This window comes from Salvelinus fontinalis, chromosome 35, assembly GCF_029448725.1.
Source record: "Salvelinus fontinalis isolate EN_2023a chromosome 35, ASM2944872v1, whole genome shotgun sequence".
In the NCBI taxonomy this organism is placed as follows: Eukaryota; Metazoa; Chordata; class Actinopteri; order Salmoniformes; family Salmonidae; genus Salvelinus; species Salvelinus fontinalis.
In genome coordinates, this window is record NC_074699.1 from 28,949,959 (window position 1) to 29,190,513 (window position 240,555).

General features: G+C 44.1%; 10 protein-coding genes across 14 annotated transcripts; 4 read left to right on the top strand and 6 right to left on the bottom strand.

Annotated features, from left to right (window-relative positions):
* The first annotated feature begins 735 nt into the window (after nt 1-735).
* Nucleotides 736-14,813, top strand: LOC129834679 (xaa-Pro dipeptidase-like). 2 transcript variants are annotated; one of them, XM_055899892.1, is made up of 15 exons: nt 736-904; nt 5,361-5,544; nt 6,745-6,872; nt 7,025-7,088; nt 7,256-7,303; nt 7,425-7,486; nt 7,594-7,638; nt 8,408-8,483; nt 10,521-10,567; nt 12,033-12,101; nt 12,277-12,354; nt 13,031-13,179; nt 13,444-13,628; nt 13,770-13,961; nt 14,222-14,813. In XM_055899892.1, exons 1-15 carry the CDS (start codon nt 888-890, stop codon nt 14,336-14,338), a joined length of 1,461 nt encoding a protein of 486 aa, XP_055755867.1. In that variant the 5' UTR covers nt 736-887; the 3' UTR covers nt 14,339-14,813. The 2 variants fall into 2 exon arrangements, with proteins under 2 accessions (XP_055755867.1, XP_055755868.1); XM_055899893.1 differs by lacking the exon at nt 736-904 and adding an exon at nt 3,219-3,247.
* Nucleotides 14,814-17,230: 2,417 nt separating this feature from the next.
* Nucleotides 17,231-62,989, bottom strand: LOC129834921 (thrombospondin type-1 domain-containing protein 4-like). The gene is made up of 15 exons (XM_055900295.1): nt 62,610-62,989; nt 61,003-62,029; nt 60,620-60,722; nt 59,329-59,465; nt 26,439-26,646; nt 24,176-24,351; nt 23,955-24,045; nt 23,607-23,804; nt 23,314-23,443; nt 22,828-23,032; nt 22,235-22,408; nt 21,673-21,846; nt 21,086-21,265; nt 20,776-20,920; nt 17,231-20,512 (listed from the first exon to the last, which is right to left on the bottom strand). Exons 1-15 carry the CDS (start codon nt 62,987-62,989, stop codon nt 20,370-20,372), a joined length of 3,471 nt encoding a protein of 1,156 aa, XP_055756270.1. The 3' UTR covers nt 17,231-20,369.
* An 18,686-nt stretch (nt 62,990-81,675) lies between these two features.
* On the bottom strand, nt 81,676-152,783 carry LOC129834680 (leucine-rich repeat-containing protein 49-like). Of its 2 annotated transcripts, XM_055899894.1 has the most exons (19): nt 152,553-152,783; nt 152,198-152,266; nt 151,940-152,015; nt 151,620-151,850; nt 151,328-151,436; nt 150,366-150,569; nt 149,127-149,193; nt 134,130-134,273; nt 111,420-111,481; nt 107,343-107,490; nt 105,720-105,803; nt 102,946-103,023; nt 102,555-102,733; nt 102,343-102,438; nt 91,792-92,026; nt 91,407-91,592; nt 91,148-91,257; nt 83,612-83,774; nt 81,676-83,165 (listed from the first exon to the last, which is right to left on the bottom strand). In XM_055899894.1, exons 1-19 carry the CDS (start codon nt 152,616-152,618, stop codon nt 82,944-82,946), a joined length of 2,529 nt encoding a protein of 842 aa, XP_055755869.1. In that variant the 5' UTR covers nt 152,619-152,783; the 3' UTR covers nt 81,676-82,943. The 2 variants fall into 2 exon arrangements, with proteins under 2 accessions (XP_055755869.1, XP_055755870.1); XM_055899895.1 differs by lacking the exon at nt 150,366-150,569 and having other exon boundaries at nt 152,553-152,782.
* Nucleotides 121,715-125,485, top strand: LOC129834686 (chromobox protein homolog 2-like). The gene is made up of 2 exons (XM_055899902.1): nt 121,715-121,771; nt 124,819-125,485. The coding sequence occupies exons 1-2, from the start codon at nt 121,734-121,736 to the stop codon at nt 125,213-125,215; spliced, it is 435 nt and encodes a 144-aa protein (XP_055755877.1). The 5' UTR covers nt 121,715-121,733; the 3' UTR covers nt 125,216-125,485.
* Nucleotides 152,784-155,717: 2,934 nt separating the features above from the next.
* On the top strand, nt 155,718-161,445 carry larp6a (La ribonucleoprotein 6, translational regulator a). Its single transcript, XM_055899898.1, has 3 exons — nt 155,718-156,480; nt 158,388-158,586; nt 159,221-161,445. The coding sequence occupies exons 1-3, from the start codon at nt 155,750-155,752 to the stop codon at nt 160,337-160,339; spliced, it is 2,049 nt and encodes a 682-aa protein (XP_055755873.1). The 5' UTR covers nt 155,718-155,749; the 3' UTR covers nt 160,340-161,445.
* A 5,126-nt stretch (nt 161,446-166,571) lies between these two features.
* On the bottom strand, nt 166,572-176,441 carry LOC129834685 (TM2 domain-containing protein 3-like). The gene is made up of 6 exons (XM_055899901.1): nt 176,284-176,441; nt 175,881-175,976; nt 175,594-175,754; nt 175,277-175,451; nt 169,272-169,347; nt 166,572-168,061 (listed from the first exon to the last, which is right to left on the bottom strand). The coding sequence occupies exons 1-6, from the start codon at nt 176,417-176,419 to the stop codon at nt 167,896-167,898; spliced, it is 810 nt and encodes a 269-aa protein (XP_055755876.1). The 5' UTR covers nt 176,420-176,441; the 3' UTR covers nt 166,572-167,895.
* A 158-nt stretch (nt 176,442-176,599) lies between these two features.
* On the bottom strand, nt 176,600-189,813 carry LOC129834681 (threonine--tRNA ligase 1, cytoplasmic-like). Of its 2 annotated transcripts, XM_055899896.1 has the most exons (19): nt 189,460-189,813; nt 188,991-189,080; nt 188,626-188,813; nt 188,254-188,377; nt 188,032-188,156; nt 187,763-187,880; nt 187,528-187,592; nt 186,132-186,210; nt 185,885-186,031; nt 184,265-184,363; nt 183,873-184,039; nt 183,075-183,237; nt 182,724-182,861; nt 182,508-182,585; nt 182,187-182,287; nt 181,726-181,830; nt 181,478-181,550; nt 177,569-177,683; nt 176,600-177,363 (listed from the first exon to the last, which is right to left on the bottom strand). In XM_055899896.1, exons 1-19 carry the CDS (start codon nt 189,796-189,798, stop codon nt 177,215-177,217), a joined length of 2,463 nt encoding a protein of 820 aa, XP_055755871.1. In that variant the 5' UTR covers nt 189,799-189,813; the 3' UTR covers nt 176,600-177,214. The 2 variants fall into 2 exon arrangements, with proteins under 2 accessions (XP_055755871.1, XP_055755872.1); XM_055899897.1 differs by lacking the exon at nt 188,991-189,080.
* Nucleotides 189,814-190,085: 272 nt separating this feature from the next.
* Nucleotides 190,086-201,085, top strand: LOC129834683 (serine/threonine-protein kinase ULK3-like). 2 transcript variants are annotated; one of them, XM_055899899.1, is made up of 17 exons: nt 190,087-190,402; nt 190,649-190,808; nt 191,004-191,144; nt 191,332-191,452; nt 191,722-191,817; nt 192,162-192,305; nt 192,527-192,609; nt 192,994-193,149; nt 193,231-193,336; nt 193,528-193,568; nt 193,735-193,837; nt 194,079-194,143; nt 194,392-194,470; nt 195,506-195,546; nt 198,601-198,648; nt 198,782-198,845; nt 199,893-201,085. In XM_055899899.1, the coding sequence occupies exons 2-17, from the start codon at nt 190,710-190,712 to the stop codon at nt 199,907-199,909; spliced, it is 1,404 nt and encodes a 467-aa protein (XP_055755874.1). In that variant the 5' UTR covers nt 190,087-190,402; nt 190,649-190,709; the 3' UTR covers nt 199,910-201,085. The 2 variants fall into 2 exon arrangements, with proteins under 2 accessions (XP_055755875.1, XP_055755874.1); XM_055899900.1 differs by lacking the exon at nt 191,722-191,817 and having other exon boundaries at nt 190,086-190,402.
* An 8,120-nt stretch (nt 201,086-209,205) lies between these two features.
* LOC129834687 (growth arrest-specific protein 1-like) lies at nt 209,206-213,143 on the bottom strand. Its single transcript, XM_055899904.1, has one exon. The coding sequence runs from the start codon at nt 212,285-212,287 to the stop codon at nt 211,538-211,540; it is 750 nt and encodes a 249-aa protein (XP_055755879.1). The 5' UTR covers nt 212,288-213,143; the 3' UTR covers nt 209,206-211,537.
* Nucleotides 213,144-214,197: 1,054 nt separating this feature from the next.
* LOC129834688 (complexin-3-like) lies at nt 214,198-222,708 on the bottom strand. Its single transcript, XM_055899905.1, has 3 exons — nt 222,182-222,708; nt 217,574-217,661; nt 214,198-217,305 (listed from the first exon to the last, which is right to left on the bottom strand). The coding sequence occupies exons 1-3, from the start codon at nt 222,337-222,339 to the stop codon at nt 217,081-217,083; spliced, it is 471 nt and encodes a 156-aa protein (XP_055755880.1). The 5' UTR covers nt 222,340-222,708; the 3' UTR covers nt 214,198-217,080.
* Between the last annotated feature and the right edge of the window lie 17,847 nt (nt 222,709-240,555).

Sequence of the window (240,555 nt, forward strand, 5' to 3'; positions counted from 1 at the left end):
TAGCGGTGGAAAGTACAACTTTACTGCCTGTACTTATCTACCTAGTACACATTAACATGGGTTATTGCATTATAATTACGCTGTAATAAGGTCTCTGAAATGGGTTACATGAATCTGTGCAGTTGAGACATTCACCCCACTGCCCTCCTAATCCAAGTGGGGCATGTCAGTCATAGTCAATACTGTTAGGGCTGGGATGCATTTACAATTTATGACAGTCAGGCAGCCCAATTCAGATCTTTTTGCCACTAATGGGTATTTTGACCAATCAGATCAGATCTTTTGGCAAAGATCAGAATTGGGCTGCCTGTGTAAATGCAGCCTCAGTCACACAGTGTCTGCAAATGCTTTCTTGAACCTTGAACTAAGTGTTGAAATAATTGCTGCTTCTGATAAAAGGCCATAATAAGTTACATAACTTGTGTGGCATGGGCACTAGAACAGACTTCTGTAGAAGTTATCAGTGAGAAAATATGTCAAGAATATTCACTGAAGAGTGACAATGAAATTGAGAATGAAATAACACCTCAAACGTTGGTTCATAATAAAAACTAAAATCTGAACAGTATATATATCCAACACAAACATATATTGTGTGATGTTTACTGATAAAAAAAAGTGGATGTGAAACTGAAACAACTTCCTGGGGGGTTTCTGAAAGACAGTTATAAAGACTTTGCAATGCAATACAACCCTAACATATATTTCAAGTTAGTGGATCAAATAAATGGCCATACTATTTCAAGCATCATTCAGGTTCGCCGCTTGATATCACATAATGCCTACATACATTTTGAACCATTTTGTTCAGCACTCACTCGCTTTAGCCAAAATCAGCTGATCGGCTTCACAAGCGAAGTCACGTGTCACCTCCAGTCTTGACCAACATGGCTGCACGACAGGAGTGAGTACATTCTGTTTTGTATTTTTTCTCTTTGTGTTAAGCGTACATGGCCACTGGTTCTGAATTAAACACATTATAATGCACGAATTGTTAGCTCGCTAGCTATCTGCATAAACCTGATCAATTAAGGTAACTCTCGTTACCGGAGCTAGCTGTCAAGCACAAGAAAATAGCGGCGTACTTTTTGTAGGCTGGCAGTCAGACATCACAATGAGCAACGTTGCCATTAACTAACGAACTAACTAACTAACTATGCCTGTCTGACTTGACATTTATTCGCATAATATGGAGAAAAAAAAACTGGTGGTTACAGCTCCAGTTTTGTTAGGATTTCACTTTGTGGATAATATTAGCTAGTATCTCTACAGACGGGTTGTTTCCGTAATAATTGCCAGGGACCTCACGATACGATATTATCACGATTGGTAGTAGCACATATTCAAACGAGAACTTTGAAGGCCGAAGTGGAGAAGGGTTCCATGTGAACAGCAGTTAAACATGGGTCAGTCGGTCCTAAGAGATGGGCGAACGCCGTTCAAAAGGGAGGGTCGCGACCGATCCCGGAGAAGCTGGCCGGAGCCCGGGGAGAGTTCTCTTTTCTTTGTGAAGAGCAGGGCGCCCTTGAATGGGCTGAGCAGTAAGGGAGTGTGGATAAGAGGTTTTTTTTATTTTTTTATTTTACCGTTATTTTACCAGGTAAGTTGACTGAGAACACATTCTCATTTGCAGCAACGACATGGGGAATAGTTACAGGGGAGAGGAGGGGGATGAATGAGCCAATTGTAAACTGGGGATTATTAGGTGACCATGATGGTTTGAGGGCCAGATTGGGAATTTAGCCAGGACACCGGGGTTAACACCCCTACTCTTACGATAAGTGCCATGGGATCTTTAATGACCTCAGAGAGTCAGGACACCCGTTTAACGTCCCATCCGAAAGACGGCACCCTATACAGGACAGTGTCCCCAATCACTGCCCTGGGGCATTGGGATATTTTTTAGACCAGAGGAAAGAGTGCCTCCTACTGGCCCTCCAACACCACTTCCAGCAGCATCTGGTCTCCCATCCAGGGACCGACCAGGACCAACCCTGCTTAGCTTCAGAAGCAAGCCAGCAGTGGTATGCAGGGTGGTATGCTGCTGGCTTGCTTCTGAAGCTAAGCAGGGTTGGTCCTGGTCAGTCCCTGGATGGGAGACCAGATGCTGCTGGAAGTGGTGTTGTGCATGCAGGAGGGCCACAATAGTGAAAGGGTCCAGAACATAGGACCCCACCACTTAAGAATGGTGATGGGAATACAAGAAAAGGGTAAAGCATTGATTGATAACCAAGATGCACACAACACTGAAATGGGCTATATATACAGCAGTTGAACATGGGTTAAGGGCATAAAATATCAAATAAACAAGAAAGATAAAGATAAGATGGCCATCGTGCATAAATGTATTTTGTCTCCCCACACAAAACGCTAACACGACAGGCAGGTTAAAATATCAAAACAAACTATGAACCAATTATATTAATTTGGGACAGGTCAAAAAGCATTAAACATTTATGTAAATTTAGCTAGTTAGCTTGCACTTGCTAGCTAATTTGTCCTATTTAGCTAGCTTGCTGTTGCTAGCTAATTTGTCCTGGGATATAAACATTGAGTTGTTATTTTACCTGAAATGCACAAGGTCCTCTCCTCCGCCAATTAATCCACACATAAAACGGTCAACCGAATCGTTTCTAGTCATCTCTCTTCCTTCCAGGCTTTTTCTTCTCTTGACTTTATATTGCGATTGGCAACTTTCATAAATTAGGTGCACTGACCTCATTCGTCTTTCAGTCACCCACGTGGGTATAACCAATGAGGAGATGGCACATGGGTACCTGCTTCTATAAACCAATGAGGAGATGGGAGAGGCAGGACTTGCAGCGCGATCTGCGTCAGAAATTGAACTGATTTCTATTTTAGCCCTTGGCAACGCAGACGCTCGTTGGCGCAATACCTGAATAACATACATTTATTTCTACATTTATTTTGCAACGCACGCGACACGAGTGGTGTGGTCAGCCTTTAAGGCTGGGTTAAAGCTAGATAAGAGGGGTGAAAAGGGAACTCCAACCCCCACAAGTGTGTTGCATTGTGGGGAGTAAGTAAGGCCTCCGGTCGGAAGGAAGGCAGTTGATGCGCAACTAACAACGCAGAATTGTCAAGCTCGTCGGGTTTGGCGCAAGCGGATGTCAAACTGAAGAAATCCAACCAGCAGAACTCGTATCACGGTGCTGTTCTCCTCATATCAATATGTAAATATCATCAACGTGCAGGTTACGGCGAGAGCATCTATGACTCTGTTAAGGTAGCCACTTAGCTAGGTGCCGATACATATAGAATCGCAGTATCACAATTCGATGTTAAATAAGTATTGCTCACTATATGTCTGCGGCAGAGGGACAGGAGAGCGGCATAATAATAAATACTCATTTTGATCAGTCAAGTGCTGAAAACATGTTGGCTCACCATTTAAAAGTAAGATTGAAGCTAAATTAATGTTATAGAAAAATATATATGTTTTTGCATAGGTACAGCCACTAGCAGGTTAAAAAAAAGAGAATCGATACTTGAGTCATAGAATTGATATATCGTAAAAAATAGTATTGGAATACTCTACTGCAATGGTCACCAACCTTTTCTGAGTCAAGATCACTTTTGCAGCCAAAAAACAAGCTGAGGTCTACCACTCAGATTATTTTGAAAACATGTAAGCCTATTCAACATTGATAAAAACAGTTCTGTAGGAATGAAGTTTGTGCAGTAGGCCAAAAACATTATCACATCATATTGGCTACAGTATATGTGCTTGGCCTGGCATATTGTTCTTCTAAGACCATATTATATTTAAAAACTCGAGCTTTGATAACAAAATAGATCAGTTGTACCACTTGCGAGGCACAGCTGAGAAGTAATTCACTTTTTATTTTACTGGACTGATGGTACCTGCATCTGATGGTCAGTCTCAGCGGAGGGAGGGAGAGAGCAGCAGAGGGTACGCCTCTCACTGCCCCTACTCTCTCCTTTCCTCCCGTGAGACTGGCCAGAGAGAGGACACCATCCTACCACTGATGGCAAAACTTGAGTTGCACCGCATTGTTTTTGCCTCATGCACAAATTCATGTTCCTACTGTATGACTAGAGAAAGTGAAATATTCCTCAACATTAAAATAGACATGACGAGCTGCTAATAATCAAAACGCAGGCCTATCGATACACTTAGCTACTAATTCATTGCAGCTGTGGCACGAGAGGAAGTAGGGAGAAGCGCGTTTTGTGAAAGTGTTGACAGTGCTGCATAAAAACTTAAAAACAAACTCACTCATAAAAACAGCAGGGCTTTTCTCTATTCTGACTGTTTATCCCTGGTCATGGTTTTAAAAGTTAGGAAATCTCACGTAGACTAGTATCAAACTTTGCTGTGTGTGGAAGCGTTACTAGGCATGGTGATAACATTTTGAGCTATCTAATTGGCCAGCGCACTTGATTTAACGACAGCTCTTCTGGTCCGCCGGGTAGGTGGAGTTTGAAATGGTTCAGAACAGTTTGCCTACCTGGCATGCAGGGCTTCTGAATCAAGTGCACCTTCCGCCAAAAGCTCAAAGTCAAATAAATAAAGGAGCACAAGCCTTCATCGTTGGCTTTTTTACAGATATATTTTTGGTGATCAACTAGGAATGCCTAGAAGATCGACTGGTTGGTGACCACTGCTCTACTGTATCGATTTCCCCCATCCCTACAATATGTCAATGCTCCAATTGTTATTAATTAATATAGAGGTGATATGATGCATTATACTCTATCCTCCTATCATAGCTCTTGTTTAAATATAGTACATCTCTAAAACAGGAAGTGCACATTGAAACCCACTCACATGATCACAGAAGTGTTTAGACATCTTATTGTTGAGTTGACAAAATCTGAGGCAGGTTGGTGATTAACAAGTCTAAGTTTAGTGACCTTTGATCATGTACATCGGTCTTTGTTGTTACTAAATCACACAAGGAAGGGAGCACTCTCCAGAGATCAAGTGTTATCTTTACCACACACTGGGGATCATTGAAACCAGATCCATTTAGGGCAAAACTGTTCTACAGTTTGTGCAAAATCATCTTTTTTGTTGAGTGTAAAACTCTTTGAGTCCCAAAAATGGTCAACCTCTATGTCCTCACCACTTCTGCTAAAGTTTCACTAAAAATGTAACTTTCATAACTGTGCAGTATAATGATAAACAAGGATTTGTTTTTTTACATTGTATATTTACTAAAGGGTTTGTAAGTATTTTTATTGGTTATTGTTTTAGATAGAATCAGCCGAACTGAAACAAAGGCAGGCAATTGTGTTAGCTAACTGAAAATAGAAAACTACTAGACAGTAATGTACAACATATTAACCCATTTCCCAATGCTGTCTTTCTGTAGACCTGTGTATTGGCTGGGTAAAGACACCCTGAGAGTGTCAGCAGCCCTGTTTGCTGAGAACCGGCGGCGACTGTGCCAAGGCCTGAAGGCCAAGGATGGGGTGGCTCCCAAGTCTGTAGTCGTGCTGCAGGGAGGGGAGCAGAAGCAGAGATACTGCACCGATACAGATATGCTCTTCAGACAGGTACATGTAAAGATCGGTGTCCCGCTAGCGGGACAACTTCCGGTGAAAATGGAGGGCGTGCAAAATTCAAATAATCATAAATATTATGGATTTTAAACATTTATGTACATATAAGTGTCTTAAATTGGCTGAAAGCTTAAATTCTTGTTAATTTAACTGGACTGTCCGATTTACAGTAGCTCTTACAGCAAAAACATGCCATGCGATTGTTTGAGGACGGCGCACCACATCAAAATATTTTTCCACCGGCACAGGTTTCATAAATTCACATATAACGATTAAATATTCACATACTTTTTGAAAATCTTCCTCTGATTTGCAATCCAAAGGATCCCAGCTATAACATGTAGTGTTGTTTTGTTAAATAAAATCCTTCTTTATATCCCAAAAAGTATGTTTAGTTGGCGCCATCGATTTGAGTAATCCACTCGTTCACCTTACAGAGAAATTAATCCGAAAATCTACCCCTAAACTTTGTTTCAACAAGTCAAAATAAGTTTCTATTTACTCCTCAGATACCCTAAAATGTAATCAAACTATACTATTTATTTTGGATAGAAGTATGTTCAATAGGAAAGCGATTTTTAGCAGGTGCGTAATGTCTTCATGGCGCGCGCAAATACAAATTTCCACGACTGTGTCCCTCGACTAAAACTGTTATTTCTAATTAGTTTTTAAAGCTGCAAGCCTGAAACCTTGAACATAGACTGCTGACACCCTGTGGAAGCCATAGGAATTGCATCCAGGGAGCTAATTTTCAGAGGATGGTCTCTAAAAAAAAAAAGATTCTGGTTGGTTTTTCCTTTGGATTTTCTCCTACCATATCTGTTATATTCTCCTACATTATTTTAACATTTTTACACAAATGTCAGTGTTTTCTTTCCAATAGTACCAATTATATGCATATCCTGGCCCCACGGCCTGAGCTACAGGCAGTTTACTTTGGGCACGTCAGGCAGGAAGTGGAGAAAAAAGGGGCCTAGCCCTAACAGTCAGTTACAGATATGCCATTGTTTATCCTAAAGCGACATACAGTAATAAGTGCATACATTTTCATATTGATGACCCCAGCGAGAATTGAATCCACAAACCTAGCGTTGCTCTACCAGCTGAGCCACATAGGATCACACATTGATGAGATGGATGGAGGTGTGACTGAGCGGACCCTAGCTGACTCTTTTGACTCATGTGGTTCTGTAGGAGTCCTTCTTCCATTGGGCTTTTGGAGCGACTGAAGCCGACTGCTACGGGGCCATCGATGTGGACACAGGAAAGTCCATCCTCTTTGTTCCCAAGCTGCCTGAGAGCTATGCAACCTGGATGGGAGAGTGAGTCAGTGACTGTAACTCAAACTATATGTGAATGTGATCAGCCTCAGTAGACAGCCTACCACTTTCAGCATCATGGACTCACAAAGACACTCTAAGAATACTCCTTAGGCCTTCTCATTAAAACCGATTGTGTCATTGTCTGTTGACAGGATCCATCCGCGGGAATACTTCAAGGAGAAATACGCCGTCGATGAGGTGCAATACACCTGTGATGTAAGTTAGTGTGTCACGTTTGAATGCACATACTGTACACCTTACCCATCTTTGTAGTGTTGTAGCTTAGCTTGTGATCTTGTAGCTTCACTCGTTTCCCTCTATTTGATAGTGTCAGTTCTCTCTGATCCCTCAACACTTCTGCCTTTCTGTCTGAACTCTTACAGATTGCTGATGTCTTCTCCAAGATGAAGCTTGGAGCTCTTCTCACTTTGGTATGTCCTTAATATATCATGTTGATGCTATGATAGTGGTTTACAGTATAAATTCATTAGATAAAGTATAATTTTAAGAGACTTGAAAGTGGGCCTGATAAGTATATCATGTTTTTTCCAGCGTGGACAGAACACAGATAGTGGGAGTATCTGCCGCGAAGCCTCTTTTGAAGGAATCAGTCAGTACGTATAATTGGCATCAACTGATGTCCATTTGAAACTTTGTATTTCTAATATATTTGGTTGAATGTTTTACCTTGATAAATATGATCTTGTGTCTTATATTTCAGATTCCAAGTGAACAACACTCTTCTGCATCCAGTCATTGTGGAATGGTAAGTACTGTATGATACTATATCCAGCTCGTAACCATTGGTTACAACTATTTTTGTGAAGTCTTATTAGTCTACTGTGGCTGTTTCACACTGAGTCATCTGAGGTGGTGACTGCATCTATAATATGAAGAGAATCATTAAGACATAAATGGTGGTAGAAACCATGACCAAGAATAGAATCAGAAAAACACCTCACTAACAAGATGGTAAGAAGCTGATTTTCCTGAAAGATAGAGGGGAGTGTAAGGCTCCTCCGGCAGTGAGGAATGGATGAGTAATACAGGTATTATTTCTGCATTCATTATGAGATACCAAATATAACGCACACACATAAACACAGAGCTTTAGCTTTGATAATCATTCTTTTGTTTCTGGCTGGGTGCTATAAGCCAGGCCTAGTATGTGTTTGTGCATGATAGAATTAAGCAAAAATGCCTGAGGGGGTGCGGTATATGACCAATATACCACGGCTAAGGGCTGTTCTTACGCACGCCACAATGTGGAGTGCCTGAATACAGCCCTCAGCTGTGGTATATTGGCCATATACCACAAACCCTGAGGTGCCTTATTACTATTATAAGCTGATTACCAATGTTATTGAACAGTAAAAAGTAATGTTTTGTCATACACGTGGTATACGGTCTGACATACCACGGCTTTCAGCCAATCAGCATTCAGGGCTCGAACTACCCAATTTATAATATAGAAATATACCCCTGGCCTATTGATCGAAGAGGCCCTTGACTCCTTGTTCCTTCTCTTCCTGCAGCCGGCTGACTAAGACTGACATGGAGCTGGAGGTCCTGCGATACACTAACCGGATTTCCAGTGAAGCCCATAAAGAGGTAAAATCCTGCAGGACAGACAGACATACCTGCCACAGGGGGAGAAGAAGCTCCAGATTCAGACTCATCTCATTTGATCTGTGCATTTTGGATTTTAGGGGACCGAAAGTATTGGGACAAATTCACTTATGTTTATTAAAGTAGTCCAAAGTTGAGTATTTGGTCCCATATTCCTTGCACGCAATAACTACATCAAGCTTGTGACTTTTCAAACTTGTTGGATGCATTTGCTGTTTGTTTTGGTTGAGTTTCAAATTATTTTGTGCCCAATATAAATTAATGGTAAATAATGTATTGTGTCCTTTTGGAGTCACTTTTATTGTAAATAAGAATAGAATGTTTCTAAACACTTGTACATTAATGTGGATGTGACCATGATTATGAGTAGTCCTGAATCAATTGTGAATAAAGATGAGTGAGAAAGTTGGACGCACAAATATCATACCTCCTAAAAAGGCTAACCTCCCCCGTTATTGTAATGTTGAGAGGTTAGCATGTCTTGGGGGTATGATATTTGTGTGTCTAACTTTCTTACACATCATTATTCACAATTCATTCAGGACTATCCGTAGTCATGGTAGCATCCACATGAATGTAAAAGTGTTTAAGAACATATTCTATTCTTATTTACAATAAAAGTGACTCCAAAATGACACTACTTTATTTACCATTCATTTATATTGGACACCACATAATCTGAAACACAACCAAAACAAACAGCGAATGCATCCAACGAGTTTCTAGAGTCACAAGCTTCATGTTGTAGCGGTATTAATTAGAGAAGGGTAAAGAAGATTTTGTTCGGGCGCCAGGCAGGTATTAACCATGCCGAAAGAAAAATAGTAGAACAGCGAGAGTACCACTACCAGACCCACACACATCAGCAGAAGAGACTGCCTAGAGTGTAGCCTGTTGACCAGATAGTCAGCGGAGAGAAAAAAGAATACACACCCTATAGATCCCACATCACATCAGTCCTTCCACAATTCTTGGTAACCCCACCAAGCATACCTCATATAATAATAATGGCAGAGCAAATAAACAGCAACTTCATACAATAAAGAATGAACCCAGTCATCACACAGAGGATTTGCAATAGTTTGTATTCTCTTCCAGTGGAGGAGTGCAGAGGGTATGAATGTGGGGTGTTCATATACACACTAGTCCAGCTCCAATGAACTTCAATGCATTTAGGAAAATAGAGTCTGTTTCAGAGTAAAGCACTGGAACATAGCGGGAAGAGAAAAAGAGAAAGGGAACAAGAGAGGTCTTAGCTGTGGTTTTTAGGGTGCAGGGGTACGGTCTGACTGTCCGATGGTGTGTTGGGTTGTAGTTTAACGCTTCGCAACAATGTTGCTACTAATCCATTGCGATCCATAACCATCGCGGTCCCAAATGAGAACAACCACGTCGTCGAGCGATCACACCGAGGATTGATTTAAATACTGTATAACTACATACGCTGAAGACAAACAAAAAACTTCTGCAGCATAGCACACACAATCAAAACTGTCGCGCCACCCAAGAGCTCCTCCCCAAAGAGCTGAACGAGCTCTTTTATTTCCTCCTTCCTTACTGCTCATGCGCTCTAGAGTGGCAGGGCACGGTGAAGGCTCCGTGCAGGATTTCGCCACAATGTATTCATTGCGTACTAGGAATATGAGACCAAATATTGAACTTTTGACTTCTTTAGAACACATGTACAGTATATATGAGTTAATTTGTTCCAATAAAATGAGGGGGGGGACTATGTACAAAAAATGCTGTAATTTCTAAACAGTTCACCTGATATGGATGGAAATACCCTCAAATTAAAGCTGGGAGTCTGCACTTTAACCAAAGTGCTGGAGTACACAGCCAAAACAACTAAAAATGTGTCAATGTCCAAATAGTTTTGGAGCTCACCATGTTATGTCATGATTAATATATGAATATAATCAAAGCTAAAAGAATACATCTCAGAGTCATCATTGCCCACTTGCAACCTTGTATATAACAGGCACAGCCAACCTGAAGTGCTGTTGTCTTTCTCCTCAGATCATGAAGCATGTGAGACCTGGACAGAAAGAATATGAAATGGAGAGGTGAGTGGAGCTTTTTATCATGAAGGGTATGCCAGCTATATTGAACTGTGTACCGTATAAAAGTATATTGTATGACGAAAGGCTATGTGGTGTACTATGTCCCGTCTGACCATAAAGGTGATGGTAAAACAGTATGTTCCTTATCTATCAAGGTGTGTTCCTCTGGATAAACTACATTCACAGCACGTCTGATCTGATCACTACTGAAGTCATAAGTATTTGGACAAATTCACTTATAGTGTTTTCAAGTAGTCAAAAGTGTAGTATTTGGTCCCATATTCCTTGCATGCAATGACGACATCAAGCTTGTGACTAAAAACCTGTTGGATGCATTTATTATAAGTAAGAATTGAACATGCTTCTGAACACTTCTATATTCATGTGAATGCTACCATGATAATCGACCATCATGAATGAATCGTGGAAAAGGTTAAAGGCACAAATATCATACCCCCCCATTTTTTACCTCGTTATTGGTAATAGTGAGGGGTTAGCATGTTGTTTTGTAGCCTCTGAACAGCATCTCACTGATCATTATTCATGATTCATTCATGATTCTTCTTAATCATGGTGTTATGAGGATTTATTTAGAAGTGTTATTTAGAAGAAATCTCTTTATCTACTCACTATGAATGATGACTAATCATTTTTCTTTCTGTTACTATTGGGCAAAACATAATCCAAAACAAACTACAAATGCATCCAAGGAATTTGTAGAGTCACAAGCTTGATGTAGTCATTGCGTACAAGGAATATGGGACCAAATACTAAACTTTTGACTACTTTGATACACTATAAGCACATTTGTCCAAATACTTAGGACTTCTTCACATGGGGGGGGACAATACATGAACTGCTTTCATTTCTAAATGGTTAAACAGATGCAGTATGCATGAAAATACCCTCAAATAAAAGGTGACATTGTGTACTGTCACCTCATGTGAAACATTTGATCTCAAACCTAAAATGCTGGAGTATAGAGCCAAATGGAAAAAATGGCTTCACTGTCCAAATACATATGGAGGGGAGTGTATTTTACGATGTAGTAACAGCCACCCACTGAGCTGAATCAATTTCCTGTTTCTAGCTGGCAGCTTATTGTATTTTTAATTAAACCTTCATCTGGGTGGCTGAAGAATGTAAATAATCTGAGCTACTATAGCAGCGCCCCTCGCCAGCTCACAATCTGACTAATTGACTGCAGCAAGAATATGTAATCACTGACTCAAGTCTCCAGTGAATAGACCAATAACCAAGTGAAGATGAGTCCAAATGCTTTTTTATAATACTATCCTCCAGTTAAGTATCAGGCGATGGAGATCTTCAAGGTGGGAGGTTTAGATGACTCCCTTGTATTCTAGGCTAACAAATATCAAAAAGGAAGTTAACCCTTGATTGCACTTCATTGTTAGAGCTGTGGAGCTTCTTGTGTACGGTAACTCATGTCAGTGCTTTTCTGTTGCAGCCTGTTCCAGCACTACTGCTACTCTCATGGGGGAATGCGTCACACCTCCTACACCTGTATCTGTGGAACGTAAGGCACTTCCCTTTGCTACACAGAAATGGGTTAATTTAATGGAGAACATATCTGAAATGCGTGACATCATCTGTGTTACATTTTGACGTACAGAAATTAGGTGCTATTGTTCTATCTGACGTGTGTTGAGTGCCTCTATAATGACCTACTCGTATGCTTAAATCTTCAACAGTGGAAACAACGGCTCAGTACTGCACTACGGCCATGCAGGAGCTCCCAATGACAAGACCATCGATGACGGAGACATGTGGTAAGTCGGGCCATCATTTCACATGATGTGAAGTTATTCCACTCCTTAATTGTCCTTTTTGGGTTGTTTGCTTGGTTTTATTAGATTCTGTGTTCATTTTGTCTTGGATTTGTATATCAAAAACACTTGCAGTGATCTGTTGTTTTGTTTAATGGAATAGTGAATACTCAGAGCTACACCTCCCCTGCTGTCATTAGTATAGTAGGGGGTTGTTTTGTTTAATGGAATAGTGAATACTCAGAGCTACACCTCCCCTGCTGTCATTAGTATAGTAGGGGGTTGTTTTGTTTAATGGAATAGTGAATACTCAGAGCTACACCTCCCCTGCTGTCATTAGTATAGTAGGATGTTGTTTTGTTCTCCCTGTCAGCTGGATCCACTGAGTGGCTCTCCCATGGGTTTACTCATAGATGGAGCACAGCTTGGACTGGGTTTGAACATAAGTCAGGCTACTGTGTGCATAGGGCTACTGATGGAGATTTAAAGTGGCTGTGTGGAGCGCCCATGGTGACACAACATGAACACCTTTGAAAGGCAACTTGTATTCATTCTGATGTACATGCTGTGAACAATTTCTCTGATTTATGTTTGGAAATAATGATGCCGGAATGGCTATAGAGCCCTCTGGGTGAGCAGTAACACTGATCTAACTGTGACGTGTGGTTTTTCCTTGCAGTCTGTTTGATATGGGTGGAGAATACTACTGCTATTCCTCTGACATCACCTGCTCCTTCCCAGCCAATGGAAAGTTCACTCCAGACCAGAAGGCCATCTATGAGGCTGTGCTCAAGTCATCACGGGCTGTCATGGCTGCCATTAAACCAGGTATGATCCTACTGTCCACAGGCAGGATTGAGGAAGCATTCACTGAACATACAGTACATACTTAGCTTGGGCACAAGGAAGGATTATACATTTAATATATTAATTTGTTCTATGGTTTGACTAATAGTGAGTTGTTGAAGTCTGAAGACTACCACAGAACATGCCATATCCTCACCACTAGTCATTATCACCTGCATACTAGGCTGCTTTGAAACTTTTAACCTAAGATTTAAAAACCTGACTGAAGGTGGTCTTGTGTTTCAGAGGTCAAGTGGACCGAGATGCACCGTCTGGCTGATCGGGTTCACCTAGAGGAGCTGGTGAAGATTGGGATCCTGTGTGGGAGTGTGGAGGACATGCTGAAGGTCCACATGGGCTCTGTCTTCATGCCCCACGGCCTGGGACACCTGCTGGGCATCGACGTGCACGACGTGGGCGGATACCCAGAGGTCAGTACCAGAGAGATAGATACAGTATTCTATTTATCAATGCTACAGAAAGTTCTAAATACACTTCCAAAAAGACATATGTCTCTTTCCTTCTAGACAAAGCTAACGTCAGTGTCATGCTGCTTGTTCTTTGTTACACAGGGTATTGAGCGCGTCAGCGAGCCCGGTCTGAAGAGCTTGAGGATGGGCCGTCTGGTGCAGGAACGCATGGTCCTGACTGTGGAGCCTGGTATCTACTTCATCAACCACCTGCTGGACCAGGCCTTGGCCAACCCAGCCCAGAGCTGCTTCATCAACAATGAAGTGCTGGCCCGCTTCCGTGGATTTGGAGGGGTACGTTTACCTATCCACAGACAGTTTATACTCATTAGTTTATGTGCTGGTTTTACTGTCAATGTCAACCACCCAAAGCTTGCACATAGAAACCCCTTTGTCACAATCTACTCCATGGCAGCAAATAATATACACATTATGCTGTTCTGTTAAGTCTTCTGCTATAACTGCTTCCCCTGATTATTATCTGCTGTTGATTATTAACCTGGGCTCTGACCCTCAAATGTGTCTTACTGGATGTTTCCCCCTCCCCTCTCCAGGTCCGTATTGAGGACGACATTGCGGTGACTGCCAGCGGAATGGAGCTGCTCACCTGTGTCCCTCGTACAGTGGAGGAGATTGAGGATTTCATGGCCGACCGTGGAAAATCCTTCTAAATAACGTCACTCATTTCCAAGCTGATCTAACCAAATGGTATTTTCACTCCTAAATCTGGAGAGAATATCTGTTTTCTGATATAAGAGATGCAGTTTTTCTAATGATATCTTGCCAGTCTACATTATGCCATATATAATCAATAATGGATGCATTAGATGCAGAACTTTTCAATCTAGAAAGGTATCTGTTTAATCTCAGTGAATTCAGTAGCATAACACACTAATAAACAAATGCAGGTTAAACTACCTATACTATTTGAAGCTCTTAGTGATAAAGATGATTATTGTGAAAATGCAGTGAATTAAACTGCTGTGGCCATCTTGCCCTGTAAAAACATTGTTGACGGTTGACAATATTTCAGTGCCTGGTTAATTGCTTTATGACTGTGCGCAATAGAGACTTTATTTTCTTGGACGTTTATACAATTCTCATAAAATACAGTGCAATTGAAGTAAATAAACCCCTCAACTTGCAGTTTTGCGTTCTGTGACATTTGTAGATTGTGCTTCCATTTGTAAATGCCAGGCAACATAAAGTGTCATGGAACAGGGTTGGTTTACTACAACTTTGTAGTAATACTGCCAGTCTTCACTAGATGGGGTCCTTAAGTCATTCTGAAGTTCATGTAGCTCCGGTAAGAAGAGTTTCCTTGTATCGATGCCCTTATTCGTTACAGATTTGATTCACACCACCAGTGAACTGGTGTTCAAATAAATGGGATGACTACAAATATGCACTAAATAAGTATAAACAGACATTTATTTACCTATTCTCTCCAAAACAGTGTCAATCAAACCTTTCCCATTTCAATTATGAAGTAGTGTACAGTACATTGCAGATGTTTGCAATAGAATTCCAAATACTAAAGTATAGCATTTCAGTCATACAAATTCAGTTAATTCCCTTTAACTCAAAGTTGCATTGAATACACTGTATTATCATGTCTTTAGCTATAGAGAGTCCATCCCAGATGTAGCATCTCATTACACATACAATACATACAGGATGAGAACACATCAGCCATGATTAATAGGTCCTCAACCTTTTCTTACAGTGAATGTTACTAGGATGGATGCAATCAAAAGGGAACTCCTTGCTCTTGAGGTACAATACAGGATAAAGGACAAAATAATGGGGCAAAATACTTTACTGGCATGGTCAATTTATCACCTTTGTTTAGATGTTTACCAGGCCTACGTGAGTAAAAGTTTCAATTTACTCAAATTTACTTTAAAAATGAAATATGTGAAAATTGTGGTACATTACTGCAGTTATAAAGTGTCATGAATAATCCAGTATCCTTTTAGTGAATTAATGTTTAAATTTTTGCATGAGCATAAAAATGTACAATGGTGTAATCTTTTTATCTCACGCAAATATAGTAGTTATTTTACCTTCTCTTTAAGAAGTATAGTGTTCTAGAACTTCTAACCATCTGCTTTAACCATCCAGTGGACTCTGGAATGCCTACATCCCTTTCCTAGGCAGCAATTGGTAGAGAGGTAACAGACGTTTTAACCCTGCAGCCAAAAGGGGCCACTGGTGCCGATAAACCAGCGCCCTCCCTGGGGACCCCAATAAATAAATAAAGAGGGCTTTCTGTTCTGTTCAGTCACTGGGAGGACCTGCTGAATTGCCTTCAGTTCAGCAACTTCTTCACTCACTCAATCATATACACTGCTCAAAAAAATAAAGGGAACACTTAAACAACACAATGTAACTCCAAGTCAATCACACTTCTGTGAAATCAAACTGTCCACTTAGGAAGCAACACTGATTGACAATACATTTCACATACTGTTGTGCAAATGGAATAGACAAAAGGTGGAAATTATAGGCAATTAGCAAGACACCTCCAATAAAGGAGTGGTTCTGCAGGTGGTGACCACAGACCACTTCTCAGTTCCTATGCTTCCTGGCTGATGTTTTGGTCACTTTTGAATGCTGGCGGTGCTTTCACTCTAGTGGTAGCATGAGTCGGAGTCTACAACCCACACAAGTGGCTCAGGTAGTGCAGCTCATCCAGGATGGCACATCAATGCGAGCTGTGTCAAGAAGGTTTGCTGTGTCTGTCAGCGTAGTGTCCAGAGCATGGAGGCGCTACCAGGAGACAGGCCAGTACATCAGGAGACGTGGAGGAGGGCAACAACCCAGCAGCAGGACCGCTACCTCCGCCTTTGTGCAAGGAGGAGCACAGCCAGAGCCCTGCAAAATGACCTCCAGCAGGCCACAAATGTGCATGTGTCAGCATATGGTCTCACAAGGGGTCTGAGGATCTCATCTCGGTACCTAATGGCAGTCAGGCTACCTCTGGCGAGCACATGGAGGGCTGTGCGGCCCCACAAAGAAATGCCACCCCACACCATGACTGACCCACCGCCAAACCGGTCATGCCAAAGGATGTTGCAGGCAGCAGAACGTTCTCCACGGCGTCTCCAGACTCAGTCACGTCTGTCACATGTACTCATGTGCTCAGTGTGAACCTGCTTTCATCTGTGAAGAGCACAGGGCGCCAATGGCGAATTTGCCAATTTTGGTGTTCTCTGGCAAATGCCAAACGTCCTGCACGGTGTTGGGCTGTAAGCACAACCCCCACCTGTGGACGTTGGGCCCTCATACCACCCTCATGGAGTCTGTTTCTGACCGTTTGAGCAGACACATGCACATTTGTGGCCTGCTGGAGGTCATTTTGCAGGGCTCTGGCAGTGCTCCTCCTTGCATAAAGGCGGAGGTAGTGGTCCTGCTGCTGGGTTGTTGCCCTCCTACGGCCTCCTCCACGTCTCCTGATGTACTGGCCTGTCTCCTGGTAGCGCCTCCATGCTCTGGACACTACGCTGACAGACACAGCAAACCTTCTCGACACAGCTCGCATTGATGTGCCATCCTGGATGAGCTGCACTACCTGAGCCACTTGTGTGGGTTGTAGACTCCGACTCATGCTACCACTAGAGTGAAAGCACCGCCAGCATTCAAAAGTGACCAAAACATCAGCCAGGAAGCATAGGAACTGAGAAGTGGTCTGTGGTCACCACCTGCAGAACCACTCCTTTATTGGGGGTGTCTTGCTAGTTGCCTATAATTTCCACCTTTTGTCTATTCCATTTGCACATCAGCATGTGAAATGTATTGTCAATCAGTGTTGCTTCCTAAGTGGACAGTTTGATTTCACAGAAGTGGGATTGACTTGGAGTTACATTGTGTTGTTTAAATGTTCCCTTTATTTTTTTGAGCAGTGTATATATATAGTACCAGTCAAACGTTTGTACACACCTACTCATTCCAGGGTTTTTCTTTATTTTTACTATTTTCTACATTGTAGAATAATATTGAAGACATCAAAACTATGAAATAACACAATCATGCAGTAACCAAAAAAGTGTTAAATCAAAATATATTTTATATTTGAGATTCTACAAAGTAGCCACCCGTTGCCTTGACAGATTTGCACACATTTGGCATTCTCTCAACCAGCTTCATGAGGTAGTCACCTTGAATGCATTTCAATTAACAGGTGTGCCTTGTTAACTTGTGGAATGTCTTTCCTTCTTAATGCGTTTGAGCCAATCAGTTGTGTTGTGACAAGGTACATGTACAGTAGGGGTGGTATACAGAAGATAGCCCTATTTGGTAAAATACCAAGTCCATATTATGGCAAGAATAGCTCAAATAAGGAAATAGAAATGACAGTCCATCATTACTTTAAGACACGAAGGTCTGTCAACCCGGAAAATGTCAAGAACTTTGAAAGATTCTTCAAGTGCATTCGCAAAAACCAGCAAGCGCTATGACGAGACTGACTCTCATGAGGACCGCCACAGGAAAGGAAGACCCAGTGTTACCTCTGCTGCAGAGGATAAGTTCATTAGAGTTACCAGCCTCAGAAATTGCAGCCCAAATAAATGCTTCACAGAGTTCAAGTAACAGACACATCTCAACATCAGAGGAGACTGTGTGAATCAGGCCTTCATGGTGTAATTGCTGCAAAGAAACCACTACTAAAGGACACCAATAGAAGAAACTTGCTTGGGCCAAGAAACACGAGCAATGGACATTAGACCGGTGGAAATCTGTGCTTTGATCTGATGAGTAATTGTGAAACGCGGAGTAGGTGAACAGATGATTACCGCATGTGTGGTTCCCACAGTGAAGCATGGAGGAGGAGGTGTGATGGTGTGGGGGTGCTTTGCTGGTGACACTGTCTGTGATTTATTTTGAATTCAAGGCACACTTAACCAGCATGGTTACCACAGCATTCTGCAGCGATACACTATCCCATCTGGTTTGCGCTTAGTGGAACTATTTTTTTTACAACAGGACAATGAACCAACACACCTCCAGGCTGTGTAAGGGCTATTTTACCAAGAAGGAGAGTGATGGAGTGCTGCATCAGATGACCTGGCCTCCACAATCAACCCAATTGAGATAGTTTGGGATGAGTTGGACTGCAGAGTGAAGGAAAAGCAACCAACAAGTGCTCAGCATATGTGGGAACTCCTTCAAGAGTGTTGGAAAAGCATTCCAGATGAAGCTGGTTGAGAGAATACCAAGAGTGTGCAAAGCTGTCATCAAGGCAAAGGGTGGCTACTTTGAAGAATCTAAAATCTAAAATATATTTTGATTTGTTTAACCTTTTTTTGGTTACTACATGATTCCTTGTGTTATTTCATAGTTTTGATGTCTTCCATATTATTCTACAGTGTCGAAAATAGTAAAAATAAAACAAATTTCAAAAAAACTTGAATGAGTAGGTGTGTCCAAACTTTTGACTGGTTCTGTATATACACAGTACATACACACAGCAGTGATGCAAAATATATGATACACTACAACGACACATGAACATTTTAGAGCTTAATTTGTTAGAGGGTTGCTGTGTAAAACTGGTGAGCTGTCACTTAAAAACACTTTACAGCTTAAGTTGTCTTAGCACCATAACTTGGGGCTCTATTCAATCCGTATCGCAGAAGTTCAGCGTTACAGCGTGTTTGAAGTTTAAAGGCAATGTTCCATATTAGGGGTGACTGCATCACGGTAAACACTGCATATGTTGGCTCAATCAGAAATGACCATAACATTTATATTGCGCCATCTGTAACGCTTCACCGGTACAGATTAAATAGAGCCATAGATCTGGACTGAGCAATTACTGTTTGACACATCCTCCTGTGAAATAGTGAAATCTTTGGTCAACTAAACTGCTGTGTAGGAGAGTATTGAACAGAGCCCTCATGATACGTAATTGGGGATTATTTAAGAGCAAGCTTGGGCAACTTAATACTACATGTAGTTAATTAGATCATAAATATTGTGGATTTTAGAGCGTAAAGAAGCTTATTAAAATGTGTACAGTCTATACATAATGCAAAACAAACAGAATCTTGCTCTTCTTTTATACAGTATCTTCCTCTCCTTTGATGTAATCCAAGAGAGCCATGGTAGTCAAGAGTCTCATCACAGATGTGGTAGCAGTCCTTAGTTGTAAGAAAGATAACTCCCTCACACAATATTACCTCTGCACCTTGTTTATTCTGTCAACGTTTCAGCCAAAGACCTTTTTCAAGACCTTAATCCATTCAGGTGAATGGCAGCGGCAAACTGCTTCCCACGAAACACAATATAAACCCAGACGGGAACTTTTATTGGAGGGGATTCTGGTTACAGTTCATAAAGTGGTTCCAGATTCTTCGGTTTGGTGTTCTGTCTATCATCTCGCCTCACCAGAGCTCCTCCACTCATAGCCCTGTTAAACGTGTCCTTCAAAACCATCCTCCACGAACCATTCAGTTTCACGTATTGCCCATTGGCAATCTCCTCACAAGCCAAAAACAAGTTGGGCTTTCACTTCCTTTCTTTGCAGTCTTTCAGTTTTTCAGTCTGTATTTTCAGCACTCATATTATAGTGTCCAGTCAGTGTCCACCCAGAGTCAGGTTCTAGGCTGTCCTTTCCACTGTGGGTCAGTGTGTTTGGCCCAGGGACTGAGGGCCTGCTCTGGGTGCTGTGTCAGGCCCCCTAGAGGCCTGGGGAGGGGGCTAGCTGAATGCCCTGTGTTGTGATTGTCTGTGGGCCACTCGTGTGCAGGAGGCACAGCAGGTTGTCTTGTAGTAGTCGTACACACAGAGACGTGCCTGGACCACCACATTGCAGTTGAAATACTTGTCTCGACAGTTCTCGCCTGAAAAACAATCATAATATCGAAAGTAAGTGATGATCAGTGATTTTAAGTTTTAGAAATCTTTAAGTATTATATGTTTTCTGTATGGAATATGATCTTCATAAATGTTTAACCATTTTAGACTAAATCCCCTCTAATCCTCATTAAAATTGTTTGACAGTAGTTATGACCAGACCAGCCATCATTAACCAATCCAACTGTATGACATTCCAGAGGAGGTGCCTTGGCCCCAAATCCATGTTTACTATACAGTAGTAACTGACCTATGTGTGGGATGCAGGGCTCTGGGTTGCACTCCTCTCTCTCCACTGGTTTCAGCTCCTCCTCACAGCCCTCACTGGAAAGCATGTCATCAGACAGACAGCGCACCTCCCTCACACGGAAGCCCCCCTCACATGTCTTAGAACACTGCAGGGACAGAGAATACAGCGCAAACCTCATTCTCCCTTTCTTCAATTACACTTTCAAGAGAGTGTATTTCACAAGTATTTCACAACTCCACATAAAGCGTGTGTCTGTTTTTTCATGTGTGAGTGCACGCATGTGTGGGCATGTGCGTGTACAGTTACTCACAGCGCTCCAGTCTGTGTGGTACCACATGGCCCCGCAGGACTTTAGGTGGCAGCTCTGCTGATTAAGAGGCTTGTCTAGAGAAGAACATTCGTAAGGCGGCATTACGTTGAACCCCTCGTCAGACTTCATCAGACACACCACTGCCCTCTGCTGGCTGCCCGAGCCACACTCCGTTGAGCACTGGGGGAAGGAGAAAATACCATAGGTAATACTACACATGGGCATGACATGAGACATCTGAACTGTTTCAACATGTTTGTTTTTTTATTAAGAAAAAGAAAAAGGCATCATTGGCTCAGTTGATTGGCCGACCTGAGTTATAGAAGGTACACCTTACTTACAGGGCCGGTTTCCCGGACAGAGATTAAGCCTAGTCTTGAACTAAAAAGCTATTTAAAATGGAAATAATGGACAATGGATTTGTAACATCTGAGTGTTCCTCTTTACAATACTGACATGAGACATCAGCAAAAATGTAAGTAATGGATAGGAGACATTGTAAAATCAGCAGCAAATCCTCATCCTAATCTTTTCCCAGATGATGTGTCCATACAAGCCCAGTTTGACCAGGCGTTGTCCTGTCTTACCTGACTCCAGGGAGCTGTAAACCACTCGATGCGACTCTCACAGGGGCCGTGATTACAGATCTGAGAGTCCGTGGGGCGCTCATGGCCACAGCCCTCCAGAGGCAAGCTGCTGATGTGATTGGTCAAGCACAGTACGCCGCGGGTCCGCACACCCATCCCACACTCAGCAGAACACTACAGAGAGCAAAGTCATAGTAAGTGACAATACAAACAGTTGACCTATGCCGTGATTCAATCAGATCAGCGGCAGATCCGTGTATAATGCACTTGCCATTCAAAGGTAATTTCCCGTTGAGCCGGCATATGCAGCATTTACTGTGAATGTGGAACATTGCCTTTAAAAGGTGCAAAGCTGACAAAACGCCAACTGATTGAATCCCGGCCCTAGTACCACCCCCATTTTTAACAGTATCAAGTCAATTTGTATTCAATTATAATCTTGCATCTACAATACTGTAGTAGATGCAATCCAATCAAGGTCAACAATTACTACAGTATTAGGTTAGAAAAGTGTTAGACGGTGATCTTGAGAGTCCATGTCCTCAGTCCTACACATACATACCTTATTCCCCCACTCAGTGAAGAACCAACTTTTAGCACAGGGCCCCATGTCACAGTTCTCATTGTCACTGGGTCGCAGCTTCATGTTGCACTCCTCATCCGACACAAAGTCTCCCACGTTGCTGACACAGTGTACCTCCCTGGTCCTCTGGCCCACGCCACAGGGAACAGAGCACTGGGGAAACACAGGAGGGACAGTAAAATACTATAGGGGTAGTTTAAAGTTTATCTCACAGTGTAAACACGGGTCAGTTCTCTCTGATGAATGTAACCTGTTGTATGTGAAAACAACTGGGAAAATGCTCCATAGAATACTTGCTTGGGTTTAATTTATGATAAGGAATGCTAGCAACTTTAGAGGAATGATAACATTTATCTAATTGGGGTTCATGTACTTTCTGATACTCCATACTGTATTAGAAGAATGTATGTTAAATCTTGTCTGAGTACTTAGAACTTTTGATTGAGCCTGCCTCAGAAGGGTGGGGTAGGTTTACACTTTTAGGACTATTCTAATAGTTCCATGTGCCGAGCAAGCTAAAGTTTTTGAAACAAATACTATTTGAAGCATATTGATTGACAGCTGTCACTCACTGCGCTCCACTCGGTTCGTATCTGCCACTCGCTGCAGATTTTCAGCTGGCAGGTGCTGGTGGTCTCAGGCTGCTCCAGGTGGCGGCAGCGGCTGGTGTGGACGTTGAGGGTCCGATTGGCATACACCTGCCTGCACAAGACCTGGCGGTGCTGCATACCCAGGCCACATGTCTTACTGCACTCCGACCACTCACCAATGTCCCAGCTGCACAGTAGGACACACAAGGCCGCATGTTCAGAGGGACACAATAGCTTTGTGGTCCCAACATAGCTAATAAAACATGTGGTCAATTGTCCAATTAGATTCTAATTATGATCTAACTATTAGACTATAAAGAGGACGGGTCAGGAACTTTTCATGAAGAATATAGAAATCTGGGTCCTATGACTTCTGCTAAAGCTCTGTGTATGTATTGAACCAGTGTGTGTAGTGTCTAAGAGCCCTGTATGTAATGTAAGTGTGGTTGAGACAGAGGGGTCTCTCACAAGGCAGGGCAGGACTGAAGGTTGCAGGGCTCCTCCTGTGAACTGGGCCTGGTGCTGCTGTCACACTGGTTCTCTGGTACCTGCTCATGGCTCAGTCTGTGGACACAGCGGAAGATGGTGTACCTGCTACCTGAAAACCAATACACAGAAGAGCGTTAGATGTTCATGCCTCAATACTGCATCTTCACTACTCACTGTGGGAATCTGTTAAACCTAGTGGATCAACTAGTATCAATCAGAGGTTGAGACCTCTTGGGGCTTCAGTTCAGACAAAGATACATGCCATGTCTTACCTCTGCCACAGGAGGCGCTACACTCTGTTGCCCCAGACAGTTTCCAGTTGTATTCTCTCTGACGTCTGGGTGGCTGGACTGCTGGCACCTGCTTGTTGGGTACCTGGGGAGGGTACTTGCCCCCTCCTGCTGGATCGTACCCATCCTGGTTGGGGTTGCCCCGGTGATCATTCCCACTTTGCCCATACAGAGTGTTCCCTGGGAGATCGAACATGGTATTTCAGCCAACAAAACCAGGGGAAAACTAAGTAATTGAGATGCTTGTCGACCCCCTCCCTTTGTGGACTAATAGTTAATTTAGGCCATACAGTCCCAGTCAGATGCATCAGTAACTATGGGGTGCCTCACCTCCAGGTCTGTGGTCGGGGTGCTGTGGAGGGTTGTCAGAGGGAAGGATGAATTCATAGCTCACTCCTGGGTTGGGCTGCTGGTAGATCACCTGAGGACATAGCAAAAATTCTTCAGTGAATAAGTTAATTACAACTTAATGTGCCAGTGTAAACTGCCAGAGAAATATGTGCCAATATGAGCTACATTTTACTGTACATACAAGTTGACTGATTACATACATAAACATCCAGGATCTCATTGGTTGGCCCCTCAGCCAGGAAGGACTCCCCGGCGGTGCTGGTGACCTCATTGGGTCGTCGGTAGGTGAACATGGTGCCCACCCCCTCATACTTCCCTGGCCGGTCAATGGCCCAGTTCCCATTGATGATGGAGCGACCTGAGCGGCTTTTCAGAGCTGCAGACAGACCATGAGTGGATGGTTGACCGTTAATAAAACTCCACCCAAAAACTATCTTTTGGTATTTGTTTCATTAGTCCATTGTTGACATAGTCCCAAAATGTTTTGCTTGCCAGCACTCAAGTTTTCAGGTATGTAACTTTTCTGTATTGTTTTTCAGATGGCCTGTTGCCCTAACCATGGAATTCTACAATCTGGCTGTAGAGTTGAGAGATTCAGCTACACAATTAACATAAAGCTTTGCAAGTGTCTTTTGTAAATGAGCAAACCTGTTAGCAAAGAGCTCTTTGCTAACAGGTTTGCTCATTTACAAAAGACACTGCTTTTTTTCTGAGGATTTCTGTATTTTGAAAGGAGTGAGCAATTTTTATTTAAATGCTGAACATTACATTTAAGTCATTTAGCAGACGCTCTCATCCAGAGCGACTTACAAATTGGAAAGTTCATACATATTCATCCTGGTCCCCCGGTGGGAATTGAACCCTGGTCCCCCCGTGGGAATTGAACAACTCTGGCGTTGCAAGCGCCATGCTCTACCAACTGAGCCACACGGGACCATTAGACAAGTAACATTAAGACTACTGAATATAAGAGTGTTTGGACAACTTATAGCACATATTAGGCATGCAGAAATAAACTAGAACAGAAGTCTATTGAGGAGAGTGGGGCAAACATCAGGGGATAATGGTAACGATAAGTAGTTCCATGGAAGAATCCTCAGTCCTGTTTATCCCCAGGATGTTGCATCACAGCAAGCTTTTACCCACTGATATATGAACTCTTCCAACAACAACGCCAAACGACGCAGGAACAGCAGTCACTGAAAGGAGCCATTGTTCACACATACTCTACATTTCCTGCTTAGGTGCTTACTCACTGAGTAAGTATTGTGTAGGGGTTGAGTGGGGACGCAAGGCATAACTTGGCACCCCCAGTTAGTAGTTTTGACTTAGAAAGGTAGTTTCAAAGTAGGTTTCATCGCTGGGCTCAGTCAGTAGTGGTGGTTTTCTAGGCAGCAGTGAAATTCCTCACCTTAATTAAAATGATGGGAAGGCTGGAGGAAAAGGTCCTCTAATGAAAGCTTGTTTATATACTTTCCCCTGAGGGGAGCAGCCAGGCCAGGGGAAGTGGGGGCCAGTGTCTGTCTGTCTGTCTGTCTGTCTGTCTGTCTGTCTGTCTGTCTGTCTGTGTCTCTCTCTCTCTCTCTCTCTCTCTCACTCTCTCTCTCTCTCACTCTCTCTCTAACTCTCTCACTCTCTCTCTCTAACTCTCTCACTCTCTCTCTCTAACTCTGACATTCCAGAAGTCATTCCTGACAATAGACCCACTTCTGTGTCACACTGTTATGCTCCTATAAAGACAATATCTTATTTAATCAATTAATTAAATAAAATATTGTAACCAGAAGTGCACTGTGTGGTTACTTACTACTGACAACATAGAAATGCTCACATCCAAAATTCTGGAAAAATCCCACCTGCTCTGTATTTGAGCTGCCTTTTAATTAAATGAATCAAATCAATTTAACAAGCAGCTGTTCCCTGCTGCCTGATACCAGGCTCACAGCACGGATGTAGCAAGACATGACCTAAATGATATTTAAAAAAATAGCTACTGCTGTCAGATGTTTTATAACCTGAAGCTTATCTTTAAATGGTGACTTTTTATTAGTACCGTTAATGTAATATGAAACATAATCTAACGTGGTCGAAGGGAAAATCTAAAATTGCTATTGCATGTGTCATAGCTCATGGGCCTGATTCAGGCAGAGATGTATGGAGCCTTAAGGGGCAGTGGATAAAGAGCTGGTAACTCTGTACTTAAACAGAGGTGGTTTGGAACCATGCTTGTGTGTTGAGTAACCTTGCCTCAGACATGAAGACTTGCCTACCAAGCTACCCACTGGGCACACACTGGTTGAATCAACGTTGTTTCCTCATCATTTCAATGACATTACATTGAACAAACGTGGAATAGACGTTGAATTGACGTCTGTACCCAGTGGGTAATGTCTTGGCTTTAGCTCAGCGGGCTAACACATTCTGACCCGGGTTAAAACACTGGTCAGTCACAGTCCTACTCACCCAGGTAATTCCTGCTCTTCACCGTCTCGGTGACGTTGATCTTGGTGGCTCCCTCTGGGATCTCCACTATCTTGTGGTAGCCCACCTTGTTCAGGCTGTTCTGCTGGAAGAGCCCTGACACCAGCTTACAGGCCGTGTTGTCCCCGCCACACACCCCACACTTGTCCATCACCTTGCCTGAGCCCAGGTACTCATCACAGCCAAGACTCTATCAGAGAGAGAGAAGGAGGTCAAAGGAGGGGACAGAAGACATGTATTGCATCTCACTAATCAATACCGGTACATTACAAACAGTACAGTACGCTTTTTGTTGTAAGCAGAGTAGGATTTTTGAGGTGAAGCAATTTTCAACTGTTGAGCTACTGAGACATCTGTTTTAACAGGCAACTGTTTTACCACTGAAGTGCATGGAAAAGTAAATAACATGAGCAACCTCATTAATCAAGTAAAGAGGGGAGAATGAGAGATAATAAACCAAAGCCTATTCAGCATATTCATAAACAAACCCATGTTATTTCACCTCTCTAATTCGATGACCTGCTGCACATAATTAACTACCATAACACAACAACCAATTAGCCTGAGCCGGCTTCATTCCAACAACAGGCATATTCTTGGCACGATGCTAGAGTAGTAATGGCTCCCAAAGCAAATCCTCGGGGGGGTTAGCTTTCTCTGTCACATTGGCACTCATAAATTACAGGAAGCCTGGATAAGGTTAGTATAGAACACTCAAATCAGCAGTCGATAAATCCAGCCAATCCAGACATAAAAGTAGCTTGCTGTGTGAACAGGTGCTGCAGGCAGGGGCCTGGTTGGGACTGATCCCAGCAGGTCACCGTATTTCTATAATTGCAGACCCTGGGCAGTGGAGAGTAGACACTGGTGTGCCAGGATCAGGATACGCCCTCAGTCCGTCACCACTCGAACCTCGAACCGAAGGAACGACCAAGGGAGGGGTTAGCAGGGGACAAAAGAACTGTTTAGTTTTAATGACACAAAGCTCCTCTGTGATTGGACGGCTGCCAACGTTAGTCTCTAGTCAGTCAGTATCTCTCAGGGAACGTTACGTTCAGCAGTCCAGTCAATAATCTCCCCCGTTCCTAGACAAAACCCTGTCACAAACAATTTCCTCCCAATCCCAAACCAGGACTAATGAGGATCTTGCCTTGCTAAACCGACATATTTTCTCAGACCAACTGTATATATTATGTCCCAACATTCATAAAACATATTGCACAACATTTTATGTGTGGTCCTTAAGCACGGGACATAACTAGGCTTACATATAATAATCACACAAACAAATAAAGAGCAGTCTACAGTGGTAATTAAAAAGGGTTTTGCTGTAGATTCATGCTCTCTCAGCGGACTTAGTTCTTCCTGGAGCTGCGGTAAGACAGTCAGCTGCAGGCTGGATGCAGGCTGGGACATGGAGCTGGAACAGGGGAGATGGTAGCCAGGCCAGGGCCAGGGGTGGACTGAGGAGATTGGGGTAGGCTCAGGAGACAGAAGCCTGGCTCTCGCCCACCCATAGCAGCGAGGTCTGCACCGGGCCAACACTCCACCCAGGCCAAAACAAATACACACCACCTCCTTCTACACAGGAAATAAGCGATGAGAGAGGGAATAGCAAACTAAGAGCCCTGAGAAATGACCAAACAGGGCAAATGTTATATTGGCCAATGTGGAATTATGGTATCATAGTGTAGCCTATAGGCACTCAAATGTAAGAATGATATATGATGAAAACCAGATTGTTCCATGAGTTTACACATTATTATATTTTCATACATTCCATGTACAGTACGCAAGGCTATCACAAAAAAATTGCGATACCAAGTGACTGGTATCGGTCTTATCAATTTTCACCATAAAACACCCTGACTTTAAGCAACAACATTATCACAGATATCATTTCAATGTTTAGCCTTAATCCCAGGAGAAAGAAAACTGTCCCTTCCTTCCCCTCATAAACTACAGCTTGACAAGCTCGGCGAGTAATGGCTATCTGTGGCCGTTTGTCTGGGAAAAGCTCTGAATCACTATGTGTTAACGTGTGAATGGAGAGTCACATAATTTATTACCCGTAGTCTGAGTAATCCGTCAATGTATGAAATATCATGTGACTAAGAGGCGTCAGTAGTGTTTTTAGAAAAATTGTGCAATAAGGTTTTCCAAGCCTTTTAATATGGTAAAATGGCTTAGGGCATGGGACCTATACAGGAAGCATTGAAGTGTGTGGGTATTATTTGATATCAAATAGTTTCACTGTTAATGTACAGTATATCTTTCAAATCATAAACTGTCAAAACAGACTTTGGAGAACAGATGATAGCCCATGCAAAACAGTGAAGCCAGCAGTCATTTGTCTCCCAAACCTGAAAACAGTCATCCAGGCTGTCCTTGATATATCAAATATAAATGGTCCTGCATCACGAATCCATCCAGATGAGGTGTCTCACTGAACCAAGTTTGGAGGGATCCTAGTTTTTCCCTTTCAAGGGGATCCACAGTGTTTAAGTATTCAATTTATTAAGAGACCACATCATTGCATTTTTCTAATCTGCTCTCTGTGGGTGGTTTATAATTATGCTTGGCGCTAAACGACATCCCGTTTCAGTAGAACTATAATGGGCCTTTAAATGTCACTAAAGTCCACCTCATCTGGAAATGGTTAGACATGTCAGGATGGTAGTCAACTACCAGTCAAAGTGAGGAACGTCGGATGAAAACATCTGGAAATGGTTAGACGTGTCAGGATGGTAGTCAACTACCAGTCAAAGTGAGGAACGTCGGATGAAAATATCTGGAAATGGTTAGAAGTGTCAGGATGGTAGTCAACTACCAGTCAAAGTGAGGAACGGCGGATGAAAACATCTGGAAATGGTTAGACGTGTCAGGATGGTAGTCAACTACCAGTCAAAGTGAGGAACGTCGGATGAAAACATCTGGAAATGGTTAGACGTGTCAGGATGGTAGTCAACTACCAGTCAAAGTGAGGAACGTCGGATGAAAACATCTGGAAATGGTTAGAAGTGTCAGGATGGTAGTCAACTACCAGTCAAAGTGAGGAACGTCGGATGAAAACATCTGGAAATGGTTAGACGTGTCAGGATGGTAGTCAACTACCAGTCAAAGTGAGGAACGGCGGATGAAAACATCTGGAAATGGTTAGACGTGTCAGGATGGTAGTCAACTACCAGTCAAAGTGAGGAACGTCGGATGAAAACATCTGGAAATGGTTAGACGTGTCAGGATGGTAGTCAACTACCAGTCAAAGTGAGGAACGATTGGATGAAAACATCTGGAAATGGTTAGACGTGTCAGGATGGTAGTCAACTACCAGTCAAAGTGAGGAACGTCGGATGAAAACATCTGGAAATGGTTAGACGTGTCAGGATGGTAGTCAACTACCAGTCAAAGTGAGGAACGTCGGATGAAAACATCTGGAAATGGTTAGACGTGTCAGGATGGTAGTCAATTACCAGTCAAAGTGAGGAACGTCGGATGAAAACATCTGGAAATGGTTAGACGTGTCAGGATGGTAGTCAACTACCAGTCAAAGTGAGGAACAGCGGATGAAAACATCTGGAAATGGTTAGACGTGTCAGGATGGTAGTCAACTACCAGTCAAAGTGAGGAACGTCGGATGAAAACATCTGGAAATGGTTAGACGTGTCAGGATGGTAGTCAACTACCAGTCAAAGTGAGGAACGTCGGATGAAAACATCTGGAAATGGTTAGACGTGTCAGGATGGTAGTCAACTACCAGTCAAAGTGAGGAACGATTGGATGAAAACATCTGGAAATGGTTAGACGTGTCAGGATGGTAGTCAACTACCAGTCAAAGTGAGGAACGTCGGATGAAAACATCTGGAAATGGTTAGACGTGTCAGGATGGTAGTCAACTACCAGTCAAAGTGAGGAACGTCGGATGAAAATATCTGGAAATGGTTAGAAGTGTCAGGATGGTAGTCAACTACCAGTCAAAGTGAGGAACGGCGGATGAAAACATCTGGAAATGGTTAGACGTGTCAGGATGGTAGTCAACTACCAGTCAAAGTGAGGAACGTCGGATGAAAACATCTGGAAATGGTTAGACGTGTCAGGATGGTAGTCAACTACCAGTCAAAGTGAGGAACGTCGAATGAAAACATCTGGAAATGGTTAGAAGTGTCAGGATGGTAGTCAACTACCAGTCAAAGTGAGGAACGTCGGATGAAAACATCTGGAAATGGTTAGACGTGTCAGGATGGTAGTCAACTACCAGTCAAAGTGAGGAACGGCGGATGAAAACATCTGGAAATGGTTAGACGTGTCAGGATGGTAGTCAACTACCAGTCAAAGTGAGGAACGTCGGATGAAAACATCTGGAAATGGTTAGACGTGTCAGGATGGTAGTCAACTACCAGTCAAAGTGAGGAACGATTGGATGAAAACATCTGGAAATGGTTAGACGTGTCAGGATGGTAGTCAACTACCAGTCAAAGTGAGGAACGTCGGATGAAAACATCTGGAAATGGTTAGACGTGTCAGGATGGTAGTCAACTACCAGTCAAAGTGAGGAACGTCGGATGAAAACATCTGGAAATGGTTAGACGTGTCAGGATGGTAGTCAACTACCAGTCAAAGTGAGGAACGTCGGATGAAAACATCTGGAAATGGTTAGACGTGTCAGGATGGTAGTCAACTACCAGTCAAAGTGAGGAACAGCGGATGAAAACATCTGGAAATGGTTAGACGTGTCAGGATGGTAGTCAACTACCAGTCAAAGTGAGGAACGTCGGATGAAAACATCTGGAAATGGTTAGACGTGTCAGGATGGTAGTCAACTACCAGTCAAAGTGAGGAACGTCGGATGAAAACATCTGGAAATGGTTAGACGTGTCAGGATGGTAGTCAACTACCAGTCAAAGTGAGGAACGATTGGATGAAAACATCTGGAAATGGTTAGACGTGTCAGGATGGTAGTCAACTACCAGTCAAAGTGAGGAACGTCGGATGAAAACATCTGGAAATGGTTAGACGTGTCAGGATGGTAGTCAACTACCAGTAAAAGTGAGGAACGTCGGATGAAAACATCTGGAAATGGTTAGACGTGTCAGGATGGTAGTCAACTACCAGTAAAAGTGAGGAACGTCGGATGAAAACATCTGGAAATGGTTAGACGTGTCAGGATGGTAGTCAACTACCAGTCAAAGTGAGGAACGTCGGATGAAAACATCTGGAAATGGTTAGACGTGTCAGGATGGTAGTCAACTACTAGTCAAAGTGAGGAACGTTGGATGAAAACTACATTAGCTTTCCAATAAAGCTCAGCAGTACTTTTCCAGATAAAATACATGTAAGGTCTTGTTCTTTAAGGAATTGGCGTGTCATGATAGGGATAATAATCCCTTGTTGAGTTTAATTTAATTTATGAAATTCTACACAACTGAAACAGCAGACAATTGGTCTCTTTCCATCATACCAGTAACCACTTTATAACAAATGTTTGAGTTTGCATTTATAAGGTTATTAGATACCCTTAAACTACTGTCTCACTATGATGGTAAAGCTATCCCAATTCCAAGCCTGTCCTCAGCTGTGCACAGAGGCGCCTCATCTCAGAAATCAAGGTTTGGGAGCTTTAAAATAAGTGCCTAATGCACTTTAATTGAGTGGGTAAAGAAGGAATGAAAAACCAACATTTATTTCATTACAAACATGCACAAACTGTCAATAAACAGTTGCAAAGACACTCCATGTCACTTGATCCTTTTCCCACAGGCTTGGCGCAGGTTACACTTGCCTTGCAATAATGTTGCTTTTAACTGTGTGGGGGACCTTGGTTTGTGGTTTCCCACAAGGAATGAATATGAATATAAAAATGAGTGGTCACAGTGACTTTATGCTGGAGTCAACAGGAATGTTATAAACATCTTACAGTCCTTAAGTCGACCAGCCCCCATCTTTCTTTAACTGTAAAGACTTCGGGCTAGATTCTATTAGATCTGCGCTAGCCAACACCCGCATAGCGATTGTTTTGGCGGTATTGTTGGTGGAAATACGTTAGAGCTGTCAGATCCACAAGTGGCTCCTTGCATTAGCTTATCGTGGCAACGAAATCACCCAATTTTATAATCCGACAAATCCCATGCAGCCACATTATAAGTTCAAACACTCAAATGTGTGATGTTCTATTGTCTACACCTCGATTAGACTGATAGACTATAACCCCCCCCCATTAAAATGAAAACATGCATTAGAAGCCTACATTTTCTATTGCCGTTTTGAACTTCTAACGCAGTGGGAATAATAAGGAAGGGAGTGGTTTGTGACACAAGAGCAGCCACTCACCAATTTGTCAGCTCACACCACAGTTACACCTCCAACACCGCCAAAACATCTGCTATGCGTATGTCTGCCAACGCCGGTTAACACTAGTTCTGACTGAATCGAGGCCTTCATCCACCCCATCTTCTGTAAAGGAAGTTAAAGATGTGGTGGAAAAGGTAATCAGTGGACTGACTGCTAGGGTTTCTCACAGGCGTGGGACTGGGACCCTGGGTTTAAATGGAGAGTGTTTGTGAGTGGATGTTTAGACAGAGAAATCCACTAATGACAACGAGATTTAAGCTAACAAGTGATTGACATTAACATGTGCAGATGGCTGTACTGAATAGGCCTATCGGGGAGCACTATGGTGCCAGATTCATGCAGCTGTTTCAGGAGCCCCATCTACACAAATGATCCATTATCAACCACACACTCTGCATATCAGGGACTCCAGACACTTTTATTCAGTCATTCCTGTAACTGATCCTAGACCATAACTCTTCTGATCTCTGATCTCTGCCATGTCCATGGCTTGAGGTCAAAACATACTTGGGTCTTGTCAGAGCTTAGACCAGGGGTTCCCATGACATTATACTCTGAGTGCCATGCCAGACCCACCAGCCTGGAAACCACCAGGGAGTCAGGAAGGTAGATCGCTCAATGAGTCCCTGAGAGAGCACCAAGACTGCTCACTGTATACATGATCCTAAACTCAGCAAAAAAAGAAATGTCCCTTTTTCAAGACCCTGTCTTTCAAAGATAATTCGTAAAAATCAAAATAACTTCACAGATCTTCATTGTAAAGGGTTTAAACACTGTTTCCCATGCTTGTTCAATGAAGCATAAACAATTAATGAACCTGCAACCGTGGAATGGTCATTAAGACACTAACAGCTTACAGATGGTAGGCAAATAAGGTCACAGTTATGAAAGCTTAGGACACTAAGGAGGCCTTTCTACTGACTCTGAAAAACACCAAAAGAAAGATGCCCAGGGTCCCTGCTCATATGAGTGAACGTGCCTTAGGCATGCTGCAAGGAGGCATGAGGACTGCAGATGTGGCCAGGGCAATGAATTGCTATGTCCGTTCTGTGAGACGCCTAAGGCAGCGCTACAGGGAGACAAGATGGACAGCTGATCGTCCTCGCAGTGGCAGACCACGTGTAACAACACCTGCACAGGATCGGTACATCCGAACATCACACCTGGGGGACAGGTACAGGATGGCAACAACAACTGCCCGAGTTACACCAGGAACGCACAAACCCTCCATCAGTGCTCAGACAGTAAGCAATAGGCTGAGAGAGGCTGGACTGAGGGCTTGTAGGCCTTTTGTAAGGCAGGTCCTCACCAGACATCACCAGAAACAACGTCGCCTATGGGCACAAACCCACCGTCGCTGGACCAGACTGGACTGGCAAAAGTGTTCTTCACTGAGGAGTCACGGTTCTCTCTCACCAGGGATGGTCGGATTCGTGTTTATCGTCGAAGGAATGAGCGTTACACCGAGGCCTGTACTCTGGAGCGGGATTGATTTGGACGTAGAGGGTCCGTCATGGTCTGGGGCGGTGTGTCACAGCATCATCGGACTGAGCTTGTTGTCATTGCAGGCAATCTCAACGCTGTGCGTTACAGGGAAGACATCCTCCTCCCTCATTTGGTACCCTTCCTGCAGGCTCATCCTGACATGACCCTCCAGCATGACAATGCCACCAGCCATACTGCTCGTTCTGTATGTGATTTCCTGCAAGACAGTAATGTCAGTGTTCTGCCATGGCCAGCGAAGATCCCGGATCTCAATCCCATTGAGCACGTCTGGGACCTGTTGGATCGGAGTGTGAGGGCTAGGGCCATTCCCCCCAGAAATGTCTGGGAACTTGCAGGAGCTTTGGTGGAAGAGTGGGGTAACATCTCACAGCAATAACTGGCAAATCTGATGCAGTCCATGAGGAGGAGATGCACTGCAGTACTTACTGAAACTGGGGGCCACACCAGATACTGACTGTTACTTTTGATTTTGACCCCCCCCCCCCCCCTTTGTTCAGGGACACATTATTCCTTTTCTGTTAGACACATGTCTGTGGAACTTGTTCAGTTTATGTTTCAGTTGTAGAATCTTGTTATGTTCATACATATATTTACGCATTGTCACGTTCCTGACCTGTTTTCTGTTATTTTTGTATGTGTTTAGTTGGTCAGGGCGTGAGTTGGGGTGGGCATTCTATGTTTTGTGTTTCTATGTTTAGGTCATTTGTAATTAGCCTTATATGGTTCTCAATCAGAGACAGGTGTTTGACTTTTCCTCTGATTGAGAACCATATAAAGGTAGGCTGTTCAAACTGTTTGTTTGTGGGTGGTTGTCTTCTGTGTCTGTGTATGTTGCACCACACGGGACTGTTTCGGTTTGTTCGTTCGTTTGATGTAGTCTGTTCCTGTTCGTGAGTTCTTCGTGTCTTTATGTAAGTTCCATGTTCAGGTTTCGTCTACGTCGTTTTCTTATTTTGTAGTTTGTTGAAGTGTTTTCGGTTTTCAACTGTACTTTAATAAACTTCATTATGTCCAAATATCACGCTACACTTTGGTCCAATCCCTACTCCTCCTCTTCGTCTGAAGAGGAGGAGGACAGTCGTTACACACATGTTGAGTTTGCTGAAAATAAACGCAGTTTACAGTGAGAGGACGTTTCTTTTTTTGCTGAGTTTATAAAGTTTGAATTTGAATATATTAACACACTTGGACACTTAACACTATTACAGGGTACATAAACTTTGAGTGCACAAACTTAGATATGCATCCAGCTGTATCTGGTCACCGATAGTAAAACGTTTTTCTTTAATGTTCCAAGGTTGAAATCTTGCATATTATTTAACATGACATCTAATATTTTAACACCTAACATGTTGTCACAAAATGTTTATCAAATAACAACAAACTAAATGAATGCTGCATTAATGGAATACATATTAATAACAATAACAGGCTCTGGAATTAAGTGTCAGCTCAATGGTTTGGCCTCGCTTCACCAATTACATTTTATTCAACTTAAATTCTTATGAGAATATCTTCAGATTAAAGGAATTCTCCATTTATTTTCAAATGATAACACTCCACTTTGACATAAAAAAAACACACACACACCCTGTCGACCAAATTTACGACCAAAGAGTAACAGAGGTTGTTTTGTGAACATTATGAGAACATTTTCAACTCTTCACTTGCTGTACAGCCAGCAGAGAGCTCTGCTGGAGCGTTGCCATGCTGTTATCAAGACTTGGCTTGCAATGATATGCCAGCTCATCTGGAAATGTAATATTTACATTACTGGGCTTCCAAGCTGAGAATTCTGGGGCAATGTCATACCAGATAATAATTCATAGCGGAGGTGACCTTACAGCAAGATGGCCACCGAATGGAAATGACATTATGCTGAAATCTATAGAAAGCTCAATGACTGACCACAATCTCAACATTAAAAAAAGATGAGTGGGGATCATTGTCTGTTTTATCTAAAATGTGACTCATTGCTCTAGAAGAAATTGTAGTAGTAAATAGTAAACTGTGTCATACTGTAGATTAGAAGTGCAGGCAATGAGAAATATGTGGGTTCTAAGCGTTTAAAATCAAACCGAATGCAAGATATTATGTCTACATAATCCTACATCAGTTGGGCCAACTTGAACTCTTTCAGTTTGACTCCCCAATGCACAAAATAATACTTACATTCAATAAACATAGTTAACTACTACTGACTGGGTTGGAAAGACGAAGGTATAGATCTATAGAAATGCCTAAATAACATCCCCTCTGAGAGTGATTATGGTTTTCTATCTACCTACCCACTCACTGAGGATGCCTTCACTGTCTGCCTGGTTTGAAATCGCAGAGCACTTTGGCACTGTGGTCAAGGAAATGAACGAGACCTTCTGACCTTCCTTGACTGTGATGTAAACGGCTAGAAGTGCTCTCACCCTGACATCCTGTCAGTCTCCCAAGCTAGACTTGGTAGTGATAGTGGTACAGTATCATAAGGGCTTGGTGTAGACTTGAAGTTAGACATGCCATAGTGGTATCATCTGGGGTCGCTGTACGTATGGTACGCCAGCCAGCTACCGCTGAGTCTCCCAGGCAGGCAGCCCTGGGAGTTGGTGTCAGGATGCCAGGAAGCGGTGTAGCTTGGCTTTGGAGCGGGCAGAAAACCTCAGCTATGCGTCAGTCATTCCATTCATTTAATTTAATCTCCGTCCATGTACGCTTTCCTTCCTGTCTGTTTAAACACTACAGCACAATGAGGTGGAGGTGCTCTCTGCCACAGCAGGCAGGCAGGCAGGCAGGCAGGCAGGCAGGCAGGCAGGCTGACTAAAGGCTAAAGGTCTTCTAATGGGAAAGGGAAAGGGGGATACCTAGTCAGTTGTACAATGCCTTCAATTTAAATGTGTCTCCCACATTTAACCAAACCCCTCTATGCAGCTGCTGTTGTTGAATAGTATTCACAATACAGGTATAAAGTAAATGTGATTATTTAGAAAATAACAAAATGCTAAATTCCATCAGCTTTTAAATTGTTACCAAGGCTAGGACTTATGCAAACCCCGTGAACACTGAATATTGGACCTGCTGAGTTGAAACACTGGCCAGCTTTTAGAATAGGACCATACTGGCATCCTGTACATCATCAGAAAATACAGAGCCACATGTCCCATATAATAGTGTCTGTCTGCGTTTTACCACTGATTCCTATTTCATTTCTCACACAGAATCCAGTATAACGTCATAGTATAGCATGACAACCCACCCCCTCCGTTCGGTTGGTCGGTCCATGTGAAGTGCATGTGGCCGACCGTTGGCAGTGGCAAAGGCCACAAGCATCTGTCTCCCACATGGTGAGATGCTGTGTTCCTTTCTACCTTCCCTTTAGAGGCTCCTTTATCAGAACAGTGTTTAATGAGGGTAAGGTCGCTAACAACACACACTGCCTTCAACACAGTCAGCACTGGAAACACATCTGCAGCTGTGGTGGAGGTAGGCTACTGTAGTGCTGGGGACTGCTCAGTGATCACAAGGTGAAAGGTGATTTTCACTTGCATACAGTATAATGAAGTCACTTTGTAAACTACATCCATCAGACATTCAAGGGCAGCTCCCAATGAATAGTGCTAGACCTGTTATGGTACTGTACAACTTCCAATACCAATTGACATTTCCATATCAGATTGCAGCATTAAAAGGAGATTAGGAAATATAGCCATTCTGGCTGGTATGACAGAAGAGAGGGAAAATTGGCAGCCTTCAACAAAGAACTAGAAAATCTATTTATGTCCTATAACCTTTCCATGCATGTGCACTTAAAAAAAAAAATTTGCCTCACAAAATTAAATAGACAAATGGACCATCACAATCTGTCTGTAAATGGAAGAATGGAAGACATACTTTCAAGAATCACAGACTTTTCCTCCGATTTCATCTCTGGAACTTTAACTTGTATCAATCAAATCTATTTATAAAGCCTTTATACATCAGCCGATGTCCCAAAGTGCTATACAGAACCACAGCCTAAAACCCCAAACAGTAAGCAATGCAGAATGTTTTATTTTATTTTAACCTTTATTTAACTAGGCAAGTCAGTTAAGAACAAATTCTTATTTACAATGACGGCCTACCGGGGAACAGTGGGTTTACTGCCTTGTTCAGGGGCAGAACGACAGATTTTTTATCTTCTCAGCTCAGGGATTCGATCCAACAACCTTTCGTTTACTGGCCCAACGTTCTCACCACTAGGATACCTGCCGCCCCAGATGTAGAAGCACGGTGGCTAGGAAAAACTCCCTAGAAAGGCTGGAACCTAGGAAGAACCAAGCTCTGAGGGATGTGTTGGGAATATCATGGATGTGTTGGGAAGTCAACCAAGCCAAGGCAATAATCTGAGTTTGGAACCACTAAAAGAAGCACAAACTCTTGGTTTTCTTGGACCAGACAGTGATAACTCATGGGTTCTTTCCCACTACATGGCGTTTCCCAACATCAATCATTACATGTGTCAAACCCCAAGTGGGTATCCAAAACAACCAGGAATAATGACTGAACTGTGGGGATAACTCTTCCCACAGAGGAGTTGGGCTATCGGGCTCCTTTTTAAAGAAATCCATCCATTTTAAAGAAACCCTTAACTGTAGCAGGTCACATCAGCACAGGATACAATACAGGATAAAGTGGTAATAACATGATAATAGTATGGCAACAAGCTATAGTAAATCGAATACTTTTTGTTGCCCCGGATAAGAGAGGGGTCCTCAACAGTGAAGAGTAGAGTGATATATACTTCTCAAACCTTTCTCCCAGCCTCAGGCCACAGGTCAAGGGCACAGCAGCCTCATAAATGCCCACTGCTTGTAAACGTCTCTGAAATAGCACAAACCGTGTTGATTCTACAGTCTTTAAAACACTGAGGGTTTCCTCTGTCATCAGTATCTGTTTGTAGAGGTTCTGTGTTGGAAACATAATGAATGGATATTTTAAAAAGTGCCTAAATACAGGGTAAGGGACAACTTAAGGACACACCTACATGTTTACATGTGGAAATGAAAGGTGCCCTATAGTGAGAGTATTATAGAGGGAACACGTAATCCTATACAATCATTCTCTAAGACACCAATCTCAACTCCTGCCAAATGACCAACTGCAGCTTCACCTGACGTCACACATTTTAGATGTTTAGCAGAAGACAAAGCAAACCGGTTGCATGGACTCCATTCATTCACATGTAATATTTTGGTCACAATTACCTTCATTAAGGCACCATGATGAATAGATCAAACCAGGATACTGTACACACAGAACTAGAATGAGATATTATATTTCTATGACTGTACATCACCTGTCTGCAGCAGTATCACAGTGATGTCACAGCCATGTAGTCAATCATTTACACACACATGGAGCTGTGCCAATCTATGCCCAATTACAAGCCAGACATCCCCCTTTAGAGTTTCCACAGTTATACTAAGTACAACTTTGAAGGACACTGTCCTTTATAACTATATAACAGCCTGCCTTATATGTGCTACAGAGTCAACAGCACAGACTGCCAAAGCTGCTTAACAGTGAAATTAGTCACACAGTAAATACCTAATCTGATCCCTACTTGCTCCTCATGATCTATAGTCTGCAGTCATAGCCAAGGCATGAACTAACTTAGAATTTAACCGATCTATTAGAATCAGACTATCAACTTACAGTTCAGCTGCTCGAGAATTACTTAAGAAGAGCACCGGGCTAAACAGGCTAATTACATTCATAATACAGATTTATACAGGTCATAGTTTTAGAGGGAGTCCCTCTTATGTCTGTTTGGGACGTGTAAAGGTGCTGGGACTGGGAGCGATGAGTAGCCAGTCCCAGACGGTCAGTCTCAGCATAACCTGTGGAAAAGAAGAGAGAGGGTCCATAGTAAGACCATGGTACGGTCTTACCTGTGACCACGGATTCCCCTGCGCAGTCACAAACATGTGAAGGAGGCAGACAAGCAGCAGAAGAGCCAGACCTGATAGCATTCTCTCATTTGGCCAAGAACTATTGACCAGCAGCACTCAGTCATGCATTCAGACAGGTCCAGTAGAAAACGGTAGCTGCTCCTGGCTGTTTCGCCTTGCCCCTGTAGTGCAGTGAACGCCAAAACCACTACTCTGCTGATCTTTATGCACAGCCTTGTAAACTGAGCTGGAGGAGGCGCAGCTGGGGAGGCTGGGGCATTTAAGAGGAAAAGTTAGGGGCGGGAGGGGGGAGGGAGAGAGAGAGAAAGGTATATCTGGGAAAAAAGAAGATTAGTGGAGAGATGTTTAAATGAAAAAGTAAATATTTGGGAAGGGAAGAGGAAGAGTATTTATTGTTTATGAATGGTGGAACAGGAAGCCTCCTACTGTGTGGTCAACAATGGACAGGTGTTGGTGAGACAACTCAACTGGATACCTTTGCTAATCATTATTTAGTAGGACTTGATGGAATACCATTGTAATGTAATCTAGACTACTGACAATGGAACACAGCAGACAGCCAAATAAAAGTAACATAACAGCCCAAAACACTTTGTGGTCAAGTGGACATTCTAACACTGAAATAGACTGACTACGGACTGCATTTCATATTCTTGAACATGGAGAAACCACAAACTCTGCAACAATACAATCCCTTTGCACTCTCTCTTATACAAGCATACTCAAGCACTTAATTGCGAGCCACGTCGCAAGGAAGGCTGGAAGTAAAGAAGCCGAAGCCAAAAAGACTGAACTCATCATATGGTTTTCCTATTGCTGCACCATTGTTTCCACAACATTAAACCCTAATTCATCAGGACACACTGTAGTTAGGAGTGCACTCTTCATCAGACTATGACAGTTGGTTTTCACATAAAATTATATGACCATAGTGGGTGCATGAGGGCATTGTGGCTGTATTTGATTTGTAGACAAAGAGCATTTTTGCACCCATCCTCACTTAACCATGAGATAACGTAATATTTTAAGATTTTAAAGCAGTACAGGGAGACCACAACAGGCACATGCCGCAAACTACTGTATCCACTACAATTCTGTATTTCAGCTGGGCTATGAGGAGCGAGAGAGAGAGAGAGAGAGAGAGAGAGAGAGAGAGAGAGAGAGAGAGAGAGAGAGATTTCCAGCAGGCTGTTAGTGGACACACCCTCTTCTTTGGGCCACAGGTGCTTACACACCATTAAGAGAAAATAAGCTTTTTTAGCACAAAAAATGGCCTGTCCCTGTTAAGCAAAGCCAGCAGTGAGTCACCGCATAATATGAATGAGAGTACTGAGAACACTGAACAAGTCATATCAGCACCTATTGAATGAATCTAATTCCATTACATCTCCAATTGTGTTTAAATCTTTCACAGCGGCAAGCAAAGGCATCATGGACAGACAAAAAGCCAGAAAGTTTAGATAGTGGCGTCTCAACACCTGGACTTAGCTTGGCTTCTGCTGGCACTCTCTTGTCTTTCCCCACTCGCTGGCACTCTCTCTCTATCTCCCAGAGGCAGACTGACTGACAGCCAGTGACTGAGCAGTGAGCAACCTCTGCAGCAACACAACAGCTGCACACATGTTTACAGGGAACGTAGTGTATGGGGAAGAGAACTTTCAACAGCATATCTATCTCTATAATCTCAGACACATCAGCTACTAATCCTCTCCTGATATACTGTATAATAATCTGGACTGATATTGAACAGTACGCTTAACACCCTGAGGCCCGCTGCTGGGACCTGCTGGATCAGACAGACTGAAAAGTAAAGCATGTCCTGGTTCTGGTTGGAGTTGTGTTTCCTTCAACATATGGGTCAGGTCAGCAGCCTTGACTCCCAATGTCTGATTCCTGAAGTCTCCTACCCAACACACATCCACACACACCAGAGACATGCACTAGCCTACAGCATCAGGTGGTCTTACCATTACTGTATAGTGTTATGATGAATTACAAAAGGATTCATACAATGGATGTATTCATGTTTGCTTCCCATTTACTGTCATATTTCCATCATGTCTTAAAATACAATGTAAGCATGACCTGGACACATTTTTTCACATCCTGTCAATTTGAGCAGACATATTCAAAAAACATTTTCTAACCAAACACTACTCTGGATTTCAATTCAATCTGTCGTATATTTAAAAATTCTTTCTCCATATTGCTATACATTTCAAACCCAAAACCCAAACATGAACTGCTTGTACATTAGAAAGACCTATTGGAGTGGACTGTGTCAGGAAGAACACAGTTTGAAGATCGAGCAGTAGAGCAGAAAGAGAGAAAAAAACAGATTTTTGTGCATCTGGGATACATATTAGCTGCAGCAAGGCCAGGCATGTAGGTCCCTTGATTGTTTCCTTCAAGCAATGTCTTTGACTAAGGAAGGCAGAGAGTGGGTTGTTAATGAATAAAACAGGTGAGAGTGTGAGGATAATGAGGGGTGTGGTGGAGGTGAGGTTAGGGATCGGGGAACATAGCTGCAATCACTATTTAATCTTTGGCCTGTTTGGCTCATAAAGCCAACTGTCTGTGCATAACAGGGTCATCCTGTGGGGAGGACAGTGGTATGGAGATCCACGGTATGCTACATTATCACTGGAGGTTCCTTGTGGGGCATGGGACTGTGACTGACTGACTGACTGACTGACTGACTGATAGAGCGATGCACCCCAAATGGCACCCTATTCCCTTTATAGTGCACTGCTTTTCACCAGAGACCATAGGGATATACGGTCGTGGCCAAAAGTTTTGAGAATGACACAAATATGAATTTTCACAAAGTCTGCATCCTCAGTTTGTATGATGCCAATTTGCATATACTCCAGAATGTTATGAAGAGTGATCAGATGAATTGCAAAGTCCCTCTTGCATACCACTGCTGGCTTGCTTCTGAAGCTAAGCAGGGTTGGTCCTGGTCAGTCCCTGGATGGGAGACCAGATGCTGCTGGAAGTGGTGTTGGAGGGCCAGTAGGAGGCACTCTTTCCTCTGGTCTAATAAAATATCCCAATGCCCCAGGGCAGTGATTGGGGACACTGCCCTGTGTAGGGTGCCGTCTTTCGGATGGGACGTTAAACGGGTGTCCTGACTCTCTGAGGTCATTAAAGATCCCATGGCACTTATCGTAAGAGTAGGGGTGTTAATCCCGATGTCCTGGCTAAATTCCCAAGCTGGCCCTCAAACCATCATGGTCACCTAATAATCCCCAGTTTACAATTGGCTCATTCATCCCCCTCCTCTCCCCTGTAACTATTCCCCAGGTCGTTGCTGCAAATGAGAACGTGTTCTCAGTCAACTTACCTGGTAAAATAAAATAAAATAAAAATAAAAAATGCAAATTAACTGAATCCCCAAAAAAATATTTCCACTGCATTTCAGCCCTGCCACAAAAGGGCCAGCTGACATCATGTCAGTGATTCTCTCGTTAACACAGGTGTGAGTGTTGACGAGGACAGGGCTGGAGATCACTCTGTCATGCTGATTGAGTTCGAATAACAGACTGGAAGCTTCAAAAGGAGGGTGGTGCTTGGAATCATTGTTCTTCCTCTGTCAACCATGGTTACCTGCAAGGAAACACGTGCAGTCATCATTGCTTTGCACAATAAGGGCTTCACAGGCAAGGATATTGCTGCCAGTAACATTGCACCTAAATCAACCATTTATTGGATCATCAAGAACTTCAAGGAGAGCGGTTCAATTGTTGGTGAAGAAGGCTTCAGGGCACCCAAGAAAGTCCAGCAAGCGCCAGGACTGTTTCCTAAAGTTGATTCAGCTGCGGGATCGGGGCACCACCAGTACAGAGCTTGCTCAGGAATGGCAGCAGGCAGGTGTGAGTGCATCTGCATGCACAGTGAGGCAAAGACTTTTGGAGGATGGCCTGAAAAGAAGAAGAAGCCACTTCTCTCCAGGAAAGGACAGACTGATATTCTGCAAAAGGTACAGGGATTGGACTGCTGAGAACTGGGGTAAAGTAATTTTCTCTAATCAATCCCCTTTCCGATTGTTTGGGGAATCCGGAAAAAAGCTTGTCCGGAGAAGACAAGGTGAGCGCTACCATCAGTCTTGTGTCATGCCAACAGTAAAGCATCCTGAGACCATTCATGTGTGGGGCTGCTTCTCAGCCAAGGGAGTGGGCTCACTCACAGTTTTGCCTAAGAACACAGCCATGAATAAAGAATGGTACCAAAACATCCTCCAAGAGCAACTTCTCCCAACCATCCAGGAACAGTTTGGTGACGAACAATGCCTTTTCCAGCATGATGGACCACCTTGCCACAAGGCAAAAGTGATAATTAAGTGGCTCGGGGAACAAAACATTGATATTTTGGGTCCATGGCCAGGAAACTCCCCAGACCTTAATCCCATTGAGAACTTGTGGTCAATCCTCAAGAGAAGGGTGGACAAACAAAACCCCACAAATTCTGACAAACTCCAAGCATTGATTATGCAAGAATGGGCTGCCATCAGTCAGGATGTAGCCCAGAAGTTAATAGACAGCATGCCAGGGCGGATTGCAGAGGTCTTGAAAAAGAAGGGTCAACACTGCAAATATTGACTCTTTGCATCAACTTCATGTAATTGTCAATAAAAGCCTTTGAAACGTATGAAATGCTTCTAATTATACTTCAGTATCCCATAGTAACATCTGACAAAAATATCTAAAGACACTGAAGCAGCAAACTTTGTGGAAATCAATACTTGTGTCTTTCTCAAAACTTTTTGCCATGACTGTACAGTACATTCTGAAAGTTTTCAGACCCCTTGCCTTTTTCCACATTTTGTTACGTTACAGCCTTTTAAAACATTTCCTCATCCATCTACATACAATACTGCATAATGACAAAGCGAAAACAGTTTTTTTGACATTATAGAAAATGTATTAAAAATTAAAAACAGAAATAGCTTATTTACATATTTATTCAGACCCTTTGCTAGGAGACTCGAAATTGAGCTCAGGTGCATCCTGTTTCCATTGATCATCCTTGAGATGTTTCTATAACTTGATTTACCTGTGGTAAATTCAATTGATTGGACATGATTTGGAAAGGCACACACCTGTCTATATAAGGTCCCACAGTTGACAGTGCATGTCAGAGCAAATACTAACCCATGAGGTCGAAGGAATTGTACGTAGAGCTCCAAGACAGGATTGTGTCGAGGCACAGATCTGGGGAAAATTACCAAAAAATGTATGCAGCATTGAAGGTCCCCAAGAACACAGTGGCCTCCATCATTCTTAAATGGAAGTGATTGAACTCTTTGGCCTGAATGCCAAGCGTCACCTCTGGAGGAAACCTGGCACCATCCCTATGGTGAAGAATGGTGGTGGCAGCATCATGCTGTGGGGATGTAGTTTAGCGGCAGGGACTGGGAGACTAGTCAGGATCTAGGGAAAAATGAACGGAGCAAAGTACAGAGAGATCCTTGATGAAAATCTGTTCCAGAGCACTCAGGACAAGTCTCTGAATGTCCTTGAGTGGCCCAGCCAGAGCCCGGACTTGAACCCAATCGAACATCTCTGGAGAGACTTAAAAATAGCTGTGCAGCGATGCTCCCCATCCAACCTGACAGAGCTTGAGAGGATCTGCAGAGAAGAATGGGAGAAACTTCCCAAATACATGTGTGCCAAGCTTGTAGTGTCATACCCAAGAAGAGTCGAGGCTGCAATCACTGCCAAAGGTGCTTCAACAAAGTACTGAGTAAAGGGCCTGAATACTTGTGTAAATGTGATATTTAAGTTTTAAAATGTGTATACATTTGCAAAAAAATCTAAAAAGCAGGTTTTGCTTTGTCATTATGGGGTGTAGATTATTATTGTGTGTAAATTGATGAAAATATCAAATTATTTATTAGATTTTAGAATAAGACTGTAACGTAACAACATGTGGGAAAAGGGAAAGGGTCTGAATACTTTCTGAAGGTACTGTATAGGGATAGGGTACCATGTGGCATGTAGCTGAGAGACAGACAGGATATAAGCTCTGTGGGAAAACTGATCCTGTTTGTATGCTGTTGGTTTTTTCCTGCTTGACACACCTGCTAATAGCCTGATGGTAATGAAGTCGTTAGGAGACACAGATAAGGTGATCATTTATGACCAGGTTGACCTCTGGGGGCAGCCCACTTGCAGCACTGATGACACATTCACTTAGACACGACAAGTATGTACCAATGCACTTATCCCCTTTTTCACACACACATGCAGCACACACAAACACACGCACGCTCAAACATGCACTTTCACACTCGTGTGCGCTCACACACACACAAACACACAATGTCTCCCTCTCCATTGACCATAAATTCCTGCCATTCAGCAAACCTTGACCACTCATTGAATGGCCTTCAGATGAAACAAACAAACTATTGAAGCTTCAAATCCATTCAACTAGCTCCTCAATGGACATTGACAACCACCCAGACAACAGCCAATCCAATCACTGTCAACAGCAGTCAGTCAGTGTGTGTGGCTGCTGACTGAATGTAAAGAATAACACTGTATGACCCTATAGGGTCCCCTCATAAATCTGTTCACCTCTCAGGCACGGTTGCACTATGGCCCATAACCACATACTACCAAAACTATAATATTACTTGGGCTATGGTGTAGTGAACAACAATCATCACAGGATGCCAAAAAACAATCACTAGAGGAGTTCACCATCCTTGGTCAGTCTCCCAGAAACCTAAAAAAAGAGTGTTCGATTTTTTCTATTGACTCATAATAAAGACTGATGAGAGAGTAGTAGTATATAACCTGCCATGTACTGTACTGTAAAGATACCGTTCCAGTCGAAAGTGACAGTTTAGCACTTGTTTCAACCTGGCAGAGGAAGCAACAGCAGTCAGAGAGTCTTTAACACTACCTTGTCAGTATTATTTTCTGCTCCACTACCTGTCCCCAGAGGTGTGTACTATAGTTCAGGTCTATCTTGCGCTCATGTATAGCTTGTTCAAGCTCAGTGGAGCTGACAGCTCCCATAGTACAAAGGAGACATATATTTCAGCTGAATACCAGGGGCAGGAAATGAGCATGGCGGTCCGGGGGCAGTGAAGGCTGTAGAGACCAGGGGATGTTTCACACAGTGGAGAAGCAGTAAGCAGTCAGCAAATGGATGAGTCCAAATGGTTCAGCCCTTTGGTAGTGATACATGTAAATTACCATGCTATTTATTTCAAAATTGAATCGTGATGGAAATATTAAATGCACATCGTTTTGTACAGTGTACTGTATTTAGAGTAAATAGTCTATCTCACTTTCTCTACCAGACAAAGCATCAAACAGGGAAAATATCTCAGACTTCAGGGACACAGAGCTAAAATGTATTTATTGTATTCAGAGGAAATGAGTCTTCCTAAATGTAAAAGACAGGAGGTGGAGACCGGAACTAACTGGGTGTTGGAAATGCATCAAGTTTGAGTCCTATTGAAAGCAGACACTTTCTGTTCACAGCGTGAAGGATTTAACGTGCCCCTACTCAGAGGGTCAAAGACTCCCCTGTCTCCAGACACATCCTTTATGAGCTCTGTGCTCAACCCCTGAGAATTGGTCAGCAGAAGTCTGACCCACAGATCCAGCCGGCACATTAAAGGCCAGTCACTCAGAACGAAACAGGTGGACCAGGCTGAACGGGACTAGGGAGGCTGAGATGACACACTTAGGGGAGAATCCTAACTTCTACTTAAATCAAATGTTCACTTAGTCTCCCATTGACATCAATGCATGACTAAAATGTGATTTAAGTGGAAGTTAGGTTTCGCCCCTTCAACTATCATCTCCTTCTCATCTGGCTGACCTAAACCATATTCTGTCCAGTAACACCTCTACTTTAACATGCATGGCATTCTACAGTGAAAGAACAAGCTACCTGCTGTATTTCACTGATTCACACATGTTGTCTGTCCTATTGGGAATTATTTACAGCACATATACTAACTCACCCAATCACTGACTGTTGTTGTTTTGGTAATCAGTGACTGTATTGGAGGGGGGAGTGATTTCACCTCTTTTCTGAGTATATAGCCAGCTTCTCAGGCGCCCTCTCAATATGCTTCATTCTATAACTAGAGGACTCCTGATATCTCCAGGAGTGATAAGTATCATTTGTGTCTTTATCTGCTGTTGTCTAGTACTGTCTTTTTCCTAGCTAGGGCCATCTACTTTAAGTGCTGCCTGTCTTCCCAGTAGCCTACTTAGTGTGTGAACTGCTGACTGCTCATAACTTGCAGATGATTGTTGACAGATCAATCAGAATCGAGGGGCAGGGCAATTTGTGACTGTTCTTGTTTGGATAATCAGTGGCTATATTGGAGGGGGAGTGGTTTCTCATTTCCTAGGCAATCAGCAATTAGTACAGAGAGATGTGCTCTTCACCTTTGCAAGGAAATTAGCAATTAGTACTTCCGTCTCCCCTGTTTTCTCAGCGGCAGCTGTAAGCGACGTGTCAGAGGCGGTCTCGTTGCAAAACTAAAGCCGTCACCGTAACAAAGACGGTTCTGCAGAGTTGTTCTGCCGAGTTATTTGAGAAAGGAAAGAGAGGAAGGATCCACACCACTAGGCTCACTTGAGTATCTTACCTAGTTATTTTCAGATGATCTCCTTTTGCTCTTAATTTGTCAACTATGTGTGTGTTTTCTTTACCTGTTCGCTCCTCTCCCTGTAGGCTTTACAGATGCTCCACACCCCTTGGCTGCAACCCTTCTAATTTAGTGTATCCTGCGCGCACAACCCATGTGGAATTCCTGGTCTTTGGCACGGCTGGAACTGCCAATCTGCGGTCAAGAACGGCAAGTTCATCTCAGCCTATGATGCCCTTCAGTCCCTTGACTTTTTGGCCCTGATGGAGACTTGGATCACTCCAGAGAGTGATCTTCATCGGACTACATTTTCTCTCATAGTACAAGAGCATCTGGCGGTGGTGGCACAGGGCTACTAATTTCTCCTAAATGGAGATTTTCTCTCTCACCTGTTCATCTACTCATTTGAATTCATGCTGTCACTGTCACTAGTCCACTCAAGCTCAACATTGTTGTTATCTATCACCCACCAGATACCTTTGGAGAGTTCCTCAATGAGCTTGACACCTTGATAAGCTAATTTCCTGAGGATGGTTCACCACTTTTCGTATCTGGTGACTTCAACCTCCCGATGTCTGCCTTTTGATTAATTTCTTTCCAACTCTCTTTTCCTCTTTTGACCTTACCTTTTTCCAGTCGCCTCCCATTCACAAGGCAGGGAATATGCTTGACCTCATCTTTACTAGAGGCTGTTCACCTACTAATCTCACTGCAACCCCCCTCCAGGTCTCTGATCACTACTTTGTTTCCTTTTCTGTCGCCCTCTCCCCAACCCTAGCCACTCAGCCCCTATCCAAATGGTAATGTGCCCTAGCAATCTTCACTCTCTCTCTCCCACTATTCTCTCCTCTTCTATCATCTCTCCCTTCAGCTAAATCCTTCTCCCTCCTGTCTCCTGATTCTGCATATTTGACCGTACTCTCCTCCCTTTCCGCATCCTATGACTCGCACTGTCCCCTTTCCTCCCGGCCGGCTCGGTCCTACTCTCCTGCTCCGTGACTCTTCGCCAGATTATAGAACAGGTCTGCGGGTAGCTGAGCGAAAATGGAGGACCTATCATCCTTTCACTCCCTCCTTTCTACCTTCTCTTCCTCTGTATCCGTTGCTAAAGACACTTTCTATCGCTCTAAATTTCAAGCTTCTGCCTCGAACCCTAGGAAACTCGTTTCCACCTTCTCCTCCCTCCTTAATCTTCCACCACCTCCAGGTTGACAAAATCAGCTCCTCATTCTCTTAGCCTATTGAGTCCACTGGTACCACACAGAACTAACCTACGCCTTGACATCTTTCTACTCTCTCTCTCCAGATGAAATCCTGCAACTAGTAAGGTCCGGCCACCCGACAACTTGCCCGCTCGACCCGATCCCCTCCTCCTTTCTCCAGACCATCTCTGGAGGCCTTCTCCCATTCCTCACTTCCATCATCAACTCATCCCTAACAACTGGCTGCGTCCTCTCTGACTTCAAAATGACCTGAGTCGCTCCCATCCTAAAGAAACCAACACTCGACTCCTCTGATGTCAAAAACTACAGACCGGTATCTCTTCTTTCTTTTCTTTCCAAAACACTTGGGTGTGCTGTCTCTGACTATCTCTCTCGCTCTCTCAGAACGATCTTCTTGACCCTAACCAGTCAGGCTTCAAGACGGGTCACTCAACCGAGACTGCTCTTCTCTGTATCACAAAGGCTCTCTGCACTGCCAAAGCTGACTCTCTCTCCTCTGTTCTCATTCTCTTAGATCTATCTGCTGCCTTCGACACCGTGAACCATCAGATCCTCCTCTCCACCCTCTCAGGGCTGGGCGTCTCAGGCTCTGCACACTCTTGGATTGCATCCTACCTAACAGGTAGGTGACGTGGAGAGAATCTGTGTCTGCACCACGTATTCTCACTACTGGTGTCCCCCAGGGCTCGGTTCTAGACCCCTTCCTCTTCTCTCTGTACATCAAGTCACTTGACTCTGTCATATCCTGACATGGTCTCTCCTATCATTGCTATGTAGATGACACTCAATTACTTTTCTCCTTCCCCATTTCTGACACCCAGGTGGAGACACGCATCTCTGCGTGCCTGGCAGATATCTTAGCTTGGATGTCAGCCCACCACCACAAGCTCAACAAGACAGAGCTGCTCTTCCTCCCGGGGAAGGCCTGCCCACTCAAAGACCTCTCCAATACAGTTGACAACACCACGGTGTCCCCCTCCCAGAGCTCAAAGAACCTTGGCGTGACCCTGGACGACACTGTGTCGTTCTCTGCAAACATCAAAGCAGTGACTAGCACCTGCAGGTTCATGCTCTAAAACATCCGTAGAGTACAACCCTACCTCACACAAGAAGTGGCGCAGGTCCTAATCCAGGCCATCTGGACTACTGCAACTCGCTGTTGGTTGGTCTCCCCACTTGTGCTATCAAACGCCTGAAACTTGTCCAAAACGCTGCAGCCCGCCTTCCTAAATTATCCCATATTACCCCGCTTCTGGCTTCCAGTCAAAGCTCGCATCTACTATAAGACAATGGTACTTGCCTACGGAGTAGCAAGAGGAACTGCCTCTTCCTCCCTTCAGGTTATTCTCAAACTCTACAACCCAAGCAATCTGTTCTGCCACCTCTGGTCTCTTGGCCTTCCCTCCCCTACGAGAGGGCAGGGCAGCTCCCCCTCAGCCCAGTCCAAGCTCTTCTCTGTCCTGGCACCCCAATGGTGGAACCAGCTTCCCCCTGAAGCTAGGACAGCAGAGTCCCTACCCATCTTCCGAAAACATCTGAAACCCTACCTCTTCAAAGAGTATTTTAAAGAATTCCACAGTTCCCCCACTTGCACCCCTCCTCAATTTTTGTAAATAATATATACACTGCTCAAAAAAATAAAGGGAACACTTAAACAACACAATGTAACTCCAAGTCAATCACACTTCTGTGAAATCAAACTGTCCACTTAGGAAGCAACACTGATTGACAATAAATTTCACATGCTGTTGTGCAAATGGAATAGACAAAAGGTGGAAATTATAGGCAATTAGCAAGACACCCCCAAAAAAGGAGTGATTCTGCAGGTGGTGACCACAGACCACTTCTCAGTTCCTATGCTTCCTGGCTGATGTTTTGGTCACTTTTGAATGCTGGCGGTGCTCTCACTCTAGTGGTAGCATGAGACGTGAGCATGAGTCTACAACCCACACAAGTGGCTCAGGTAGTGCAGTTCATCCAGGATGGCACATCAATGCGAGCTGTGGCAAAAAGGTTTGCTGTGTCTGTCAGCGTAGTGTCCAGAGCATGGAGGCGCTACCAGGAGACAGGCCAGTACATCAGGAGACGTGGAGGAGGCCGTAGGAGGGCAACAACCCAGCAGCAGGACCGCTACCTTTTATGAACTAACTCTCGCACTTGACTTTTTCCCCCCCTTACTAGCTCTGACTTTGCTGATAGCTACTTTATTGAGTAAATATGTAGTTACTATGACTGAGATTTGGTTGGCCCACCTAGCTATCTTAAGATGAATGCACAAACTGGATTAAAGCATCTGCTAAATGACTAAAATGTAAATGTAAGCCCTGGCTCTTTTGACTAAAGTGCCTCTTCATACCCAGAAAATGGTGGATAACATGCTGGGGCCTGTAGCTGGGGCCTGTAGCTGGGGCCTGTAGCTGGGGCCTGTAGCTGGGGCCTGTAGCTGGGGCCTGTAGCTGGGGCCTGTAGCTGGGGCCTGTAGCTGGGGCCTGTAGCTGGAGCCTGCCGTGAGAGAGGCATGGTTGTGATCTCTTCACCAGTCTGTGCCAGCAGTATTTCAGAACCTCTCATCCCCAGTTTAACAAGTCAGTCGCTTCCCGCGCGGGGAATGTCTAAAACAGATGCAGCTGTCTGTTGGTCGGCGGAGGAGTTTTTGCAGGGAGCGACGGGAGGCTTGGCTGTGTTAGGGTGAGCCTGGCAGAGAGGGATGCAGGCCAGCCACAGCAGCACTGGGGAGGAGAGGAGAGGGAGCCACTGCAACGGCCAGGCAGCCAAGCTCCTGACCCAGGACCCAGGACCCAGGGCAGGGCGGACCCATAGACTCACACAGACACACAATCTGGCCTCACACACATAATGAAAGTGAGATATGGAACAGAGACAGAGCACTGGCAAAGACACCAGTGGAGGACCTGGATCAGCAGAGCTGACTTCGACAGCCAAGACAAGGCTCTGGGGAAGAGACCGCTGAATTACAGTAGTAGGAGTCTATGGTTTTACCCTGTCAGAACAGGGACCTGTGTTAGCCTACATGCTGAAACAACACTATTTTCAGCCTTTAAGAGGTAATTTTACCCTTATACTCTTGTTGCTTGAAACCATACGAAACCATATGGTACTATTGAATACATTCACAGGGAAATGTTTCTTTAACTGGTGTGAAGAAAGTTTCAAGGAAGGAACAGAAGGGCCATCTGTTATGTAAAGGGTATAGGTCCTAGGCTAGCACTCTATCCTCAGTGTTCAATAAAAACACAGCAAATGTCAAATAAAAAGAGAGGTATAACGCATGCGAAAGTATTACCCAGAATGACCATCAGTGGATGTTGAGGATTCTTTTTTAGGGGGGGTTCATTAAGTTACTGTTACGGTAGATGTGGTAAAAGCTTTATCTCCTAATTATCCACAGAGCACTCAGAACACACCCTCCAGCTATTGAGGTGGATCTTCAGCCCCACCATCACCCGCCAGCAGAGAAGTGTGTGGTCAGAGATTGCCCTTCAAAAATACACACACAAGTGCCTATCCTTGGCATATAAAGAGAAAGAGCAGCTCAATGGAATTCCAGCCATAAAAGCAGCTTTATTTTAGCATCCATCTGAAATGTGTAACCACATTCAACATTTTCTATGGCTCAAATCTGGGTTTTCCTTCTTTCAGCGTAAAACCTGGATCGTGTATGAGGCGCACCGTATTCAGTGACAAGGTCCAAGCCTTTCACATTAAGCTCATGATTCATAGGTAGGGCTCAGTCTTTCCACTGTTAAGAGACAAAGGGGTATCCTAAAGAGGCCTCGTTTAGCCTCTATGCATCGGTCAAACACAGTTTACAGTGCACACTACACTAATACTGTTGTACTCACTCTCATGATGAAGGCTCTTTATGAAGACATAAATCTGTTAACAAGTAGAGATATCCTGACTCTAATATAAGTAGGAAAATGTAACAGTCCTCTACAGAGGACAGGCTTTTCCTCTTTGTGTTATACAGAGGGGAGAAACAGCACCTGAAATAACACATTTCTTGGTAGGTAGAGTCAGTAGCACATGCGCAGAGGATCATGACAAGTTCAAACAGTTCTGACCAAATTTTTCTGTTTCAAGGAAAATACAGGAAGCCATATAAGAAGCCACAAAGTTTTTCAGCTGCCATCTTTAGTAGTAATGCTGATCAAAAGAGCAGCTTCCAGCTCATACTCTCTGTTCTTTGCTTACACTTTGCTTCCTCATATCAAAGACCCCAAATAACTAATTTGTCACTTTACAATACCTATAGAGATATTCCTACACCCTATGTAAGATTTTCCTCTACGTAGAAATACCACATCAACTCAACCAGAGTAGACAGTAGCATATGGATCCCATGTCCAGTAACAAAAAGCCATTAGACAAGTAGGGTGGATTTGAGGATGTGTCCTATGGATCTGAGTGAGATGTGTGTGAGCCCCGTGGAACTTAAGGCATCCCATGGAAAGCATCAACTAAAGCACCTGTGTAGAGAGAAGAACTTAGCAGTGTTCTAAGTCTGCTAAAGTAATGTACTGAGGGCTCCAAAATTACTGCCCCTCCTGACTGGCAATGCACAAACAATACTTTAAAAAATATAAACAATATAATTATAGAGATAAACTCAAAATACCAAAATGTGAGAAATACTGTACTTTATTAATGCTTCAATGGAACCAAACAAAATCATACAACTATTTAATACAAAATAAATTTCACCAAAATCAAAGTTTCATAATTATTGGCACTCCTCATTTAGTACTCTGGCAAGGATAACAGCATGGAGTCTTTTCCTGTAATGTTTGACAAGGTTAAGGAACACATTTGAAGGGATTTTGGACCATTCCTCTAAGCAGATCCTTTCAAGATCCTTCACATTCTTGGGTTTGCGCTTATCAACTGCCCTCTTCAACTAAGCCCACAGGTTTTTGATTGTATTGAGGTTGCCTGAGATGGCCATATCCAGAACATTGATTCTGTTGTCACAGAACCATTTCTGTGTGGATCTTGAGGTCTGTTTTGGGTCATTGTCTTGTTGGAAAGTCCACCTATGGCCAAGTCCCAGCCTTCTGGCAGAGGCAACCAGATTATCAGCCAAAATTGCCTGATACTTGGTGGAATTCATTATGCCATCAATCTTAACCAGTGCCCCTGGACCTCTGTAATTAAAACAGCCCCAAAACATCACTGACCCACCACCATATTTCACCGTGGGTATGAGGTGCCTCTCCTTGTACGCATCTCTGTTTCGACGCCAAACATGCCGGTGCTGTATCTGACCAAAACGATAAATTTTGGTCTCATCTGACCAGAGCACCTTCTTCCAGTCATAATTTAAATTATGTTTGGCAAACTCCAAGCGCTTGCGTCTGTGTCTTGGGGTCAGAAAGGGCTTTCTTCTGTCAACCCTTCCAAAGAGCCTGTGGTTGTGGAGGTGACGTCTGATAGTGCTTTTTGAAACTTGGTGACTCCAAGACGCCACCAAGGCCTGCAATTCTTTCACAGTGATTCTTGGTGATTTTGTTGCTTCTCTCACCATCCTCCTCCCTATCCTGAGGGGCAAAATGCATTTGTATCCTCTACCCGTGAGGTTTTCAACTGTCTTTGGAATGTAATAATTGCCCTGACAGTGCTCAGTGGTATATTCAATCTTTTGTGGATGTTCTTGTAGCCATTACCAGATTTATGAAGGTCTACAACCATCTGTCTCTTTTGAACTGCCAGTTATTTTGTTTTCTTCATGGTGTTGGATGACAAAGGGATATTGCATGCGTGTTACCTCATTTTTATACCCTAATGAGACAGGAAGTGATGTAATGGCTCAATATAGTTCCTTAAGACTTAGATAAACTTAAAAAGTGGAATTTAATTCCTGGTTTAATTTTGGTAGATGTGATTTATAATTGTCTTTAAGGGTGCCATTAATTGTGAAACCTTGATTTGGAGGACATTGATTTTTTATTAAATCAAGAAATGATTTTGGTGGGTTCCATTGAAACATTAATAAAGTACAGTATTTCTCACATTGGTATTTTGAGTTTATCGCTATAATGATACTTTTTTAAGTATTGTTTGTGCATTGCCATTCAGGGGTGCCAGTAATTTTGGAGCCCACTGTATGTGACTTACAGTCATGCGTGCATAAAATGTTATGTATGGGTGGCCCCAGGAATCAAACCCACCATCCTGGCGCCATGCTATACCAACTGAGCTAACGGGACTGTAACGGGACTGTGATAGTAGAATATGGTTTACTACTCTCTCACTGACAGAGATAGACGCCTCTCTAGCTCTGAGAATACCTCCATGCCGGATGGTTGTAGTGCTGCTATGAAACCTGGCACCATTCCGTTAATTTTCTTACGAGCCTTAGGAGATCACAGTGGGCCACATGCCAAGAGTCATTCAATGTCATTCATTTCACCGTTTATGTTGAGCTATCTAATCAAGTGTGTAGTGCAATTCCACAGTTATGTTGAGCTTTTTAACCAAGAGTGCATTGCATATAACACAGTTCCACAGCCCTGGGGCGGCTCATTGGAGCCAAGGCATCACAGCTGTAGGAAGACCAATCTTAATACAAAGCAAGACTGAGCACAAAGAGACTACAGAGCAGACCAAGTGTTTAGCCAGCTAAACTCTCTTACATTCAGCTTGCAGCCTGCCTGTCTCACAGTAAGCACAGGGACTTAATAGAGACCAATACAAGCAGGCTTACTGACATTTTTAACCTATGACTACTGGATATCTGCCAAATCCTTTTTTCAACTATCTAGGGCCATTTTGAAGAAAGATGTTCAGTTTTTCTGACATTCTCTAATATTCTGATACTCAACTCACTGCCTGACTAACAGTATGAGCTCTGAGACATGGACCTAAAGGAAATGTCACCGTGTTTACTGAGCTATAAAGTCTGACTGATATATCATCAAAGTGGCTCAGAAACATGAGCAAGAGGCATGCAGGGACACCTTAGGTCAGAGGTCAGATTGAGAGCTAGGTTGTTTATCATATTGATCAGGGATGGACCACACAATAGGCATGTGTTTAGCCCGACTAATAGAAAGAGTAGGGGATCAATATGTATTTATTTAACCTGTATTTAGCCAGGTAAATCATTGAGAACAAATTATCTACTGCAATAATACAGGGATTGTTACTGAGCCTAATTTAGGTCAAACCTGTCTGTGTCTACTGTGTGTATTTAGGACTGTAGCGCTATAGGGGTATGAGTGGGCAGGATGCCAAGCTCTCCAGGATCTGCAGTGGGAAACTCTACTTATCTATTGGTGTGTGTGGTACACATAAATAAACACACATACTCCTGCATTACTCGCTCCAGCACAACCTCTCATCACACTTGAAAATCACCCCCAATCACCCCCACACACTCACACACTCCCTGAGCTTATAAAACACAGCAACACAGAGTTCAACACACAGTGCAGGACAGGTCTGCTTCCTGTAGAGCAGGACCACAGGAAACAGACAAGGCAGAAACAGACCTGAGCTCTACTCTATGCAACATATCTATAGGCTAAATCTGATTGAGCTCAAAGAGAATGCAGCCATAAGCCTCTGCAGACACCTTGCGAAATAACAAAGTCAAAGTTTAACCATACAAAGTAAAGAGATGCCTGCTGCAAACTGACTCCAGCTCCACACAGAGGGCAGAATAAACAGAGCCTTTGGTTACAGCTACAGTAGGAGATGTGATTTTATTGTATGCAAGCAAAAAGGGCCAAGGCAGGAAAAGCAGATGTTTCTGTGTCTATGTCATCAGTCTATTTTGGTCTCCTCAATATAATTTATGACAGCATCTCACTGCTACTATGGGATGTGCCCTGACCTGCTGAATATATTCCCTAGGTGAGTATACACCGAAATCAGGCCTCAATACGTTCCCTAGTAGGGAGAGAGAGAGAGTACAGAATGGTACCTGGTTGGTTTAGCTCACAACGTGTAGCAGATGGCATAGTTACTGTCGGAAATGCTAAAGCACTGTCGGAAATGCCTAGGCTTTCTGGGTAAGTGGTGTTGGCGTCGGTTCAAATCCAGGGTCCGCCTTGGACAGATATGGACCGTGTTATACACAAGTAAACCTACTGGGCAACTGCAGGGTATTAGAGACAGCGAGCCAAAAAGGACCCAAACACATAGAGTAGAGTACAGTACACACTGCAGTTCATACCACACCCAGAGACCACAGCATTATAAGCTACAGTACAGTAGAGTAGAGTACAGTACAGTGCACACTGCAGTCCATACCACACCCGCATACCACAGACCAGCTGCATGAATACTGAGTGAGATCCCACCACGGCCACATAAAAGCAGACCACTCCCTCCATGGGGTCAGCTAGTCACCACACTGCCCAGAGATCTATCGGCTGGAGGACTGGAGGTCTGGTGAGAACACTGGCCCCTGTGATAAATCACAATTTCACAGGTATTAAAAGTGGAAATTACTAAAAGCTAATATGAGATCAGAGGGACTCTTTATCTTGATTAAATCTTAATATAGTAAAGATCTCCATGGGGGGGGGGGGGGGAATGTGGTTGAGAGCGCAGCAAATTGAGTTGAAGGGAGACTCAGAGGCAAGCACGAGTTCCTAGAGCGCAACTTGGAAAGGGTTCACTCAGAATTATGGCTTAAAATCATATTGGAAAAACATCTCTAAGAGTTCAACCCTGATGAAATAAGAGGTAAAACGTGTCCAGCTGCACACTGGACACAGTCAGTCAATAGCACAGGTTTACACAGGGACTGTTGTCTTTCCAAGTTCTGGCCACAGGTGTGTTTCAGAGATGCATATAAAAAATCAAGTCAAAGGAACAAATATGTCCATCATAATCCTTCATTGAGATCCCAGATCCTGGACACCCAGTCACCCCAGTCACCCCAAGCTGATCTCTGTTTCACTCCTTATGGACAGATAACAGTGTTATACTCTGCTGCCCTCTGCTGGTTATGTATAATTGATTAAATGTCTTTAATAAAATGTACTGTATCTTGCATTTGGATGCAGTTGATCTTGAGAACTCTTTTGGGACCGTGTTTTCTCGTGTTTGAAGGTTTTGTGGAATGTTGTCAACATTTCATCTCAATGAATTACGCTTTTCTTTCCTCTGATTCCATCCATCCTGTCACTGTTCTGTTCTATTCCGAGTGGTTTGGCAGGAGTCCACAGGCCTGGCCAGGCCACTGGTAAATGAGTTAAGTGTCCTACCTGACACCTCCCCGCCACACAGATGAAAGTCTCGTTCTGGCCGCACGGCGTCCCATCGATGACCCTATCCGACTGACGCACGTAGAAGCGGAAACCGATCGCACGACAGTTGAGCTCACAACGCTGGTCGCCTGAAACTGTGACAGAGGAGACACAGAAACAAATGATTTGATATGATTTATGAGTACAAAACATTATCTCTCTCTGGTAGGGTGCCTGGCAGGGCTGTAAATGTACTGTAACGACCCTGGGTTTATAAGCGCGGAAATCGACTCTGCCGCTCGAGCATGCTTTTGCGGCACAGTCGATAGCGCGCCGGACCTCGAGCTAGGAGGTCGAGGGTTCGAGACCTGCTCCCTGCTGTTTCATTACAGTACATTGTTCAATGTAGGTGGACAAGCTGGGTAGACTGCTACATTAGAATTGTGATGTAGTGCAGTAAAGAGTTGTTTTCTTCCATTGAGCCATGCTACCATCTAGCAACTGATGCGAGGAGTGGACTAAATCCTGGCACGTCCTCACAATTATCCTGTGATTACAAGTGATGAGTAAATCAATGTTTGCAGTGTTCCTTCTACAGTAATGCTGTGTGGTGAAAGGTAATGTCAAGCAACAACGAGGGATTCAAGGAAAGCTAACCAAATTCTTAATAAATCCAAGGGATCAAGGGAAGTTAACAGGTTATTTGCTCCTCTCTGGTGATCCATTAGTGGTAATTAGAATCACAGCTCTCTGGGTGGTGTCTCTTGTGTGGGAGGGAGGCAGATGCCCTCTAGGCCTGGAAACCACTGGGAGTTGGCAGGCAGTGACGTGAATGTAACGTCAGGTTTGTAATCCACCTGCACTTGGACTTCACTCAGATGTTTTGTGCATTAGCTCACGAGGTTTACAAGGACAGCTATTGCTAAAAGTGTTGTAATTGCATGTTCATGTGCTTGAGATAGGTATCAAGCAAACTTGACTTGTCCTCATCAACTAAAGTGAAGTTATTTGAGCTTTAATCTAGTCATACGTCTGCAGTAAATGCCATTCACTCCAACAGAGAGAAGAAAAACACAACATGTTAATCAGTATCCTAAAAGTAATTGTCTATCCTTGAGGTGTTTTGACTGTTGCTTGGATACTTAAGACACCTAGATCTCCAAACAGCTAAACAACATCTGGCAGCTCAGGACATTCATCAAAATGGCTGAGACAGGTGACATACTTTGGCGCTTACATCACCTCACACCTTGGATAATATTGTCCAACACCACGGTAATATGAAAAACATGACGAAACCCACCCATACCTTCATTGAAAGGCTCCCACTCGTACAGTCGACCCATGAAGGGATAGCTGTTGTAGGAAGAACACTGCACCGCTCTGATGTGTCTACTGGCTGGAGGACAGGCCTGGACAGACATATAGACAGATAGAGAGTGAATATGTGTCCCCCGGCCTACTATGTCCAGAAATGGCCACATTCTCCCCCAAGGTAAATTCCAGTCTTTACAATCGCTGCCTAGCAAAGTCAACCATCGTAAAATCTCCACTATATCTGTCTTGTCAGACCTCATCTTCCTTAATAACCTCCATGTTTAACCCTTCGTGATTGATTTAGCTGTTTAGCTGTGGGTTACAGTGAGGGATTAATTCATAAATGATCATAAGTGATGGCTGAACCGTTCTTACGTTGTTGTTGCAAATCTTGTACTGGTTGTGCTCTCCCACACAGGAGGAGGTGGGCATGGGGTTGTAGGGCCGTCCAAAGGGTTGCTGAGCTGCTGAGGCCTGGCTGGATGAGTGCTGCTGCTCCTGCCTAGGTTGGTGCCTCTGGCTGGACTGGTAGAGTGAGGAGGACCAGGGTGGGTTAGACCTGGGCTGGGGGGCTGTATTAGGGCTAGACCTGTGCTGGGGTGCTGGGTTAGGGTTAGAGTTAGGGTTAGCCCTGGGCTGGGAGGCTGGATTATGGTTAGCCCTGGGAGGGGAGGCTGGGTTAGGGTTAGACCTGGGCTGGGAGGCTGGGTTAGGGTTAAAGTTAGAGTTATGGTTAGCCCTGGGAGGGGAGGCTGGGTTAGCGTTAGAGTTAGAGTTAGGGTTAGCCCTGGGCTGGGAGGCTGGTTTCGGGTTAGAGTTAGGGTTAGCCCTGGGCTGGGAGGCTGGATTATGGTTAGCCCTGGGAGGGGAGGCTGGGTTAGGGTTAGACCTGGGCTGGGAGGCTGGGTTAGGGTTAGAGTTAGATATATGGTTAGCCCTGGGAGGGGAGGCTGGGTTAGGGTTAGAGTTAGAGTTAGAGTTAGGGTTAGCCCTGGGCTGGGAGGCTGGGTTAGCCCTGGGAGGGGAGGCTGGGTTAGGGTTAGAGTTAGAGTTAGGGTTAGCCCTGGGCTGGGAGGCTGGGTTAGGGTTAGAGTTAGCCCTGGGAGGGGAGGCTGGGTTAGGGTTAGACCTGGGTTGGGGGGCTGGGGGCTGGTGATGGACTGGGCTGTAGCTGTGGAGATGGGGGTTGTTGTAGGGTGGACGGTAGGGGTTTGGCCTGTGGCCTCTGTGCCTGGTGGCTGACGGGCTGGGGTCAGAGAGCGAGGAGCGTCTCTGTCTGTGGGAGCGACCAGCCCCTGTCTCTATCCCAGACGTCTGGCCTGTGTCTGTCTGGAGAGACACAACGTAAGGCCTCCTCCCATAGCCATACTTCCCTGGAATGATGGGACTGTCACTGCCTCTCCTGAAAACACACACACACACACACACACACACACACACACACACACACACACACACACACACACACACACACACACACACACACACGGGTAAAAACAATTGTCTGTGCTAAATAGCCTCCACTTACGGCACTTGTTTACATTCAAAATGTGTTGACTGGACTATCAAAGACTGTCAAACAAAATGTCAAAGATACATATCACAGGTGCAAATTACTTCTGAGAAGCGGATGGATATTAGTGTCAGCAAACAAGCGCAGAGCGGAGAGCGCTTTTGTCTGGAGACTTGGATTCCTACGTCAACAACCCCCCATTACTCAACTGTCAGCTCTATTTATTTAAAAGCTTTTTAACTCAAGCTCACAGGAAGGAGGCCACAAACCCGCCAAGCACAAGCCGAGCCATTGACTCCATCCATAAAAGAATAGCTTTACACTGGAGGTGAGTCCAATGGACCATGGGGTGAGCTGGAGCTCCAAAGAGACACTTTTAGACTGGGCTGCTCAGCATGCAGGACATTAAACACAGGTCAGACTGAAAGACAGACAGGCCCTTGTCTGTATGGTGTGATAGATACTTTACCTGCGTCCAGCATTGGCCTCTCTGTCTCTCCGCTGGTCCCTCAGCTCCCCTCGGCTGGCCAAGCTGGTGTTGCTGTTGGAGGGTGTGGGTTTCCCAGGGTTGTTGCGGTGCAGCGGGACAGTGGGTCTTAGGGCAGACACTACATGACCTGGGTTCTGGTTGAGGTGGTGGCCATCCGGCCTGGAGGGGTAGGCAACAGCACCCATGGAGGGGGTGTGGGAGGGTAGGCATGGTCGGTTCTGTTCCTGAACCCCTCCCCCACAGGAGCGGGAGCAGGAGGACCAAGGCCCCCAGGAGCCCCAGGAGCCTGGGGCCCCACCCTGCACTCCTCCAGCCTCCTGCTGCTGGGGCTCTGCCCTTTGAGGAACCTGCAGGAACATCCTGAGTTAAAGCCCTACACCACCCACAGCATGGATAACATGAAACAGACACCACTTGAGAGCAGAGTAGAGAAGAAAAAGAATAACATCATTATTCATGAAAGACTTGAAGCCAATGAGACAATGACCTCATGTTATCAACAACGGTTTTCTCTCTCCCTCGCTGTGTATGCGATGAGCTTCTGTTCATGTCGGATAAAGCCCAGATTTGTCTGATTAGAGGTTGTCTGCTACTCTCCCATCCCCTACTGACTACCTGCATATCCCTCTGTTGACTCTAGCCCTCTGTGTAACGCTGCCAGAGATGTATTAGCGCCTTAGTGGCTATCACTGCACTCTCTGTCTCAGGACCCTGCGCCAGCCAACCCTGCCCTGCGCCAGCCAGCTTTGCCTGAGGAGCCGCAAAGAAGGAAATCCAGCTCTTTAAGAGCCACTTTGTCTACATTCATCCTGTCCTCTGTGAGCTTACACATGCACATGGTAAAGGCTTAGCCTCCCATTGGCGTTGAGAAGACTGTAAGAGAATACCCAAACGGTAGGGATAGTAGGGAGAGTTGGCAGATAGCTTTCCTTCTGTCAGTCACCGACATGGGGCTATTCAGAGATCACTCAGACCATGGCCCCCTCCTCGCTGCAGCCTTTGTAACTCTACTCCACTGTCATCTCCAGGGTCAGCCATGGGTCAAACAGCTGGACTCCTGGAAATGCAAAGGGCCAACAGAGACAAACTCTCTCCCAGAGAGGAATGCCCCGTCAGACAGTTAGCCTGTCCATCAACACTCTCCACAAAGTACAGTTATAAATATTGATCCTCTCTCTCTCTCTCTCTACAAGGGGATGTATTGCTGACTGCTGGCATGATCCTCTATGTGTTGGACAATGTATTTTCACCGCTGCTTTCCTGTGAGTGAACAGATTTACACCCGGATCGGATTCCCCTGGGGGGGGGGGGGGGGGGGCATCCTTCCTCAGTGACTGATTGCATGTTTACATGGGCCGAGATAGACTAGTGTTGTATTTAATGGCTTTGTGGTTGAACAATATCATCACGGCAGCAGACACTATAAACTTCCCCTGTACAGTTGAAAGAATATGCATCCTCTGTGAACTGGAGGGTGCTAATTGGCTAGGGTTACGATCGGAAGACAAGATCATGCCTTCTTTGGCAGTTCAGATTCCGTGAGTCTGTGCCAACTGGCGTGAGATGATGATAAAGGCGAGTGATAAATTGATTCTCAGGCTGCAAACACACGAGGGAGGTCTATCAACCTGGGCTTGGGGATGTCAAACAGACCACACACGTTAAAACACAGATATCGTGCCCTCCACTCAGCACAACCCCCTCCCTGCTCCCCGTCTCCCCTCTGCTGGCCCCCAGCCACTCTACTGACCTTCCTGTGGTCTGTAGTGAGCTGGCAATCCAGGGGATATGTCTTGAGCAGCAGCAGAAGCATGGAAACTCTGTGTGTGACAGATAGCATACTGAGCTATAATACATTTAACTGCTTTTTTTACAGAGAAAAAGTATTATAATCTAAAATTGGAGACAATTAAAACAAAACGATTAAATTGAGTCATGCATAGTGCATGATCAGCAGCTGCAGTGTGATGTAACATGTTTAAGATGAGTCTGTTCAGTGTATACCAGAGTGATTGTAAGTGACCAGCGATATCTCACCTCAGAATCCAGATACAAAGTTCCTTCATATCTCCTAGATGTTGAGGGCTACAGTACCTAAAAAATGATATGTTGTATTTGCAGACATAATGACATTAATAACACAGCAATAAAGCAGTAATATCATATTTAATACACCACTTCTCCTCAAGACCACATGCAGTGTCAGGTCTGCTCTTTAATGTCTCAGTTTGTCTGAAGGTCCTGACCATAGAGGGGGAACATGGCTTCTGCCCACTTGGCCATGTGTGTTGACCCTTGACCCTTGCCCTGGTCCTAATGAGTGGCCACCCACTGAAACAGGACTCCATTTTCAAATGGCTGGACTGCAGTGACACTTTTATCACTGTGCTTGTAGTAAAAACTAATCTGTGATGTATCTCTCAAAATAAACCACACTTGGTATGATGAATGTGGGGGTTTAAAGATCACTTCAACTTAAACATAAACCTGTCTGTTTTGTTTGTCTCACACTGGTGCAATTCCATCCATGTGAGGTTTGGAAAGTTCCATTGTCATTAAATAAATAATATTCACAATATTTATTTACTTTATTTTCACAATAGCCTAGAATTTAATTTATCCAAAAACATGTAGGCTATGCCTATTACTTCAAACGTCTTTAAAACGTATTATGAGGCTGGGCTATTGCAAATATTATTTAGTTATGGTAAACAACATCACAATTGCAGGCTAGTATATATATGTGCTATCAACAAATAGAAAGCTGGCTGAACCCTGCGCAAAAAGATCGACATTCTGTCAAAACCGACAGGGACGGGACAGGAGGCTCTCGTTCAGGCTGAGGGATTTTGATTTAAAGTGTGAGCGCGCAGTAGCGAACCATTAAATTACACTTTCAAAATCTGAAATCCTTAGCGATTTATGAGAAACATAACATGTAGGCTACCATTTGAATTTTCTTTGAGAGAAATTAGTCGACAAACAAAAACATTATAAGCATAATTATGGATAAATTACTAAAATGTTAATAATTTAATCAATTGCATTATAATGTTCCTAATGTATTATATTATTACGATTAGGCTATTATGATTATTATTAGGCCTATATTATTACACTTTCATAAAACGTAAATGGTCTGTTCCTACCTTGGATGACTGCGCTTGTGTTTTCTACCTTGTTGCTTTCTCCAGTGCAGTATTGCTGCTTCTCAATGGTAAATTGTGGCGCCAGTTATCCTCATAATCCAAACTATCGACAGAGTTCAATCCAGGTGTAAAGAAGTTACTACCACCGAATCAGTTAATCCATTTTAAAACCGCTCCAAATATCCACACGTTCTGTAAACGTGTTGGTCACTGGTCAACATGACATTGCTCCGTTAATTTTCACTCTCTCTCTCTCTCTCTCTCTCTCTCTCTCTCTCTCTCTCTCTCTCTCTCTCTCTCTCTCACGCACGCTCTCTCTATCCTTGGTGTCCTGAAACACAATTCTACTCAGAGAGAGAATGAAAGTCATGGGAACGACAGAGAAGAAAACAACTTGTTGCGCCCCCTGCTGCCTCTCTCACTCTCTCTACTGTATAAACTGAGTGTACAAAACACCCTGCCTCGGTTCGTTGGGGCATGGACTCTACACGGTGTTGAAGGCTTTCCACAGGGATGCTGGCCCATGTTGACTTCAATGCTTCCCACAGTTGTGTCAAGTTGGCTGGATGTCATTTGGGTGGTGGACCATTCTTGATACATGTGGGAAACTGTTGAGCATGAAAATCCCAGCAGCATTGCAGTTCTTGACACAAAACAGTGCTCCTGACACCTACTACCATACCCCATTCAAAGGCACTTAAATATTTTGTCTTGCCCATTCAACCTCTGAATGGCACACATACATAATCCATGTCTCAATTGTCTCAAGGCTTAAAAATCCATCTTTAACCTGTCTCCTCCCCTTCATCTACACTGATTAAAGTGGATTTAACAAGTGATCACCTGGATTCACCTGGTCAGTCTATGTCATGGAAATAGCAAGTGCCCTTAATGTTTTGTACACTAAGTGTATATATTTTTCTAAAGATTTTATTAACTCAGAAATATGTCCTAGTTCCTAAGGTTTGTCAGACTTTCATCATCATCTATAAGATATGTTCTCCTCCTCCGGTATAGTCTCTGAGAGTCTTTCTCTCCTGGGTGGCCACTACCATCCTCTCACTGCTGAAATATGGACCATGACAATTCCCTATGACTACAGAGCCCAGAGTGTAGAGACCAGACTAGGTAAGGGCTATCACTGTCATTACTGCAAGTGCCATAGGCTTGACAACTGCAATCAATTAATTGGTACACAGGATAATAACTTGTCACCCTTTAAGCCAACACAAAGGTCAAAGTTATCCAACTGTCTGTCATGACTTCCGCCGAAGTCGGTCCCTCTCCTTGTTCGGGCGGTGTTCGGCGGTCACCGACCTTCTAGCCATCACTGATCAATTTTTCATTTTCCATTGCTTTTGTCTTGTCTTCCATCACACCTGGTTCCAATCCCATCAATTACATGTTGTGTATTTAACCCTCTGTTTCCCCTCATGTCCTTGTCGGTGATTGTTTGTTGTATGTATTGGTGCTATTATTATTCTGGTGTGTGATGGGTTTTGTACCCACTTTCCTTATTTTTGTATATGTTGGATTTCGGAGTTTGTGAGCACCTATTAAACGACTCCATTTATACCAAGTTCGTTCTCCTGCGCCTGACTTCCCTGCCACCAGCACGCACCCTTTACACTGTCCCACTCAGTCATTTGCTGAAAGACCAAATACAATGTAAAGGGTCAGGGTAAAAAGACCAGGGATAGTATGTCAAAAAATGTTAGTACTGTAGAGTTTAGGTTCAGAGTAATAATACAGTGCCTTGCAAAAGTATTCATCCCCCTTGGCGTTTTTCCTATTTTGTAACATTACAACCTGTAATTTGAATGGAATTTTATTTGGATTTCATTTAATGGACATACACAAAATAGTCCAAATTGGTGAAGTGAAATGAGAAAAATAACTTGTTTCAAAAATTCTAAAATATAGAAAACGGAAAAGTGGCGCGTGCATATGTATTCACCCCCTTTGCTATGAAGCCCCTAAATAAGATCTGGTGCAACCAATTACCTTCAGAAGTCACATAATTAGTTAAATAAAGTCCACCTGTGTGCATTCTAAGTGTCACATGATCTCAGTATATATAAATATATACCTGTTCTGAAAGGCCCCAGAGTCTGCAACACCACTAAGCAAGCGGTACCACCAAGCAAGCTGCACCATGAAGAACAAGGAGCTCTCCATACAGGTCAGGGACAAAGTTGTGGAGAAGTACAGATCAAGGTTGGGTTATAAAAAAATATCAGAAACTTTGAACATCCCACGGAGTACCATTAAATTCATTATTAAAAGATGGAGAGAATATGAAAAGAAGAACCACAACAAACTTGCCAAGAGACGGCCGCCAACCAAAACTCACGGACCAGGCAAGGAGGGCATTAATCAGAGAGGCAACAAAGAGACCCAAGATAACACTGAAGGAGCTGCAAAGCTCCACAGCGGAGATTGGAGTATCTGTCCGTAGGACCACTTTAAGCCGTATACTCCACAGAGCTGGGCTTTACGGAAGAGCGGACAGAAAAAAGTCATTGCTTAAAGAAAAAAATAAGAAAAAAAGTTTGGTGTTTGCCAAAAGGCATGTGGAAGACTCCCCAAACATATGGAAGAATGTACTCTGGTCAGATGAGACTAAAATGTAGCTTTTTGGCAACCAAGGAAAATGCTATGTCTGGCTCAAACCCAACACCACATCACCCCTAGAACACCATCCCCACAGTGAAGCATGCTGGTGACAGCATCATGCTGTGGGGATGTTTTTCTATCGGCAGGAACTGGGAAACTGGTCAGAATTTAAGAAATTATGGATGGCGCAAAATACAGGGAAATTCTTGAGGAAAACCTGTCACGTTCTGACCTTAGTTCCTTTTTTATGTCTTTATTTTAGTTTGGTCAGGGCGTGAGTTGGGGTGGGCATTCTATGTTGTTTTTCTATGTTTTGTTCTGTATGTTATATTTCTATGTGTTTGGCCTAGTATGGTTCTCAATCAGAGGCAGGTGTCGATCGTTGTCTCTGATTGAGAATCATACTTAGGTAGCCTGTTATCCCACTATGGGTTGTGGGTAGTTATTTTCCGTTTCAGTGTTTGCACCATACGGGACTGTGTTGGTTTTCATTTATTCTCTTGTTCATTTTGTATTCATTCTCGTTTAAACAATATTATGGATACGTACCACGCTGCATTTTGGTCCTCCTCTCCTTCCACCAACGAAAGCCGTTACAAAACCTGTTTCAGTCTTCCAGAGATTGAGACTGGGACGGAGGTTCCCCTTCCAGCAGGACAATGACCCTAAGCATACTGCTAAAGCAACATTCGAGTGGTTTAAGGGGAAACATTTAAATGTCTTGTAATGGCCTAGTCAAAGCAAAGACCTCAATCCAATTGAGAATCTGTGGTGTGACTTGAAGATTGCTGTACACCAGCGGAACCCATCCAATTTGAAGGAGCTGGAGAAGTTTTGCCTTGAAGAATGGGCAAAAATCCCAGTGGCTAGATGTGCCAAACTTATAGAGACATACCCCAAGAGACTTGCAGCTGTAATTGCTGCAAAAGGTGGCTCTACAAAGTACTGACTTTGGGGGGTGAATTGTTATGCACGCTAAAATTGTCTTTTTTTGGTCTTATTTCTTGTTTGTTTCCCTTTTTTTTTTTAATTGCATCTTCAAAGTGTTAGGCATGTTGTGTAACATGTGTGGCTCAGTTGGTAGAGCATGGTGCTTGCAACGCCAGGGTTGTGGGTTCATTCCCCACGGGGGGACCAGGATGAATATGTATGAACTTTCCAATTTGTAAGTCGCTCTGGATAAGAGCGTCTGCTAAATGACGTAAATGTAAATCAAATTTTAGTTCCAGGTTGTAAGGCAACAAAATAGGAAAAATGCCAAGGGGGATGAATAATTTCGCAAGCCACTGTAGCTTGATCCTAACTAAGACCATTGGATTCTACTTGGTGGGCTGTGTGTGTGTGTGTGTGTGTGTGTGTGTGTGTGTGTGTGTGTGTGTGTGTGTGTGTGTGTGTGTGTGTGTGTGTGTGTGTGTGTGTGTACTGAAAGTCTCACTATGTAAAATGGCCTGTTTCTTGCTCTATCAAGTAAATAAAATATACTGTCCATGGCCTTGTTCTCCTTGGCTTGCAGAGTTGCCTAATTTGAGTGGAGTGGATTAATTAAGGTCGTTCTTGGTTGAGCATGCATCCTAAGCTCCATCGTTTTCTTACTGGCTTTCCTTGTATAATATATATACTGTGTTACATATGTGTCTCATCATGGCCTTTGTGTCCAAAGGTGCCGGCTATCATAATGTCTTTATTCAATGGTGGGACCATGTTGATGCTGGCTGTGAATTCGCCTCTAACCCCTATGTTTCCAAACCATGGTCACGGGTGACCGCACCCAATTATAGCAACTTAATGAACTGCTGTTCCGGTTGACCCATTCAAACTATACAAGGAAACGCGTTCGAAAGGAGAGCTGTTCTACCCTGTCATCGGACAAAAATGTGAATCCCCTGCCATCAGACGCACAACACAGTCAGCCCTGTAACTAACAATAAACGATGTGCTAAGCTCATTCCAGGACGAGGAAAAAGTCATACTCTGTCCTATGAAGTGGAACTAAGTGAAATCCATGTGTCCAGATAATACATTATGAGGAGGTGGTGTCTCAGTGGGATGGCTTTACGAGCAGAAACAATAGAACGCACTTAAAAGCTAACTCCTCAGACTCTCAATCCGTCCTTTGCTTGAGAAGTAAAACAGTTTTGTATGGGATGCTTCTGGTCCATTCACCCATACACAAACACATTGCTATCTTAACTGGTATCAAATGTCTCTATATGCTTTATGATACCTGTACACCACAGTACAGATACATATTTTGATATAGATGAGTGAACTGATAGCAGAGGTATCTCAGGTCAAGGCGTGACAGTACCCCCCCCCCCCCCCCCCCCACCAAAGGTGCGGACCTCCGGCCGCAAACCTGAACCTATAGAGGAGGGTCCGGGTGGGCATCTACCCTCGGTGGCGGCTCCGGTTCTGGACGCAGTCCCCCCCCCCTCTTTACGCTGATCCCTCCACCTTTGTAGAACCGGACCGTGGATCATCGCCGGAGGCTCTGGACTGCGGATCATCGCCGGAGGCCCTTGACTGGGAACCGTCGCTGGAGGCTCCGGACTGTGGATCGTCGCTAGAAGCTCCGGACTGGGGATCGTCGCTGGAGCCTCCGGACTGGGAACCGTCGTTGGAGGTTCCGAACTGTGGCCCGCCGTTGGAGGTTCCAGACTATGGCCCGTTGTTGGAGGTTCCGGACTGTGGCCCGTCGTTGGAGGTTCCGAACTGTGGCCCGCCGTTGGAGGTTCCGAACTGTGGCCCGTCGTTGGAGGTTCCGGACTGTGGCCCGTCGCCGGAAGCTCTGGACTGGGTACTGTCGCCCGGAAGCTCTGGACTGGGAACTGTCGCCGGAAGCTCTGGACTGGGAACTGTCGCCGGAAGCTCTGGACTGTGGAAGCACACTGGAAGCCTGATGCGTGGTGCCGGAACTGGTGGTACCGGGCTGAGGACGCGCACCTCAGGGCGAGTGCAAGGAAGAGGCACAGGATGCACTGGACTGTGGAGGCGCACTGGAGGCCTGATGTGTGGTGCCGGAACTGGTGGTACCGGGCTGAGGACACGCACCTCAGGGCGAGTGCGGGGAAGAGGCACAGGTCATACTGGACTGTGGAGGTGCACTGGAGATCTGGAGCGTAGAGCTGGCACAATGCGTCCTGGCTGGATGCTCACTTGAGCCCGGCAAGTGCGGGGCGCTAGCACAGGATGCACTGGGCTGTGCAGATGCACCGGAGACACAGTACGCAGAGCCGCCGCAGGATATCCTGGTCCAAAGAGGTGTACTGGAGACCAGGAGCGCTGAGCCGGCACCATCCATCCTGGCTGGATGCCCATTCTAGCCCGGCAAATGCGAGGAGCTGGAATAGAGTGCACCGGGCTATGAAAGCGAACTGGAGACACCGTGCGCATCTCTGCATAACACGGTGCCTGACCAGTTACACACTCCCCACGGTAAGCACGAGGAGTTGGCTCAGGTCTCCAACCTGACTCAGCCAATCTCCTCGTGTGCCCCCCCCCCCCCCCAAACATTTCTTGGGGCTGCCTCTCGGGCTTCCGTGCTAACCGTGTCCCCTTGTATCGTCGCCGTTCCTCCTGCACTATCTCCACCTGCTTCCATGGTAGGCGATCCTCCCCTGACAATATTTCCTCCCACATCCAGGATCCTTTACCCTCCAAAATCTCGTCCCATGTCCATAATGTCTGCTCCTCCTGAACACACTGCTTGGTCCTTTTATGGTGGGTTCTTCTGTCACGTTCGTCGTATGAATCGGACCAAGGCGCAGCGTGGTATGCGTACATTCTTTAATATAATAAGAATGAACACTGAACATAAGAACCAAAATAACAAAACGACACGTGAAGCTATACAAATGAGTGCTGACAGGCAACTACACATAGACAAGAACCCACGAATACCAAAGGGAAAATGGCTACCTAAATATGATCCCCAATCAGATACAACGATAAACAGCTGCCTCTGATTGGGAACCATATCAGGCCACCATAGACATACAAATCACCTAGACCTACAAAAACCCTAGACATACAAAAACCCCTAGACAATACAAAACTAACGTACTCACCCTAGTCACACCCTGACCTAACCAAAATATAAAGAAAACAGAGATATCTCAGGTCAGTGCGTGACAAGAGGCTACTATCAGAGCCAACAGAGCTTGTTTGTTTACAGTATAACCAGTATTTAATCCTGTGAAATACATCCTGCATGACAAGTAAATAATACAACACAGGCTTACTGCCAGTTTCTGTTGTCACTTACTCTATATGGAGAAGTAACAAGGCTTATAAACAAGCTATTACAGTGGAGACTGATAATACACTCTGATTTGAGGATAAATTGAATGAATAAAAAGTTAATCGTCTGTCATGATAGTCTATTGTTTTGATAACACCCCACTGTATAAATTTCACTTTCATTGGTTGTGCATGCCACCATAATGCATTCTGTTAATACATTTCCCTAATGTCTGAATAAGTTCACAAATTATGCATGAAGAGTAACCTTGACGAAGACCTTGAGACTCATCAAGAGCTCATGCTCAGTAGGCTTATGTAGTCTAGATTCCCACAGACAACCTGGGTTCAATATGCATGTGACAATCATTCTCGAGGAGTCCAATATTTATTCACTAAAACATTTTTTGTTTCTCTCTTACCTGAGGGCTTTTTCCTTTGCTCGTATCAAAGGATTTGGGTGGATTAAGGTGAAGATTCCTCATTGACAGCAACAACTACATGGCAAGATACTGTATTAATTAATATGACAGATCCTATGCAGCTCTTTGATACTACAAACACCCTGGCTGTGTTTTGCTTGTCAACAGCAGAGCTCTCCTTGGCCTGCCTCCATTACAGTGTCAAAGGAGGAACCTTGGGCTGGGCATGATAGAAGTATGTGGGGAAAAATTCAGCTGGGAATACATTGCTTTGGAAGGAAGGTTTGATTTGATACCAGCATCTCTCAAAAATGTTCTCAAGAACTGAGTCTGCAGAATTTCTCTTTTATGACCTTGTTTTGCTCACATCACGGATTGTTGGTTCTCATGCACCAGTCCAACAGATATCAGAAGGACGTTTTCCAATGATGGATTCCAGTACCACATCTTTCAGTCAGTGTAAAAATAAGCTTCTAAATAAAGAGTATAGACCAATAAGGCTGGTTATTACTCACCGAGTGGTGGTAAATGTCCGGGATGTTGGAGTTGATGTTGAGTTGACCCCTCAGAGCCCTGGGCCTGGGAAGTGCTTCCATGCTAGCAGTTCTCATTTGCTTTCCAACAAAGGATGACTTATTACTCTCCCTCTCCTCTTATCTACTGTACCTGTAAGATTGTAACAGCCTCTATTCCCCAAAGGGCCACTGTCATGAAGGAATGATTCCTTCAGGATATAAATAAGTGCATCGATGATGTCGTCCCCACAGTGACCGTACGTACATACTCCAACAAGAAGCCATGGATTACAGGCAACATCCGCACTGAGCTAAAGGGTAGAGCTGCCGCTTTCAAGGAGCAGGACTCTAACCCGGAAGCTTATAAGAAATCCCCTTATGCCCTCCGATAAACCATCAATCAGGCAAAGCATCAATACAGGACTAAGATCGAATTGTACTACACCGGCTCCGACGCTAGTCGGATGTGGCAAGGCTTGCAAACTATTACAGAATACAAAGGGAAGCACAGCCAAGAGCTGCCCAGTGACACAAGCCTACCAGACAAGCTAAATTACTTCTATGCTCGCTTCGAGGCAAGTTACACTGAAACATGCATGAGAGCATCAGCTGTTCTGGATGACTGTGTGATCACGCTCTCCGCAACCAATGTGAATAAGACCTTTAAACAGGTCAACATTTACAAGGCCGCAGGGCCAGACAGATTACCAGGACGTGTACTCCGAGCATGCGCTGACCAACTGGTATGCTGTCTGAGTTTCAACTGTCTGAGTCTGTAATACCAACATGTTTCAAGCAGACCACCATAGTCCCTGTGCCCAAGAACACTAAGGTAACTTGCCTGAATGACTACCGACCCGTAGCACTCACGTCTGCAGCCATGAAGTGCTTTGAAAGGCTGGTCATGGCTCACATCAACACCATTATCCAAGAAACCCTAGACCCATTCCAATTTGCATTCCGCCCCAACAGATCCACAGATGAAGCAATCTCTATTGCCCTCCACACAGCCCTTACACACCTGGACAAAAGGAACAGCTATGTGAGAATGCTATTCACTGACTACAGCTCAGCGTTTAACACCATAGTGCCATCAAAGCTCATCACTAAGCTAAGGACCCTGAGACTAAACACCTCCCTCTGCAAATGGATCCTGGACTTCCCGACGGGCCGTCCCCCAGGTGGTAAGGGTAGGTAACAACACATCCGCCGTGCTGATCCTCAACCCGGGGGCCTGTACTCCCTGTTCACTCATGACTGCACGGCCAGGCATGACTCCAACACCATCATTAAGTTTGCCGATAGCACAACAGTGGTAGGCCTGATCACTGACAATGACGAGACAGCCTATAGGGAGGAGGTCAGAGACCTGACCGTGTGGTGCAAGGACAACAACCTCTCCCTCAACGTGATCAAAACAAAGGAGATGATTGTGGACTACAGGGAAAGGAGGACCGAGCACACCCCCATTCTCATTGACGGAGCTGTAGTGGAGCAGTTGAGAGCTTCAAGTTCCTTGGCTTCCACATCACCAACAAACTAACATGGTCCAAGCACACCAAGACAGTCGTGAAGAGGGCAAGACAAAACCTATTCCCCCTCAGGAGACTGAAAAGATTTGGCATGGGTCCTCAGATCCTCAAAAGGTTCTACAGCTGCACCATCGAGAGCATCCTGACTGGTTGCATCACTGCCTGGTATGGCAACTGCATGGCCTTCGACCGCAAGGCACTACAGAGGGTGCAGGAATTTCCAAGAAACTGAAGATCTCGTACAATGCTGTGTACTACTCCCTTCACAGAACAGCGCAAACTGGCTCTAACCAGAATAGAAAGAGGAGTGGGAGGCCCCGGTGCACAACTGAGAAAAAGGACAAGTACATTAGAGTGTCTAGTTTGAGAGACAGACGCCTCACAAGTCCTCAACTGGCAGCTTCATTAAATAGTACCCGCAAAACACCAAACTCTTGGACGGTAGTGTATGTTATCGCTTTCCCCTAAATGTGCATGAGAAATGCTCTTATTTTTGCAGAACAATGTTTGACTATAATGCACATAAAACCATTACTCTGTCTGAGAGCATTAGAACATTACACTGTCTAAGAGCAGTAGGACTTTAAACTGTCTGAGAGCAGTAGGACAATACACTGTCTGAGAGCAGTAGGACATTACACTGTCTGAGAGCAGTAGATCATTACACTGTCTGAGAGCAGTAGGACATTACACTGCCTGATAGCGGTAGGACATTACACTGTCTGAGAGCAGTAGGACATTACACTGTCTAAGAGCAGTAGGACATTACACTGTCTAAGAGAAGTAGGACTAGACACTGTCTGAAAGCGGTAGGACATTAAACTGTCTGAGAGCAGTAGCACTTTACACTGTCTGAGAGCAGTGGGACAATACACTGTCTGAGAGCAGTAGGACAATACACTGTCTGAGAGCAGTAGGACAATACACTGTCTGAGAGCAGTAGGACTTTAAACTGTCTGATCTGAGAGGAGTAGGACATTACACTGTCTGAGAGCGGTAGCACTTTACACTGTCTGAGAGCAGTAGGACTATACACTGTCTGAGAGCAGTAGGACATTACACTGTCTGAGAGCAGTAGGACAATACACTGTCTGCTGAGAGCAGAAGGACAATACACTGTCTGAGAGCAGTAGGACATTACACTGTCTGAGAGCAGTAGGACATTACACTGTCTGAGAGCAGTAGGACAATACACTGTCTGAGAGGAGTAGGACATTACACTGTCTAAGAGCAGTAGGACATTACACTGTCTGAGAGCAGTAGGACAATACACTGTCTGAGAGCAGTAGGACTTTACACTGTCTGAGAGCAGTAGGACATTACACTGTCTGAGAGCAGTAGTACATTACACTGAGAGGAGTATTACATTACACTGTCTGAGAGCAGTAGGACATTACACTGTCTAAGAGCAGTAGGACACTACACTGTCTGAGAGCGGTAGGACATTACACTGTCTGAGAGCAGTAGTACATTACACTGAGAGGAGTATTACATTACACTGTCTGAGAGCAGTAGGACATTACACTGTCTAAGAGCAGTAGGACATTACACTGTCTAAGAGCAGTAGGACATTACACTGTCTGAGAGGAGTAGGACATTACACTGTCTGAGAGGAGTAGGACATTACACTGTCTGAGAGCAGTAGGACAATACACTGTCTAAGAGCAGTAGGACATTACACTGTCTGAGAGCAGTAGGACATTACACTGTCTAAGAGCAGTAGGACATTACACTGTCTGAGAGCAGTAGGACTATAAACTGTCTAAGAGCAGTAGGACATTACACTGTCTAAGAGCAGTAGGACATTACACTGTCTGAGAGCAGTAGGACATTACACTGTCTAAGAGCAATAGGACATTACACTGTCTAAGAGCAGTAGGACATTACACTGTCTGAGAGGAGTAGGACATTACACTGTCTGAGAGCAGTAGGACATTACACTGTCTAAGAGCAGTAGGACATTACACTGTCTAAGAGCAGTAGGACATTACACTGTCTGAGAGGAGTAGGACATTACACTGTCTGAGAGGAGTAGGACATTACACTGTCTGAGAGCAGTAGGACAATACACTGTCTAAGAGCAGTAGGACATTACACTGTCTAAGAGCAGTAGGACATTACACTGTCTGAGAGGAGTAGGACATTACACTGTCTGAGAGGAGTAGGACATTACACTGTCTGAGAGCAGTAGGACAATACACTGTCTAAGAGCAGTAGGACATTACACTGTCTGAGAGCAGTAGGACATTACACTGTCTAAGAGCAGTAGGACATTACACTGTCTGAGAGCAGTAGGACTATAAACTGTCTAAGAGCAGTAGGACATTACACTGTCTAAGAGCAGTAGGACATTACACTGTCTGAGAGCAGTAGGACATTACACTGTCTAAGAGCAATAGGACATTACACTGTCTAAGAGCAGTAGGACATTACACTGTCTGAGAGGAGTAGGACATTACACTGTCTGAGAGCAGTAGGACATTACACTGTCTAAGAGCAGTAGGACACTACACTGTCTGAGAGGAGTAGGACATTACACTGTCTGAGAGCAGTAGGACATTACACTGTCTGAGAGCAGTAGGACACTACACTGCCTGAGAGCGGTAGGACATTACACTGTCTGAGAGCAGTAGGACTATACACTGTCTGAAAGCGGTAGGACATTAAACTGTCTGAGAGCAGTAGCACTTTACACAGTCTGAGAGCAGTAGGACAATACACTGCCTGAGAGCAGTAGGACAATACACTGTCTGAGAGCAGTAGGACATTACACTGTCTGAGAGCAGTAGGACATTACACTGTCTAAGAGAAGTAGGACATTACACTGTCTAAGAGCAGTAGGACATTACACTGTCTGAGAGGAGTAGGACATTACACTGTCTGAGAGGAGTAGGACATTACACTGTCTGAGAGCGGTAGGACATTACACTGTCTGAGAGCAGTAGGACATTACACTGTCTGAGAGCAGTAGGACATTACACTGTCTGAGAGCAGTGAGCAGTAGGACATTACACTGTCTGAGAGCAGTAGGACATTACACTGTATGAGAGCAGTAGGACAATACACTGTCTGAGAGCAGTAGGACAATACACTGAGAGCAGTAGGACATTACACTGTCTGAGAGCAGTAGGACATTACACTGAGAGGAGTATTACATTACACTGTCTGAGAGCAGTAGGACATTACACTGTCTGAGAGCAGTAGGACACTACACTGCCTGAGAGCGGTAGGACATTACACTGTCTGAGAGCAGTAGAACATTACACTGTCTGAGAGCAGTAGGACATTACACTGTCTAAGAGCAGAAGGACATTACACTGTCTAAGAGCAGTAGGACATTACACTGTCTAAGAGCAGTAGGACATTACAATGTCTGAGAGGAGTAGGACATTACACTGTCTGAGAGGAGTAGGACATTACACTGTCTGAGAGCAGTAGGACCCTACACTGCCTGAGAGCGGTAGGACATTACACTGTCTGAGAGCAGTAGGACTATACACTGTCTGAAAGCGGTAGGACATTAAACTGTCTGAGAGCAGTAGCACTTTACACTGTCTGAGAGCAGTAGGACAATACACTGTCTGAGAGCAGTAGGACATTACACTATCTGAGAGCAGTAGGACATTACACTGTCTAAGAGCAGTAGGACATTACACTGTCTAAGAGCAGTAGGACATTACACTGTCTGAGAGGAGTAGGACATTACACTGTCTGAGAGCAGTAGGACATTACACTGTCTGAGAGCAGTAGGACATTACACTGTCTGAGAGCAGTAGGACACTACACTGCCTGAGAGCGGTAGGACATTACACTGTCTGAGAGCAGTAGAACAATACACTGTCTGAGAGCAGTAGTACATTACACTGTCTGAGAGCAGTAGTACATTACACTGTCTAAGAGCAGTAGGACATTACACTGTCTAAGAGCAGTAGGACATTACACTGTCTAAGAGCAGTAGGACTTTACACTGTCTAAGAGCAGTAGGACTTTACACTGTCTGAGAGCAGTAGGACATTACACTGTCTGAGAGCGGTTGGACATTACACTGTCTAAGAGCAGTAGGACAATACACTGTCTAAGAGCAGTAGGACTATAAACTGTCTGAGAGCAGTAGGACATTACACTGTCTGAGAGCAGTAGGACATTACACTGTCTAAGAGCAGTAGGACATAACACTGTCTAAGAGCAGTAGGCCTATACACTGTCTAAGAGCAGTAGGCCTATACACTGTCTAAGAGCAGTAGGACTATACACTGTCTGAGAGCAGTAGGACATTACACTGTCTAAGAGCAGTAGGACATTACACTGTCTAAGAGCAGTAGGACTATACACTGTCTGAGAGCAGTAGGACATTACACTGTCTGAGAGCAGTAGGACATTACACTGTCTAAGAGCAGTAGGACACTACACTGTCTAAGAGCAGTAGGCCTATACACTGTCTGAGAGCAGTAGGACATTACACTGTCTGAGAGCAGTAGGACATTACACTGTCTGAGAGCAGTAGGACATTACACTGTCTGAGAGCAGTAGGACATTACACTGTCTGAGAGCAGTAGGACATTACACTGTCTGAGAGCAGTAGGACAATACACTGTCTGAGAGCAGTAGGACATTACACTGTCTGAGAGCAGTAGGACATTACACTGTCTGAGAGCAGTAGTACATTACACTGAGAGGAGTATTACATTACACTGTCTGAGAGCAGTAGGACATTACACTGTCTAAGAGCAGTAGGACATTACACTGTCTGAGAGCAGTAGATCATTACACTGTCTGAGAGCAGTAGGACACTACACTGCCTGAGAGCGGTAGGACATTACACTGTCTGAGAGCAGTAGGACTATACACTGTCTGAAAGCGGTAGGATATTAAACTGTCTGAGAGCAGTAGCACTTTACACTGTCTGAGAGCAGTAGGACATTACACTGTCTGAGAGCAGTAGGACAATACACTGTCTGAGAGCAGTAGGACAATACACTGTCTGAGAGCAGTAGGACATTACACTGTCTGAGAGGAGTAGGACATTACACTGTCTGAGAGCGGTAGGACATTACACTGTCTGAGAGCAGTAGGACATTACACTGTCTGAGAGCAGTAGGACATTACACTGTCTGAGAGGAGTAGGACATTACACTGTCTGAGAGCGGTAGGACATTACACTGTCTGAGAGCAGTAGGACATTACACTGTCTGAGAGCAGTAGGACATTACACTGTCTGAGAGCAGTAGGACATTACACTGTCTGAGAGCAGTAGAACATTACACTGTCTGAGAGCAGTAGGACATTACACTGTCTAAGAGCAGTAGGACATTACACTGTCTAAGAGCAGTAGGACACTACACTGTCTAAGAGCAGTAGGACTTTACACTGTCTAAGAGCAGTAGGACTTTACACTGTCTGAGAGCAGTAGGACATTACACTGTCTGAGAGCGGTTGGACATTACACTGTCTGAGAGCAGTAGGACATTACACTGTCTAAGAGCAGTAGGACTATACACTGTCTGAGAGGAGTAGGACATTACACTGTCTGAGAGCAGTAGGACATTACACTGTCTGAGAGCAGTAGGACATTACACTGTCTGAGAGCAGTAGGACAATACACTGTCTGAGAGCAGTAGGACTATACACTGTCTAAGAGCAGTAGGACATTACACTGTCTGAGAGCAGTAGGACATTACACTGTCTGAGAGCAGTAGGACATTACACTGTCTAAGAGCAGTAGGACATTACACTGTCTAAGAGCAGTAGGACATTACACTGTCTAAGAGCAGTAGGACATTACACTGTCTAAGAGTAGTAGTACTTCCACTTGAACCACAGTTGCCTCTCCCCAAGATGCTTCTGTTTATTCAGTTGCACATCGAACATTCAATTCAGAAAACCATTTCTAATAGCTTCCATTCTCTACTCTCCTACTCCGGCAGAGCTCCAGTTTCCCTTTTCACCAATCCTGTTTAGTGCCACAGGTGTCTGGAGTTGACTTTGGACACCCTTGACTGTAAACCATTGACAGCACAGGAGGCGTGGAGAGCCCAGCCTCCCTACAGAGTAGTTGTAGTGAGTGAGGGGACCAGGAACAGCTGGTAGTAAACCAGTCTGCTCTATCGAAGCCTGCAAGAACATTCCTTTCTGAGTTCAACAGGAGAGAGGGCCCTTTCCATTGCCCCTGGATGTCCCAGTGCAGGGTAGAGCATGCACAGGGAGGGACACTGAGGTACTGTGGAACAGCATTAGCACACAGCTCAGTCTAATGTATTAGGAGGTGGCTGGATATAGTGCTGTTCTTCAAAAGGACACCCCTGTCCAAAACAATTCAGTTAATAGTCAGAGATCAGAGGAGCCAGAGGTGGTATAATATAGTATAACATACTTAGGGTTTAATGGTCAGAAAAGATACATATAACAAAACAAAAAAACAACTTTTGATTATATGTTTTGTGCTAAATCATCTGTCTGATTCAGTCAAAATATTAGCTCTGAGTAATTTGATGATTGATGGATGGAGAATACATTTCCTGCAGCATGGTTTCTTGATCAACAGAGACACCACAGGAGCAATAAACATGGAACAGTTAAGTGTTAAGGAATATTTTATTACTAAGTACAATACAGAAAATGAGTGGTCCGAAAAGAAAACGTGTGTTTTGTGCCCTTGTCATCACGCCAGGCAGAGAGAGAGCGAGTAACATTAAGAAGAAGATTATCATGACACAATCATTCTAGGCTCAATGGGACACACTCATTGTAATCTTCAGCTGGAGATCATGAACAGGGTCTTTATGAAGGCTTTAAAGTGCAAAGAGTGTTCCTCTTTAGGGATGACAATGCACGCTCACAATGACTTTCTCAAGTATATAGCTCTATAGCTCTGTGCATCCTGGAATCAAGTTGAATAGGAAGAACAGAGTATAGAACAAACATCAATATTGTCTTTTCCATGATAATGTGCATTCAAGCTTATGAGGCCCGGCTGGTGAGAACCCCCCCCAAAGTTGCCTTCAAAAGAAAAATCCACATCCATCTTCAATCAGAATATGTTTTTCCAGTTATGAAAATAATCTAACCCCAAAATTCCCCAAAACTTGACTGACTGACACCACGTGATGATGAAGATGGGTTAACATGGTGAGACAGAGCAGCAGGAGAGTGTCCAATATGCTGTAGTAGAAGAAGTGGTCCAGTATGCTGTACCTGTTTCCAGTAGGTCCAGTATGCTGTACCTGTTTCTAGTATGTGTCCAGTATGCTGTACCTGTTTCTAGTATGTGTCCAGTATGCTGTACCTGTTTCCAGTATGCTGTACCTGTTTCTAGTATGTGTCCAGTATGCTGTACCTGTTTCCAGTATGCTGTACCTGTTTCCAGTATGCTGTACCTGTTTCTAGTATGTGTCCAGTATGCTGTACATGTTTCTAGTATGTGTTCAGTATGCTGTACCTGTTTCTAGTATGTGTCCAGTATGCTGTACCTGTTTCCAGTATGCTGTACATGTTTCTAGTATGTGTTCAGTATGCTGTACCTGTTTCTAGTATGTGTCCAGTATGCTGTACCTGTTTCTAGTATGTGTCCAGTATGCTGTACCTGTTTCTAGTATGTGTCCAGTATGCTGTACATGTTTCTAGTATGTGTTCAGTATGCTGTACCTGTTTCTAGTATGTGTCCAGCATGCTGTACCCGTTTCTAGTATGTGTCCAGTATGCTGTACCTGTTTCCAGTATGTGTCCAGTATGCTGTACCTGTTTCTAGTATGTGTCCAGTATGCTGTACCTGTTTCTAGTATGTGTCCAGTATGCTGTACTGTAGGTCTTATGGAGTTTTACCAGGTCTCTACCCCTCACCCTCTCACTTTCCCTGTGTGGAGAGCCTGTTGAGGCAGGCCCGACGGAAGGTTGGTCGGTCCCTCATCTCCAGCACATAGTCTCTCACCATCTCCATAAACATGGAGGGCCACAGCTTGTGGAGGGACTCCCCCTTCAGGTTGGTGTCAGATGCCCTCTGGACCTGATCCTGTATGTACTGCTCCATCATGGCTCCGCGCTCCGATGACGACTCCATAGCACCCTCCTGAGGAGATCCAGGGAACAGAGGACTGTTAGCTTTGACACTGTGGAGAGGAAGTCTCCATTGATCATCCTATTGGATAGTAATCATGTTACATTGTAAATCAGTGATCCTCAACCCTTCTCCATGAGAGCCACTGTCTTCAATACTTTTATTGGCTAAATCAGGTGTTTCACTGCTCAAGGAGCAGGTTGAGGATCACAGCTGTAAATGTATGAAACATGCCCTCAATAAAACTGCTACAGTATGAAGCATCAGGTATACAGTGACAGGTAGTGGTGATGTCCACAGTAGCAGAGTGAGCGCAGCCAGTCTATCCTGGTCCCAGATCTCTTTGTGATGGAAGAGATCTGGGACCACCAGGCTAGACTGGCTGCTTCCACTCTGCTACTGCAGTCATCACCACTGGGACCAGGCTACAGACAGAGTGATAGTCTGAGAGTGCTGACCTCTGGGCTCTCCGCTCCCACACTGCAGCAGTCTCTACTGGGGTAGTTGAACAGGGCTCTGCTCAGGCCCTCTCCCAGCAGCTTGCCGTTGTCACGCAGATCCTCTGGGCTCAAGCCTGCACGGCGCCCACGCCCCTCCAACAGAAACTGCAGCTGACGCTTCCTAGAGAGAGTGAGGCAGGGAAGGAGGGAGCGAAAGAGAGAGAGGGGGGAGAGGGAGAGAGAGAGCAAGAGAGAGAGAGAGCGATTGAGACAGGCAGAAGGCAGAAGTAGTTTGGGGGTGGGGGTGCTGTGTTGTCTTTTACGTCCATATCGGTCCGCTAATACAAGACTAGCAAAGGCCCAGTGCACTCCTTTTGTGACAATTTTTACACTAAATGTATTTGAGTGTTTACCAGCATTTGTAACTTGAGTCTGATGATTATCTGTACAAAACAGTTAATCTGAAAATGCTTGTGGAATATAAAAATACATGCTTGATATATGTTTTGCAGATTCTTGAAATAGTTTGCAAATGTATACATGTGCATATTTTTTCATACTAGTCCCGTGGGAATCAAACCCACAATCCTAGCATTGCAAGCTCCATGCTCTACCAACTGAGCCACATCATCACATCACAAACCACTTGATGTGTCAATGTACTCAATTACTGTATTGTGCATTGTTCTTCTTCATGGTGATGGTCTACAGGTACAAACCTAGATGACCAGCCTATGTACTATACAGTAATGTACATTTACATTAAGTGGTTTGTAATTATAGTAAATTAATACTGCACAAAAAGTGGTTGTTTTCCATGTTATTTGATCAAGAAAAATCTTTAATTTGATGTGGATGTTTTGTGTCCTTACCCATAACCTTTCACCATTTGATGTAAATGTTTGAGGACAGTGTTTTGTTCATTCTGGATTCTATTAGAATGACAATCACAGAGAAAGGGACAGGGCAACAAGTCTTACAATTCCAACTATTGAATCCTGCAAGATACTGTTCTTAATTATACAACTACCTTATTTGCAAAAGCGGAAATGCAGATTTTTTTTTTTTTGCCCACGCTACAGATGTCTATATCGGTCCGCTAATACTAGTAAAGGCCCAGTGCACTACTTTTGTGAAAAAAATGTTTTTTTCAAATAATGTTTTTCTTAATTAATAATTTTTTTAATCAGATTTTTCAGGGTGTGCTGCAGCACCCCTACTTCCAGCAGCTATGCAAGGGGGACAGGTGAGTTAGACATGTCTGGGGCATCAGGGCATCCAATAGGAGCATCCACTGCCAGGGACAGTGCCATCATCAAAGAAGGGTATAACAAAGTATCACAATACACGTTTCGACAAATAGTAATAGCATTCAGTCAATGCTCCGCATTAACACATCTGTCAAGACTGGTATCAGATACTATGACAGTAGTGCCGACATGAATTCTATGGAAGCCAAGCCAAACAATTACGAACAATGCATTGGGAATGATAAAGTACTTCTAAATACATTTTTAAATCAGTTCTTCATCAGTCGTATAGTTTTCAGCAGCAGGATTGGTACAGATGTAACCAGGATGAGAACATTAATAAAGGATGTTAGCTACATCAAACATCCCTGTCCATCATTATTCATCTCATGAAATTCAGCACTGCACCAACATGTTCCAAACGCTGGTGCCAGAACTCTGGAGTAGTCATTGAGACGGAGGCTGCAGGCTAAAATACCTACTGGGATAAGTGTGTGTGCTTGTGTCGGAGACAGAGAGCCTGAGCACTGTATGTATAGGTGAGCAGAGGATCAACTGAGTGGTGTGTATCTATCAAACAGCCCCCATTCACCATAGCTGAGCATGTACTCTACTGTACAATGATACTGTACAGTAGACTGGAGGTTGAATGCAAACACCCCAGTATAACAGCCCACAACATCAACTGAATTCACTGAGAAGAAGGATGAACCACTCCTACATTGGGTTCAGGACTCTTTTCTGGCCTCCAGTCATTAGTATTGTATCACAGACATGAATGTCAAAACTATCACATCATGGTTCATACAACAGGACAAGCTGTCCTCCCCCAAAAATTGCCTATCTTCAGGCCTTTAGGCCTTCTCCCATGTTCAACGACTTTTGATTATGACTTGGTCCTCAACCGCAATACACCAAAAGCATTAAAGCAGTCATAGCCTTTGCTCTGGCTACCTTCACAGCAATATCTGCCCTACCCATGACCATATGTGTTCCCACATGGATTGTCCAAACCTAAATATGACTGTATAATGTATCGCTCAGAGTTATACATGTCTGTACTGGATCTGAAACCATTTACTGATGACTGTAGTGAACTCCCATCTTAATTATTACAGGAATACACTCTCCATCTCTGAGGAGAGGTTTTCCTGGAAGGACCAAACTACAAGGAGTAGTGTGAGAGCACTGTGCACTGTGCAGAGGCTGAGAGGGGAAAGTTTACATGGTTTTATATGGAAGATTAAACCTTAATCAAATACAGACACATTACTGGACTTAAAAGGTTAGGGCTGTTGCAGAGTAGGTCAGTGGGCTCAGTTGGGGGAAAAAGGATTAATTCCATAAGGCAGCTCAAGGTAAAGTATTGTTTGATACTCAGACATTTCTTCCATGCTCTGCTCTAGAAGGCCCAGGGGTGTAGTGGGTAATCATACAGAGTGAACCTGAAGGGACAGACTAGGGAAGTGAACTAACTGCCATGCTCGTCCATTTCTCACAGCAAACACTAAAAATGGCAGCTGCTAGGGACAGACAAGCCCTGGCCTGTCATCTCAAGGCCTCACACAGACAGAGATATACAGTACATTTACAGTACATTACACATACCTGCGGCACACACACATGCATAAATAAATACACATTCAAAGACATTAAAATACTAATATATTAGTCAGATACACATTACACACAAAACGCTCTGGCACTCATTCAACTTTTCAGAACATATTTTGCAGTGTACCAAGTGTATTGTGATTCATAGAGTGGAATTAATTCAAGCCAACAGGAAAGTAGGGAGATTTATGATATGAATAACCTTAGGCTAAATGTTTGACCTCCATGGAGTGGCCATCACATCAATTGTTTTTTCCTCTGCCCTGTACCAGTCTATAAAAACTCTCTTTATAAGATCAAGTTAATGTTCAACTAATATTTTTGGAAAGGTCAAAGTTCATGTTATCAACCATCCTATACATATAAAATATTTATTTTACAAAACTATGCATTATCACACAATGTCAGCAGGTTACAGCGAATACCGTTTCACTGTTGATCTGAAAAGAATGATCAGCTCCCGGCTATTGATAGAGCGTGGTCCTTTGTAGCTCAGTTGGTAGAGCATGGTGCTTGTAACACCAGAGTAGTGGGTTTGATTCTCGGGTACACCCATTTGTAAAAATGTATGCACGTATGACTGTAAGTCGTTTTGGATTAAAGCGTTGACTAAATGGCATATATTATTTTATTTTCTAATCGAGCATCAGTGAGTGTGAGTTATTAAAGAGGAACTGGAAGCCAGCAGAATGGCAGTTGGCCTTTTGTTTGCCAATTAACTTTTAACAGTATTCTCCTGACAGACAGGGCTCTGCTCGGGGCACTGAGAGAGACGCCACTACAGCAGGGCTGAGGAGGCGTGACCCCTTCAGTTCAATGGCATGTTTTGCTTTGCTTGGCTGTGTTTCAGTGACCAGGAGTGATATAGTTGAAGAGCTGTTGGCTGGGGAGAGGATCGGGAACGTGAGGAAGGTGCCAGGTACCCACCCTACCCCTGGGACACCGCTTGCAACCAACTCCCTATGGCTCCTCGATGCCAGGCAATCAACATTCCCCAATCAGTCACCAATCAGTCATCAATCAGAAGACACACCTCCTCCTGTTCCCATTACCCTATCACAACCCCTTTCCCTTGGTTTAAAAACCCTGTCAGTTGTTCTCTCTGGAGCTTGATCTCTCTGTCATGCAATCTCTCTGTCATGCAATCTCTCTCTAGACCTCGTGTGAGTTGCAAAGACGTGTCACTTTGTCCGTTACCCTGTGAGTATTGTTTTGTTATGGTGTTTGACTGTTTGTTTGATGGTGGGTAAAGGGGGTACCAAGACAAGTCGCCCATGGGCATACACTACCCGTAGGAATACTTTGTCTAGGCACACTAGTTAGAACTGGGAGGACCACCCACTGTATTTTTGGTTAGTTAGTTAGCTGTTGAAGTAGGCTAGTCTAGCTTAGGGGTGTTTTTGGATATTTGTTTCTTTCCTTAAGTCCAGCTCAGCCCCTTTTCCTGCCCCCCCCCCCCCCCCCCCCCCCCCCCCCCCCCCCCCCCCAATTCTCACTTACTTTTTCACTACTATGATTTGCATAAGTTGTTATGGGTCTCGTTACCACCCCCCCCCCCCCCCACACCTCAGACTGCCGGGCCAAAGGGATTCGTACCACTTACATAAACTGCATACTATGTACTCATCGTTGGATACTATTTAGCATACACTGTAGAATATGAATGGAGTTATAGGCCTACTCAGGCTGGTTACAGGCAGACTATCACATTGGACCTATACTGTAGTCCTTATAGCCCATCTATCCTATTTAATAAAGAAGAGACTGAAGACAGAAACAGATAATTTGGTTAAATTTCAACATATTTATTAGTGAAACTAAAGTGCTGTAACAAGTTAAATTAAATGGCCTAGTACACACACAAACTTTTCAAATGTTCAAATCAAAAGACTATTGCACAGAACTATTGGGTGTGTCTCAAATTCAGACCTGCTGGACAGCAACATAATAAATTAAAGCACTTATCATTGGGAACGATTAATTAAATAGGTAGCCACGCCTACAAAACAATTCAAGTGTTTAATCAAAAGGCCTGACTAACATGACATCAATACCGCAGCCACATCCTGAGTCCCCGGTGCCGACACATTAACAAATCAAAAGATGATTTAGTTTAAAAGCTCTGAAGGTCAAGAGAACAAACACTTTTCAATGAGAAAACAAAGCCACTTTAAAAAATACTTAGGATACATCAAAGATGTATCCTACGGTGCAATACTAATTTTAAGGAGAAGAAAAACGGCCTAGCCTACATTTGACCACCACTGCAGAAGCTTCTCTATTCGGCATCTTCCCAATTAAGTAGCCTAGTTTTGTTGTATGCCTACTTGAAGAGAACTAGGGCCTATCACTCCCAGCCCACCTCTTCCAATGCATTATAGAAAAGTGTTCATCTAATTCTACTAGATGAAGAAACTAAAGGAGTATAACATAATACATTTTTGGAAATTCACATACTCTATTTTTGCATACTGAGACCGCGACATGATTGTTTCCTGTTATTCATTGATTTTGGTAGCATTTCCCAATATCTAATTGATTAGCTGAAAAGAGCATGACATCCGGGCATTTAAAGTATACTCGATCTTCAAAATGACGAATACTTTTTATTTTTTGCATACTTTAAGTCCAGATGGTTTATGTTCTGAAAGAGCTGCAAAATCTGGATCCCTACAAGTCAGCTGGGCTAGACGATCTGGGCCCTCTCTTTCTAAAATTATCCGCTGAAATTGTTGCAACCCTTATTACTAGCCTATTCAATCTCTCTTTTGTATCGTCTGAGATCCCCAAAGATTAGAAATCTGCCGAGACACTCTAGACGCAAACTGTTATAGACCTATATCCATCCTGCCCTGCTAAAATCTTAAAGCCAAGTTAATAAACCGACCATTTCGAATCCCGCCGTACCTTCTCAGACTCTTCTCTGTATAAATCAATGATGTCGCTCTTGCTGCAGGTGATTCTCTGATCCACCTCTACCCAAGCTGCTACAGACCTATATCTATCCTACCCTGCCTTTCTAAGGTCTTTGAAAGCCAAGTCAACAAACAGATTACTGACCATTTTGAATCCCACCGCACCTTCATTATGCAATCTGGGTTCAGAGCTGGTCCCAGGGTCCTAAACTATCTTAACTGCCATCGATAAGAAACAATACTGTGCAGCTGTATTCATTGACCTGGCCAAGCCTTTTGACTCTGTCAATCACCACATCCTCATCGGCAGACTCGATAGCCTTGACGTCTCAAATGATTGCCTCGCCTGGTTCACCAACTACTTCTCTGAGTTCAGTGTGTCAAATCGGAGGGCCTGTTGTCCGGGCCTCTGGCAGTCTCTATGGGGGTGCCACAGGGTTCAACTCTTGGGCCGACTCTCTTCTCTGTATACATCAATGATGTCGCTCTTGCTGCTGGTGAGTCTCTGATCCACCTCTACGCAGACGACATCATTCTGTATACTTCTGGCCCTTCTTTGGACACTGTTAACCCTCCAGACGAGCTTCAATGCCATACAACTCTCCTTCCGTGGGCTCCAACAGCTCTTAAATACAAGTAAAACTAAATGCATGCTATTCAACCGATCGCTGCCTGTCCAGCATCACTACTCTGGACGGTCTTAGAATATGAGTACAAATACCTAGGAGTCTGGTTAGACTAAACTCTCCTTCCAGACTCACATCAAACCTCTCCAATCCAAAGTTACAGCTAGAACTGGCTTCCTATTTTGCAACAAAGCATCCTTCACTCATGCTGCCAAACATACCCTCGTAAAACTGACCATCCTACCGATCCTCGACTTTGGTGATGTCATTTACAAAATAGCTTCCAATACCCTACTCATTAAATTGGATGCAGTCTATCAGTGCCATCCGTTTTGTTACCAAAGCCCCATATACTACCCACCACTGCGACCTGTACGCTCTCGTTGGCTGGCCCTCGCTTCATACTCGTCGCCAAACCCACTGGCTCCAGGTCATCTACAAGACCCTGCTAGGTAAAGTCCCCCCTTATCTCAGCTCGCTGGTCACCATAGCAGCACCCACCTGTAGCACGCGCTCCATCAGGTATATCTCTGGTCACCCCAAAACCAATTCCTCCTTTGGCCGCCTCCTTCCAGTTCTCTGCTGCCAATGACTGGAATGAACTACAAAAATCTCTGACACTGGAAACACTTATCTCCCTCACTAGCTTTAAGCACCAGCTGTCAGAGCAGCTCACAGATTACTGCACCTGTACATAGCCCATCTATAATTTAGCCCAAACTACCTCTTCCCCATACTGTTTTTATTTATTTATTTTGCTCATTTGCACCCAATTATTTCTACTTTGAACATTCTTCCACTGCAAATCTACTATTCCAGTGTTTTACTTGCTATATTGTATTTACTTCGCCACCATGGCCTTTTTTTGCCTTTACCTCCCTTATCTCACCTCATTTGCTCACATTGTATATAGACTTAATTTTCTACTGTATTATTGACTATGTTTGTTTTTACGCCATGTGTAACTCTGTTGTATGTGTCGAACTGCTTTGCTTTATCTTGGCCAGGTCGCAATTGTAAATGAGAACTTGTTCTCAACTTGCCTACCTGGTTAAATAAAGGCGAACAAAAAAAATATATATAACATTCAGACACGGCTGTGTCTAACTGTGTGTGCCAGTTACCATGTGCTGTGGGTAGGGAGCTCACCTGGACTCCTCCAGCAGTACTAGCAGGCGGCAGCGTGGTGTCTCGGTGGCAGCGATATGACCCAGCGTCCCAAACAGACGCTCTGCAGAGATCATGTCATTCATGGTCACCTGATGCACACACACACACCCAATATAAATGCATACACATAAGGGAAAATGAAAAGGACATCAGCTAACACAATGTTCAGAACATTACAGCACAAATATGCTGAATGATCAAACATGTTAGATTTTTTCTGTGTGTAGGTGGACCTGACCTCCAGGTTGTTGATCTTGTGCAGATTGAAGTGGTGCAGGCGATAGATGAGGAAGGATCTCCACAGGGAAAGGCTGACTACAGGGTTCCCCTCTGGGTGGATGGTCAGCTGGTCCAGACGTCTCACCTGGGCCAGAGCAGCCAGCTGGGGAAGACGGCTGACGTTGGTCTCCAGGAAAATCAGGTGCTGTATGGAGGAGACCATAATAAGTCAGGAAACCAGTCAATGAGTGGCCATATCAGTATCCTATTGGCCAATGAGAACCCTCAGTTTAGAACTCCAACAGAGACCATGTGTTACCATGGTGAGAATGACTCCTATCATAGTAGCCAATGAGAAGACTCTTTATTGAACAGTATGTAATTTGTAGTAAATGTGTTCTCACAGATAGGTTAGGGAACTTGACCCTTATGCGTGGCAGTGTTGGCACGATCGCATCAAAGTGGATGTAGCGGAAGGCTATGACAGTGATGGCCCCTGCAGTCTGGACCCCCCAGCCTCTCTCCAGGGCCTCCAGGGCCCCGAGGCCGAACAGGCGCAGGGTTTCCCCATCCAGCTCCGCCAGGTGGCTTTCTGACAGGGAGAGGCTCTGCAGGCTGGCACCCCCTGCCTCAAGGAGCCTTGAACACACAGAGAAACAGACAGTCAGCACACACACCTGTGAGGATGGGCACCTGATTTGTTTAGGAGGGTGCCTAGACCCCCGGTAATTTTAAACATGATGGTGGCTCCCTAGGTACATTAAGTAATAGCCACCTGGCCTACTCTCCACCCACCTGGCACATCCAAGACGCCATCCAAGATGGCGTAGCAATGAAGACGTGTTTTTGTTCGTCCTCTCGTGTACTTTTGTTTATTTCTTTTTTGTATATATTTCAATTTTGTTTTCACTCTTTTCCATTTTAATTCGATTATACCTTCCGGTAACCTGCCTCACCCAATGTGATTCGGAATTGCTATTATTTTTAGAACACATTCAAGAACCACCAGAAACTAACAAGCTAATTAGCTACAAGCTATTTAGTCATTGTTAGCCACTGCTAGCGGCTTTTACCTTCTGCACAGATACCAGCCCTGTCTTTTAGCCTGGATAATACTCGCCAATCTACCAGGATTGGACTGTCTCTCCACCACAACGCCGGATTCCTGCCGTAATTACTGGACCACTACTTCTGATCTTCACAGCTAGCTACTGGCTAACGCCCCTGCCACGAAGCTAGCACCAGTTAGCCGTGAGCCAGGCGCATCTCCCGGCTAGCAAACTAAATTCTACAATACCTCTTACGCCATCTGGCTTGGATCCTCTGGATCCGCCGCACCACCACGACTGGTCTGCCGACAAATACCCCATCCGCTGTGCCTTCAACCGGCCTCCGTCGGAGCAGACGTTCCCACTAGCCCCGGGCTACTAACTTTAAACGCCGTGTCGCCCCTGGACACTGATCACTTGGCTACATAGCTGATGCCTGCTGGACTGTCCATTAATCACGGTACTCCATTCTGTTTATTTTTTATTTGTCGGCCCCAGCCGCGAGCTCTGGGTTTAGTTAACCCGACCCTCTCTGCCTAGTCATCGCCATTTTACCTGCTGTTGTTGTTAGCTGATTAGCTGTTGTCTCACCTGTTGTCTTAGCTAGCTCTCCCAATCAATACCTGCGATTACTTTATGCCTTGCTGTATGTCTCTCTCAAATGTCAATATGCCTTGTATACTGTGTTCAGGTTAGTTATCATTGTTTTAGTTTACAATGGAGCCCCTAGTTCCACTCTTCATACCTCTGACACCTCCTTTGTCCCACCTCCCACACATGCGGTGACCTCACCCATGATAACCAGCATGTCCAGAGATACAATCTCTCATCATCACCCAGTGCCTGGGCTTACCTCCACTGTACCCGCACCCCACCATACCGCTGTCTGCACATTATGCCCAGAATCTATTCTACCACGCCCAGAAATCTGCTCCTTTTATTCTTTGTCCCCAACGCTCTAGGCGACCAGTTTTGATAGCCTTTAGTTGCACCCTCATCCTTCTGTTCCTCGGGTGACGTGGAGGTAAACCCAGGCCCTGCATGTCCCCAGGCACCCTCATTTGTTGGCTTCTGTGATCGAAAAAGCCTTGGTTTCATGCATGTCAACATCAGAATCCTCCTCCCTAAGTTTGTTTTACTAACTGCTTTAGCACACTCTGCCAACCCTGATGTCCTTGCCGTATCTGAATCCTGGCTTAGGAAGGCCACCAAAAATTCTGAGATTTCCATACCCAACTATAACATTTTCCGTCAAGATAGAACTGCCAAAGGGGGAGGAGTTGCAATCTACTGCAAAGTAATGTCATACTTTCCAGATCCATACCCAAACAGTTCGAACTTCTAATTTTAAAAATGAATCTCTCCAGAAATAAGTCTCTCACTATTGCCGCCTGCTACCGACCCCCCTCAGCTCCCAGCTGTGCCCTGGACACCATTTGTGAATTGATCGCCCCCCCCCCATCTACCTTCAGAGTTTGTTCTGTTAGGTGACCTAAACTGGGATATGCTTAACACCCTGGCAGTCCTACAATCTAAGCTAGATGCCCTCAATCTCACACAAATCAAGGAACCCACCAGGTACAACCCTAAATCCATAAACATGGGCACCCTCATAGACATTATCCTGACCAACTTGCCCTCCAAATACACCTCTGTTGTCTTCAATCAGGATCTCAGCGATCACTGCCTCATTGACCGCGGACCAGTAGCGGATACAGTCAAACGACCACCCCTCATCACTGTCAAACGCTCCCTAAAACACTTCTGCGAGCAGGCCTTTCTAATTGACCTGGCCCGGGTATCCTGGAAGGATATTGACCTCATCCCGTCAGTTGAGGATGCCTGGTCATTCTTTAAAAGTAACTTCCTCACCATCTTAGATAAGCATGCCCTGTTCAAAAAATGCAGAACTAAGAACAGATATAGCCCTTGGTTCAATCCAGACCTGACTGCCCTCGAACAGCACAAAAACGTCCTGTGGCGGACTGCAATAGCATCGAATAGTCCCCGCGATATGCAACTGTTCAGGGAAGTCAGGAACCAATACACGCGGTCAGTCAGAAGAGCAAAGGCTAACTTTTTCAAGCAGAAATTTGCATCCTGTAGCTCTAACTCCCAAAGGTTCTGGGGCACTAAAGTCCATGGAGAACAAGAGCACCTCCTCCCAGCTGCCCACTGCACTGAGGCTAGGTAACACGGTCACCACCGATAAATCCATGATAATCAAACTTAAACAAGCATTTCTCAACGGCTGGCCATGCCTTCCACCTGGCTACTCCAACCCCCCCCCCCCCCCCGCAGCTACTCGCCCAAGTGTCCCCAGCTTCTCCTTTACCCAAATCCAGAGAGCAGATGTTCTGAAAGAGCTGCAAAACCTGGACCCATACAAATCAGCGGGGCTTGACAATCTAGAGCCTTTATTTCTGAAAATATCTGCTGCCATTGTCACAACCCCTATTACCAGCCTGTTCAACCTCTCTTTTCATATTGCCTGAGATCCCCAAGGATTGGAAAGTTGCTGCGGTCATCCCCATCTTCAAAGGGGGAGACACCCTGGACCCAAACTGTTACAGACCTATATCCATCTTGCCCTGCCTATCTAAGGTCTTCGAAAGCCAAGTTAATACACAGATCACTGACCAGCTCGAATCCCACTGTACCTTCTCTGCTGTGCAATCCGGTTTCCGAGATGGTCACGGGTGCACCTCAGCCACGCTCAAGGTACTAAACGATATCATAACCGCAATCGATAAAAGACAGTACTGTGCAGCAGTCTTCATCGACCTGGCCAAGGCTTTCGACTCTGTCAATCACCATATTCTTATCGGCAGACTCAGTAGCCTCGGTTTTTCTGATGACTGCCTTACCTGGTTCACCAACTACTTCTCAGAAAGAGTTCAGTGTGTCAAATCGGAGGGCATGTTGTCCGGTCCTCTGGCAGTCTATGGGGGTACCACAGGGTTCAATTCTCGGGCCTACTCGTTTCTCTGTATATATCAATGATGTTGCTGTGGGCGATTCCCTGATCCACCTCTATGCAGACGACACCATTCTGTATACTTCTGGCCCTTCCTTGGACACTGTGCTATCTAACCTCCAAACGAGCTGCAATGCCATACAACACTCCTTCCGTGGCCTCCAACTGCTCTTAAACGCTAGTAAAACCAAATGCATGCTTTTCAACTGTTCACTGCCTGCGCCCGTCCGACTAGCATCACCACCCTGGACGGTTCCGACCTAGAATATGTGGACATCCTATAAATACCTAGGTGTCTGGCTAGACTGTAAACTCTCCTTCCAGACTCATATTAATCATCTCCAATCCAAAATCGGCTTTTTATTTCGCAACAAAGCCTCCTTCACTCACGCCGCCAAACTTACCATAGTAAAACTGACTATCCTACCGATCCTCGACTTTGGCGACGTCATCTACAAAATAGCTTCCAATACTCTACTCAGCAAACTAGATGCAGTTTATCATAGTGCCATCCGTTTTGTTACTAAAACACCTTATACCACCCACCACTGCGACCTGTATGCTCTAGTCGGCTGGCCCTCGCTACATATTCGTCGCCAGACCCACTGGCTCCAGGTCATCTAAGTCCATGCTAGGTAAAGCTCTGCCTTATCTCAGTTCACTGGTCACGATAACAACACCCACCCGTAGCACGTGCTCCAGCAGGTATGTCTCACTGATCATCCCAAAAGCCAACACCTCATTTGGCCGCCTTTCCTTCCAGTTCTCTGCTGCCTGTGACTGGAACGAATTGCAAATATCGCTGAAGTTGGGGACTTATTTCCCGCACCAACTTTAAACATCAGTTATCTGAGCAGCTAACCGATCGCTGCAGCTGTACATAGTCCATCTGTAAACAGCTCACCCAATTTACCTACCTTATCCCCTTACTGTTTTTATTTATTTACTTTTCTGCTCTTTTGCACACCAGTATCTACTTGCACATGATCATCTGATTTATCACTCCAGTGTTAATCTGCTAAATTGAAATGATTTGCTCCTATGGCCTATTTATTGCCTACCTCCTCATGCCTTTTGCACACAATGTATAGACTCTTTTTTCCTTCCTACTGTGTTATTGACTTGTTTATTGCTTACTCCATGTGTAACTCTGTCTGTTCACACTGCTATGCTTTATCTAGGCCAGGTCGCAGTTGTAAATGAGAACTTGTTCTCAACTAGCCTACCTGGTGAAATAAAATAAAAATAAAGTCACAAGTTTCCAGGATCCTCTGGACTATCATTAAAACAAAGCTATCTTAGTTTACATGTGTCTGAAGAAGTGGGCCAATCAGTGGAGGGGAGAGAAACAGCAGTGAGAGGGGTAATCAGAGTTAAGTGAATGTAACATTTGTCTTCAATGCTGCCTAATTGCTTTCTATTCTCTGTGACAACAGTTGAAGTGCCCTTCGCTGATAAGGAGTCGTGAGAGTAGAGAATCAGGATGAGTCTCAGGGAGACATGATCTCTTTCTGTCCCTGTTGGCGCCTCACTAGCTACCCTGGGTCTCTCTGCCTTCTCTCACTGCCTCCCAGTCTGCTGACACTCAGGGGACCTGCTGCATACCAAAGGGCTCCAAAGGGCTCCACGGACCAGCAGTCCACACCAGCCATTAGAGTTCACCCACCAACAACCTAATCAGTCTATTCATATTTCACACCCTTTAGAATGTAACACTGCTGATCATGGGAAAAGAAAACACAAGTGAGGATTAATCCTGACACTATTGGAGCTGTAATCCTATAGGCCAAGTCTTGTTGGGCTGATTGTTAGAGTCAGGGGAGGGAAACAAGGCTTCTTTAAAAAGACATCGTTGTTGTCACACACCAAACCTGATCCCCTGGAGGTCACTTCTTTTTCTCTAGAGGACTGAGGACTGACTTCTACCCTCCTCTCATATCTGTCTGCTGCACCTTTTAGTGCATCTAAGACCTGGCAAGATGCTGTCCAGGTAAGCAGAGAGGAATCAAGGAGAGTGGTCTGACAACCTGTAAGAGAGGCTTTGTACTGTGAGCAAGAACAGGAAGAAGAGATGATACAAAGATGGTCAGACAGGTGTGCTGACCCAGAAAGAGAGGGCTGAAGTGGGAAACAGGGAAGAGTCTGGTACAAATGAAGGTGTATTGGAACAGAGGAGAGATTAAAATGTTGATTGACTTGTGATTATCATGTAATAACCATGGCAGGACATTCTAAAGACCACTATCAAGGCTGCTGCTGCAGAGGGACACAAGGGAGCAGTTTGTTCACAAGCTGCAGGGTTACAGGTCTAGAGTTGACTCCAGACCTAGGAGAAAGAGAGGTGAATGTGAGCCAGAGAGATTCAGGACACCAGGGTTAAAGGTCACAAAGCTACAGTGTTAAGCCATGTTTTGGCCACCATGACTACTGTGTCTCTATAGGACCCTGTGTGTGTGTGTGTATGCATGCAAGTGTGCGTATGTGTGTGAGTCAGTAAACTGCCCATGGCTGCATCAGAGTTCAGTCATTAACACCTGCTGTAATACTCCAATTCCCCTCAGAGTTTTAATAACCTGGGAGAAAACCCAACCTTAACAAAACAACCCAGGAATTACATTAGCTAATAGACACAACCTCCAGATAATCCTAACATTCAGTACGAGCTGCTTCCAAGAATCCAGCAGTGACTGACAGACTAGCGTCCGACTCAATCATGGAGAACAATTTTTCTAGCAGGCCGTGTTGCTACCTACATATTAATCTAAGACGACCCACCGCGCGGTGGGTGTAAAACCCAATCTTAATCAAACAGTGTCGTGTTTCAAGGAAGTGCCACGTCTGACACTGAGGGGCAGGCGAGGAACGTGAGGGGTGATGACTGGTGATGTAAGAGCAAGGGGGTACTACTGGCCACATGGCGGAAAGCATCTTGTCCAGGGAGCTACTAGCTGGAGGTCTACTCATACGCACACACTGGGAGACCCAGGCCCCGCAGAGCGGAGGTCTGGGCCAGCGATAGACAAGACAGGCGCCAGTCAGTGAAAGACGGTGCTAATCTTCAGGACACGCCACACCTCTGAGGCGGCTTTGCCAAAGGTACTAAATCAAAAGCAGTTGGACAGACAGAGGGAGAGAGAAAGACAGACAGAGAGAGAAAGGAGACACTGGGTAACATGTAGATAGAGTGATGGTAACTTTTCATCCCTTTCTGGGGAAGTCTGGAAGCATGCCATCAGCCCACTCTGCACTGTGTCATGTATTGTTCCTGGTAATCACTCTTGATAGACTGCCAGGTGCCTCCAAATCCCCTCCTGAAACACTTAGAGGAAGAGGAGACACAAAGATGGTCAAACTGAGGAAAGTCTAACTGTGGAAAACATTTCCTGATGTGTTCAGCAGCTCTGAACTAAAACTCAATTATCTCAACCTAATCCAGCAGGAGCGCCAAAACGATGTCTGTCATGAGCCTACATGTGTCTAGCTATGATAGCACCATATAAGAAACATGGTTATTTAGCTTGTCATGATGTGAGAAGAACCTTTCAAAATGTTCTAAACTGAAAGAAAAATGTAATTGTTCAAGCAATTTCTCTATTAGCATGGTAGCAGATCTGTACAGTGTCTGCAATAAAGCATGAAAAAGATTGTCAGAGGAGTTGGCTAGAGCAGACACAGATCTGGAACCAGGCTATTTCTGTATGTCTCTCCTGGCATGATGTAGACACAGACCTGGAACCAGGCTATTTCTGTATATCTTCGGCGTGATGTATATGTAACATTTATTGAATGAAGTGTTATAGTTTATTGAAGTGTTTCTGAGTGGTGGTGGCACCAGATTCTCTCGCTCTTTCCCAGACTTCCTTCTCCCATCATAAGTAGAACTTGAAGATGGATGTGCTTGCCCCTCCACCTGCTTGGAGACCCAGCGTGCCTCTGTATTAATGAATATATACATAGCATGTGGGCACTGATGTCTCCCATCCACTCTCTGGCCAGCCCCAATATTGGATTTCTGGGTAATAACTTCCCTCCTGTCATATCTCAAGGGAACCGAGAACGAATAAATCTTCCTCTAGTCTGCTCACAAAGGAATATAAAACAGAGGCTACTATCCAGCAGTCAGACGGACAGATGGACACACACACACACACACAAACGCTAGCTTGTTTCTGCACGCACGCTAACACACACACTCACGGACAGACATTCACACACACACAAAATTTGCTAAGCACTCACAGAGACAACCATTCTCCTACTCCATCTCTCATCCTAACATACTAAAAGGGTATGTTCCTCGAATTCTAAACGCTCGGGTCGGGCTGCTAATGCCAAACAGAGATGACAACATATATCCTCACGGGTGGCGCAGTGGTCTAGGGCACTGCATCGCAGTGCTAGCTGCGCCACCAGAGTCTCTGGGTTCGCGCCCAGGCTGGGCTGGGTTCGCGCCCAGGCTCTGTCGCAGCCGGCCGCAACCGGGAGGTCCGTGGGGCGACGCACAATTGGCATAGCGTCGTCCGGGTTAGGGAGGGTTTGGCCGGTAGGGATATCCTTGTCTCAGTATGTAAAATGTAATAAAATGTATGCACTCTACTGTAAGTCGCTCTGGATAAGAGCGTCTGCTAAATGACTAAAATGTAAATGTAAACATATGTTTCCTTTTACCTGCTGAGGGGCAGGGGCCCATTTCAGTCAACCCATATCATTTACCACTCCAGCTTGATGTGAAAAGGGGAGCTTGAAAAGGCCATTGACTATACTGGTAAACACTTACAGCATTAATTAATGCCTCTGTGGGTGCCAAACATCACCATTTTGCAGTGACAAGTGTTCTGAAGTTATGAGGTGCATGACTTTCACTGGGCACATTCCTTTAAGCTAGTTTATCAAGGGAAGTAAAATCAAACGATTCAACTAACCTGCATCACATCTATTTATCTTTATGTGGTTGTTAATTATTCAGCAGGACTTTAGCTGGCCCTCTCTCACATGCTCTTACAAAGACGATGATCCATGTGTCTTCATACGGCAGCAGCAGTAACGTGTGAACTGTCCCATGCTGATTTTTTTGTGATGAATGTGAACATTGCCGCTCCCACCCAGGGAACAACAAATAGCATATCCAGAGCAAATGGATCTAATCATGAGGACGCCAGCGGTTATTTTTTCTTAGAAGCGATGTGGGGACAGAGCAGAGTGCAGCCTCCAGGCCCTCCATCTCTCAGAGAGAAAAAAAACACACCAGGGGGTCCCCCTGCCCCCCCTGCCCAGTTCCAGAGCAGAACCAGATGGGGAGGACAGAGAGAGACAGCTCTGCAGCTCTGCCCAGCGTGTGGGAATGAAGAACCCCGTCTGTCTTTGAGGATTAAGGAGGAATATACCGGACCAGGACAGACTATCAATCCAGAGATAAAGCAAATCATTCATGCTTTGATTGTTAACTTCATGGAGCTTTCACAAATTCACACCTCCACAGAGGCTGGTAATCCCTTACGTTGGGGTGACAGAGGGTCATACCTGTAGAACTTCACATTTATAAATCACTGCTCAGTCCATCTATCATCTCCTCTTTTATACTTTCAGGAATAGGAATATTCCCATGGGCATATTTACTGTAAAATATCTACTGTAAGACACCCAAAGGAGTGAATACCAAGCATCACAAACATACATCAACTACATGAAATAGACAGAGAGCTGACAAACTGCACTTAGACAAAGGACAGTACGGTTTTTACAGTGGTTATAGATGTAAAACATCATAAAATGTTTCTTCTCTTTTATCCTATTGGACAATTGTGCACAACAATAAAAACCGGTTAAGGTTACAGATAAGTAGACCACATCACACCGTATGGTGAATCACTTGAGCCCTAGCCTTGGCCCCTTTTGCGACACAAAACTGCTATAAGTGAGCCTATAAGGGAATTAGGGCCATGAAGGATTGCGCTTCTGGGACATTTTCATATCCTGGAGCAAGAAAGCAACATGTAATAATAGTGGTTGACACTGCCCATCTCAGCCTGACCCCTTATAACTCACAGGCCTGGTATACAGTCCCTCCAGGAGAAGTTAGGGCCTGCAGCACGGGGGCTAAGCCTGGTCAGGCCAGGCCAGGTTGGGGGAATGGCCATATGGAGAACAAGGTCTCACCCTCTAAACCTCACAATAAAGTTAGCTAGCTAAGTAATGGGGCCCTGTGTAGTTTTGTGAAAATCATCAGTGGAACGACTAACGAGTATTAGAGGGTGAAATGTTGAGTGTGTAAAGCAGAGGGAACCATGTCTCTATGGAGCGAACCGTTATAGATGAGGGATATCCTTTTGTATGCTAGTGTATAGTGTAGACAGTCAACAGGTGGCTGGTGAAGGGAGGACGGCTCATAATAATGGCTGGAATGGAAAGGTATTAAAACATATAGAAACCATATGTTTGATGTGTTTGATATTATTCCATTAATTCCGTTCCAGCCATTACAATGAGCCGTTCTCTCCAATTAAGGTGCCACCAGCCACCTGTGGTAGACACCAGTCATCTGACACATATGGAACCCAGGAGAATGAAACAAAATCCTCAAATGTGCTCCAACCATACAGTTTTGTTGGCTAAACTTGAAATAATTATAATGTGTGAACAATTATAACGGGACCATGTTTTATTGCATTGGAAGAATGTTTACATTCCAATATTCTATCCCCTGTGAGCATGCGTATCAGTGGAGGTTGCTGAGGGGAGGACGGCTCATAATAATGGCTGAAACGGAGCAAATGGAATGGCATCAAACACATGGAAACCATGTGATTGATGTATTTGATACCCTTCCACCAATGCCATTCCAGCCATTACCACAAGCCCGTCCTCCCCAATTAAGTTGCCACCAACCTCCTGTGATGTGTATGTATTCCTGGGTGTGGTGTAGTACCAACTTGGGGTCTCGAGGACTGTTGGGGCGACTGGTGGAGCGTATTCGGGTCTCACTGCCCCCTGTTGGCCTGTCCGGAGCCGACAGCGGACTCACCCGTCTGGCAGAACAGAAAACATATTATGTATACCTTTATAACAGTCCTGCAACTATAACTACTGTCTTCCAGAGCCCAAAATTCCACCCCTATGCACGGCCCCTCCCCCCTAACGTTACCTGAGCTGCTCATCCGGAGAAGGTTCCAGTGCAAGGCCATTGGTCTGGGCGGGACTGTGGGCGGGGCTTGCCTCAGGGCTGATTTCCTCCTTGGCTCCGTTCTGAGCCGGGAGCTCCAGGCAGGCCCTGACCCCCTCCCACTGCAGTGCTGCATTACGGATGGCCAGACGCCGCTTCTCCTGCACACACACATAAACGCATGCAGACAGGCACACACACGATCACACGCGCACACACATGCACAAGCACACATGCATGCACAAACACGCGCGCACACACAAGGAACAGAGCAGGGTTCAGTTGGCATTGGTCCTCAGCAGGGCACAGAGGACAGGATGATATTATGAAACTGAAATCTCTCTCCTGCTACAGCCAAAGACATTCCACCTACCTTGCTTGTCACTGAGGAGTCCTGAGACTTGAGTCCAAGTTGAGTGTAGAACTGCTGAGGCGCAACATGAGCAGGACTCTATCAACACAAATACACATGTACTGTTTATCTTCAAAAAAGAAAACTTCAAATGTTATTCTAACTGATAGACTGTCACTTAGCTTACATTACTTACAAACATGCCTATCTTACCAATACCTAGTCTCAGTTACAGTTACAAAGGCTCTGTCTGTAATAACAAGGTACAATTTGTGTGTGCTGTACTGTATATGCCCCATATCTCTCAACAACTGTCTTAGCATTACTGCAGCAGCAGAATCCGTGTTGACTGTAGCAGAGGCAGCAGCAGTACTTCTGTGCCATCCCCACCCTGCAGCAAGGAAGAATGCAGCTCTCTCTCTCTCTTTGATTTCATTTTTTTGTTGTTGCCTTTATTTAGATCAGTTTTGATACGCACAGGTATGGAATGGAATGCTCCACTCCCACACACAGGGGACGGCTGGCAAACAGGATTGATAGTGGATCATTCTGAGACTACATGAACCCTCACGGAGCATTCCATTTATCATTATTTCCTCAACTAGCTCAATTAGCTGGCTTGGATAACACACAGGCAATTAAAATTCCTCCAGACCACTTGCTGATCTCTCAGTATGGATCAGTGAATGCAGCAGGAAGGCAGGAACACACACATCAATATACAGTATATAATGAGCAAAAATATAAACGCAACATGTGAAGTGTTTCTTGATCTGAAATAAAAGATCCCAGAAATGTTCCATTACCCTGTTAGTGAGCATTTCTCCTTTGCTAGATAATCCATCCACGTGACAGGTGTGGCATATCAAGAAGCTGATTAAACAACATGATCATTACACAGGTGCACCTTATGCTGGGGACAATAAAAGGTCACTGTAAAATGTGCAGTTTTGCCACGCAACACAATGCCACAGATGTCTTCAGTTTTGAGGGAACATGCAATTGACATGCTGACTGCAGGAATGTCCACCAGAGCTGTTGCCAGAGAATTAAATGTTCATTTCTCTACCATAAGCTGTCTCCAACATCGTTTTAGAGAATGTGGCAGTACGTCCAACCGGCCTCACAACTGCAGACCACGTGACAGCCCAAGACCTCCACATTCGGCTGAGACCAGCCGGCCGGACAGATAATGAAACTGATTAGTATTTCTGTCTGTAATAAAGTCATTTTATGGGGAAAAACTCATTCTGATTGGCTGGGCCTGGCTCCCCTGTGGGTGGGCCTATGCCCTCCCAGGCCCACTCATGGCTGCGCCCCTGCCCAGTCATGTGAAATCCATAGATTAGGGTCTAATGAATTTATTTCAATTGACTGATTTGCTTATATTAACTGTAACTCAGTAAAATCGTAGAAATTGTTGCACGTTGCATTTATATTTTTGTTCGATATAGATACAGTACAGTATGCATTTTCTAACACATAGAGGTACAGTACAGATACACAATGATTGAACAAGCATGTTTTGGTCATTTGAACTGAAATCATAACCAGTCTCAAACAAAGGTTGGTGGGATCTGATATTCTACAAGAGGAACTGAGCACTTAGAAACCCTGTAGTTAGAACAGTTATTGTGAGGAACACTTAGGGAAAAGATAATGGAGGAAAAAGACAAATGACTATTGAAGTGGATTGAAAAACTTTGAGAATTGTAGCTACAGTCACTGTTATTTGAGACCCCTTGGAAACGTAACTGTCAAAATCTAAACATTTGAAACTTTTATTTCTAAACAGAAGACACCAAGCCAAGCTACATAAATGCAGGGTTACTGGGGTATAGTGTGTTGAGCCTTCATCTCCCTACTATAATGCTCCCATTGATCAACTCATGGTTGGGCAGTTAATGCAAAGCAGATGACTCCTCTTTACATGACAAGCGAACACCACAGTACATTTCAAGTAGTTAAGAATTAGTGGCCATTGAGGAGCAACCCTCAGAGCGCTTTAGGTATCATCTGAGATAACTGCTTACCGGTACCTCAGCATCAACAGAAATTGCTTACAGACATATGACAGCATATCATACATGTTGATATACATGATTTGATACATTGTTCAACATCAAAAACAGCCCTCTTGCCCTCTCCTTAAACAATGCACTTATAGTCTAACTCCCACAACATTAGTCATCCTCATCCACTGTCTACAAGGGGTTATGCAGTGTATGTTACATGTGCAATGAGTTTAAACAAAAGCACACCTAACATCCTATTGTACTCATAATAAACCCTAATGGCTAGCAGACGATAAGCATGTTCATATTTTGACTAGTTTTGGCTCTTCATATGAATAAACAGGAAATGTTTGGGAGGTAAAAACGTTTTAACAAACAGCATTGAGGGCCAAGGAGTTTGGTTATTGTCCAAATAAGCACTTTCCACAAAGTACATCTGTATGGCTTAATTATGTTGTTGACATGCATCCGTCAGAAAAGCTTATATAACATATTAAACGCCACAAAATATTTGAAATATTTGGTTAATGACTTAAACGCTCACCAGCTAGTCTGCTCAGTCCGTATCAATGTCCTGTGACATTATTTGGATTTCACTTTATCATTGTGGAATTGTTCCTCTTATGTGACAATCAGCCAGCTAACATCAGTTTTATATATGTCAGAGCAGAAGAACATATTGTTCAGTCAACATGGCGAGATATCTGCGATAGTAACAGTATAGTACAGTATGTTAAACACAAATATGGACAGAGAGTCAACATAAGGAAAGTCAGGTACCTTGTGCATGGCCTGCTTGTGACTCTCCCTCTTCTTCTCATCCTCCTTCCGGGCCGTGACGCAGGCCATACGTCTCTCCTCCTCCTGCAGAAAAGAGGGTCAATAACACAATCAGGGTGTTGCTCCATTCATGGACGAGTCTGAATTATTCAACATGAGACAGAGGCACAGTCAGAATAATGTCTGATATGTTGGCTGCAGGTTTTCCCTCTGCAGGAAGGACCAGTTGGAGAGACAACATCTCCTGCTGCATCACAGGATTATCTGTCTGTCTGATATTCGGCTGCAGCCTCATCTGAACTGAGCCCAGCTGTTTGGGTGTGCCAGGCAGAGCTCCCGGCATGCAATGCACCAGCAGACACAATCTGAGACTGCCAGCTGAGCTCTAGGGGATGTTTAGCACTGGCTACTCTGTGACGATTCGGCTGAGAAAGGATTCCTTGATATGGTTCACTGAAAATGCTGCAATGGCTCCAGAATCAAAGTGCTATCTTTCATACCCTTTGCATAATGTTTTTTTCTGTAAGGGAAGGCCTTTATCAAAAATACTTTGTAATAAAAAAGTTGAATCAGTATGTGAAATGTTGTGTTTTTGTATTTTATTAGAATCCGCATTAGCTGTTGCAAAAGCAGCAGCTACTCTTCCTGGGATCCACACAAAACATGAAACATAATACAGAATGACATAATACAGAACATCAATAAACAAGAACAGCTTAAGGACAGAACTAAATAAAAAAAATTAAAGGCACACGTAAACTACATATCAATGAATACACACAAACTATCTAGGTCAAATAGAGGAGAGGCGTTGTGCCGGGAGGTGTTGCTTTATCTGTTTTTTTTAAACCAGGTTTGCTGTTTATTTGAGCAATATGAGATGGAAGGAAGTTCCATGCAATAAGGGCTCAAATCAGTTTGAGCAGAGGACCTTAAGTGCTGTCACAACTAGGCTATGTGTAATAGTAACAATAATGCATTTTCATCCTTTCCCACTAATTAGTAGACTAGATCATTAAGTGAAATAGAGCTGAAAATTAGTCATTAACACATTTCCCCCTGAACAAATCGAGTCTGTTGTGTTGACACAGATATCCCACAAGGAGCAATGGTAACTGTTTCCTGGCATCTATTGATTATTTTCTAGCTCAAAGCCAGAGGAGTTCAGCTCCTCCACATCTGCAGCCAGCTTTAACCCTTATTTTACTCATAAATTAGATCTGCCTGCCTTGGCACTGACAGCAAGTATGTTTTATCTCAAACTATGTTACTACCAGTCACATAGAGCGAGTGCTCATCTGTGGAAAGTTGTGCAAATCAGATTCTGATCTCAGGAGGACTTGCCCATCCTATTGGCTGCAGGGCCATTACCTCCATATTCTAAGGGTAAGGTGTGTGTGGTACCTCAGGGTTCATGTAGCCTACAAGCTCAGACCTGGGTGTTGCCTGCCTGCCTGCTTAACAGCTTTCAAATGCATGAACCTCTAAACTCAAGTGTCTCGTATGTAGTGTGAATACAATGACATCATGTTTGACGGGCAATTCAGCTTTTATGCCTATGGATATCAAGCACGTGGTAGTTTCAAGGATTCTGTAAAGTGTTGCACCGAGCATATGTCTTACCGTGACACGTTTCATGTCCAGCTGTCTGAGTTGAAGCACACAGCGCAGGGCGGCCTGCTTGTACCATGTCTCCAGGGCTACTGGGTTCCCATCCAGGGTGAGCTCAGAAAGGGAGCAAGACTCTCCCAGGCAGGCTAGCTCATCAAAACTACACACAGAGTGAGAAAACACACACCACACAGGTCATTAACAACTATCAATGGGACAAATACTATATCAAATCAAATTGTATTTTTCACATGCGCCGAATACAACAGGTGTAGACTTTACCGTGAAATGCTTACTTACAAGCACTTAACAAACAATGCAGTTGTAAGAAAATATAGTTAAGAAAATATTTACTAAATAAACTAAGGTAAACATTTTTTTAAAGTAACAATAAAATAACAACAACGAGGCTATATATACACGGGGTACCGGTACCGAGTCAATGTGTGGGGGCACATGTTAGTCAAGTTAATTTGTATGTGTACGTAGAGGTAAAGTGACTATGCATTGATAATAAACAGCGGCCATTTAATTAATTGTTCAGCAGTCTTGTGGCTTGGGTGTAGAAGCTGTTAAGGAGCCTTTTGGACCTAGACTTGGCACGTGCCATTGGAACACAGGAGTGATGTTTGCTGACAATGGGCCTCTGTACGCCTATGTAGATATTCCATTAAAAATCAGACCATTTCCAGCTACAATAGTCGTTTACAACATTAACAATGTCTACACTGTATTTCTGATCAATTTGATGTTATTTTAATGGACAAAAGATGTGCTTCTCTTTCAAAAACAAGGACATTTCTAAGTGACCCCAAGCTTTTGAACAGTAGTGTATATACAGTTGAAGTCGGAAGTTTACATACATTTAGGTTGGAGTCATTAAAACTAGTTTTTCAACCACTCCACAAATTTATTGTTAACATTTGCATTACATTTTAGTCATTTAGCAGACGCTCTTATCCAGAGCGACTTACAGTAGAGTGCATACATTTTATTACATACAGGATATCCCTACCTAAGGATATCCCTACCGGCCAATCCCTCCCTAACCCGGACGACGCTATGCCAATTGTGCGTCGCCCCACGGACCTCCCGGTTGCGGCAGAGCCTGGGCGTGAACCCAGAGACTCTGGTGGCGCAGCTAGCACTGCGATGCAGTGCCCTAGACCACTGCGCCACCCGGGAGATCCAGATAACAAACTATAGTTTTGGCAAGTCGGTAAGGACATCTACTTTGTGCATCACACAAGTCATTTTTCCAACAATTGTTTACAGATAGATTATTTCACTTATAATTCACTGTATCACAATTCCAGTGGGTCAGAAGTTTACATACACTAAGTTGACAGTGCCTTTAAACAGCTTGGACAATTCCAGAAAATGATGTAATGGCTTTAGAAGCTTCTGATAGGCTAATTGACATAATTTGAGTCAATTGGAGGTGTACCTGTGGATGTATTTCACGGCCTACCTTCAAACTCAGTGCCTCTTTGCTTGACATCATTGGAAATAAAAATAAATCAGCCAAGACCTCAGAAAAAAATGGTAGACCTCCACAAGTCTGTTTCATCCTTGGGAGCAATTTCCAAACGCCTGAAGGTACCACGTGCATCTGCACAAACAATAGTATGCAAGTATAAACACCATGGGACCACGCAGCCGTCATACCGCTCAGGAAGGAGACGCGTTCTGTCTCCTAGAGACGAACGTACTTTGGTGCGAAAAGTGCAAATCAATCCCAGAACAACAGCAAAGGACATTGTGGAGATGCTGGAGGAAACCGGTACAAAAGTATCTATATCCACAATAAAACGAGTCCTATATCGACATCCACTCAGCAAGGAAGAAGCCACTGCTCCAAAACCGCCATAAAAAAAGCCAGACTATGGTTTGCAACTGCACATGGGGACAAAGATCGTACTTTTTGGAGAAATGTCCTCTGGTCTGATTAAACAAAAATAGAACTGTTCGGCCATAATGACCATCGTTATGTTTGGAGGAAAAAGGGGGAAGCTTGCAAGCTGAAGAACACCATCCCAACCGTGAAGCACGGGTGTGGCAGCATCATGTTGTGGGGGTGCGTTGCTGCAGGAAGGACTGGTGCACTTCACAAAATAGATGGCATCATGAGGCAGGAAAATTATGTGGATATATTGAAGCAACATCTCAAGACATCAGTCAGGAAGTTTAAGCTTGGTCACAAATGGGTCTTCCAAATGGACAATGACCCAAAGCATACTGGCAAAATGGCTTAAGGACAACAAAGTCAAGGTATTAGAGTGGTGAATAAAGTGGTGATCCTAACTGACCTAAGAAAGGGAATTTTTACTAGGATTAAATGTCAGGAATTGTGAAAAACTGAGTTTAAATGTATATGGCTAAGGTGTATGTAAACTTCCGACTTCAACTATATATATATATATATATGTGTGTGTGTCCTGGATGGCAGGAAGCTTGGCCCCAGTGATGTACTGGGCTGTACGCCTTACGGTCGGATATCGAGCTGTTGCCATACCAGGCACTGATGCAACTATATGTTAATATAATGAGTAATTCACTTAGAAAAGCTCCCCCAACCTCCATTTTTGTTGAATTAACCTTATAATCCATAGGTCGACAATACCACCAGGGAACAGGGCCCGTGTTCACAAAGCGTCTCAGATTAGGAATGCTAATCTAGGATCAGGTCCCCCTAGTCCATATAATCTTATTATGGCAAAATGTATCCAATATTAGCTCTCCTACCCTAAGACCCTTTTTGAATACCCAGGGCCCAGAACTCAACAAAAATAAAACATGGAAACATGCTAATTGGGCCTGGGGCTGGCAGTGGAAGAGGGCATTGAAAGCAACAGACATAGCCTGGGGCTGGGTGAACAGAGTTTTAGATAGGAAGACAATAACTAGGCTAAATAGGGTGGTAGGTAGCCAAGCTAACTAGGGTGGCAGGTGACCTAGCGGTTAGGAGCATTGGGCCACTGAACGAATGGTCGCTGGTTCAAATCCCTGAGCTGACTAGATGAAAATAATCAGTCGATGTCCCTTTGACACCTAATCCTAATTGCTCCTGTAAATCACTCTGAATAAGATTGTCTGCTCAATGACACATATGGAAAAGTAATGTAAACAGTATAGTTGGTTCACCATGTGAATATAAATAGTGTTCTCGGCACTGTTTGCAGAGAGAACTTCTGATTGGCCTAATTTGTGATAATGATTGCTTCAACCAAAGGCTTGGCTGAGCCTGGGACGGCTTCTCCCTCAGCTACAGCTATGCAGACGTCAAATAAAGGCACGTGTTATCCACCAAGACTTCACTGTGCGATGATTATAGTAGCCTACATTTCTCAGACGATTTAAATTAAAAGGCTCTGACAGAGGATCAAATGCAAGCCAGACTAGATGTTGTATTTTGCCATCATTATTGATTTATATAAGCTTTATATCTGGGCAAGGCAGGATTTAAATTATTTATTTCCTGCCTAAAACAGAGTGGGCTAGCAAGAGCTGCCATGAGAAATTAATCACATCAGGAGTCAACTGTGGCCCTCTGGACTGGCAACACTGTCTTATTAATCAGGATTTCACAGGACCATTTTCACAGGCAGAGACAGTGCTACTTCAGCATTCAGCCTCTGTCCTCCTGACTGAACTCAGTGACAACTCCACTGTTTATATAAGGCTAAGGGAGGTAAAAGGAAAAGCCACAAACCACACAAGGAAAAAAGAACAGGGGTTTGAAAACTCTCTCTACAGTAACAAAACAGACTTTCCATTCATGAGACATGCCCACACCATCTCTTAGCAACCCAGCAGTACAGTAGTTTGTTAGTCACTGGGGTAGGGAGAGACTGCCTACCCCAGCAGTACAGTAGGTTATTAGCCACTTGGGAAGGAAGAGACTGCCCACCTCAGCAGTCATTCAGTGTGTGCTCAGAGAGAGAGACCAGGCAGTATGGGTCCTCCTCTGCAGCAGAGGCCAGGCCTAGCCCTGAGCTATAGGGAGCTGCCTGTGAGGGGAACCTGCCAGCACTGAGATCTGTGGAGGGGAGAGGGTTAAGCAGTAGCAGCAGTAGCAGCAGATCTTACCTGGTAATGCTGTTGCAGCTGAGAAAGAGGCGCTGGAGGCAGGGCAGCTGGTCTACCTCTGTCTAGACAAAGAGAGGGAGAGAAAGAGGGGGATGAAGAGAGGAAAGGGTGCTCTAGAGGGGCTTGCGTTGTGGTAGCGGTGGGGCACTGCACAGTCACAGCGTGGCTCAGATCTTCCCATCCCTCTCCATTCCCTCAGTCACCTTGCAGCTCCCAGCTCCGGCATACAGACCCATCCACCCTGCGCGCGCAGACACACTGCCGCGGCTGCACAGGGAGGGGAGGGGGAGAGCAAGGAGAAGGGGAGGGGGAGAAGAGGAGAGTGCGCTAATGCAGAGATCCCCTGCTGCAGGAACTCGCTCACTCACTCTGCTTATAGAAGAGAGAGAGAAAGGGAGAGAAAGAGGGGGCTACTGGCACACAGAAACACACATAGACACACACAGAGACACTGCCCAGCAGCAGTAGAAGAACAAAGGGAAGGCGACAGCGATATGGACAAATTATGAATTCAACAGGAATAGATTAAAGTCTCCAGTGGTGCCGTTGTCATGGAATCTGTTTCATCATCAGGCTGTTTCAGGATCAATGGAGGAGGGAGTCTGGGGGAGGATGGGAGGATGTGAGGAGGACCAGCAGGCTGGCTGGCTGATGAGGACACAGAGACACAGGCAATGTAACAGCCAGCTACAGGAGAGTAGGACAGGGGGATGGCAGTGGGGATGACGTGTTCAGCCTCGCAGTAGGGCAGGACAACCAGCATGTTTTGTGCATTACAGGTCTCGTCCCGTGTCGTTCTATGAGGTTTAAGCTCGCTCATTTGTTTGGGTACATCCCATTGTTTTGTATACGTGTTTGTTTTGGGTGTATTAAAAACCTGAATGATGTATTCCTGCGCCTGTCTCCAAATCCTTTACACCAGCGTGACAAATTAATTGGCAACCTCTGCTTATACATATACCATCTCCCCCCTGATGTTCAGTCCAATACTGTTTAGCTTGTTTTTGGTAGTACTACTACAGCCTAATTCCTTAAAAGATTTCCAAAGATTTTTAGGGTAATTTTTGTTCTCAATGATTTTTATCAGCAAAGTAACCCCTCTTAGCTTCATCCATCCTGCTCTGTGCTTCATTTCTGTGGCGTTTATATAGGACAAAATCAGGTTGCTCTTGAGAGTTCTTACATTTCTTAAAGGCCTTATTCTCTGCTTTACTCGGAGCTGTCTAATGGGAGCCATCACATTCACCACATCAAGGAATATACATTTAAAGGCTTCCCAGGCACTGTCTACCCCTACACTATCAAGCACAGGTGAACAGTCAATTTTACCCACTTGCTCCCTTAACAGTTCAACACAGTATGTCCTCTGATTCTAACAGTTTTGTGACACTTAAATATATCTTTAATAATCCTACTTGTACAAAATGTAATAAAATGATCACTGATTCCATTGACTATCACTCCACTCCTCAATATTTTGAATTTATCAGACACCAATATTAAGTAAATCGTACTTTGCACTGTTTCACATACCCTGGTGGGATCTTTTATCATTTGGGTCAGAGCAAGTGATCTACAGAAGTGCATTAATACATTTTGGGTTGGTCTATACCTTTTTGCAGACATCAGTATTGAAATCCCCTAACACAATGATTTCCTTCACCATCACTAGTAGCAGCCCAACAGCTAAATTTCAGGCTAGCTGCCTGCAACCAGAACACTGAACCAAATCTAAGGGCACAGCTTAGAAAAAAGAGAACATTAATAGTGCATGTTAGATTCAAATGTGTGCCTGGTGCAATAAACAGACAAAACTAGTACTGACCACACCAATAAAATATGTGGATTCTTGATCTGGATTTACTACAAAATGTATAATATACTATACTGTAAATAATATACAGTACTGAATTAGTCATACAATAATTTGTCCAGTATGTTAAGGCAGCTGAGTGCTCATAGATCAATAGTACTTATGAATAGCTCATGCTGTAAGCATATGACCCAGATAGTAAAGTACATTAGAAGCCCATGAGATAGACACCGCATTAACATCCAAGGGAAACATTAAAGTCAAAATAATAAAGGACAGACATCAACATGCCTTAAACTCTCATTCCACTCTGCTACCACATATGAAGGGAAAAGCTTTCATGGGGTCCGATTGACTTAAACATTAATATAATTCAAACAAAAGTCTGATACTCATATTCCTTTTGTTTACGTTTTGTGCATACCCCCTGGGCTCTAAGACTCAAAATCATTATCAAAATGCATGTTTTCCCTTGGAAAAAGATTAACGGAAAATGCAGGAGAAGGCTTCTAAAGCTGCAGCTAATGAGGATGAAACAAAACAAACTAAACAGGGCCAGGCACAGAATAGAACAAACCTCTCCTCGTCCACTGTATGGCCTCCTGTTGCTGCACCATCCTGCTCAGCTACGGTGCTGACTTTTTCCACATTTTGTTACGTTACAGCTTTATTCTAAAATGTATTAAAGTGTTATTTTCCCCTCATCAATCTACACACAATAACCCATAATGACAAAGCAAAAACTGTCTTTTAGACATTTTTGCAAATGTTTTAAAACTAAAAAAACATATCACATTTACATAAGTATTCAGACCCTTTACTCAGTACTTTGTTGAATCACCTTTGGCAGCGATTAAAGCCTCAAGTATTTGGGGGTATGACGCTACAAGCTTGGCACACCTGTATTTGGGGAGTTTCTCCCATTCTTCTCTGCAGATCCTCTCAAGCTCTGTCAGGTTGGATGGGGAGCGTCGCTGCACGGCTATTTTCAGGTCTCTCCAGAGATGTTTGATCAGGTTTAAGTCTGGGCTCCGGCTGGGCCACTCAAAGGACATTCAGAGACTTGTCCCAAAGCCACTCCTGAGTTGTCTTGGATCTCTCTGTACTTTGCTTTCCCTCGATCCTGACTAGTCTCCCAGTCCCTGCCGCATGCTTCACTGTAGGGATGGTGCCAGGTTTCTTCCAGACGTGGCGCTTGGCATTCAGGCCAAAGAGTTCAATCTTGTTTCTCATGGTCTGAGTCCTTTAGGTGCCTTTTAGCAAACTCCAAGAGAGCTGTTATGTGCTTTTTACTGAGGAGTGGCTTCCGTCTGGTCACTCTTCTATAAATGCCTGATTGGTGGAGTGCTGCAGAGATGGTTGTCCTTCTGGAAGGTTCTCGCATCTCCACAGAGGAACTCTGGAGCTCTGTTAGTCACCATCTGGTTCTTGGTCACCTCCTTGACCAAGGTCCTTCTCCCCCGATTGCTCAGTTTGGCCGAGCGGCCAGCTCTAGGAAGAGTCTTGGTGGTTCCAAACTTCTTCCATTTAAGAATGATGGAGGCCACTGTGTTCTTGGGGACCTTCAATGCTGCATACATTTTTTGGTACCCTTTCCCAAATCTGTGCCTCGACAAAATCTTTTCTCTGAGCTCTACGGACAATTCCTTTGACCTCATGGCTTGGTTTTTGCTCTGACATGCACTGTCAACTGTGGGACCTCATATAGACAGGTGTGTGCCTTTCCAAATCATTTCCAATCAATTGAATTTACCACAGGTGGACTCCAATCAAGTTGTAGAAACATCTCAAGGATGATCAATGGAAACAGGATGCACCTGAGCTGAATTTCGAGTCTCATAGCAAAATGGTCTGAATACTTATGTAAATAAGCTATTTCTGTTTTTATTTTTACTAAATTTGCAAACATTTCTAAAAACCTGTTTTAGCTTTGTCATTATGGGGTATTGTGTGTAGAATTATTTGGTATTTCTTTATTTTATTTCACCTTTATTTAACCAGGTAGGCCAGTTGAGAACAAGTTCTCATTTACAACTGCGACCTGGCCAAGATAAAGCAAAGCAGTGCGACAAAAACAGCAACACAGAGTTACACATGGGAAAAACAAACGTACAGTCAATAACACAATAGAAAGTCTGTATACAGTGTGTGCAAATTAAGTAAGGAGGTAAGGCAATAAATAGGCAATAGTGGCGAAGTAATTACAATTTAGCAATTAACACTGGAGTGATAGATGTGCAGATGAGGATGTGCAAGTAGAAATACTGGTGTGCAAAAAAAAATATGGGGATGAGGTAGGTAGCTGGTTGGATGGGCTATTTACAGATTGGCTGTGTACAGCTGCAGCGATCGGTAAGCTGCTCTGACCGCCGATGCTTGACGTTAGTGAGGGAGATATAAGTCACCAACTTCAGTGATTTTTGCAATTCGTTCCAGTCATTGGCAGCAGAGAACTGGAAGGAAAGGCGGCCAAAGAGGTGTTGGCTTTGGGGATGACCAGTGAAATATATCTGCTGGAGCGCGTACTATGCGTAGTTGTTGCTATGGTGAACAGTGAGCTGAGATAAGGCAGGGCTTCACCTAGCAAAGACTTATAGATGACCTGGAGCCAGTGGGTTTGGCGACGAATATGTAGCGAGGACCAGCCAACGAGAGCATAGAGGTCGCAATGGTGGTTACTATATGGGGCTTTGGTGACAAAACGGATGGCCCTGTGATAGACTGCATCCAATTTGCTGAGTAGAGTGTTGGAGGCTATTTTGTAAATGACATCGCCGAAGTCAAGGATCGGCAGGATAGTCAGTTTTACGAGGGTATGTTTGGCAGCATGAGTAAAGGAGGATTTGTTGCGAAATAGGACGCCAATTCTAGATTTAATTTTGGATTGGAGATGCTTAATATGAATCTGGAAGGAGAGTTTACAGTCTAGCCAGACACCTAGGTATTTGTAGTTGTCCACGTACTCTAAGTCAGAACCGTCCAGAGTAGTGATGCTAGGCGGGCGGGAGGGTGCAGGCAGCGATCGGTTGAAGAGCATGCATTTAGTTTTACTAGCGTTTAAGAGCAGTTGGAGGCCACGGAAGGAGTGTTGTATGGTATTGAAGCTCGGTTGGAGGTTTGTTAACACAGTGTCCAAAGAAGGGCCAGATGTATACAGAATGGTGTCGTCTGCGTAGAGGTGGATCAAAGAATCACCCGCAGCAAGAGCGACATCATTGATATATACAGAGAAAAGAGTCGGCCCGAGAATTTAACCCTGTGGCACCCCCATAGAGACTGCCAGAGGTCCGGACAACAGGCCCGCCGACTTGACACAATGAACTCTTTCTGAGAAGTAGTTGGTGAACCAGGCGAGGCAATCATTTGAGAAACCAAGGCTGTTGAGTCTGCCAATAAGAATACGGTTATTGACAGAGTCGAAAGCCTTGGCCAGGTCGATGAAGACGGCTGCAGAGACAGGTGTGAGGGAGGCTGTAATCTCTGCCATTTGCAACACTGCTTTTATAGGAACATTTCTCTACTGCTACTTGAGTACACACATTAACGTCTACAAATAATGAGGATTTGTATTTATTTAATCCCTGTAACGTAACAAATTGGGGGAAAAGTCATTGGGTCTGAATACTTTCCGAATGCACTGTATGTGCATGTCAGTGGCAGTGTGCAATGGGTTACAAAATAAAGCCTACTTTAGGCATAAACAAAAGAAAGCTACTGTATGTATACAGTACGGTCAACCCACCACACCACTCAGTGACTTAGTTAGGGGGACTTTAAAACCTCTTGGCGCACAGATCCCTTTAACGGGATCATTTTCGTAAACAACCGCTGAATTGCAGAGCGCCAAATTCAAAAGAAATTACAAAAAATATTTATTTTCATGAAATCACAAGTGAAATACACCAAAACACAGCTTAGCTTGTTGTTAATCCACCTATCGTGTCAGGTTTTGAAAATATGCTTTACAGCGAAAGCAATCCAAGCGTTTGTGAGCTTATCGATCACTAGATAAAACATTACGAACAGCTAGCAGCAATGTAGATTGGTCACGAAAGTCAGAAAAGCAATCAAATGAATCGCTTACCTTTGATGATCTTCGGATGTTTGCACTCACGAGACTCCCAGTTACACAATAAATGTTCCTTTTGTTCGATAAATATTATTTTTATATCCAAAAACATCCATTTGGTAGGTGCGTTATGTTCAGAAATCAACAGGCTCAAGCGGTCATGAAGGGCAGACGAAAATTCCAAATAGTATCCGTAAAGTTCGTTTTTTATAATCAATCCTCAGGTTGTTTTTAACATAAATAATCGATAATATTTCAACCGGACGGTAAACTATTCAATAAAAGAGATAAAGAAAATGTCGAGCTACAACTTTCGCGCGCATTAACTAATCGAAGGACATTCAGCTATCCACTGACGCGTTTGATAAATCTCGCTCATTTTTCAGAATAAAAGCTTGAAACTATGTCTAAAGACTGTTCACACCCTGTGGAAGCCATTGGAAAAGGAATCTGGTTGATATCCCTTTAAATGGAGGAAAGGCAGGCAATGGAACAGGGATTTTTCAAAATAAGAGGCACTTCCGGGTTGGATTTCCTCAGGTTTTCGCCTGCAAAAGCAGTTCTGTTATACTCACAGACAATATTTTGACAGTTTTGGAAACTTTAGAGTGTTTTCTATCCTAATCTGTCAATTATATGCATATTCTAGCATCTGGGCCTGAGAAATAGGCAGCTTACATTGGGAACGTTATTTTTTCCAAATATAAAAATTCTGCCCCCTAGCTTCAAGAGGTTTGGTGGGCTGCTCTTAACACAATTACTGTATAAACAACTAAGGAGAAGAGGAGTGCATTCACTTCATGCCGTTCTGGCCCCATTACACAACACTTTTAATGTGCTGTCTTCTACAGTTTATCAGAGTACACTCAATATGTTCTCCCTGTTGATTATGCTTATTATGCATTTTGGTTGAACCAAATGATTACATGTAAAAACATTTTTATGAAATTGGAAACAATTAAATATATATGTGAAATTAAATTAAACAATAATATATGTTGAACATAATGCTAACAATACCCTAATATATTCAATATGCTGTAAACTATTGTCTTTTAGCAGTTTCATCAATTCCTTATAATCAACCTAATAATTATGACACCCCTCACTATTGTCATTTGTTGCACTAATTGCACTGTTTGTCTACATAACCTGGATCAAGCATTCATTACATTACCCTAAAGAAGGAACAGTGACGCCGAAATGTTGGTGTTTTACACAATAAATTATTAGGAATTTATACATATGGTGTGTGTGACTCTCTTTGCTTTTATAGCTTACTGTCTCTAACACTAACAGTATTACAGGGATGCTGCCTCCGCAGGGGTGCTGTTGCCATAATTAGGATTATGGCTATGTCTGATTGGAGAAGTCGTGAAATAATTAAATCAATCATTGCATAAATTATAATGAGAGAGACAGGTGTGAGGGAGGCTGTAATCTCTGCTATTTGCAACACTGCTTTTATAGGAACATTTCTCTACTGCTACACATTAACAGTACTGTCTGCTGCTGCATCCCCATAGTGACAGGAACGCTCTGCTCCTGAAATAAAGACATTAGATGATTGTGCTCACAGTGTCACATAGTAGGCTTTGAGGAGAACGCTGCAATGAATCCTTATAACATACATTTCTGCATGCTGAAAATGCAATTCATACCACAATATGAGCACATAGTCTACCACACATACACCTGCTTCCCAGACTGAATATTCACCTCTGCTTCTCCGTCAGTGCAACAGCACTTCCAGCTCCGACCGTGGCTGAGTCTAAATTTAGACACAGAGTCTCAGACAGAGTGATGTCATCACTGGGCTGATGTGGTGCATAAAAAAAGCCACCGCTGTCTATCTCATCTTCTAACAGCAGCGGCCCAGAGACTAGGAGGTGTGTCTGAACCTGGTGTCAGTCTCTCTCCTGCATGTCCTGGGCTTCACCTCTACAGCTCAGCTACACCCCAGCTATGCTGACAGCTGACAGCTTGCGTGTGTTTGATTTTCTCACACACTGAGGAGCTCCCCTACAACCATTACTGTGCCAACACAACCTCTCATAACCGCTGTCTCTGCTGCACGCAACAACACTACAAAGAGAAGCGCCAACAAACACGTGTGTGTGTGAGTGTGTGAGAGAGAGAGAGAGAGAGAGAGAGAGAGAGAGAGAGAGAGAGAGAGAGAGAGAGAGAGAGAGAGAGAGAGAGAGAGAGAGAGAGAGAGAGAGAGAGAGAGAGAGAGAGAGAGAGAGAGAGAGAGAGAGAGAGAGAGATCCTTAGTAAGTGCTACTGGTGACCTGGTCATTCAATGGCTGAGGTTGCTTAAGTTACTTGTCTTTTAGAGAGTGCATACAATATACAGACTAAAACCATACAGAACAGTATATTACCCATTCATCACAAACAGAGTGATACTGTGTTACCATCATCTCCAAACTGTTCCATTTTAGGTGTCATTTAGGATGGTTTTCTAGGGTAAACAAACCTTTCAGACATGTACCATATGTAGCACAGTACCCAAAGGGTTATACATACAGTATGTCTAAAATACTGGCCTTCCATGTAACTGAGCCCAATGTTTAAGTGTAGGTTTAAACCTGTTTGGAAAAGTGCACTTCAATGTATTTGTCTTTCCCTTCAAGTCCTTTCCAAATATCCACTCTATTCCTCACTATAATGAAAAGGAAAACCTTTTAAGACACCTGAAAGTATCTGTGTTTAGTTTGCGCCTGCAATCCGGATAATGAAAGAGCCTTGAGAAAAATGCTGAAGGGTAGATTTTTTTCTCCATCCTCCAGTGAGGCCAATAAAACATTATATCCGATTATTAAAAGTAATTTCAGCAAAACTTCTAGGTGAGTAAACAGAAGCTGTAGTTGATAAGATGTGACATTTCTGTAAAAAAAAAAAAAAATCCAGCTTGGTCACGTGATACAAGTCAGGATTAGATGTCCATCCATGTCTGATGATGTCGGGAGATGACATAGAAACTGGCCACTAGAGACAACCATGAGCGCTGTTACCTTCAAAAATGTTTCGGTTTTGCTAGGGCGTTGTGGACAGGGATGGGAGATGGGAGTAAACATCTGCCTCAGGTACAAAAGTAGGTTGCATGTTCAAATCCAATGATATAAACCTTAATCTTGTTACGAGTCCCGCCGAGGATGGTGCCTCTTCCCGTTCGGGCGGCGCTCGGCGGTCGTCGTCTCCGGTCTACTAGCTGCCACCGATCCCCTTTTCTGTTATCCTTTTAGTTTGTCTAATTTGTTTCACCTGTTGTATGTTTAGATTAGGGGTTATTTAAACCCAGTTTGCCCGCTCCCTTTTGTGCGGGCTTGATTTTCTGTTTCGTGTTTGTGGTGTGTATTTTGTGGATTTCGTCATTCTATTGATGTTGGACATTTTTTCTTTACGCGCCCAGTGTTTAAAGTGGCGTCACCGTTTTGTAGGTGATTACGTGAAGGAAATAAATTCCACCTTTTGTAAGAGATTCCTGCTCTCTGCACCTGACTCTTGTTTCCACCACTGGAATTGTTACAGAAGCCCGCACCAAAAGGAATGGAGTCAGCAGAAGCAGCAACCACCCCTCTCCCATCGATGGAGGAGCGTGTCCAGCATCACACCGCCGTTCTCCATCGAATAGGGACAGCAATGGACATGATGATGGAGAGGATGGAACGATGGGAGAGGAGTGGTATCCCGACTACAACCCCAGCTCCTTCCCAGACGGGGCAACCTTCCCCATCAACGTCAGCATCAGGTTCGGGTGCATTGCGTCTTGCGCTCCCAAGGGAGTACGATGGAGCGGTGGCTGGGTGCCAGGGGTTTTTGCTCCAGTTGGAGCTCTACTTGGCCACTGTTCGTCCGACTCCCTCTGGAGAGGAGAGTGTTAGCCTCCTCATCTCCTGTCTGACTGGTAGAGCCCTGGAATGGGCTAATGCGGTCTGGAACGGCCCAGACTCTGTTCGGGACAACTACCCAGAGTTCACTCGCCGCTTTCGGGCCGTATTTGACCACCCTCAGGAGGGCCGAGCGGTGGGTGAGAGACTGTTTCACCTCAGACAGGAGACGAGGAGTGCGCAAGACTTCGCTTTGGAGTTCCGGACCTTGGCTGCTGGCGCGGGGTGGAATGACAGGGCCCTGATGGACCATTATCGATGTAGCCTTCGGGAGGACGTCCGTCGGGAGCTAGCTTGTCGAGACACTACGCTCTCTCTTGATGAGTTAATTGACATGTCTATTCGACTGGACAACCTGCTAGCTGCCCGCGGGCGTTCAGAGGGGGTCCTGTCCGTTCCACCTCCCAGTCCTCCCACTTCAACCCCGATGGAGTTGGGAGGGGCTGCATCTAGGGGGGCCAGAGGAGGTAGCTACTCTTGCACCTATTGTGGCAGGAGAGGACACACTTCAGATCGGTGTTGGAGGAGCGCCTCTGGGAATGGAGATGGCAGGCGGAATACTCCTCGATCACCCCAGGTGAGTAGGCACAAGACTCACCCAGAGCTTCCTGTCGGTCACATGTTTTTGATTATTTTCTTCCCTGCGTTTTTCCCTTCTCTTCAGCATAAGGCGCTCGTAGACTCAGGCGCAGCTGGGAGTTTTATGGATCGCGGTCTAGCCCGTAAGTTGGGTATTCCGTTGGTACAGATAGACCCTCCTTTCCCTGTGCACTCCTTAGATAGCCGACCGCTAGGGTCAGGGCTGGTCAGGGAGGCCACGATTCCGCTGGACATGGTAACACAGGGGGATCATAGGGAGCAGATTAGTTTCTACCTTATTGATTCACCTGGGTTTCCAGTGGTGTTGGGGGTTCCTTGGCTAGCCATTCACAATCCCCTCATTTCCTGGAGACAGGGAGCTCTTCAGGGGTGGTCAGAGGAGTGTTCAGGTAGGTGTGTGGGAGTTTCCATCGGTGCCACCTCGGTGGAGAGTCCAGAGCAGTTTTCCACTGTGCGCATTCCCCCAGAATATGCCGATTTGGCTATCGCTTTTAGTAAAAAGAAAGCGACTAAATTACCACCTCATCGACGGTGGGATTGTGTGATAAACCTCCAGGTGAACGCTGCACTTCCCAGGAGTCATGTGTACCCCTTGTCACAGGAGGAGACGTTGGCTATGGAGACATATGTCACGGAAGCTCTGAGACAGGGGTTCATTCGGCCCTCCATGTCACCCGTCTCCTCGAGTTTCTTTTTTGTGAGAAAAAAGGAGGGAGGACTGCGTCCGTGCATTGATTATCGAGGTCTAAATTCAATCACAGTGGGATTTAGTTATCCGCTACCTCTCATCGCTACGGCGGTGGAATCATTCCACGGAGCACGTTTTTTCACAAAACTGGATCTTAGGAGCGCGTATAATTTGGTGCGTATTCGGGAGGGAGACGAGTGGAAAACAGCGTTTAGTACCACATCAGGCCACTATGAGTACCTCGTCATGCCGTATGGGTTAAAGAATGCTCCAGCCGTTTTCCAATCCTTTGTAGATGAGATTCTCAGGGACCTGCACGGGCAGGGTGTGGTAGTGTATATTGATGACATCCTGATCTATTCTGCTACACGCGCCGCGCATGTTTCCCTGGTGCGCAGGGTTCTTGGGAGGCTGCTGGAGCATGACCTATACGTCAAGGCTGAGAAATGTGTGTTTTCCAAACAAGCCGTTTCCTTCCTGGGTTATCGCATTTCCATGTCAGGGGTGGTTATGGAGTGTGATCGCGTTAACGCCGTGCGTAATTGGCCGACTCCAGCCACGGTAAAGGAGGTGCAGCGGTTTTTAGGGTTTGCCAATTACTACCGGAGGTTTATCCGGGGTTTTGGCCAAGTGGCGGCCCCCATTACCTCACTGCTAAAGGGAGGGCCGGTGCGTCTACAGTGGTCGGCCGAGGCTGAGAGAGCTTTTAACCAGTTGAAGGCACGTTTCACTGAGGCTCCCGTGTTGGCGCATCCGGACCCTTCATTAGCGTTCATAGTGGAGGTGGATGCGTCCGAGGCTGGTGTTGGAGCCGTGCTATCACAGCGCTCGGGCACGCCACCGAAGCTCCGTCCCTGTGCTTTCTTTTCTAAGAAGTTGAGTCCGGCGGAGCGGAACTATGATGTGGGGGACAGGGAGTTACTAGCTATGGTAAAAGCCCTGAAGGTGTGGAGACACTGGCTTGAGGGGGCTAAGTACCCTTTTCTCATCTGGACTGACCATCGCAATCTGGAGTATATCCGAGAGGCGAGGAGATTGAATCCGCGTCAGGCGAGGTGGGCCATGTTTTTTACTCGTTTTAGATTTACGATCTCTTACCGACCAGGTTCCCTCAACACAAAGGCCGACGCGCTGTCTCGTCTCTATGACACGGATGACCGGCCCATCGATCCGACTCCCATCCTTCCCGCCTCATGTCTGGTGGCTCCGGTGGTATGGGAGGTGGACGCGGACATCGAGCGGGCGTTGAGGGTAGAACCTGCGCCGTCCCAGTGTCCGACTGGCCGTAGGTACGTACCGCTTGGTGTTCGTGATCGATTGATTCGGTGGGCTCACTCAATACCTGCTTCGGGTCATCCGGGGGTGGAGAGGACAGTGCGTGGTCTTAGAGGGAAATACTGGTGGCCCACCTTGGCTAAGGACGTGAGACTCTATGTCTCCTCCTGCTCGGTATGCGCTCAGAGTAAGGCTCCTAGGCACCTACCAAGGGGGAAGTTACAACCCCTTCCGGTTCCACAACGGCCATGGTCTCATCTATCAGTAGATTTTTTGACGGATCTTCCTCCGTCTCAGGGGAACACTACCATTTTGGTCGTTGTGGATCGGTTCTCTAAGTCCTGTCGTCTCCTCCCATTGCCTGGTCTCCCTACGGCCCTACAGACTGCGGAGGCTCTATTTACCCACGTCTTCCGGCATTATGGGGTGCCGGAGGATATCGTATCTGATCGAGGTCCCCAGTTCACGTCCCGGGTATGGAGGGCGTTTATGGAGCGTCTGGGGGTCTCGGTCAGCCTTACCTCTGGGTATCACCCCGAAAGTAATGGGCAGGTGGAGAGAGTGAACCAGGAGGTGGGTAGGTTTCTGAGGTCGTATTGCCAGGACCGGCCAGGAGAATGGGCGAGGTACGTCCCGTGGGCGGAGTTGGCCCAGAACTCACTCCGCCACTCATCTACGAACATGTCGCCTTTCGAGTGTGTACTGGGGTATCAGCCGGTCCTGGCTCCGTGGCACCAGAGCCAGACTGAGGCTCCTGCGGTGGAGGAATGGGTACAGCGCTCTAGAGAGACCTGGCGAGCGGTCCAGGACTCTCTTAAGCAGGCCAGTGAACGGCAGAAGAGGAGCGCTGACCGCCACCGCAGTGAGGCCCCTGTGTTTGCACCAGGGGACAGGGTCTGGCTCTCGGCCCGAAACCTGCCCCTCCGCCTGCCCTGCCGGAAGCTGGGGCCGCAGTGTGTGGGGCCATTTAAAGTCCTGAGGAGGATAAACGAGGTGTGTTATAGGTTACAACTTCCCTCTTACTATCGTATTAACCCCTCGTTTCATGTGTCTCTCCTCAGGCCGGTGGTAGCTGGTCCCCTGCAGGAAGGTGAGGTGCCGGAGGTCCCTCCTCCCCCTCTCGACATCGAGGGGTCCCCGGCGTATAGGATCAGAACTATTCTGGACTCAAGACGCCGGGTGAGGGGCCTGCAGTACCTCGTGGACTGGGAGGGGTACGGTCCGGAGGAGAGATGCTGGGTACCGGTGGGGGACATCTTGGATCCGTCCCTGTTGAGGGACTTTCACCGCCTCCATCCGGAGCGCCCTGCTCCTCGTCCTCCGGGTCGTCCTCGAGGCCGGAGTCGGCGCGCTGCGGGAGCCGCGCGTCGGGAGGGGGGTACTGTTACGAGTCCCGCCGAGGATGGTGCCTCTTCCCGTTCGGGCGGCGCTCGGCGGTCGTCGTCTCCGGTCTACTAGCTGCCACCGATCCCCTTTTCTGTTATCCTTTTAGTTTGTCTAATTTGTTTCACCTGTTGTATGTTTAGATTAGGGGTTATTTAAACCCAGTTTGCCCGCTCCCTTTTGTGCGGGCTTGATTTTCTGTTTCGTGTTTGTGGTGTGTATTTTGTGGATTTCGTCATTCTATTGATGTTGGACATTTTTTCTTTACGCGCCCAGTGTTTAAAGTGGCGTCACCGTTTTGTAGGTGATTACGTGAAGGAAATAAATTCCACCTTTTGTAAGAGATTCCTGCTCTCTGCACCTGACTCTTGTTTCCACCACTGGAATTGTTACAAATCTACCCAAAAATTCACTCGGGGCCCCCTCCAATATTGGGCAACAGCCCCCCCCCCCAAGTGCTCAGCATATGTGGGAACTCCTTCAAGACTCTTAGAAAAGCATTCCAGGTGAAGCTGGTTGAGAGAATGCCAATAGTGTGCAAAGCTGTCAACAAGGCAAAGGGTGGCTATTTGAAGAATCTCAAATATAAAATATATGTTGATTTGTTTAACACTTTTTTGGTTACTACATGATTTCATATGTGTTATTACCTAGTTTTGATGTCGTCACTATTATTCTACAATGTAGAAAATAGTAAAAATAAAGAAAAATCCTTTAATGAGTAGGTGTTCTAAAACGTTGGACCGGTAGTGTATATATATATTTTTGATCCTTGTGCCCGGGGGCCGCGCCCCACAGTTTGGGAGCTACTGCCTTAACCATTCGGAGTTAATGCCTAACCATAAGATTTCAGTTTTAATGCCTAAACTAAACCCTAACCTTAAGAATTCAGAGTTACTGCCTAAACTTAACCTTAAACACTTTGAAATTTGATGTTTGAGAAACATGAATGAATGTCTAATTCTGACGTGAGACTGTGAGAGCTTGTCGAATTTTCCAACATACCAAGTGAGGGAAGGGTTTGGTGAAGGACCTGTTTAGGCCTGTTTGTGCTCCTCTGTTGATCAGAAATACTATACTATAGAAACGTAGGGACAATGTTCCAAGAAGGCGTAGCAGTCGGACGTGTGTTTGTCTTGTCTTGTCCCGTCTTGTCCCGCGTAAATAGTCCTCGTATTTTTTGTATACATTTCGTATTTATTTTAATTTCACTTTCCATCTTGGAACTGAATATACATTCCCGCAACCCGCCTCACCCAATGTGGTACGGATCTGCTATTTTTTATACTTTAGAACCGTAACCCCAATCAGAAGCTAGCCAGATAACTAGCTACTAGCTAGTAGTCAGTTAGCCACTGCTGCGGTCTTCGCCCTTAACTCGGACACCAGCCAGCTTCAGCTCGGGCAAATACCTGCCAGTCTGCAGGCGCGATATCAACCCAGAGAATATAGGACTGCTTTTTCTCTACCACATCACCGGATTCCTGACGCAAGCTCTGGACAATTACACCGGATCATCGTCGCTAGCTAGCTGCAACCAGGTGGCTACTACTGGCTAATACCTCTGTCCCGAAACAAGCACCAGTTAGCCTTGAGCTAGCCTCGAGCTAGGCCCATCTGCCGGCTAGCCGAAGAGGCCTACCAGCGAATTATTGGGCTACAATACCTCTTTTGCCAATTGGACTGGACCCTTTATTGCCGACACGGAGCCCCGCCGATCCATCACGACTGGTCTGCCGACGTAATTGTCCGAGGTGGTTTCAACAGGCTTTTCCATTGCGACGTTTCTGAATACCCATCTGCTAATTATTAGCTGTCTTATCGGCTGCTATCTAAATAAATATACCGGACAATTATTATTATTATTATTATTTATTTATTTATTTATTTTTTTTTTTTCCTGGGTCACTATATCTATTTTGCCAATTGGATCGATCCCCTCTACCACACGGAACCCCACTAATCTACCGACGGAAACGAACGAGGTGACAAAAAAATAAAAATAAAAAATAAGATAAAAACAGACCTCCATCCTATGTTATCTTGCTACCGATAGCCAGCTACCCGGCCAGCTGTCTGGATCGCCGTGCCCCCAACCAACCTCTACTCACTGGACCCTTATGATCACTCGATTAAGCATGCCTCTCCTTAATGTAAATATGCCTTGTCCATTGCTGTTCTGGTTAGTGTTTATTGGCTTATTTCACTGTAGAGCCTCTAGCCCTGCTCACTATATATCCAACCTCTCAGTTCCACCACCCACATATGCGATGACATCACCTGGTTTCAATGATGTTTCTAGAGACTATATCTCTCTCATCATCACCCATTACCTAGGTTTACCTCCACTGTATTCACATCCTACCATACGTTTGTCTGTACATTATTCCTTGAAGCTATTTTATCGCCCCCAGAAACTTCCTTTTACTCTCTGTTCTAGACGTTCCAAACGACCAATTCTCATAGCTTTTAGCCGTACCCTTATCCTACTCCTCCTCTGTTCCTCTGGTGATGTAGAGGTGAATCCAGGCCCTGCAGTACCTAGCTCCACTCCTATTCCCCAGACGCTCTCTTTTGATGACTTCTGTAACCGTAATAGCCTTGGTTTCATGCATGTTAACATTAGAAGCCTCCTCCCTAAGTTTGTTTTGTTCACTGCTTTAGCACACTCTGCCAACCCGGATGTTTTAGCCGTGTCTGAATCCTGGCTTAGGAAGACCACCAAAAATTCTGACATTTTCATCCCTAACTACAAGATTTTCAGACAAGATAGAACGGCCAAAGGTGGCAGTGTTGCAATCTATTGCAAGGATTGCCTGCAGAGTTCTGTTTTACTATCCAGGTCTGTTCCGAAACAATTTGAACTCCTACTTTTAAAAATCCACCTCTCTAAAAACAAGTCTCTCACTGTTGCCGCCTGCTTTAGACCACCCTCTGCCCCCAGCTGTGCTCTGGACACCATATGTGAACTGATTGCCCCCCATCTATCTTCAGAGCTTGTGCTGCTAGGCGACCTAAATTGGAACATGCTTAACACCCCAGCCATCCAACAATCTAAGCTTGATGCCCTCAATCTCACACAAATTATCAATGAACCTACCAGGTATCACCCCAATTCCGTAAACACGGGTACCCTCATAGACATCATCCTAACCAACTTGCCCTCCAAATACACCTCTGCTGTTTTCAACCAAGATCTCAGCGATCACTGCCTCATTGCCTGTATCCGTAATGGGTCAGCGATCAAACGACCTCCACTCATCACTGTCAAACGCTCCCTGAAACACTTCAGCGAGCAGGCCTTTCTAATCGACCTGGCCGAGGTATCCTGGAAGGATATTGATCTCATCCCGTCAGTAGAGGATGCCTGGATATTTTAAAAAAATGCCTTCCTCACCATCTTGAATAAGCATGCCCCATTCAAGAAATTTAGAACCAGGAACAGATATAGCCCTTGGTTCTCTCCTGACCTGACTGCCCTTAACCAACAGAAAAACATCCTATGGCGTTCTGCATTAGCATCGAACAGCCCCCGTGATATGCAACTTTTCAGGGAAGCTAGAAACCAGTATACACAGGCAGTTAGAAAAGCCAAGGCTAGCTTTTTCAAGCAGAAATTTGCTTCCTGCAACACAAACTCAAAAAAGTTCTGGGACACTGTAAAGTCCATGGAGAATAAGAACACCTCCTCCCAGCTTCCAACTGCACTGAAGATAGGAAATACTGTCACCACCGACAAATCCATTATAATTGAGAATTTCAATAAGCATTTTTCTACGGCTGGCCATGCTTTCCACCTGGCTACCCCTACCCCGGTCAACAGCACTGCCCTCCCCTCTGCTACTCGCCCAAGCCTTCCCCATTTCTCTTTCTCCCAAATACAGTCAGCTGATGTTCTGAAAGAGCTACAAAATCTGGACCCTTACAAATCAGCCGGGCTAGATAATCTGGACCCTTTCTTTCTAAAACTATCTGCTGAAATTGTTGCCACCCCTATTACCAGCCTTTTCAACCTCTCTTTCGTGTCGTCTGAGATTCCCAAAGATTGGAAAGCAGCTGCGGTTATCCCCCTCTTCAAAGGGGGAGACACTCTAGACCCAAACTGCTACAGACCTATATCTATCCTACCCTGCCTTTCTAAGGTCTTCGAAAGCCAAGTCAACAAACAGATTACCGACCATCTCGAATCCCACCATAATTCTTCCGCTATGCAATCTGGTTTCAGAGCTGGTCATGGGTGCACCTCAGCCACGCTCAAGGTCATAAACGATATCTTAACCGCTATCGATAGGAAACAGTACTGTGTAGCCATATTCATTGACCTGGCCAAGGCTTTTGACTCTGTCAATCACCACATCCTCATCGGCAGACTCGACAGCCTTGGTTTCTCTGATGATTGCCTCGCCTGGTTCACCAACTACTTCTCTGATCGAGTTCAGTGTGTCAAATCGGAGGGTCTGTTGTCCGGACCTCTGGCAGTCTCTATGGGGGTGCCACAGGGTTCAATTCTTGGACCGACTCTCTTCTCTGTATACATCAATGATGTCGCTCTTGCTGCTGGTGAGTCTCTGATCCACCTCTACGCAGACGACACTATTCTGTATACTTTTGGCCCTTCTCTTGACACTGTGTTAACAACCCTCCAGGCGAGCTTCAATGCCATACAACTCTCCTTCCGTGGCCTCCAATTGCTCTTAAATACAAGTAAAACTAAATGCATGCTCTTCAACCGATCGCTGCCTGCACCTGCCCGCCTGTCCAGCATCACTACTCTGGACGGCTCTGACTTAGAATATGTGGACAACTACAAATACCTAAGTGTCTGGTTAGACTGTAAACTCTCTTTCCAGACTCACATCAAGCATCTCCAATCCAAAGTTAAATCTAGAATCGGCTTCCTATTCCGCAACAAAGCATCCTTCACTCATGCTGCCAAACATACCCTTGTAAAACTGACCATTCTACCAATCCTCGACTTCGGTGATGTCATTTACAAAATAGCCTCCAAAACCCTACTCAATAAATTGGATGCAGTCTATCACAGTGCCATCCGTTTTGTCACCAAAGCCCCATATACTACCCACCACTGCGACCTGTACGCTCTCGTTGGCTGGCCCTCGCTTCACACTCGTCGCCAAACCCACTGGCTCCAGGTCATCTACAAGACCCTGCTAGGTAAAGTCCCCCCTTATCTCAGCTCGCTGGTCACCATAGCAACGCCCACCCGTAGCACGCGCTCCAGCAGGTATATCTCTCTGGTCACCCCCAAAACCAATTCTTCCTTTGGCCGCCTCTCCTTCCAGTTCTCTGCTGCCAATGACTGGAACGAACTACAAAAATCTCTGAAACTGGAAACACTTATCTCCCTCACTAGCTTTAAGCACCAGCTGTCAGAGCAGCTCATAGATTACTGCACCTGTACATAGCCCATCTATAATTTAGCCCAAACAACTACCTCTTTACCTACTGTATTTATTTATTTTGCTCCTTTGCACCCCATTATTTCTATCTCTACTTTGCACCTTCTTCCACTGCAAACCAACCATTCCAGTGTTATTTTTTTTACTTGCTATATTGTATTTACTTCGCCACCATGGCCTTTTTATATATTTTTATTTATTTATTTATATATATATTTTGTTTGCCTTCACCTCCCTTATCTCACCTCACTTGCTCATATTGTATATAGACTTATTTTCACTGTATTATTGACTGTATGTTTGTTTTACTCCATGTGTAACTATGTGTTGTTGTATGTGTCGAACTGCTTTGCTTTATCTTGGCCAGGTCGCAATTGTAAATGAGAACGTGTTCTCAATTTGCCTACCTGGTTAAATAAAGGTGAAATAAAATAAATAAAAAAGGGGGAGGGAATTTCTGTTTAAAAAATATCCTATTTCATTTCCACTGGAGTCAGCATGAGGAGGGGTTAATGAGCTAGCTATTTCCCCTTGCTAACCACCGTAAATGAATGACAGGAGTACAAGTATGCTACTTCACTTTGTGTTTTTTCTTGGTGAGACATGAAACAGAAAAACTTCGAAATGTGATAGCAAGACAAACATCAAAATAAGGAAAACATGCCAAGGCTTGTGCCAGCAGCGGAGGATGATAACAAGATGAAAGAAGAATCTGCAGCTAACATCATCATCTAAGAAGAAAATTATAATCTGTCTACACATCTCAATCCGTGAGTAGGTAGGGGGACAGACACTGGCAACACCTTGGGGACGGTCAGAGGTTTGATACACAGCAAGAAGCTAGCTTAAGCCGTCAGCTGTATGCCAATGAGTGTGTATATATCAAACCACGACAGTTGGATGTGTGCATCTGTTATAATTGCCAGCATTAGCAACACAGCAGCATACTGTTCTTGCACAGTATATTGCAGAGTGGGGGGAACCATCTTCAACCATTACTGTGATGATAGAAGGGCCAAGCTGTTTGCGATCTTAGCACAGATCTGAATCACTATAGGCCTGAGCCATTACATCTGCACAGTGCATTAGTGTGAGCCCAAAGGATTAGACACAATCCAGTTGCTTCAGTTCAGAACAGCTAGGGCTGCTGGTATGGCTCTGCTCTACCATCAGTCAGTCAGTAGCACCCTCAGTATGTCATGCCTGCAGTCCCTCCACCAACCCCCGCCTGTGGCCCCTCAGATCCCAAAACCCAGCAGCTCTCAGTATGTATGCTATGTTGTGTGTATATACTGACATGTACAGTATGTGTAACTGATAGATGTGCGCACACACACACACACACACACACACCACACACACACACACACACACACACACACACACACACACACACACACACACACACACACACACACACACACGCACACACACACACACACACACACACGCACACGTTAATGTTTTTAAATATATGTACACTACCGTTGGGGTCACTTAGAAAGGTCCTTGTTTTTGAAAGAAAACACATTTTTTGTCCATTAAAATAACATTAAATTGATCAGAAATACAGTGTAGACATTGTTAATGTTGTAAATGACTATCGTAGCTGGAAATGACTGATTTTTAATGGAATATCTACATAGGCGTACAGAGGCCCACTATCAGCAACCATCACTCCTGTGTTCCTGTAAGAGGTGCGTAACTGGCTGCAGGGAAGTCAGGCGCAGGAGAGCAGAACTGGGTAACATCCGGAGAAGTTTAATGAGCAAACAAAATGCACTCAGAACAACAAAATACGGGTTGAAATAACCCGTAGCAAACCAGTCTGAAGTGCACATACACTTTACAACAAACAATTCCACACACAGACATGGGGGGAACAGAGGGTTATATGCACGTCAAGTAATGAGGGAATGTAAACCAGGTGTGCGGGAAAACAAGACAAAACAAATGGAAATGAAAGGTGGATCGGTGATGGCTAGAAGACCGGTGACGTTGACCGCCGAACGCTGCCTGAACAAGGAGAGGAACCGACTTCGGTGGAAGTCGTGACAGTTCCAATGGCACGTTGTGTTAGCTAATCCAAGTTTATCATTTTAAAAGGCTAATTGATCATTAGAAAACCATTTTGCAATTATGTTAGTACAGCTGAAAACTGTTGTCCTGGTTAAAGACGCAATAAAACTGTCCTTCTTTAGACTAGTTTAGACTACTGGAGCATCAGCATTTGTGGGTTCGATTACAGGCTCAAAATGGCCAGAAACAAAGAACTTTCTTCTGAAACTCGTAAGTCTATTCTTGTTCTGGGAAATGAAGGCTATTCCATGCGAGAATCTGCGATGAAACTGAAGATATCGTACAACGCTATGTACTACTCCCTTCACAGAACAGCGCAAACTGGCTCTAACCAGAATAGAAAGAGAAGTGGGAGGCACCGGTGCACAACTGAGCAAGAGGACAAGTAGTTTAGAGTGTTTAGTTTGAGAAGCAGATGCCTCACAAGTCCTCAACTGGCAGCTTCATTAAATAGTACACGCAAAACACCAGTCTCAACGTCAACAGTGAAGAGGCGACTCGGGATGCTGGCCTTCTAGGCAGAGTTGCAAAGAAAAAGCCATATCTCAGACTGGCCAATAAAAAATAAAAGATTAAGATGGGCAAAAGAACACAGACACTCGACAGAGGAAGATTGGAAAAAAGTGTTATGGACAGACGAATCTAAGTTTGAGGTGTTCGGATCACAAAGAAGAACATTCGTAAGACGCAGAAAAAATTAAAAGATGCCGGAGGAGTGCTTGACACCATCTGTCAAGCATGGTGGAGGCAATGTGATGGTCTGAGGGTGCTTTGGTGGTGGTAAAGTGGGAGATTTGAACAGGGTAAAAGGGATCTTGAAGAACAAAGGCTATCACTCCATTTTGCAACACCATGCCATACCCTGTGGACGGGCACTTAATTGGAGCCAATTTCCTCCTACAACAGGACAATGACCCAAAGCACAGCTCCAAACTATGCAATAACTATTTAGGGAAAAAGCAGTCAGCTGTTATTCTCTCTATAATGGAGTGGCCAGCACAGTCACTGGATCTCAACCCTATTGAGCTGTTGTGGGAGCAGCTTGACCATATGGTACGTAAGAAGTGCCCATCAAGCCAATCCAACTTGTGGGAGGTGCTTCAGGAAGCATGGGGTGAAATCTCTTCAGATTACCTCAACAAATTGATAACTAGAATGCCAAAGGTCTGCAAGGCTGTAATTGCTACAAATAGAGGATTCTTTGACGAAAGCAAAGTTTGAAGGACACAATTATTATTTCAGTTAAAAATCATTATCTATAACCTTGTCAATGTCTTGACTATAATTCCTATTAATTTTGCAACTCATTTCATGCATGTTTTCATGGAAAACAAGGACATTTCTAAGTGACCCCAAACTTTTGAACAGTAGTGTAAATTGTAAAGTATTTTGTCTGTAATTTATTTTTCCAAGTAAGATTAGCTGTCACCATTGGCCTCGACTAATGGGGATCCTTATGAAATAAAATCCCCTCCTCTCCTCTCCCTCACCACAGTGGAGATGCAGTTGCGTCTCAGGTTGATCTCGGTCAGTGAGTCCAGGCCCTGCAGGTTGTCCACCCTGGAGATGCAGTTCCCTGCCAGGTTCAACACGCGCAGCTCAGACAGGTGGGAGAGGTTCCCTATCTGGGAGATCTGAAGACACAGGGAAACACAGACAGAAACATCACTGTGATAAACTGGTGAAATGTTCTCTGATGAATGAAAGACTAGGCTCACACCTAAGGGGCTTGTCTTGAGGCTGTGCTGTTGTAAATATATTGAGGAGGTGATAGGGGACATACGGGTGATTTTCAGTGTTGAGAATATGCTCTGTGTTGTCTAAATCAAATGATGAGACATGCCAGTTCTGTTTGTTGTGCAAAATAAAACTCTTGAGTACAGCGGAGTAGAGCAGACACCTGTGTACCCTGATTTACTAGCCTAAGGCCATTCCATATTCTCTGCTAAAAACAGCCCAAAATAAATTATACCTTCAAATGAGTTGGAGATAACTTCTTTGAATTTTTAACATACAATGTTACCATCCAATTCAACCCTCACAATCGCTAATTTAGTTTCTGACCCATATTATCATAATTTCGATGTCAAAACAAAGTTAGTATTCTCTTTGAACCTTGAGTCCAAAAGGCATCCAAAATCCAAAAGGGTCAGTAGTAGTGAAATGTGGCCCTGGCCTCATTCTGGTTGAGGGGAAACTGTAGGGCCTCTTGTCAAAATGAAACAAACTACTTCAGGGTCCAGGGGATTCCCCGGTTGCTGCCTGTCTGTCAGTCTGAGTGTGGGGCTGTGAGGTGTGTGCCACTCAGTCCTGTGTCCTCTCCATTTCAGGAAGAGGTAGGGATGCGTCCCAATTGGCACCCTATTCCCTATGTAGTGCACTACCTTTGACAAGGGCTCATATGGCACTGGTCAAAAGTAGTGCACTATATAGGGAATAGGATGCCAATTGGGACGCCATATCCAAGATGGCTTAGCAGTTCAGACGTCATTTCTGTTTCGTATTGTCGTGTCCTGTATATATATATATTTACACCTTTCTTCGCATATCTTTTATATATTTTATTATCCAAGAACTCAACTACAAAAGCTTTCCTGCAAAAGCTTTCCTGCAACCCGCTTCACCAATTACAAAAAAGTATTATTTACCTCAAATCTGAAAATCCACCGTGGAAGCTAGCCAGGGGCTAATTCAGAAGCTAGCCAGAAAGCTAACCAGAAGCTATCCGATAGCTAGCCAGAAGCTAATCTGTAGCTGCCCAGAAATTAGCCGGTCTGCTGGCTAGCGTTGGTGTTTCAGCTGCCCACGTTTTTGTGGTCATCAGCTATTCCTTTAGCTCGATAATCTACCGGCACTTTTGTGCAACGCGACTCGGACCGGAGCATTCCGGGACTTTTTTTCTCTCAGTTTCCCCGGATTTCAGCCGCAGGCTCTGGACATTTGCAGCTAGCTAGCTGCAAACCGTGTGACTATTGGCTTACGTCGATCCCGGAGCAAACTCAAATCATTCCGGAGCTAGCCAGCTGAGGAGTTCCATCAGCCATTCCTGGGCTACAGTCACCTATCCGGACCCGTTTTTTTTTTTTTTTTTGTTTTGTTGTTGCTGCAGATACGGAGCCCCACCGGGCCTTCACGACTGACTGCCGACGTTATCTGCCCGAGGGAGTTATCCAACTGGCACCTCCGTCCCGACGTTACCTGAACGCTCATCTGGGGCCCGCTAACCGTTAGCTGTCTTATCGGCTGCTATCTGAATAAGTATATCGGACAATTATTATTATTATTTATTTACTTTATTTTTTTCTTGGGTCACTATATCTATTTTGCCAATTTGGATTGATCCCCTCTACCACACGGAACCCCACTAACCTACCGACGGAAACGCACGAGGTATCTACAAATAGACTTCCATACTATGCTATCTTGCTACCGATAGCCATCTACCCGGCCAGCAGTCTGGATCGCCGTGACCCCAACCAACCTCTACTCACTGGACCCTTATTGATCACTCGATTAAGCATGCCTCTCCTTAATGTAAATATGCCTTGTCCATTGCTGTTCTGGTTAGTGTTTATTGGCTTATTTCACTGTAGAGCCTCTAGCCCTGCTCACTATACCATATCCAACCTCACAGTTCCACCACCCACATATGCGATGACATCACCTGGTTTCAATGATGTTTCTAGAGACAATATCTCTCTCATCATCACTCAATACCTAGGTTTACCTCCACTGTATTCACATCCTACCATACCTTTGTCTGTACATTATTCCTTTAAGCTATTTTATCGCCCCCAGAAACTTCCATTTACTCTCTGCTCTAGAAGTTCTAGACGACCAATTCTCATAGCTTTTAGCCGTACCCTTATCCTACTCCTCCTCTGTTCCTCTGGTGATGTAGAGGTGAATCCAGGCCCTGCAGTACCTAGCTCCACCCCTATTCCCCAGGCGCTCTCTTTTGATGACTTCTGTAACCGTAATAGCCTTGGCTTCATGCATGTTAACATTAGAAGCCTCCTCCCTAAGTTTGTTTTGTTCACTGCTTTAGCACACTCTGCCAACCCGGATGTTTTAGCCGTGTCTGAATCCTGGCTTAGAAAGACCACCAAAAATTCTGACATTTTCATCCCCAACTACAAGATTTTCAGACAAGATAGAACGGCCAAAGGGGGCGGTGTTGCAATCTATTGCAAAGATTGCCTGCAGAGTTCTGTTTTACTATCCAGGTCTGTTCCCAAACAATTTGAACTTCTACTTTTAAAAATCCACCTCTCTAAAAACAAGTCTCTCACCGTTGCCGCCTGCTATAGACCACCCTCTGCCCCCAGCTGTGCTCTGGACACTATATGTGAACTGATTGCCCCCCATCTATCTTCGGAGCTCGTGCTGCTAGGCGACCTAAATTTTAACATGCTTAACACCCCAGCCACCCTACAATCTAAGCTTGATGCCCTCAATCTCACACAAATTATCAATGAACCTACCAGGTACCACCCCAATTCCGTAAACATGGGTACCCTCATAGATATCATCCTAACAAACTTGCCCTCCAAATACACCTCTGCTGTTTTCAACCAAGATCTCAGCGATCACTGCCTCATTGCCTGCATCCGTAATGGGTCAGCGGTCAAACGACCTCCACTCATCACTGTCAAACGCTCCCTGAAACACTTCAGCGAGCAGGCCTTTCTAATCGACCTGGCCGAGGTATCCTGGAAGGATATTGATCTCATCCCGTCAGTAGAGGATGCCTGGACATTTTTTTAAAATGCCTTCCTCACCATCTTGAATAAGCATGCCCCATTCAAGAAATTTAGAACCAGGAACAGATATAGCCCTTGGTTCTCTCCTGACCTGACTGCCCTTAACCAACAGAAAAACATCCTATGGCGTTCTGCATTAGCATCGAACAGCCCCCGTGATATGCAACTTTTCAGGGAAGCTAGAAACCAGTATACACAGGCAGTTAGAAAAGCCAAGGCTAGCTTTTTCAAGCAGAAATTTGCTTCCTGCAACACAAATTCAAAAAAGTTCTGGGACACTGTAAAGTCCATGGAGAATAAGAACACCTCCTCCCAGCTTCCAACTGCTCTGAAGATAGGAAACACTGTCACCTCCGACAAATCCACTATAATTGAGAATTTCAATAAGCATTTTTCTACGGCTGGCCATGCTTTCCACCTGGCTACCCCTACCCCGGACAACAGCACTGCCCTCCCCTCTGCTATTCGCCCAAGCCTTCCCCATTTCTCTTTCTCCCAAATACAGTCAGCTGATGTTCTAAAAGAGCTGCAAAATCTGGACCCTTACAAATCAGCCGGGCTAGATAATCTGGACCCTTTCTTTCTAAAACTATCTGCTGAAATTGTTGCCACCCCTATTACTAGCCTTTTCAACCTCTCTTTCGTGTCGTCTGAGATTCCCAAAGATTGGAAAGCAGCTGCGGTTATCCCCCTCTTCAAAGGGGGGGACACTCTTGACCCTAACAGCTACAGACCTATATCTATCCTACCCTGCCTTTCTAAGGTCTTCGAAAGCCAAGTCAACAAACAGATTACCGACCATTTTGAATCCCACCATACCTTCTCCGCTATGCAATCTGGTTTCAGAGCTGGTCATGGGTGCACCTCAGCCACGCTCAAGGTCATAAACGATATCTTAACCGCCATCGATAGGAAACAATACTGTGCAGCCGTATTCATTGACCTGGCCAAGGCTTTTGACTCTGTCAATCACCACATCCTCATCGGCAGACTCGACAGCCTTGGTTTCTCTAATGATTGCCTCGCCTGGTTCACCAACTACTTCTCTGATCGAGTTCAGTGTGTCAAATCGGAGGGTCTGTTGTCCGGGCCTCTGGCAGTCTCCATGGGGGTGCCACAGGGTTCAATTCTTGGACCGACTCTCTTCTCTGTATACATCAATGATGTCGCTCTTGCTGCTGGTGATTCTCTGATCCACCTCTACGCAGACGACACTATTCTGTATACTTCTGGCCCTTCTTTTGACACTGTGTTAACAACCCTCCAGGCGAGCTTCAATGCCATACAACTCTCCTTCCGTGGCCTCCAACTGCTCTTAAATACAAGTAAAACTAAATGCATGCTCTTCAACCGATCGCTGCCTGCACCTGCCCGCCTGTCCAACATCACTACTCTGGACGGCTCTGACTTAGAATATGTGGACAACTACAAATACCTAGGTGTCTGGTTAGACTGTAAACTCTCCTTCCAGACTCACATCAAACACCTCCAATCCAAAGTTAAATCTAGAATTGGCTTCCTATTCCGCAACAAAGCATCCTTCACTCATGCTGCCAAACATACCCTTGTAAAACTGACCATTCTACCAATCCTCGACTTCGGTGATGTCATTTACAAAATAGCCTCCAAAACCCTACTCAATAAATTGGATGCAGTCTATCACAGTGCCATCCGTTTTGTCACCAAAGCCCCATATACTACCCACCACTGCGACCTGTACACTCTCGTTGGCTGGCCCTCGCTTCATACTCGTCGCCAAACCCACTGGTTCCAGGTCATCTACAAGACCCTGCTAGGTAAAGTCCCCGCTTATCTCAGCTCGCTGGTCACCATAGCAACACCTACCTGTAGCACGCGCTCCAGCAGGTTGATCTCTCTGGTCACCCCCAAAACCAATTCTTCCTTTGGCCGCCTCCTTCCAGTTCTCTGCTGCCAATGACTAGAACGAACTACAAAAATCTCTGAAACTGGAAACACTTATCTCCCTCACTAGCTTTAAGCACCAGCTGTCAGAGCAGCTCATATATTACTGCACCTGTACATAGCCCATCTATAATTTAGCCCAAACAACTACCTCTTTACCTACTGTATTTATTTATTTTGCTCCTTTGCACCCCATTATTTCTGTCTCTACTTTGCGCTTTCTTCCACTGCAAACCAACCATTCCAGTGTTTTTAGTTTTTATTTTACTTGCTGTGTTGTATTTACTTCGCCACCATGGCCTTTTTATATTTTTATTTATTTATACATATATTTGTTTGCCTTCACCTCCCTTATCTCACCTCACTTGCTCACATTGTATATAGACTTATTTTTTTTCACTGTATCATTGACTATATGTTTGTTTTACTCCATGTGTAACTATGTGTTGTTGTATGTGTCGAACTGCTTTGCTTTATCTTGGCCAGGTCGCAATTGTAAATGAGAACGTGTTCTCAATTTGCCTACCTGGTTAAATAAAGGTTAAATTAAAAAAAATTAAAAAAATTGGGATACACCCCAGAACTAACTACCACTGAGGGGCCGGCTGTGGGGGTTCCCTTTCCCTTGATGATGATACACTGCATGTTACTCCAGGGGTCAAAGGTTGAAAGGCTACTACAGTGAGCTTGATGCAAGTAGACATGAATCAAGACAGACTGAGTATGGTTGTTAGCTTAGGGCAGAATCTTTAAATGAACAGTGAAAATAATTTAAAGGACAGAAGCTGCATAGAGCTCTGGAGCTCTGGCTAAAAGAGCCTCTACTTTTCCCTTCCATTTAGGGGAGGGAGGGGGGTGACAGCCTGCTCTCCACATCTAAAGCCCTTTCATGAGTGATACTGAGGCACACTCTTCTCTCTGACTCTCCTCTTTCATAGCTTGACCAGACAGTGCTTTCATAGCCGAATCACTCTAAGGCCAGTGTAACAGTGCTATGCTATGTTCTTCCATCTACGTAACATTGCAAAAATCTTAAAACTTTCTGTCCAAAAATTATGCAGAAGAATTCATCCATGCTTTGTCACTTCCACGTTAGACTACTGCAATGCTCTACTTTCTGGCTACCCGAATAAAGCCTGGATAAAGCACTAAATAAACTTCAGTTAGTGCTAAACAAGGCTGCTAGAATCTTGACTAGAACCAAAAAAAAATCTCATATTACTCCAGTGCTAGCCTCTCTATACTGGCTTCCTGTTAAGGCTAGGGCTGATTTCAAGGTTTTACTGCTAACCAACAAAGCATTACATGGGTTTGCTCCTAACTATCTTTCCGATTTGGTCCTGCCGTAAATACCTACACGTACGCTACGGTCACAAGACGCAGGCCTCCTTACTGTCCTAGAATTTCTGAGCCAGGGCTTTCTCCTATAGTGCTCCATTTAAAAAATATATATATTTATTTTATTTATTGAATATTATAAATATACAATATACTTGCAGTGAAGCTGCTCAACAACTACATCATACCAGTCATCCAACAAATTCCCATTCAGAGCGACACACAGAAGCATCCAGGGTCAATGCCCTGCTCAAGGGCATGTTGACCGATCTACCACCAGGCCAAAAAACGTGAACCCGACCCCTCCAAGATCCCCCCACAGTTCCCCAATAGCTGTCCCCACAGTTCCCCAGGAAGAAAAATAAAAAATAAAATGATTTCCATTCCCCACCCCCAAGAACCCCCCAATGCACCAACAACCAAGAGAATGAACTAAAGAGAAAAAAAGAGAAGACAGAAGAAAACAGCAAACAACGCAAAAACAAAATGTATTTAAAACAAAGGACATCAAGGACAACTAAAATCATAACAGCAATGCCAACTGTATGTTTGTGTGCATGTCTGGCACTATTACATGTATGTGTGTGTTCTTCTATGTGTTTATTTGAATGAGAGTGTGTGTATATGCATGTGTACAAACACCTGCACGGCATCAGCCTCAGGCAAACCGGCATTAGTTGTAAAAACACTGCCACTTAGTGTCATTTAAAAAAAAAACTTTTATCTTTGACCATCATTTTATCTCTCACACAGCAACTCCACGCCCAGTTGTCTCCAATTCCACATACCAACCCTCAGCTTCCCTCAGCCCATCCCATCTATCTCTGCTGGCCACCCACTTCGGGTTTCAACGCAACACATATCTTTCAACTATGCTGTGATGTTTAACGTACAATTTCAATCTATCTAATCAAATAGAATCCACAGACTGCGAGTTGAAGATACATACTTTTACTAAGAGTATTAGTATATTAGTAATTGACTGACCCGGTCTCTCCAGATCTTCTAACAGTACTATTTCTAGGGTCAATTTTATATCAATGCTATGCATTTTCAGCCATTCCTGAACCTGAGACCAGAAAGAGGCTACCTGAGAGCAATACCAAAATAAATGGTCTATTGATGCTGTATCCTCACAACAAAATCTGCAGAGCTTTGATGATTTTATGCCCCAAATATTCAACATTTTGTTGGTTGCCAGAATTCTATATAATAATTTTAGCTGAAAAGCACGAAGTCTAGAATCTTGCATTGTTTTATATATCAACTCATACCATGGAATCGGTACATCAACAATCTCTTCCCAACTATTTTGCAATCTGTATGGCAGTTGTCAACATCCTGGTCCTCAAATGAAACTGGTATACTTTCCTATTTATGCTATTTTTATTCCTTTGCAAATTTTGATCCTTTATATTGGGCAGACAGACAAGTTCCCTACCTCCTCCTGCTGCCACCAGCCTCCTCCATTTTTGGGGCAATGCTGTAATCAATCGGTTGTACTCTTGGATTGAGCAGACCTTTCCGTACAATTCTGATAACTCCATGAAAGACATAACTCTACCATTCCAATTTACAATATCACTTAAGAACAAAATACCCCTTTCAAACATCTTTCCCATAAAAACAGGTATTTTATCAACCAGCACATTTGAGTTCAGCCATAATATTTGTTGTAATATTTGTCATATCTTTTCAGGGGTGTCACACCCTGGCCTTAGTTATCTTTGTTTTCATTATTATTTTAGTTAGGTCAGGGTGTGACATGGGGAAGTTTGTGTGTTTTTGTATTGTATAGGGTGTTGTATGTTTTAGGGGGTTTAGTAGAGTAGATGGTTTAGTGTTCAGTGTAGGTATCTAGGAAAGTCTATGGTTGCCTGAATTGGGTCTCAATTAGAGACAGCTGGTTATTGTTGTCTCTGATTGGGAGCCATATTTAAGGCAACCATAGGCTTTAGCTGTTTTGTGGGGAATTGTCTATGTCAGTGTGTAATGGTCAGTGTCAGCACCATTTTGTTATTATAGCTTCACGGTCGTCAGTTTGTTATTTTGTTTGTTTAGTTGTATAGTGTCCGGTTTGTGTTTTTTCCCTCTTCTGAATAAAAGAAGATGTACTTTCCACACGCTGCGCCTTGGTCCTCCCTCAGTCCCTTTGACGATCGTGACAAGGGGGATGAAATTGAAATTGTAGCCAGCTCTGCAATGCTTGAATGAAAAAGAGAGATACTTTTAAAAAAGTATAATTTTCAATTAATCGAAAATGAGACATGGCAATCTACACAAAGGCAAAAAGGCAATTTTTAAACAATGGATGAGCTTTTCTTAGTAATGTACTTGAGAACCATTTAGGGTTCAAAATAAAACTTTTGAATGAGTGAAGCTTTTAGAGAGAGGTTTAGTGCTTTTATATTTAATAATCTCAACCCACCCAATTCATATTCATTATATAGATAGGCACGTTTTATTTTGTCTGGTTTAGCGTCCCAGATAAAGCAAAATATGTTTTGCTCATATGATTTGAAAAAACTAATCATCAGGAGTAGGCAGTGCCATAAGTGAGTAAACTGAGATATGACTAAGGAGTTAATCAAGGCAATTTTCCATACATAGACGGGTATTTACCTCTCTGTGGTTGCAAGATCTTGTCTATTTTTACAAGTTTTCTATTGAAATTCATTGTGGAGAGCTTATTTATATATTTTGTGATATGAATACCGAGTATGTCTACTTCACCATCAGCCCATTTTATAGGTAAACTGCAGGGTAATGTAAAAGTTTTATTTTTTAAGGATCCAATACGTAATATTGTACACTAATCATAATTAGGTTTTAATCCAGAGAGTACACAAAAGTTATCTAGATCTTCAATGAGACATTGCAGGGATCTAGCTTGCGGACTTAATATAAAACTTGAGTCATCGGCATTCATGGACACGTTTGTTTTTAAGCCTTGGATTTCTAATCCTCTAATGTTGTTTTTGGATCTGATTTTAATAGCTAGCATTTCGATGGCCATAACGAATAGATATGGTGACAGCGGACACCCTTGTTTAACTCCTCTTGACAATTCAAAACTCTTTGAGAAGTAGCCGTTATTTGCTATTTTACACCTGGGGTTGCTATACATTATTTTTACCCATTTTATCAGAGAATTACCGAAATTGAAAAAGATCCAGTCATTTATAAATAAAATCCAGTCTTACTTTATAAAATGCCTTTTCAAAATCCTCCCATAAATACCATTCCTGGCTTCTTATATGTTTCATGATGTTCTATTATTTGTAGTAGTTGTCGTATATTATCTCCAATGTATCGTCCATGTAAAAAACCTGTCTGATCAGGATTAACAATACCTGGTAAAACCCTTTTAATCCTGAGTGCTATGCATTTTGCTAGTATTTTTGCATCACAACATTGAAGTGTAAGGGGCCTCCAGTTTTTTTTAGATAGACTGGATCTTTATATTTGCCATCTGGGTCTTGTTTTAATAATAGAGAAATCAGACCTTCCTGCGGAGTACCTGATAGACTACCATTTCTATGGGAGTAGTTAGTACAATCTAACAATGGAGCTTTTAGTATATCAAAAAATACATGATATACCTCTACCGGTATGCCATCAAGCCCTGGGGTTTTTCCAGACTGAAAGGATTTAATAGCCTCAAAAAGTTCTTCCTCTGTAATTTGGCCTTTGCACTGATCTTTCTGTACATTTGTTAATTTTCCATTTTTTATTTTATTTGGAAGGAATTCCTTACCATAATCTTCATTCAGTGGGAAAGGATGAGATGGAAAAGAGAACATCTGCCTAAAATAATTTGCTTCCTCTTTTAAAATATCATCCGGAGAATCATAGATGACTCCGTATTCAGTAACGAGTTTCTGCAAATTATTTTTGTTAGCGTTCCTGTATTGGAGATTCAGGAAAAACTTTATGCATTTTTCTCAATATTCCATCCAGTTTGCTTTACTTATGTAATAGATTACATTAGATTGTTCTTGAATAAGTTCCTCAAGTTTTTTTTGTTTTTCCTCTAACTTATTTTGTATCTGTAGTATCACTTTTATTGCTATCTACCTGTACTATTAGTTCATGGACTTCCCTTGTTAGTCTTGTCTCTTTAGCCAGAAACTGCTTTTTTATTATTGATGAATATTGAACTGAATGACCCCTGAAGGTACATTTAAAGGTATCCCAAACAATAAGTATATTATACTGGAAAAAGTATATTGGAAAATTTTTGTTATAAATGATTTTGTCTTAGTTAAAAATAAGCTGTCCTCCAGTAAACTTTGATTTAATTTCCAATATCCCCGTCCACGTGGAAAATCTGTAAGAGTTATGTGAATGCCAATTAGATGATGATCCGATCGCATTCTGTCTCCTATTAAAACTGTTTTAACCTTTGATGCAAGAGAGAAAGAGATAAGAAAGTAGTCAAGACGACTAGCTTGATTAAGTCTCCTCCATGTATATCTCACTAGGTCCGGGTTTTCTAGTCTCCAAATATCCACTATTTCTAATGTGTCCATAATATTTGTGATTTCCTTAAGGGCATGGTGATGATAGTTTGTAGAGTGATTACCTTTACGGTCCATTGAGGTACTTAACACTGTGTTATAGTCTCCTACCATAATGATTAGATCATTTGTTCCCTGTAAGTTCAATAAATTGGTATAAATGTTTTCGAAGAAGTGTGGAACATCCTGATTTGGACCATATAGATTAATGAGCCAAGTCTCTTTTTTGTCAACTTTCATATTCAAAAGGATCCACCTTCCTTGCGAATCATTCTTATTTGCATTTTCAGAGCGAAATTTTTGTTAATTAATATCATCACACCCTTTGAGTTTCTTTGTCCATGACAGAAAATTATTTCACCACCCCATTCCTTTTACCACGCAACTTCATCTAAGGATGTAGAGTGAGTTTCCTGTAAACAGTATATGTTAAATTCCTTTTCTTTTAGCCATGTAAAGACTGATCTTCTTTTTTAATAATCTGCTAAACCGTTACAATTATAACTGGCTATACTAGAGCTCCATTTTTATGGAATGGTCTGCCTATCCATGTGAGAGACGCAGACTCGGTCTCAACCTTTAAGTCTTTATTGAAGACTCATCTCTTCAGTAGGTCCTATGATTGAGTGTAGTCTGGCCCAGGAGTGTGAAGGTGAACGGAAAGGCACTGGAGCAACAAATCGCCCTTGCTGTCTCTGCCTGGGGCTGAGTCACTGGCTTACTGGTGCTCTTCCATGCCGTCGCTAGGAGGGGTGCGTCACTTGAGTGGGTTGAGTCACTGACGTGATCTTCCTGTCCGGGTTGGCGCCCCCCCCCTCGGGTTCGTGCCGCGGGGGAGATCTTCGTGGACTATACTCGGCCTTGTCTCAGGATAGTAAGTTGGTGTGGGGGCTCTGCTTTGGCAAAGTGGGTGGGGTTATATCCTGCCTGTTTGGCCCTGTACGGGGGTATCGTCGGACGCCCCGTCGCCCCACAGTGTCTCCAGACCCCTCCTGTCTCAGCCTTCAGTATTTATGCTGCAATAGTTTATGTGTCGGGGGCTAGGGTCAGTCTGTTATATCTGGAGTATTTATCCTGTCCTATCCGTTGTCCTGTGTGAATTTAAATATGCTCTCTAATTCTCTCTCTCTTTCTCTCTCTTTCCCTCTCTCTCTCTCTCGGAGGACCTAAGCCCTAGGACCATGCCTCAGGACTACCTAGCCTGATGACTCCTTGCTGTCCCCAGTCCACCTGGTCGTGCTGCCGCTCCAGTTTCAACTGTTCTGCCTGCGGCTATGGAACCCTGACCTGTTCACCGGATATGCTACCTTGTCCCAGACCTGCTGTTGTGCGGTAGAGATACTGTGAATGATCGGCTACGAAAAGCCAACTGACATTTACTCCTGAGGCGCTGACCTGTTGCACCCTCTACAACCACTGTGATTATTATTATTTGACCCTGCTGGTCATCTATGAACATTTGAACATCTTGGACATGTTCTGTTATAATCTCCACATGGCACAGCCAGAAGAGGACTGGCCACCCCTCATAGCCTGGTTCCTCTCTAGGTTTCTTCCTATGTTCCGGCCTTTCTAGGGAGTTTTTCCTAGCCACCGTGCTTCTACACCTGCATTGCTTGCTGTTTGGGGTTTTAGGCTGGGTTTCTGTACAGCACTTTGTGACATCAGCTGATGTAAGAAGGGCTTTATAAATACATTTGATTGATTATAAATACATTTTATTATAGCTGTCTATTTGTACAGTAAGTTGTCCAGCTGCCAGTAGTGAATAGTGGTATCTCAGTTATGGAGTTCTGACAATAGGCCCAGGTGTATTAAGTCCCCCAAATGCCTCTCAAAATACTGTTGTTATTGGACAGAGACTAGAGAGACAGCAAGAGACGTTGAGATTGAAACAACTTTTGTTATGACTGCTGACAAATACAACAGAGTGAGGTAATGTTCCACTCCAACTGAGGCTTCCCAGTGGTGTTCTCTTTGATTCACAGTTCCACCATGGCTCCAATGAAAAGCATTCTCTCTGTCTCAAGTCCACTTCAACACAAGTCAGCACATGGCTAAACTAATCTCAGCCCTGGCTGGGACTGGGACATCATCCTCTGCAAAGCTAAAAAAGCCAGAGGGTCCACTCCACACTGGCTGTATCTTTCACTGAACAGTAATTTTACATCTCTTGTCAGGGCAGATTAGATCATCTCATCTGAAAATATTTAACTGGGTTGTGTTACAGATAACTGTAGAACTGCTTTCTGTTGGGGTGGATCACGCATCCAAAATATGTTACAGTGGTTCCCCACTCATTTTAGAGAGGAGGAACATGAGAGGTCAGGGCACTGTTGAAGTTTTAATGTCCTATAGGGATATTTGCTCTGCAGGCAGGGTCACATCTGTCCTTTATATGTCTAAAAATAAAAATGGCAAAGTGCATTGTAAGTTTCAAATAGTTTCATAATGAAGTTAAATATTGTCTGTTTGATTAATGATTTTGAATTTCAAATGTAATTCATTGTAGACATCATATACTGGTACTCCTTGCATTCCTGATACAATAAATGTAGTGCCATTCAAAAACACTCAAGGGATAAAAAATGTTGTAGCCTTGTCCTCATTGAATAGCAGCCGTTATCGCTAGTGTCAACTAGATACAGAGGATCATATTGTGAGCACAATCCATCACTCAACCAATGAAAGGACAGGTTATTTATCAATATGATGTCATTCTCTAACTCCAGGACCTGGTCAATGGGGTTGAATGTCCTTCCTTCCCAAAGAGATATTCCTCTTGAACATTTCCAACAAACTGGAAATACGACAACTTCCTATCCCCAGAGCACATCTCCCTTCTGGGTAAAACGAGAGGCCAGGCAGGGGTGATTTGAAATAAGGGCAGAAATGATCCCTTATTTGTGGTCATACATAGGTGACTTAAACACTGCTGTACTTTGGGAAGTACAAATGTGGTAAGAGAAAGAGGAAGACACAGTATGTTTCGTGGTCAGAAGTCACTGGAAAACAACAGCTGCTAGGTAGATTAACAGAAACCAATGTTAAATTGGGAATAAGAGTATGAGACACATGAAAAAGAGCAGCCGGAGTCAGAGAGAGGAGTCTCACAGGGACTCTGGGTTGACTTTCACTGGAGCAATGTGGGCGATATACTGGCAGCACATTTCAAACAACCAGCACTGCGGACAGATGACTTTTCAATCCTATCCTCTTTTTACAGGTGCTGGCAAAATCCTGATTTGACACCAGTATTACTGTGATCCCCTCTCTTCACAGGCTTTTAATACGTTGTGACAGCAGCCAGATCATACTGTAGGCCTATCTAAGGAGAAAAGATCATCAAATAGGCCTTCGCTCAACTTACCATTCAAACTAAAATGATTTATCAGGTTTATCAGGTTTCCTTCATTGTAAAAGGAACAGAAATAGCCTTGCCTGTTAGAATAATTACAGTAATTGAAGAAGAACTGTAAGGTAACCCAGAGCAAGACTGGGATGTGTAAGTAGTAAGCTCCTAAATATGTTTTAATTTGGTGGGAAAATAAAAGAAAGGTAAAGTACTCTAGTAACAATGGCTGAGAGAGCACTGAGTTTCAACTAAAAGTACAAATATAACTCACTGCCTTCACACAACTGAATATAGAATGTACTCAAAAGCCTCACAACAGGAACTAATGTGTTTGCTTTCCTGCAGTCAAGCCTGCTTGAGCTTAACTGTAGGGGCCCAGAGTCAGTGACGTAGTAACCAACCAGCAGTATGGGGGAGGTGGTAGTGCCTCTCTGCTCTTGCTGAACCTCACAGCTAGATATCACAGTCCCCCACTGGTCACAGTATTGCAAACAACATAACAGACAATAAATGCATGTGGGTGTATATTTGGAGAACAAAAAGGAATGTAAGTGAAGTTATAATTTTCTAAGGTTTGAAACATGGTACCTGATTGCCATGCAAGTCCAGAACATCTAGTTTAGTCAGGTTATCCAGACTGCATATCCTCTGGATTCTGCAAAACATTAAACAGACAATAATATTAACATCACCCTCTCTGGTATTCTATACAAGATAGCTCTCCTATAACACAATGTTACTATGACAAAGAGCTGGTATCCCATCTGCTAACTGAATGGTTACCAGGCACAGGAAATGGGATTGTCAAAGAGCGGTAGGAATTTATTTTCTACTGATGGGAAGTTGACTGTTTTCCACTGTACTGTCGTCAAGGATTGTCTATAAAGACCAAACTGTAAATTAGGGAAGTTAGGTTACAGTCCCTTGGAAATTCTATCAGAAACCTAAATCTGTGGTATGCTTTGCTTGAAAGGTACCGCGGGCTGTTCTGAAAGTGGGTTCTAAAAAGACAAATGTCAGGTTTTACAGACTCTGGAACAAAACCAGACCTCACCGATGGGATCTCGGTGGCATTTGCCATGATTTGTGACTTTAATCTTCCTCCCTCCTGACCTTTAGTTTTAAAGTAAGGTGATGTTAGATGTAAGATTCACAAAAGAGAGCAGTGGTAGGGTTTTGTACTGAAATTGGGCACCTGCAGGAAAGTACTTTTCAATGGAGGTTGATATATAGGCTAGCTGTGCTGTGGCAGTCATACAGTATCACTTAATCCAAAAAGCAGGATGTGCATATCCCTACGGTAACATCTTTATAAATGTAACGAAAAATACCACCAAATAAAGACAGCATAAAAAGTTTTTCATCTGAGCCGGCCGCGACTGGGAGACCCATGGGGCACCGCACAATTGGCCCAGCATCGTCCGGGTTAGGGGAGGGTTTGGCTGGCAGGGATGTCCTTGTCCCACCGCGCTCTAGCGATTCCTGTGGCGGGCCGGGCGCATGCACACTGACACGGTCGCCAAGTGTACAGTGTTTCCTCCGACACATTGATGTGGCTGGCTTACGGGTTAAGCGGGCATTGTGTCAAGAAGCAGTGCGGCTTGGTTGGGTTGTTTTTCGGAGGACGCATGGCTCTCGACCTTCGCCTCTCCCGAGTACGTATGGGAGTTGCAGCAATGGGACAAGACGGGTAAATACCAATTGGATATCACGAATTTGGGGAGAACATTTTTTCATCTGTCCTTCAACCCATGCACTGTAAAAGCACTGAAATGAGTGGGAGCTCCTATCCTATTGTTCTGTATGCTGGAGAGACATAACACAAACCTGTTCTTGCCCAGCATAAGCACTCTGAGAGAGGCCAGGGCTGAGATGCCAGACATCTGGGAGATGTGGTTGTCATACAGGTCTAGGAAGGCCAGGTGCCGCAGATGAGACAGATTGTGGATGTGCGTGATGAGGTTGTGCTGAAAGTTAAGCAACCGCAGCCTACCCATGCCCTCCAGCAGGGGACACTCCTCCAGACCACGCCTGACACTCAAAACACAAAAGCATTGTCAACAACACCACTCTGTGAGAGGATGACCCTGTATTATCTTGTTATGATGCAGAGGAGAGAGGGCTCACAGTAAAAAAGGTACATGCCACTTGATACCACACTGTCTGCCTTCCAACACTGGCACGCAGGGTTCAGGAGATCTCATTATTCTAAGTGGATGAGGCTATGGATATGGTTTATTGTTGACTAGTCTCTTCCGAGTCCCCAACAAAAGGATGATACGGTTTTCAGGGGAATTGGAAAGAGAGCCTGTGACGGGACTTGTTCAGTTGCCAAACGTTCTCGAACGTTGCAGATAGAAATGCCGTGAATAGAGCTGATGTGATTCCTTATTCTACATATCAGAGATGCAAGTTTGATCTACACAGCCAATTTCTATCTGAATGTTCCAAAACGTTCAATCCTGCTGAACGTGCCCGGCCACACTCCATCTTAACTCCTCCTCCAAATTTACTGGATTGCTTGAATAGTGCAGAAGAGAACTTCCCCCGACAGTTTTTTTTCTTCTCATCAAGACCAGTATGTGGAGGATCTAGTTTCAGGTGTTTCTTTTATGTCTGCAACTTTGACATGCACTTGTCAGAGGGCAGGATAATCTTTATGAGGGACTTTGCTGCACCCTACTGGTTTATCCAAGCAATTACAAACTTGGCAATCCATTGCATGACAGTGTATTGAGAAGCTCAACAAAGACCTCTGAACAAACAAAGCCATGAGTGTTTTAGCCTACCTGTCCAAATCTATTCGCTCAGGACTCAAAGCACAGTCATCACAGGAACGAAAGTCAATTGGAAAACCAGAGGGAGAATTCTCACTCAATGTTATGGCATCACCTGGTCCTGTTACAAAGACGCATTTGTTCAGAAAAGCATTTTTCAAAGTATTTAGGTTTTACATGTCCAGAAATGTTTAACTTGAGCACAGAGCAGAACGTTCCATTAGACTGCCTTTGATCCATGAAAAAAAGCAGGAAGGCTGGCATTGCTGAAGAGAGGGGGAGGATCCTGAGTGCGGCCACTCACCAGTTGGCAGGGTGAGGGGTGAGGTACTGTGGGAGTAGATGGCCCCTGCACTGTGGGTTGCTCTCCTAGGCTTCACTCTGTGTGGCTGTGGCCCCAGGTCCCCAGTCAGCCCACTGGGCAGAGCAGCAGCAGGGGGTAGGAGGGGACGCTCAGGGCCCATAAACTCATTGACAAACGCCAGCACAGGGGCACAGGGCCTGCCACGGCCACTGTGTGCATTAGGCCTGCTGTCTGGAGAGAAAAGTAAATGGTGAGACAGAGAAGACAGGGACAGGTAAGAGACTGTCACAGTGTCTTGTAATTTAGTCAGGTAGAAGTACCTTGTCTTGGTGGAATCATTTTCATGGTGTCCATGTTTATCTCTTTTGTAAAGTCTTTAGACCATCGGACGTCCAGCTGTCAAATAAAACATTTAATGAATTAGCAATATATTACTTTGATAATTAAAGGGTACTCAAGACACAATGTCATGCTTTCCATGTTCATGCACTGTCTCATTAAAAAAATAATTTGGGGAATGGGGACATGAGTATAAATACAACTCCTCACTGTGGATCTCCCTACAAACGCAAACTCACTGGTCTCTGAACATTTCTCTCTGGTATTTGAGAGTTCACTGCTGTAAAGTGCAGTTTATAGCTGTTGACCTGTGGGGAATGACAGAAAAGGATGAGGCAACTTAAGACTGGCAATTGTAACAATAGGGTGACAACAACAAAGCCAAGACCACTTGATAATATTCATTCATTTGTGGAGCAACAACATGCAACCCAGCCCCTGTAACGTTAGCTAGATAGATAGCAATCTTGCTCATTTATGTGACTGTTACAGAGTTGCATTAGCTTTCTGGATAAGCTAGCTAGCTTGCTAACTTTTGCCTAATAAAGACAGAGAGGAAGTAAAGATTATTTATTGTGGACGCATCATTCTTACCGTGGGAGAAAGACACCTTCCTGTAATGGCTGTATTGTTGTTGGTCTGTTGTCTTTGTGGCCGCATTTTTGCTAGTGTTACAACGTTGCTAGCCAGTCAGCTTGCTATAATGTGGCTAACTAACCAGTTTTGTTGGTTGTTTAACGTCAATGTTTAATATTTTGAAATGTATTGTTGTGAGCTGATGACACGGCACTCACTTCCCTGGCAACGGTCATCGTTTCTATGGAAACGACACCACGTCTAACTTGGTTACACCACATCCTGTCTCAATATAAGACATTCCGCCAACAACCCCAAAAATTAAAGGTTCCGCGTGTAGAATAACCGGTATAATATGAAATGAAATAGAATAGAATGGAATAGATCATTATTGTTCATTTGGTTAGGACTGAAAATCCAACTTCTGCCTAATCGACTTTTTAGATGTCTTCTACTCTGCATTCCACTATACTGTTATCCCCGGAGCTAAAGCCTAGGTATTAGGTTACCTGTTATCAAGTCTCAGGCAAGGTTATCACCTTCTCCGCAATGACCCCAGTTTATAGGAATCACTGACCAAATCTGCGTCACGCCACCAATTTGACAAGAATGTGTTAGCCTGCTAAGCTAAACCATAGGTCTCCGGTTTCAGGCAAGGTTAGGCTATCACGCACCTAACCGCCTCCATTATTCATTTGCATGAGCGATACAAGTAAGGACGTAATCCAAAAACAGATTTCATAGCCATGTCCTCTTACACCATTATTGATGCATTCATAATTCATTAAAGAAAACAACTCTCCACCGGTGACCCTCTCATTGTTATAAAGCTTTGGTTACACTGTCTCAGCTGGAAAAGATAAGTGCTAGGAAAGGATTCTCACTCAGACTCATCAAAGCGACATCCCACACACATGCTCATCACAAGGATCATCTATTCATAAAACTGACAAATTTGTGGGAGATGATGTTGTAATCTTATGTGACAAGCAGATAATGGAATGCTCTATATAAATGACAGTTCTTCCACAATTGACCTACCTACTTCTGTTGTGACACAATGTCACTTTTGTAATCATTTATTTACCACATACACAAAAAATAATGGTCAGCATAGTTCAGAGATAATTGTCCCACATCAAAGCTCATAATTATGGTTCTGCAGTCAACCACTTCTGGAGGCATTTTATAAGGGCATGATGAAGTGGATTGTATGAATGTGATATATATCTCACAATTGCCAATAAAAAACATGCCTCTAAGACACAGGGATCAATGTAAATTGTCTGTCATTATGTATTATGCATGGGGACTTGGCCAGTCAGAGCTCTCTGGGGTACAGCGGTCTATAAATATCTTGTCTGACTCAGAATGAGGGAGTGATGTGGAGCAGAAGTAAAATGCTGCACTCATCTGTAAATCGAAAAACATAAGATCTAGCATCCTTTAGGGAGTAACAGAATCCTGAATAAGACAAAAAAAGAAACATTGTATTTTTTGTTGACTATAACATTAAGCAAACCCTTAAATATCAGTAGGTAGTTATATACTGTAGGTTACAGCACCGGGCATTTACAGAATGCGAACAATAGAGATTTTCTGTCAAAGAAAGGTGCTGGATTCTGGCCCCACAGTGTCAGTTTGTTCCACATACAGTAATAGCTTACGTACATGTGTGCATGGATGAGAAACACACACCTTCTGGCAGTCACCTTGGACAGACTCACAAAGGATTCTCTATTATCACCAGGGCATGTATATTTGCAAAGACATACATGCATATTTTCCTTCAACTTTACTCCAAATGTCTTTCATTCAAGGCAGGATTGCCCAATCATGTATCAGATGATTTTGTGAAAGATTGCATCACATTCACAAGCTCAAAAAGCAAAATGTTTCACAACGTTCCTAAGAATCTCATGACTACTGATTTATATACTTCCCTTCAGATTCTTCACAATTGGGACACAGTAAAAACACATATAAGATATAACTGAAGTGTAGATGGTAAATTAAACCTTGTAAAGCTTTCTCTATCCAGATGTCCAGAATGGACAAAATCATACAGACAAAAACATGTGTACATTTAAAATAAATCAACATATGTAAGATGTTTCTAGTGGCGATAAGGATTACAAAAGTACACCCTTGTTGTTGAATGTTAAGTGCAGGCGAATAGAAGTCACAATTGCATTCAATCTGGACAAAGAGGAAATACCAGCTCTCTGATCAAGAAAGAGGTGCTCATTTTAACTCAGCTCAGTTTACAGCAAATCAGCTTACTCCTGCCAAGGGTGTCCCAAATAGCAGCCTATTCCCTATGTGCCCTGGTCAATTGTAGTGCACTTTAAATGGAATATGGTGCCATTTGGGGTGCAACCCATGTCTCTGTTGGGGCGCAACCCATGTCTCTGTTGGGGCGCAACCCATGCCTCTATTGGGGTTGTTTCCTGCTGCAGACACCTGACAGATAAGCTGTTGAAGGGTTGTTTGGAACATCTTCCTGCAGGGCCATTATCTGATTGATGTCTGCTCCTGGCTTGTGGCACTGGGAGGTATGACACTGCCACTGTGGCTGCTGCAGCAGGACATGTGCTTCAGAGTATGAGTCAGTCCACCAGCTGTACAACTCTTGCCAACAGGGTGGAAAAAACATTAAGTAATCCCAGGCTTGGCAACAGTATTAGCAATGGTGTAGCAGTTGTGGTGTGGGTGATGGTTTAAGAGTCCATGTAGGATATGATACACACCTACAATTAAAAACAGTCAGCGAGTGTCATAAGCGCACTAAAGGTTTGGAGATAATAGATCATGAATTGGATCATTGGCATTACCAATGCCAAATCCTGACATCTTCAAATCTGTGTTAATAATTTTGTTGCAAAGGGCTACTTTTTATAGGCCTACACATCATCTCATAGTAAAAGCCACTGCTGACAGTAATGCCTCATGACACTGTATACACTGGTGTCATTTATTTGTGTCCTTCCCCACAGCAAATCCCTCAACAACCCCTGCGGTCTAACGCTAAAAGCCTATTATCCAATTTGCAGGTTCAAATAAATGGGTCGGCCTTCATGATTGGTGCATTGCAATTTCCCCAATTGCGGAACAGCACGTGTAATTTACACTTCTACTTCCCCCTATTTAGGACACGTGTGAAATAGCAGCCATTTCTTAACTAGAAATAGTGGCAAAGGGAAAAATACACAAAAATGCAAGCATTGGTAAACGCATTTATCCGTTGTCTCCATTTTCTCCTCCCTCCCTCTTGGCTTCATCTTGGGTTTTGCTGGTGGGTTGGGGATGAGTGCGGAAAGATGACATGGCCCAATCCCAGAGCTCGTTTCAAAAGCAGATCGCTTCTTACATATCAGGAAGTAACAACACAAGACGGCTCCATCCCCTCGGTCTCCCCAGCTCCTAGCTGCGTCTCGCTAGCTGCTAACTCCACGCCACCCCAGGGTTCTCCGTGGGGTAAAATTTGGGGGCTCTGGCCAGCTGTGGAGCGCATCTTCGGGACTTCCTTGACCATCCACCCGTGTGGGTGTCAAAGGCGTCGAGGTGAATGTGCCCCGTGTTCTGCAGACTTCAATTGTTGTAGTACAAGGAATAAAGGCATTCAGGAAAGCACTACCACTGGTGTAGCCGAGGAGAAAGTGAACAAACCGGGAGAAAACGCATTTATTTCGGATAAAATGACGAGTGCCACCATGGAGTTTCGGAAACATATCGAATCTGTATCAGGTTCGTCAGCGGGACGGGAAATCGATGAGGTGGTAATTGTGGATCAACACCTGCAAGAGATGGGGACTCAAGTGACGATAACAGTGGCTATTCAGGCGGCAGACGACGAGGAACCAGAGGAGGAGGTGTCCTCAAACAATCTCGATTTCCTCGGAGGCAGCTGTAGTGAAGATGAGTTTGGAAGACATGATAAATCCAGGTAAATGCTTTGTCTTCTAATGGCATGTCTGACTAACTTACTAATGGCATGTCTGATTGTTTGTTATTGGAATAAACCTCGTAGGCTAAAATACTGCAATACTTTATTTTGTTTGGTGTGTTATTTTAGTGTGAACTTCAATTCCACAGTGAAGGGCTATGGTAATTGCCAGACAGCTTCTAACCACCTGTAGACGGGCATTGTAATCCCACTGACGTAAGAGAGGCCGATTTGGATGGTACCTTTACACATTGCTCTAATTCCCCTGCGTCATCCCCTGCTATTTCAACCAGGACTCGGAGGTAGACGTAACATAGTAAATGTGAATCCTGGACACGCCTATTAGTATGAGATGTGACGTTTCATATGGTATGTATTCATTTGTGGATGTCATCATCCATTTTGTGTGACATGTTAGGAATTATAATTCGTACAATATTACAAATTTGCAACGTGACTTGTTTTGAATTCCACGTTTATATTTTTCCGCTTTGTTGTGGTTTATGTTAGTTAGGTGGTTAAAGCAGTGATTCTCTAGTATTCCCCCCCCCCCCCCCCACAACAGCACACATTTGTGTTGTAGCCTCTGACAAATGTGAGGGCCTAATTTAATGACAAGTAGAATAACGTCTGCTTGTCCATGGGCTACAATACAAATGCATACTGTTGGGGGTACTCGAGGACTTGCGTTGGGAAACACTGGGTTAAAGGGAAAGGGTTACCTATCATGCAAAGTAGCTAAAAAGTAATCCGTGATTAAATTCTAACGTACAACCTTTGGATTGCTAGAGGTTTGCCGACTAACCACCATACTTTAGTTTTTTGCCTTAACTAACCTTCTGTCTTAACCAAACAAAACATATTCTACTAAATTGAGTGTTCAGATTTACATTTACTATGTGATGTCTAGTCTGAGACCAGGCTGGCTATTTTTGCCCTTGCAAAATCCTGTGACCCAGTGCTAACGTATAGGCTACTTGGTTGGTATGTTTAATTTAGGTAGTCTGAAATGAATGGATATTCTTAGCCAGGTCAGCCAATACATCATAGTCAGTCTTGTGGTGTTCCTCACTTGCAACAATGTTGCACTTGTTTGGGGGCATGGAACATTTCAGTTTTCACGTGATACTTTTGTAACCAGTGAACTACTCGTTGATACTCTTGACCAGTTAATTGTGGCAGGGGAGAATCGCAGAGGATGACTCGGTCTACAATAATTGGTCCCTTTACAGTGGAGTGTGCGGGGGCGGTGTTGCGTAGGGCTTCCCCTGTCTTTAAAACAGTGGGTTGGATGCTGTGATCATTACGTTGTCTGTTCTGTCTGGGGGGTTCGACCAGTGTCTTGCCTAGCCTGTGGTATGGGATCACTGTGTGAGGAGGATGACTCATCCACACGGTAATGTCATTCAGACCTTCACTCTTATTGCAGCTGGCAATGCCGGCCTGGCATACCTGTGCAAATGTTAAAGCCCTCTGTCAATAGAGCTTTGATTAAACCTTTGATTTGGTGTTGTAGGCAGTAAATGACTGCATTGTTTGATTTTAAAGTCTGGCTGATATGGTAAATAGCCCTGTCCCTGTGGGGGAGGCATGTAGTGTGGAGATCAGTGACTCTGCACTCTTCAGATGGAGGTCTTAACGATTTCTGTTCATGTTGGTGGGACACCCTGTGGTGTTGAGGTTCTGGCAGAGAGCAGTGTGACGGTCACACCATGGTTAAGCAGCCTGTCACTACTGTCACAGGAAGAATCTGAAAATGAAATCTGAGGAAAGAGTCAAGATGGCAGCTCTTTTCAGCATGTTGCCATGGGTAATGACTGAGGCTGTTTTGATCAGTTCTCCTGCCAAATCGGTTAAGCTCCTGCCTTGTCTCTGTGAACTGGTATGTTATCCGTTTTCTTTCTCAGTGGCGCTGGCACGAGTGGCGGTGAGCTGGAGGAGGAGAGCTGGCAGCCCCCAGACCCAGAGCTGACCCAGAAGCTGGTGGCCCAGATCGAGTACTACCTGTCGGATGAGAACCTGGAACACGATGCCTTCCTGCTCAAACACGTCCGACGCAACAAGCTGGGCTTCGTCAGTGTCAAACTGCTCACCTCCTTCAAGAAGGTAATGTTTGATCTGCTGCTGACAGTTTGGTTTCTTGATTTTGAAATTGGAATATCAATTGAATACCCTGGGGGCTCATATAACTGAATGCAACAGCTGTTCCTAGTGTCAATATGGCAAGCCGTTGGGGCTAGGAAGTGCTTTCTCACATGGGTTGGAGGCGGGAGCATCTGGTGTGAATGAGGCTCATACATACTCATTGATTTTAGCTGTTTCCTTTTTCAGTTTACACTTCCAAGAATAAGATCTGTGTTTTTCTCCTACTGGTTTAATTTCTAATGTTCACAGCTGCGTGAATACTGTAAATGTTTATTTCGTTTCTAAGAGGAGCTAACAATAACTGCACTATTTGTTTCTGTATTTAAAAAATAAAATAAAATATTTTAGGAATTGTTAAACAACACTTCTGTGGTAGCCAGTAACTTGAGATTTGCCTTTTGATAGCTGTTGATTACATAGAAATAATCTCATTCTAGATCTGTGGCTGCTTATGTTATCATACTGCTATCAGAACAAAGGCTTTTTAGTTTTCAGGATGTATGATAAAACCAAGGAAGTTCTATCATACAGGATGCTGCCTGTAAAAGTACTGACTTTTGCTTCCGATTATCTCTAACAGTTATTTTCTTCCCAGGTGAAGCACTTGACACGAGACTGGCGAACAACTGCATATGCTCTGCGCCACTCGACAATACTTGAGCTAAACGATGAGGGACGCAAAGTGCGTCGCAGATCAACCGTGCCTGTGTTTTCCAGCGAGTCTCTGCCAAGCCGTATGCTGCTACTCAGCGAGCTGCAGAGCTGGCCAGAGCTGGGTGTGGCGATGGAGGGTGGGGCTGGCGATGGGCGTGATGGTGGCGCTACCCAACAGGAACAACTGATGAAGCTGCTGCTGAAAGCGTTTGGAACATATGGCGCCATTGCCTCTGTGAGGGTGCTGAAGCCTGGCAAGGACCTGCCAGCCGACCTGAAGAAGCTGAGTGGCCGCTACACACAGCTGGGCACTGAGGAGTGTGCCATCGTGGAGTATGAGGAGGTGGAGGCTGCAGTCAAAGCCAACGAGGCTGTGGTCAGCGATGAGGGGACAGGGTCTCTGGGGTTGAAGGTGGTCCTGATCGGCACCAAGCCTCCCAAGAAGAAGGTGCCCAAAGATCAGCGTCAGTGCGACGAGGGAGTAGGAGGAATGAGGAAGAGTCACTCACTCAACAGTCGGGTACGGGAGCTTCAGTATCTCGACGACTCTGCCTGTAGCTCCTCAGAGACTGAGAGCAACCCCACCTCCCCCAGACTGGCCCGCAAATCCTGCTCTGTCAATAAGCTAAGTCCCACTGGAGGGGGTGCCGCCTTCCAGAACAATCACCTGAGCCCAGCTGTGTCCCCACGCACCAGCCCCTGGTCGAGCCCCCGGGCCAGCCCATGCTCCCAACGCAAGTCTCCCCACTCCCATAAGTCTCCTTTGGCCAGTGAAGGCAGACTGAGCCCTGAGGCTGGGCGACGTTGGGCGGACTACTCCTCAGACAGCAGCCTGACGCCGTCCGGTAGCCCCTGGGTCCAGAGGCGCAGGCAGGTTGCCTCCCAGGAGAGCAGCCCAGTAGGGAGCCCCATGCTGGGTCGAAAGATCCAGGGTGCAGACGGGCTTCCGCCAGGCGTAATGCGGCTACCGCGCGGGCCTGATGGAACACGTGGTTTTCACTGTGGTGTGTCCATTTGTGTTGCTGAGATGGGAGAGAAGACTGCTTCTACCCAAACCTGACACTCGGACCCCCCCTATGCCCCCAGTTCTAAAGCAGTACACTGAGTACAGCGATGAGATTTGACCCAGTCCTTTGGCCACTACAATGACATTCTTCATCCCCTGCCCCACATTTGAATGATCGTAGATTTGTTCTGTTATAGTTTGGAGTTGTGTCAGTCTTTGTTATACTTTTATACAATATTTTGTTTAAAAACATGGTGATGCCTAATTTATGAATATTTAAGATACATTTGAGTTTATGAAATTCAAAGTTGAGTACTGTATTTGACACCAGAGTAATGGTATTTGTCATCTCCATTGCCATCTGAGGAGTTGTGCATGGGGTGGGCGGAGATGTACTCCGGTAATCGTATTTGACTTTTTTATTGGAAAGTTTCCAGTGTCCTCAGTCTTAAAGTATGTGTGTAAAATCTCATAACATATTGTATGGATGGTGTGAACAGTGGTATGGGCACATGGCGTGGATATCGCCAAATGCGTCTATTGTGAGTATCAATGTTATTTGCTTCTTAAACTGTGGCCATACTTTCCCTGCCAGAAGGTTGAACAGTTATCACATGGACTACTTTTTTATTTTGCCTTTTTAATTTAATTGTTTCCTGGATGCCTAACTTGCTTCCACTCCTAGCTCTGCAAAAATTAAAAATACTGGATGGCTGGAATCTGTTTATCAGTGTATAGCCTCTGCCGAGTCCCCAACTGGATGTTCTGGTTTCCAGGGGAAATGGAAAGAGCCTGTGACACGACTTCCGCTTTTGGACGTTAACAAGATGCCACTTCATCTTAACTCCTCCTCATTTGCTGGATTGGTTGAACAGTGTAGAAGAGAAACTCCCCTGACACTTTTATTTTTATTAAAGTTTTTTTATTTAAATTGTTTCTTGTCAAGACCAGTATGTAGGGGATCTGGTTTCAGGCGTTGCTTTTACGCCTGCTACGTTGGGTTAATCAGTGTAGCATGCTGGTAGTGGGGTATATGAGGGATGTAATGTTCAGGTTTGAGTGCAAAATGCAGATGCTCTTGAACGCTTGCCTTGACATCTGAGCTGGGGTAATGTGCAGTGCATTTTCTTTATTGTACAAAATAAATCACTAAAATTGCATTTGGCTTGTGGCAACATTTTAATTTCCTTTCGATTAGGAACACAGGCCGAATTGGATTGATGCCCCTTCCTAACGCAAGGTCAAGTGTTTATTAGCTTACATGATTGTGCAAGATTTAAATTAATACCCTATAATACTCTAATCACATGCAAAAGACTGACAAGTGGCTTATTGGCTACATTCCACAATGATCCACCATTATCACATGAGATTGACTGCACAGATGAGAAGCGCATGAGCTGGAAGAAAGCGTGGATGTTAGTATCAATACCAGCGTTCACTGCAAAATTGGGTAACAAATGTACAGATTTCAGTCAGACTTGATAACACAGGCTACTATTCAGGTCTGTTACATAGCTGGATCTAATTGGTATTGCTTTCAAATGTTCCTTAGCAACCATAAAGGTCTGAAGCAAATCCAGTATCTCGCTGAGATGCTATGAAATCAGATGTGTGATCCAGCTTCATCAGGTTACAGATACTACATGTATCAACTTATTACTGTATGACTATTGGAAGTCAGAACTAGTGATAAAAAGATATAATGGTTCATATAAGAAAATCAATCAATTGAAATGCATTCATTAGGCCCACATGTATGGATTTCACGTGATTGGGAATACAGATATGCATCTGTTGGTCACAGAACTTAGGATTTTTAAGTAGGGGCGTGGATCAGAAAACCAGTCAGTATCTGGTGTGACCATTTTCCTCATGCAGCGAGACTCATCTCCTTCACGTACAGTTGATCAGGCTGATTGTGGCCTGTGGAATATTGTCCCAATCCCCTTCAATGGCTGTGCGAAATTGCTGTATATTGGCGGGAATTTGAACACGCTGTCGTACACGTCAATCCAGAGCATCCCAAACATGCTCAATGGTATGCATGCCATGGAAGAATTGGGACATTTTCAGCTTCCAGGAATTGTGTACCTCCCAGACAGTTTACCTAAACCTTTTAATGGATTCATCAAGGTTAATTCTGAAATCCATCTATATAAGACAAATAACCTTCACCCTCCCCACCTCACATAGTTAATTCTCTATCATATACAGAGGTACAATACTCATTCTTTTCTTCACATTGCCAAAACCTCATCTGGTCAGCTTGATGAACCAAACTACCCAATAATCCCTCTATGTAGCCTAACTCACAATCACACTTTTTGTTTACTGAGTATATTATGTACAATTATAATTCATATACTTGGCTTAACTGATTGAACAAACTTTTTATACTTATATTTGTGGTGTGGTTCACATATAAGCTCTTTTGGGCTTCTAACCTCACCTGCACACCATTTTTAGCAGTTTTTAGCAGTACTGTTTTGTCTTTCGCTTGTCTTTGGTGCGAATAAATAAAACCTAAAACCTACAGATCCTTGCGACATGGGTCGGTGCATTATGCTGAAACATGAGTTGGTGGCAGATGAATGGTATGACAATGGGCCTCAGGATCTCTTTATGGGATCTCCGTGCATTCAAATTGTCATTGGTAAAATGCAATTGTGTTGTCTGGCCATTCCATAACTCCACCACCATGAGGCACTCTGTTCACAACGTTGACATCAGTAAACCGCTGGCCCACAGAACGCTATACATGTGGTCTGCAGTTGAGGCCTATTGAACGTACTTCCAAATTCTATAAAATGACATTGGAGACGGCTTATGGTAGGATGTCTTGCTCCCAGACAGACTAAATAACTTATTTTCTCGCTTTGAGGACAATACAGTGCCACTGACACGGCCCGCTACCAAAACCTGCGGACTCTCCTTCACTGCAGCCGACGTGAGTAAAACATTTAAACGTGTTAACCCTCGCAAGGCTGCAGACCCAGACGGCATCCCCAGCCGCGTCCTCAGAGCATGTGCAGACCGGCTGGCTGGTGTGTTTACGGACATATTCAATCAATCCTTATCCCAGTCTGCTGATCCCACATGCTTCACGAGGGCCACCATTGTTCCTGTTCCCAAGAAAGCTAAGGTAACTGAGCTAAACGACTACCGCCCCGTAGCACTCACTTTCGTCATCATGAAGTGCTTTGAGAGACTAGTCAAGGACCATATCACCTCCACCCTACCTGACACCCTAGACCCACTCCAATTTGCTTACCGCCCCAATAGGTCCACAGACGACGCAATCGCAACCAGACGGCACACTGCCCTAACCCATCTGGACAAGAGGAATACCTATGTGAGAATGCTGTTCATCGACTACAGCTCAGCATTTAACACCATGGTACCCTCCAAACTCGTCATCAAGCTCGAGACCCTGGGTCTCGACCCCGCCCTGTGCAACTGGGTACTGGACTTGACGGGATACCCCCAGGTGGTGAGGGTAGGTAACAACACCTCCACCCCGCTGATCCTCAACACTGGGGCCCCACAAGGGTGCGTTCTGAGCCCTCTCCTGTACTCCCTGTTCACCCACGACTGCGTGGCCATGCACGCCTCCAACTTAATCATCAAGTTTGCGGACGACACTACAGTGGTAGGCTTGATTACCAACAACGACGAGACGGCCTACAGGGAGAAGGTGAGGGCCCTCAGAGTGTGGTGTCAGGAAAATAACCTCACACTCAACGTCAACATAACAAAGGAAATGATTGTGGACTTCAGGAAACAGCAGAGGGAGCACCCCCCTATCCACATCGACGGGACAGTAGTGGAGAGGGTAGTAAGTTTTAAGTTCCTCGGCGTACACATCACGGACAAACTGAATTGGTCCACCCACACAGACAGCGTTGTGAAGAAGGCGCAGCAGCGCCTCTTCAACCTCAGGAGGCTGAAAAAATGTGGCTTGTCACCAAAAGCACTCACAAACTTCTACAGATGCACAATCGAGAGCATCCTGTCGGGCTGTATCACCGCCTGGTACGGCAACTGCTCCGCCCACAACCGTAAGGCTCTCCAGAGGGTAGTGAGGTCTGCACAACGCATCACTGGGGGCAAACTACCTGCCCTCCAGGACACCTACACCACCCGATGTCACAGGAAGGCCATAAAGATCATCAAGGACAACAACCACCCAAGCCACTGCCTGTTCACCCCGCTATCATCCAGAAGGCGAGGTCAGTGCAGGTGCATCAAGGCAGGGACCGAGAGACTGAAAAACAGCTTCTATCTCAAGGCCATCAGACTGTTAAACAGCCACCACTAACATCGCGTGTCTGCTGCCAACATACTGACTCAACTCCAGCTCACTATAATAATGGAAATTGATCAAAAATGTATCACTAGCCACTTTAAACAATGCCACTCAATATAATGTTTATGTATATACTGTACTCTATATCATCTACTGCATCTTGCCATCTTTATGTAATACATGTATCACTAGCCACTTTAAACTATGCACTTTTATGTTTACATACCCTACATTACTCATCTCATATGTATATACTGTACTCGATACCATCTACTGCATCTTGCCTATGCCGTTCTGTACCATCACTCATTCATATATCTTTATGTACATATTCTTTATCCCTTTACACTTGTGTGTATAAGGTAGTAGTTGTGGAATTGTTAGGTTAGATTACTCGTTGGTTATTACTGCATTGTCGGAACTAGAAGCACAAGCATTTCGCTACACTCGCATTAACATCTGCTAACCATGTGTATGTGACAAATAAAATTAGATTTGATTTGATAGAGAAATTATCTGGCAAACGCTCACGTGGACATTCCTGCAGTGAGCATGTCAATTGCACGCTCCTTCAAAAGTTGAGACATCTGTGGCATTGTGTTGTGGCATTGTGTTGTGACAAAACTTCACATTTTAGAGTGGCCTTTTGTCCCCAGCACAAGACACACCGTGTAATGATCATACTGTTTAAGTAGCTTCTTGATATGCCACAACTGTCAGGTGGATTAATTATCTTAGCAAAGGAGAAATGCTCACTAACAAGGATGTGCACAAAATTTGAGCGAATTAAGCTTTTTGTGGCTATGGAACATTTCTGTGATCTTTTATTTCAGCTCATGAAACATGGGACGTTTATATTTTTGTTCAGTATGCTGTATAACATCCTAGGAACCAGTAGCCTACTGCTGTTGCTGGGAGATCCAGTGAAATTATGCCAAACTAATTGTTTATTGCATAAGATGGGAATGAATGAACAATCTTTTGTCTTCATCACTCACGATTAGCAATTATAAACTAATCATTGGGGATTTCACTACAATGGAAGTTGTGTTCTGATTCATCTAGCATTGTTAACTCTCAATGGATTTGAACATGCAAATGGCTGTCCTATTACTTAAGAGAACTCACATGTGCTCATAGGAGTAATGATATTCACAATGTTTCCATAAATGTCAATTAACCCAGTAAGACTTTAATTTAATTAAACTATCACCCTGTTCTGTTCAGCACTGATGGTCTAGTATAGCATCCATGATTCGTATCACCGATTGGACAGTATTTTTATGTTTTTATCGGAAATTACTAGGTGATATGGTGGTTCTATTGCCATTGTATTTTAAGATGCTACTCGTTGAGATAAACGTCAGCCTCAACTGAGAACAAGTGTTTGGTTAAAAATACATAACCCAATATGAAACAATTTCTTACAGGTTGTATTCATGCTCAGTGAGATATGTGGCACCGAGGATGACTGGTATTTATTATTCTAACTGGGTAGCCTTGCCAGCCAAAATGTAGAGGTGGCGGTCAGTCGATTCAGCTCAAACATTAATGGGGCCAAACACTTATATTCTGTTGGAGGTGGTACATAACAGTAAGTGATGTGGGAGAGAGGAACTGGGGAGCGTATACAGACGTTTACTGCAGAACAGCCAATGAGAAGCGCTAACACATGCTAGCAATGCTAGGACCAATGCAGAAGGTATTGTATGTAATATGGTGTATGTATTCACATAACCATTAGTCAGTGAGATGTTGAATTACGGGAGTGAGCTTCTCTTTCTGTATTTCTGTATCCAACGGCACTGCCTCAAAGATGTGACACAGTATCGTTACAATGAGGCAGGGTATTTTACTGTGTGAAAAAGCACAGAGGTGAATTCTAAGTCAATCATCACCAGATGATTTTGTTAATTCAAGTATGCTTATAATACTAGACAATACTAACACAATAAGACAATAAGGCACAAAGCTCAATAACATTTCACAAGTTTAATATTTACAATTTTCTTAAACATCTTTGTCATTACAGTGTTCCATTTTTTTTTAATCCAGAACATGAACACATTTTCACCAGAAATATAGGTTACCAGTTTGTGCTGCACACATACTCAAGCTCTGGATATGGGAGGCTACATATCGTAACCATTTGGGCTGGGCGATTAGCGATGAACAATAATATCATGAAAGCTATATGAAGAACAAAAAGTGTTATACAAGTTCTTTGAAAACAAGTACTAAAACCATTCTGAACCAGTTAGTGACCTAGTTTAAGCCTGCACAGCTTTACAAGAACAGATTTTTGTGTGTTTTGGGCATGCAGAGCTGTAGCGCAATGCCATGTAATGCTGAAATCTGAAATATGCAGATCACAGAAGGTTGGTGGCGCCTTAATTGGGGAGGACGGGCTCATGGTAATGTGTGGGGCGGAATAGTATCAAATACGTGGTTTCCATGTGTTTAATGCCATTTGCTCCGTTCCAGTCATTATTATGAGCCGTCCTCCCCTCAACAGCCTCCTGTGGTGCACATCCACAATGCAATAAATATAAATACACAATATAAGCCTCAGCTATAATAACCACCATGTCATTTCCCCAAATCTGTATCCCAACCACATAACACTCCAAAGAAAATAACCGTTCAAGTATTTTTTTGCTGGTTGCTTTGCAGAGAGAACACTGACAGGTTGATCTGCTATCCACTGATGCACATTACCGTCCACCACACTTAGCAGGTGCCACATGCTTTTACAAAACCTGCAGGGAAGAAACACTGCTTTTCTTCCAAGCACTTTTTGTTTCTGTTATCGGTGGTATAATAATAACGAAATGTTGTGTTCTGTAGCCATGGTTACTGGTCTCCTATGCATGACCGTGCAGTGAGTAAGGAGCACCATAGGTGGCTATAGTTACAATATAATTCCAAGTACTGCTCAACTGTGCCTACCACCCATTCTCCAGTCAGTCCATATCAGCCTGACCAACTCTAATCACTATTAATCAAACAACTCCAAAACGATGCTCAGTGCAGCTTGTATTACAGTATATCAGTGAAGGATGCTTGGCTTGATGATCTAGAGGCGGACCTGACAAGGCTGACCGTGAAGCTGCACTGGTGGCAGATGGGACAAGTCAGCAAGTCAGTCAGTCTTTGCAGACAGTGGGAGTTTGGGCAGGCAGACAGTGTGATAATGGGATGGCATCTCCATGGGGTGGATCTTTATAGTCAAACAGTCTAAACTGAAAAGGAGAGGGTATCAACCCTACAACCATCATGGAGTGGGCATCAATCACAGGTCTCAGATGTAGAGGGAGCCATCGGCTGGCCCCACATAGCCCGCCCCAATCAGCAGCACATCAATCAGGGTCCAGATGCCCAGGCCACCGAAGCTGAACAGCTTGCCCAGACCCTCTCTCCACTGGCCTAGATAGAACCGGTCAGCTCCAAATCCACCTAGTGTAATGCTGCAAATAGAAACAACAATAACAACTGGGATTCTACTGGTAACAGTGAAGAGCATAGAAGACAAAGACATCTAAGCGGGAAGGCGCACCATATTGAATGTCGGCCGTAAGCCTGCTTGGTGTTGACAAAGGGTGGCAAGTCAATGTGTACAATTGTCTGGAAATTAAAAGAAAATGACGGCTGATGTTCTGTTGTCAGAGGCGGTAGGACGGACACTCGCTGTTTTTAACCTTCATCATCACGGCTTGTTTTGTCCTTATGTGTCCTGTTATGCTACCAAGTCACTCATTTACTTTACAAATGAGAGGATTTTCATGAATATTTTAAGGATAAAGATGTTTTATAAAAGATTCAAAGTATAAGAAACCCAAAGAAACTATTAAAAATCTATAACACAGGTGGGGAGGTCTTAAAGGGGGGCTGAACTCACCGATTTCCCATGGGTTTCTCTGCTACTCATTAGGAAAAAAGATGTCTTGGGGGTGTGGTTCAATGTGGGTGTGTTATGTTAGCTATATCATACCCTGGCCGCTATTGTTGTTTGTCCCTCTACAGTCACCGTAGCTAAAATATTCCAAACAGCCACTGTACTTTCAACAAAGGATTGCGTCACGAACGGCTTAACAGCGTAACACAGCATTACAACAATAAGTGATTGGTCAAGAATTCCAAGCTCAGTGCATTATGCATTTCCTCCTTTCTAGAGTATCTTTGATGACAGTTGTGTTTGTGAGGCTAACATTAGTTCACGAACGTTTGAGTTGGGAAAAAAACATCAGTTTTTAATGAACAAGTCTTGTTCTTTCAACACAACACTGTCAATTATTGGTAGTTCTGCTGACTGTAAAGAAATGGGCAGGGCTGTAGGTTGATTCTGCTGCTACGATTGGGTAGTGTGCACTGCAGCAAACGTGCACCTATACTCTGGATGATTTGAGTACTGCAAGCCATGCCAGACAGCGGTCCTGTGTGGGCAGAATTGAAATGTAAACCCAACCCAAGGAAAACGCTGTTGTTCTCGATTCCGTAAATCTCAGTTTTGTAAAATACTGACTTAAAATGTTGTCCTATTTACACTTTGTAGTCAGTTTTGGCACCAAAATAAACGCTTCTGACTAATATCGATGCCACACAGGCCATTTTCAACCAGATAAGCCCTTTTTTTGTTTCAGCCCTTCCCTTAACAGTGTGCTTGTGCAGGAGTCTTACCTGATTGCCAGTGCTGTAGACCACTTGTACCCGCCTGTCCAGTTGCAGTACAAACGTTTCTGAAATACTCTTTTACCTGAGAACAAAAAACAGTTTTAATGAATGCATTGCACAGTATACACTCCCCTCCATACGTATTTGGACAGTATACACTCCCCTCCACACGCACTTAGACAGTATACTCTCCCCTCCACACGCATTTGGACAGTATACTCTCCCCTCCACACGCATTTGGACAGTATACTCTCCCCTCCACACGCATTTGGACAGTATACTCTCCCCTCCATACGCATTTGGACAGTATACTCTCCCCTCCATACGTATTTGGACAGTATACTCTCCCCTCCATACGTATTTGGACAGTATACTCTCCCCTCCATACGTATTTGGACAGTATACACTCCCCTCCATACGCATTTGGACAGTATACACTCCCCTCCATACGCATTTGGACAGTATACTCTCCCCTCCATACGCATTTGGACAGTATACTCTCCCCTCCATACGTATTTGGACAGTATACTCTCCCCTCCATACGCATTTGGACAGTATACTCTCCCCTCCATACGTATTTGGACAGTATACTCTCCCCTCCATACGTATTTGGACAGTATACTCTCCCCTCCATACGTATTTGGACAGTATACTCTCCCCTCCACACGCATTTGGACAGTATACTCTCCCCTCCATACGCATTTGGACAGTATACTCTCCCCTCCATACGTATTTGGACAGTATACTCTCCCCTCCATACGTATTTGGACAGTATACACTCCCCTCCATACGCATTTGGACAGTATACTCTCCCCTCCATACGCATTTGGACAGTATACACTCCCCTCCATACGCATTTGGACAGTATACACTCCCCTCCATACGCATTTGGACAGTATACACTCCCCTCCACACGCACTTAGACAGTATACTCTCCCCTCCACACGCATTTGGACAGTATACTCTCCCCTCCACACGCATTTGGACAGTATACTCTCCCCTCCATACGCATTTGGACAGTATACTCTCCCCTCCATACGTATTTGGACAGTATACTCTCCCCTCCATACGTATTTGGACAGTATACACTCCCCTCCATACGCATTTGGACAGTATACTCTCCCCTCCATACGCATTTGGACAGTATACTCTCCCCTCCATACGTATTTGGACAGTATACTCTCCCCTCCATACGTATTTGGACAGTATACTCTCCCCTCCATACGTATTTGGACAGTATACTCTCCCCTCCATACGTATTTGGACAGTATACTCTCCCCTCCATACGTATTTGGACAGTATACACTCCCCTCCACACGTATTTGGACAGTATACTCTCCCCTCCATACGCATTTGGACAGTATACTCTCCCCTCCATACGTATTTGGACAGTATACTCTCCCCTCCATACGTATTTGGACAGTATACACTCCCCTCCATACGCATTTGGACAGTATACTCTCCCCTCCATACGCATTTGGACAGTATACACTCCCCTCCATACGCATTTGGACAGTATACACTCCCCTCCATACGCATTTGGACAGTATACACTCCCCTCCATACGCATTTGGACAGTATACTCTCCCCTCCATACGCATTTGGACAGTATACTCTCCCCTCCATACGTATTTGGACAGTATACACTCCCCTCCACACGCATTTGGACAGTATACACTCCCCTCCATACGCATTTGGACAGTATACACTCCCCTCCATACGCATTTGGACAGTATACACTCCCCTCCATACGCATTTGGACCGTATACACTCCCCTCCATACGCATTTGGACAGTATACTCTCCCCTCCATACGCATTTGGACAGTATACACTCCCCTCCATACGCATTTGGACAGTATACACTCCCCTCCACACGCATTTGGACAGTATACACTCCCCTCCACACGCATTTGGACAGTATACTCTCCCCTCCACACGTATTTGGACAGTATACTCTCCCCTCCACACGTATTTGGACAGTATACTCTCCCCTCCACACACATTTGGACAGTATACTCTCCCCTCCATACGTATTTGGACAGTATACTCTCCCCTCCAAACGTATTTGGACAGTATACTCTCCCCTCCATACGCATTTGGACAGTATACTCTCCCCTCCATACGTATTTGGACAGTATACTCTCCCCTCCATACGCATTTGGACAGTATACTCTCCCCTCCATACGCATTTGGACAGTATACACTCCCCTCCATACGCATTTGGACAGTATACTCTCCCCTCCATACGCATTTGGACAGTATACTCTCCCCTCCATACGTATTTGGACAGTATACACTCCCCTCCACACGTATTTGGACAGTATACTCTCCCCTCCATACGCATTTGGACAGTATACTCTCCCCTCCATACGTATTTGGACAGTATACTCTCCCCTCCATACGTATTTGGACAGTATACACTCCCCTCCATACGCATTTGGACAGTATACTCTCCCCTCCATACGCATTTGGACAGTATACACTCCCCTCCATACGCATTTGGACAGTATACACTCCCCTCCATACGCATTTGGACAGTATACACTCCCCTCCATACGCATTTGGACAGTATACACTCCCCTCCATACGCATTTGGACAGTATACTCTCCCCTCCATACGTATTTGGACAGTATACACTCCCCTCCACACGCATTTGGACAGTATACACTCCCCTCCACACGCATTTGGACAGTATACACTCCCCTCCATACGCATTTGGACAGTATACACTCCCCTCCATACGCATTTGGACAGTATACACTCCCCTCCATACGCATTTGGACAGTATACACTCCCCTCCATACGCATTTGGACAGTATACTCTCCCCTCCATACGCATTTGGACAGTATACACTCCCCTCCATACGCATTTGGACAGTATACTCTCCCCTCCATACGCATTTGGACAGTATACTCTCCCCTCCATACGTATTTGGACAGTATACACTCCCCTCCACACGTATTTGGACAGTATACTCTCCCCTCCACACGTATTTGGACAGTATACTCTCCCCTCCATACGCATTTGGACAGTATACTCTCCCCTCCATACGTATTTGGACAGTATACACTCCCCTCCATACGTATTTGGACAGTATACTCTCCCCTCCATACGTATTTGGACAGTATACTCTCCCCTCCATACGTATTTGGACAGTATACACTCCCCTCCATACGCATTTGGACAGTATACTCTCCCCTCCATACGCATTTGGACAGTATACACTCCCCTCCATACGCATTTGGACAGTATACACTCCCCTCCATACGCATTTGGACAGTATACACTCCCCCCCATACGCATTTGGACAGTATACACTCCCCTCCATACGCATTTGGACAGTATACACTCCCCTCCATACGCATTTGGACAGTATACACTCCCCTCCATACGCATTTGGACAGTATACACTCCCCTCCATACGCATTTGGACAGTATACACTCCCCTCCATACGCATTTGGACAGTATACTCTCCCCTCCATACGCATTTGGACAGTATACTCTCCCCTCCATACGTATTTGGACAGTATACACTCCCCTCCACACGCATTTGGACAGTATACACTCCCCTCCATACGCATTTGGACAGTATACACTCCCCTCCATACGCATTTGGACAGTATACACTCCCCTCCATACGCATTTGGACAGTATACACTCCCCTCCATACGCATTTGGACAGTATACTCTCCCCTCCATACGCATTTGGACAGTATACACTCCCCTCCATACGCATTTGGACAGTATACACTCCCCTCCATACGCATTTGGACAGTATACACTCCCCTCCACACGCATTTGGACAGTATACTCTCCCCTCCATTCGTATTTGGACAGTATACTCTCCCCTCCATACGTATTTGGACAGTATACTCTCCCCTCCACACGCATTTGGACAGTATACTCTCCCCTCCATACGTATTTGGACAGTATACTCTCCCCTCCATACGTATTTGGACAGTATACTCTCCCCTCCATACGCATTTGGACAGTATACTCTCCCCTCCATACGTATTTGGACAGTATACACTCCCCTCCATACGTATTTGGACAGTATACACTCCCCTCCACACGTATTTGGACAGTATACACTCCCCTCCATACGCATTTGGACAGTATACACTCCCCTCCATACGCATTTGGACAGTATACACTCCCCTCCATACGCATTTGGACAGTATACTCTCCCCTCCATACGTATTTGGACAGTATACTCTCCCCTCCATACGTATTTGGACAGTATACTCTCCCCTCCATACGCATTTGGACAGTATACTCTCCCCTCCATACGCACTTGGACAGTATACTCTCCCCTCCATACGTATTTGGACAGTATACACTCCCCTCCATACGTATTTGGACAGTAGTCTCCGGAAGGTGGTGATTGACTCCGCTGACCTGGCGTCGTGAGGGAGTTTGTTCCACCATTGGGGTGCCAGAGCAGCGAACAGTTTTGACTGGGCTGAGCGGGAACTGTACTTCCTCAGAGGTAGGGAGGCGAGCAGGCCAGAGGTGTACAGTCCAGCATACACTCCCTTCCATACGCACTTGGACAGTATACTCTCCCTTCCATACGCACTTGGACAGTATACACTCCCTTCCATACGCACTTGGACAGTATACACTCCCCTCCACACGCACTTGGACAGTATACACTCCCCTCCACACGCACTTGGACAGTATACACTCCCTTCCATACATATTTGGACAGTATACACTCCCCTCCACACGCACTTGGACAGTATACACTCCCCTCCACACGCACTTGGACAGTATACACTCCCCTCCACACGCACTTGGACAGTATACACTCCCCTCCACACGCACTTGGACAGTATACACTCCCTTCCATACATATTTGGACAGTATACACTCCCCTCCACACGCACTTGGACAGTATACACTCCCTTCCATACATATTTGGACAGTATACACTCCCCTCCACACGCACTTGGACAGTATACACTCCCCTCCATACACATTTGGACAGTGAAGCATTTGGCGCTATACTCCAGCATTTTAGATTTGAGATAATGTTTTATTTTAGGGTATTTTCATACATACCGGTCTTAAAGCGCTTCCTGTAACTAGTCCCCCCCATTTGAAGAAGACATAAGTATTTTTTACAAATTAACTTATAGTGTAGTCAAAAGTTTAGAATTTGGCTCCATATTCCTTGCACGCAAAAACTACATCAAGCTTGTGACTCTACAAACTTGTTGGATGCATTTGCGGTTTGTTTTGCCCAACAGGAACTGAATGGTGAATAATGTCTTGTGCCATTTTGGAGTCACTTTTATTGTAAGTAAGAATAGAAAATGTTTCTGAACACTTCTACATTCATGTGGATGCTAACATGATTATAGATAATCATGACTCAATCATGAATAATGATGAGTGAGAAGTTAGAGGCACAAAGAGCATACCCCCCAAAAAATTATATTCTCCCCTGTTATTGGTAATGGTGAGAGGTTAGCATGTTTTGTTGTAGTCTCTGAATGGCATCTCACTCATTATTCATGATTGTTCTTAATAATGGCATTATCAGGATTGTGTTCAGAAGTATCTTATCTACTCACTTAGAAAGAAAATTATCGTTTACCATTCAGTTACTTTCCGACAGAATATAACCCAGAACACTCCCAAAATAAACTATAAATGCATCCAAGGGGTTTGTAGAGTCACAAGCTTGATGCAGTCATTGCATGCAAGGAATATGGGATCAAATACTTAATTTTTGTCAAAATACTTATGACTTCTTCATATGGGTGGGACTACATACATAATGTGCTTTCATTTATAAAATGGTAAAACATACATATGAAAATACCCTCAAATAACAGGTGACATACTTCTGGACTGTTGCCTCATGAAACACTTGATCTCAAATCCAAAATGCTGGAGTAGAGCATTTTCTATTTTATTTATATCACTGTCCAAATACATATGGAGGGGCGTGTATGTATTTGAATAATAATGAACCAGACATTGTACAGTAAGTGTATACCTAAGCAGTGTACGTGGTCCAGTACTTGGCAGGTGGCGATGTAGCGTTTGCGAGGGCAGGCAACGGTCATACAGCTGGTTGAGTTTGAGCACCTGTACTGAGACAGGTCCAGCTGCCAGCAGAACTGGCACGTGATAGACAGGGAGAAGTTGGTCTGCTGCTTCCCCGACGCCACCTGCAAGCAGAGAAAAATAAACAGCATACTGAAGCATCAACAGCACAATGACAAAGTGCTACAGTTACATACTTTCTTTGTAAATGGAGTTCCTTGTTCTTTGTCAAGAACAATCGGTGTCCAACTGGCAAACTGAACTCACTGTGCAGTGGACTCCTCTCTTGGCCTTGCAAGAGAAAGACGCTGGTTTGCCATAGCGACAGTTGTGGTGATAGCTGCAGTTGATGCAGTCAGCAGGCAGTCTGTTGCATTGACCCCCACTGGGGCATTTGGAAGCATAGCTGTCTGAATCATTTGGAGATGCTGCAAAATAATTCACAAGATTATAGGTTGTCCCATGGACTTCATTCAGTAACAGCATACCAAAGAGGCACTGTCAGTGTCATAACAAAAACATCCCATGGGTCGAGGCTGGGGAGGAGATTTTACCAGATGATGGAGCAGGAACCACCGGGCTGGTGATGACAGGCTGAGCATCTCGGCTGTAAGGGGGCTCATGGCCCACGTGTGGGGAGCTCAGGTACCCTGGAAGACAGGAGTTGGCATATAAGGGGGAGGTTGCATCATGTAGCTAGCAGTTATAGCTAGCAAGGTAATCAACACAGCTTGCTGGAGCAATTGTACATTAGTTAGCTAGCTTCCAAATAAATTACAGTAGGATCAGTAAATTGTTTGTCAGGCGTCTGTATAGACCTGCGTACAACCATTGTGTGGATGTTAGCAATACGTTCTTATTAGCTAGCTAGCTAATGTAATGCCTTACGCTAACTAGCATCGAAAAAACAACAATAATCCCACATGAAGCCTAGCCCTGGGATATACATAGCCTTACCATTTACACATTGAAAACATGGATCCAAAAATAACAATATTATGAGTCCATGGGCTTTTAGGCAGCGTCTTCTCTCAAATGGCCAAATCTGACTGACTGTAGCCATTGTGCTAACGTAAATCAACTTCAATACCATTGACCCACCCACAAATGTGGGCGATTTAAAGGGGACGCATGAATTTACTTCTTGACGTCAAGATTATTCAAGAGCAGAGAACTCAACAGGGTCAAATGTGGGGTTTTTTGTCAGATGAAGAATAATAAAAATTACTTTAATCTCCAATGAATAATACGATAATGAAGGGGAGGCAAAACGTTGAGGCAATATTTTATTCCAAGATACAATCCAACAAGAGGACAGAGCTACTTCATGATTTTATTTAATATTTCCCAAAAGTGTTATTTGGCTTACATTGCAACCTTCTTTCAACAACCCAATAAATAACATTCTCATGACATCTTATTTCATCCTTCAGATTAGTGTTAAAAGAATATATATATTCTTGCATGGTCTTTCATACACTACACCCCATGGGTGCACGTTTTGGTTTTTGCCACAGCACTACACAGCTGATTCAAATAACCAACTTATTTGAATCAGCTGTGTGGTGCTAGGGCAAAAAAACAAGTTTAGGAAACCCTGCACTACTGTACCAAATACATGATCCCCAATATTGTCTCTCACTTCCTGCACTATTCTTTCAAATTGATTAGACAATCAAAGAAACATACATATTAAACTACTCAAAATACAGAAAGGGTCTGTCAAGTGAGTAGAAAATATTTTATATGTTCAAACATGTCAATACATTTGATCTACCCCTTTCCATGTTTATACTTCCAACACAGACCTCTTGCATTCACATAAAATGTATATTTTGTTCTTCGTTTGTGAAAGAAAATTATCTGTCATGAAACACCCCATCTCTCCTCAGAACTCCTCCTCAGCATTCCGGCAGCGTGACTCTTTCAACAGGGTCAGGCGAGCCAGCACCTCAGAAACAGACAGCTCTCCATGAACCTTGTTGTCCCTCGTACGTACGTTCACGCCGTTAGTCAGCTTCTCTTTCTCACCGACCACTGCCAAGACACAAAGCACAAAGTAGCTCACAGTCCCCACACTGCCAAATCACAACACACACAGCTGCCCTAACACATTCACATTTTCAACAACATTTCAGTAGTGATGAGTACAATCATGTTTTTGGCAGCTGAAAAAAAATCAGAAAATATTTGAGGGGATTTATGAATGGCAAAAGAAATCCACTATAGTAATCCTTCTTACCCAGGATGAAGTTGTACTGGGCTAACTGGGCATTGCGGATCTTCTTGTTTAGGAGGCAACTGGAGTCGAGATCAGCGTCTGCCATGAATCCAGCCTCCACAAACTGTTTACACATCTGAACGACAGAATTACCACTCAGTAAAAACAAATTCATAAAAAATGACAAAGATGAACTGATAAAATGGAACTGGCAACAGACATGCAGGTTTATATAATGATAGACAATGATGAATGTGCAGCATCATGAACAGGGCCAGCTTAATTCAGGGGCTTCCCGGGGCTGAAGCCCCTGGGGCCCAAGAGGCAAATACACTGCTCAAAAAAATAAAGGGAACACTTAAACAACACAATGTAACTCCAAGTAAATCACACTTCTGTGAAATCAAACTGTCCACTTAGGAAGCAACACTGATTGACAATAAATTTCACATGCTGTTGTGCAAATGGAATAGACAAAAGGTGGAAATTATAGGCAATTAGCAAGACACCCCCCAAAACAGGAGTGATTCTGCAGGTGGTGACCACAGACCACTTCTCAGTTCCTATGCTTCCTGGCTGATGTTTTGGTCACTTTTGAATGCTGGCGGTGCTCTCACTCTAGTGGTAGCATGAGACGGAGTCTACAACCCACACAAGTGGCTCAGGTAGTGCAGTTCATCCAGGATGGCACATCAATGCGAACTGTGGCAAAAAGGTTTGCTGTGTCTGTCAGCGTAGTGTCCAGAGCATGCAGGCGCTACCAGGAGACAGGCCAGTACATCAGGAGACGTGGAGGAGGCCGTAGGAGGGCAACAACCCAGCAGCAGGACCGCTACCTCCGCCTTTGTGCAAGGAGGTGCACTGCCAGCGCCCTGCAAAATGACCTCCAGCAGGCCACAAATGTGCATGTGTCTGCTCAAACGGTCAGAAACAGACTCCATGAGGGTGGTATGAGGGCCCGACGTCCACAGGTGGGGGTTGTGCTTACAGCCCAACACCGTGCAGGACGTTTGGCATTTGCCAGAGAACACCAAGATTGGCAAATTCGCCACTGGCGCCCTGTACTCTTCACAGATGAAAACAGGTTCACACTGAGCACATGAGCACATGTGACAGATGTGACAGAGTCTGGAGACGCCGTGGAGAACGTTCTGCTGCCTGCAACATCCTCCAGCATGACCGGTTTGGCGATGGGTCAGTCATGGTGTGGGGTGGCATTTCTTTGTGGGGCCGCACAGCCCTCCATGTGCTCGCCAGAGGTAGCCTGACTGCCATTAGGTACCGAGATGAGATCCTCAGACCCCTTGTGAGACCATATGCTGACACATGCACATTTGTGGCCTGCTGGAGGTCATTTTGCAGGGCGCTGGCAGTGCACCTCCTTGCACAAAGGCGGAGGTAGCGGTCCTGCTGCTGGGTTGTTGCCCTCCTACGGCCTCCTCCACGTCTCCTGATGTACTGGCCTGTCTCCTGGTAGCGCCTCCATGCTCTGGACACTACCCTGACAGACACAACAAACCTTTTTGCCACAGCTCGCATGGATGTGCCATCCTGGATGAACTGCACTCCCTGAGCCACTTGTGTGGGTTGTAGACTCCGTCTCATGCTACCACTAGAGTGAAAGCACCGCCAGCATTCAAAAGTGACCAAAACATCAGCCAGGAAGCATAGGAACTGAGAAGTGGTGTGTGGTCACCACCTGCAGAACCATTCCTTTTTTGGGGGTGTCTTACTAATTGCCTATAATATCCACCTTTTGTCTATTCCATTTGCACAACAGCATGTGAAATGTATTGTCAATCAGTGTTGCTTCCTAAGTGGACAGTTTGATTTCACAGAAGTGTGATTGACTTGGAGTTACATTGTGTTGTTTAAGTGTTCCCTTTATTTTTTTGAGCAGTGTATATTTTTTACAAAAAAACAAAGAAAATATACATGCATAATTTTGTACAAATATTTACTACAACCGCCAACCACAATAGGACTCATCAGCCCGCTCTCAATAAGTGTTGACAGCCTGCTGCTGCCGCTCTGCTAATCATCAGATGGGAGAGGTGGTAAGGGGCCCATGTGGGTAACTGGGGGACCCTGCCTTTATTGGGTAACTGCATAAATAAATAAATGTGACTGGTCAATTGCGTGAGTCAGGGCAGGGCCCAAGCCCGTAATAGTCTTAAACATATATTTTTTTTAAATCACACTGAAGAAAAATACAAGACGCTACATATAAAGTGTTGGTCCCATGTTTCACGAGCTGAAATAAAAGATCAAGACATTTTCCATACGCACAAAACGTTTCTCTCAAATTTTGTACATCCCTGTTAGTATTTGTCCTTTGCCAAGATAATTGATCCACCTGACAGAAGCTGATTAACAGCATGATCATTATACAGGTCCACCTTGTACTGGGGACAAAAGGCCTTCCATGGCCTGCATACTCACCCACTGAGCATGTATGAGATGCTCTGGATCTATGTGTACGACAGTGTTCCAGAGCCCACAACTTCGCACAGCCATTGAAGAGGACTGGGACAACATTCCACAGGCCACATTCAACTGCCTGATTAACTCAATGCAAAGGAGATGTGTCGCACTGGATGAGGCAAATGGTGGTCACACCAGATACTGACTGGTCCACGCGCCTATTTTTTCTTTCTTTAAATTATACTTTATCCAACCACAGGAGCTGCTCTCAATGTTTTAAAATACACCAGAGCATAATTTAGCCATAGAGGATCAATAGTTTAAAAAAAATAAGTATTTATTTTTATCACATGCCAAAATAAAGGAAACGCCAACATAAAGTGTCTTAAGTGTGTTGCGCCACCATGAGCTGCCAGAACAGCTTCAATGCGCCTTGGCATAGATTTTACAAGTGGACCTAAACCATGCCAAGAAACTGCACCCCACACCATATCATATACTACGAATCCCTTGTTTACTGAAGTGTTTCCTTTATTTTGGTATTTACCGGTATGCCTACAGTCAGGAAGGCTGCAGTTTGGACAGCATGCGCACCAAATACACAGTTTTTTGCATTGTGGCCATAGACATATAATCCATAGAAGGGCTTTATAACCTCTTAACCTAACAATTTGACTGTTAAACTCATGGGTACACTAGCAATGGGCGCCAGTTCTGACTAATGGGAACTGCCATCTATGGATTATATTTCTATGGTTGGTTGCAGCTGTCGGTTTGCCTTTTGCAGATTTCAAAATACAATTGCTGGAAAAACGTACAGTTTGCCTACTGCTGAAAAGAGAAGACTAATCTGTAGAACCAATAGAAATAAATGATTCTCAACAACTCCTAATTGTTTGTGAACAGCAGCACTGTTTTTCAAAGTAGCTCATCTTGAGATAGCCGATGTGCTCGTCATGGCAATAGCCAATCACCGTGAGTAGCTTATGGTTTATTCTTCATTAGTTGAGTCACTGGACATGTTATTTAGAAGCCTACTTTATTTATTTATTTCCTCCAATGTGTCGCTTCACCGGCCTGGGTTATTGTTTGAATTCAAGACCAGATTGACCTCAGTTTGTCAGAGTAGCCACTCATTTTGGTCATTTGTGTGATATTAAAAAAGATTCAGTTGTCTTCTGTCATGTAAAAGGACGAATTTTTTCGGACCCCGATTTTTTTTTAATATATATATTTTTTTTAAATCACTGTATGGAAATTCTAAAAACGCCTCTGCTCAATTGTAGCCTATGCCACATGACAAACGTTCTGACTTTATTATAAAGAGGCTTTTTCTTCAACACTAAATTTCCCACGCATTGAATTTGCATCTTGGCACACAGATTTGTTTACAGAAAATGATGTGCCGGGAAGGGGGAGGGCCTATGATTTCTTAATCCGGCCCTGATCATAAACTGTAGAAATATGAAAGGAAGACAAGTTTGAGAAATAGAAGGCTCGGATTACCCTCCTGGCATATTCTTCACAGGTAGGGTTGACAGGTACAAACATCACCTGACGTGGGGACAGCCAGAGGGGCCTGGAGAAGAAACACAATATGGGCTGGATAAGTAGAAAATAAAAACACTATATATACACACATAATTAAGACATTTAAGGGCAGAAAAAACATCTATATACATGACTTATTTTCCAGTCTATGATTGTATCTTATGTAACACTCAACAAATTCATTGGTCCTCTTTGCTACTCACCATTTCCCTGCGTAGTTCTCAGTGAGGATGGCTATCATCCTCTCCACAGAGCCCAGAATGGCCCGGTGGATGATGACCGGTCTCGCTTTGTCATCCCCGTCCTTCCTGCATGTCACAGGATTCAACATCAATATCAGTCACAGCACCACTTCATGCTCAAATATAACTACGTATTTAACCATTATTTATTCAACCTTATTTGTGGAAGTTAGTCTCATCGAGATGTCTTACCGGTCAAACATATTTTTGAAAATAATTTATACAGTTGTTTACAGAGCTTCATAATGTTCTCTACCTCATTAAAAATCCAACTTTAAAGAACTTTTAAATCAACTGTCTAGTACAAAGTATTCAGGTGAGAAATCGTATTGAAGGAGGGATTAATGACTAATCTTGCTTCCTATAACAGGATACAGACTCAGCACTGTGTCACGACTAGTTTGATTAGGTGACTCACTCACCCTACAAAGGTCAGGTTAAAGCGGATGGGAAGCTGGAAGTCCAGCTGAATGGTTGCACATTGATGATACCGGCCAATAGCATCTTTGATCTTAATGTCAATCTGAAATGGCACAACAAAAGTATTACATGGTTTTCCTTCCTGAGAGTTTTAGACCATATTTCATTGAAGGGGGAATGCAATATCTATCAGGGAAATATCCATGGCTATAATAGCCACAAACCTTTAATTACATTGATTTCCTGAGAATTCTAGACCTTATTTAATTGCAGGGGTAAAAAAATATATATAGCAAGGAAATATCAGCTGCTGTAATACAAACCTTGGGTCCATAAAAAGCACCGTCTCCGGGGTTTAGTTTCCATGGTTCCCCAAACTCATTCAGGCTGTTCTCCAGTTGCTTTCAAACAGAGGGAATCAATTAACATACAATTAAAATATATCCTGGTTCATTTCGTGCAAGTCAAACTTCTTAAAAATTGTGTTTCCTTACGCGACATTTCAATAATATTTTATGGACACGCATGTTTAATTGTACCTTCTCAGCCTGGTTCCAGACAGCAATATCTCCTAGGTACTTCTCTGGACGGGTTGAAAGGTGCAGCTGGAAAGAGAAGCCAAAGACGTCATAGACACAGCGGAGGAAGTCCAGACAGCCCTTCATCTCAGACTCAATCTGCAGGAGAGAGAAAGGGAATACAGAGGGGTCATCTGAATGGCGAGGAGGTTAAGTACCCAGCAGGGATAGGGTCAATTCCATTTCAAGAAGAAATTATGAAAATTGGAACAGTCCATTTACTTCCTGATTTGAAATTGACCCCAACCCTGGTACGTAGCTAATTTAATAAGATGTTCCTCTTCAATATCCATAGCTGGTCTGGTCACCTACCTGTTCCATGGTGCAGAAGATGTGAGCATCATCCTGTTGGAAGCGGCGCACCCTCGTAAGGCCGGTGAGTGTCCCTGATAGCTCGTTCCTATGGAGCACCCCGAAATCAGCCAGTCTCAGAGGCAGCTCCCTCCACGACCGAGGTCTGTGGCTGAACATCAGACTGAGGAAGAAGAGGATGGGAGGATCCAGGAGAAGAAGGTAGATGGAAAAAGAGGGTGATGGATGAGAAGATATGCAGTTGAAGCAATGGGAGTAGTTAAGGTTACATAAATACTTTGAAAGTCCCTTCCTTATGAAGATATGATGGTTTATATTAACCAATAACATAACACCTTTCCCAGACAAAGGTTAAGCCTAGTATTGTAGTAAAGTTATTTCATTGGATATTCTCCATTGAGCATGGTTTTTAGTCTAGTAAGTAATCAAGTAGCCTTGTATCTCCTGTTTCTGCAGGAGAAATCAATGTAATTAAAGGTTTGTAGCTATTATAGCCATGGATATTTCCCTGATAGATATTGCGATATTGAGGCAGCTTGATGTAGAAGTACACACAATGGAGACTACGCTAGTCTATGGCGGGGCCTTACCCCCAATTTATCTCCTAATGCTGAGTTCCAAGCAGACACATTGGGTCCCATTTTTACTGTTTTTGGTATAACTTGGCCGGGGATTAAACTGAACCTTCCAATCTCAGGGAGGGCACTAACCACAAGACCACGGAGTTGTTGTTTTTGTCCAGGACCAGGCTTGACACGTGTCCGGGAAATCGTCCCAATAACCAACGAATGTACCTACCAGTGTCCGGGACAGTTCATGGGCTTCAGTGCAAAGTTGTCCTGCTCCACTGGGAAGGAGAACATGTTGTCGCTGTAGTGCTGCCAGTGGCCTGAAGTCTCCCACAGCTTACTGTTATAGATGTTAGGAGAGGCCACCTCCTGAAAACCTCTTCTACAGTATTCCTCCTGCAAAGTACATTCACCAGATCCCAGCAAGACTGAGTGGTACTTAACTTCAGCATTCTTTCGGTTACTATGGTTATAAAGCACCAAAGTAGTCCATGAACATGCTGTAATTGGGAATTCTACAGGTGGGTATTGTTGTATCTTGGCAGAAGATGGACGGATTGCTTCTCTGCCTTTTGGCTGTGATCAGGTGTAGGTGGTTGAGGCTGGTTGGTCTCGTCTTACCCTGATGAAGTCAGTGAGTGTGTTGTACAGGTAGGCTCCACGCGGGAGGAAGAAGCAGCTGCCAGGGCTCAGGTCATGGAAAAAAAACAGTTCCTGTTCCTGTTGTACAGTAGAGACAAACAGAGAGGAAGCTCAAAGACTTCACAGATTGACAGTTACAGATAGTGAGGCAGCTCCTCCTCTCTGTGGGGAACATGTTAAATCAAACGACAGCAAATCTGTCCATGAACGACACCCACAGACCTGTCCTCTACTTCTAAACCTTCAACTTCTAAATGAAAAGGATCACACCATCATAGGAGTAACATGTTTAAAAATTACTTTAGACTTTGTCCCCCTGGATAACAACAATGAAAATAAAAGCAGCAGTGAGTCCATGGTTTAATATAGAGATCAGTGTTGTGTTGTAATCAGTTGTGGCTGGGCCGTGGGGTTGCTGCCATCTGTGTCTCCCGCTGGGAGGATAGATCCAGCCTGCCTGAGGACCAGCTGGAGCTCACATAGTATGACTCACTGATACATCATGCAGTTAGACACACAGCACCCCCCACAGGAACAACCAAGCAACAACAGTAAGCACACAGAGCTTAAAGCGTCCACATACTTCCCAGTCTAAACAGTTCCAAAGAGTTTGTGCATATATTATGAAGACATTATGTTTTTGTTCGTTTTGGACTTCGGTAAGGATTTTTCCGGCTGTTCGGGCACACAACATTTTTTCGAGGGCAGCCGAACTTCGAAAGCCAAAGTATACGCCCCTTCGTCCATGAGTGGTCAACTTTAGGGATTCTTCAATAAAGTCTTTGTTGTCATTCAACTAGAGATGACTCATTTTCATGTACATTTTTTCATTGAGAAATACTGCACCAAAGCATCTTAGTTAGATGTAAAATTGCGCAACTAAGATCTACTCGGCAAAAACGTCAAAATTAATTAACAGATTTCTTTAGTTTTCTTAGATTAATTCTGACTATTTTGAGGTGTATACTGGCTACGGAGTCTCAAAATGGCCAAACAGTACTATTTCCACTTTTTTCTCATTTTCCAAGCGAAGGTCTAGCCACCAGGCGAACTGAAGCTTGAAGGTCTGTTTGTAAAATACAGAGTAAATTAGAGTGATTTGTCACTTTCAATGTTGACAGTTCTGTAACTCACTTTGGATAAAAGTGACCGCTAAAATAAACAGAACCAAAATATAAAAACGCAACATGTAAAGTGCTGGTCCTATATTTCATGAGTTGAAATAAAATATCCCCAAAAAGTATTTGTCTGTAATGAAGCCCTTTTGTGGGGGAAAAAATATTTTGATGGCTGGGCCAGTTCGTGGACCTCTGCCCTCCCAGTCACACCCATGGCTGCGCCCCTGCCCAGTCATGTGAAATCCATAGATTAGGACATAATTCAATTATTTCAATTGACCGATTTCCTTATATGAAATGTAATTCAACAATAACTTTGAAATTGTTGCATTTATATTTTTGTTCAGTATATATGAACATATATCATTATATTAATTGAGGGTCTATTTCAATGGCTGTGTTTAGAAAACCAAACACCTAAACCAACTAGTCGTCTTCCTCAGTCAACCCCCAAAGTGACCCCCCCACAGTAAGGACTGACCTTTCCAATCTTCCGATGGTCTCTGTTCCTAGCCTCCTCCTGAAAGCGTTCCCAGTCCTTCAGCATCTTGGAGTCTGGGAAGGAGATGCCGTAGATACGCTGCAGGGTCTCCATGTCCGAACGGCCCTCCCAGTACGTAGAAGAGTTCTGTCGATATTACAGGAAAGGAGTGGAGAGGAGATACTATGACATTGTTTTTCACCTTTAGAAGTGATTGGATATTGTAGTCTGTGTGTGCATCACATACCTTGTAGATCTTCAAGGCTTTAATCTTTCCTGTGTGTCTTACATGGGGCCCACGACACAGGTCAATCAGAGGCCCACATCTAAAACAGTAGATAACTCATTTTAGCAGGGCATGGACCAGTGAGGGTCTTCAAATTCATTCAAAAAGCAGTTTACCATAATATATTATAGACAAATCCTTTGCATTAGGCACATTTGTGACTGATTTAGAATTTGATGTACATTCCAAAGATTTATGTGAAGGATTCAAAATAAGAGGGTATAAAGAAGAATTATTGGACAATTCCGTTAAGACAAACTGAGTGGAATGCATTATTGCAACCACGTCAAAGGAATCCCTCTCCTCCCTCTTAGCTTTTGTGTCCACCTTCAGTTCCATTTCAAGGTCGATCAAGGAAGTGGTTAATAGACATTGTCACATATTACACAGCGACCCCAGCTTTGGTAAAGCATTTGAATCCCTCCCGAGGTTTTGCTATAAGAGACACTCAAATTTACGGGATTGTTTAGTACGGTCAGAATTGCCTAATAAAAAAAGCATTGCATTTCATGTCTATCATTCCTGATGGCAGTTTCCTTGTCACAACTGTCCACTGTTATGCCATGATCAGAGGGAACTCTCTTATCCACCCCCATTCGAGTGGGAGGATAAAGGTTTGGGGTAGAATAACATGTAACACAAAATATGTTGTATATCTACTTAAGTGTGTTCCTGTGACTTTAATGTTGTGGGTAAGACCAAACAGGAACTTAAGACAAGGATATGTGAGCATAAGAGCTCCATTCGCAACCATGGAGAGAAAAAAATTTACCTGTTGCCAGAAATTTCAACAGCCATAATCATGAACTAAGTGCCTTACGTTATATGGGCATTGAATTGGTGAAAGCACCACGTATGGGAGGAGATAGGGGTCAATTACCTCTCCAATGAGAGACATATTGGATAGACCGCTTGACCACTCTATCCCCAGCACGCCTTAATGAGGAGTGGTCTTTATCTTGGGTTTTTTGTACTAGGTTATAAATATGCCAAATATGTAGGTAATGACGTCATGTATTTGTATTGTGTGTCTATAGATCTTTATTTGATTGTCATGTTTCCCCCACAGCTCCCTCTGCTGGGATCTCTTGATTGGGCCAATACTGGCTGAATTTATAATTATGCCCACCTGTGTGGTCTTGTTGGTGTGACATTGATTGCTATTGCCTTGCACGCTGAAGGGCTCATACCCGCAACGTTCATGCAGCAATAAAAATGTCAATTTAAGTTAATTTACCGGAGTGCAGTCCTATTTTCGTTCTTCAAATTCACCAACATGTTAAACTAGTCTTCTGAATAGTTTCTGTACACCAAATAATATTCTGTGATTTACAACTAAACATCAAGAGCTGCTTACCTGTAGACTGTTGTAGTGGGTGTGGTGACTTTCTCATTCAGAATGCGACACTTGAATTTGTTGTACTGAAAATATGGACGCAAACAGATTGGGGAAAAATAAATACCAATTGCTGCCAATCTACTCACAACCCCAATGAAAAAGAAACATCTATAACACATTATATAATCGAGCTACAATCTTTCCCCAGAGGGTGGAGAGATGCCAATGTAGTGTACAGGTCCTCTTATCTCACCTTGAACATCTTCAGTAGGGTCTCCTTGCTGACCTCCAGCCTCTCGAAGGGCTGTTTCTCCTTCACCACAGACTTGCACAGGGCCTCCAGGTACTCAAACTCTGTACTCGACACACCCCTGGCCAGGACAGGACACAGGTCAAACAGAACCCTCAGTAACAACACACCTGTCATAGGCTACTCACTACACCAGCTCTGTATCATTTCTGCTCATTACTTTATAAAGGAGACTAGAAGCTTATTTTTTCTTAACAATGATAGATGCTTACTGGGGTCCATCGAGGAACATGTCATAGTAGAAGCCATTCTCAATGGGTGGTCCATAACACAGACAGCCTCCATAGAAACGCTCCATGGCCTCACCAAGGATGTGAGCACTGGAGTGCCAGTACACCTGAAACAAGGAGCGGAAACATCTCTGTTACTACCTCCAAGAACAAAGACTATAGAGATTAGAGAGTATGATAGCCCAGAGGGCACATTATACTCACAGCCTGGGCATCATCATTGTCAAAGCGCAGGATCTCCAGTGAGCAGCTCTTCTCCAGAGGTCTATCCAGGTCCCACAGGTCCCCGTTCACCTGGGAAATCACTGCATTGTCAGCCAGGCCCTGACTGAGAGAAATACGATATACCACCATCACCACATAGTTATCATGTGTTGATACAAACAATGGCAAAGACAGAGGGGTGCAACTGATGTCTCCAAGTAACATCATGATCCTCCTTGTCACAGATTTGTCTATGCTGCCAACTTCTACGGACGTTTTTGCCATGACAATTGCCATAGGAGTTGACTGCACAGCACAAAAAAGATATGGGACAAGGATATCATGGTCCAAGATAAGCTCCAGATCCCTCACCTGATGCCACAGGCCAGCTGGTAGGGGGTAGTGACCCAGGCCTGACCCTCCACCCTACATCCATCTGGCAGCTCCACAGTGATGAGCTGGCTGTCTGCAGCTCTCCTGGCCAGCAGGGCATCGCTCTCCTTTTTCAGCTCCTCATACAGCTGCATGCGCTCTGAGATGTAGCCAGGCCACGGTTTCAGCTGGAAAGAGTAACATGGTGATTTATAGGAACTTATGGAAAGAAACTGGGGTGAATTATTTGGGTATTGGTAAGGATATTGCACAAGTTTGAAGGAACGCTTGATTGCATGCATGGGACTTCTAGAATAGATGTATGGGATATTGGACCTTTGGGAGGTAATGTTCCTAATCATTACCTCTCTGCCACCACCCCCTCCCTGTGCCTTCTCTGGCTTCTCCTTCTTGTTGTTCTTATCAACAACAGGTTTGGTCTCATGGGTTTCTGCCTGCACAGAGGTTAAAAATCAAAAGTTTGGTTTATAGGTGAGCAGAAACATGCAAATATTGTCATTGACATTCCACTTAGTGTAAACCACAATAAATAACTGTTGTCTTATATCCATATGATATTCCATAAGCATGTTCAGGGGACTACACCCAGAGCTGTCAACCTATTTCGAGACCAGGGGCAGGGGAGGGTTAGGCAAAAGGTTGGCAGCGTGGTTAGGTTAAAAATCAAATGTTAAGATAATTGTATAAATGGGCGGGGTTTAGGCATAATTATGACTGTAGCCATGGAAGCTACTGGCTGGACTAGGACAGCAAGCTACAGGTCACATACAACAGCCACACAATTTACATGCACTAAGGTGGTTAGCTAGCTACCTTATTATTATCATAATTGCGGTTATTTGGCTGTTGTTGTTCTTTCCCTGTCTTCTTCTCCTGGCCTTTGTTGGTGCCCCCCTTGCCCTGTCCCTCCAGGGCGAGTTCTTCCTGGAGACCCTGGCGGAGGTGCACGAGACGAAATTTGAGCTTCTCATTCTCGCTCCGTAAGCTCTCCAGCTCCGGAGAACTGGCGAGAATGCTGGCGACCTCTGGACCACCATTTAGCCCGTCTCGTAGGAGGCTAAATTCCCGAGTGAGAAGCTCTATCTGGTTCTCTTGCGCGGTCAAACGTGCTGCCATGCACTCCGCCATCTTTAAATGACTCTTCTCTTTCATCAGCAACTGGGAATAGGGTCTTCCTGTCATCAACAGTGAATGGGAATGGAGTCATAGCGCCCTCTTGTGCTTTAGTTTTGTGTTGTAACTTTCACATTTTAACAATCAGTTCATGTCAGCTTGATGCTGCTATTGTAAAAGCCACATACATAGCAAGAGTTTTACTGTAGCAAGGACTGATTACTATTTCAATAAATGTGAGATTGTCTTCTCTGGATTGCCTTTACAGATAAGGCCGAGTATTACATATAAAACCGGTAGAGGGCAGTAGACAAATGTGCCATGGTTTGGAGCATCGACGTGTTTTAATTAGCTGACGACGACAGCACGTTCACAGTGGAGCTAGCTAGCAATGTAAACATTCATTCTGCAACTCACAGGCACCTGAGTGTGTGTATGGATGTGATTTGAATGTAACTGAAGGAGTGGGACGGTTGTTAGATTTTTGTTTTATGTCGGCCCCTTTCCTGAAATTGAAATATTTTTGGTTTCAATACCCTGAACAGTAGGTGGCGGCAATACACCAATAGGTGTAGTCTGTCAATACAACTTTGAAGAAGAAGAATCATTCTGCATATTCGGCAGTATTTATACATGAATGACGGTAAATATTTGTCTAAATATACACATTTCTGAGAAGTATAGAAGATGGGATGTGTTTAAAAATAATAATAATATAAGTCAGCTCAATATGTATCCTATGTAGTACTGTACTAGCTAGCACCTAACTGCAACAGCCATTATTGTAGACGTTCCTGTTTCACTTCAGTCTGGTCAGATGTAACGTTAAGCATTTCTTTTGTAGCTGTATTTGAATGAAAGAGACTAACTTCCTCTATATATGTTCTAGTGCACTTTGCAGCAGTGAAGGGGTCCACAGCAACTTTGATGCAACTGTGAACATCATCATCATGGCTTCGAGCTTCGCCCCACCGAAACTGGCTAATTTCATTCTCACAGAGAGGCTGGGCAGTGGCACCTATGCGACAGTTTACAAAGCCTACAGAAAGGTACGCCATTCGTTGTAGACCGAGTTAGCTAGCTACTAGCTAGCCTATAAGCACAACTACTTGCATAAACAATACAAGTAAATAGTAGCAACTTCCTTAATAGAAGTTTTGAAACTGGCCCTGTAGCCTGGCTTCCAAACTGATGTCATGTCCCAGACTAGAGCATTGTTCAGTCTTCTGGATCTGTGTGTACAGGGGGACAACCGGGAGGTGGTGGCAGTGAAGGTGGTTGAGAAGAAGAGTCTGAACAAGGTGTCAATGGAGAACCTGCTGACTGAGATAGAGATCCTGAAAACTGTTCGCCACCCTCACATTGTTCAGCTGAAGGACTTCCAGGTTTACAATCAGTTTAATATTTAATCAGCCCATCCCCACTCATAATAGTACATTTCATACAGGCTAACCTGACTCCCATATTGCTTGTCAGACAAGACAGCACAAACTGATCTGGGACTCAGCAGGCTACATTTCATATCCTTGTCTGAGTGAATTGAGTCTAATCCTGTTCTCTGCCATTGGTCAGTGGGACAGTGAGAACATCTATCTGATCCTGGAGTGGTGTTCTGGTGGGGACCTGTCCCGTTTCATCCACAGTAGGCGCTTGCTACCTGAGAGGGTGGCTCGGCTCTTCCTGCAGCAGATAGGTGAGTCACACCAGAGTCAGTGGTGCGTTGGGTATAAGTAACCTACATTATTTAGAGCACTATTTAATGATGTTGAGCAGTTCTCTCTCTCTACCACTCTCTTTCTCTCTCTCCCAATTAAATCAATTAAATTCAGTAGACTTTATTGACATGGCAAGTTAAATTACTTACATTGTCAAAGTATACAAATAACAAAAAATGGTGGGACCAACACCAATAAGGCACTCTCTCTCTTACTCTCTCTTCTCTTGCTACATGTCTGAAAACAGCCTGCGCTCTTCAGTTTCTCCATAATCATAACATCTCCCATCTGGACCTGAAACCCCAGAACATTCTGCTCAGTGGTTCTGTCCTTAAACTAGCAGGTACAGCACACTGGCAAGTGCCACAATCACACTTACATACAGTATTCCTTATGGTCACATTTCTATCTTTATTAATCTCTTGCATTTCATCACCATGGGACTGTGATATGAATCATAGCTGCGAAATCATAGCAGTGGCAAAATGCCAGAGGTTGTTGGTGGCACCGTCTCTGCACTTTTCAGTTGTGACATTTAAAATGATGGAATGCAACAGTTGCACCACTAAATTATGCTTAGAGGATTTTGTAATGCTGCTCCAAGTATTACCAGGTGTATCACAGTCTTGACGGAGACTAGTCTAGTGCACTTTGCACTGAAACATTTTTGCTCTATGCTGTTGTCAGATTTTGGCTTTGCGAGTTACATGTCTCCGTGGGATGAGCAGAGTGCTCTGAGGGGCTCTCCTCTCTACATGGCCCCTGAGATGGTGTGTCGACGGCAGTATGACTCCAGGGTCGACCTCTGGTCTGTGGGAGTCATCCTGTATGGTAAGAGCACAGATTTTAAATGGATAACTATCTAATCTCTTCGTGCAATTAAATAGAACACTATCCCCTCAAGAACACTCTATGCTTTCTTAAGCACAAACCAGACATTTCAGTGACATCAAACATCAACGTTACCGCTTTGAATGCCAAAGATGGTTTAAGTTTATATTGCTTTCTCACTTACTCTATCATTTATTTGTTGTTCTTACTTCTGTATGTAGAGACACTATTTGGCCGGGCACCATTTGCCTCCAGATCCTATGCTGAACTGGAGGAGAAGATCCGCAGTGACAAGCCCATCGAGGTAAGCTCTGTTGCATCTATCTAAGGAAACGTGTGGTAGCAATGATTGTTCATTCTGTGACTGCTGTTAGAAGAGTCATTCTTTCCCCTGTGAGTATATTTGCCACCGCAGGGTGGCACACTTGCTCAATAAACCTTATCTCGCAGTGCTTTCTTATTGGAAGGGACACTCCTGTGCCGGAGTGGGTTCTACAGTCTCCTCCTCAATGCAGTGGTCAGGACAGAGTGTAATTAGTTGGAAGATAGAAATAATTTATTAGACAATTTAAAAAATAGAACTCCAGCCACAAGTGGATACGCTGCATTTAAAATCATCAAGGATAACACCATGTATGTTTTACAACTTCTTATAAAGTCATTGTGGTCCTCTGGTTGTGTGTCTCAGCTGCCTGCGGGGGCCAGAGTGTCCAGGAACTGCAGGGACTTACTGCTGCGGCTGCTGGACAGGGACCCTGACACCCGCCTCACCTTCACTCAGTTCTTCTCCCACCCCTGGGTGGACCTCGAGCACATGCCCAACACAGAGAGCCTGGGGAAAGCGGTGTGTGTGTGCGGGTGCATGCAGGTGTGTGAGAGAGAGTTAGATGTGTTGGTGTGACTCGCTGTCTGTCTCCTCTTGCAGAAGGATCTGGTCCTGAAAGCTGTTCAGAAGGACCAGGAGGGGGATAGATCAGCTGCCCTGTCTCTGTACTGCAGCGCACTGGAACACTTTGTCCCCGCCATTCACTGTAAGAGCAACATGCACAGCCCCTATCTGCCACAGTAACAACTTCTCTCAGGTCTCATCTATATAATGCCTAATTCTGTACCACAGTCCAACATCAACTGAAAAGTGATACAAGCTCACAGAACTGGAGATGACATAATCAGAACACTATTGGTAACTGTCTAAGAAATGTATCTTCTCTCCCCTTTCCAGATGAAACAGACAGACTGCGTAAAGATGCCCTCAGGAAAAAGGTACAGAGTACACAAAGTATATTTGGTCTATTGTATTTTCATACCCCAAGGGCTGGACTGAAATTATTTGAATAAAATGAATAACATATGGCATGGATGAAAAACACATGCTATGGATGACATCATAGAATGAAGTGAATGACAGCAATATAAACCCCTACTGCAGGTTAGTCAGTACGTGTCCAGGGCAGAGGGGCTGAAAGCTCTGGTGTCTGCAGACAACAGCCTCTGCTTTGAGCAGTTCAAGTCCACCAGAGACATCCTGAGAGGTAATACAGCTAACTTTACCCGTTGTACATCATGGATACCATATTTCATGACCCTTGTATAGAGGACCTAATTTAAACCCTACTTTATTTGAAGGGAACCTTCGTAAGGACTTGATAACACATTCATAAGACTCAGAAGGAGCACGTTATCAAGTGTAACTGGGTATTGATAAGTACCTAGAGGAGATGTTCTGAGAAGGCCTCCGGTCCAACCCTTACTCTCTGTCTGTCCACCTTTCAGAGATGTCCCGTGACCAACCACGGTTGCTGGCTGCTCTGGAGCTGGCATCTACAGCCATCGCCATGGTAAGCTGAGGGGACTGGGTACCATGAGCAGGGCAGGGCATGATGATGGAGCTCTGGGGAGACTGCCTGAGAGGAGTGAGAGAGCTGGGAGGGTGGTAGTGGCTTGTAGATGCTGTCTACAGCAGGATGGATTGAAGGCTGCTGCTATAGTGAAGGCTGTAGCTATGGGATCTGGTTTCTTGAGAGTGGACTACTATACCATAGTGGGACATCTTCCCTTTTCATAACACACTTGTATTCCATTCCAGGAGGAGAATGGGATAGAGGACCATGATACACTGGCTCTGTACCAGCAGAGTCTGGGAGAACTACTGCTAGCCCTGGCAGGTAAGGTCTGCTCACTGACAATCCCACATAGACTATATAGGTCCTTTAGATGGGGAAAATAAGGAGTCAGTCATCTATGCCACATACAGCGTCTGCTGCATGGACTCTAATAAACACAGGTGTGATTTTACAACCCTGCGGGGAGTCCGGGAGTATCACCGGAATTCAATCTCCAGAATTAAGAGGCTATTACATCAGAGACCGCAGCAGAGCCTGCCCTGAGTGCCTGCTGTGTCTCCAGCCCTCAGCTTTGGCTGGCTGTTATTGTTATTAAAGAGAGACGGTGGCAGTGGTGGCCCATAATGGTCTCCTCTCCTCGGCGCTCTGGCTGCCTCTGCTCTGGCTCAGTGTCTGTATGTGGACTAGACTCCTCTAGGCTTTGGCCTGGTCTCTATTAGCCCTGACTCCACATGACCTCATCTGGGAGATGGTTCTACTGGCAGAGGGAGGTGAGGCAGGCAGGCGGGATGGGGATGATGCTGGAGCCAGATGTAGCTTTGAGCTTTGTATGAGACCTGGTGCCAGCGCCCTGTGTGTGGTATAGAGCCGCTCGCTGCCATCTGGTTTCCATTGAGAGCCCAACAGTTCATTTCTCAATGTTATTGCACACTGGAAACAAATAAAAACTATTATCTGTCTTAATAGAGAAGAGACGGCTTGAGTCGTTAAATCATCTGATGGATCAGGGGGAACGGGACCGTGGCACGTCAGCGAGACCAAGGGGATTGTAGGAGAAAACATTGTCCCTTTTGTCTCGCTATAGCCTATGGTTGATTACGTTCCCTTCCCAGAATGCCTTGCTGCTGAAGAACTGGTCCCCTCCTCCTCAGGCAGGCTAATTGAAGAAAGGCTGCTTCAGTTTCAAGGGTTCCCCCTGAGCCTCAGTGGGCTATCGCAACCAAACGGGCTCGGCAAATTACCCACTCTTGTGCAAACATGGTGATTGGGAGACCAGTGATCCATCTCTTTATATTCTCTCCACCCTCGCTCCTTCCTTCTCTTTCTCCCTCTCCTCCCCCTCTGTCTGTCTTCCAGCTGAAGCCCAGGGGCGCCGGAGAGAGCTGCTCCATGGTGAGGTGAGTTACTGGGGGTGAGGTGGATGAGAGGGTTGAGGTGAGAATGTGAGGTGAGTTACTGGGGGTGAGGTGGATGAGAGGGTTGAGGTGAGAATGTGAGGTGAGTTACTGGGGGTGAGGTGGATGAGAGGGTTGAGGTGAGAATGTGAGGTGAGTTACTGGGGGTGAGGTGGATGAGAGGGTTGAGGTGAGTTACTGGGGGTGAGGTGGATGAGAGGGTTTAGGTGAGAATGTGAGGTAAGGGGGTGAGGAGACACCTGGTTCAGTGCTCGCCGTAACAGCACAGAGCACCTGAAGACATACACACACACAGGTCTCTGAGACCAAACAAGCACAGCTATATCTGGGACGCAACACCCAGGAGCATTCTCTGGTAGTCACCTGAATGTTTCCCTGAATAAAAGCTACAAACGTAATAGATCAGTGACACTCCAGTTTGGTGTACATATACAGTGGGGAGAACAAGAATTTGATACACTGCCGATTTTGCAGGTTTTCCTACTTACAAGGCATGTAGAGGTCTGTAATTTTTATCATAGGTACACTTCAACTGTGAGAGATGGAATCTAAAACAAAAGTCCAGAAAATCACATTGTATGATTTTTAAGTAATTAATTTGCATTTTATTGCATGACATAAGTATTTGATACATCAGAAAAGCAGAACTTAATATTTGGTACAGAAACCTTTGTTTGCAATTACAGAGATCATACATGTAGTTCTTGACCAGGTTTGCACACACTGCAGCAGGGATTCTCTTACAACAGTTACTTCAATTAGTTTGACTGTATTAATATTCAGTGGTAAAGGAAAGTTATTCTTTCATGTTTTGAGCATTTGTTTTGCAAGCAACCAGGTCAACAACACACAACAATGTTTCAACAACAAACCCCAGAGGGAGAGAGATTTAAACCTGGGCTCATAGACCTCCCTATTTGAAGTTTTATGGGCGCTTGGCTTAAGTAAATTCAGATGCGGCTATAATAATCGAACGCTGGTGAGGACTGCAGATCGAAAGCATGTGTGTGAGAACGCAAAGAGCCCCGACTGCAGCTAGGAATGGTCTCCATGTGTGTTGGTTCATCTCTAGAGCACAGTTCAGCCTTTCTTAACTCAGGGCTGTAATTCCCAGTTCAATATGCCTGGGCTTATCATATACAGTTGAAGTCAGAAGTTTACATACACTTAGGTTGGAGTCATTAAAACTCATTTTTCAACCACTCCACAAATTTCTTGTTAACAAACTATCGTTTTGGCAAGTCGGTTAGGACATCTACTTTGTGCATGACGCAAGTAATTTTTCCAACAATTGTTTACAGACAGATTATTTCACTTATAATTCACTGTATCACAATTCCAGTGGGTCAGAAGTTTACATACACTAAGTTGACTGTGCCTTTAAAGAGCTTGGAAAATTCCAGGAAATTATGTAATGGATTTAGAAGCTTCTGATAGGCTAATTGACATCATTTGAGTCAATTGGAGGTGTACCTGTGGATGTATTTCAAGGCCTAGTTTCAAACTCAGTGCCTCTTTGGGAAATCATGGGAAAATCAAAATAAATCAGCCAAGACTTCAGAAAAAAAATTGTAGACCTTCACAAGTCTGGTTCATCCTTGGGAGCAATTTCCAAACGCCTGAAGGTACCACGTTCATCTGTACAAACAATAGTATGCCAGTATAAACACCATGTAGCCGTCATACCGCTCAGGAAGGAGGTGCTTTCTGTCTCCTAGAGATGAACGTACTTTGGTGCGAAAGTTCAAATAAATCCCAGAACAACAGCAAAGGACCTTGTGAAGATGCTGGAGGAAACAAGCCCAAAAGAATCTATATCCACAGTAAAATGAGTCCTTTATCAACATAACCTGAAAGTCCACTCAGCAAGGAAGAACCCATTGCTCCAAAACCGCCATAAAAAAGCCAGACTATGGTTTGCAACTGCACATGGGGACAAAGATTGTACTTTTTAGGGAAATGTCCTCTGGTCTGATGAAACAGAAATAGAACTGTATGACCATAATGACCATCGTCATGTTTGGAGGAGAAAGGGGGATGCTTGCAAGCTGAAGAACACCATCCCAACCGTGAAGCACGGGGGTGGCAGCATCATGTTGTGGGGGTGCCCTGCTGCAGAAGGGACTGGTGCACTTCACAAAATAGATGGCATCATGAGGCAGGAAAATGATGTGGATATATTGAAGAAACATCTCAAGACATCAGTCAGGAAGTTAAAGCTTGGTCGCAAATGGACAATGACCCCAAGCATACTTCCAAAGTTGTGGCAAAATGGCTTAAGGACCACAAAGTCAAGGTATTGGAGTGGCCATCACAAAGCCCTGACCTCAATCCTATAGAAAATGTGTGAGCAGAACTGAAAAAGCGTGTGCGAACAAGGAGGTCTACAAACCTGACTCAGTTACACCAGCTATGTCGGGAGGAATGGGCCAAATTCACCCAACTTATTGTGGTAAGCTTGTGGAAGGCTACCCGAAACGTTTGACCCAAGTTAAACAATTTAAAGGCAATGTAAACCTGATGAAAGAAATAAAAGCTGAAATAAATCATTCTCTCTGCTATTATTCTGACATTTCACATTATTAAAATAAAGTGGTGATCCTAACTGACCTAAGACAGGGCATTTTTACTAGGATTGAATGTCAGGAATTGTGAGAAACTGAGTTTAAATGTATTTGGCTAAGGTGTATGTAAACTTCCAACTTCAACTGTAAGAACACCAGCCTTGAAATAGTTGGAAGGTTAATACATTTTATTTTACAGCTGTAATCTTACTTTGGGTGTGATTTGATAGTATTACAGCCTTGGTGCTGAGGTTAATATGATATAAAATGTTGGGAGTCTGGGTGGATGCAGCCGCCTCTGTCTCAGTCAGGATGATTATTCTACCACAACAGATCTGTCTTTTAAAGGGTCATTATAGGAAGCCATCCACCTTGGTCTACCCTCATCATCACCATCACCAGACATTATAGAAAGGAGAATGTGGATGAGTGTGGATGGATTACATACTAAACACCACCTCTCACTTTGCAGATCAAGAGCCTAATGACCCGAGCTGAATACCTCAAAGAACAGATCAAGGTAGGAATAGCGATGACTTGACTTTAGTAGATATAAACCCTGTAGGTTTGTATTTATATCTCAGTGTGTTTAATCCCAAGCAAACATTTTGGTCCATGATTTTGAGTCGTATCATCTTTTGTGTGTCTTTCAGATGCTGGAGAACCAAAAAGACGTGTCAATGGATAGAGAGCCTCTATCAGAATCTGTGAGAAGTTGTGAGTATCCCTGTGAGGGTAGCATAGTATTCACATTTCCCCTTAGATATTGTGTACGTGCTGGTGTAGGGGTGTGCGTCACAGAATGTCCCAGCAGAGGGGCTTGCAGCTATGTAGACAGGTCAGTGGGATATACCAGGGGTTAAGTAAAAAATGGCCACCTGAAGCTGTAATGAAATTTCCCTTCAGTGGAGGTTTTACCACTAGTTCAACACAAGCCGCTCTCTTACCATGCTGGCCTCCCCGTGGGAGTGTCTGGATCTTTGATTTCAACTCAGTCTTGCACAGCGCTGGGCTGCTCTGCTCTCTGACCTCTTATAAAACCCACCTTGTGAAAGTGAGACTTGGCTCTAACCAAGAAGAAGAACCCCCCCAGTCACAACATACACACATGCATAACACACACACACATGCACAACGCACACACACATGGACAACACACACACTAGCTGCGATGGAGGGAGTTAGTTGATATATAGTAGAGCCAGACAATATCCTGTTTCGAGTTAGAAATTCCAGAGGAATTATGTTCAAAGGGGGTTCAATGAATTTGGAACAGATTCAGGTTTCATAAACATGGCTTGTTACGTTGCTGTTATTTTAACACACCGGTGGCCACAGTCAGCCATGTCATGTTGGCAGCTCTCCAGCTGGAGGGGTCACAGCAACGCCCAAGACTGTCTGACTGGTGACCTTAAACTACTACTACTACGCTAACTACAAACAAAGCAGTAAAGTCTAGGCCTAATGCTCTCAATCGGTATCCTAAATGCCACCCTATTCCATACATAGTTCAGCCCGGTCAAAAGTAGTGAGTTGTGGGAGTAGGGTGCCATTTGGTACACAGCCTCAGTCTCTGAGCTTGTCCCATAATACAGGACAGTAATACAGCCATTATACCTTTTTATTGCCATGTGTATTGAATACATTGGAAATCTTAATTACTCAACAGAAATCTACTCACAGATCAGTACTGAGGTAAGCCATGTCTATATGATGATAATGCAGTCTCTAACACATCTGTCTGTCGATGCTCGCCCTCCTCAGCATGCTGTGTGCAGTGAGCCAGCCTGGCAGTAGGAACCAGAGAGGGCCATCGTGCCTGCGGAGCTCCAGACCTCCTGCACCTCTACGGGTCAGGCTAAGGAATCCCTCAGGCCTCCGAGACCATGGCCTCATTAGTCTCGCATCACCATACTCATAAGTCTCAATCATGGCACGGCTGTTGTTTCCCAACAAACATGAGAAAGCCTGGAAATGGAGGCTATGGCGTCAGAGACAATCTACTCTGTTATTACTCTGCCTGGACTTCAACTAGCAGCTTATCAGCCTTGCACCCCCCTCACCACCACCAACACAACACAGAAGACTGTCAGTCTCCAGTCACTGCTCAGCCTCAAAGCCCTTGTGCCTAACCATTCATATGGAAAGGCTGGACAGCTTGCTAATACTGTGCTGTCATGATAAACTAGTGCTGTATCATGTTGTTGTGTTATGTTGCAGGATGAATAAGAGTAATAATTAGCTTCAAGTGCTTGTAGTTGCACAATAGATGGCGACTTGAACTCAGAATGGCTACCCAGCAAGTTTGTCGTCTGTAACTGATGGGAGTTATCGAAATGTATCATGAATATTTGGGAAAGCTCTTCTGGTGTCTGTCGCCCCACAAACACACACACACACAAAGTAAATCCCTTTTCTGTGGCCTGACCACAGCCTCACCACGTTCCCTCTGCTGATGGAGCAGCCTCTACCACTATGAGAGGAAAACTGGAGAGGTGCGGCTGCTGCCTTATTTACTCTGTAGACTTTCATTTACTTTTGGGTTGGCACCGGTCAGGATGAAGGCATACAGTAGCAACTGTGAAGTCAAGGCGTGCGTCACAACTCAGCCTGCTTTAGTAGCCTGCCAAAAGGTTGGACATTTGGTGACAGGTTAACCGTTACTGCTGTTGTGGGTCTTTTCCTTTCTGTTTGATTTCAGTGAGCCAAGTTGTGTGCATGAATCTACTTTCAAGGGAACTTTCAGTATTTGTGAATATACTGTATCATAGGAGGCTATCTGCTGTTTAATCAGGAAATGGAATGGTGTAACTGAAAAGGGAGTGCAAAGAAATGTCTGTCGAATTGAAAACTGACAATTGTGTATTGTTTTGTTGAAACATTTTGTATGGGTATGATTTTATAAATTATTTATTACCGCAAAAGGCTGATTCAATTGAAATAAAATTGCTATGTAATGTCTTGTCATGGCCTGTATTCATTGTGTTTTGAGATAAAGCCCAAGATTGAGTAAATTAAAATAGAGTGCCTTTGGAAAGTATTCAGACCCCTTGACTTTTTCCATATTTTGTTACATTACAGCCTTATTCTAAGATGGATTAAATAAAAATCCTCAGCAATCTACACACAATACCCCATAATGACAGTGAAAACAGATTTTTAGACATTTTTGGACACTCATGAAGAAAAAAAAGACACCTTAATTACATACATATTCAGACCCTTTGCTATGAGACTTAATTAAGCTCAGGTGCATCCTGTTTCCATTGATCATCCTTGAGATGTTTCTACAACTTGATTGGAGTCAACCTGTGGTAAATTCAATTGATTAGACATGATTTGGAAAGGCACACACCTGTCTATATAAGGTCCCACAGTTGACAGTGCATGTCAGAGAAAAATCCAAGCCATGAGGTCGAAGGAATTCATAGGGCTCCGAGACAAGATTGTGTCGAGGCACAGATCTGGGGAAGGGTACCCAACCCAGGCAGTGGCAGTGCTGGCAACACTAGCTGCAGTAACCCATGGGGAGGTGGTCACACTCGGACATTCAGAGAGGGATTATATTATTGTGACCCTGGTGGCACAATATCAAAGTCTGACTGCATGGAGATGCTTGGGAATATGGTCAATACGGGTGACCGTATTGTGGGTGTTTCAAGGAAAGGGTGTACATTTGACCTCCATCATCTAGGATGTGACAATGGTTAATAAAATCTCTAAATTTTTACCCATTTTTTGCGCGGTCTTGCAGGCCTTCTCATGCAGCTGCAACTGTAAGTGCATTTGTAAATCAAGACCTATCTTGAGTTGGGCTCTGGGATGGTGCAATTGTTGAGAATGTGAGCTTATGGTTGTGTGGGGGGAAAGGGTTGAGTTTGTGTGGGTGTATGTGTGTATCCCACAACTGTTGCGAAGGAGTAAAATATGTTAGGGACAATAGAGGATGATCCACAGCTATATATAATACAAATTGAGGTGAGGGCGATGGAAATGCATTTGGCAGTTAATCTACTTCAATTCGGTAAATGGCACTGTGTGCTCTTTTCAAAGGATGGATCCCAGTCGGTTCAGGGCTATGGGATACAGGGGGTCGAGGGTGGTCTGCCGGGCATTGGGATGACAACCCAACTCGGGATGAGGAGGGCTTTTAGCGGGTGGAATAGTAGGGACCAATTGGAGGTTTACTTAGTAGCAATGCAAATATCATGGTACAGCTATATAGACACGCAATCATCATGTTACTTTTTTAATCCATCTACCGTGGTGATCTGCTTGGACAATTTGCACATTTGGATCAAAATGATTGTTAATTAAAACCATCACCCCTTTTGAATTTCTTTGCCCATGGGAGACATATATTTTGCCCCCTCAGTTCTTTTTCCACAAAACTTCATCTAAAACTGTTGAATGGGTTTCCTGTAAACAATAGATATTATATTCCTTCTCTTTTAGCCAGGTAAATACTGATAGTCTTTTCTTATTATCTGCTATAATGAGACACAACTTTCAATTATTTTTATCAAAATATGTTTGTAAACGTACCATTAAAAAGTAACATGATGATTGAGTGTCTATATAGCTGATGTTTTAATTAACAATAATTTTGATCCAAATGTGCAAATTGTCCAAGCAGATCCTCAAGGTAGATGGATTATTTTAATGTGTTATTGGACAATAAACAGATATGGCTTATTAACATATATGGTTCGAATAATGATGATCCAAGCTTCTTTGAAAATATATATAAGAATTTATCAACTCTACAAGCAACATTAGACTCTATTATTATGGTGGGAGATTTTAATACGGTCTTAAATACCTCTATGGACCGGAAAGGAAATCACACTACAAACTATCACCCTCCGGCACTTAAGGAAATTATGAATGTCATGGATATATTGGAATTAGTGGATATATGGAGACTTAAATACCCTGACCTAGTGAGATATACATTGCGGAGGCTTAATAAAGCTAGTCGTCTTGACTACTTTCTTATGTCATTCTCTCTGGCACCAAAAGTTTAAAAAGTGTTGATAGGGGACAGAATGCGTTCGGATCATCACATAATTGGGGCGGCAGGGTAGCCTAGTGGTTAGAGCGTTGGACTAGTAACCGGAAGGTTGCAAGTTCAAATCCCCGAGCTGACAAGGTACAAATCTGTCGTTCTGCCCCTGAACAGGCAGTTAACCCACTGTTCCTAGGCCGTCATTGAAAATAAGAATTTGTTCTTAACTGACTTGCCTAGTTAAATAAAGGTAAAAAAAAAAAAAAAAAAAAAAAAAAAAAAAAATATGTATTACTCTTGCAGAATTTCCACGTGGGCAAGGATATTGGAAATTTAATCAAAGCCTAACAGATGATAAATTGTTTAGAACTAGGACAGAAGAATTTATAACTGACTTTTTCAGACATAACATAGGTACAGCAGATCCCCGTATTGTATGGGACACTTTTAAGTGTACAATTCAGTACTCATCTATAAAACAAAAGCAATTTAGATAAAAAGAGCCCATATTAACAAAGGAAATTGAAGGACTAACAGTAAAGTTAGATAGCAATAAAAATGGTACCATAGAGGCACAGAATAAGTTAGAGGAAAAACAAAAAGAAATGGAGGAACTTATTCAAGAAAGATCCAGTGTAATATATTATAAAAATAAAGCGAACTGGATGGAATATGGGGGAAAATGCACCAAATTCTTTTTCAATCTTCAATATAGAAATGCTACCAAAAAATGTTTATTAAAACTTGTTACAAATGATGGAGTCATGCATGATTCACCAAATTATATTTTGAAAGAGGAAGTAAAGTACTTTAAGAATATGTTTTCATTTCAGGCTCCTCCATCTCCACTAACTGAAACTAATTGTATGGATTTTTTCCCTAATAATAATGTAAAATTAACATCTGTACAGAAAGACTCATGTGAAGGCCAAATTACAGAGGAGGAACTGCTTGATGCAATTGGGGCCTTTTAATGATGGGAAAACTCCAGGGCTGGATGGCATACCAGTGGAAGTATACAAAACTTTTTTTTATATACTCAAAGGACCATTATTAGCGTGTTTTAACCACTCCTGTATAAATGGTAGATTATCAGACACGCAACAAGAAGGTCTGATATCATTATTACTGAAACAGGACCCAAGTGGTATATATAAAGATCCAGTCCATTTAAAAAAATTGTAACGCTCGTTGTGATTGGAAGAAGAGGAGGACCAATGCGCAGCGTGGTAAGTGTCCATATTGTTTTAATAGGAATAAATGAACACAGAACAAAAACAACACTCCTGTACGGTGAAACAAAAACCAGCACAGAAAATATAATCACCCACAACACACAATGACAAACAGGCTACCTAAATATGGCTCCCAATCAGAGACAAAGACTGACACCTGCCTCTGATTGAAAACCATACTAGGCCAAACACATAGAAAAGGAAAATAGAACAAAACATAGAAAAACAACATAGAATGCCCACCCCAACTCACGCCCTGACCAAACTAAAATAAAGACATAACAAAGGAACTAAGGTCCGAACGTGACAAAATTGGAGACCTCTTACACTTCAGTGTTGTGATGCAAAAATCCTAGCAAAATGCTTGGTGCATAGAATTTAAAAAAGTATTGTCAGATATTATTCATCCTAATCAGACAGGTTTTTTACATGGACGATACATTGGAGATAATATAAGACAAGTACTGGAAACAATACAATACTATGAAGTATTGGGGACACCAGGCCCGGTTTTCATAGCTGATTTTGAAGAGGCTTTTGATAAAGTACGACTGGAGTTTATATATAAATGCCTAGAATATTTCAATTTTGGGGAATCTCTTATAAAATGGGTTAAAGTTATGTATAGTAACCCTAGGTGTAAAATAGTAAATAATGGCTACATCTCAGAAAGTTTTAAACTATCTAGAGGAGTAAAACAAGGTTGTCCACTATCGGCATATCTATTTATTATTGCCATCGAAATGTTAGCTGTTAAGATTAGATCAAACAATAATATTAAGGGATTAGAAATCCGTGGCTTAAGAACTAAGGTGTCATTGTACGCTGATGATTCATGTTTTCTTTTAAAACCACAATTAGAGTCTCTCCACGGCCTCATAGAGGATCTAGATACTTTTGCTATCCTCTCTGGATTAAAACCAAATTAAGTGTACTATATTACGTATTGGATCACAAAAAAATACACATTTTACATTGCCATGTAGTTTACCAATTAAATGGTCTGACGGAGATGTGGACATACTCGGTATACAAATCCCAAAAGAAAGAAATGATCTCACTCCAACAAATCTTTATAGAAAGTTAGCAAAAATAGATAAGATCTTGCTACCATGGAAAGGAAAATACCTGTCTATTTGTGGAAAAATCACCCTGATTAACTCTTTAGTCATATCACAGTTTACCTATTTGCTTATGGTTTTGCCTACACCTAGTGACTTGCTTTTGAAATCATATGAACAAAAAAATTTCAATTTTATTTGGAACGGCAAGCCAGATAAAATTAAAAGGGCCTATTTATATAACGAATATGAATTTGGAGGGCAGAAATTATTAAATATTAAAGCATTAGACCTCTCACTAAAGGCATCAGTCATACAAAAAATATACTTAAATTCAAACTGGTTCTCTAGTAAATTGGTACGAATGTCTCATCCTATGTTCAAGAAGGGCCTTTTTCCCTTTATTCAGATTACACCTGTCCACTTTCGGTTGTTTGAAAAGGAAATAATCTCCAAAATATCTTTATTTTTTAAACAAGCCTTAGAAAGTTGGTTGTAATTTCAGTTTAATCCACCTGAAAAGACAGAACAAATAATACAACAAATATTGTGGTTAAATTCAAATATACTAAATGATTTTAAAAAATGTATTTTTCGAAGAAATTTTTAAAATAGGTATAATTTTAGTGAATGATATCATAAATAGGACTGGTGGAGTTATGTCACACATGCAGCTAACACAGACATATGGAAATGTCTGCTCTACCCAAATTTACAACCAATTAATTGCAGCATTACCACAAAAATGGAAGAGGCAAGTAGAAGGGGAAAAAAGTAAGGAACTTGTATGTCGGTCCTCTATTAAAGAACATAAATGGTTAAAGAAAAATGTGATAAATAAAAACATATACCAATTTCATTTAAGGACCAAAAAACTTACAGCTGTGCCATATAAATTGCAAAATAGTTGGAAGAGATTTTCGATGTACCCATTCCATGGCACATGGTTTATGAATTGATACGCAAAACAACGCCGGATTCAAAACTTCAAATTGTTCTATTTAAATTACTATACAAAATTCTTGGAACTAATAGAATGTTATATATATGGGGGATACAATCTTCCCAGCTCTGCAGATTCTGCTGTGAGGAGGCAGAGTCATTAGATCATTTATTTTGGTATTGTCCATATGTAGCTCGTTTTTGGTCACAGGTCCAGGAATGGCTGAAGAATTGCAACATTTGCCTAGAACTAACGCTACAGATAGCAATACTGGGTGATTTGAAAAGCCATAGTCAATCAATCAATAATATAATAATTATTTTAGCAAAAAAATATATTTTTAATTTACAATCTGTAGAAGCTATGAGAATAGAAAGGTTCAATTATTTTGTGAAGCATGACAGCACAGTTGAAAAATATATGGCAAATAGAAATCTGAAATGGATGATGTTGAGAGATAGATGGGAGGGGTTGAATAGAGCTGAAGGATGGGACTAATAACAAGATAAACAATGTAAAACATACGGGATCTGTAAAATGTATATAGGTTCGGAACTTTTGTGAAATAGCACAGTTACAAATAGAAATCAAACTGGATGGACATCAGAAATAGAGGAAGGACTAAGAACAAACAAGAGAGAACTATTGTAAAGTAGACTGTGTCTGTAAAATGTGTTTAAGATGTATAAATTGAAGGTAAAAGCCGAAGTGTTTATTAGTTTACTCCAATTGGGGGATCGGTGGTAGGGTTTGCGAGGAATAATAATGAAGGTATATTCTTTAAAAAAGTATGTATGTCTATATAGGTATGTGTATGTATATATGTGTATATGTATGCATGCGTGTATGGATATATATATTTACCCCAAAAATATATGGGGGATTGGAAATGATGCAGACAATTACATTGATGGAAGCAACATTCTTTCAGCAATATTAAGCTGATCCACCCCTTAAAAAAAATGTTTTTTTAAGTCTCTGAATGTCCTTGTGTGGTCCAGCCAGAGCCCGGACTTGAACCTGATCGAACATTTCTGGAGAGACCTGAAAATAGCTGTGCAGCAACACTCTCCATACAACCTGACAGAGCTTGAGAGGATCTGCAGAGAAGAATGGGAGAAACTCCCCGACACAGATGTTCCAAGCTTGTAGCATCATACCCAAGACTCAAGGCTATAATCACTGTGCTTCAAAAAGTGCTTCAAAAAAGTACTGAGTAAATTATCTGAATACTTATGTAAATGTGATATTTCCGTTTTTTATTTGTAATAAATTAGCAACAATTTCAAAAAAACTTTTTTTGCTTTGTCAATATGGGATATTGTGTGTAGATTGATGAGGAAAAAACGATTTAAGCAATTTTAGAATAAGGCTGTAACGTAACAAAATGTGGAAAAAGTAATGTGGTCTGAATACTTTTTTCCGAAGGCACTGTACTTGTAATTCGGGTTGAAATGTAAAGCTTGGTAAAATAATATTGTGGTCTGAGTGTAAGGTTTCATGGATGTCTTGGTGAGTCTGTCACTGCCTGTTGGAGGCCTACTGCTGTCTCGTGGCCATGTAGTCACCATTTGGTTCCCTCTCCTGAGGACACAGCTGGCCCATTTCCATAAAGTAAGGCGAGGAAGCCCTAATGTAGTCCAGAGTAGCTGGGCGTGTAGAGGACTGGCAGGAGCACCAGTAGAGATGGAGGTATACGCTATAAGAGAATGCCAAAAAGTTGAATAGTCAACCACTATGCCTTTTACTCCTCTGACCCCCTTACCAACCAACCACAGCCCTGTGGCATTGTGGGTTTAATTGGCCTCCATTTCAGTTCAGCTCCATCATGAGCACTTGTACCCTTTCCCCCTCTCCTGGCACTCTATCAACCTCTGTTGGTACTCCTAATGGGATGACGGTGGAGCTGTATTGACATCAGCTAAAGTTATAAGGTGGGGGGGGGTTAATCCGTAAGGAACTAAAGACCCCTCAACTTCCCAACCCCCAAACACACACACATCAACCATTCACCGTGGGTAGACTGCTATCATGAATAGAACATTGTACAGATGAGAAACAAAACTCTCCCCTAAATCCCTGTGTCACCCCCTCTCGTAGGCCTGGGGGCAGGCAGGGGTTTGTTTCAGAGAAACGTTGAATAAAGATAATTTAGAAAATGGGCTCCAGCACACTGCAGCCTCTGTAAATCCTCCCTCTGCCGTCCCCCACTCACCCCAAGGCTCCCCTGCTTCTGTTTGTTTTGATTTTGTTCCCAGAAGCTGAGTGGGGGATTTGAAGGAGGGGTGTGGGTGAGTTAGTGTCGGACAACTTTGAGATGCATGGCGATGGTTAGACAGATTGGCTGAGTTAGTAATGTCTTACCTCAACTATACAGAATCCCTTTCCCTCCCTTCCGCTTTTAAATGCACCAGTGAAACGCACTTTTGAACAATCTAAAGTCTGTTGAGAATTACATTATTTTCTAAACAAAATACTTGCTCGTAAGTAAGCATTTCACTGTAAAGTCTACACCTGTTGTATTCTGTGCATGTGACCAATCAAATTTGATTTAGATGAAGATGGGAAGGGGACAACTTGGTCAGTCTATTGTCAAAGGAACTATGAATTGAACACAGATTTCCTGTCATGACTTCAAATTCCACATCTTGACTCGTTCAAACTTAGATTACATAACACTTCCATGCAGTTTGTTAAGGACCTGTAAATAAAGAATTATTACTATGAGCTATTTGTGCCAAGGATTTATATTTACCTACTAACCTACCCAAAAGGTTATTAGCAGGATTTAGGAGATTAGTAGACACAAAAACACCCATTGCATTCTCACTGTGTTATAAAAATGATACATTTATTAATGTGCTATATTTCCATTGTTATTTCTCTGAAAAGGTCATTGAAGCCCAAGAGAACTGAGAAGCACTGTAAGGCAAAACGATCAAATGCACAATCCTGCATTCTCAAGAGTCGTGACTGACCTTTCAACACTGACACAGAAAGTGCCATTTACACACAAGTAATTAGGTACAATTTATCTGGTTGTTTCCTAGACACAGTGTCAAAGGAAGCAGTAACTTAAACCTGAAATGTCTCAAAGAGCACAGAGAGTCCTGACCTTCTCTTCCAAATAAGATGTATTGTGCAGTCAGACACTTAACATTCCTGCTTGGGTTTCAGTTACACTGGGCCTGATCCCTAAAGTATCACACAATGCTGGTATAATGAAAGGTACACAGCAATCACACAGTTACGTTTCAGAAGCCACAGGAGGCATTCATTTAGATGCAATCACCGTGTTCTAAATACGTGTCTCTAAAATGTTTTTAAAAATTCCAGGGAAGGTGGATGATATGAGAAGACAGTAGTGAGAGGTCCTGTTTTGTCTTTTCATGTAAAAGTTGCTATTGCCAGGACTACCAGAAATGCAAGTGTATCATTTCAAAAATCAACGCAGTAGACATTCAAACCGATTCAATGTCTGCTGGTCCTTTAGCTTTGCTTGGCAATGGCACAAGTTCACATTCAAAGGCGACACGTGACTTTGGAGCCTGATCCAAAATGACATTTTTCCCTTATTGAACATTCCAGTCTTCTCTAGTTCCAGCGCAGTTACATTTGCCTATACTTTAGGTCTGATAGTTTTGGTGTGATGATTCATTTAGTTGGGGGTTGGGAAACATTCCTACTTTGAATAACATACAGGATGTCAAATAAACAGTTGGACTTTTTGACTCACACTTAACCATTTTATTACATAAATTATTTTCCATATATAACAAGTATCCATTATTTCTTTCCACACTGGTTGAGATGACAAATCTACCTGCAGAATTGTTTCAAAAAACATTGTTTTTGTACATGTAAACTACTGCCATAGTATTCATGAGGTTGTGTATTGACTGTAAAGTCACAATGGACGAATTGGACACTAATTTACAGCATTAATATATGACATATAAATGTAAAAGATAGATTCCTTTTATATATATATATATATAATTTAACATCAACATGACAGTTACATTTCCCTATGGACCAGCATCTACCCAACAAGGTGAAATAAAAAAGAAATTACATTGACGATCATGACAAAAACAAAGATTAGTTTAGAAAAACTTCAAGTGACATCTTGTAAAGATAATGACAAGACACGGGAAGGATTAGCTTCATTAAAAAATAATGGAATAACTTCTTAGCTTTTTCTCTTCTTGCTAAATATCTAGGCTAACTGTCAAGCATGTTTCTGTCCTGGAAAGGAACCCATTACACTTTATATGAAATGAATAATAAATTAAACTAGGCCTATTAACAAGTAGCTTGTGTAATGCTGTTCATAGTAATAAACTGGTATTTCTTATTTTTTTCTGAGAAAAAACACTAGTGCCTCTTCTTTTGTCCATATAAGTCTATCATAAGTCCACATTCATCTTGTAAAGGCCAGTGTATAAGGAGAAGGGTGACTTCTTGCTTTCAATAAAGAAAGGGGGTCCCTAAAGGGGGAGAGTGGGGGGACATTTTAAATAAAACTATCAAGAGTGGGGGATATGTCATGGGGGGTAGGGGGGCTGGAGAGGCACTTCAGTTCATTTAACTAGGCCTACTTGATTCTAAACCCTTGTCTGTTCACTAGCAGTTCCCCACAAATATTTGAAGTGTGATGGCTGCAACAATGCAGAGGCCCCTAAAACAGAGAGGAAAGAAAACAGAAACTGGACTGGTCCAATGTTTATCTTAAGTCTTAATAAAGCCACACTCCAAGGACCATTGAGACGAAACTAAACAAATAGGCATAAGAGTTTAAAAGGTAGCCCAGAAGTAATGGATGCAATGCCCAATGAGGAGTATTGTTACAATGAAATCAAATTTGGTTCACTTCTCCTTAAACAATCACTTTATTGATCTTTACACTCCAGAAGAGTTTCGACCTAGGATATTCCATGAGTATCCTAGGCCTAATTTGCAAATTGAATTGGTGGTCTGAATGTCCTGTCCATTATTGTGTCCCAGATTAAGGCATCACATCAAAATATGAAAAATCCATTAGGCCCATAGGAGATTACTAGGAGCAAATAGTATTCCATTACACCAAACCCACGTGCTCATTAGATTGGACCCGTCCCTGTCACAACAACAGGCCACATTAAACAGACCACATTCGTTTCTCAATAGAATATCCGTGCAAGAGTGATGCATAATAAGGCCATATAGCTCGACAACTGCGGGGAACTAGAATTTGAGTCAGGAGGACATATCTCCTCTGTTTTCGATTCATAGTCTTCATCCTCATACATATCGTCCATATCTGGCTGGTCTGAAATAACACTATGGTCTCCAATCTGGCACAGTTTGCTCATGTTCTCCTTGACTACCTCACAGAACGGCCTTTCCACCCCGTCGCACACACACTGGTTTAGTAGCATGCCATTTGGGATGAATAGCATCTGTTGTATTGTGGCCTTGCACCTGGACGAGCATTTCCTGCCATTGAAGAGTTGCCCACAGTAAGACAAGTAGGCTGTCAGGGAGGAGTGGCAGCCGGTGTCCTCCTCGCATCGTTGACGGGCCTCTGTGCATCCTATCCCCCCCGCGTCTCCAGGATACCTCCGGGGGAGGCATGGCTCAATCGCCCGCTTTGCATCCCTACACTCCATGTCCTGACCACAGTCACACCTCTCAAGGTAAGGGCCATTGCGGGTGTGATTCAGTCTTATCAACGCGTTGATACAGTGGCTGGGGCATTGCCTCCTGGTGCCTCTGATGTTTCCTTCACAGGCGGCTAGATACTGGCTGTATGCAAGCTCACAGTCTGCCTCCTCATGGCATCGGAGCAGGGCTTGCCAACATATTAACTGGGCATCTAGCGCCAACAGCACCGATGAGAAGAGCGCCAGAGCGCTGCACCAACTTTTCATGCTGGAGAGAGCTCTAGTTCGGCGATGCGCACATTTTCCTCCAGTTAGTGCGGGACAGCCAAGTCTATGATGAATTTAAAACGTAATGTAACTAATAAACCCATTTAGTATGAGGCGTTTATGGTCCAAACATAAATGTGTTTAGTAGGCCTAGCTACAAACCTAAAGATGTCCCCGTCTTTCCAATACACGCTTGACAGTTGTGGAATAACAGTCCGTTTTATGAGGGTGAATGAATCCAGTCTGGGACGGATGAGTAAAATTGTTGAAATCCTTTGCATAGATTCAGCTACCCTACAAACAATACACCCATATCCTCCGCAAAACTGTCACAGTCGTGTCAGTAAAAAAGGAACAAAAAGTGACCACATGCGCAGTCCAAAGTTCGGACACCTACTATCCACATTTCATGCCCTCGTTTTAAAGCATAACTCTTTTGACTCCTGTTTTCAAAATACGTCCAACTTCCTTGGCTTTATAAAACGTTCATATTTTCCGTGTTCTGTATTCCATACTATGTTGGTTGAATTCATTCGAACTGCCTCTTCTCACTGTCGCATTTTCTCCCGCTATGTGTCTTTGTCCCCCTCTTGCAGTTACGCTTCACGCTTCGTTAATCTTTCCCCCACAACACCCCTCCTTTTCCAGAAAAAGAAAGGAAAGTTTTCCTTGCCCCCTCTCCCATTTACAATCCTGGTCAACGATTGGTCGTCGTTGAGGAGTCCGTGGGACTCATTTCTATAGCAACGTAGTTTTTGGCAATCTGCTCGTCATACAGGATAAATAAAATGTTTATAAATTTAATGAAACTCACGACCTGTGTGGTCCCCCTTACAAAACACGTCAACGTTTGGGGAGGTAGTGAGTGTGGGGCGCACACAAGCCCCCTAGCAGTCGACAGAAGGCATTCCATTGCTAGAAGCTCATATCTGCACCCACTGCTCCAATTTTAAGTGCAGAAAAAAACTAATCTGTTCCTTTTTAGCGATAACCCGAGGAGGGAAACCTCTATGAAAACCGTCGCACAGTGAGGGTTTCACTTAAAGTTCTACAAATTGTCACCCTGTTCACTCTCCCTCTCGCTCTTCTTTCTAGTGAGTTTTTAAGCCCTGATTGATAGAACAGAATGGAAGAGAATAGTATTTTCTGGCCCGTTTCACGCCAATTGTGTCAGATTGGCCATGCAGTGGCACAGTGTCTTTCTAGGCTGAAGATTGTTCACGCCCAGCGCCTATCAATAGAGGAAGGTTTCAGCATCAATATATTTTACAGCTCTCCCCTTTCACACCGCACTTGAAAACTACCAATAGCTCATGCTTCTCTGCTATTAAAATGCTAACTAATGTGTTTTGAAAAAAGAGATTGGAAAACCCCGTAGCGACACCCGGGCTGTCTGGAAATGTTACAAGCAGTTGCTGCCCTGAAAAACACTGTACACTTTTGCAAAGAGCCATTGATTCTGCCAGATGGCTGAGCTTATTATCAGACTTCACTGGAATGTAAAGTTGCCACTAATAATGGTAATAATATATATTTTTTATAATAACATCATTATTTTGGTTAATTTAAGAACGTGGTTATAACAATGGTTATAACAACTATAACATAATCATTTGGCCTATCAGTATTGTAATGATAATAATTTAATGATAATAAACCTTGATCTGATTAGGGGCTAATGTGGATTTTGGATTAAATTCAGTTTGTCATTAATTCAACAATCATTAATCAACAAACATTCGGATGAGGTTGTATTTTTGTCTCCACCTAGTGTTCAGGACATTAGGTTTTGGTTTTATAGCATCAAACGATGGCTACTTTAAATTATATGTTATAAATCTTCTGTCCTAGAGTTTCTGAAAAGATGGTCAGGCTGGCTGGATAACAAATGGAGAAACATGAAGCATACATCATAAAAATCTGTTTATTATGGTTTCAATAGTCAGTCAAAAATCAATAAGGTTCATACAACACTGAACAACAAAGACGATGTAAAAGAAGCAAAGAATGGACAGGAAACAGAAACATCATGAACAACATGTCTCTTCCTGAAATATCATCTTGAGATCAACCTGAATCACCCCATAGGGTGACTGGAAATGAAAGAAGCTCTTGTTGTTGGCTTTAAAGTATCATTGCAGGTCACACACTTTAATACAGAGATATATGTATAGGTGATCAGGCTCTGTAAGACTTGAGTAAGAATGAATTATATTCACACTTGTTTGTTTTGCTTCATGGAACTGACAAGAAAGCACAAAGTAGCTATCACATAAAACAAGCTACTAAGGCATGTTCACCATCCTTTCTTCAAATGCAATTTCTGTAATGTCACAAAAGGACTGTTCAACTATTACAAGACATGAACCACTGTATTAAATAAATATATATTGTATATTACTAAATAAGGTTGACAAACCCCTCTCCCGCTCTCACCTGCGTCTTTACTTAGTGATACAACAACAATTCAGACAAATACCAAGTACACTATGTTCATATATGTTCATAGTATTGTGTACTTATTAAACACTATGACCAGCACTCAGCCATAGGATGACATTTTCAAAGACAGCACTTGACATATCATAGCAGCTAAACGACACCAAACCACCGGCACAAAACAGCACTGAGATGGAGAGGTCAGGGGTCAATATGAGGACAGGTTAAAGGCCAGAGTTGAAAGGTTAGATGGGTTGGCATCACAGAGGACGAGCTGTCTCTTAGCAAGGCCCCAACGAGTTAATGACCATAGACTAGATGGACGACAGAACAGGCTAACTGCAAATACATTTACACCTGCAATAGATATAACAGACACTTGATTTGTAATGTACTGAAAGTGGTCCCAAGACAAGAAAGTTTGATTTAGTCTCACAATTAATATGACTAGTTGATATACTTTGTGCCATTGTCTGAATGGTTTTCTGCGAAGGGTCTTTGGCATAAGACTATTACTCTAATTCCCCCACAGCTTAGACAGTGTTTACTCTAATTCCCCCACAGCTTAGACAGTGTTAACTCTGATTCCCCCACAGCTTAGACATTGTTTACTCTGGTTCCCCCACAGCTTAGACAGTGTTTACTCTGATTCCCCCACAGCTTAGACAGTGTTTACTCTGATTCCCCCACAGTTTAGACAGTGTTTACTCTGATTCCCCCACAGTTTAGACATTGTTTACTCTGATTCCCCCACAGCTTAGACAGTGTTTACTCTGATTCCCCCACAGCTTAGACAGTGTTTACTCTGATTCCCCCACAGCTTAGACAGTGTTTACTCTGATTCCCCCACAGCTTAGACATTGTTTACTCTGATTCCCCCACAGCTTAGACAGTGTTTACTCTGATTCCCCCACAGCTTAGACAGTGTTTACTCTGATTCCCCCACAGCTTAGACAGTGTTTACTCTGATTCCCCCACAGCTTAGACATTGTTTACTCTGAATCCCCCACAGCTTAGACATTGTTTACTCTGATTCCCCCACAGCTTAGACAGTGTTTACTCTGATTCCCCCACAGCTTAGACATTGTTTACTCTGATTCCCCCACAGCTTAGACAGTGTTTACTCTGATTCCCCCACAGCTTAGACAGTGTTTACTCTGATTCCCCCACAGCTTAGACATTGTTTACTCTGATTCCCCCACAGCTTAGACATTGTTTACTCTGAATCCCCCACAGCTTAGACATTGTTTACTCTGATTCCCCCACAGCTTAGACAGTGTTAACTCTGATTCCCCCACAGTTTAGACATTGTTTACTCTGAATCCCCCACAGCTTAGACATTGTTTACTCTGATTCCCCCACAGCTTAGACAGTGTTAACTCTGATTCCCCCACAGCTTAGACAGTGTTTAACCTGATTCCCCCACAGCTTAGACAGTGTTTACTCTGATTCCCCCACAGCTTAGACATTGTTTACTCTGATTCCCCCACAGCTTAGACAGTGTTTACTCTGATTCCCCCACAGCTTAGACATTGTTTACTCTGATTCCCCCACAGCTTAGACAGTGTTTACTCTGATTCCCCCACAGCTTAGACATTGTTTACTCTGAATCCCCCACAGCTTAGACATTGTTTACTCTGATTCCCCCACAGCTTAGACAGTGTTTACTCTGATTCCCCCACAGCTTAGACATTGTTTACTCTGATTCCCCCACAGCTTAGACAGTGTTTACTCTGATTCCCCCACAGCTTAGACAGTGTTTACTCTGATTCCCCCACAGCTTAGACAGTGTTTACTCTGATTCCCCCACAGCTTAGACATTGTTTACTCTGAATCCCCCACAGCTTAGACATTGTTTACTCTGATTCCCCCACAGCTTAGACAGTGTTTACTCTGATTCCCCCACAGCTTAGACATTGTTTACTCTGAATCCCCCACAGCTTAGACATTGTTTACTCTGATTCCCCCACAGCTTAGACAGTGTTAACTCTGATTCCCCCACAGCTTAGACAGTGTTTAACCTGATTCCCCCACAGTTTAGACAGTGTTTACTCTGATTCCCCCACAGCTTAGACAGTGTTTACTCTGATTCCCCCACAGCTTAGACATTGTTTACTCTGATTCCCCCACAGCTTAGACAGTGTTTACTCTGATTCTTTGGCCAGAAGCTGCTGCAGTATGTCTGTGTGTGTGAGGCAGTGTTGACTGTATGTGTGTGTATTCAAAGCAACATGACTATCAACGTTTGTACATGATCATAGATCATATGATATCTTACATAGATCCTTTGTTGTACAGATAAAGAAAGTAGGGGAGGGAGAGAGAGAGAGCAGGAATTCAGTCAGCCAGCCAGATCACATGAGATTGCACTTCTCAGCGGACTGTTTGAGGTCTTCCAGTGTGGCCTGGGCCTTGTCCTTCAGCTGGTCCATGTCCACATTCTGGATGTTGGTCAGCTGGCCCAGGACAGACGTTTTGGATGCCTCCTCCTTGTTGTCGTCAGCGATCATCTTGGCTAGCTCTGTGGGCAGCTCCACGTCATCCCCCGCCTGCTGGATCTGAGTGTCATCCAGCTCATTCTGGGTCGCACACACAGTGGAGACAGAAACACAAACACAAACACACAGGCCAGTGAGAGAGGGTGTAGGGAGCGAGGGCAAAGGAAAGGGAGAGGAATGAGATGATTGAGACATAGGGAGAAAGGAAAGAGAGTACAAACAGAACACATTTGGATGGTGTTTTTGCTTCAAGGACACAACCTAGATCTGACCCTGTAATAACTGTAATAACATGTAGAAATGTAAGAAAATGCTTGAATCAAATATGCAGAATCAGTAATGGATGTACCTTTGGCAGTCTGTATTTGTCCCGGAAGTGACTTCTAACTGTTGCCCGCTCAGCTTTCTTCTGGGCAAAACTAGCATCTCGTTCCTGCCTGGGGAAAACCAGAGAGAAAATGGTTAACAGCGGCTGAAATAGTGTCGCTGCATGTAATCACACACACACACACACACACACACACACACACACACACACACACACACACACACACACACACACACACACACACACACACACACACACACACACACACAACGTATGCAAAAGGTGGTATAATCTCGAGTCCTTACTCAAGTTGATGCTTCATAACAAATGTTTCCTTCAGTCCACCTCCATAATTCGACTGAAGGATTAAGGATTTAACGGCATTAATGGCAATGTGAGGACAGATGCTGTAATGATAATTTTATTCATCCATCAGGCTTTTTGTAATATAAACATGTCATGGTCTTTAGTATGGAACGTTGTTAGATTTGTTTGTAATGCGATGTATCACAAATGCACAAATTCATTGGTTACTATTAACCACATAGCTCAGCCATCGCGGTTAGAGTGTTGGGCCAGTAATGAAAAGGTCGCTGCTTCGAATACCTGAGCAGACAAGGTGAAGAATCTGTCTATGTGCCCTTGAGCAAAGCACTTAACTCTAATTTGCTCCAGGACGCCATACTACTATGGCAGACCCTGTAAAACAATACATTTCACTGCTTCTATCTGGTGTATGTGACAATATTAGATTTTTATACCACTGTGGATCTCATAGTGAGGGCTGAAAGAAAAGAACACAGGGAGCCCTCTGCTGAGCTGCACTCTGACTCAAGAGTGCAGGCCAACAGAAGGTGGACAAGCAGCAGTAACGCCTGGGGGTAGAGGAAGAGGGAGGGAGAGAGAGGGAGAACGACAGAGAGAGGCTGTGCTCTTGCAGTGAGACCCAGATGCAGTCTACTGCCGGTCCACTACTCTACTGGGGAATTATATTCAGACTTCTGGGATGTAGAGCAGCATTGACTGACTGACTGACTGACTCACTGACTGACTAGCACTCATCTACTTCTACAGCTGCCAACTTAGTGAACCCACAGAAACCTAGGATCACACCCCTCTACAGAATTATATACCCTTCCAACCCAGAGCCTAGGACAACACCCCTCTACAGAACTCTACACCCTTCCAACCCAGAGCCTAGGACAACACCACTCTACAGAACTCTACACCCTTCCAACCCAGAGCCTAGGACTACACCCCTCTACAGAACTCTACACCCTTCCAACCCAGAGCCTAGGACAACACCACTCTACAGAACTCTACACCCTTCCAACCCAGGACCTAGGACAACACCACTCTACAGAACTCTACACCCTTCCAACCCAGAACCTAGAACAACACCCCTCTACAGAACTCTACACCCTTCCAACCCAGAACCTAGAACAACACCACTCTACAGAACTCTACACCCTTCCAACCCAGAGCCTAGGACAACACCCCTCTACAGAACTCTACACCCTTCCAACCCAGAGCCTAGGACAACACTCCTCTACAGAACTCTACACCCTTCCAACCCAGAGCCCAGGACAACACCGCTCTACAGAACTCTACACCCTTCCAACCCAGAGCCTAGGACTACACCCCTCTACAGAACTCTACACCCTTCCAACCCAGAGCCTAGGACAACACCACTCTACAGAACTCTAAACCCTCTGAACTCAGAACCTAGGACAACACCACTCTACAGAACTCTAAACCCTCTGAACTCAGAACCTAGGATTACTCCACCCCAGAACACTGACTGACTAGCACACCTCATTTTACAGCTGCAAAACCAGTGAATCTACACAACCTTGGATCACCTCACTCTACAGCACACCCAGACACCACAACACCCCATCACCATGTCCTATGCCCTACACCACCATACAAATATCATTATACTGCAAGCCTTGTGTTGAGGTAAATCAGATATTTATACTTCACCACCACGTACAGCAATACTGCAATACTACCCATTTGGTAACTCCAGCAGAGGGCAGACAAGAGACAGTTTGTGTTTTCCGTGGCAGCCCTCTTAGTATTACTCAAATAATCTTTGTCCCTAATTTTCCAATAATCAGATTAAAACAATCACTGAAAATGTGAAAATGTGATATAAACACCTGAATAGGATTAAACTCTTTCAAAAGACAAGACTAGACCTACACCTTGCACCAAACATTCCCGAAGTAGACTCCATGAACCGAGGTGACGTCATGTGACCTATGTGATCATGCCAACAGTGTGGTCTGAATGACAGCATGACATCATAATGCATACATACAGTACTGTAAACAATGGCATGATACATGTGCATGGCCAATGACAAGGTCATATCCCTATCATTCAGGGGATACAGGGCCAGCCCTGGGCATAAGCAACATAGGTGGTCGCCTCTTGTTATGTCAGTCACTAACAGTCACTCAATTAGCCCATGTCAGCTAATATTTTTTAGATTGGTAAATTAGTCTACCTAGCTATCTAAACTTGTAGTAATCATGGCCGAATTACCAACCAGGCACGAAGGGCCTGACCTCCAGGAGGCACCAATTGATTTTGTTAGACACTCTCATTCAGATATCATATAAACAATTCATGGAAAAATGGGGGGAAATTCATGGCAAAAATCATGGCCTCCCCAACCAAATCTCGCCTTGGTCCCCCAAAAGGCTAGGGCTGGCCCTGAGGGGATATATACTGAGTGTACAAAACATCAAGAACATCTTCCTAATATTGAGTTGCACCCCCTTTTGCCCTCAGAACAGCCTCAATGTGTCGGGCATGGACTCTACAAGGTATCGAAAGCGTTCCACAGGGATGCTTCCCACAGTTGGCTGGATGTCCTTTGGGTGGTGCACCATTGTTGATACACATGGAAAACTGTTGAGCGTGAAAAACCCAGCAGCGTTGCAGTTCTTGACACAAACTGGTGCGCCTGGCACCTACTACCATACCCCGTTCAAAGGCACTTAAATATTTTGTTATTCCCTTTCACCCTCTGAATGGCACACATACACAATCCATGTCTCAATTGTCTCAAGACTTAAACATCCTTCTTTAACCTGTCTCCTCCCTTTCATCTACACTGATTGAAGTGGATTTAACAAGTCACATCAATAAGGGATCATAGCTTTCAGTCTATGTCATGGAAAGAACAGGTGTTCTTAATGTTTTGTTCACTCAGTGTATATTCACAGTGGCATTACTGTTATCTTGCCCACCGTGAATGAACATGAGCATGTAAACCACCACACAGCAGCACATAAGCCAGCGCTCTTTGAGAGCCAATGGTAGAGCTCCTGATGGCACTGAGATGACGAGTCTTGTGTCTTCTCCTCTCAAGGGCATCATATAACCAGGGGATGTCATTGTGACTACTGTGCCTGATAACATGATTATATATGACATGCCACTGCAAACAACCCCATTCCAACAACCCTATTCTCCTTGGATTATACAGAGCACTGACACCAGACTTTGTGCTATGATATATTGTATGGCGGTAGCCACATTATAAGAGCTCACCTCCCCTGAAGCCCAGTGTAATGTATGATGGTATGGGATTGAGGTCAATGTGGGCTGTGGACAGTTGAGGCTAGTCTCTGAGGGGAGTCAGTGGATGCTCCACCATGTCTGACATGTCAACAGCAAACAGGCTCTTTGTCCTGGAGCCTGGAGCCATGTGACCTTAAGCCAGGGTAGTGCCCTGTAGTACTACCCATTTATTTTTAATGAAGTATACTTTTCATATAGATACAGGTGTGTGTGGAGGCACTGCACATGATCAGACACATTTCGAGGGTATTTTTTTCACCGGACAAATATATGTTCAGACCTATGAACTTTTGTAGAGTCATCGCTTTCAAACCTTGAGGACATCTTCTCCTCTCACATAGGGGAATTTGGAGTAAAGTCAATTAAATTATCAGATTTGTATGATATGGCAATGGGTTTCTTAGTTATACCCAGATAAAAATACATTTCAAGATCAGAGATACTCACATCAGACGAATTTATTCTGTTGAGGTGTCTTCTCTTTGTGAACAAAATTAATATGGAGGCCTACATCACAGGGACATCCAAGAAAGGGGGGAAACTATTTGGAGAGCTCATTGAGGATGATATTCAATACATTTTTAGATAAATTGGACATAAAAGTAACTGAATTCATGTTCTAGAATGAATCTGAAGACACGTATCAACCTGAAGCATTAGTATATGACTATTGGGAAACGAGCCCGTTTTACAGTATAATTGGGCATTAAACTCACTGTGATTACTGACACATTTTTGTTTTTGGATTAGGCTATTGCAAGAATTCAAATGGAAAACCGTCCTATACAATTCTTGAAACCTGAAAGAAAACTCATGTATCGAGTGTAGCAGCTGTGTGGTGAGCTCGAGAGAACGCCGTGGATCCCACTGATGCGTAAAATAGTGCATGGCGCACTGGGGCTTGTAAAGGCACGCGCTCAGCAGCGTCTTTACATTGGACATTACACAGAATAAACTCCGCTTTATAGTACGCAACCCTTTCAAAATCTATAGGCTATTCAAATGGATCGATAAACTTGGGTTTGTTCTTACTTTTCCTCCTCTAACTGTTGTTGATATTGTTCAAATTCCTCCTGGGTCATTCCTGCCGCTGCGGCTTCCGATTTCTCTCCTTCGGGCTTTTCCTCAGTCAAACCCCCGGTCAGGTTCTTCACATGCCCTCCCACCATTTGTTTCACCATAAAAGCCATCTTTCTGCCTCTTAAGAGTCCGTTAATGACCGGGTCAGAACGTGGACCTTTGATGCGCTCTTGATGAAAGCTGAGTAAATCAATGTATATCCATCGAAGTGTCTAAAAAATATATGGAAAAAGTCAATACAATCATCCAAATGTTTTACTCTCGACACTCCGTCGTGCACCGCTGTGAGGGATTGAGAATAGACGCGTTTCAGCACCAGTGCCAATGGACAGCTCCGCGTTGAGTGGGGAAGTTAGCAAGAGAGGACGTGGCTGCACAAATATCTGAGCCAACAAGTTTTATTCTCAACTCTACCAATCGTGTTTTTTTCCTAACCCAACCTCCACTCCCTCTGCCCAATCCCACGGATCGCTGAATTACGAATGCGCTTTCATGATGCGCCCTAGCACCTCACGTGGGTTCCGGTGATTCGCCGTCTTATTATAACTCACTATTGAGTCAGACAGGCACTCCTCACATTCACAACGGACTCCGGCAGAGACAGACACACGTGACGAGTCAACTACCGTGTATACTAGTTGTTTTGTATGGTTTTGATGCCCGTGCGTCTTTGGGGTCATTTTGTGCGCTTTTTTGTTGTTGTGAAAATCAAAGGGTTTCCGAACGCACTTATGTCATAAACTCAGCAAAACTGCGTTTATTTTCAGCAAACTTAACATGTGTAAATATTTGTATGAACATAACAAGGTTCAACAACTGAGACATAAACTGAACAAGTTCCACAGACATGTGACTAACAGAAATGGAATAATGTGTCCCTGAACAAAGGGGGGGTCAAAATCAAAAGTAACAGTCAGTATCTGGTGTGGCCACCAGCTGAATTAATTACTGCAGTGCATCTCCTCCTCATGGACTGCACCATATTTGCCAGTTCTTGCTGTGAGATATTACCCCACTCTTCCACCAAGGCACCTGCAAGTTCCCGGACATTTTTGGGGGGAATGGCCCTAGCCCTGACCCTCCGATCCAACAGGTCCCAGACTTGCTCAACGGGATTGAGATCCAGGCTCTTCGCTGGCCATGGCAGAACACTGACATTCCTGTCTTGGAGGAAATCACACACAGAACAAGCAGTATGGCTGGTGGCATTGTCATGCTGGAGTGTTATGTCAGGATGACCCTCCACCTCCAAATCTATCCCCATCCAGAGTACAGGCCTCGGTTTAACGCTCATTCCTTCGACGATAAACACAAACCGGACCATCACCCCTGGTGAGACAAAACCGCGACTCATCAGTGAAGAGCACTTTTTGCCAGTCCTGTCTGGTCCAGCAACGGTGGGTGTGCCCATAGGTGATGTCTGGTGAGGACCTGCCTTACAACAGGCCTACAAGCCCTCAGTCCAGCCTCTCTCAGACTATTGCGGACAGTCTGAGCACTGATGGAGGGATTGTGCGTTCCTGGTGTAACTCGGCAGTTGTTGTTGCCATCCTGTACCTGTCCCGCAGGTGTGATGTTCGGATGTACCAATCCTGTGCAGGTGTTGTTACACGTGGTCTGCCACTGCGAGGACGATCAGCTGTCCGTCCTGTATCCCTGTAGCTCTGTCTTAGGCATCTCACAGTACGGACATTGCAATTTATTGCCCTGGCCACATCTGCAGTCCTCATGCCTCCTTGCAGCATGCCTAAGGCACGTTCACGCAGATGAGCAGGGACCCTGGGCATCTTTCTTTTGGTGTTTTTCAAAGTCAGTAGAAAGGCCTCTTTAGTGTCCTACGTTTTCATAACCGTGACCTTAATTGCCTACCATCTGTAAGCTGTTAGTGTCTTTACAACCGTTCCACAGTTGCATGTTCATTAATTGTTTATGGTTCATTGAACAAGCATGGGAAACAGTGTTTAAACCCTTTACAATGAAGATCTGTGAAGTTATTTGCATTTTTACGAATTATCTTTGAAAGACAGGGTCCTGAAAAAGGGACGTTTCTTTTTTTGCTGAGTTTATGAAATAAGCCGATCCTATTTGGAGTTATACATCACTTATGATTTATTTTGCGTAATTTGTCCTGTGTAGTATAGTCTAATACTATTTTTATTAAAATATGACTGTGGATGAAGGAATATTATCTGTTTTCCACTGAGCGCACATAAACATGTGTCTCATATGAAGAGGGCACGACAAAACCTATTCCCGCTCAGGAGACTGAAAAAATTTGGCATGGGTCCTCAGATCCTCAAAAGGTTTTACAGCTGCACCATACAGAGCATCCTGACTGGTTGCATCACTGCCTGGTATGGAAACTACAGGCACTACAGAGGGTGGTGCGAACGGCCCAGTACATCACCGGGGCCAAGCTTCCTGCTATCCAGGACCTCTATACCAGGTGGTGTCAGAAAAAGGCCCTAAAAATTGTCAAAGACTCCAGCCACCCTAGTCAAAGACTGTTCTCTCTGCTACCGCATGGCAAGCGGTACTGGAGCGCAAAGTCTAGGTCCAAGAGGCTTCTAAACAGCTTCTACCCCCAAGCCATAAGACTACTGAACATCTAATCAAATGGCTACACAGACTATTTGCCGTTACCCCCTGTATATGGCCTCGCTATTGTTATTTTACTGCTGCTGTTTAATTACTTGTTACTTTTATCTCTTATTCTTATCTGCATTTAAAAAAAAACTGCATTGTTGGTTAGGGGCTTTTAAGTAAGCATTTCACTGTAAGGTCTACACCACTGTAAGGTCTACACCTAAAATGTGATTTGATTTGATATGCAGTGGGGGAAGGCAGTTGTCTGCTGCTCAGGGAAAGAGAGAGCGAAAGAGAGAGAAAGAGCAAGAGAGAGAGAGAGCAGCTCCTGCAGGCAAACTGGTGTGTAATTGCATTTGAAAGGAATGTTGCACAAACCTCAATAAACAGTTGTCCATGCCCCTGATAAAGGCTATTTGCTTTATGGTTTACACACAGACCACACACTCACATCATTCAGATCTGTTTGATCCTTCACCGCCAGGTCATTAACCTATCTCCATACACCACAGTACAGGAGAAGAGAATGGTGTTACAAATTCATGAGACCAATTAGAGATCAGAATGGGTCCTTTTTCTAGGCCTAAGTGTGTCGGTAGGCCTCTACTGTAGGGGTCGTCATTAAGACAATATTCTTTAAATATTTGGATACAGATCCTGTCTTTCTCTTTCTCTCTCTTCTCTCCCTCCCTCTGTCTCTCTACCCCCCCTCTCTCCCTCCTCTCTCTCTTTCTCCACCCTCTCATTGTCTTAAATCCCAAAAAATGTGAAATGTATACTCTCCACAGATACAGTATGAGGTGCATCTTCAATCAACAACTTTTGCGTCATGATGTGCGCAGCACGCCTGACACCAAGAAGCATGCCCTACTTTCCAGTGGATTAGGAGAGACAGATCATGTCTCAATGCACTCTGTCACTGGCTTAACAGACCCACCTGGGTAGTTTCAAATCCCCTGGCTGCCAAACTTCAAAGCCTCCTCTACATAAAGTAAATTGAATTATAACTTTCCAAATAAGTATGATCGAATTGTAATCTGCGTAAAATGTAAGAAGAATTGACACCGTGAGGAGATGTTTCTTATTTAAGCACAAGTGTTCTCCTGGGACCTGCTCTCTGTTCACAGCTCAGGTCTCGTCTTGTCTCACACACTGCTCGTCATGAGTCACCATTCAGCCCTGGATAAGGAGGTTGCATACAGACCCATATTAATATACATTATGTCAATTATACAGACACACAGTATATAGACTGCAGATACCAGTGGGACCCGGGTGTTTGAGGGCATCCATTCTTCTGCAGGCCATGTCACATGAGCGTGGTGGTGGTAGACACTGATATTGATACAGCATGGTGCTTCAGCTTTTCTACATTCTATATACTCATATAGATTCTACCTGTGTCTGGAACTCTATTGGAGGGATGTGACACCATACTTCCACAAGAAATTCCATCATTGGGTGTTTTGTTGATGGGGGTGGAAAACGCTGTCTCAGGCACCGCTCCAGAATCTCCCATAAGTGTTCAATTTGGTTTAGATCTGGAGACTGAGACGGCCATGGCGTATGGTTTGAATCGTTTTCATGCTCATCAAACCATTCAGTGACCTCTCGTGTGTGGATGGAGGGATTGTCATCCTATGGGGGCATAGCCATGGTAGCCAAAATAATGGCCTGCCCAGCATTTGTATACATGACTCTAAGCATGATGGGATGTTAATTGCTTAATTAACCCAGGAACCACATCTGCTTTCAATATACTTTGTATCCCTCATTTACTCAAGTGTTTCCATTAGATTGAATATTCTGTGAAAATGACCAATGGAGCTATATGCAAAGCATAGACGTGACGCATGAGTGCGTTAATGAAAATGTCTCACACAAACCCTTATATAATGAGCATGCATGGACAAGCACTTTATACACAAACCCCAACAGAACTGTGTGGGCACAGCTGGCCCTGCCTCAGCCTCAGCCTGCCTGGATCAGCCTATTTCTGTGTTTGTGTGTCACAGTGTAGCGTATGGAACTGTAGCTGAGGGGCTTGGTTGCTGTGACCTCTGAGACATAACCACAGTTCAGTGTGAAGGGGGTAGATGTAGTACCCAAGGAACCATCTCCCCTCTGACTTCCCATATTCTGATTAACTGGTACGGTTTAGTCCAGTGAAAATACACACACAGAGTATCCTTATCCTCCAGGTAGGAAATCACCTGCAAACGTGCTGCTCACTAAATGTGACTTGAGCATTTCCAGTGATTAGTGTGAGTGAACATGACAGAGAGCACCATGCTATCCATCTCTCCGGGTTAGTCAGGTGGTGGTGTTTAGGATTACCAAACGGTGGGATAGAGACTCCTGTATGTCAGCCATCCCTTCTGATCCTCAACAGATGTCACACCTTTGTTTCCTCAGACGAGGGCTTAAAATCCTCATGTAACTACTGACTGCAGCAGCACACAATAGAATGGTTCAGGGAGCTTTGCTTGCTTGGAGCTCTACATAAATGAGTATATGCAGTCATCAGCTAGTGCAGGGCTGTCACTTACTTTGCCTAAGAGACCATTTCTATGAAGGCAAGTGTCCAGAGGGTCACTCACTTTTCACCTGCGGTGCTTGAACAAAACCATCTGATGCTAGGAATGACCTAATTTCATTGTGTGGAGTGTTGTTTCTCCAACATTAAATCTTAAATAATCCAAGAGGCAAGTGTTGCTTGCTGTTAGTGTTACATCATGGCAGGCTGCACACAGCCCATGGACAGGATGTATGACACCCCTTAGGTTAGTTTTTTAGGTGCTAAACTACATTCTGGGTCATGATGCTGACACTGGGCCTTCCACTTACATCACTGTCTACCATATAAGCAACACATTATGTTGGGGCTTAGCATGAGTATGAAGACATTTTAAGTGGTAGTGGAGGTCAGGAGGCTTTAACATGAACAGAAAACCATGGGCATCATAATGTAGATTGGATATGAATCTTTCTTTGATTTATTTAACCTTTATTTTATCAAGGAGTCATACTGAGACCAAGGTCTCATTTACAGATGAGCCCTGAATGACCTAAAGTACAGAAAATACACACATCAATATAAATACATAATGCAAGCAGAAAGAAAAACTAGGTCATACATTATTTTCTTAGAATACGCCGTACATCCAAATATGAGCATAAGGTAAGTTACATCATGAAACAAAGACTGGTCCATACCAGCTTCCCATTCACTTAAACCTATTACCTTTCACCCTCAACCTCTCTCTGTCCCCTTCTCTCCTATTACCTCACATTCCCACCCTTCCCATCTCTTCAATTCTCTCCCCCTGCATATCTCTCCCTCCCTCCATCCTGTATTTTCCTGATGTAGTCCAGTTGCCTGAGAGGGATAGCAGAGCACAATAAGGTAGTGCTGGCTGTGGTGAAATGGGATGCAATAGCCGGAAGATTCTTTCATCTGAATTGCTGCAAACAATCGGCAATGAGAGAGTAAAAAGAGGAATGGTGAGAGGGAGAAGGGAGGAGTGGTGAAAGGAGGATGGGGAGGAGAAGAAGTGTAAGAAATAGGGTTAGAGGATAAGGGAAAGGTCAGAGGTGACAGGGGGGCAGGAGCAGGAGTGATGAATGGTGATGGTAATGTATGTATGGGGTAAAGTGGTGGTTATGCATTTAGGCTATGCATGGTGGTGGAATACACATTATCCTCAAGAGAGGTCATTCACTATGCTGCAATTCTAACTAGACACATAGTGGCATCCTTTGGGCACTTAGGATATGTAAAAATTAAATAAAGAAGGCCCCATTTAGTGGGTTACAGTTGTTCAATATGCTGGACCAAAAAAAGAAAAAAACAGCAGTCAATCTCCTCCAATTCTATCATGTCATCTGGATGTGGCTCAAAGGCCATCCCCAGGCTAGACACTCCTCCTGTTTCCTGTGTGGAGTTGCAGAGTTACTCCTCACCCTCCCCTTCCCTCCCCTCCCCTCCTCCTTACCTCCCCTTCTGTCTTACGTAAGCGGTAGCCAACATATAGCCCTATCCTCATCCCCCCCCCCCCGCCCCTCATACACACGCAGGCAGGCCAGATTAAGACTGTCACGAAGACCTTAACAAAGATTCCTGTATGAAGTGACGTATGCTTGAGTCATGGCAGAGCCGTGTGCACTTCTCTCCACATTCAAATAAACAGTGTCCCTGCCTGTTTATATGATGTGAACTGACTTCCTCCCAGCTAAAGTGTCCTCGCATGCCCGTGTTATGGCCCCTCCACTACACTACACTGACTAGCCCACTGAGTGCAATAGGAATTTCTAGGATTAAAAGAAAACAAAGCGAGGAATCCGAAGGAGGGTGAGAGAGAGTCTTTGCCTTGGAAAGCGTTCAGTTCCCAGGCTTGGGAGAACTAGGATGATGTAAGAGGTTGGGCGTGGTCCATCTGGGGGCGTGGTCCAACTTCGTCTCCATTCTGTTCTAATCATGAGGCTCCACTCTGCTCTGCCACACTGACCCAAGCAGCTTGCCCCAAGCCCTGGCTCCAGCCTAATATTTAAATGGGATGTGTGGTTGTGTTTTTATTCATGTGTGTGTGTTTGTTTGACTGCACAATGGTCCGCTGAAGGATTCTCTCCCCATTCACTGTTTTAGTCACTCATTTTGAGAGAGAGAGAGAGAGAGAGAGAGAGATAGAGAGATAAACCTCACAGAATAAAGTAGTGTTCAGATACCTTATCACTATACAGTGCATTCGGAAAGTATTCAGACTCCTTCCCCTTTTCTACATTTTGTTACGTTACAACTTTATTCTAAAATTAATCAAATAAAATACAAATCTTCATCAATTTACACACAATACCCCATAATGAAAGCGAAAAACGTTTTTTAGATATTTTTGCAAATTTCAAAAAATTAAAAGTAAATAAAAGTATTCAGACCCTTTGCTATGAGACTTGAAATTAAGCTCAGGTGCATCCTGTTTCCATTGATCATCCTTCCATTGATGTTTCTACAACTTGATTTCTACAGCTCCGAGACAAGATTGTGTCGAGAAGGGTGCCAAAAACTTTCTGCAGCATTGAAGGTACACAAGAACACAGTGGCCTCCATCATTCTTAAATGGAAGACGTTTGGAACCACCAAGACTCTTCCTAGAGCTGGCTGCCCGGTCAAACTGAGCAATCGGAGGAGAAGGGCCTTGGTCAGGGAGGTAACCAAGAACCTGATGGTCACTCTGATAGAGCTCCACAGTTTCTCTGTGGAGATGGGAGAACCTTCCAGAATCTCTGCAGCATTCCACCAATCAGGCCTTTATGGTAGAGTGGCCAGACGGAAGCCACTCATTTACATTTTACATTTAAGTCATTTAGCAGACGCTCTTATCCAGAGCGACTTACAAATTGGTGCATTCACCTAATGACATCCAGTGGAGCAGCCACTTTACAATAGTGCATCTAAATCTTTTAAGGGGGGGGGGGGGGGGGGCAGAAGGATTGCTTTATCCTATCCTAGGTATTCCTTGAAGAGGTGGGGTTTCAGGTGTCTCCGGAAGGTGGTGATTGACTCCGCTGTCCTGGCGTCGTGAGGGAGTTTGTTCCACCATTGGGGTGCCAGAGCAGCGAACAGTTTTGACTGGGCTGAGCGGGAACTGTACTTCCTCAGTGGTAGGGAGGCGAGCAGGCCAGAGGTGGATGAACGCAGTGCCCTTGTTTGGGTGTAGGGCCTGATCAGAGCCTGAAGGTACTGAGGTGCCGTTCCCCTCACAGCTCCGTAGGCAAGCACCATGGTCTTGTAGCGGATGCGAGCTTCAACTGGAAGCCAGTGGAGAGAGCGGAGGAGCGGGGTGACGTGAGAGAACTTGGGAAGGTTGAACACCAGACGGGCTGCGGCGTTCTGGATGAGTTGTAGGGGTTTGATGGCACAGGCAGGGAGCCCAGCCAACAGCGAGTTGCAGTAATCCAGACGGGAGATGACAAGTGCCTGGATTAGGACCTGCGCCGCTTCCTGTGTGAGGCAGGGTCGTACTCTGCGGATGTTGTAGAGCATGAACCTACAGGAACGGGCCACCGCCTTGATGTTAGTTGAGAACGACAGGGTGTTGTCCAGGATCACGCCAAGGTTCTTAGCGCTCTGGGAGGAGGACACAATGGAGTTGTCAACCGTGATGGCGAGATCATGGAACGGGCAGTCCTTCCCCGGGAGGAAGAGCAGCTCCGTCTTGCCGAGGTTCAGCTTGAGGTGGTGATCCGTCATCCACACTGATATGTCTGCCAGACATGCAGAGATGCGATTCGCCACCTGGTCATCAGAAGGGGGAAAGGAGAAGATTAGTTGTGTGTCGTCTGCATAGCAATGATAGGAGAGACCATGTGAGGTTATGACAGAGCCAAGTGACTTGGTGTATAGCGAGAATAGGAGAGGGCCTAGAACAGAGCCCTGGGGGACACCAGTGGTGAGAGCGCGTGGTGAGGAGACAGATTCTCGCCACGCCACCTGGTAGGAGCGACCTGTCAGGTAGGACGCAATCCAAGCGTGGGCCGCGCCGGAGATGCCCAACTCGGAGAGGGTGGAGAGGAGGATCTGATGGTTCACAGTATCGAAGGCAGCCGATAGGTCTAGAAGGATGAGAGCAGAGGAAAGAGAGTTAGCTTTAGCAGTGCGGAGCGCCTCCGTGATACAGAGAAGAGCAGTCTCAGTTGAGTGACTAGTCTTGAAACCTGACTGATTTGGATCAAGAAGGTCATTCTGAGAGAGATAGCAGGAGAGCTGGCCAAGGACGGCACGTTCAAGAGTTTTGGAGAGAAAAGAAAGAAGGGATACTGGTCTGTAGTTGTTGACATCGGAGGGATCGAGTGTAGGTTTTTTCAGAAGGGGTGCAACTCTCGCTCTCTTGAAGACGGAAGGGACGTAGCCAGCGGTCAGGGATGAGTTGATGAGCGAGGTGAGGTAAGGGAGAAGGTCTCCGGAAATGGTCTGGAGAAGAGAGGAGGGGATAGGGTCAAGCGGGCAGGTTGTTGGGCGGCCGGCCGTCACAAGACGCGAGATTTCATCTGGAGAGAGAGGAGAGAAAGAGGTCAAAGCACAGGGTAGGGCAGTGTGAGCAGAACCAGCGGTGTCGTTTGACTTAGCAAACGAGGATCGGATGTCGTCGACCTTCTTTTCAAAATGGTTGACGAAGTCGTCTGCAGAGAGGGAGGAGGGGGGGGGGAGGGGGAGGAGGATTCAGGAGGGAGGAGAAGGTGGCAAAGAGCTTCCTAGGGTTAGAGGCAGATGCTTGGAATTTAGAGTGGTAGAAAGTGGCTTTAGCAGCAGAGACAGAAGAGGAAAATGTAGAGAGGAGGGAGTGAAAGGATGCCAGGTCCGCAGGGAGGCGAGTTTTCCTCCATTTCCGCTCGGCTGCCCGGAGCCCTGTTCTGTGAGCTCGCAATGAGTCGTCGAGCCACGGAGCGGGAGGGGAGGACCGAGCCGGCCTGGAGGATAGGGGACATAGAGAGTCAAAGGATGCAGAAAGGGAGGAGAGGAGGGTTGAGGAGGCAGAATCAGGAGATAGGTTGGAGAAGGTTTGGGCAGAGGGAAGAGATGATAGGATGGAAGAGGAGAGAGTAGCGGGGGAGAGAGAGCGAAGGTTGGGACGGCGCGATACCATCCGAGTAGGGGCAGTGTGGGAAGTGTTGGATGAGAGCGAGAGGGAAAAGGATACAAGGTAGTGGTCGGAGACTTGGAGGGGAGTTGCAATGAGGTTAGTGGAAGAACAGCATCTAGTAAAGATGAGGTCAAGCGTATTGCCTGCCTTGTGAGTAGGGGGGGAAGGTGAGAGGGTGAGGTCAAAAGAGGAGAGGAGTGGAAAGAAGGAGGCGGAGAGGAATGAGTCAAAGGTAGACATGGGGAGGTTAAAGTCACCCAGAACTGTGAGAGGTGAGCCGTCCTCAGGAAAGGAGCTTATCAAGGCATCAAGCTCATTGATGAACTCTCCAAGGGAACCTGGAGGGCGATAAATGATAAGGATGTTAAGCTTGAAAGGGCTGGTAACTGTGACAGCATGGAATTCAAAGGAGGCGATAGACAGATGGGTAAGGGGAGAAAGAGAGAATGACCACTTGGGAGAGATGAGGATCCCGGTGCCACCACCCCGCTGACCAGAAGCTCTCGGGGTGTGCGAGAACACGTGGGCAGACGAAGAGAGAGCAGTAGGAGTAGCAGTGTTATCTGTGGTGAGCCATGTTTCCGTCAGTGCCAAGAAGTCGAGGGACTGGAGGGACGCATAGGCTGAGATGAGCTCTGCCTTGTTGGCCGCGGATCGGCAGTTCCAGAGGCTACCGGAGACCTGGAACTCCACGTGGGTCGTGCGGGCTGGGACCACCAGGTTAGGGTGGGCGCGGCCACGCGGTGTGAGGCGTTTGTATGGTCTGTGCAGAGAGGAGAGAACAGGGATAGACAGACACATATTTGACAGGCTACAGAAGAGGCTACGCTAAAGCAAAGGGGATTAGAATGACAAGTGGGCTACACGTCTCGAATGTTCAGAAAGTTAAGCTTACGTAGCAAAAAATCAATAAAATTAAAAATCTTATTGACTAAAATGATATAGTACTGCTGGCTGGTGAAGTAGCCTGGCTAGCAGTAGCTGCGTTGTTGAAAGTGAAGCTGGCTAGGTGACCTCGACAGTTTCTCTAAGTTTCTCTAAACTACACAATTATCATGGATACAAGGACAGCAAAGACAACTAGCTAACACTACGCTAATCAAGTCGTTCCGTTGTAATGTAAGTTTCTACAGTGCTGCTATTCGGTAGAAGTTGGCTAGCTAGCAGTGTTAGCTAGCAGTGTTGGCTAGGTAGGAGGACGGCAGCGCGGCAGGCGAAACTAGCTGGGTAGCTAACCGATAATTACTCAGAGTTACACAATTATCTTAGATACAAAGCTAGCAAAGAAAACTATGTAGCTAGCTAACACTACACAAAACAAGTCGTTCCGTTGTATTGTAATCGTTTCTACAATGCTCTTCGGTGGCAAGCTGGCTAGCTAGCAGTGTTGGCTACGTTGCGTTAATTTCGAACGAAAATAGCTCGCTAGCGAACCTCAATAACGACGCAATTATGTTTGATAAAAGACGGCTATGTAGCTAGCTAAGATCAAACAAATCAAACCGTTGTACTGTAATGAAAATGAAAATCAGACCGTTGTACTATAATGAAATGTAATGAAAAGTTATACTACTATTCGGTAGACGGTGGACGTTTGCTAGCTGCTGGGCAGATAGCAGTGGACAACGAGACGACGAAATACGATAATTACGCAGTTATCTTTGATACACAGACGGCTATGTAGCTAGTTAAGAAGAAATTGCTAAGGTTGGACAAATTAAATCGTTGTACTATAATGAAATGTAATGAAAAGTTATAAAAGTTATACTACCTGCAGAGCGAATGCAGAGCGAATGCAAATGCGACCGCTCGCCCCAAACCGGATGTCGGAACAGGCACATGGACCACTTGGAGTTTGCCAAAAGGCACCTAAAGGACTCTCAAACCATGAGAAACAAGATTCTCTGGTCTGATGAAACCAATACTGAACTCTTTGGCCTGAATGACAATCATCACGTCTGGAGGAAACCTGGCACCATCCGTAAGGTGAAGCATGGTGGGAGACTAGTCAGGATCAAGGGAAAGATGAACGGATCAAAGTACAGAGAGATCCTTGATGAAAACTGAGAGGTTCCTGTCCTGAGCTCTGTGTTGTATTGACTTCCTGTGACAGGAGGAAGGATGAGCAACTGTGTTGATCTTAGCCTCGAAGCCTCTCGTCCTCATCCTGTCACATCCAGCCTTTCTCTGCCTCCTCAGGCTCCTGGCCTATTGCCCAAAGCCCAACGTCTAGACACACTTCTAGATGTATGTAAGCTATCCTACAACAATCAGACCTCACAACAACACACCAGAGGAGGCTGGTGGGCAGAGCTATAGGAGGATGGGCTCATTGTAATTCCTGGAATGGAATCAATGGAACGGTATTAAACATTAACACATTTGATTCCATTCCATTTTTTCCTTTCCAGACATTTTTTATTTATTTATTTATTTTACCGTTATTTTACCAGGTAAGTTGACTGAGAACACGTTCTCATTTGCAGCAACGACCTGGGGAATAGTTACAGGGGAGAGGAGGGGGATGAATGAGCCAATTGTAAACTGGGGATTATTAGGTGACCATGATGGTTTGAGGGCCAGATTGGGAATTTAGCCAGGACACCGGGGTTAACACCCCTACTCTTACGATAAGTGCCATGGGATCTTTAATGACCTCAGAGAGTCAGGACACCCGTTTAACGTCCCATCCGAAAGACGGCACCCTATACAGGACAGTGTCCCCAATCACTGCCCTGGGGCATTGGGATGTTTTTTTTAGACCAGAGGAAAGAGTGCCTCCTACTGGCCCTCCAACACCACTTCCAGCAGCATCTGGTCTCCCATCCAGGGACTGACCAGGACCAACCCTGCTTAGCTTCAGAAGCAAACCAGCAGTGGTATGCAGGGTGGTATGCTGCTGGCATGTACAATGAGCCTGTCCTCCTTTAGCTCCTCCCACCAGCCTCCACTGCAACACACACACTAACACACACATTTGCAAAGCTGACTAACTAACTGCCCAGTGATGAGCCTTCAAACACTTCTAAATGTTCATGTAGGCCTACAACATTCAGACCACACAAAAACAGAACAACACACACAGACTTCTGTCTGGCTGCTGTCCTGACGACACAAACCCTCCCTCCCTGCCTGCCTCAGTCAGTCTGTCGAAGCCAGTGAACATGAGATGAGTTCAGTAGAGGACGACTGAAGGCAACTCAGATGCTTGTTGCCAACTAGACTTGAAAAATCAGGCCTATCCCCTGGGCACACTCGTCATTCTCTCCACTACTGGAGGGATTGTCTACCCTCTCCGCTCCTCTCCCTCCCCTCTCTCTCCCCTCCCCCCTCTCCCTCTCTCCTCCTATCCTCTCCCTTCCTATCCTCTTCTTTCCCATTCTTCTCCCCTCTCTACCCCATATTCTCCTCAATCACCAAACGTATTACTACTGACCCAATGAAAGAGGCTGTGTTGTGTGTCATGGCCAGGCTGAGGTGAAGGATAGGTGAGGTGAAGGATAGGTGAGGTGAAGGATAGGTGAGGCCCAAACTAGGCTGCTGATGGCTGATGAGGTCAACTGCAGCCAGGAGCCATCAAACTCCCAGGACTGCTGGACAGGGACCTCAGATTTATGTGACAGGCTGCCTGGAGACGTTAGCGTCGCTGGGCCTCCGGTCCCAAATGGACTAATGGGCCTTCTTACACGGGACCACACACACACACACACACACACACACACACACACACACACACACACACACACACACACACACACACACACACACACACACACACACACGTCACACTACCCAGTCCACCATCACACGGCTAAGGACGAGTGAGACCCCGTCACCAGGCGTCCGGTGTAGCACGTCCCCCCCAGACTATACAACCTGTCACACACCCAACGGCTCGCTGGGCGGACAAGTCATACACATTGGAGAAAATAGAGCGGTTACACAAGCCATCGCATAGAACATAAGCCTTGGCTTATCCTGACCTGAAACACCACCACTGTATGGGTTGTTATCAGTCAAGTCCAACTTAAAATGGATTTAGGACATGGGACTCAGCTGACCACAGACCTCCAGAAAACTCCAAGTCAAATAAGAGAATATACACTCCTCGAGCCAGTAGGATTTGTGTGAGGAAGTCAACAGAAGAGGGTCTATTCAAAGGGCCATGGCCTCCTTTTTTACTTATTGTGAAACTCTCTCCTCTAAGAGATCCAAGAATTCCCCCGGTATTCTCAGCATCCCCGCATTTCCTGCAGTTCCCGCTCCAACATATAAACACACACACACACACACACACACACACACACACACACACACACACACACACACACACACACACACACACACACACACACACACACACACACACACACACACACACACACACACACACACACACACACACACACACACACACACACGTGGAGCTATCAGGGCGGAATTGATTGATGGCCTTCAGAACCAATCTCATCACAGGTCGGTGAAGATGACACCACCTCTCTCTGCTGTAGTTTCTTACGAATGCCACAGGTCACAGCTTTCAGTCTCCCCAGGGTAGGAAACCAATGCTCCATTCAGTCACAACGCCCAGCCCACCCACACACACAACGTGCATCAAGGGATGGATCCATCAGTGTCTTTCTTCCATCAACAACCCTGAGGCAAGGCTTACTTTATCAACCAATGTCCTTCACCAGGACATTTCTTTGTAAATAAACATCAGCACTTGGCTGCTTGCTTGTATGCTCTCCTGTCTGGGTATAGGCTTGAGTATTAAGGGTTAAAGCAAACATTATCTGGGGAGCGAGAGAGAGAGTGAGCCACGTGAGTCAAGCACGTCAGCGGCCGCCCGTGTCTGCCTTAGGTCCAGTAAGGTGGTGAGTAATCTGGCCCAGGGTCCCTGCCTCGTCTTGCAGTGAGATCATTACTGCCAGCTGACCTAGAGAGGTCAGACAAACAGGCAGAGCAAGCCCTGGTAAAAACACATCACTTCCACATCCCTCATCATACACAGCATCTCCAATCACAGACCTATATCTATCCTACCCTGCCTTTCTAAGGTCTTCGAAAGCCAAGTCAACAAACAGATTACCGACCATCTCGAATCCCACCATACCTTCTCCGCTATGCAATCTGGTTTCAGAGCTGGTCATGGGTGCACCTCAGCCACGCTCAAGGTCATAAACGATATCTTAACCGCTATCGATAGGAAACAGTACTGTGCAGCCATATTCATTGACCTGGCCAAGGCTTTTGACTCTGTCAATCACCACATCCTCATCGGCAGACTCGACAGCCTTGGTTTCTCTAATGATTGCCTCGCCTGGTTCCCCAACTACTTCTCTGATCGAGTTCAGTGTGTCAAATCGGAGGGTCTGTTGTCCGGACCTCTGGCAGTCTCTATGGGGGTGCCACAGGGTTCAATTCTTGGACCGACTCTCTTCTCTGTATACATCAATGATGTCGCTCTTGCTGCTGGTGAGTCTCTGATCCACGTCTACGCAGACGACACTATTCTGTATACTACTGGCCCTTCTCTTGACACTGTGTTAACAACCCTCCAGGCGAGCTTCAATGCCATACAACTCTCCTTCCGTGGCCTCCAATTGCTCTTAAATACAAGTAAAACTAAATGCATGCTCTTCAACCGATCGCTGCCTGCACCTGCCCGCCTGTCCAGCATCACTACTCTGGACGGCTCTGACTTAGAATATGTGGACAACTACAAATACCTAGGTGTCTGGTTAGACTGTAAACTCTCCTTCCAGACTCACATCAAGCATCTCCAATCCAAAGTTAAATCTAGAATCGGCTTCCTAATCCGCAACAAAGCATCCTTCACTCATGCTGCCAAACATACCCTTGTAAAACTGACCATCCTACCAATCCTCGACTTCGGTGATGTCATTTACAAAATAGCCTCCAAAACCCTACTCAATAAATTGGATGCAGTCTATCACAGTGCCATCCGTTTTGTCACCAAAGCCCCATATACTACCCACCACTGCGACCTGTACGCTCTCGTTGGCTGGCCCTCGCTTCACACTCGTCGCCAAACCCACTGGCTCCAGGTCATCTACAAGACCCTGCTAGGTAAAGTCCCCCCTTATCTCAGCTCGCTGGTCACCATAGCAACGCCCACCCGTAGCACGCGCTCCAGCAGGTATATCTCTCTGGTCACCCCCAAAACCAATTCTTCCTTTGGCCGCCTCTCCTTCCAGTTCTCTGCTGCCAATGACTGGAACGAACTACAAAAATCTCTGAAACTGGAAACACTTATCTCCCTCACTAGCTTTAAGCACCAGCTGTCAGAGCAGCTCATAGATTACTGCACCTGTACATAGCCCATCTATAATTTAGCCCAAACAACTACCTCTTTACCTACTGTATTTATTTATTTTGCTCCTTTGCACCCCATTATTTCTATCTCTACTTTGCACCTTCTTCCACTGCAAACCAACCATTCCAGTGTTATTTTTTTTACTTGCTATATTGTATTTACTTCGCCACCATGGCCTTTTTATATATTTTATTTATTTATTTATATATATATATCTTGTTTGCCTTCACCTCCCTTATCTCACCTCACTTGCTCATATTGTATATAGACTTATTTTCACTGTATTATTGACTGTATGTTTGTTTTACTCCATGTGTAACTATGTGTTGTTGTATGTGTCGAACTGCTTTGCTTTATCTTGGCCAGGTCGCAATTGTAAATGAGAACGTGTTCTCAATTTGCCTACCTGGTTAAATAAAGGTGAAATAAATAAAATCACAAACACAAACACACCTTTTATTGTCAGCGTTACATGTGGAGAAACACAGTGATGATCCTTCACATGATCTCACTTCCATTTGCTGTAATAATTTAATTATGGTTAAAAGGGAAACCATTTCTCCATAGACTCAGACCCAACATGACAGAAAAAGACAGATAATGGCACCAAACCATTTCACAAAGACCCTGACCATTACAAGCCATTGAGTTGCTTAACTCAAATAGGAGAAGAGGGTGAGGAGGATCCCTGGGAAACCCTCCATAGGGTCTGCTACAGATGCTAGATCTTAATTTGACCAGATCCTCACAGCAAGAAAATAATCCTGCAGCAACAGGAAATGTTCATTATTATGTGGATAATAATTAATGGACATGTCATACGGACACATAACGCACTGCGACTGGACCTCCTCTCCTGTTTTTAATCAGAGTTCTCATGGTGTTCATGCAGAACATGTCTGCTCTGTTCCCCAACAGCTTGATGTTCAAGGCTATGTGATTACATGTCTCTTCGCATGTGAGTTGCCACAACACATTATCTTCATTACTGTGAATGTACTGGAGGAGCCACGAGTCATTACTGCCCATGGACGGTAAAGAGGTTGTTACGCATATACAGCCCAGCCTGAGATACACACAGGAGCTGTGTTTATGCATCGTGTGTGTGTGTTTGTGTGTATGTGTAGACGCCTCTCTAGACTGGAGGAATGCAGACTGGACCATGCAGTGCACAGCCACTCACTCCTGGGTGCATCCCATCAGCCACAATGTGTCGGAGAGGGTCTGATCCCAGTCTGCCTGGCTTTCACTCCTCATCTCTGTCAGCAGGGTCCAAGGTCTGGACTGCTCTCTCCTCCTGCCTGCCATGCCACCCAGACAGCTCAGACTTGTGTGGTCCTCCAGGACAGTACAGGGACAGTAGGGGATGGAGGATGGAAGAACCAGGTTGAGGGAGGGGACCATCAGGCAGAGTCAGTGTGTGTGGAACCAGAGGGACATTCAGGTCCTTTTGGTGGTGGATCATTCATGATACACACAGGAAACTGTTGAGCGTGAAAAACCCAGCAGCGGTGCAGTTCTTGACACACTCAAACCGTTGTGCCTGGCACCTACTACCATACCCCATTCACAGGCACTTACATATTTTGTCTTGCCCATTCACCCTCTGAAATGGCACACATACCCAATCCATGTTTCAATTGTCTCATGGCTTAAAAATCCTTATTTAACCCGTCTCCTCCCCTTTTGTACACTCATGTTTATACAGTACACAGTGTTTGGATGGTTGTCTGCCACCTGTTGTTACTTTAAATGACTTACAA

What these genes read in the sequence shown, in the direction of transcription:
- LOC129834679 (XM_055899892.1), top strand. An exon ending in AAAGAATATGAAATGGAGAG is followed by an intron (nt 10,568 to 12,032) that starts GTGAGTGGAGCT and finishes TTTCTGTTGCAG; the next exon opens with CCTGTTCCAGCACTACTGCT. An exon ending in TACACCTGTATCTGTGGAAC is followed by an intron (nt 12,102 to 12,276) that starts GTAAGGCACTTC and finishes AATCTTCAACAG; the next exon opens with TGGAAACAACGGCTCAGTAC.
- LOC129834921 (XM_055900295.1), bottom strand. Translation starts at nt 62,989, where the DNA reads ATGTTCCTGCAGGTTCCTCAAAGGGCAGAGCCCCAGCAGCAGGAGGCT. An exon ending in ACAAGATTTGCAACAACAAC is followed by an intron (nt 60,723 to 61,002) that starts GTAAGAACGGTT and finishes ATGTCTGTCCAG; the next exon opens with GCCTGTCCTCCAGCCAGTAG. An exon ending in TACGAACCGAGTGGAGCGCA is followed by an intron (nt 22,409 to 22,827) that starts GTGAGTGACAGC and finishes GTGTTTCCCCAG; the next exon opens with TGCTCTGTTCCCTGTGGCGT.
- LOC129834686 (XM_055899902.1), top strand. Translation starts at nt 121,734, where the DNA reads ATGGAGATGGCAGGCGGAATACTCCTCGATCACCCCAG. An exon ending in ATACTCCTCGATCACCCCAG is followed by an intron (nt 121,772 to 124,818) that starts GTGAGTAGGCAC and finishes GTCTCTCCTCAG; the next exon opens with GCCGGTGGTAGCTGGTCCCC.
- LOC129834680 (XM_055899894.1), bottom strand. Translation starts at nt 152,618, where the DNA reads ATGCGGCCACAAAGACAACAGACCAACAACAATACAGCCATTACAGGA. An exon ending in ACAAGCAGGCCATGCACAAG is followed by an intron (nt 103,024 to 105,719) that starts GTACCTGACTTT and finishes TTGTGTTGATAG; the next exon opens with AGTCCTGCTCATGTTGCGCC. An exon ending in TCAAGTTCCCTAACCTATCT is followed by an intron (nt 91,593 to 91,791) that starts GTGAGAACACAT and finishes TCCTCCATACAG; the next exon opens with CACCTGATTTTCCTGGAGAC.
- larp6a (XM_055899898.1), top strand. Translation starts at nt 155,750, where the DNA reads ATGCAAGCATTGGTAAACGCATTTATCCGTTGTCTCCATTTTCTCCTC. An exon ending in GGAAGACATGATAAATCCAG is followed by an intron (nt 156,481 to 158,387) that starts GTAAATGCTTTG and finishes TTTCTTTCTCAG; the next exon opens with TGGCGCTGGCACGAGTGGCG. An exon ending in TGCTCACCTCCTTCAAGAAG is followed by an intron (nt 158,587 to 159,220) that starts GTAATGTTTGAT and finishes TTTTCTTCCCAG; the next exon opens with GTGAAGCACTTGACACGAGA.
- LOC129834685 (XM_055899901.1), bottom strand. Translation starts at nt 176,419, where the DNA reads ATGGTATTGAAGTTGATTTACGTTAGCACAATGGCTACAGTCAGTCAG. An exon ending in GGTTCCTGCTCCATCATCTG is followed by an intron (nt 175,755 to 175,880) that starts GTAAAATCTCCT and finishes ATTATTTTGCAG; the next exon opens with CATCTCCAAATGATTCAGAC. An exon ending in TCTACAGCACTGGCAATCAG is followed by an intron (nt 168,062 to 169,271) that starts GTAAGACTCCTG and finishes TTCTATTTGCAG; the next exon opens with CATTACACTAGGTGGATTTG.
- LOC129834681 (XM_055899896.1), bottom strand. Translation starts at nt 189,798, where the DNA reads ATGAAAGAGAAGAGTCATTTAAAGATGGCGGAGTGCATGGCAGCACGT. An exon ending in AAGCCTTGAAGATCTACAAG is followed by an intron (nt 186,032 to 186,131) that starts GTATGTGATGCA and finishes TAATATCGACAG; the next exon opens with AACTCTTCTACGTACTGGGA. An exon ending in TTTAACCTGACCTTTGTAGG is followed by an intron (nt 181,831 to 182,186) that starts GTGAGTGAGTCA and finishes TGTGACATGCAG; the next exon opens with GAAGGACGGGGATGACAAAG.
- LOC129834683 (XM_055899899.1), top strand. Translation starts at nt 190,710, where the DNA reads ATGGCTTCGAGCTTCGCCCCACCGAAACTGGCTAATTTCATTCTCACA. An exon ending in GCAGTGACAAGCCCATCGAG is followed by an intron (nt 192,610 to 192,993) that starts GTAAGCTCTGTT and finishes TGTGTGTCTCAG; the next exon opens with CTGCCTGCGGGGGCCAGAGT. An exon ending in AAGATGCCCTCAGGAAAAAG is followed by an intron (nt 193,569 to 193,734) that starts GTACAGAGTACA and finishes CCCCTACTGCAG; the next exon opens with GTTAGTCAGTACGTGTCCAG.
- LOC129834687 (XM_055899904.1), bottom strand. Translation starts at nt 212,287, where the DNA reads ATGAAAAGTTGGTGCAGCGCTCTGGCGCTCTTCTCATCGGTGCTGTTG.
- LOC129834688 (XM_055899905.1), bottom strand. Translation starts at nt 222,339, where the DNA reads ATGGCTTTTATGGTGAAACAAATGGTGGGAGGGCATGTGAAGAACCTG. An exon ending in CAACAGTTAGAGGAGGAAAA is followed by an intron (nt 217,662 to 222,181) that starts GTAAGAACAAAC and finishes GGTTTTCCCCAG; the next exon opens with GCAGGAACGAGATGCTAGTT. An exon ending in ACAAATACAGACTGCCAAAG is followed by an intron (nt 217,306 to 217,573) that starts GTACATCCATTA and finishes TGTGCGACCCAG; the next exon opens with AATGAGCTGGATGACACTCA.